The sequence below is a fragment of the Manihot esculenta genome, chromosome 5, assembly GCF_001659605.2.
Source record: "Manihot esculenta cultivar AM560-2 chromosome 5, M.esculenta_v8, whole genome shotgun sequence".
NCBI classification, from domain to species: Eukaryota; Viridiplantae; Streptophyta; class Magnoliopsida; order Malpighiales; family Euphorbiaceae; genus Manihot; species Manihot esculenta.
The window spans coordinates 24200573-24488930 of NC_035165.2; the positions used below are offsets into that span (position 1 = coordinate 24200573).

The 288358-nt window shown below is 40.3% G+C and overlaps 11 protein-coding genes and 1 non-coding gene across 20 annotated transcripts; 7 read left to right on the plus strand and 5 right to left on the minus strand.

The window, feature by feature from the left end:
* The first annotated feature begins 124583 nt into the window (after positions 1 to 124583).
* LOC110615919 (24-methylenesterol C-methyltransferase 2) lies at positions 124584 to 125996 on the plus strand. The gene has a single exon (XM_021758133.2). It carries the CDS (start codon positions 124654 to 124656, stop codon positions 125734 to 125736), a length of 1083 nt encoding a protein of 360 aa, XP_021613825.1. The 5' UTR covers positions 124584 to 124653; the 3' UTR covers positions 125737 to 125996.
* A 25834-nt stretch (positions 125997 to 151830) lies between these two features.
* Positions 151831 to 152929, plus strand: LOC110616103 (thioredoxin-like protein CDSP32, chloroplastic). Its single transcript, XM_021758426.2, has one exon. The coding sequence runs from the start codon at positions 151946 to 151948 to the stop codon at positions 152843 to 152845; it is 900 nt and encodes a 299-aa protein (XP_021614118.1). The 5' UTR covers positions 151831 to 151945; the 3' UTR covers positions 152846 to 152929.
* A 214-nt stretch (positions 152930 to 153143) lies between these two features.
* On the minus strand, positions 153144 to 154106 carry LOC110616104 (uncharacterized protein At1g76070). The gene has a single exon (XM_021758427.2). The coding sequence runs from the start codon at positions 154104 to 154106 to the stop codon at positions 153357 to 153359; it is 750 nt and encodes a 249-aa protein (XP_021614119.1). The 3' UTR covers positions 153144 to 153356.
* LOC110614761 lies at positions 154022 to 158002 on the plus strand. Of its 2 annotated transcripts, none has more exons than XM_021756414.2 (4): positions 154022 to 154160; positions 156126 to 156344; positions 156672 to 156787; positions 157740 to 158002. In XM_021756414.2, exons 3-4 carry the CDS (start codon positions 156682 to 156684, stop codon positions 157877 to 157879), a joined length of 246 nt encoding a protein of 81 aa, XP_021612106.1. In that variant the 5' UTR covers positions 154022 to 154160; positions 156126 to 156344; positions 156672 to 156681; the 3' UTR covers positions 157880 to 158002. The 2 variants fall into 2 exon arrangements, with proteins under 2 accessions (XP_021612106.1, XP_021612107.1); XM_021756415.2 differs by having other exon boundaries at positions 156680 to 156787.
* Positions 158003 to 167665: 9663 nt separating this feature from the next.
* On the minus strand, positions 167666 to 169616 carry LOC110615835 (pentatricopeptide repeat-containing protein At1g20300, mitochondrial). The gene has a single exon (XM_021757990.2). The coding sequence runs from the start codon at positions 169504 to 169506 to the stop codon at positions 167869 to 167871; it is 1638 nt and encodes a 545-aa protein (XP_021613682.1). The 5' UTR covers positions 169507 to 169616; the 3' UTR covers positions 167666 to 167868.
* A 41-nt stretch (positions 169617 to 169657) lies between these two features.
* On the plus strand, positions 169658 to 171729 carry LOC110615836. Of its 3 annotated transcripts, XR_002488099.2 has the most exons (3): positions 169658 to 170229; positions 170305 to 170351; positions 170467 to 170772. XR_002488099.2 is itself a non-coding variant. In XM_021757993.2 (2 exons), exon 1 carries the CDS (start codon positions 169752 to 169754, stop codon positions 170223 to 170225), a length of 474 nt encoding a protein of 157 aa, XP_021613685.1. In that variant the 5' UTR covers positions 169658 to 169751; the 3' UTR covers positions 170226 to 170229; positions 170969 to 171729. The 3 variants fall into 3 exon arrangements, 2 of the variants coding, with proteins under 2 accessions (XP_021613685.1, XP_021613683.1); XM_021757993.2 differs by lacking the exons at positions 170305 to 170351; positions 170467 to 170772 and adding an exon at positions 170969 to 171729; XM_021757991.2 differs by lacking the exon at positions 170305 to 170351 and having other exon boundaries at positions 169663 to 170229.
* A 3366-nt stretch (positions 171730 to 175095) lies between these two features.
* On the minus strand, positions 175096 to 187323 carry LOC110615717 (transportin-1). Of its 3 annotated transcripts, none has more exons than XM_021757762.2 (29): positions 186838 to 187322; positions 185393 to 185680; positions 185101 to 185190; positions 184890 to 184967; positions 184720 to 184800; positions 184288 to 184338; positions 183925 to 184013; positions 183090 to 183156; positions 182946 to 183002; positions 182829 to 182858; positions 182662 to 182721; positions 182342 to 182455; positions 181601 to 181714; positions 181111 to 181209; positions 180844 to 180969; positions 180680 to 180754; positions 180479 to 180550; positions 180218 to 180328; positions 179676 to 179759; positions 178693 to 178800; positions 178334 to 178435; positions 178159 to 178221; positions 177995 to 178069; positions 176884 to 176955; positions 176670 to 176794; positions 176117 to 176168; positions 175966 to 176034; positions 175824 to 175883; positions 175096 to 175583 (listed from the first exon to the last, which is right to left on the minus strand). In XM_021757762.2, exons 1-29 carry the CDS (start codon positions 187012 to 187014, stop codon positions 175497 to 175499), a joined length of 2676 nt encoding a protein of 891 aa, XP_021613454.1. In that variant the 5' UTR covers positions 187015 to 187322; the 3' UTR covers positions 175096 to 175496. The 3 variants fall into 3 exon arrangements, with proteins under 3 accessions (XP_021613454.1, XP_021613455.1, XP_043812783.1); XM_021757763.2 differs by having other exon boundaries at positions 183925 to 184010; positions 186838 to 187321; XM_043956848.1 differs by lacking the exon at positions 178693 to 178800 and having other exon boundaries at positions 186838 to 187323.
* An 18925-nt stretch (positions 187324 to 206248) lies between these two features.
* LOC110616270 (probable prolyl 4-hydroxylase 3) lies at positions 206249 to 210302 on the plus strand. Of its 4 annotated transcripts, none has more exons than XR_006350888.1 (9): positions 206249 to 206666; positions 206799 to 206886; positions 207736 to 207833; positions 208039 to 208136; positions 208605 to 208734; positions 208841 to 209028; positions 209259 to 209348; positions 209947 to 210028; positions 210111 to 210302. XR_006350888.1 is itself a non-coding variant. In XM_021758642.2 (8 exons), the coding sequence occupies exons 1-7, from the start codon at positions 206473 to 206475 to the stop codon at positions 209330 to 209332; spliced, it is 870 nt and encodes a 289-aa protein (XP_021614334.1). In that variant the 5' UTR covers positions 206249 to 206472; the 3' UTR covers positions 209333 to 209348; positions 209947 to 210302. The 4 variants fall into 4 exon arrangements, 2 of the variants coding, with proteins under 2 accessions (XP_021614334.1, XP_021614333.1); XR_002488178.2 differs by having other exon boundaries at positions 206250 to 206666; positions 209942 to 210028; XM_021758642.2 differs by having other exon boundaries at positions 209947 to 210302.
* A 2232-nt stretch (positions 210303 to 212534) lies between these two features.
* On the plus strand, positions 212535 to 218046 carry LOC110615670 (V-type proton ATPase subunit B 1). The gene is made up of 15 exons (XM_021757669.2): positions 212535 to 212689; positions 212922 to 212993; positions 213095 to 213150; positions 213259 to 213357; positions 214408 to 214467; positions 215148 to 215259; positions 215361 to 215569; positions 216026 to 216154; positions 216274 to 216411; positions 216587 to 216737; positions 216828 to 216910; positions 217090 to 217137; positions 217230 to 217283; positions 217374 to 217457; positions 217580 to 218046. The coding sequence occupies exons 2-15, from the start codon at positions 212936 to 212938 to the stop codon at positions 217763 to 217765; spliced, it is 1467 nt and encodes a 488-aa protein (XP_021613361.1). The 5' UTR covers positions 212535 to 212689; positions 212922 to 212935; the 3' UTR covers positions 217766 to 218046.
* A 16446-nt stretch (positions 218047 to 234492) lies between these two features.
* On the minus strand, positions 234493 to 238150 carry LOC110615235 (probable nucleoredoxin 2). The gene is made up of 3 exons (XM_021757014.2): positions 237797 to 238150; positions 236054 to 236548; positions 234493 to 235460 (listed from the first exon to the last, which is right to left on the minus strand). Exons 1-3 carry the CDS (start codon positions 237956 to 237958, stop codon positions 234849 to 234851), a joined length of 1269 nt encoding a protein of 422 aa, XP_021612706.1. The 5' UTR covers positions 237959 to 238150; the 3' UTR covers positions 234493 to 234848.
* Positions 238151 to 279884: 41734 nt separating this feature from the next.
* Positions 279885 to 280580, minus strand: LOC110614729 (E3 ubiquitin-protein ligase ATL23). Its single transcript, XM_021756365.2, has one exon. It carries the CDS (start codon positions 280529 to 280531, stop codon positions 280040 to 280042), a length of 492 nt encoding a protein of 163 aa, XP_021612057.1. The 5' UTR covers positions 280532 to 280580; the 3' UTR covers positions 279885 to 280039.
* A 2096-nt stretch (positions 280581 to 282676) lies between these two features.
* On the plus strand, positions 282677 to 282748 carry TRNAM-CAU. The gene has a single exon. It is a non-coding gene; the product is annotated as a tRNA-Met (tRNA).
* Positions 282749 to 288358: the final 5610 nt, after the last annotated feature.

A 288358-nucleotide genomic window follows, 5' to 3' on the forward strand; every position in this document is an offset into this window, starting at 1 on the left:
TTATTGTTGTTCTCTATATATATATATTAAATATCAATTTAATATTTTAATATTTAAAAATATATTAATAATAATGTAATTAAAACATTTATTAACAGTTGAAATATTTTTTGACATAAAATGTGAATTTAATTTGAATAAAAAAATAAATATTAAATAATAAAAAAATAAATTTGATGGGCCTCAATCCACCCAAAATAAATCTTGCTCTTAATGATAAATATGATGAGAATGGTTGAATCTATACGGTAAATCACTTGTATTTTTGTTTTGTGAGGACAGATGTAGAAGAAGGTGAATTACGTTTACATGGCCCTCCTGATGACTAATTTGTCTGACTTAACTGACCTGTAGACTTATTGATTTGATGACCCATCAATTTATGAATTGACCTATTCGAAAATCAACATGTGGACGACCTAATGACCAGTCTTATGACTAAATGATCTGTCACACTGCTTGATCGATCAATTGTCCTTATTGTCGACCTGCCGACCTTTTGGTATTTTCCCTGACATGACGACCTGTTGAGCACACATCTTGATGACTTGAAGACCTGACGTTCGACCTGTTGAGCACACAACTTGATTACTTGAAGACCTGACGTTCGACCTGTTAATCATGGGTCTTAAAGATTCGCTTGTCAATCTATTAAACGTTCAACTTTATACCTGCCTTTAAAATAGAACAAAATAAAACAAAACAAACTAAACTATAAATATAAAAAGAAGGTTTTGGTTGAAAAGATTTAATTAGAAGCAAAAGTAAACTAATAAAGAATAATTAATTAAAGAGATTAATCAGAGTAAGAAAACATATAGTTTTGAGAATATCTCGACGTGAATTCTCTGGATTGATCATAGACTAAAGGATGTCTGTAACGACCCGAAAATCGAACCGCTACCGGCGCTAGGATCCAGGTCGGCTTAAGGCCGCCGGGACCCGTAGCAAGCCAAACATTCGTCCTGTGAACCTGATTAATCCCATACATGATCAACAACAGACATAAAAATTTGAACTTTTCTTTCCATTCATTCATTCTTTCATTCTTTCACCAAACTCAACCTGTGCATACACTAGACATAACCATAATCATTAACCCCACTTTGGAGTCCTCATCAATGCTCCAAAGGGGTAACATCACATACATTGAGTTTAGTTACATAAGCATCATTAAAATCATGTACTCAGAGGGATTAACAACATACTAGGGTCAAGCACAACTATGAACCTCAATAGACCTCATTACATTACATTTTTATACTATACATTTACATGACTGTACTCAACATAACATAACATCATTTATCATGTCCACACTAGCTATTACATGACCATGACTTTATTACTCTTGCGGACCTCCTGGTCTACCCTGTACCTGCAAACCTGGGGGTTAAGGGAGAGGGGTGAGCTACTAGAGCCCAGTGAGCAGAATAATAAAACATAGTATTTAAAACATATGATATCATGGAATGCATCACATCATAAACATTTCACATCAAGGATGAACTTATCACCACTTAGCCCTCCATACAGTCTAATCATGCCAGGGGCGTAGTGCAGGCACACCTGGACTTCCATAGCATAACATACATATCCATTCATGCCGGGGGCGTAGTGCAGGCTCACTCAGACTTCCATAGTCTATCATGTCTCACCATATAAGGGCTAATGGATCATTCAACATTCATCCACATCAACAACATAAAGTGTAATGCGATATATTCGTGAATTCTAATGCAAGCACCCTAATATATCTCATGGCATTCATGATGCGTGAATCATGTTAAAACGTTCATTATTTACTTTGAAATCATAGAGAGTTATTCCACTCACCTCTGGCTAGCTCTGACTGTAATACCCGGCTAGACTCCGGTATCGGAATTCCTACCGTCCGGTGGAATCTCGGATGTCGGAAGCCTCTAGTAGGGTAGAATCATGTTTTCATAAAATGTTTTAAGGTATTTCATGGTTTTAAGTAAAATGAAAATGAGTTTTTGCATAAAAACAACCTTGGAGAAAAACTCAGGTTCGGCCGCCGAACCTCAACTTCGGCCGCCAAACATGCATGCCTTTGGGAGCGCCTTTAGGCCCCCGAAAGCACAAGTGAGGAAAGTCCAGGTTCGGCCGCCGAACCTCAAGTTCGGCCGCCGAACATGGCATGCATGCGGAGGCACATTCGGCCCCCGAACGTGGCCTGGCCAGCCATTATAAAAGGGTCCCTTAGCCGAAAACGGGCGAGCTTTTCCCCATTTTCGGCCAAGGTGAGCTTTTCGCCGCCCCTCACCGATCTTTGATGATTTTCCTCTAGATCTTTCAAGTTTTTCACTTGTTTTAACTTCGTTTTGAAGATTTGAGCTTTTGAGCAAAGTTTTGGAGCTTTGAGGTTCAAGAACTCGAATATCTTCCAACTCCAAGTTAGATCGCCTCCACCCTCGATCTTCAAGAGGTAAGAGTCGATCTCTAGCTTACTTTATGTTTTAAGTAAGTTTTATGAAGTTCATGGGGGTAGAATGCATGTTTAGGTCATAGTTATGTTTATGGGTTTTTGGTGTGATTTTTGAACAATGTGAGTTGCTTGTGTGTTGTAGTTGGGGTTTTTGATGGTTTGATGCCCCTAGGAACTTGTATGTTTGCTTGTGTATGTTTGGGAATGTTGTAGAATAGGTTTATGCATGTTTGGATGAGATTGGAGGCACAAATGCATAAGGGAGCTGAGTTTCTGCCATTCTGGGAGAAACCAGGTTCGGCAGCCGAAGGAACTTTCGGCCGCCGAAGGTGCCGCCGAACCTGCCTGACTTTCGGCTCTGGAGGGACTTTCGGCCGCCGAACCTGCCGCCGAAAGTGCCCTGTTCAGCCATTTCTTGCATGTTTTTCTATGATTATTCCATGATGTTTTAGGGGGTTTTTGGGGAATAGTTTAGAGTTATGTTCATGTATGTTTGGTCCCTCATTTGAGTCCACCTGTGTAGGTTCGGACCCGAGGAACCGAGGACCCCAGCAGTGAGTCTGTTGCCCCAGTGTCTAGTCAGAGCTATCCAGAGGTGAGTGGAATAACTTATTATGTTTTAAAGCAAAGAATGAACTTTTCAGCATGTTTCACGCATCATGAATGCCATGTGATGAATTAGGTTGCTTGCATTAGAATTCACGAATATGTTGCATTGCATATTTTTATGTTGATGTGGATGAATGTTGGATGATCCATAGCCCTCGATCTATGATATGACGATGTGATATGTACGGTACGGAATGTAAGACCAGTGGGACCCATTCTACGTTCGCTGGCACTATGTAAGGGAAAGACCAGGACCCATTCTACGTTCTGGCACAGTTGGACACTGTTATGTTATGATATGTAAGGGAAAGACCAGGACCCATTCTACGTTCTGGCACAGTTGGACCATGTAGAGGGCTATTGGTGACAAGTTCATCCTTGATGTGATTAGCTGTGATGTGATGCATTCCATGATCCATATGATTTAAATGTTTTTACTATTCTGCTCACTGGGCTCTAGTAGCTCACCCCTCTCCCATTTGCCCAGGATTGCAGGTACAGGGTAGACCAGGAGGTTTACAAGAGTAATGAAGTCTGATTTATGTAATAGATAGTGTGGACATGATAAATGTATTAATGTTATGTAAAAGTATAGTTTCAGTCATGTAATGATATTGAGGATTAGATATTGTGCTTGACATTGTGTATGAGGTATCCCTTTTATTACATGATAAAAAATGTTTTATAATGTTCATGAAAGCCAACTCATCTCATGTTATATCGCCCGTTGGGGCATTGATGAGATCCCATAGAGGGATCACGATTATGATTATGACTATGTACATGTATGTTCAGGTTGAGTTGGATGTTTGAAGGAAAAGTTTTAAATTTTTATGCATGTTGTTGATCATGTATGGGATTATACAGGTTTACAGGTTATATGTCAGGCTTGCTACGGGTCCCGGCGGCCTTAAGCCGATCTGGATCCTAGCACCGGTAGCGGTCCGATTTTCGGGTCGTTACAGAATGGTATCAGAGCCCTAGGTTCATAGGATCAGACCTAGAGTGTCGGGCTCATAGATGTTCTCGAAGGTCAAGCACAATAGGAAGATCATGTCCACTAGGATAGGATGTGGAGTCCTGTCTTGTATGATGATGAGTAATGCCATGATTATATACATGTGCATTGATGCTATGATATGAATGATATGTTTATGTGATGAGGGTTCATGTGTGCCCACATGAACCATATGATGCTAATGTTTGTATGATGTGTACTGTTTTTCAGAAAATAGGATGAGAGGAACCCGTCGATCGGCAAGATTGACTGGAGTACCACCTGAGGATGAGGGCACGAGCGCCCGTCCTCCTACGTTGCCTAGGGCAATGTCTTGTAGAGCCAACAGAGAAAGAGTGTCAAGGGACCCTAGAAGGTCTTTTGACGCTAGCAGAAGGGGGACTGATAGAGGAGGAAGTTCTTCAGATGTGAGGGAGGTTATGGAAGAGGATCAGAGGAGGGATGGGAACCTGGATGTGAGCATGGAGGAAGAAGGGACAGGGGAGTCTCAGGGAGGCGTTCAGGCCTCGGGGTATGGTTTTCCACCCCATTATCCACCCTTCCCACAGGGTTCAGGGTATCCGATGGGAGGCACGTCGGATTACTCCAGCTTTAACCCCTACCCTACCTACATGCCTTATCCACCTTTCTATCCACCTTACACACAGTACCCAGCTTATCCACCCTCACCTTTCTATCCAAACCCGGCAAACCCCACCTCGGGGAATGCTGCACCCCCACCTCCACGACCTACAGAACCAGCAGCCCCAGTTACTCAACCTCCTAGACCTAGCTCAGCTGATGGGAGCAAGGTAAAGATGACAGATTACCTCAAGCTGGATGCTCCCAAATACAAGTCAGGGGATGACCCCTTTGAATACCTGAGAGTAGTGAAGACAATAACTGATGAGCTAGGGGCAAATGACAGCAGGGCCATTCAGATGGCAGGGTTCACTTTAAAGTGCAAGAAGGCACGGGAATGGTTCAAGTGTTATGTGGACCCGAGACTAGACGGCATGACATGGGAGGAATTCGCGAATGAGTTCGCGGGATGGGCTTTTCCAGACAGTTCCAGAGAACTAAAGATGATTGAGTTTGAGCAACTGAGGCAGTCAGAGCACATGGGTGTAGAGGAGTTCACGGATAAATTCTTGGAGCTATTGCCTTTTTCAGGGCAAGCTCTAGATACAGATACGAAGAAAGCCAAGAGATATGTTATGAAGCTGCATTCTAGGTACTCCTCGTTGATTCAGTCAGCTGAGAGAGAAAGTTTCCACACTGTGGTGGATATGGCTCGAAGGATGGAGGCGAGTGCTATAGTTGAGGGGTCAGTGAAGCAGTCAGTGACCCAGTCTTCAGGGGTTAAGACCCCAGGCAGAGGAGGACCAGGTTTCTCTTCTCAGAGCTCAAGTAAGAAGAGGTGGGATAACACCACCAAGAAGCCGAAGAAGAATAAGTTTTGGAACAAGTTGAAGTCCGGTCTAGGATTTGGCGGTGGCTCGAGCTCAGGCTCAGATGGTACAGAATGCCAGAGATGTGGAAGACCACACAGGGGAGTGTGTCGAGCTGGGACTAATACATGTTTCAGATGTGGACAGGAGGGACACATAGCTCGGGAGTGTCCTAGAGCACCTTTTATGGGTCAGCCCCAGCAGACAGCTTCTGGTAGTGTGGCACAGCCAGCAGCTCCAGCCACAACTCAGGGCAGTGGCAGAGGTAGAGGGAGAGGGGCAACCTCTTCTTCTGGTTTCCGAGGTGAAGGTCCAACGGCTCCAGCCAGGATCTTCACCATGACTCAGCAGGAGGCTAACACATCCAACATCGTGGTGTCAGGTAATCTCGTCATTGAGTGTTCTGATGTGTATGCATTAATGGACCCGGGTGCATCTCATTCATTTATTGCTCCGAGAGCCGTTGAGAGGTTGGGTCTGATAGTCTCTGGGTTAGAGTATCCCTTATGGGTCAGTGGACCCAAGTGTGACCCGTCAGTGGCAGTGTCAGTCTGCCAGTACAGTCCAGTTTTTGTTGAGGGAAGATGCCTCTCCGCCGACCTTGTGGTCCTAGATTTGACAGACTTTGACGTCATTCTAGGGATGGATTGGCTATCTACCCATGGTGCTACCTTGGACTGCAGAGACAAGGTAGTCAAGTTCAGAGATTAGGACGGGTCAGAGGTCGTCTTCAGAGGAGACAAGAGGGGCACACCTAGAGGTCTGATATCAGCTCTTCAGGCTCGTAGGTTGCTTAGGAAGGGATGTCAGGGGTACTTAGCTCATGTGAGAGAACTAGTCAATCAGGTCAAAGAGCCAACCTCAGTGCCAGTTGTCAGAGAGTTTCAGGATGTCTTTCCTGATGAGCTTCCAAGTTTACCACCTGCTAGGGAGATAGAGTTCGAGATAGAGTTGGTGCCTGGAACTAGACCGATCTCTATCCCTCCCTACAGGATGGCCCCAGCCGAGTTGAAGGAGTTGAAAGAACAGTTGCAAGAGCTGGTAGAGAAGGGCTTCATCCGACAGAGTACCTCACCTTGGGGTGCTCCGGTCTTGTTTGTGAGAAAGAAGGATGGGTCCCTCAGACTTTGTATCGACTACAGGCAGTTGAACAAAGTCACTACCAAAAATAGGTACCCTCTGCCAAGGATCGATGATCTATTCGACCAGCTAGCAGGAGCGGGTTGTTTCTCCAAAATAGATCTAAGATCGGGGTACCATCAGCTAAGGATAAGGGATGAAGATGTGCCGAAGATAGCTTTCAGGACCAGATATGGGCATTTTGAGTTCCTTGTAATGCCGTTCGGGTTAACCAACGCCCCTGCAGCATTCATGAATCTCATGAACAGAGTATTTAGCCAATACCTGGATCACTTTGTTATTGTCTTCATAGATGATATCTTAGTGTATTCTAGGAACGCAGAGGAGCATGCCCATCATCTGAGATTGGTTCTGCAGACTTTGAGGGAACATGGCTTGTATGCCAAGTTCTCTAAGTGTGAATTCTGGCTGAGGAGCATTTCGTTCTTGGGGCATGTAGTGTCAGAGAATGGTATAGAGGTAGACCCCAAGAAGACAGAAACTGTGGCTAACTGGCCTAGACCCACTTCAGTGACGGAGATCAGGAGTTTCTTGGGTTTGGCAGGTTACTACAGGAGGTTCGTTCAGGACTTCTCAAAGATAGCAGCTCCTCTGACCAGATTAACCAGGAAGAACCAGAAGTTTCTGTGGACCGACCAGTGCGAGGAGGGTTTTGAAGAGCTTAAGAAGAGGTTGACTTCAGCACCAGTTTTAGCTCTGCCATCTAGTGATGAGAACTTTACAGTCTTTTGTGATGCGTCCCGTGTGGGACTGGGTTGTGTACTAATGCAGAATGAGAGGGTGATCGCTTATGCTTCTAGGCAGCTGAAGAAGCATGAGTTGAATTACCCCACACATGACCTGGAGATGGCAGCAGTAATCTTTGCACTCAAGATGTGGAGGCACTACCTCTATGGGGTTAAATGTGAGATCTTTACAGATCATAAAAGCCTGCAGTACATCCTGAGTCAAAGAGATTTGAATTTGAGACAGAGGAGATGGGTGGAGCTGCTGAGTGACTATGATTGCAAGATTCAGTACCATCCGGGTAAGGCGAATGTTGTGGCAGACGCCTTAAGCCGGAAATCACTCGGCAGTTTATCCCACATATCGGCAGAAAGGAGGCCAGTGGTGAAGGAGTTTTACAAGCTCATTGAGGAAGGTCTACAGATGGAGTTGTCTGGTACAGGTGCCTTGGTGGCCCAGATGAGAGTGGCACCCGTGTTTCTGGAGCAGGTGGCTCAGAAACAGCATGAGGACCCGGAGTTAGTGAAGATTGCCAGGACTGTTCAGTCAGGCAATGATAGTGAGTTCAGATTCGACAGCAAGGGGATCCTCCGCTATGCGAGTAGACTATGTGTACCAGATGACATAGGGCTCAAAGGAGACATTATGAGAGGCTCATAATGCAAGATACAGCGTTCACCCCGGAGCCAACAAGATGTATCAAGATCTAAAGAAGGTTTATTGGTGGCCAGCTATGAAGAAAGAAGTGGCACAGTTCGTGTCAGCCTGCGAAGTGTGTCAGAGGGTGAAGCTGGAACATCAGAAGCCGGCTGGAATGCTTAACCCGCTACCTATTCCAGAATGGAAATGGGAAAATATAGCTATGGATTTCGTAGTGGGGTTACCGGCGGCGTCCAACAGAGTGGACTCCATATGGGTGATTGTGGACAGACTCACCAAATCTGCTCACTTCATTCCTTTCAGGAGTGGCTATTCTGTGGACAAGTTAGCGCAGGTGTATGTAGATGAGATCGTCAGGCTGCATGGGGTTCCTGTTTCGATAGTGTCAGATAGAGGGCCCCAGTTCACCTCCAGATTTTGGCGGAGTCTGCAGAACGCCATGGGTACTAGGTTGGATTTTAGCACTGCTTTCCATCCACAGACGGACGGACAATCAGAAAGGACCATCCAGACCATAGAGGATATGCTTAGAATGTGTGTGCTGGACTTTGGCGGTTCTTGGAGGCAGCATCTACCTTTGGTGGAGTTTGCCTACAATAACAGCCATCATGCTAGCATCGGGATGGCTCCATATGAAGCTTTGTACGGAAGGAAGTGCAGGTCACCTGTTTGCTGGGAGGAAGTTGGAGAAAAGGCCTTGGCAGGGCCTGAGCTAGTAGAGATCACCAGCAGGGTGGTACCCATAATCAGAGAAAGGATCAAGACTGCTGCAAGCAGATAGAAGAGCTATGCAGACGTCCGCAGAAGACAGTTAGAGTTTCAGGAGGGGGATCTGGTATTGCTCAAGGTGTCTCCTATGAAAGGAGTGGTTCACTTCGGGAAGAAAGGTAAACTAGCCCCACGATACATCGGACCCTTTGAAATCTTGCAAAAGATTGGGAATGTGTCGTACAAGCTGGATTTACCTGCTTCAATGGAAAGGATCCATCCGGTTTTCCATGTTTCAATGTTAAGGAAGTTTGTGTCAGATCCGAGCAAGGTTCTTAGTGAGCCTGATGTGGAGGTCCAAGAGGATCTCACCTATGTTGAACAGCTAGTACGGATCATAGACACCCAGATCAGAAAGCTAAGAAACAAGGAAATCCCGATGGTGAAAGTCCTGTGGAACCACCACAATTTGGAGGAATGCACTTGGGAGACACGGGAGTCTATACTCCAGCAGTACCCTCATCTCTTTTAAGGTTAGATCCCTATGTGTTTATGTGCTAGGTATGTATGTTATGTTTTATGCCATGCTATGTGTGCTAGTTGAGGTACATTCGGGGACGAATGTTCTTAAGGGGGGAGAATGTAATACCCGGCTAGACTCCGGTATCGGAATTCCTACCGTCCGGTGGAATCTCGAATGTCGGAAGCCTCTAGTAGGGTAGAATCATGTTTTCATAAAATGTTTTAAGGTATTTCATGGTTTTAAGTAAAATGAAAATGACTTTTTGCATAAAAACAACCTTGGAGGAAAACTCAGGTTCGGCCGCCGAACCTCAAGTTTGGCCGCCGAACATGCATGCCTTCGGGAGCGCCTTTAGGCCCCCGAAAGCACAAGTGAGGAAAGTCCAGGTTCGGCCGCTGAACCTCAAGTTCGGCCGCCGAACATGGCATGCATGCGGAGGCACATTCGGCCCCCGAACGTGGCCTGGCCAGCCACTATAAAAGGGGCCCTTAGCCGAAAACGGGCGAGCTTTTCCCCATTTTCGGCCAAGGTGAGCTTTCCGCCGCCCCTCACCGATCTTTGATGATTTTCCTCTAGATCTTTCAAGTTTTTCACTTGTTTTAACTTCGTTTTGAAGATTTGAGCTTTTGAGCAAAGTTTTGGAGCTTTGAGGTTCAAGAACTCGAATCTCTTCCAACTCCAAGTTAGATCGCCTCCACCCTCGATCTTCAAGAGGTAAGAGTCGATCTCTAGCTTACTTTATGTTTTAAGTAAGTTTTATGAAGTTCATGGGGGTAGAATGCATGTTTAGGTCATAGTTATGTTTATGGGTTTTTGGTGTGATTTTTGAACAATGTGAGTTGCTTGTGTGTTGTAGTTGGGGTTTTTGATGGTTTGATGCCCCTAGGAACTTGTATGTTTGCTTGTGTATGTTTGGGAATGTTGTAGAATAGGTTTATGCATGTTTGGATGAGATTGGAGGCACAAATGCATAAGGGAGCTGAGTTTCTGCCATTCTGGGAGAAACCAGGTTCGGCAGCCGAAGGAACTTTCGGCCGCCGAACGTGCTTGTGGAGGCAGCCTTCGGCTGCCGAAGCTTGCCCCCGAAAGGAGACTTTCGTCTCTGTCTGGGACTTTCGGCCGCCGAAAGTGCCGCCGAACATGCATGAGTTTCGCCTCTGTCTGGGAGTTTCGGCCGCCGAAGGTGCCGCCGAACCTGCCTGACTTTCGGCTCTAGAGGGACTTTCAGCCGCCGAACCTGCCGCCGAAAGTGCCCTGTTCAGCCATTTCTTGCATGTTTTTCTATGATTATTCCATGATGTTTTAGGGGGTTTTTGGGGAATAGTTTAGAGTTATGTTCATGTATGTTTGGTCCCTCATTTGAGTCCACCTGTGTAGGTTCGGACCCGAGGAACCGAGGACCCCAGCAGTGAGTCTGTTGCCCCAGTGTCTGGTCAGAGCTATCCAGAGGTGAGTGGAATAACTTATTATGTTTTAAAGCAAAGAATGAACTTTTCAGCATGTTTCACGCATCATGAATGCCATGTGATGAATTAGGTTGCTTGCATTAGAATTCACGAATATGTTGCATTGCATATTTTTATGTTGATGTGGATGAATGTTGGATGATCCATAGCCCTCGATCTATGATATGACGATGTGATATGTACGGTACGGAATGTAAGAACAGTGGTACCCATTCTACGTTCGCTGGCACTATGTAAGGGAAAGACCAGGACCCATTCTACGTTCTGGCACAGTTGGACACTGTTATGTTATGATATGTAAGGGAAAGACCAGGACCCATTCTACGTTCTGGCACAGTTGGACCATGTAGAGGGCTATTGGTGACAAGTTCATCCTTGATGTGATTAGCTGTGATGTGATGCATTCCATGATCCATATGATTTAAATGTTTTTACTATTCTGCTCACTGGGCTCTAGTAGCTCACCCCTCTCCCATTTCCCCAGGATTGCAGGTACAGGGTAGACCAGGAGGTTTACAAGAGTAATGAAGTCTGATTTATGTAATAGATAGTGTGGACATGATAAATGTATTAATGTTATGTAAAAGTACAGTTTCAGTCATGTAATGATATTGAGGATTAGATATTGTGCTTGACATTGTGTATGAGGTATCCCTTTTATTACATGATAAAAAATGTTTTATAATGTTCATGAAAGCCAACTCATCTCATGTTGTATCACCCGTTGGGGCATTGATGAGATCCCACAGAGGGATCACGATTATGATTATGACTATGTACATGTATGTTCAGGTTGAGTTGGATGTTTGAAGGAAAAGTTTTAAATTTTTATGCATGTTGTTGATCATGTATGGGATTATACAGGTTTATAGGTTATATGTCAGGCTTGCTACGAGTCCCGGCGGCCTTAAGCCGATCTGGATCCTAGCGCCGGTAGCGGTCCGATTTTCGGGTCGTTACACTGACAAGACTCGAAAGCAGCTATCTCACTGCTGGGGTCCTCGGTTCCTCGGGTCCGAACCTACACAGGTGGACTCAAATGAGGGACCTAATAAATATGAATATGACTCTAAAATACTCCCCCAAAACCCCCTAAAACACCTCAAGACATCCATAGAAAATATGCAAAGGAAGGCTGAACAGGGCACTTTCGGCGGCAGGTTCGGCGGCCGAAAGGCCCTCCAAAGCCGAAAGTCATGCACCTTCGGCGGCACTTTCGGCGGCCGAAGGTTCCCTCCAGAGATGAAACTCATGCATGTTCAGCGGCACCTTCGGCGGCCGAAACTCCCTTCCAGAGCCGAAAGTCCACTTTCGGGGCAGGGTTCGGCAGTCAATATATGCTACCACAGGCAGGTTCGGCGGTCGAAAGAGCCTTCGGCTGCCGAACTTGGTTTCTCCCAACGGGCAGAAACTCGGTTCCAACATGTACAAACGCCTCCCAACTCATTCAAACATGCATTTTCCTATTCTACAACATGCATACTCAAGCATACAAGCTCCTAGGGGCTTCAAACTACCTTAAACCCCATCTACAACATACCAAACATGCATAACCAACATACATTGCTAAAAAATGCATAGTAAACCCATAAACTTCACATAAACCTACACATGCATTTCTACCCCATAAAACCTCATAAAACTTACTTAAAACATGCAAGAAACTATGGATCTACTCTTACCTCTTGTAGAACGAGAGGAGAGACGATCCAACTCGGAGATGGGAGAGATCCGCTCTTTGGTCTCCAAGTTCCCAAAACTTGCTCTTTTTGCTCAAATCTCTTCAAATCAATATAAAGCTTGTTACAACATGAAAGATCGGAGGAAAAACATAAAAAATGAACCATAGGAGAGCATGAACTCACCGTGGCCGAAAATGGGGAGAAAACTCGCCCGTTTCGGCCAGGGAGCTCTTATATAGGGCTGGCAGACCACCTTTCGGCAGCCGAACGTACCCCCACATCTCATGCAAGTTTGGCGGCCGAACATGAGGTTCGGTGGCCGAACCTTTAAGACTTGCGGAAGCCTAACTTGCCCCCCTAAACCATCCAATGTTCGGCAGCCGAACTTGAGGTTCGGCGGCTGTAATACCCGGCTAGACTCCGGTATCGGAATTCCTACCGTCCGGTGGAATCTCGGATGTCGGAAACCTCTAGAAGGGTAAAACCATGTTTTATGAAATGTTTTTAATGTATTTTATGCTTTTAAGTGAAAAGGAATTTAGTTTTTAATGAAAAAGACCAAAGGAGGCTTTGCCAGGTTCGGCCGCCGAAAGTCAAGTTCGGCCGCCGAACATGGTGGGGTTTTGGGAGCGCTTTAGGCCTCCGAAAGCCTTGTTTGAAAGACTCAAGGTTCGGCCGCCGAACCTCATGTTCGGCCGCCGAACATGCATGAGATGTGGGGGCACGTTAGGCCGCCGAAAGGTGGCAGAACCAGCCCTATAAAGGACCCCGTGACCGAAACAGGCGAGGTTTTCTCTCCCATTTCGGCCGACGGTAAGCTTTAGCCCTCCTATGGTCATTTTAAGTGTTTTTCCTCAAATCCTTTAGATCTTAACAAGTTACATCTTGTTTTTGAAGAGTTTTAAAGTTTAAACAAATTTTGGAGCTTTGAGGTTCAAGAACTCGAATCTCCCCATCTTCGAGCTAGGATCGTTTCTCTCTCGATCTTCAAGAGGTAAGAGCCGATCTCTAGTTCTATATGTGTTTTAAGTGAGTTTTATGCAAGTTTTTGGGGTAGAAATGCATGAGTAGGCTTGATGGGTTTTTATGAAAAATCCATAGTTTTAATGTGTGTTTATGTGCAATGTGGCTTGTTTGTGTGTTCTAGTTGGGGTTTAAGCTTGTTGGAGACCCCTAGGAGCTTGTATGCTTGAGTATGCTTGTTGTAGAATAGGTTTATGCATGATTGGTTGTGTAGGGGGGTTGTTTTGGGCATGAAGAACCAAGTTTCTGCCCTTTGGCAGAAACCAGGTTCGGCAGCCGAAGGTACTTTCGGCCGCCGAACCAGCTTGGGAGGCAGCTTTAGGCTGCCGAAGCTTGCCCCCGAAAGTTGGAGTTTCGGCTCTGTCCGAGACTTTCGGCCGCCGAAGGTGCCGCCGAACATGCATGAGTTTCGTCTCTGTCTGGGAGTTTCGGCCGCCGAAGGTGCCGCCGAACCTGCCTGACTTTCGGCTTTGGAGGGACTTTCGGCCGCCGAAGGTGCCGCCGAACCTGCCTGACTTTCGGCTTTGGAGGGACTTTCGGCCGCCGAAGGTGCCGCCGAAAGTGCCCTTCCCAGCCTTTTCTTGCATGTTTTCTATGATGTTTTGAGGTGTTTCTAGGAGGTTTTTGGGGGTATGTTTAGAGTTATGTTCTTGTTGTTTGGTGCCTCATTTGAGTCCACCTGTGTAGGTTCGGACCCGAGGACCCGAGACCCCCGGTTGTGAGATAGTCTTTCAGAGTCCGTCGTTAAAGCTTCGGTCACCAGGTGAGTGGGATCTTTCCCTAAGTTTTTAAGTAATGAATAAATGAACAAATGAATGAATCTGATAGCATACTCATGCATCATTAATGCCATGCGATGTTTCAGGATGTTTGCATTAGAAATTCACGAATATGTTGCATTGCATAATTTGATGTTGATGTGGATGGTTATTGGGTGATCCATAGTCCTCTAATGTTATGTTATGATGATATGTTATGGAAGACCAGTGAGGCCCATTCTACGCCCCTGGCACTATGTAAGAGAAAGACCAGCGAGGCCCATTCTACGCCCCTGGCACTTTGGAATGTTATGTTATGTATGTTATGTAAGAGAAAGACCAGCGAGGCCCATTCTACGCCCCTGGCACTTGGAGATGTGAGGACTAATGGTGACAATACCATCCTTTATGTGATTAAATGTGATGTGTTGCATTTCATGAAAGCATGTAAAGTAAAAGTTATGTCATTTAAATGTTATTAATAAAATGAATAATAATATACCTAAAAAGTGTGGAATTAAAGCAAATGATAATAATAATAAAATGAAGAATAAAATACCTAAAAAGGGAGGAATTAATATCATGTTTTTACTTTTTACTCACTGGGCTTTTTAGCTCACCCCTCTCCCCTAACCCCAGTCTTGCAGGTACCGTGTAGATAGAGAAGTCAGAAGAGTAAGAGAAGTTCATGTAATAGCATAGCTGTGGACATGGTTTATTCATAATGTAAAAGTATGTTATGTTATGTAATGTAAGTTTTATAGTGTGCTTGACTAGAGTTTGTTGTAATCCCTTAAATACATGAGATAAATGTTTTATGATGTTTATGTAACCTAAGCCTGCTATATGTTATGTACCCCATTGGAGTATTTGTTGAGGACTCCAATGAGGGGTTTATGTTATGTTTATGCATGCACAGGCTAGGCTGGGTAAAGAATGTTTGAATGAAAGAAAAGTTTTAATTTTTATGCATGTTTTGGATCATGTATGGGATTAAACAGGTTTACAGGATGTATGTTTGGCTTGCTACGGGTTCTGGCGGCCTTAAGCCGACCCGAATCCTAGCGCCGGTAGCGGACCGGTTTCCGGGTCGTTACAGAATGGTATCAGAGCCCTAGGTTCATATGGTCGGACCTAGAGTGTCGGGCTCATAGATGTGATAGAAATGTCAAGCACAATAGGAAATCATGTCCACTAGGATAGGATGTAGAGTCCTGTCTAGAATGAAAGTATGTATGCCATGAGATATGCTATGAATATGATGTGTATATGATGTGGGTTCATGTGTTTCCACATGAACCATTTGATGCTAATGTTTTGTTATCTGTGCTGTTTTTCAGTAAACAGAATGCGAGGAACTCGTCGATCAGCTAGATTGACTAGAGTACCACCGGAGGATGAGGGCACGAGCGCCCGTCCTCCAGCATTGCCAAGGGCAATGTCAAGCAGGTCCAACAGGGACAGAACAGTGAGGGACCCTAGAAGGTCTTTGGATCTGGGTAGAAGCAGATCAGTAAGGGGTACAGTTCAAGAAAGGATGTCAGTTGATGAAGAAGTAGAGATGGATGTGGATCAGAGGAGGGATGGTAACCTTGGTGTAAACATGCCAGAAGAGGGCATGGGTGAGTCACAGGGAGGCACTCAGGCCTCGGGGTTTGTTCCACCACCCCAGTACCCACCTTTTTCACCATACCCCGGGTATTCAATGGGAAGTACATCGGATTACCCCAGTTTTAATCCTTACCCTTCTCACATGCCATACCCACCTTTCTACCCACAGTATCCACAGTACCCTATGTACCCACCTCCATCCTTCCATCCAGGCACAGCAAACCCTATCCCAGGGGATGCCGCACCTCCACCACCAGCAGAAACCGCAGTTACAGAAACCCAAAGACCGCAACCTACCTCATCTGGAGGGAGCAAGGCCAAGATGACCGACTATATGAAGTTGGGTGCTCCCCAGTTTGATACAGGTGATGATCCGTTTGTATACCTGGAGAAGGTCAAAACAATTACAGATGAGATAGGTGCTGATGACAGCAGAGCCATTCAGATGGCTGGTTTCACCCTGAAATGCAAAAAGGCCCGTGAGTGGTTCAAGGGCTATGTGAAACCGAGGGTGGACAGTCTTTCATGGGAGGAGTTTGCGAACGAGTTCGCAGGATGGGCTTTCCCTGACAGTTCCAGGGAGCTGAAGATGATTGAGTTTGAACAGCTGAAGCAGACAGATGAGATGGGTGTCGATGAGTACACCGATAGATTCTTAGAGTTGTTACCGTTTGCTGGGCAACATCTGGACACAGATCCGAAGAAGTCAAGGAGGTATATCATGAGGCTCCATTCCAGGTATTCCTCCTTGGTTCAGTCAGCTGATAGAGAAAGTTTCCATGCCATTGTAGACATGGCCAGGAGAATGGAGGCTAGTGCAATCATCGAGGGGACTGTTAAACAGTCAGTGACACAGCCTTCAGGTTCTAAGACCCCAGGTGGGGGAAGGATAGACCCTTCATCCTTGAGTTCAGCTAGTAAGAAGTGGAGCAGTACCACTAAGAAACCAAAGAAGAGTAAGTTCTGGAGCAAAATCAAGTCAGGTCTGGGATTAGGAAGTGGCTCAAGCTCTGGTGCTGATAATGCAGTGTGTGCAAGGTGTGGTAAACTACACAGAGGGGTATGCCGGTTTGGGACGACGGCCTGCTACAGGTGTGGGCAAGAGGGACACATGTCCATGGAGTGTCCTAGAACAGTTCCTATGGCACGGCCCCAGCAGACTACTTCAGGTAGTGTGGCACAGCCAGCAGCTTCAGCCGCGACACAGGCTAGTGGCAGAGGCCGAGGGAGAGGGTCAGCCTCTTCTTCATCAGCTTACAGAGGGGAAGGTCCGTCAGCTCCAGCACGGATCTTCACAATGACACAGCAGGAGGCAAACGCATCCAACACCGTGGTGTCAGGTAATATCATCATTGGTTGTTCAGATGCTTATGCCTTAATGGACCCGGGTGCATCCCATTCTTTTGTTTCTCCGAGAGCGGTCGAGAGGTTGGGTTTGATGGTCTCTGGGTTAGAGTGTCCCCTATGGGTCAGTGGACCCAAGTGTGACCCGTCAGTGGTAGAGTCAGTCTGCCAGTACAGTCCAGTTTTCATAGAGGGAAGATGCCTATCCGCCGACCTTGTGGTTCTAGACTTGACAGATTTTGACGTCATTCTAGGGATGGATTGGCTATCTACCCATGGTGCTACCTTGGATTGCAGAGACAAGGTAGTTAAGTTCAGATGTCAGAATGGGTCAGAGGTCGTCTTTAGAGGAGACAGGGGGAGTACACCTAGAGGTTTGATATCAGCCCTACAGGCTCGTAGGCTGCTCAGGAGGGGTTGTCAGGGTTATCTAGCTCACGTGAGAGAGCTAGACAGAGATGTCAGAGAGCCCGCCTCAGTGCCTGTGGTTAGAGAGTTCTTAGATGTCTTCCCAGACGAACTACCAGGTTTACCGCCTCCGAGGGAGATAGAGTTCGAGATAGAATTGATGCCAGGAACCAGACCGATCTCTATCCCTCCCTACAGGATGGCGCCAGCAGAGCTGAAGGAGCTTAAGGAACAGTTGCAAGAGCTGGTAGACAAGGGTTTCATCCGACCGAGTACCTCACCTTGGGGTGCTCCAGTGTTGTTCGTGAAAAAGAAGGATGGATCCCTTAGACTTTGTATCGACTACAGACAGTTGAACAAGGTCACTACCAAGAACAAGTACCCGTTGCCTAGGATCGATGATCTATTCGACCAGCTATCAGGAGCAGGTTGTTTCTCCAAAATAGATCTGAGATCTGGGTATCATCAGCTGAGGATCAGAGATGAAGACGTGCCAAAGACAGCTTTCAGAACTAGATATGGGCACTATGAGTTCCTAGTGATGCCGTTCGGGTTAACAAACGCCCCTGCAGCATTCATGGATCTCATGAACAGAGTATTTAGCCAATACCTGGATCACTTCGTTATTGTCTTCATAGATGATATCTTAGTGTATTCCAGGAATGCAGAAGAGCATGTCCATCATCTGCGGTTGGTTTTGCAGACTTTGAGGGAACATGGCTTGTATGCCAAGTTCTCTAAATGTGAGTTCTGGCTGAGGAGCATTTCGTTCTTGGGGCATGTAGTGTCAGAGAATGGTATTGAGGTGGACCCCAAGAAGACAGAAACTGTGGCTAACTGGCCTAGACCCACTTCAGTAACAGAGATTAGAAGTTTCTTGGGTTTGGCAGGTTACTACAGGAGGTTCGTCCAGGATTTTTCAAAGATAGCAGCTCCTCTGACCAGGTTAACCAGGAAGAATCAGAAATTTCTGTGGACCGACCAGTGCGAAGAGAGTTTTGAAGAGCTTAAGAAGAGGTTGACTTCAGCACCAGTTTTAGCTCTGCCATCTAGTGATGAGGACTTTACAGTCTTTTGTGATGCGTCCCGTGTGGGACTAGGTTGTGTACTGATGCAGAACGAGAAGGTGATTGCTTATGCTTCTAGGCAGCTGAAGAAGCATGAGTTGAATTACCCCACACACGACCTGGAGATGGCAGCAGTAATCTTTGCACTCAAGATGTGGAGGCACTACCTCTATGGGGTAAAATGTGAGATCTTTACAGATCATAAGAGCCTGCAGCACATCCTGAGTCAAAGAGATTTGAATTTGAGACAGAGAAGATGGGTAGAACTGCTCAGTGACTACGATTGCAAAATCCAGTACCATCCGGGTAAGGCTAATGTGGTAGCTGATGCCTTAAGCCGGAAATCACTCGGCAGTCTATCCCACATCACAGCAGAACGAAGACCAGTAGTAAAGGAGTTCTACAAGCTCATCGAAGAAGGGCTACAGTTAGAGTTGTCGGGTACAGGTGCCTTGTTGGCTCAGATGAAAGTGACACCCGTGTTCCTTGAGCAAGTCGCTCAGAAACAGCATGAGGACCCCGAGTTAGTGAAGATTGCCAGGACTGTTCAGTCAGGCAATGATAGTGAGTTCAGATTCGACAGTAAGGGGATCCTCCGCTATGGGAGTCGATTATGTGTACCAGACGACATAGGGCTAAAAGGAGACATTATGAGAGAGGCTCATAATGCAAGATACAGCATTCACCCCGGAGCCACCAAGATGTACCAAGATCTGAAGAAAGTTTATTGGTGGCCAGCAATGAAGAAAGAAGTGGCACAGTTCGTGTCAGCCTGCGAAGTGTGTCAGAGGGTGAAGCTGGAACATCAGAAGCCAGCTGGAATGCTTAACCCGCTACCGATTCCAGAATGGAAATGGGAAAATATAGCTATGGACTTTGTAGTAGGGTTACCGGCGGCGTCCAACAGAGTGGACTCCATATGGGTGATTGTGGACAGACTCACCAAATCTGCTCACTTCATTCCTGTCAGGAGTGGCTACTCTGTGGACAAGTTAGCGCAAGTATATGTGGATGAGATTGTCAGGCTGCATGGGGTTCCAGTGTCTATAGTGTCTGATAGAGGGCCCCAGTTCACTTCCAGATTTTGGCGGAGTCTGCAGAATGCCATGGGTACTAGGTTGGATTTCAGTACTGCCTTCCACCCCCAGACTGATGGACAGTCAGAAAGGACCATCCAGACTATCGAGGATATGCTCAGAATGTGTGTGCTGGACTTTGGCGGTTCTTGGAGGCAGCATCAACCTTTGGTGGAGTTTGCCTACAATAACAGCCATCATGCTAGCATCGGGATGGCTCCATATGAAGCTTTGTATGGAAGGAAGTGCAGATCACCTGTTTGCTGGGAGGAAGTTGCAGAGAAGGCCTTGGCAGGGCCTGAGCTAGTAGAGATTACCAGCAGGGTGGTACCCATAATCAGAGAAAGAATTAAGACTGCTGCAAGCAGACAGAAGAGTTATGCAGACTTCCGCAGAAGGCAGTTAGAGTTTCAGGAGGGGGATCTGGTATTGCTTAAGGTGTCTCCAATGAAGGGAGTGGTTCGCTTCGGGAAGAAAGGTAAACTAGCCCCACGATACATCGGACCCTTTGAAATCTTGCAAAAGATTGGGAATGTGTCGTATAAGCTAGATTTGCCTGCTTCAATGGCAAGAATCCATCCGGTTTTCCATGTTTCGATGTTGAGGAAGTTTGTGTCAGATCCGAGCAAGGTTCTTAGTGAGCCTGATGTGGAGGTCCAAGAGGATCTCACCTATGTTGAACAGCCAGTACGGATCATAGACACGCAGATCAGAAAGTTAAGAAACAAGGAAATCCCGATGGTGAAAGTCCTGTGGAACCACCACAACTTGGAAGAGTGCACTTGGGAGACACGGGAATCTATGCTCCAGCAGTACCCTCAGCTCTTTTAAGGTTAGATCCCTATGTGTTGATGTGCTTTGTATGTATGTTATATGTTTGCCATGTTATGTGTTGTTTGGTGAACATTCGGGGACGAATGTTCTTAAGGGGGGAAGAATGTAATACCCGGCTAGACTCCGGTATCGGAATTCCTACCGTCCGGTGGAATCTCGGATGTCGGAAACCTCTAGAAGGGTAAAACCATGTTTTATGAAATGTTTTTAATGTATTTTATGCTTTTAAGTGAAAAGGAATTTAGTTTTTAATGAAAAAGACCAAAGGAGGCTTTGCCAGGTTCGGCCGCCGAAAGTCAAGTTCGGCCGCCGAACATGGTGGGGTTTTGGGAGCGCTTTAGGCCTCCGAAAGCCTTGTTTGAAAGACTCAAGGTTCGGCCGCCGAACCTCATGTTCGGCCGCCGAACATGCATGAGATGTGGGGGCACGTTAGGCCGCCGAAAGGTGGCAGAACCAGCCCTATAAAGGACCCCGTGACCGAAACAGGCGAGGTTTTCTCTCCCATTTCGGCCGACGGTAAGCTTTAGCCCTCCTATGGTCATTTTAAGTGTTTTTCCTCAAATCCTTTAGATCTTAACAAGTTACATCTTGTTTTTGAAGAGTTTTAAAGTTTAAACAAATTTTGGAGCTTTGAGGTTCAAGAACTCGAATCTCCCCATCTTCGAGCTAGGATCGTTTCTCTCTCGATCTTCAAGAGGTAAGAGCCGATCTCTAGTTCTATATGTGTTTTAAGTGAGTTTTATGCAAGTTTTTGGGGTAGAAATGCATGAGTAGGCTTGATGGGTTTTTATGAAAAATCCATAGTTTTAATGTGTGTTTATGTGCAATGTGGCTTGTTTGTGTGTTGTAGTTGGGGTTTAAGCTTGTTGGAGACCCCTAGGAGCTTGTATGCTTGAGTATGCTTGTTGTAGAATAGGTTTATGCATGATTGGTTGTGTAGGGGGGTTGTTTTGGGCATGAAGAACCAAGTTTCTGCCCTTTGGCAGAAACCAGGTTCGGCAGCCGAAGGTACTTTCGGCCGCCGAACCAGCTTGGGAGGCAGCTTTAGGCTGCCGAAGCTTGCCCCCGAAAGTTGGAGTTTCGGCTCTGTCCGAGACTTTCGGCCGCCGAAGGTGCCGCCGAACATGCATGAGTTTCGTCTCTGTCTGGGAGTTTCGGCCGCCGAAGGTGCCGCCGAACCTGCCTGACTTTCGGCTTTGGAGGGACTTTCGGCCGCCGAAGGTGCCGCCGAAAGTGCCCTTCCCAGCCTTTTCTTGCATGTTTTCTATGATGTTTTGAGGTGTTTCTAGGAGGTTTTTGGGGGTATGTTTAGAGTTATGTTCTTGTTGTTTGGTGCCTCATTTGAGTCCACCTGTGTAGGTTCGGACCCGAGGACCCGAGACCCCCGGTTGTGAGATAGTCTTTCAGAGTCCGTCGTTAAAGCTTCGGTCACCAGGTGAGTGGGATCTTTCCCTAAGTTTTTAAGTAATGAATAAATGAACAAATGAATGAATCTGATAGCATACTCATGCATCATTAATGCCATGCGATGTTTCAGGATGTTTGCATTAGAAATTCACGAATATGTTGCATTGCATAATTTGATGTTGATGTGGATGGTTATTGGGTGATCCATAGTCCTCTAATGTTATGTTATGATGATATGTTATGGAAGACCAGTGAGGCCCATTCTACGCCCCTGGCACTATGTAAGAGAAAGACCAGCGAGGCCCATTCTACGCCCCTGGCACTTTGGAATGTTATGTTATGTATGTTATGTAAGAGAAAGACCAGCGAGGCCCATTCTACGCCCCTGGCACTTGGAGATGTGAGGACTAATGGTGACAATACCATCCTTTATGTGATTAAATGTGATGTGTTGCATTTCATGAAAGCATGTAAAGTAAAAGTTATGTCATTTAAATGTTATTAATAAAATGAATAATAATATACCTAAAAAGTGTGGAATTAAAGCAAATGATAATAATAATAAAATGAAGAATAAAATACCTAAAAAGGGAGGAATTAATATCATGTTTTTACTTTTTACTCACTGGGCTTTTTAGCTCACCCCTCTCCCCTAACCCCAGTCTTGCAGGTACCGTGTAGATAGAGAAGTCAGAAGAGTAAGAGAAGTTCATGTAATAGCATAGCTGTGGACATGGTTTATTCATAATGTAAAAGTATGTTATGTTATGTAATGTAAGTTTTATAGTGTGCTTGACTAGAGTTTGTTGTAATCCCTTAAATACATGAGATAAATGTTTTATGATGTTTATGTAACCTAAGCCTGCTATATGTTATGTACCCCATTGGAGTATTTGTTGAGGACTCCAATGAGGGGTTTATGTTATGTTTATGCATGCACAGGCTAGGCTGGGTAAAGAATGTTTGAATGAAAGAAAAGTTTTAATTTTTATGCATGTTTTGGATCATGTATGGGATTAAACAGGTTTACAGGATGTATGTTTGGCTTGCTACGGGTTCTGGCGGCCTTAAGCCGACCCGAATCCTAGCGCCGGTAGCGGACCGGTTTCCGGGTCGTTACAGCGGCCGAACCTGGAAATGCCTCCTTGGTCCTTTTTCATTCAAAACTCAGTTCCTTTCTTACTTAAAACCATAAAATACATTAAAACATTTTATGAAAACATGGTTTTACCCTTCTAGAGGTTTCCGACGTCCGAGATTCCACCGGACGGTAGGAATTCCGATACCGGAGTCTAGCCGGGTATTACAATGTCCGACACTACAAAAATTTATCGGATTAGTAATGGAAATTTTTGTTACTAATTATTAAAAATTCGTTACTAAAACTATTTTGTAACGGATTTATAACAGAAATTTTCCATTACAATAAACCTCGTTGCTAATGCATTAGTAATGAATTTTCTAATCCGTTACTAATTTAGTAACGGATTTGTAATGGAAAATTCGTTACTAAATTTGGTTTCCTTTTAGTTGGTTTTAGTAATGGATTTTTTTAGTAACAGATTTTTTTAGTAACAGATTTTTCTATTACAGAAATCCGTTACTAATTGTGAAAAGGTAATAACATATTTTTCCATTACTAATCCGTTACTATTTTTAACGGATCAGTAACAATTTAATCTATTACTATTTACAAAATTACAATAAAATATTACAAATTATATAATCTAATCAGACAATTTAACCTGCAAATATACTCACCTATTACAACTCATCTCAATAATAAAATATAAAAACCAAATGTCATACATATCATGAATGAACTCAAATCCAATATTATATATTATGTAAATCAAATCAAACATATATCCAAGCATCAAGTTGTGCAATTTTAAACTAAAAAAATTAACAAATTAATGAAAAAAGAAACTATAAATGTGTAGTATTCTCGTCCTCATCCTCGTCTTCATTATTAGCTTCATCTGCTTGATTAGGAGGCTGTACAGAAGTTCCCTCACCGGGAGCTGAAGGCTGGCTGCCTTGTCTTTGACTCACAAGCTGCATAAGTAAATCTTTCACCTGTGAGAGCTCAGAGGTAATCTGCACGTTTTGCTCATGCAATACTTGTTCATTATCCTCACGCTCCTATAGCTTGCGTCTGAGATCAGCCATTTCATCTTGAAGATCTTGATTTTGCTAAGCTGATGTGAAGGATGTACTAGCAGAAGTCTTGTTTGGGAAGAAAACTGAAGCCTGTGATCCAAGACCGTACACCCTTCTTTTTTTCTCTCCACCTACTGCCTCAAAGTATAATTGAGCCTTATCAATGCGAGATGCCTGACTACTGTCATTACCTGTTCGTGATGCTTGCTATTTCAAAGTCAAAAAGCGGTCCTTCAAAAAAAATACCATGTGATATAACAATATAAACTACAAATCAAATAATTTACTATAAATTTATTTAATTTCTCACATGAATGGCCTTTGAGCGTGCATCAACAAACTCTAAGGTACCCTTCTTCTTATGAGTAGCCTCAAATAACTCATGAGATAGAGGATCTCTGCCTAGTCTTTCGCACTGCAAGTAAAATATAAATAGTAATAACATGCTTGAATATAAATTTACAACAAACTGAATAAAATTTAAAGTATTTGAAAAAATTTAAGTGAAAATGAATAGTACATACCATTTTGTAATACCCGGCTAGACTCCGGTATCAGAATTCCTACCGTCCGGTGGAATCTCGGATGTCGGAACCCTCTAGAAGGGTAAAATCATGTTTTTATGAAATGTTTTCATGTATTTTATAGTTTTAAGTAAGAAAGAAATTGAGTTTTAAAAGAAAAAGACCATAGAAGAAAATCCAGGTTTGGCCGCGGAACATGGTACAGTTTAGGGAGCACCTTTGGCCTCCGAAGGTGGTCTGGCCAGCCACCTATAAAAGGCCTCGTGTCTGGAAATGGGCGAGTTTTCTTCTCTATTTTCGGTCAAAGGTGAGTCCATGACCTCCCATGGTTAGTTTTGATGTTTTTCTTTAAATCCTTCAAGTTTTAATGAGTTTTAACTCGGTTTTTGAAGTTTTTGAGCTTAAGATCAAGTTTTGGAGCTTGGAGACCCAAGGAGTTTGATTTCTCCCATCTCCAAGTTAGGGATCGTATCTCCTCTCGATCTTCAAGAGGTAAGCATAGATCCTACCCTTCTTTTATGTTTTATGAAAGTTTTGAGGGGTTTTAAGAGGGTTTATTGCCTGATTAGAGTATATGCATATGTTAGAGTTTATGTAAGTTTTATGGTTAATGTATGTTGTATGTGTTGCTAGATGTGATGTTGTTGGGGTTTAGGCTAGTTTGAGACCCTTATATGCTTATAAATGTGTGTATGCATGTTTTTGCATGAGTTGGTTTGAGTTTGGAAAGTTGGGAGGCATTTGTGCATGAGGGAGGCTGAGTTCTGCCATTCTAGAAGAACTCAGGTTCGGCAGCCGAAGCCATGTTCGACAGCCGAACCTGCCTAGGGAGGCAGTTCTGGCTACCGAACCTGCCTAGGGAGGCAGTTCTGGCTACCGAACCCTACCTCCGAAAGTTTGGACTTTCGGCTCTGGAAGGGAGTTTCGGCAGCCGAACATGCATGAGTTTCAGATCTGGAGGGAACTTTTGGCCGCCGAAGGTGCTGCTGAAGATGCATGACTTTTGGATCTGGAGGGGGGTTCGGCCGTCGAAGGTGCCGCCGAAAGTCCCCTGTCCAGCCTTCCTTTGCCTATTTTGCATGCATTTTTTGAGGTATTTTAGGGGGTTTTTGGAGAGTTATTTAGAGTCATATTAGTTTATGTTTGGTACCTCATTTGAGTCCACCTGTGTAGGTTCGGACCTGAGGAAACGAGGACCCAACAATGAGATAGCTGCTTCAGAGTCTTTCCAGAGTCAGCCTGAGGTGAGTAGAATGGATCTTTATATTGCAAAGTAAATAAATTTCGAGCATGTTCATGCATCACGAATGCCATGTTATATATTAGGTTGTTTGCATTAGAATTCACGAATATGTTGTATTGCATAATATGATGTTGATGTGGATGGATGTTGGATGATCCATTAGTCCTCGTTATGATATAATATGATACGGTATGGTATGGAAGTCCAGGTCGAGGCCCATTCTACGCCCCTGGCATAATGTTAAGAGAAAGACCAGGTCGAGGCCCATTCTACGCCCCTGGCACATTGGAATGTTATGATATGTTATGTTATGATAAGAGAAAGTCCAGGTCGAGGCCCATTCTACGCCCCTGGCATTATTGGATATGTAGAGGGCTATTGGTGACAAGTTCATCCTTGATATGATTTGTTTGTGATGTGATGCATTTCATGAAAGCATATGTTTTAAATTTAATGTTTTACTATTCTGCTCACTGGGCTCTAGTAGCTCACCCCATTCCCTTAACCCCCAGGTTTGCAGGTTCGAGATAGACTAGGAGGTCAACAAGAGTAGAAGTTAATTGTATGTACTAGTTAGATGTGGATATGAAAATATTGTAATGTAAAGTATTGTAATTAAATGTTATGAGGTTTAGTTTTGTGCTTGGCCCTAATGTTATGTTAATCCCTTTTGTACATGATCGTTATAAAATGTTTTAATGATAAGAAATGTTAGACCAAGCTTGATGTATGATGTGATGTCCCACTAGAGCATTTGATGAGAGCTCTTGTGTGGGGGTTTATGTTATGGTTATGGTGTATGTACAGGTTAAGCTTGGTGAATGAAAAAGTATTTTATAGTTTTTATGTAAATGTTGATCATGTATGGGATTTAACAGGTATACAGGATGCATGTTAGGCTTGCTACGGGTCCCGGCGACCTTAAGTCGATCTGGATCCTAGCGCCGGTAGCAATCCGATTTTCAGGTCGTTACAGATTTGTTGTTGATGCCTATGCTGAGATATGGATCCTCCACAATGTCTTGATAGGTCAGCGCCTTGCCCACTTGTTTCACTCTTTCTGTTATTTGAGAATTTTTTGCATTTGTTTTTATACTCAGTTGCTCCCCAAGCGGATTGCCATGCATCCATTACTCCTTTTGTCAGTGATAGCCTCTTCTCCTTCCCATTCCTTACGCTACACATAAGGCTACGATACCGCTCTGCAGCTTTCTTCCTCCAAGCTATCTTCATAAGCTGCTCTATTGCCTCCTCCCATAAGAAGTATTTCTGTAATTACTCACATTTAGTGACAAATAATGCACAGTAAAAATAATCACATGTACTGTAAAATTTGTATTACTTTAAATTCTTGCCAATAGAATTCTTTAACCTCTTCTGGTACATTTTTCCAACAAAAGCCATCTGCTACTAACTTTTCTTTGAAGATCAAGGTAATCCACCTAGCAATCATATTAGAAGGTTGCATGCTGTAAATGAATAATTGACAAAATAATTATTTTGAAATAAGCATAAAAATGATGTGCATAGTTAAAAATACTTATAAATTTTACTCACATTGAGCTTACCAAGGAAATATATGGTATGTGTCCTATAGGTCCACAACTACCAGAAGCAGATGCAGATGCAGATGTAGGAATAGATGCAATAGGTGGCAAACCTATGGGAGCTGAGGCAGTAGTAGATGTGTGCACTGAAGTAGGAGTGGATTATGCAGCACCCTGTGTGGATCTCTCACTCTAGGCTGGTCTAGGAATCAAAGCAGTGTCTTGTACCAAATCTTGATTGATATTTTTTGATTCACTCGTGTGGACACTACCCCTACCATGGTCTTCTTGACCCCGTGATGAAGATCCACGTCCTCGTCCTCTCATCCTGTACAAATTTACATTAAACAAATCACATATAGTTAACATATTTAATAACTGAGAGTAAAAATAGATATCAGTTATATTATGCCTTCTATTCAATATCTACATCTAGGTCATCATTATTATCATCATCATCATTATCATCTGTTTCTGTTGCTATTATAGTTTCATCTTCATCATTTTCCTCACCATCATCAATTTCAATAACATCCCCAGTTAGATCATTTAATTGTTGTATTGAATCATCAATTTCTTTAATAATGGCAATGTGTTCCATTTCATCTTATTGAAATAGTTCTTCAGCAGGTTGTGTATTTTCTTGTATTGGAAGTTGAATTACAGAACGTACTTTAACTTTTACAGTAGTCCACTATTCAATTTTATCTCGCTTTAGGCTAGGATATGGTGTGTATATCACTTGTATTGCTTGTACTCCCAGCACAAAAGGCTCGTATCTATTAAATGATCATTTATGATTTACATTGATAAGTTTATATTTACTATGTATCTTTGTGCCTACATTTGGAGTGGGGTCAAACCATTGCATTTAAAAAGTACAACTCGCTTGATTGGAAGACTTGGATACTCCAAACGTATAACTTTAAGCAATTGTCCATAGTAATCGCTCTCTTCGCTGCTGTAATTTGACCCCTAAATACACACGCCACTGTTCATAGTTGCTCTACTTGCATAGTATGAATTTGATTAAAACTTATATCCATTCACCATATATCCATTGTATGATATCACACTTCGTAATGGACCCTTTGCAAGCGATATGATAAACTTGTTGGATATATTACTGCACGAATCATGAGCAAAGTTGTTGAACCAAATAGCAAATTCACTCTTCAATTTGATGTCAATTTGAGAATCATTGATTAACGGATCTTTTGAGTGCAGTTGATCAATGTAAATGCTGCAAAAACCTCAACTTAATTAGATAAAGTAATTTAAAAAATAATATATAAATTACTTATTTACGATAACTTACTCAATGTAGTGTTTTACTTCTGAAAAATTTAATAATATGTACATTTGTACTGTTTTATACTCATCCTCCATAAGGTATTTAGTTGTCCCTTTTCCTATTGGTCGACCGAACTGTATGAAAATTGATAGATTACCTTCATAATTTTCAGTACTTTCTGAAATGTCAACATTCTTTGGCACTTTTCGATGTTTAGTTTGGACATACGGCTCAAAATAATGCGCACAAAATGAAGTTGTTTCTTCTACTAGGTACGCATTACATATTGATCCTTCGACTCTAGCTTTATTTTTGACATTATTCTTAAGCCGTCACATTTATCTATAAAATATATGACCAACATTAGTACACATTAGTAAATAACTTAATTAAAGTGAAATTAAAAGAACTTACCATTCAAAAGGATACATCCACCGATATTGCACTGGACCTGCTAGCCATACTTCATATGCTAGATGGACAATGAGGTGTTCCATACAATCAAAGAAGCTTAGAGGGATCAAAGGAATTTCACCATGCAACCGCAACATATCACTCTCACTTATAGCGGTAGATGTTAATTCCCTAAAAAAATTACTCAACTCTGTTAAGGGCTGCCAAACATTCGAAGGAAGCAACTCACGAAATGCAATTGGCATAATCCGCTGCATGAAAACATGACAGTCATGACTCTTCATCCCAAACATCTTCAGCTTCTTCATATCAATACATCGCCCCATATTGGAAGTCTATCCATTGGAAAACTTGAGATTTTTCAGCCAATCACGTAACACTTGCTTACTTTGCTTATCTAGAATATACCAAGCTTTGGGATATCTTCCAGTGACTTGATCCATTTCCAACTCTGGCCGAACGCAAATCCATTGAGGTCTGCCCTTGACTTAGCATTATCCTTTGTCTTTCCCTCAACACTCATTATAGTGTTGATTATATTTTCAAAGAAATTTTTCTCAATGTGCATTACATCAAGATTGTGTCAAATCAAATTACTTTTCCAATATGATAAATCCCAAAAGATACTTTTTTTTGCCAACCGCATTGCTTTGATAGACGGGAATTTATTTCAAATGCATCTTCATCTATAACCCTCTTAAACCCCATTTCGCCAATCTGTTTCAGTACTTCTTCACTGGAAATTGGTGGTTTAGCTTTCTTAGTAACAGATATATTCTTCTTAAAAGCAGTTTTGTTTCTTCTAAAGGAATGGCTAGGAGGTAAAAATTTGCGAAGATTATCAAACCATGATTGCTTACCTCCTCTTGTCAATGTGAACGCATCACTATCTTTCATGCAATAAGGACAAGCGGTCCGTCCTGCAGTGCTCCATCCATATAACATTGCATAAGCAGGAAAATCACCTATAGTCCACATTAAAGAAGCTCGCAAGTTGAAATTTTCTTTATTGAATGCATCATATGTTTTAACTCCATTCTCTCATAAATCTTCCAGCTCAGTTACTAGGGGTTGCAAATATACATCCAACTTATCTTTTGGATTTCTAGGTCCTGGGACAAGTATAGTGAGAAACATATACTCTCCTTTCATGTATAACCATGGAGGTAAGTTGTACGGTGTCAATATGACAGGCCATGATAAATATTGCTGACCAGATTGTCCAAAGGGTTGAAAACCATCGGTACACAATCCTAGATGGACATTACATTTCTTAGCACTGAAATGAGGCCAATTGTTATCAAAAGCTTTCCATGCATGCAAATCAGATGGATGATGCATTAAATCATCATCAGTCCCATGAGTGGCATGCCAAGTCATATCCTTAGTTGTAGCATTAGATGCATACAACCTTTGTAGTCTAGGTGTGATTGGCATGTAATATATTTTACTATAAGCAACTTGGGTTTTACTAGAGCTCTGGTTATCTCGCAATCGTTTGTACCTCGGATGGTCACACACCTTGCGCCTGAGCAATTCATTGTCCTCACCCCAATAAATCATACAACCATTTAAGCAACTATGAATCTTCTAAATTGGTAATCCCAAGCCTTTAAGTAATTTCTTTGTAGAGTAGAAATTATCAGTAGGTAAAATTTCTTTGATGAATTGGCAAATATTGTCAAAGCAATATTCAGACAAATGATGTTCAGATTTGATATTCAATATCTTTGCCACAGCTGACAGTTGCGAATGATTTTCACAACCTAGTCACAATTCCTTATTAGCAGCGGCCAATATATCATACAATCTCTGAGTAGATTGCTTTGGAGGCTCATTATTTATTGATGGGGAGAAACTAGGCCCTGCTGCATCTGCAACTAGTTGTTCATAAGCATTAAAGAACTCACCATGTTGATATTCCACATTGCAAGTGTTGTCAGTCGAATCATTACTTCTTCTATAGACCATATTGTAGTTTTGAATTTTGCCATGCAAATACCATACATAATAGTCTCTAACAAACCCATATTTCATCAAATGAAACCTAACTGTATTCTCATCTTCAAAACTGTGATTTTGGCACTTAAATCGATTACATGGACACCTAATTAGTTCTTCATTTAAACAGTCTGGAAACTGTTTGGCAGCTGATATGAATTCATTTAATCCTTCAAGGAATAAAGGATTTAGTAGACCATCTTTTAGTCTTGCATACATCCAACCTCTATCAGAATGCATATTGTACCTATTGTACCTAGAAAAGAATTGGTCATAATGGTCAGAACGACATCTGCATCTAAAAAGAACTAAATTGATGTGTACTTGTGTTTAAATCATAAAATTTTGAAAAAAAATAATTTCATCCGGAAATCTGCTAAGAAAATGAGAAAGGAGAAGCCTTTTTTAAAGGGGTGAAACAGAAGCTAAGAGTTATTGATCTAATTGGGAGATCTGTGGTGGTTCTGCTGTATAAGGTTTATTTTTGTGTCATGGGCAAATAATTTATGTCTCCTCTAATTTCAATTAGCAAAAAGTCATTTTGGCATTTAATTACCATGTTATACTAATATGTTCAACTAATCACATAACGGTATTTTTTATTTATTTATTTTCCTAGTTATGATTTTAGGTTCCTGCAAATGCCGGAACATTTTCCTAGTTATGATTTTAGGTTCAACTAATCACATATTTTCTAGGAGAATATGTTCCTTTGATGGCTAAGGATATCCAGCTTGAACATTTTGAACTTTAAGCAAAGTTTACACATATAGCAAGAAGCTTGTAGGATTGATTTAATTGGGTTATTTAGAAGCCTAGACATTATTTTCTTTTTCTATTTTTAATTATAATTTTGAGTTTCTTTTGCTATATGAAAATATGCGCCTTTTTATTTTTCTTTCTAGATATATTGCACTTGATGAAAAATTTTTATTTCTTTTTCATTGAGGTTTACATATTTTAATTACCTTTAATATTTCATGGTCTAATATTTTCTTTTAATCTAAATAGAATTTTCAACCAATGCCATTATGTCTTTTTCTAACAAAATTAAAAATCTTTTAGGGGATAAGAAAACTAGTTCACAGGTAAAAATATTTTTCCTTGGTGCATTCTGAGAGGTCACTTTGGCTAGACATCATATGAAGAACTGATAACAATTCTTTAAAGTCTTGAACAACTGTTTGTCAAATCCTAAGGGATAATAGAATGAGAATCGTCATCATATGCTTTAAAAGCAATGAATATGCTTCAACAAAACAAAAACTCATGTTTCTATTTCCAGCAAATTCAATTGCTACTCTAAGCCCTACTTCTTTAGCAACTATAGCAGAAGAATAAAAGAAATGAGTTGTACATCCTTCAATTAGCTCTCCTCTTAAATTTCACATTTATTTTAAGAAAACTAGATAAAGGAGGTAGTAGAGCTAGGAAGATTCTAAGAATGATGTTGCTGAATAGCTGCTGAGCAAAATTATTCAATATCATCTTGAGATCTCCTAATGGTTAAAATTTCTAATATATATTATAATTAGCTCCCCTCTTAGCAAGAATGCACAACGAGGAACAATGAAAACATCACATTATAATCACACAAAAAAATTCAACAACCCATTTCAATAATCTCACATTAACATATCAATAAAATTCAACAACCCATTTCAATAATTTACACAAAAAAGAGAGCATTTGAAATCACAATCTCAAAATTAATTCAAACCTGCAGTGACTTCGTTGACTATAGAGGCAAAAAGCAGCAGAGGCGTGATTGAGGACGAGGAGCAGCACCGGACAGCAGAAGGACTGGACCAGCGGATGCAACGATGAGAATTAGATGATGTAGCAATGATGACCAAAGAGAGCGACGGAGGAAAGAGAAGAAGCAACCACGACCAGCGGACGCAGTAGCGGCGTGACTGAGGATGAGGAGCAGCACCAAATAGCAGAAGGACTGGACTGAACTGGCGGATGCAGCGATGAGGACCAGAGCGAGCGGTGGCGAAAAGAGAAGAAGCAGCCACCACCAACGGACGCACCAACGACGTTGACAGCGAGAAGAGAGGTTTTGGAAAATTTTGTCATGTAAAGAACAACAATAGTAACGAATTAGATAATCCATTATTAATCTGTTACTAAATTCTGTAATGGATACATATCCGTTACAGAATTGGTTTAATTGGCCCAAAATTAGTAACGGATGAACACATCCGTTACTAAATTTAACTTCTGTAGCGGATAGTATATCTGTTACTAAATAACTGAATAGAAAACAATTTAGTAACGGATGTGTTCATCCGTTACTAATTTTGGGCCAATTGAACCAATTCTGTAATGGATATGTATCCATTACAGAATTTAGTAACGGATTAATAATGGATTATCTAATTCGTTACTATTGTTGTTCTTTACATGATATCCGTTACTAATCAGTAACAGAAATTTTTTGTTACTATTCCGATAAATTTTTGTAGTGCGATCTCAACTTCTGATCAGCCAATTATAGCTGTTGACACGGTCTAACAACCTAATCTTCCCTTAGATAAAAGATTGAAAAGGATCAGCTCACTAATTAGTTCCTAATCATCAAACAAACCACATGATCAGCTCAATGAGATTTCAGTTTGATAACAATATTAAAAACTAGGAATACCTGATTTCGATTAAGAAGCTCACTCAGCGCGACTGTGAAATTAGAATACGTTATTTCACACTAAAATATTGTTTGTCAGAAGAATCAAACTCACAAATAATTACAGGCTTAATGAATCTGAATGACTGTATACTATTCATCCAATTGAATAATTGGTTAGATTGTATCAATCAAACGAATAATAATCTCAAGAATAAAAAGAATAACATAGAAATCAGAAATGAAAAGGAAATGTTAAACTTGATTGATCTCACAATCCATGCGAATTACATCTTGAAAACTTTCCTAACTAGATAAAAGAGTTTAGCTATTGGATCTCATGACAAAACTCTGAAACTCTGAATAAAATCTGAATGTCCAATACAAAGAAACCTCCCATTTTTAAAGAGATAAATCTGAATTAACAAGAAAGAAAATAAAATATCTCTTTTAAAGTGAAAAAGACAATCCCTAAAATTTCTGTCTTTCGGAAACTTTTGAAATCATTTCTTTCTAAATTGACCTTCTTCAATTATACTCGGAAATCCCGTGATACTTCATAAGTCATACTTGCGGTCTTATGCACGAGGTCTGCCTTATTCGAGATCAGCTCCATGAGATGTCTGCTTCCCAAGAGGTCGGCCCTGTTTTAGATTGACCTTGTTTTAGGTCAGCTTTGTCTAAAATCTGTTCTGCGATTTCACCTCTGATTTTCGCCTAAATCTTTCAATTAAAAGTTTTTTTTTCCAAAAAGTATAGAATTTATCAATGTTGCAAAGAGAAAAGAAATACTCATAATTCAGCACGATCAACTCCAATTCTACGAGAAAGAATGTATAATAAATAAGCAGAATTTACATCCTATCAAAATACTCTTATGTGAAACTAAAAATGAGATAAAGAATGAGTATATAATTGTTTAAGAATAAATGATATCATCCATCCCTCAAGTTTAAGGATAGTTTCACTTTTATCCCTAACGTCATTTTCTAAATAAAATATCTCTCAATTTTAATTTTATCTCATTAAAAGCTCACTTGTATGTTTCGTAATATTATGTTATATTTTATTGTATTTACTAATAAAATTAATTATTATCAATTGTTACTTTTATTATTAAAATAAAATGCCATAAATTTTATATTAAATTATTATTATTATTTTACAAAATTGCTAAAAAAATTCTCAATATTTATTTATTTAAATAATGTTTTAATGAATTTGTTGAGATAAAATTAAAGTGGATCGATATTTTAGCGATGACATGAAATTCAGTAATAGCTGATTGTTTAATGCACAGCCAAGGATGTTTCATAGTAATGGGCATTGGAAAATCCGGTGAAAGCTGATAGCGACCGACATATCTAGGTTTTAATTACTTTTTATTTATTTTTATTTTATTTTAAAAAGATTGTGACATTTTCTTTAATAGATAAAAAAGAAAAAGGTATAAAAATAAATTTAATAAGAGATTATTGAAATTAATTTCTTGTTCGTTAATAATTTAATATAACGGTTGGGTTTCGGACACCCGGTCCTTATTGAGCCCATATGAGAGAGTTAGATTAGAGTCTCATGACAACTCAACACTCTGATCCACTTTTTTGGATGCGGCTTAGATCTCAGGCTAACAGATCTGATTTAATACGGTCAGGACTTGAAATGTCAAAGTCCAGCCTACTCGATCGGATGGGTCAGTAGGACTACAGGCTTTTATACATCCAGAACCAGACCCATACAGGTGAAGGAAGAAATTAAATAACCATCTGACAATGGAAAAAAAGAAAAATTCCGTATGTACGGGCCTACATGATGAGAACACATCACTAGAAGATAAAAGAGGAGAGATATAAGGAGGAAAGAGGGGGAAGCAGGAGGACTAAGCTCACTCACATATACCAAAATCCTGCATTTTCTGGATCTCAGATCATCAATTGACGCCGTTTGTGAAAAACGAAGGAGATTTTCTCATCACTAGAGTTACCATCCTCATTACACCCATTGAGATCCACATGACCAATCATGGTGAAAATTGCACCAGAAACACCCCAAATGATCTGAGCTTTGTTCGGGAAGGACCGCAGTTCTTATTCTCTAACTCTGTAGTGCCATGAGACAGTGAAAGGCCCAAGAATCACCACCTACATAAAAAAAACACATGGAGAAAGTCGGATAGAGGAAGATGCCGACATAAAGAGAAAGGGCAGCGCAGGGGTGATTCACAAATCATGGAAGAAAGGCATCATAACTAAGTTGCACGGTCACTTCTTTAACTCAAAATATTTTCATTATCATGATTAGTTATAAAATTAAGATCGTAAACGAAAGCCCTGTGTGTATAAGATTGAACACGATAGTATACTGAAGTAGTTTAAAGGTATGAATTTTAACATGGAAAATATTGAGAAACGGATTATTTGTTTATGCATATTATTGAAAAAAACTGTAAAATAAATCATGCATGTGAATTATTATTTAGTGAAATCTTTGAATCGCATAAAAAAATAGGGTTGATCAGAATTAATATTTGCATTCACTTGTAATATACCCTACGCAAGCTTTTACTTTGTAGAAAAATCTTAAAAAGAAATGAAACCCTTAGTGAGGTAGGTGACCGGTCTCGAAATATGACTGTCGGCACCATAAAACCAGTTGAGGAGAAGAAGACCCTAGTGAGGTTGGTGATCAGTCTCAGAATATGACCACCGGCACCACAAACCCGGCTGGAAAGATGAAATCCTCAGTAAGGTAGGTGACCGGTCTTGGAACATGACTGCCGGCACCACAAAACCGACTGAGGAAAAGAAGACCTCAGTGAGGTAGGTGACCGGTCTCGGAACATGACCGCAGGTACCACAAAATCGGCTGAAAAGATGAAACTCTCAGTGAGGTAGGTGACCGATCTTGGAACATAACCGCCGGCACCACAAAATCGGTTGAGGAGAAGAAGAACCTAGTAAGGTAGGTGACCGGTATCGGAACATGACTGTCAACACCATAAAATCGGCTAGGAAGATGAAGCCCTCAGTGAGGTAGGTGATCGGTCTCAAAACATGACTGTTGGCACTACAAAACCGGCTAGGAAGATGAAGTCCTCAGTGAGGTAGGTGACCGGTCTCGGAACATGACCGTCGGCGCCACAAAACCGGCTGAGGAGAACAAGACAGTAGGGAGATAGGTGACCGATCAAGGAACATGACCATCAGCACCACAAAACCAGCTAGGAAGTGAATGCCAATACAAGAACCAGCATCAATAAAGGCCATGAGCCTCCAAGAGAATAGGTAGAGGCCTAGCTCCGACCTCACAAAAAGAGCTCGGATAGCATAAAAAACACATAAAAGCCTAGCTCTGACCTCACATGAAGGATCGGGGCATTGGACCACAAATAAAAAATTCAAATTCGACCTCACAAAGGAGCTCGGATCACAGGATAATGAGCCTTCGATCTCACAAAACAGCCAGCATATAAAGAAATTAATCTAAGGTGTAACGACCCGGAAATCAGACCACTACCGGCGCTAGGATCCAGGTCGACTTAAGGTCACCGGGACCCGTAGCAAGCCTACTATACAACCTGTACACCTAATAAAATCCCATACATGATCATACATTTTCATAAAAACTTTAAACTTTCCATATACCAAGCTTGACCTGAGCATGCACCATACTGAAAACATAAAACCCCACACTAGAGCCCTCATCAAATGCTCTAGTGGGGCAACATAACATATGTCAAGCCTGGTTCAACATAACTCAACATTAAAACATTTAATAAGATCATGTACAAAAGGGATCAATCATACATTAGGGCCAAGCACAATACTAATCTTCAATACAATACTGAACAATACCTTACATTAATTTACATATCATGTCCACTACTAATCTATTACAACAACACAACTTTTACCCTTGACGACTTCCCAGTCTATCCTGAACCTACAAACCTGCGGGTTAGGGAAAGGGATGAGCTACTAAAGCCCAGTGAGCAGAACAATAAAATAATTTAAATATCACATTTTATGAAATGTATAACAACACAAGTAAATCACCTTAAGATGGTATTGTCACCAATAGCCCTCTACATATCCAATAAATGCCCGGCCCTCGACAGAGCTCCTCATGACTTCCTCTTAAACATAACATAACATGTCCAACTGTGCCAGGGGCATAGAATGGGCAACCCTGGTCTTTCTATACCATGTCATAGCATATCATATTAAGGACTAATGGATCATCCAATGACCATCCACATCAACATCATATTATGCAATACATCATATTCATGAATTCTAATGCAACAACCTATAAACATGGCAATCGTGATCCATGAACATGTTTAGGAGTTTAATTACTTTTAAGATAGAAAGTAGTTCTGTTCTGCTCATCTCTGGCAGATACTGGACTGACTCTGAAGCAGCTATCTCACTGCTGAACTCCTCGGTTCCTTGGGTCTGATCCTACACAGGTGGACTTAAATGAGGGACCAAACATACTCTAACATGACTTTAAACATCTCCCCAAAAACCCCCTAAAACATCTTAAAACAATCATAGAAAACATGCAAAGGAAGGCTAGACAGGACACTTTCGGCGGCAGGTTAGGCGGCCGAAAGTCCCTCCAGAGCCAAAAGTCAGGCACTTTTGGGGGCAGGGTTCGGCGGCCGAAACTCCTCTCCAGAGTCGAAAGTCTAAACTTTCGGGGGCGAGTTTAGGTGGCCAAACTGCCTCCACAAGCAGGTTCGGCGGCCGAACCTAGGCTCTCCCAAAGGACAGAACCCGATTCTGCCTTGCCAAACCAGCCACCAACAACCCAACACGCATCCAAACTATACTAAAACATGCATAAACACATTTCCAAGCATATAGGGGCATAAAACTAGCCTAAACCCCAATAAACATCAACATAGCATCACATAAACATACATTTATCTTTTAACTAACATAAACCCTAACATTTTGCACCTAGCCTAGACATGCATTAAAACCCTTTAACCCTTCATAAAACTTACTTAAAACATGAAAGAAGAGAATGATCTATACTTACCTCTTGAAGATCGAGAGGAGATGCGATTCCAAACTTGGAGATGTGGAGGAACGAGCTCTGGGGGTCTCCAAGCTTCAAAACTTTGATCTTGAGCTAAAAAATCTTCAAAACCAAGTAAAAACTCATTAAAACTTGAGGGGATTGAAGGAAAACAACAAATCGACCATGGAAGGGAGAAATCTCACTTATGCCCGAAAATAGAGAGAAAACTCGCCCATTTTCGGACAATGAGCCTTTTATAGGTGGCTGGCCAGACCACCTTCGGGGGCCAAAGGTGCTTCCGCAAACCCCCCATGTTTGGCGGCCGAACTTGAGGTTCGACGGTCGAACCTGGGTTTTCTTCCTTGGTCTTTTCTTTCAAAACTCATTTTCTTTCTTTATTAAAACCATAAAAATACATGAAAACACTTTAGAAAACCATAATCTACCCTTCTAGAGGGTTTCAACATCTGAGATTCCGCCGGAAAGTGGGAATTCCGATGCCGGAGTCTAGCCGGGTATTACATAAGGCATCCTAATGCCCGCTTTATGAAGCAACGCGGCCTACTAAAGGCCATTTCAAGGCTCATAGAGGCAAATCGCCAAATTAAACTAAGGCATCCCAATGCGTTTTGACTGCCTCTGTTCGAGCCTTTAAGGTGTCTACAAAGACTTTTTTCCTTCCCCTAGGAGCCATGTTTGGCACCTCCCCTCGGGCATTGTACTATTCGAGGGTAGCCTGCAACCTATGGATGTTGGAGCATCTACTTGTTGTTCAAATTGTTGAGATACGCTTCATTGACTATTGAGGGCATGTTTTGTTCATTGCCAGGAGCGGAAGAAAGGATAGCACCCTTATTGGTTGCAATCTTTGCATCAGCTCGAGAAGTTTTAGTCATTTTGAGAGAGAGAACAAAAAGTTTTTTTTTAAGAAAAAGGAAAATAAGAGACCGAGTTTAATCCAAATGAACAGAGAGAATTCAATGAATTTTCTAACAACGGAACTAAATGATATAACCAGAAAATAGAGCTGCATTGTGATTGGCTAGACCTACAAGAAAGAGAACGTGAGGTGGTGGGTGCTCACGGCAGCCACTCCGAAACTCAAGTCAGTAAATTGGAGAATATGGCGAAGATAATAAATTGCTTAGGACTTGAGTACTTATGTAAGGGAATTGCATACTTTTATCTTTGTGGTCCTTCTCCTTTTATACTGTAAGAATATGGAGATAAATATAGTATTTTATGATAATCCAGCGATGATGTGGCCGGTTACTTTGATAAGGGATATCATCAGCTGATAGATTGGTGATCCCGCGATTACAGACGTGATAGGGATACACTGTATTGTACTTGATGACGATAACTTTATGCCGAAATTCATCCTATTTAGGGGAGGGCGAGTCTTGATGATAAACTGAATGTTGAGATATCCGGTTTTCCTTTTTTCAGGTGGGGCTGTATTACTCCCCTATCAGATTCTTGCCACATGTATATGTTCCGTAGTGACAGCTCGTAACTTACCTTAAACGACTCTAGTGTAGTATCAATATTACCATATAAATAAAAGTAAAATAAAAATAATATAAAAAGATAAATTCATTAAAATATAGTTTTTTTCCTTCTAATTTATATCTTTTCAAATAATTTAAATAAATAAATAAAGTATGTTACTTTAGTTCATTTAATTTTAATGTTTATAATTTAGTATCTTTCGGTTTGAATTAATTTTTTTAGATATACAGAAAATTAATAACAATCTTATCAATAAATAAAAAATTATAGATTAAATTATCATTATTAAAAATAATAATTTAAATTATAAATTTTATTAAATTGCAAGAAAAATTTACTCAAAATATAAAAGGAATATCAAAAAAAATCCTTTCTATTATTTTTTTTACTCTTCATAAATTTATTTTTTTTCCCAAACAGTCCAAAGAGCATGGGAACGAATCATGCAGTGCAGTGCTAGTGTATCCGCGTCTTCTGATAGAGTGGTGATCTGTTGAAGGACAGCTGGGCCCGCAACACAGCATCAAGACTGTGATCGATCGGCACCATCTACGAGAGTCTCTAGTATGTGTGGTCCAACAACTCAAAATAATGTTTTTTTTTTTTAAATTATTTTCCAAAGAAAAATCTTATCCTCACAATAATTGTATTTATTAAACTACAATTTCCATTAATCTATGTTTGAAATTGTAATATTTCATAAAATTGTTTCAGAATAATATCAAAAAATTGAAAAACGTTAGCTGATTATTTCCAAATTATACTATTAAAATATTAATTTTAATAATTTATTGCTGTAAATTTAAATTAATCCGATGACATGTTTAAAAAAAATATTAACTTTAGTAGCAATTTTAAAAAGCTTTAGCCATGTGTATATTTTAAATTTTTAATTAAAATGGAAGGATGATTTTTTTATTTTTTTACCAATGCAGAAAGATGCATTTCACATAGTTTAAAAGACAATTTATAAGAAAAAATATAAAAAAATTATAAGTCTAACCATAAAATCAAATCAATTAAATCAAAATCAAATCAATTAAATCAAAATCAAATCAACTCAAAAGCAACAACCCAAACCTCTTTTCCGTATTGTCATCAGATCCATTCCTCTACATCAAAGGACAAGAGAAGAGGAGTGGTACTCCAATGGCTGACAAGAAAGAAAGCACACTAACTGTTACGTCACGGTTCACAATCCATATAGATATAGAAAGTGTGCAGTGAGGAATTTTTCTAGATAGTTAGTCTTTACTTTAACTCGACCCAAACAGCTGATGAAAATCGATAATGCTTAGTCGGTGTGGTGATACAAGAGCATTTATTATGCACTTTCTTTTGTTAGCAAGGTTTTAAGTAGTCTTTTCCTAGCATTGGCATTAAAGGAGATGCTACTTTTACTTTTTTTCGTCTCATAACGAAATAGGAACTATAATTTCCCTTAAGAAAAAAATTAAGTTATCGGCTTTTTAATTCGATCCCGCACAAGAGAAGAAAGCAAGATGTACCCTTCTTAAACAATATTATTAGGAGGGCTTTATTTGAAACCTGTATGAAAGTGTGCTATGAATTTCAAGGAGGACTTTTGTTATTTGATGCCGGTGCTTTGGGACCACACCGCCATGCTCGGTGATCCATACTCTCATTATATTGTTAAAGGCCGAAACTCTGCTGCATCTTTTTTTCATTGTCTGTAACTATACGTTTATGTGCCATGAGTCTTCTCTGATTTGCTCGATTAGTTGTTTACATGTCTCCCGATCACTCTTCTCTTGATATTTGCAACGTTGCTATAGTGGTGATTCTCCGAATGTCAATATCAAAGTCGTTTAGGCTGTTTATACTTGGTTCGATTTGATGCTTTAGACACTGTAACTTTTGTTAATCATTCAAATTAAATAATTAAGAAAAATTATTTTTTTATTTGTTTTTTTAGAAATCAACAAAATATAAAGACATTGTATTTGTTAATTTTTTTACACAAATTATTTGATATTTATAATTTATCGACTTAATTAATTTAAATTTAATTTGAGTAAATTTATTTAGAGAGGCAAAATATTTTTTTTAATTTTTTAAAAATATTTAATACTTATATTATTTAAACTCGAGATTAATGATAAAGTGAAAATTAACTTCTGCCATCCAATTTCATTTATTGGATTATATTTTAACATTTTAATTACAATAAAATCCAAATAACTTCACCTCTTGTTGGATGATGATGGATGCACTGTCTCAACCTCGATCCACTTGTTGGAATAATCTACCGCAATGATTATGAACTTCCTCGATCCGGTTGTCTTTAAGAACGGACCAAGGATGTCTATCCCCAATTGAAAGAAAGACTTCCAATTGCTTCTTGCATTTCTTCTAGAGTTTTTGGGATGTTTGCATGTACTTGACATCTTTAACACGTCTAGACAAGTTGCTTTGCATCTTGCATTATCATTGGCTAGTAATACCTTATCTGAATGATTTTCGAGTGATTGTGCGAGCTCCTTTATGGCTCCCGCAATCACCTTCATAGATATACTTTAAGATTTCCTAATATTTCTTCTTTATAACACAATGCAGCTATGGCTGTATCGAGACCTCATGTACAATCAACTATTAATTAGTGCATATTTAGAGAACTTTTTAATTACATGTTTGGTTGATAACTCATCGGTTGGAAGATCATCTTGTGTAAAAAATTTGTATACGGGTGTCATCCCTAATTCCCCCTCCTCTATGGGAAAAGATTTCTCCACGTCCATTGCTGGAGTGTGCAATTTCTCGGACTGAAATGGTTGCGTCAGGTGCTACTCACCTGCCTTCGCCATCTTGGCTAGGAAATCCACCTTTTCTTTGTCGCCTCTAGCCACCCGGCAATACTTGCAACTGCCCTGCCCATCTTTGATCCTCTTCATTAGGGTCCTCGTATTTATAAGATTTAATTTTCGAACCTTAAATTGTCCCTAACACTAATTAACAACCAATTGTGAGTCATTAAAAACTGTGAATTTCTGTATACCTAATTCCTTGATGATTCTCAAGGCCATTATGATAGCCTCGTACTCGGCTATATTGTTGGTAGCATTGAAGGCGAGCTTTGCTGCATACTGAAGCTTTATATCGCTTTGAGATTGTAATAGGATTCCGATTCTCGAACCCCTGACACCGTAGGCTCTGTCTGCCCAAACTTTCCACTCCTTAATTATTGATTTAGGGGATTCTGAAGGTTCTAGTAGCGAAGTCATTTCTGCAATAAAATCAGCTACTACCTAGGCCTTCATGGCCTTTCTTGGAACATACTTGATATCAAAGGCTGACAATATAACCGCCTAGATGGATAGCCGCCCTGACAGTTCCGGCCTGTGTAGAATCTTTCGCAAAGGATAATCTATTCTAATTTCTATGGTGTGTGACTTGAAGTATGGACATAGCTTTGTGGCTAACATTAGGACTACAAATGCCAACTTTTTGAGAGGAGGATAATTCAGCTTTGCCTCCTTCAAGACTTGGCTGGCATAATATACTGGGCTTTATTCCCATTGTTCTCACGAACGAGTACTGAGCAAACTGTTTCCTGTGTCACAGACAAGTATAGAAATAAAACTTTACTTTCAACAGGCGAGCTTAGCAATAGAGGAGATTATAAAAATGTTTTCAGACTTTCAAATGTCTTTGCACATTCTTCCCCTCACACAAACTTACATTTGCCTTTTAAGGCTTTAAAGAAAGGGAGACACCTTATGGCTGAGCATGATATGAACCGACCCAGGGCAGCGACTCGTTCGTTCAATCTCTATAATTCATTAATGGATTTGGATGCTTCCATATTTTGGGTGGCGTTGATCTTCTCAAAGTTTGTTCTATGCCTCTTTCTGAGATTATATACCCTAGAAACTTTTTCAGCTTTTACCCCAAAGATGCACTTTTTAAGGTTCAGCTTTATACCTACCTTATCTAGTACATTAAAGACTTTTCGAACATCTTCTGGATGGTCTTTCCAGGATCGGCTCTTTAGTACCCTATCATCCATGTACACTTTGACTATTGTCCCCACCATGTCTTTAAAAATACATGACACTAGCCAGTATGTTGCCTTTGCATTTTTTAATCCAAACGGCATCACCTTGTAGTAGAAAACTCCTTGATCTATTATGAATGTAGTCTTCTCTACGTCCTCGGTGTCCATCATGATTTGGTGGTAACCTAAAATGGCACCAAGAAAGGAAATCAGTGCGTGACCCGAGGTTGAGTCTACTAATCTGTCGATGGATGACAATGGATAATGATCTTTCGGACATGCTTTATTCAGGTCAGTAAAATCCACGCACATTCTTTATTTTCCTTTAGCTTTCTTTACCAGGACTGCACTGGCAAGCCATGTGGGATATTAAATTTCCTTTATTAACCTTGCACTCAAAAGCTTATCAACCTCTTCTTTGATCACTTGCTACCTCTCCGGTGTGAACCTTCTTTTCTTTTGTTGGACTGGCTTCACGACTTTATCAATAGATAGCTTATGAGTGATGAGAGCTGAGTCCACCCCTATTACATCTTTTGGAGACCAAGTGAAAGTGGTTATTCGGCTCTTTAGCAGGTCTATTAAACGAATCTTTGTTTCATCAGTTAACACAATACGAAACTGTACCTTTTATTTCTTACCTAACTAAACCTCCTCTACCGGGTCTACTGGCTTTAGCTTTATGTGAAATTTTGACTTTTCTAGCAAATCGATAGATATTACTACTTTTTCGAGATTTTTGGCTAGGTGTCCCTAACATTCTTTGGCCAACCTCAAATTGCCTCGGACTACGACTATTCCCTCTCGAGTTGGTAGGTTAAGAAACATAGCACCCATGTTAATAACAATACCATAGCAGTTTAGAATTGGGCGGCTGAATATCACATTGTACGCAAATGTGATATGTACCACTGCAAACTCTGCATATAATTTTCGCTTATATTTTTCATCACCCAACACTAGAGGGAAGTTGATTGTAATGACCCGGAAACCGTACCGCTACCAGCGCTAGGATTCAAATCGACTTAAGGTCGCCGGAACCCGTAGCAAGCCTAACATACATCCTGTCATACCTTATAGAATCCCATACATGATCACACATTTACATAAAAACTTGAACTTTTCATATACCAAGCTTGACCTATGCATGCATCATAACTGTAAACATAAAAACCCCATACTAAATGTAACAGCCCGGCCCTTTCACCGGCACTGTTACCGTTCACGGCCCAGGGCTATCCCTCGCCTGGCCTGTGCCACCTCAGGCTTTCTACTGGCATCGTGAACAGCTTTTAACATCCATTCACCCTCATGGGTTCCTGGCAGGATTTGTCCCCTTGGGTTCTTGCATCGCATCCTTCCCCAAGTGGATTTGGCCCAAATTTCCCTTTGGAAATTGGTACTCACTCTCACCAGACTATTCCCTTAAAGTGGGAGGTCAAGGGTTCGAGTAGTGGGGGAGGCGACCTAATTTCCAAAGGGAAATTTGGGCCAAATCCACTTGGGGAAGGATGCGATGCAAGAACCCAAGGGGACAAATCCTGCCAGGAACCCGTGAGGGTGAATGGATGTTAAAAGCTGTTCACGACGCCAGTGGAAAGCCCGAGGTGGCACGAGGCCAGGCGAGGGATAGCCCTGGGCCGTGAACGGTAACAGTGCCGGTGAAAGGGCCGGGCTGTTACACTAAAACCCTCATCAAATGCTCTAGTAGGGTCAACATCTCATACATCAAGCTTGATTCAACACATCACATCATTAACAACATTAACATAAAGATCATGTACAAAAGGGATTACAATCTATCAATAGGGCCAAGCACAATACTATCCTCAATACATTACATGTCCACTACTAATCTATTACATAGACTATACCATCAACCTTGGCGACTTCCCGTACTATCTCTGATCTTGCAAACCTGGGGTTTAGGGGAAAGGGGTGAGCTACTAAAGTCTAGTGAGCAGAACAATAAAACAATTTATAAACATATACTTTTATGAAATGCATCACAATACAAACAATTTACATCTCGGATGGACATGACCCAAAACTCCCTCTACTCTGTGCCCGGCCTTCGGTGGAGCTCCTCAGGACTTCTATTACATAACTTATCATAATGCCAGGATGCGTGGCATGGGCAGCCCTGGACTTTCTTACATCATACCATATCATATCATTTCGAGGGCTAGTGGGTCTTCCTTTGGTCCATCCACACCAACAATAAATTATGCAATGCATCATATTCGTGAATTCTAATGCAACAACCTAATACATGAACATGGTATCCATGATGCATGAGCATGCTTAAAAGTTTGATTGCTTTAAAAAATGAAAGAGTTATGTTCTACTCACCTCTAGCTGACTCTGGAATAGCTAACTCACTGCTGATCACCTCGGTTCTTCAGGTCCGATCCTACACAGGTGGACTCAAATGAGGGACCAAACATACTCTAACATGACTCTAAATAACTCCCTAAAAACTCCCTAAAATATCACGAAACATGCATAGAAAACAGGCAAAGGAAGGCTGGGCAGGGGACTTTCGGCGGCAGGTTCGGCGGCCGAAGGTCCCTACAGGGCCGAAAGTCAGGCACTTTCGGCCCTGTAGGTTCGGCGGCCGAAAACCTTCACAGACCTGAAAGTCACCCACCTTCGGGGGCAGGTTCAGCGGCCGAAACTCCCCTCTAGAGCCGAAAGTCCAACTTTCGGGGGCGAGTATAGGTGGCCAAAACTGCCTCCTCTGGCAGGTTTGGCGGCCGAACCTGGATCCTTCTGAGTGGCAGAATCCGATTCTGCCATTATGCTCCAAGCCACCAAAACTCCCACAACATGCATCCAACTATTCTAAAACATGCATAAACACATTTTCAAGCATATAGGGGCATAAAACTAGTCTAAACCCCAACAAACATCAACATAAACCCTAACATTTTACAACTAGCCTAAACATGCCTCAACCCCTTCTTAAAACTTATTCAAAACATGAACAAAGGTATGGATCTACACTTACCTCTTGAAGATCGAGGGTAGGCGTGACCCAAACTTAGAGATTAGGAGAAAGGGTCTCCGGAGGTCTCCAAACTTCAAAACTTCGGTTTTGAGCTTAAAAACTTCAAAACAAGATAGAAACTCATAAAAATCATAAGAGACTTGAAGGAAAAGCACAAGATCGACAAGGGGTGGCAGCGACTCACCTTGTCCGGAAATGGAGAGAGAAAACTCGCCCATTTTCGGACAAGGGGCCTTTTATAGGTGGTTAGCCAGACCACCTTCGGGGGCCAAAAGTGCCTCTGCATCCGCCCTATGTTCGGCGGCCGAACCTAGGCCCTTCTCTCAATCTCTTTTCTTTTCTTCTTTAAAACTTTAACTCAAAACTAACCATTAAAATCATGAAAAACATTTTGTAAAAACATATTTTACCCTTCTAGAGGTTCCGATGCCCGAGATTTCGAATTCCAACGGAGATTCAGTCGGAAAGTTGGAATTCCGATGCCAGAGTCTAGCCGGGTATTACATTCTTCCCCCCTTAAGAACATTCATCCCCGAATGCTCAACAAATAAACAAAAGCAACAAGGAAGCACACATAAAATATAAAACACTAACCTTAGAAGAGATAAGGGTATTGCTGCAGCATGGACTCCCGAGTCTTCCAGGTGCACTCTTCCATATTGTGGTGATTCCAAAGGACTTTCACCATCGGGATTTCCTTGTTCCTCAGCTTTCTAATATGCGTATCTATGATCCGCACTGGCTGCTCAACATAGGTGAGATCTCCTAGAATCTCCACATCTAGTTCATTAAGAACCTTGTCCGGATCTGACACGAACTTTCGTAACATAGGAACATAGAAAACCGGATGGATTCTCTCCATTGAAGCAGGTAAGTCTAATTTGTACGATACATTCCTAACCTTTTGCAAGATTTCAACAGGTCCGATGTACCATGGAGCTAGCTTACCTTTCTTCCCAAAACGAATCACCCCTTTCATAGGAGACACCTTGAGCAATACCATATCTTCCTCCTGAAACTCCACATGCTTTCTGCAGACATCTGCATAGCTTTTCTGCCGGCTCTCAGCAGTTTTGATCCTTTTTCTGATAATGGACACTACCCTGCTGGTGATCTCTACTAGCTTAGGCTCTGCTAAGGCCCTTTCTCCTACTTCTTCCCAGCAAACAGGTGACCTGCACTTCCTCCCATAAAGAGCTTTATAAGGAGCCATCCCTATGCTAGCATGATAGCTGTTATTGTAGGCAAACTCCACCAAGGGTAGATGTTGCCTCCAAGAACCGCCAAAATCTAGCACACACATTCTGAGCATATTTTCTATAGTCTGGATGATCCTCTCTGACTGTCCATCAGTCTGAGGATGGAAAGCAGTGCTAAAGTCTAGCCTGGTGTCCATAGCATTCTGCAGACTCCGCCAAAACCTGGAGGTGAACTGGGGTCCCCTATCTGACACAATTGATACTGGAGCCCCATGAAGCCTGACAACCTCTTCCACATACACTTGTGCCAATTTGTCCACAGAATAGCTACTCCTGACAGGGATGAAGTGAGCAGATTTGGTCAGTCTGTCCACAATCACCCATATGGAGTCTAGTCTGTTGGATGCTGCCGGTAACCCCACCATGAAATCCATAGTTATATTCTCCCATTTCCACTCTGAAATCGGCAGTGGGTTAAGCATTCCAGCCGGCTTCTGATGTTCCAGCTTCACCCTCTGACATACTTCTCAGGCGGACACTAACTGTGCCACTTCTCTTTTCATAGCTGGCCACCAATAGACTCTTTTCAGATCCTGATATCTTTTGGTGGCTCCAGGGTGAACACTGTACCTAGCATTATGAGCTTTCCTCATAATGTCTCCCTTCAGACTCACATCATCTGGTACACATAACATGTTCCCGTAACGGAGGATCCCCTTATCGTCGAATTTGAACTCATCATTCTTGCCTGCTTGAACTACTCTGGCGATCTTCACCAACTCTGGGTCCTCATGCTGTTTCTGAGCCACCTGCTCCAGAAACACGGGTGTCACTCTCATCTGAGCTATCAAAGCACCTGTACAAGACAACTCCAATTGCAGCCCTTCATCAATGAGCTTGTAGAATCTCCTCACCACCGGTCTTCTCTCTGCTGTAACATGGGATAGACTGCCAAGTGATTTTCGGCTTAGGGCATCTGCCACAATATTTGCCTTACCCGGATGGTACTGGATCTTGCAATCATAGTCACTAAGCAGTTCTACCCATCTTCTCTGCCTTAGGTTCAACTCTTTTTTACTCAAGATGTACTGCAAACTTTTATGATCTGTAAAGATCTCACATTTTACCCTATACAGGTAATGCCTCCACATCTTGAGTGCAAAGATCACGGCTGCCATCTCTAGATCGTCTGTAGGATAATTCAACTCATGCTTCATCAACTGTCTAGAAGCATAAGCAATCACCCTTTCATTCTGCATCAACACACAACCTAGTCCCACTCGGGACGCATCACAAAACACCGTGAAGTCTTCATTACTGGCAGGCAGAGCTAACATCGGTGCTGACGTCAACCTCCACTTCAGCTCTTCAAAGCTCTCCTCACACTGATTAGACCACACAAACCTCTGATTTTTCTTGGTCAACCTGGTCATAAGAGCTGCAATTCTAGAGAAGTCCTGAACGAACCTCCTGTAGTAACCTGCCAAACCCAAAAAGCTTTTTATCTCTGTCACTGTAGTGGGTCTAGGCCAGTTAGCTATAGCTTCTACTTTCTTATGATCTACCTCAATTTCTTTTTCTGACACAATATGCCCCAAGAATGAGATGCTCCTCAACCAGAATTCACACTTAGAGAACTTGGCATACAAGCCGTGCTCCTTCAGGGTCTGTAACACTATCCTCAGATGATGCGCATGCTCCTCTGCATTTCTGGAATACACTAAGATATCATCTGTAACGACCCGAAAATCGGACCGCTACCGGCGCTAGGATCCAGATCGGCTTAAGGCCGCCAGGACCCGTAGCAAGCCCGACATATAACCTGTAAACCTGTTTAATCCCATACATGATCAACAACATGCATAAAAATTTAAAACTTTTCCTTCAAATATCCAACTCAACCTGAACATACATGTACATAGTCATAATCATAATCGTGATCCCTCTGTGGGATCTCATCAATGCCCCAGCGGGCGATACAACATGAGATGAGTTGGCTTTCATGAACATTATAAAACATTTTTGATCATGTAATAAAAGGGATACCTCATACACAATGTCAAGCACAATATCTAATCCTCAATATCATTACATGACTGAAACTGTACTTTTACATAACATTAATACATTTATCATGTCCACACTATCTATTACATAAACCAGACTTCATTACTCTTGTAAACCTCCTGGTCTACCCTGTACCTGCAATCCTAGGGAAATGGGAGAGGGGTGAGCTACTAGAGCCCAGTGAGCAGAATAATAAAAACATTTAAATCATATGGATCATGGAATGCATCACATCACAGCTAATCACATCAAGGATGAACTTGTCACCAATAGCCCTCTACATGGTCCAACTGTGCCAGAACGTAGAATGGGTCCTGGTCTTTCCTTTACATATCATAACATAACAGTGTCCAACTGTGCCAGAACGTAGAATGGGTCCTGGTCTTTCCCTTACATAGTGCCAGCGAACGTAGAATGGGTCCCACTGGTCTTACATTCCATACCGTACATATCACATCGTCATATCATAGATCGAGGGCTATGGATCATCCAACATTCATCCACATCAACATTTAACATATGCAATGCAACATATTCGTGAATTCTAATGCAAGCAACCTAATTCATCACATGACATTCATGATGCATGAAGCATGCTAAAAAGTACCTTATTTGCTTTAAAACATAATAGGTTATTCCACTCACCTCTGGATAGCTCTGACCAGACACTGGGGCAACAGACTCACTGCTAGGGTTCTCGGTTCCTCGGGTCCGAACCTACACAGGTGGACTCAAATGAGGGACCAAACATACCTGAACATAACTCTAAACTATTCCCCAAAAACCCCCTAAAACATCATAGAATAATCATAGAAAAACATGCAAGAAAAGGCTGAACAGGGCACTTTCGGCGGCAGGTTCGGCGGCCGAAAGTCCCTCCAGTGCCGGAAGTCAGGTAGGTTCGGCGGCACCTTCGGCGGCCGAAACTCCCAGACAGAGGCGAAACTCATGCATGTTCGGCGGCACCTTCGGCGGCCGAAAGTCCCAGACAGAGACGAAAGTCTCCTTTCGGGGGCAAGCTTCGGCAGCCGAAGGCTACCTCCACAAGCACGTTCGACGGCCGAAAGTTCCTTTGGCTGCCGAACCTGGTTTCTCCCAGAATGGCAGAAACTCAGCTCCCTTATGCATTTGTGCCTCCAATCTCATCTAAACATGCATAAACCTATTCTACAACATTCCCAAACATACACAAGCAAACATACAAGTTCCTAGGGGTATCAAACCATCAAAAACCCCAACTACAACACACAAGCAACTCACATTGTTCAAAAATTACACCAAAAACCCATAAATATAACTATGACCTAAACATGCATTCTACCCCCATGAACTTCATAAAACTTACTTAAAACATACTATAAGCTAGAGATCGACTCTTACCTCTTGAAGATCGAGAGTAGAGGCGACCAAACTTGAAGTTGGATGAGATTCGAGTTCTTGAACCTCAAAGCTCCAAAACTTTGCTCAAAAGCTCAAATCTTCAAAACGAAGTTAAAACAAGTGAAAAACTTGAAAGATCTAGAGGAAAAACATCAAAGATCGGTGAGGGGCGGCGGAAAGCTCACCTTGGCCGAAAATGAGGAAAAGCTCGCCCGTTTTCGGCTAAGGGACCCTTTTATAGTGGCTGGCCAGGCCACGTTCGGGGGCCGAATGTGCCTCCGCATGCATGCCATGTTCGGCGGCCGAACTTGAGGTTCGGCGGCCGAACCTGGACTTCCCTCACTTGTGCTTTCGGGGGCCTAAAGGCGCTCCCGAAGGCATGCATGTTCGGCGGCCGAACCTGAGTTTTCCTCCAAGGTTGTTTTCATGTAAAAACTCATTTCCATTTTACTTAAAACCATGAAATACCTTAAAACATTTTATGAAAACATGTTTCTACCCTACTAGAGGCTTCCAACATCCGAGATTCCACCGGACGGTAGGAATTCCGATACCGGAGTCTAGCTGGGTATTACATTCTCCCCCCCTTAAGAACATTCGTCCCCGAATGTACCTCAACTAGCACACATAGCATGACATAAAACATAACATACATACATAGCACATAAACACATAGAGATCTAACCTTAAAAGAGATGAGGGTACTGCTGGAGCATAGACTCCCGTGTCTCCCAAGTGTATTCCTCCAAATTGTGGTGGTTCCACAGGACTTTCACCATCGGGATTTCCTTATTTCTTAGCTTTCTGATCTGGGTGTCTATGATCTGTACTGGCTGTTCAACATAGGTGAGATCCTCTTGGACCTCCACATCAGGCTCACTAAGAACCTTGCTCGGATTTGACACAAACTTCCTCAACATTGAAACATGGAAAACCGGATGGATCCTTTCCATTGAAGCAGGTAAATCCAGCTTGTACGACACATTCCCAATCTTTTGCAAGACTTCAAAGGGTCCGATGTATCGTGGGGCTAGTTTACCTTTCTTCCCAAAGCGAACCACCCCTTTCATAGGAGACACCTTGAGCAATACCAGATCCCCCTCCTGAAACTCTAACTGCCTTCTGCGGATGTTTGCATAACTCTTCTGCCTGCTTGCAGCAGTCTTGATCCTTTCTCTGATTATGGGTACTACCCTGCTGGTAATCTCTACTAGCTCAGGCCCTGCCAAGGCCCATTCTCCAACTTCCTCCCAGCAAACAGGTGATCTGCACTTCCTTCTGTACAAAGCTTCATATGGAGCCATCCCGATGCTAGCATGATGGCTGTTATTGTAGGCAAACTCCACCAAAGGTAGATGCTGCCTCCAAGAACCGCCAAAGTCCAGCACACACATTCTGAGCATATCCTCGATAGTCTGGATGGTCCTTTCTGACTGTCCATCAGTCTGGGGGTGGAAGGCAGTACTAAAATCCAACCTAGTACCCATGGCACTCTGCAGACTCCGCCAAAATCTGGAGGTGAACTGGGGCCCTCTATCTGACACTATCGAAACAGGAACCCCATGCAGCCTGACGATCTCATCTACATACACCTGCGCCAACTTGTCCACAGAGTAGCCACTCCTGACAGGAATGAAGTGAGCAGATTTGGTGAGTCTGTCCACAATCACCCATATGGAGTCCACTCTGTTGGACGCCCCCGGTAATCCCACTACGAAGTCCATAGCTATATTTTCCCATTTCCATTCTTGAATAGGTAGCGGGTTAAGCATTCCAGCCGGCTTCTGATGTTCCAGCTTCACCCTCTGACACACTTCGCAGGCTGACACGAACTGTGCCACTTCTTTCTTCATAGCTGGCTACCAATAAACCCTCTTTAGATCTTGATACATCTTGGTGGCTCCGGGGTGAATGCTGTATCTTGCATTATGAGCCTCCCTCATAATGTCTCCTTTTAGCCCTATATCATCTGGTACACATAGTCTGCTCCCATAGCGGAGGATCCCCTTGCTGTCGAATCTGAACTCACTATCATTGCCTGACTGAACAGTCCTGGCAATCTTCACTAACTCCGGGTCCTCATGCTGTTTCTGAGCCACCTGCTCCAGAAACACGGGTGCCACTCTCGTCTGGGCTACCAAAGCACCTATACCAGACAACTCCATCTGTAGACCTTCCTCAATGAGCTTGTAAAACTCCTTCACCACTGGCCTCCTCTCTGCCGAAATGTGGGATAAACTACCGAGTGATTTCCGGCTTAAGGCGTCTGCCACAACATTCGCCTTACCCGGATGGTACTGAATCTTGCAATCATAGTCACTCAGCAGCTCCACCCATCTCCTCTCTCTCAAATTCAAATCTCTTTGACTCAGGATGTACTGCAGGCGTTTATGATCTGTAAAGATCTCACATTTAACCCCATAGAGGTAGTGCCTCCACATCTTGAGTGCAAAGATTACTGCTGCCATCTCCAGGTCATGTGTGGGGTAATTCAACTCATGCTTCTTCAGCTGCCTAGAAGCATAAGCGATCACCCTCTCATTCTGCATTAGTACACAACCCAGTCCCACACGGGACGCATCACAAAAGAATGTAAAGTCCTCATCACTAGATGGCAGAGCTAAAACTGGTGCTGAAGTCAACCTCTTCTTAAGCTCTTCAAAACTCTCTTCGCACTGGTCGGTCCACACAAACCTCTGATTCTTCCTGGTTAGTCTGGTCAGAGGAGCTGCTATCTTTGAGAAGTCCTGAACGAACCTCCTGTAGTAACCTGCCAAACCCAAGAAACTTCTAATCTCTGTCACTGAAGTGGGTCTAGGCCAGTTAGCCACAGTTTCTGTCTTCTTGGGGTCCACCTCAATCCCATTCTCTGACACAACATGCCCCAAAAACGAAATGCTCCTCAGCCAGAACTCACATTTAGAGAACTTGGCATACAAGCCATGTTCCCTCAAAGTCTGCAGAACCAACCGCAGATGATGGGCATGCTCCTCTGCATTCCTGGAATACACCAAGATATCGTCTATGAAGACAATAACGAAGTGATCCAGGTATTGGCTAAATACTCTGTTCATGAGATCCATGAATGCTGCAGGGGCGTTGGTTAACCCGAACGGCATTACAAGGAACTCAAAATGCCCATATCTGGTCCTGAAAGCCGTCTTCGACACATCTTCATCCCTTATCCTCAGCTGATGGTACCCCGATCTTAGATCTATTTTGGAGAAACAACCCGCTCCGGCTAGCTGGTCGAATAGATCATCGATCCTTGGCAGAGGGTACCTATTCTTGGTAGTGACTTTGTTCAACTGCCTGTAGTCGATACAAAGCCTAAGGGATCCATCCTTCTTCCTCACAAACAAGACCGGAGCACCCCAAGGTGAGGTACTCTGTCGGATGAAGCCCTTTTCTACCAGCTCATGCAACTGTTCTTTCAACTCCTTCAACTCGGCTGGGGCCATCCTGTAGGGAGGGATAGAGATCGGTCTAGTTCCAGGCACCAACTCTATCTCGAACTCTATCTCCCTAGCAGGTGGTAAACCTGGAAGCTCATCAGGAAGGACATCCTGAAACTCTCTGACAACTGGCACTGAGGCTGGCTCCCTGACCTGACTGTCTAGCTCTCTCACATGAGCCAAATACCCCTGACATCCCTTCCTAAGCAACCTACGAGCCTGAAGAGCTGATATCAGACCTCTAGGTGTGCCCCTCTTGTCTCCTCTGAAGACGACCTCTGACCCGTCCTGATCTCTGAACTTGACTACCTTGTCTCTGCAGTCCAAGGTAGCACCATGGGTAGATAGCCAATCCATCCCTAGAATGACGTCAAAGTCTGTCAAATCTAGAACCATAAGGTCGGCGGAGAGGCATCTTCCCTCAACAAAAACTGGACTGTACTGGCAGACTGACACTGCCACTGACGGATCACACTTGGGTCCACTGACCCATAGGGGACACTCTAACCCAGAGACTATCAGACCCAACCTCTCAACGGCTCTCGGAGCAATAAATGAATGAGATGCACCCGGGTCCATTAATGCATACACATCAGAACACCCAATGACGAGATTACCTGACACCACGGTGTTGGATGTGTTAGCCTCCTGCTGAGTCATGGTGAAGATCCTGGCTGGAGCTGATGGACCTTCACCTCGGGAACCAGAAGAAGAGGCTGCCCCTCTCCCTCTACCTTTGCCACTGCCCTGAGTTGTGGCTGGAGCTGCTGGCTGTGCCACACTACCAGAAACTGTCTGCTAGGGCTGACCCATAAAAGGTGCTCTAGGACACTCCCGAGCTATGTGTCCCTCCTGTCCACATCTGAAACATGTATTAGTCCCAGCTCGACACACTCCCCTGTGCGGTCTTCCACATCTCTGGCATTCTGTACCATCTGAGCCTGAGCTCGAGCCACTGCCAAATCCCAGACCGGATTTCAACTTACTTGAGCTCTGAGAAGAGAAACCTGGTCCTCCTCTGCCTGGGGTCTTAACCCCTGAAGACTGGGTCACTGACTGCTTCACTGACCCCTCAACTATAGCACTCGCCTCCATCCTTCGAGCCATATCCACCACAGTGTGGAAACTTTCTCTCTCAGCTGACTGAATCAACGAGGAGTACCTAGAATGCAGCTTCATAACATATCTCTTGGCTTTCTTCGCATCTGTATCTAGAGCTTGCCCTGAAAAAGGCAATAGCTCCAAGAATTTATCCGTGAACTCCTCTACACCCATGTGCTCTGACTGCCTTAGTTGCTCAAACTCAATCATCTTCAGTTCTCTGGAACTGTCTGGAAAAGCCCATCCCGCGAACTCATTCGCGAATTCCTCCCATGTCATGCCGTCTAGTCTTGGGTCCACATAACACTTGAACCACTCCCGTGCCTTCTTGCACTTTAAGGTGAACCCTGCCATCTGAATGGCCCTGCTATCATTCGCCCCTAGCTCATCAGTTATTGTCTTCACTACTCTCAGATACTCAAAGGGGTCATCCCCTGACTTGTATTTGGGAGCATCCAGCTTGAGGTAATCTGTCATCTTTACTTTGCTCCCACCGGTTGAGCTAGGTCTGGGAGGTTGAGTAACTGGGGCTGCTGGTTCTGTGGGTGGTGGAGGTGGGGGTGCAGCATTCCCTGAGGTGGGGTTTGCCGGGTTTGGATAGAAGGGTGAGGGTGGATAAGCTGGGTACTGTGTATAAGGTGGATAGAAAGGTGGATAAGGCATGTAGGTAGGGTAGGGGTTAAAGCTGGAGTAATCCGATGTACCTCCCATCGGATACCCTGAACCCTGTGGGAAGGGTGGATAGTGGGGTGGAAAACCATACCTCGAGGCCTGAACGCCCCCCTGAGACTCCCCTGTCCCTTCTTCCTCCATGCTAACATCCAGGTTCCCATCCCTCCTCTGATCCTCTTCCATAACCTCCCTCACATCTGAAGAACTTCCTCCTCTATCTGTCCCCCTTCTGCTAGCATCAAAAGACCTTCTAGGGTCCCTTGACACTCTTTCTCTGTTGGCTCTACAAGACATTGCCCTAGGCAATGTAGGAGGACGGGCACTCGTGCCCTCATCCTCAGGTGGTACTCCGGTCAATCTTGCCGATCGACGGGTTCCTCTCATCCTGTTTTCTGAAAAACAGTACACATCATACAAATATTAGCATCATATGGTTCATGTGGGCACACATGAACCCTCATCACATATACATCATTCATATCATAGCATCAATGCACATGTATGTAATCATGGCATTTCACATCATCATACAAGACAGGACTCAACATCCTATCCTAGTGGACATGATCTTCCTATTGTGCTTGACCTTCTAGAACATCTATGAGCCCGACACTCTAGGTCCGATCCTATGAACCTAGGGCTCTGATACCATTCTGTAACGACCCGAAAATCGGACCGCTACCGGCGCTAGGATCCAGATCGGCTTAAGGCCGCCGGGACCCGTAGCAAGCCTGACATATAACCTGTAAACCTGTTTAATCCCATACATGATCAACAACATGCATAAAAATTTAAAACTTTTCCTTCAAACATCCAACTCAACCTGAACATACATGTACATAGTCATAATCATAATCGTGATCCCTCTGGGGGATCTCATCAATGCCCCAGCGGGCGATACAACATGAGATGAGTTGGCTTTCATGAACATTATAAAACATTTTTGATCATGTAATAAAAGGGATACCTCATACACAATGTCAAGCACAATATCTAATCCTCAATATCATTACATGACTGAAACTGTACTTTTACATAACATTAATACATTTATCATGTCCACACTATCTATTACATAAACCAGACTTCATTACTCTTGTAAACCTCCTGGTCTACCCTGTACCTGCAATCCTGGGGAAATGGGAGAGGGGTGAGCTACTAGAGCACAGTGAGCAGAATAATAAAAACATTTAAATCATATGGATCATGGAATGCATCACATCACAGCTAATCACATCAAGGATGAACTTGTCACCAATAGCCCTCTACATGGTCCAACTGTGCCAGAACGTAGAATGGGTCCTGGTCTTTCCCTTACATATCATAACATAACAGTGTCCAACTGTGCCAGAACGTAGAATGGGTCCTGGTCTTTCCCTTACATAGTGCCAGCGAACGTAGAATGGGTCCCACTGGTCTTACATTCCATACCGTACATATCACATCATCATATCATAGATCGAGGGCTATGGATCATCCAACATTCATCCACATCAACATTTAACATATGCAACGCAACATATTCGTGAATTCTAATGCAAGCAACCTAATTCATCACATGGCATTCATGATGCATGAAGCATGCTAAAAAGTACCTTATTTGCTTTAAAACATAATAGGTTATTCCACTCACCTCTGGATAGCTCTGACCAGACACTGGGGCAACAGACTCATTGCTGGGGTCCTTGGTTCCTCGGGTCCGAACCTACACAGGTGGACTCAAATGAGGGACCAAACATACCTGAACATAACTCTAAACTATTCCCCAAAAACCCCCTAAAACATCATAGAATAATCATAGAAAAACATGCAAGAAAAGGCTGAACAGGGCACTTTCGGCGGCAGGTTCGGCGGCCGAAAGTCCCTCCAGAGCCGGAAGTCAGGCAGGTTCGGCGGCACCTTCGGCGGCCGAAACTCCCAGACAAAGGCGAAACTCATGCATGTTCGGCGGCACCTTCGGCGGCCGAAAGTCCCAGACAGAGACGAAAGTCTCCTTTATGGGGCAAGCTTCGGCAGCCGAAGGCTGCCTCCACAAGCACGTTCGGCGGCCAAAAGTTCCTTCGGGTGCCGAACCTGGTTTCTCCTAGAATGGCAGAAACTCAGCTCCCTTATGCATTTGTGCCTCCAATCTCATCTAAACATGCATAAACCTATTCTACAACATTCCCAAACATACACAAGCAAACATACAAGTTCCTAGGGGTATCAAACCATCAAAAACCCTAACTACAACACACAAGCAACTCACATTGTTCAAAAATTACACCAAAAACCCAAAACATAACTATGACCTAAACATGCATTCTACCCCCATGAACATCATAAAACTTACTTAAAACATACTATAAGCTAGAGATCGACTCTTACCTCTTGAAGATCGAGAGTAGAGGCGACCAAACTTGAAGTTGGAAGAGATTCGAGTTCTTGAACCTCAAAGCTCCAAAACTTTGCTCAAAAGCTCAAATCTTCAAAACGAAGTTAAAACAAGTGAAAAACTTGAAAGATCTAGAGGAAAAACATTAAAGATCGGTGAGGGGCGGTGGAAAGCTCACCTTGGCCGAAAATGAGGAAAAGCTCGCCCGTTTTCGGCTAAGGGACCCTTTTATATTGGCTGGCCAGGCCACGTTCGGGGGCCGAATGTGCCTCCGCATGCATGTCATGTTCGGCGGCCGAACTTGAGGTTCGGCGGCCAAACCTGGACTTCCCTCACTTGTGCTTTCGGGGGCCTAAAGGCGCTCCCGAAGGCATGCATGTTCGGCGGCCGAACTTGAGGTTCGGCGGCCGAACCTGAGTTTTCCTCCAAGGTTGTTTTCATGCAAAAACTCATTTCCATTTTACTTAAAACCATGAAATACCTTAAAACATTTTATGAAAACATGTTTCTACCCTACTAGAGGCTTCCGACATCCGAGATTCCACCGGACGGTAGGAATTCCGATACCGGAGTCTAGCCGGGTATTACATCATCAATGAAGACAATAACAAAGTGATCCAGATACTGACTGAAAAATCTGTTCATGAGATCCATGAATGCTGCAGGGGCATTGGTTAGCCCGAACGGCATCACAAGGAACTCATAGTGCCCATATCTGGTCCTGAACGCCCTCTTCGACACATCTTCTTCCCTGATTCTCAACTGATGATACCCATATCTCAGATCTATCTTGAAAAAACAACATGCTCTTGCTAACTGGTCAAATAGATCATCAATCCTGGGTAAATGGTACTTGTTCTTGGTAGTGACTTTCTTCAACTGCCTGTAGTCGATACAAAGTCTTAGGGATCCATCCTTCTTTTTTTTTCAAACAGCACTGGAGCATCCCAAGGTGAGGTACTCGGTCGGATGAAACCCTTATCCATCAACTCTTGCAACTGCTCCTTTAACTCCTTCAACTCTACTGGTGCCATCCTGTAGGGAGGGATAGAGATGGGTCTGATTCCAGGCATCACTTCAATTTCGAACACTATCTCCCTAGCAGGTGGTAGTCCTGGAAGCTCGTCTGGGAAAACATCTAGGAACTCTCTGACTACGGGCACTAAGGCTGGTTCCCTGACCTGACTGTCAAGCTCCCTAACATGAGCTAGATACCCCTGATGTAATACCCGGCTAGACTCCGGTATCGGAATTCCTACCGTCCGGTGGAATCTCGGATGTCAAAAACCTCTAGAAGGGTAAAAGTATGTTTTCATAAAATATTTTAATGTATTTTAAGGTTTTAAGTAAGAAAGAAATTGAGTTTTGAATGAAAAAGACCATGGAGGGAAATCCAAGTTCGGCCGCCGAACCTCATGTTCGGCCGCTGAACATACATGAGTTTTGGAGTCATCTTCGGCTTCCGAAGGTGGTCTGGCCATCCACCTATAAAAGGCCCCATGGCCGAAAATGGGCGAGTTTTCTTCCCCATTTCCAGCCAGAGGTGAGTTCATGCCCTCCCATGGTTGGTTTTGATGTCTTTCCTCAAATCTTTCAAGTTTTAACAAGTGTTAACTTGGTTTTGAAGATTTTTGAAGTTAAGATCAAGTTTTGGAGCTTAGAGACCCAAGGAGCTAGATTTCTCCCATCTCCAAGTTTGGATCGTTTCTCCTCTCGATCTTCAAGAGGTAAGCTTAGATCCTACCTTTCTTGTATGTTTTAAACAAGTTTTGAGAGGTTGGGGGGTAGAAATGCATGTTTAGGTTAATATTGAGTTTTTGGTTAATGTGTGTTGTATGAGTTGCTATATGTGTTTGTGTTAGGGTTTAGGTTAGTTTGAGACCCCTATATGCTTGTTTGCTGGTGTATGCATGTTGTAGAATAGCTAAATGCATATTTGGATGGTTTGGGAGGCAAAATGTGCCTAAGGAGGCTGAGTTCTGCCACTTTAGAAGAACTCAGGTTCGGCAGCCGAAGGCACTTTCGGCCGCCGAACCTGCCTGTGGAGGCAAGCTTTTGGCTGCCGAACCCTGCCCCCGAAAGTGGACTTTTGGCTCTGGAAGGGACTTTCAGCCGCCGAAGGTGCCGCCGAACATGCCTGAGTTTCGTCTCTGGAAGGAACTTTCAGCCGCCGAAGGTGCCGCCGAAAGTGACTGAGTTTCGGCTTTGGAGGGACTTTCGGCCTTCGAACCTGCCGCCGATAGTTCCCTGTTCAGCCTTCCTTTGCATGTTTTCTATGATTATTTTAAGGTGTTTTAGGGGGTTTTTGGGGAGTAGTTTAGAGTCATGTTCATGTATGTTTGGTCCCTCATTCGAGTCCACCTGTGTAGGTTCGGACCCGAGGAACCGAGGGCCCCAACAGTGAGATAGCTGCTTTACTATCTTTTCAGAGCTAGCCTGAGGTGAGTAGAATAACTCTTTATGTAATACCCGGCTAGACTCCGGTATCGGAATCCCTACTGTCCGGTGGGATCTCGGATGTCGGAAACCTCTAGAAGGGTAAAACTATATTTTTATAAAATGTTTTTATATGTTTTATGATTTTAAGTAAAAAGGAAGTTAAGTTTTGAATGAAAATAGCCTTGGAGGAAGACCCAGGTTCGGCCGCCGAATCCCAAGTTCGGCCGCCGAACATGCATGCACTTCGGGAGTGCTTTAGGCCCCCGAAAGCATAAGTGAGGGAAATCCAGGTTCGGCCGCCGAACCTTATGTTCGGCCGCCGAACATGGCATGCATGTGGAGGCACGTTCGGCTCCCGAATGTGGCCTGGCCAGCCACCTATAAATGGGTTCCTTAGCCGAAATGGGCGAGTTTTCTCCCCATTTTCGGCCAAGGTGAGCTCTCCGCCGTCCCCCACTGATTTTGAGTTTCTTCCTTCAGATCTTTCAAGATTTTCATGAGTTTTCACTTTGTTTTGAAGATTTTGAGCATTTGAGCAAGTTTTGAAGCTTGGAAGGGACAGGAGCTCCTTTCCTTTGGTTTCCAAGTTTAGGTCGTCTTTCTCTCGATCTTCAAGAGGTAAGAGCCGATCTTGAGCTCATTGCATGTTTTAAGTAAGTTTTAAGTAGATCTATGGGGTAGAAATGCATGTTTAGGTTATTGTTAGGTTTATGGGTTTATGTATGTTTATGAACAATGTGAGTTGTTTGATGTGTTGTAGTTGGGGTTTTTGATGGTTTGAAGCCCCTAGGAGCTTGTATGCTTGTTTTTGTTGATTGGGAGTGTTGTAGAATAGGTTTATGCATGTTGAAAGGTTTGGGAGGCGTTTGTGCATGTTGGAACTGAGTTTCTGCCATTTTGGAGAAACTCAGGTTTGGCCGCCGAACCTGCTTGTGGAGGCAGCCTTCGGCTGCCAAAGCCTGCCCCCGAAAGAGGACTTTCGTCTCTGGAGGGCAGTTTCGGCCGCCGAAAGTGCCGCCGAACATGCATGAGTTTCGTCTCTGTCTGGGAGTTTTGGCCGCCGAAGGTGCCGCTGAACCTGCCTGACTTTCGGCTCTGGAGGGACTTTCGGCCGCCGAACCTGCCGCCGAAAGTGCCTTGTTCAGCCCTCCTTTGCATGATTTATGTGTTTGTTTCAAGGTGTTTTAGGGGGTTTTTGGGGAGTAGTTTAGAGTTATGTTCACGTATGTTGGTCCCTCATTTAAGTCCACCTGTGTAGGTTCGGACCCGAGGAACCGAGGACCCCAGCAGTGAATTCAGCTGCTTCTGTGTCTGTCAGAGCTAGCCAGAGGTGAGTGAAATGACTCTTTATGCTTTAAAGTAAATAAATCAGTTTTAGCATGATTCACGCATCATGAATGCCATGAGATATAATAGGGTGTTTGCATTAGAACTCACGAATATGTTGCATTGCATAATATGTTGATGATGCAGATGAATGTCGAATGATCCTTTAGTCCTCTTATGTTACGATATGATGATGATACGGTACGGAAGACCAGTGAGGCCCATTCTACGCCCCTGGCACCATGTAAGAGAAAGACCAGTGAGGCCCATTCTACGCCCTTGGCACAGTTGGACCATGTAGAGGACTATTGGTGACAAGTTCATCCTTGATGTGATTAGCTGTGATGTGGTGCATTTCATGTTATCATATGTTTTAAATGTTTTATTATTCTGCTCACTGGGCTCTTGTAGCTCACCCCTCTCCCTTAACCCCCAGGTTCACAGGCACAGGGTAGACCAGGAGGTCAGCAAGAGTAATGAAGTCTTGGTTATGTAATAGCTAGTGTGGACATGATAAATGAATATGATGTAATGTAAAAGTATAGTATAGATATGTAATGTAATGATGTCTATGGATGTTAGAGGTGTGCTTGACCATAGAATGTTGTTATCCCTTTTAAAACATGATCTTAGATGTTTTATGATGTTTATGTAAACCAACTCAACACATGTTATGTCACCCATTGGGGCATTGACGAGATCCCACAGAGGGGTCAATGCTTATGATTATGTTATGTATAGTGCATGCACAGGTTGAGTTTGGTGAATGTATGAAAGGAAAATTTTAAATTTTATGTATGTTGTTGATCATGTATGGGATTAAACAGGTTCACAGGATGTATGCTAGGCTTGCTACGGGTCCCGGCGGCCTTAAGCAGATTTGGATCCTAGCGCCGGTAGCGGTCCGATTTTTGGATCGTTACAGATTGGTATCAGAGCCCTAGGTTCATATGGTCGGACCTAGAGTGTCGGGCTCATTCGTGAATTCTAATGCAAGCAACCTAATTCATCACATGGCATTCATGATGCATGAAGCATGCTAAAAAGTACCTTATTTGCTTTAAAACATAATAGGTTATTCCACTCACCTCTGGATAGCTCTGACCAGACACTGGGGCAACAGACTCACTGCTGGGGTCCTCGGTTCCTCGAGTCCGAACCTACACAGGTGGACTCAAATGAGGGACCAAACATACCTGAACATAACTCTAAACTATTCCCCAAAAACCCCCTAAAACATCATAGAATAATCATAGAAAAACATGCAAGAAAAGGCTGAACAGGGCACTTTCGGCGGCAGGTTCGGCGGCCGAAAGTCCCTCCAGAGCCGGAAGTCAGGCAGGTTCGGCGGCACCTTCGGCGGCCGAAACTCCCAGACAAAGGCGAAACTCATGCATGTTCGGCGGCACCTTCGGCGGCCGAAAGTCCCAGACAGAGACGAAAGTCTCCTTTCGGGGGCAAGCTTCGGCAGCCGAAGGCTGCCTCCACAAGCACGTTCGGCGGCCGAAAGTTCCTTCAGCTGCCGAACCTGGTTTCTCCCAGAATGGCAGAAACTCAACTCCCTTATGCATTTGTGCCTCCAATCTCATCTAAACATGCATAAACCTATTCTACAACATTCCCAAACATACACAAGCAAACATACAAGTTCCTAGGGGTATCAAACCATAAAAAACCCCAACTACAATACACAAGCAACTCACATTGTTCAAAAATTACACCAAAAACCCATAAACATAACTATGACCTAAACATGCATTCTACCCCCATGAACTTCATAAAACTTACTTAAAACATACTATAAGCTAGAGATCGACTCTTACCTCTTGAAGATCGAGAGTAGAGGCAACCAAACTTGAAGTTGGAAGAGATTCGAGTTCTTGAACCTCAAAGCTCCAAAACTTTGCTCAAAAGCTCAAATCTTTAAAACGAAGATAAAACAAGTGAAAAACTTGAAAGATCTAGAGGAAAAACATCAAAGATCGGTGAGGGGCGGCGGAAAGCTCACCTTGGCCGAAAATGAGGAAAAGCTCGCCCGTTTTCGGCTAAGGGACCCTTTTATATTGGCTGGCCAGGCCACGTTCGGGGGCCGAATGTGCCTCCGCATGCATGTCATGTTCGGCGGCCGAACTTAAGGTTCGGCGGCCAAACCTGGACTTCCCTCACTTGTGCTTTCGGGGGCCTAAAGGCGCTCCCGAAGGCATGCATGTTCGGCGGCCGAACTTGAGGTTCGGCGACCGAACCTGAGTTTTCCTCCAAGGTTGTTTTCATGCAAAAACTCATTTCCATTTTACTTAAAACCATGAAATACCTTAAAACATTTTATGAAAACATGTTTCTACCCTACTAGAGGCTTCCGACATCCGAGATTCCACCGGACGATAGGAATTCCGATACCGGAGTCTAGCCGGGTATTACATCATCAATGAAGACAATAACAAAGTGATCTAGATACTGACTGAAAAATCTGTTCATGAGATCCATGAATGCTGCAGGGGCATTGGTTAGCCCGAACGGCATCACAAGGAACTCATAGTGCCCATATCTGGTCCTGAACGCCCTCTTCGACACATCTTCTTCCCTGATTCTCAACTGATGATACCCAGATCTCAGATCTATCTTGAAAAAACAACATGCTCCTGCTAACTGGTCAAATAGATCATCAATCCTGGGTAAATGGTACTTGTTCTTGGTAGTGACTTTGTTCAACTGCCTGTAGTCGATACAAAGTCTTAGGGATCCATCCTTCTTTTTTTTTCAAACAGCACTGGAGCATCCTAAGGTGAGGTACTCGGTCGGATGAAACCCTTATCCATCAACTCTTGCAACTGCTCCTTTAACTCCTTCAACACTACTGGTGCCATCCTGTAGGGAGGGATAGAGATGGGTCTGATTCCAGGCATCACTTCAATTTCGAACACTATCTCCCTAGCAGGTGGTAGTCCTGGAAGCTCGTCTGGGAAAACATCTAGGAACTCTCTGACTACGGGCACTAAGGCTGGTTCCCTGACCTGACTGTCAAGCTCCCTAACATGAGCTAGATACCCCTGATGTAATACCCGGCTAGACTCCGGTATCGGAATTCCTACCGTCCGGTGGAATCTCGGATGTCAAAAACCTCTAGAAGGGTAAAAGTATGTTTTCATAAAATATTTTAATGTATTTTAAGGTTTTAAGTAAGAAAGAAATTGAGTTTTGAATGAAAAAGACCATGGAGGGAAATCCAAGTTCGGCCGCCGAACCTCATGTTCGGCCGCTGAACATACATGAGTTTTGGAGTCATCTTCGGCTTCCGAAGGTGGTCTGGCCATCCACCTATAAAAGGCCCCATGGCCGAAAATGGGCGAGTTTTCTTCCCCATTTCCAGCCAGAGGTGAGTTCATGCCCTCCCATGGTTGGTTTTGATGTCTTTCCTCAAATCTTTCAAGTTTTAACAAGTGTTAACTTGGTTTTGAAGATTTTTGAAGTTAAGATCAAGTTTTGGAGCTTAGAGACCCAAGGAGCTAGATTTCTCCCATCTCCAAGTTTGGATCGTTTCTCCTCTCGATCTTCAAGAGGTAAGCTTAGATCCTACCTTTCTTGTATGTTTTAAACAAGTTTTGAGAGGTTGGGGGGTAGAAATGCATGTTTAGGTTAATATTGAGTTTTTGGTTAATGTGTGTTGTATGAGTTGCTATATGTGTTTGTGTTAGGGTTTAGGTTAGTTTGAGACCCCTATATGCTTGTTTGCTGGTGTATGCATGTTGTAGAATAGCTAAATGCATATTTGGATGGTTTGGGAGGCAAAATGTGCCTAAGGAGGCTGAGTTCTGCCACTTTAGAAGAACTCAGGTTCGGCAGCCGAAGGCACTTTCGGCCGCCGAACCTGCCTGTGGAGGCAAGCTTTTGGCTGCCGAACCCTGCCCCCGAAAGTGGACTTTTGGCTCTGGAAGGGACTTTCAGCCGCCGAAGGTGCCGCCGAAGGTGCCGCCGAACATGCATGAGTTTCGTCTCTGGAAGGAACTTTCAGCCGCCGAAGGTGCCGCCGAAAGTGACTGAGTTTCGGCTTTGGAGGGACTTTCGGCCGTCGAACCTGCCGCCGATAGTTCCCTGTTCAACCTTCCTTTGCATGTTTTCTATGATTGTTTTAAGGTGTTTTAGGGGGTTTTTGGGGAGTAGTTTAGAGTCATGTTCATGTATGTTTGGTCCCTCATTCGAGTCCACCTGTGTAGGTTCGGACCCGAGGAACCGAGGACCCCAACAGTGAGATAGCTGCTTTACTGTCTTTTCAGAGCTAGCCTGAGGTGAGTAGAATAACTCTTTATGTAATACCCGGCTAGACTCCGGTATCGGAATCCCTACTGTCCGGTGGGATCTCGGATGTCGGAAACCTCTAGAAGGGTAAAACCATATTTTTATAAAATGTTTTTATATGTTTTATGATTTTAAGTAAAAAGGAAGTTAAGTTTTGAATGAAAATAGCCTTGGAGGAAGACCCAGGTTCGGCCGCCGAATCCCAAGTTCGGCCGCCGAACATGCATGCACTTCGGGAGTGCTTTAGGCCCCCGAAAGCATAAGTGAGGGAAATCCAGGTTCGGCCGCCGAACATGGCATGCATGTGGAGGCACGTTCGGCTCCCGAATGTGGCCTGGCCAGCCACCTATAAATGGGTTCCTTAGCCGAAATGGGCGAGTTTTCTCCCCATTTTCGGCCAAGGTGAGCTCTCCGCTGTCCCCCACTGATTTTGAGTTTCTTCCTTCAGATCTTTCAAGATTTTCATGAGTTTTCACTTTGTTTTGAAGATTTTGAGCATTTGAGCAAGTTTTGAAGCTTGGAAGGCACAGGAGCTCCTTTCCTTTGGTTTCCAAGTTTAGGTCGTCTTTCTCTCGATCTTCAAGAGGTAAGAGCCGATCTTGAGCTCATTGCATGTTTTAAGTAAGTTTTAAGTAGATCTATGGGGTAGAAATGCATGTTTAGGTTATTGTTAGGTTTATGGGTTTATGTATGTTTATGAACAATGTGAGTTGTTTGATGTGTTGTAGTTGGGGTTTTTGATGGTTTGAAGCCCCTTGGAGCTTGTATGCTTGTTTTTGTTGATTGGGAGTGTTGTAGAATAGGTTTATGCATGTTGAAATGTTTGGGAGGCGTTTGTGCATGTTGGAACTGAGTTTCTGCCACTTTGGAGAAACTCAGGTTCGGCCGCCGAACCTGCTTATGGAGGCAGCCTTTGGCTGCCAAAGCCTGCCCCCGAAAGAGGACTTTCGTCTCTGGAGGGCAGTTTCGGCCGCCGAAAGTTCCGCCGAACATGCATGAGTTTCGTCTCTGTCTGGGAGTTTTGGCCGCCGAAGGTGCCGCTGAACCTGCCTGATTTTCGGCTCTGGAGGGACTTTCGGCTCTGGAGGGACTTTCGGCCGTCGAACCTGCCGCCGAAAGTGCCTTGTTCAGCCCTCCTTTGCATGATTTATGTGTTTGTTTCAAGGTGTTTTAGGGGGTTTTTGGGGAGTAGTTTAGAGTTATGTTCACATATGTTGGTCCCTAATTTAAGTCCACCTGTGTAGGTTCGGACCCGAGGAACCGAGGACCCCAGCAGTGAATTCAGCTGCTTCTGTGTCTGTCAGAGCTAGCCAGAGGTGAGTGAAATGACTCTTTATGCTTTAAAGTAAATAAATCAGTTTTAGCATGATTCACGCATCATGAATGCCATGAGATATAATAGGGTGTTTGCATTAGAACTCACGAATATGTTGCATTGCATAATATGTTGATGATGCAGATGAATGTCGAATGATCCTTTAGTCCTCTTATGTTACGATATGATGATGATACGGTACGGAAGACCAGTGAGGCCCATTCTACGCCCCTGGCACCATGTAAGAGAAAGACCAGTGAGGCCCATTCTACGCCCCTGGCACAGTTGGACCATGTAGAGGACTATTGGTGACAAGTTCATCCTTGATGTGATTAGTTGTGATGTGGTGCATTTCATGTTATCATATGTTTTAAATGTTTTATTATTCTGCTCACTGGGCTCTTGTAGCTCACCCCTCTCCCTTAACCCCCAGGTTCGCAGGCACAGGGTAGACCAGGAGGTCAGCAAGAGTAATGAAGTCTTGGTTATGTAATAGCTAGTGTGGACATGATAAATGAATATGATGTAATGTAAACGTATAGTATAGATATGTAATGTAATGATGTCTATGGATGTTAGAGGTGTGCTTGACCATAGAATGTTGTTATCCCTTTTAAAACATGATCTTAGATGTTTTATGATGTTTATGTAAACCAACTCAACACATGTTATGTCACCCATTGGGGCATTGATGAGATCCCACAGAGGGGTCAATGCTTATGATTATGTTATGTATAGTGCATGCACAGGTTGAGTTTGGTGAATGTATGAAAGGAAAATTTTAAATTTTATGTATGTTGTTGATCATGTATGGGATTAAACAGGTTCACAGGATGTATGCTAGGCTTGCTACGGGTCCCGGCGGCCTTAAGCCGATTTGGATCCTAGCGCCGGTAGCGGTCCGATTTTCGGGTCGTTACAGATTGGTATCAGAGCCCTAGGTTCATATGGTCGGACCTAGAGTGTCGGGCTCATAGATTTTATAGAAGTTCAAGCACAATAGGAAGATCATGTCCACTAGGATAGGATGTTGAGTCCTGTCTTGTATGATGATGTGAAACGCCATGATTTTATGCATGTGCATTAATGATATGCTATGTATGTGATGTATGTGATGCGGGTTCATGTGTTTGCACATGAACCATTTGATGCTAATGTTCAAAGTGATGTGTGCTGTTTTTCAGAAAACAGGATGAGAGGAACTCGTCGATCCGCACGATTGACTGGAGTACCACCTCAGGACGAGGGCACTGATGCCCGTCCTCCTGCATTGCCTAGGGCAATGTCAAGCAGGTCTAGCAGGGACAGAGCAGTAAGAGACCCTAGAAGGTCTTTGGATCTGGGTAGAAGCAGATCAGTGAGGGGAACAGTTCAAGGAGGCATGTCAGAGGATGTGGGGGATAGTATGGATGTAGATCAGAGGAGGGACGACAGTCTTGGAGTGAGTATGTCGGAAGAGGATGTGGGAGAGTCCCAAGGAGGCACTCAGGCCTCGGGATTTGTTCAGCCACCGTATTACCCACCCTTTTCACATAATCCCGGGTACTCGATGGGAGGCACATCGGAGTACCCCAGTTTTAACGCCTATCACTCTCAGATGCCCTACCCACCTTTCTACCCACAGTATCAACAGTACCCTATGTACCCACCCCCATCTTTCTATCCAGGTACAACAAACCCTACCCCAGGGGATGCTGCACCTCCTCCACCACCAGCAGCACCTACTGCCCCTATGACCCAAGACCCCAAGCCTAGCTCATCTGGGGGGAGCAAGGTCAAAATGACCGATTATATGAAGCTGGGTGCTCCCCAGTATGAAACCGGTGATGACCCGTTTGTGTGTCTTGAGAGGGTCAGAACAATTACAGATGAGATAGGGGCGGATGATAGTAGAGCCATTCAGATGGTCGGGTTCACATTGAAATGCAAGAAGGCCTGAGAGTGGTTTAAGAACTATGTGAACCCGAGGTTGGATAGTCTATCCTGGGAGGAGTTTGCCAATGAGTTTGCAGGATGGGCTTTCCCTGACAGTTCAAGAGAATTGAAGATGATTGAGTTCGAGCAGCTGAGACAAACGGATGAGATGAGTGTGGAAGAGTATACAGACAGATTCTTGGAGCTGTTGCCGTTTGCTGGGCAGAATCTGGATACAGATCCGAAGAAGTTAATGAGGTATATCATGAGGCTCCATTCCAGGTATTCCTCCTTGATTCAGTCAGCAGAGAGGGAGAGCTTCCATGCCATTGTGGATATGGCTCGGAGGATGGAGGCTAGTGCGATCATTGAGGGGAAGGTTAAGCAGTCTATAGCACAACCTTCTGGTTCCAAGACCCCAGGTGAGGGAAGAGTAGACCCTTCTTCTCTGAGTTCAGCCAGTAAGAGGTGGAGCAGTACCACCAAGAAGCCAAAGAAGAATAAGTTCTGGAGCAAGATCAAGTCTGGTCTGGGATTAGGAGGTGGCTCGAGTTCAGGTGCAGATAATGCAGTATGCAAGAAATGTGGGAGGCCGCACAAAGGAGTATGTCTGGTTGGGACGACAGCCTGCTTCAGATGTGGGCAGGAGGGACACATGGCACGGGAGTGCCCTAGATCAGCTTTTGGGGCACAGTCCCAGCAGACAACTTCAGGCAGTATGGCTCAGCCAGTGGCTCCAGCCGCAACTCAGGCTAGTGGCAGAGGCCGAGGGAGAGGGGCAGCCTCTTCTTCAGCGGGTTTCAGGCGTGAAGGTCCATCAGCTCCAGCACGGATCTTCACCATGACACAGCAGGAGGCAAATACATCCAACACCGTGGTGTCAGGTAATCTCATCATTGGGTGTTCAGATGTTTATGCCTTAATGGACCCTAGTGCATCGCATTCTTTCATTGCTCCGAGGGCCATCGAGAGGTTGCGATTGATGGTCTCTGGGTTAGTGTAATAACCGGCTCGAGTCCGACATCGGAATTCCTGTCGTCCGGTGGAATTCAGGCTGTCGGCATTCGTTTGACGGGGAGGTTTTATGTTTTTGTTCAGTCATGAAGTGTGTTTTCATGTTTTCAAGTTAAATAGCACTACGGTTTTGAAAGAAATTAACCAAGGCAGAAAAGCTAGGTTCGGCCGCCGAAGGTGAGGTTCGGCCGCCGAACATGCATGGCTTTCGGTTTCACGATAGGCCGCCGAAGGTGGTCTGGCCAGCCACCTATAAAAGGCCCTCAGTCTGTTGAAAGGATAAGGCACGCCGATTCCTTTCAATTTCTGAGGTGAGACTCTGTCCTTCTTGAGTATTTTACATGTTTTTATCAAATCTTGCAAAGGTTTGATTCGTTTTTATGTTATTTGGAAGGTTTTAAGCTAAAAACTCAAAGTTGTGTATGTTGGAGAATGTGAAGGAGAGTTGCTCCAAAACTTCACGTTAGGATCGTTCATCTTCTTGGTTTCAAGAGGTAAGTGAAGATCCTGAGCCTGTTTTTATGTTTTCTGAAGGTTTTATGAGGTTTTGGGGGAGAGTTGCATGAATAGGGTTATTTTTGAAGTTTTGGTGATTTTGTGAGAAAAGCTGGTATATGTGTTATTTGTTTTGTGTGTTTGGGGTTTTAAGGTAGTTTCTAACCCCTTTGAGCATATACTTGGGTGTATGCATGTTGAGGAATTGAGGTGGTTGAGATTGGGATGGTTTTGTGTTTTTGGCGAGAGGCAGAGCAAGTTTCTGCCTTGCGGATGAACTCAGGTTCGGCCGCCGAAGGTACATTCGGCCGCCGAACCCCTGAGGAGGTGGCTTCAGCTGCCCAAGCTTGCCCCCGAGCCTTTGGACTTTGGCTCTGGAGGGGAGTTTCGGCCGCCGAAGGTGCCGCCGAAGGTTAGAGACTTTCATCTCTAGAGTGCCTTTCAGCCTCCGAAACTTGCCCCCGAAAGGGTTCGGCTGCCGAAAGTAGAGATTCGGCCGCCGAAGGTGCATGAGTTTCGTCTCTGGAGAGGACTTTCGACCGCCGAACCTGCCGCCGAAAGTGTTCTGTTCAACTTTCCTTTGCATGCTTTGCATGGATGTTTTAGTGAGTTTAAAGGGATTCTTGGGGAGTTTAATAGAGTTGCTCATAAGCTAGTTTGGTCCCTTATTTGAGTCCATCTGTGTAGGCACAGACCAGAGGAACCAGAGAGAGCAGCAGTGAGTACTACTTCAGAGTTTTCAGAGCCTGCAGAGTCAGTCCAGATAGCCATAGGTGAGTGGAACTAAACCTAATACTTGTTTTCATTGAGATATTAAATGCTTTTAGCATATTTCATGCACCATGATTATGCAATAGCATTAGACTTCACAAAGATGTTGCATTGCATACTTATTTGTTGATGTGGGTAAATGCTGAATGATCCAATAGTTCCAGATAGGAAGTCCAGGACCCCATTCTACGGCCTGGCAGGTATAGGAAAGTCCAGGACCCCATTCTACGGCCTGACAGGTATAGTAAAGATCAGGTGCCCAGTCTACGCCCTGGCAAATGGTAAGTACAGGTGTTATATACACATATACATATACAGGACAGGAAGACCTGGACCCCAGTCTACGGCCTGGCACGGTTTACTGGGACTATGTGGTGACGGGTTTACCCTTGATGTGGATTGTCTGTGATATGATGCAATCCATAAGAGCATGTTTTAATGACTTGTTTTACTGTTCTACTCACTGGGCTATAGAGCTCATCCCACTCCCTTAACCCTAGTCTTGCAGGTTCAGTATACAGGTTGTACAGGGGAAGATCAGCAGAGTACAGAAAGAGTAGAGAGCTTTGTAGTAGCTTAGAGTGGACATGTAATCTTAAAGAAATATACCAGTTGTGTAAAATGTGCTTGACTTAGTTATTTTGTGTTGTAAATCCTTTTGTAACCATGGTCTGTTTTTATGTTTATGTCCAGTTGATGAGTCTGGATGACCAGGTTTACCATATACTGTGTGGACTCAGCTAGAGCTTGAGGAGTGCTCTGGTCAGGGAGTCTGTGTACATAGATAGTGCATGCACAGGTTGAGCCTTGGTTCAAAGGAAAGTTTTTATTTTTCACAGAAAATGTTTGATCATGTATGGGATTTACAGGTACCCAGAGAGTATAGCAGGCTTGCTATGGGTTTTGGCGGCCTTAAGCCGACCTGAATCCTAGCGCCGGTGACGGTCCATTTTGGGGTCGTTACAGATTGGTATCAGAGCCCAAGGTTCATATGATCGGACCTATAGAGAGTGTCGGGCTCATAGAGGTAGAAATGGTCAAGCACAATAGGGAATCATGTCCACTAGGATAGGATGTTGAGTCCTGTCTCTTTGATGCTATGATGCCATGAGATGCATGTGCATTCGTGGTATGTGATGCTTACTTGCTGATATGCTATGTTATGTGTTGTTTTCCAGAGTTAAGATGCGAGGAACGCGTCGATCAGCTCGATTGACTGGAGTCCCACCAGATGGTGAGAGAATAACTGCTCGTCCTCCTGCATTGCCAAGGGCAAGGTCTCAGAGATCTAGTAGGGAAGGTACGTCAATAGACCCTAGAAGGTCTGTAGACGAGAGCAGAAGAGGAACAGCTAGAGGAGGGGGATCAGAGGATGTGAGGGAAGCTATGGAGGTTGATCAGTCAATAGATGAAAGCATGGGTGTAGGCAGATCTGAAGATGGTATGGGAGAGTCTCAGGGAGGCGCTCAGGCCTCGGGGTTTGATTATCCAGCCTTTCCTCAGGACCCAGGGTATCTGTTGGGAGGTATGTCGGAGTACTCTAGTTTTGTCCCATATCCGACTTACATGCCATACATGCCTTATCCTCCTTATTACCCACCATATCCCATGTATCCACCTTCACCTACCCATCGAAGTGCAGCACACCCGGAGCTAAATGAACCAGTATCTCCACCACCACCACCTGAACCAGTAGCCCCTGCTGTGTTTCAACAGCAACCTAGCTCATCTGGGGGAAGTAAGGTGAAAATGACGGAGTACTTGAAATTGGATGCTCCTAAATATAACACGGGAGATGATCCATTTGAATATCTCAGATCAGTTAGGATGATAACCAGTGAGTTGGGAGCAGATGATAGGAGAGCCATTGAGATGGTGGGGTTCACATTGAAGTGCAAGAAAGCCAGAGAATGGTTTAAGAACTATGTGGAGCCCAGGATGGATAGTATGTCGTGGGGAGAGTTCGCCAATGAGTTTGCAGGGTGGGCTTTTCCTGACAGTTCCAGGGAGATGAAAGTCATAGAATTTGAACAGTTGCGACAGACAGATGAGATGAGTATTGATGAATTCACAGATAAGTTCCTGGATTTGCTTCAGTACGTGGGTCAGGCCTATGATACTGATCAGAAGAAGGCAAGGAGACATACTATGAGACTGCATCCCAGGTATTCTTCCTTGATTCTTCCAGCAGAGAAGGAGAGTTTCCACTCTATTGTGGACGCAGCCAGGAAAATGGAAGCAAGTGCCAATATTCAGAAATAGTCAAAGGCACAGGCTTCGGGTTCTAAGGCCCCCAGTGCAGCAACCTCAGGCAGCAAAAGATGGGAAAAGGCAAAAGGAACAAAGAGTAAGTTCTGGAGCAAAGTCAAGTCTGGTCTGGGAATGAGTAGTGGCTCAAGCTCTGGCGCAAGCAGTCCAGTATGTAGGAGGTGTGGGAGATCACACAAAGGAGCTTATCAGTTGGGATCTTCAGCTTGTTTTAGATGTGGATAGGAAGGGCATTTTGCTCGGGAATGTCCTCAGGTGACTTTTGTTGTACCATCCCAGCAGATGAGTTCAGGCAGTGTAGTACAGCCAGCAGCTCTAGCCGCACCTCAGAGTAGTGGCAGAGGTAGAGGGAGAGGGGCAGCCTCTACTTCAGCAGCAGGTTCCCGAGGTGGAAATCCGGTAGCCCCAGCACGGATTTTCACTGTGACTCAGGAGGAGGCGAACACGTCGAACACAGTGGTGTCAGGTAATCTCATCATTGGGTGTTCAGATGTGTATGCTTTGATGGACCCCGGTGCTTCTCATTCCTTCATTGCTTCGATAGCCATAGAGAGATTGGGTTTGATCAGTTCTGAGTTAGTGTATCCTCTCTGGGTCAGTGGACCCAAGTGTGACCCATCAGTGGCAGTGTCAGTCTGTCGTTTCAGTCCAGTGTTCATAGAGGGTAGATGCCTTCCAGCTGACCTTGTGGTTCTAGACTTGACTGATTTTGATGTCATTCTAGGGATGGATTGGCTGTCTACATATGGTGCTACTTTGGACTGTAGAGAGAGGGTAGTTAGTCTCAGAGACCAGGATGGGTCAGAGTGTGTCTTCAGAGGAGACAGGCGAGGTACACCCAGAGGTTTGATTTCAGCCCTTCAGGCTCGTCGTTTGCTTAGGAGGGGTTGTCAGGGGTTTTTAGCTCATGTGAGGGAGCTAGACAGTCAGGTTAGGGAACCAGCTTCGCTACCAGTAGTTCAAGACTTTCTAGATGTGTTCCCAGACGAACTTCCAGGACTACCGCCTGGTAGGGAGATAGAGTTTGAGATAGAATTGCTGCCTGATACCAGACCTATCTCTATTCCTCCTTACAGGATGGCACGAGCAGAGTTAAAGGAGTTGAAAGAACAGTTGCAGGATCTGGTAGATAAGGGTTTCATCCGCCCTAGTACCTCACCTTGGGGTGCTCCAGTGCTCTTTGTCAGAAAGAAGGATGGATCCCTCAGACTTTGTATCGACTACAGACAGTTGAACAAGGTCACTACCAAGAACAGGTATCCTCTTCCTAGGATTGATGATCTATTCGACTAGCTAGCTGGAGCAGGTTGTTTCTCTAAAATAGATCTGAGATCTGGGTATCATCAAGTGAGAGTCAGAGAGGCAGATGTGCCAAAGACAGCTTTCAGGACCAGATATGGGCACTATGAGTTCTTAGTGATGCCGTTCGGGTTGACTAACGCCCCTGCAGCATTCATGGATCTCATGAACAGAGTTTTCAGTGAGTATCTGGATCACTTTGTGATTGTCTTTATCGATGATATTTTAGTGTATTCCAGAGATGCAGAGGAGCATGCCCAGCATCTGAGGATAGTTTTGCAGACACTGAGAGAGCATGGTTTATATGCCAAGTTCTCAAAGTGTGAGTTTTGGTTAAGGAGCATTTCCTTCTTGGGACATGTAGTATCAGCTGAAGGGATTGAGGTAGACCCCAAGAAGATAGAGGCTGTAGCTAACTGGCCCAGACCCACTACAGTGACTGAGATTAAAAGCTTTTTGGGACTGGCAGGTTACTACAGGAGGTTCGTTCAGGACTTCTCAAAGATAGCGGCTCCTATGACCAAACTGACTCAGAAGAACCAGAAGTTTTTCTGGTCAGACCAGTGTGAAGAGAGCTTTGAGGAGCTCAAAAGGAGATTGACATCAGCACCAGTGTTAGCTCTGCCTGTCAGTAATGAGGATTTCACAGTGTTCTGTGATGCGTCTCGAGTAGGATTGGGTTGTGTTTTGATGCAGCAGGACAGGGTGATTGCTTATGCTTCTAGACAGTTAAAGAAGCACGAGTTAAATTACCCCACCCATGACCTTGAGATGGCAGCAGTTATCTTTGTACTCAAGATGTGGCGGCATTACCTCTATGGGGTTAAATGCGAGATCTTCACTGATCACAAAAGTCTACAGTACATATTGAGCCAAAGAGAGCTGAATTTGAGGCAGAGAAGATGGGTAGAATTGCTCAGTGATTATGATTGTAAGATCCAGTATCATCCGGGTAAGGCGAATGTTGTGGCAGACGCCCTAAGCCGGAAGTCACTAGGCAGTTTGTCCCACATAGCAGCAGAGCGAAGACCAGTAGTGATGGAGCTTTACAAGCTCATAGAAGAAGGGTTACAGTTAGAATTGTCTGGTACAGGTGCGTTGATAGCACAGATGAGAGTGACACCTGTGTTTCTGGAGCAGATAGCTCAAAAACAGCATGAGGACCCTGAGTTAGTTAAAATCGCAAGGACTGTTCAGGCAGGCAGCAGTGTCGAGTTCAAATTTGACAACAAAGGGATCCTTCGCTATGGGAGTCGACTTTGTGTACCAGATAGTAGCAGACTAAAGGAAGACATTATGAGGGAAGCTCATAATGCGCGGTATAGTGTTCACCCAGGAGCCACCAAGATGTATCAGGATCTGAAGAGGGTGTATTGGTGGCCAGCTATGAAAAAAGAAGTGGCACAGTTTGTGTCAGCTTGTGAAACTTGTCAGCGGGTGAAACTAGAACATCAGAAGCCAGTTGGAATGCTTAACCCACTGCCGATTCCAGAATGGAAATGGGAGAACATAGCTATGGATTTTGTAGTGGGCTTACCAGCAGCGTCCAACAGGATAGACTCTATATGGGTGATTATGGACAGACTCACGAAATTTGCTCATTTCATTCCAGTTCAAAGTATCTATTCTGTGGATAAGTTGGCACAGGTATATCTAGATGAGATAGTGAGACTACATGGAGTTCCAGTGTCTATAGTTTCAGACAGAGGACCTCAGTTTACCTCCAGATTTTGGCGAAGTCTGCAGAGTGCGATGGGCACGAGGTTGGATTTTAGCACTGCTTTCCATCCTCAGACTGATGGACAGTCAGAGAGGACCATCCAGACCATAGAGGATATGCTTCGAATGTGTGTGTTAGACTTTGGCGGTTCTTGGAGGCAGCATCTACCTCTGGTGGAGTTTGCCTACAATAATAGCCATCATGCTAGCATAGGGATGGCTCCTTATGAAGCCTTGTATGGAAGGAAGTGCAGATCACCAGTATGTTGGGAAGAGGTAGGAGAGAAGGCTCTTGCAGGGCCAGAGTTAGTAGAAATTACTAGTAAAGTGGTGCCCAAGATCAGAGAGAGAATCAGAACAGCTTAGAGTAGACAGAAAAGCTATGCAGACGTTCGCAGAAAGCATATAGAGTTTCAGGAGGGTAGTATGGTATTCCTAAAAGTGTCTCCAATGAAAGGAGTGGTTCGGTTTGGAAGAAAAGGTAAGTTAGCTCCACGGTACATTGGACCCTTTGAGATTTTGCAGAGGATCGGAAATGTATCGTATAAGCTGGATTTACCTGTGTCTATGGAGAGAATTCACCCGGTATTTCATGTTTCTATGCTACGGCAGTTCGTGTCAGATCCGAATTAGGTTCTGAGTGAGCCTGATGTGGAGATTCTTGGAGATCTCACCTATATAGAGCAGCCAGTGCGGATTCTTGACACACAGAGCAGACAGTTAAGGAACAAGGAGATTCCGATGGTGAAAGTCCTGTGGAACCACCATAATCTCGAAGAGTGTACTTGGGAGACACGAGAGTCTATGCTCTAGCAGTATCCATATATGTTTTGAGGTTAGTTTCCTCCTTTTCTGTGTTTATTGTTTGTTTTCGGAACATTCGAGGATGAATGTTCTTAAGGGGGGGAGAATGTAATACCCGGCTCGAGTCCGGCATCGGAATTCCTGTTGTCCGGTGGAATTCAGGCTGTCGGCATTCGTTTGACGGGGAGGTTTTATGTTTTTGTTCAGTCATGAAGTGTGTTTTCATGTTTTCAAGTTAAATAGCACTACGGTTTTGAAAGAAATTAACCAAGGCAGAAAAGCCCGGTTCGGCCGCCGAAGGTGAGGTTCGGCCGCCGAATATGCATGGCTTTCGGTTTCACGATAGGCCGCCGAAGGTGGTCTGGCCAGCCACCTATAAAAGGCCCTCAGTCGGTTGAAAGGATAAGGCACGCCGATTCCTTTCAATTTCTGAGGTGAGACTCTGTCCTTCTTGAGTATTTTACATGTTTTTATCAAATCTTGCAAAGGTTTGATTTGTTTTTATGTTATTTTGAAGGTTTTAAGCTAAAAACTCAAAGTTGTGTATGTTGGAGAATGTGAAGGAGAGTTGCTCCAAAACTTCACGTTAGGATCGTTCATCTTCTTGGTTTCAAGAGGTAAGTGAAGATCCTGAGCCTGTTTTTATGTTTTCTGAAGGTTTTATGAGCTTTTGGGGGAGAGTTGCATGAATAGGGTTATTTTTGAAGTTTTGGTGATTTTGTGAGAAACGCTGGTATATGTGTTATTTGTTTTGTGTGTTTGGGGTTTTAAGGTAGTTTCTGACCCCTTTGAGCATATACTTGGGTGTATGCATGTTGAGGAATTGAGGTAGTTGAGATTGGGATGGTTTTGTGTTTTTGGCGAGAGGCAGAGCAAGTTTCTGCCTTGCGGATGAACTCAGGTTCGGCCGCCGAAGGTACATTCAGCCGCCGAACCCCTGAGGAGGTGGCTTCGGCTGCCCAAGCTTGCCCCCGAGCCTTTGGACTTTGGCTCTGGAGGGGAGTTTTGGCCGCCGAAGGTGCCGCCGAAGGTTAGAGACTTTCGTCTCTGGAGTGCCTTTCAGCCTCCGAAACTTGCCCCTGAAAGGGTTCGGCTGCTGAAAGTAGAGATTCGGCCGCCGAAGGTGCATGAGTTTCATCTCTAGAGAGGACTTTCGGCCGCCGAACCTGCCGCCGAAAGTGTTCTGTTCAGCTTTCCTTTGCATGCTTTGCATGGATGTTTTAGTGAGTTTAAGGGGATTCTTGGGGAGTTTAATAGAGTTACTCATAAGCTAGTTTGGTCCCTTATTTGAGTCCATCTGTGTAGGCACAGACCAGAGGAACCAGAGAGAGCAGCAGTGAGTACTGCTCCAGAGTTTTCAAAGCCTGCAGAGTCAGTCCAAATAGCCAGAGGTGAGTGAAACTAAACCTAATACTTGTTTTCATTGAGATATTAAATGCTTTTAGCATATTTCATGCACCATGATTATGCAATAGCATTAGACTTCACAAAGATGTTGCATTGCATACTTATTTGTTGATGTGGGTAAATGCTGAATGATCCAATAGTTCCAGACAGGAAGTCCAGGACCCCATTCTACGGCCTGGCAGGTATAGGAAAGTCCAGGACCCCATTCTACGGCCTGGCAGGTATAGTAAAGACCAGGTGCCCAGTCTATGCCCTGGCAAATGGTAAGTACAGGTGTTATATACACATATACATATACAGGACAGGAAGACCAGGACCCCAGTCTACGGCCTGGCACGGTTTACTGGGACTATGTGGTGACGGGTTTACCCTTGATGTGGATTGTCTGTGATATGATGCATTCCATAAGAGCATGTTTTAATGACTTGTTTTACTGTTCTACTCACTGGGCTATAGAGCTCATCCCACTCCCTTAACCCCAGTCTTGCAGGTTCAGTATACAGGTTGTACAGGGGAAGATCAGCAGAGTATAGAAAGAGTAGAGAGCTTTGTAATAGCTTAGAGTGGACATGTAATCTTAAAGAAATATACCAGTTGTGTAAAATGTGCTTGACTTAGTTATTTTGTGTTGTAAATCCTTTTGTAACCATGGTCTGTTTTTATGTTTATGTCCAGTTGATGAGTCTGGATGACCAGGTTTACCATATACTGTGTGGACTCAGCTAGAGCTTGAGGAGTGCTCTGGTCAGGGAGTCTGTGTACATAGATAGTGCATGCAAAGGTTGAGCCTTGGTTCAGAGGAAAGTTTTTATTTTCACAGAAAATGTTTGATCATGTATGGGATTTACAGGTACCCAGAGAGTATAGCAGGCTTGCTATAGGTTTTGGCGGCCTTAAGCCGACCTGAATCCTAGCGCCGGTGACGGTCCATTTTAGGGTCATTACAGTTAGAGTGTCCCCTATGGGTCAGTGGACCCAAGTGTGACCCGTCAGTGGCAGAGTCAGTTTGCCAGTATAGTCCGGTTTTTATAGAGGGAAGATGCCTATCCGCCGACCTTGTGGTTCTAGATTTGACAGATTTTGATGTCATTCTAGGGATGGATTGGCTATCTACCCATGGTGATACCTTGGACTGCAGGGACAAGGTAGCCAGGTTCAGATGTCAGGATGGGTCAGAGGTTGTCTTCAGAGGAGATAGGGGGAGTACACCTAGAGGTATGATATCAGCCCTACAGGCTCGTAGGCTCCTTAGGAGGGGTTGTCAGGGTTTTCTAGCTCATGTGAGAGAGCTAGATAGTCATGTTAGAGAGCCTGCCTCAGTGCCAGTGGTCAGAGAGTTCTTAGATGTTTTTCCAGACGAACTGCCAGGTTTACCACCTGCTAGGGAGATAGAGTTCGAGATAGAATTGATGCCTGGAACCAGACCGATCTCTATTCCTCCCTAAAGGATGGCACCCGCAGAACTGAAGGAGCTTAAGGAACAGTTGCAAGAATTGGTAGATAGGGGATTCATCCGACCGAGTACCTCACCTTGGGTGCTCCAATGCTATTTGTGAAAAAGAAAGATAGATCCCTTAGACTTTGTATCGACTACCGGCAGTTGAACAAGGTCACTACCAAGACCAAGTACCCATTGCCAAGGATCGACGATCTATTCGACCAGCTAGCCGGAGCAGGTTGTTTCTCCAAAATAGATCTGAGATCGGGGTATCATCAGTTGAGGATAAGAGAAGAGGATGTGCCGAAGACAGCATTCAGGACCAGATATGGGCATTATGAGTTCCTTATGATGCTGTTCGGGTTGACCAATGCCCCTGTAGCATTCATGGATCTCATGAACAGAGTGTTTAGTCAATACCTGGATCACTTTGTTATTGTCTTCATAGGTGATATCTTAGTGTATTCCAGGAATGCAGAGGAGCATGCTCATCATCTGAGGTTGGTTTTGTAGACCTTGAGGGAACATGGCTTGTATGCCAAGTTCTCCAAGTGTGAGTTCTGGCTGAGGAGTATTTCATTCTTAGGGCATGTGGTGTCAGAAAGTGGAATCGAGGTAGACCCCAAGAAAGTCCAGGCTGTAGCTAACTGGCCTAGACTCACTACGGTGACAGAGATCAAGAGTTTCTTGGGTTTAGCAGGTTACTACAGGAGGTTCGTTCAGGACTTCTCTAAAATTGCAGCTCCTATGACCAGACTGACTAAGAAGAACCAGAGGTTTGTGTGGACCGACCAGTGTGAAGAGAGCTTTGAGGAGCTAAAGAAGAGGTTGACTTCAGCACCGGTGTTAGCTCTGCCGACTAGTAATGAGGACTTCATAGTCTTTTGCGATGCGTCCCGTGTGGGACTGGGTTGTGTGCTAATGCAGAATGAAAGGGTGATTGCTTATGCTTCAAGACAGCTGAAGAAGCACGAGTTGAATTACCCTACACATGACCTAGAGATGGCAGCAGTAATCTTTGCACTCAAGATGTGGAGGCACTACCTTTATGGGGTTAAATGTGAGATCTTCACAGATCATAAGAGCCTACAGTACATCTTGAGTCAGAGAGATTTGAATTTGAGACAGAGAAGATGGGTAGAACTGCTCAGTGACAATAATTGCAAGATCCAGTATCATCCGGGTAAGGCGAATGTTGTGGCAGACGCCTGATAGAGCATATTTTAGCCCATATTTTCATGATCTTATTGATGTTTATTTGTACCTATTCTACCTAATTTTGTGGTTTTAATCATGTTTTGCAAGTATTAGGTGTGAAGAAACAATTTGGAGAAAATGCTCTTAAAAATGCCAAAAGAAGCCAAAACTAGAGAAGCAACCTTCGGAGGTAACTTTCGGAAGCCAAAAATCAGTCACCTTCGGCGGCAACCTTCGGCGGCCGAAAGAGGACTCCAGAGACGAAAGTCGACCACCTTCGACGGCACCTTCGGCCGCCGAACCTTGTGTCCAGAGCCGAAAGTCCAGCCTCCGAAACTCACTTTAGGCAGCCGAAAATGCACTCCAATGCACACTTTCCTTATTCAAGAAGCCATATCCCAAGTTGCCATATTTGAGGAGCCAAACAAGGGAAGTATTTTGAGATCCAAATCTTCAAGATTCACATTCAATTATTGGATTTCAAGATCAAGCTTATTAAGGAAGCCAAATCCAAAAATCACATGTTTTCCACTTAGTATCATGCACATTCAAAATTCAAAAGGAGGCTCCACCTTCCTTATTAGTGCATGGGCAATCTCTTGGACTTAATGTACAGCATCTTGAGGATCTTGGACAGCTATGAAAAGACCAAAGTGCCCCCACTTACCTCCAAACACATGTGACTCGTTTTTGCCTTCACTCATGCACAAACAAGGCACATGCAACACCAAGGACACTTTGGACAGCCTCTAAAAGCCTCCTGGACTTGCATGAAACCCTAGGCAGCCTCTCAAGACATATTTAAAGGCTTCAAGAAGACAAGAAGACAGATTTGGTTCCACCACTTCTCCACAAATTCGGCAAGGCTCCAAGGCCTCTCTTCCTCCCTTAGTTCTTCATCTTTTCTTCTTCTTTTCTTTTATTTTCTGTTTTGGTTCAGCCATGAGTGGCTGAAACCCTTCTCTCTAGTTGAAGTTTGGTTGAAACTAAGGTTGTTTAAAGGGTTGTGAGATCTGAACAGAAACTTTTGTCTTTGATTTTATTCAATATTCATGCAATTGTGCTTTGATTCTAAGATTGCTTTGTTGTTTTGATCAAATTGGCCACTTGATTCTTGATTGCAAAGTTAATTGATTGTTGGATTAGGATATTTGTTAGTCCGTAATTGCTGGAAATATTTTGTCCATAGAACACTTGGTGTAAAAGCCCAAGGAATTGCATGATCTAACATCATCTCATGCGTTTGAGTAGTTAGGGTTTGGATCTTTCTTGTTCTTCATGCAATTGGCAATTGTTTTGATGCCTATGGCCCAAGGATGTTCCTTGGCAATTTGTTGATTAGTAATTGATCAGAGGACGTTCCCTAATCAGTTTGTTCATAAGGAAAGACATGGTGGTGAGAAGCGTCTTCCACCCCCATAACCAACCTATTGAATCAATCAAGATAACTATGTTTCAATGATCAACCCAAACAACCAAAGTGGATCCATATCTTCAACTAGACCTTTCTCATATTGATTTCCCTCTTATTTTAGATTACTTGCTGTTTTAATTGCTTTCAATAGTTGTTAATCAAATCATCTCAAACCCCCCCTTTTTACTTTCCTTGCACTTGTTTCTATTTCTCTTTGATTACTTGCTTTCACTTGTGCTTTCAATTAGTTCTATTGGTCTTGATTGAGATAGATAAATAGGTAATCAATTCTCTGTGGATACAATCCTTCACCACTATCTGCAGTTGTAAATTGTAGGTAACCAAGAAGGTTATTTTTGATCGGCTTCGACAACCGCTCCTGTCAAAAATTGGCGCCGTTGTCGGGGAATTGATATCACTTGTTTATTTTTCTTTCATGACCAGGTCTGAAAGTAGGGACACTTTGCCCTTTGATCCAGAAATTAAACACACTCTCAGAAGGCTTGGAAAGCAAGTTTTTGCTCCTGAAGGACATTCTGCCCAACCTTCGGCCGCCGAACCATCCCAACATTCGGCCGCCGAAAGTCCTGAACTCCAGCAACCTAATCTTGCACCAATGGCAGAACCTCAAACACCAGTTGCTGCCCATAATGGACATGCTGTCCAAGGCCAGATAATTCAAGAAAATCCAGCAATTAGGCCCCAAGAACAAAGAGAAAGGACCATGGGAGAATTGGCAACTCCTGTAGGTGATTATGCCCCACTATGCATCACCTACCCACCTCTGACAGTTCCCTTTGAACTGAAGACAGGTTTGATAAACATTCTCCCCAAGTTTAGAGGTAGAGAAAATGAAAATCCACACAAGCACTTAAAAGCATTCAATATAATCTGTTCATCTATGAAACCTCAAGGTATCTCTGAAGACCAAATTAAGTTGAGAGCCTTCCCCTTTTCATTGGATGACTTTGCTAAAGATTTGTTATTTTACTTGCCACCTGGATCTATTACATCTTGGGATGATATGGTCAGAACCTTTCTGAACAAATACTTCCCAACTCATAAATCAATTGGCATAATAAGAGAAATTACAAGCATAAAGCAAAAACCATCTAAGGACCTATATGATTATTGGGAAAGGTTTGAAAGACTTTGCACAGAATGCCCGCAACATGACATGTCAGACAAGGCCCTTATACAATTCTTCTATGGAGGATTATTTCCCTCAGAAAGAAAATTCATTTATGTAACCTGTGGAGGATCCATTGAAGACAAAACACCTAGACAAATGAGAGAATTAATCTATCCTCTGGCAGCCTCATCTAGGCAATATAGAGAAGAGAGGCAACTACAAAGGGCCAATGAGGTAAATTTTCCTTCTATGACTGAACTAACATCTATTATAAAAAATGCTGTGGTGGATGTGGTACAACAGATTCAAGCACCCCAGCCACCTAGACCATGTGGGATTTGTTTATGTGTGGGACACCCAACTGATCAATGTCCCACACTCCAAGAAGACCATCATCAAGCCAACGCCATTGGGAGGTACAACAACCAGCCTAGATATGATCCATACTCCAACACCTATAATCCAGGTTGGAGAGACCATCCCAATTTCAGCTATGGAAAGGGCAACACTGATCAGAATCACCAAGGTTACCCCAGAAGCCAAGTCCAACCAGCACCTCCGATGGACAATAACACTATGAATGAGGTAGTGAAGACCTTGCAAATGATACAACAACAGATGGGACAAATGGCCACCTCCATAAACAGATTGGAAGCTCAAGGAAAGTTGCCATCCTAAACTGAGGCAAATCCCAAACAAAATGTAAGTGCCATTACTTTGAGAAATGAGAAAGAGTTACAAGATGCAAGATTTGAGGAGAAAAAGCAAGTTGAACCAAAGCATGCATCATCTGAGACACCCTCTGCACAACATCCAAGGCGATCTGAAGCCTCTTCATCGCATTCTGCACCACCTCCTGCGTAAAGAGCTGACCCGAAGGTAAGTTTTCACATCCCACCTCCTTTTCCAAAAAGATTTGAAAGAACTCAAAAAGAAAAAGAAGAAAAGGAGATCCTTGAGACCTTCAGAAAAGTGGAGATCAACATACCACTGCTAGATGCTGTCAAGCAGATTCCAAGGTACGCAAAATTTCTGAAAGAGTTGTGCACCAACAGAAGAAAACTAGCTGAAAGAGAGAAAGTAAGTGTAGGTGAGGTAGTTACTGCTGTTATTAAAAGAGAACTCCCTACTAAATGCAAGGACAAAGGTATGTTTGCTATCTCTCGCAAAATTGGAAATGCTGGTATCAAGAAAGCCATGTGTGATCTAGGTGCATCTATCAATGTCATGCCTCTCTCCATCTATAAATCTCTCAATGCATGTGCACTTAAAGAAACAAGAGTTGTGATACAATTGGCTGATAGATCTGTGGTATACCCCATAGGTGTTCTAGAAGATGTGTTAGTCCAAGTAGATGAACTTGTCTTTCCTGCTGATTTCTATGTGATTGATACTAAGGAAGATAGTTGCAATACTAGTTCTGATATTCTTCTTGGACGTCCCTTCTTGAGTACTGCTAGAACTAAAATTGATGTGCATGATGGTACTCTTACCATGGAGTTCGAAGGGGAAATAATTAAGTACAATGTTTATGATGCTATGAAATACCCACATGACATGACCCATGTTTATGGTCTTGATATTATTGACTGCTTGAGTCAAGATGTGTTTAATGAAAATCAAGATTCTGTTTTAGATGATGATCTTTGCAGGATTGAAAGCCAAAAACTGAAAGAAACCATCTGCAGCATCCAGCAGATTGAGGTCACGCAGACAGAAGACATTCGGCCGCCGAACATAGACACCTTTCGGCCGTCGAACTCTACTGCCTTTAGAAACCAGATTCTGTTGCGCAACACACTGCGCAAAAAGAAGACATACTTGGCCGCCGAACATCTTTCGGCCGCCGAACCCCACTGACTTGCGGAAGCCGAATCCATTGCCAAAGCTCATTCCGCAAACTGAAGAAATTCAGCCGCCGAACTCAGACACTTTTCAGCCGCCGAACCTCTCCCAGCAGGCTCCATCACAAGCAAGCTCCTCTGAAACTCCTCTGCAACAACCTTCTGATCTGAAGCCTCTCCCAGACTGTAATACCCGATTCGAATCCGGCATCGAAATTCCTGTCGTCCGATGGAATCCAGGATGTCGGACTTCTCTAGACGGGTAGGATTTATGTTTATGTTTTTCTCAAGTCATGAAGTATGTTTTCATGTTTTCAAGTTAAATGGAACTAAGTTTTTGAAAGAAAAGAACCAAGGCAGAAAAGCCAGGTTCGGCCGCCGAACATGCATGGCTTTCGGTTTCACGATAGGCTGCCGAAGGTGGTCTGGCCAGCCACCTATAAAAGGCCCTCAGTCGGTTGAAAGGATAACTATTGCCGTTTTCTTTCACTTTCTGAGGTGAGACCCTGTCCTTCTTCAGTTTTCTTCATGTTTTCATTACCTCATGCAAAGATTTGATTGATTTTTATGGTATTTTGAAGGTTTTGAGCTAAATACTTGAGATTTTGAAGTTTGGAGAGTTTAAAGGAGAGTTGCTTCAACACTCCACATTAGGATCGTTCATCTTCTTGGTTTCAAGAGGTAAGTGAAGATCCTCCACTTGTTTTTATGATTTATGGAAGATGTTTGAGGTTTTGGGGGAGAGTTGCATGTTTAGGGTAAAAAAGAGGTTTTTGATATTTTTGTGAGAAAAGCTTGTATATGTGTTATATGTTTTGTGTTGTTGGGGTTTTAAGGTAGTTTTTGACCCCTTTGGGCATATGCTTAGGTGTATGCATGTTAAGGAAGTGAGGTGTTTGAGTTTGGGAGAGTTGGTGTATTTTGGCGTGAGGCAGAGCAAGGTTCTGCCTTGCTGATGAACCCAGCTTCGGCCGCCGAAGAATGGTTCGGCCGCCGAATGTGCTGAGGAGGTGGCTTCGGTTGCCTAAGCTTGCCCCCGAGCCGTTGGACTTTTGGCTCTGGAGGGGAGATTCGGCCGCCGAAGGTGTCGCCGAAGGATAGAGACTTTCGTCTCTGGAGTGCCTTTCAGCCCCCGAAACTTGCCCCCGAAAGGGTTCGGCTGCCGAAAGTGAGATTCGACCGCCGAAGGTGCATGAGTTTCGACTCTGGAGAGGGCTTTCGGCCGCCGAACCTGCCGCCGAAAGTGTCCTGTCCAGCCTTCTTTTGCATGCTTTGCATGGATGTTTGAGTGAGTTTATGGGGATTCTTGGGAAGTCTAATAGAGTTCTTCATAAGCTAGTTTGGTCCCTCATTTGAGTCCATCTGTGTAGGCACAGACTAGAGGAACCAGAGAGAGCAGCAGTGAGTACTGCTCCAGAGTTTTCAGAGCCTGCAGAGTCAGTCTAGATAGCCAGAGGTGAGTGGAACTAAACTTAATTCTTTTACTTGAGAATGAAATGCTTTTAGCATCATTCATGCATCATGAGTATGCAGTAGGTTGTTTGCATTAGAATCCACGAATATGTTGCATTGCATAGTTATTTGTTGATGTGGGTGAATGCTGAATGATCCAATAGTTCCAGACAGGAAGTCCAGGACCTTATTCTACGGCCTGGCAAGTAGAGAAAAGTTCAGGACCCCATTCTACGGCCTAGCAGGTATAGTAAAGACCAGGTGCCCAGTCTACGCCCTGGCAAATGGTAAGTACAGGTGTTATATACACATATACATATACAGTATAGGAAGACCAGGACCCCAGTCTACGGCCTGGCACGGAACAGTTACTGGGACTATGTGGTGACAGGTTTACCCTTGATGTGAATTTTCTGTGATATGATGCATTCCATAAGATCATGTTTTACTGACTTGTTTTACTGTTCTACTCACTGGGCTATAGAGCTCATCCCACTCCCTTAACCCCCAGTCTTGCAGGTTCAGTGTACAGTGGACAGGGGAATCCAGCAGAGTACAGGAAGAGAGAAGAGTTTTGTAATAGACTTTTGTGGACATGTAATATTAAAGAGATGTAACAGTTGTGTAAAGTTAGAGTTGTGCTTGACTTAGTTATTTTTGTGTTGTAAATCTTTTGTACACATGGTCTGTTGATATAACTGTTTTACAGCGTATGTGAAAAACCAGGCTTAACAAGTATGAGTTAACCCATCTAGAGCAAGCTCTAGTCAAGGGTACAGAGTATAGAGTACAAAGTACAGAGATAGTGCATGCATAGGTTAAGCCTTGGTCCAGAGAAAAGTTTTGATTTTCACAGAAAATGTATGATCATGTATGAGATTTACAGGTACACAGAGAGTATAGTAGGCTTGCTACAGGTTCTGGCGGCCTTAAGCCGATCTGAATCCTAGCGCCGGTGACGGTCCATTTTGGGGTCGTTACAGATTGGTATCAGAGCCCTAGGTTCATATGATCGGACCTATAGAGAGAGTGTCGGGCTCATAGAGGTTAGAGGAAGTCAAGCACAATAGGGAATCATGTCCACTAGGATAGGATGTTGTGTCCTGTCTATGTGATGCTATGATGCCATGATATGCATGTGCCTTAATGTTTATATGCTGATGTGCTATGATATGTGTTGTTTTCCAGAGTTAAGATGCGAGGAACTCGTCGATCAGCTCGATTGACTGGAGTCCCACCAGATAGTGAGAGAATAGTTGCTCGTCCTCCTGCATTGCCAAGGGCAAGGTCTCAGAGATCTAGCAGGAAAGGTACGTCAATAGACCCTAGAAGGTTTGTAGACGAGAGCAGAAGAGGTACAGTTAGAGGAGGAAGATCAGCGGAAGTGAGGGAGGCTATGGAGATTGACCAGTCTATGGATGAAAGCATGGGTATAGGTAGATCTGAAGAAGGTATGGGAAAATCGCAGGGAGGCGTTCAGGCCTCAGGTTTTGACTATCCATCCTTTCCTCAGGACCCAGGGTATCCGATGGGAGGTATGTCGGAGTACTCTAGTTTTGTTCCCTATCCTACTTACATGCCATATATGCCTTATCCTCATTATTATCCACCATATCCTATGTATCCACCTTCCCCTACCCATTTAAGTGCAGCACACCCAGAGCTAAATGAACCAGTACCTCCACCACCACAACCAGAACCAGTAGCCCCTGTTGTTGACAGACATCAACCTAGCTCATCTGGAGGTAAGGTGCAAATGACAGAGTACTTGAAATTGGATGCTCCTAAATTCAATCCGGGAGATGATCCATTTGAATACCTCAGATCATTTAGGATGATAACCAGTGAATTGGGAGCTGATGATAGTAGAGCCATTGAGATGGCAGGGTTCACACTGAAATGTAAGAAAGCCAGAGAATGGTTCAAGAATTATATAGAGCCCAGGATTGACAGCATGTCGTGGGGAGAGTTCGCCAATGAGTTTGCAGGGTGGGCTTTTCCTGATAGCTCTAGGGAGATGAAAGTCATAGAATTTGAGCAGTTGAGACAGACAGAAGAGATGAGTGTTGATGAGTTTACAGATAAATTTCTGAATTTGCTTCAGTATGTGGGTCAAGCCTATGATACTGATCAAAAGAAGGCAATGAGATATACTATGAGATTGCATCCCAGGTATTCTTCCTTGATTCTTCCATCAGAAAAGGAGAGTTTTCACTCTATCGTGGACGCAGCCAGGAAAATGGAAGCAAGTGCCAATATTCAGAGACAGTCAAGGGCACAGGCTTCGGGTTCTAAGGCCCCCAGTGCAGCAACTTCAGGTAGCAAAAGATGGAAAAAGGCAAAAGGAACAAAGAGTAAGTTCTGGAATAAAGTCAAGTCTGGTCTGGGAATAAGTAGTGGCGCAAGCTCTGGCGCAAGCAGTTCAGTATGTAGAAGATGTGGGAGACCACACAAGGGAGCTTGTTAGTTGGGATCTTCAGCCTGTTATAGGTGTGGACAGGAAGGGCATTTTGCTCGGAATTGTCCTCAGGTGACATTTGCACCATCCCAGCAGATGAGTTCAGGCAGTGTAGTACAGCCAGCAGCTCCAGCCATACCTCAGAGTAGTGGCAGAGGTAGAGGGAGAGGGGCAGCCTCTACTTCAGCAGCAGGTTCCCGAGGTGGAAATCCGGTAGCCCTAACACGGATTTTCACTGTGACACAAGAGGAGGCTAACACGTCGAACACAGTGGTGTCAAGTAATCTCATCATTGGGTGTTCAGATGTGTATGCTTTGATGGACCCCAGTGCTTCTCATTCCTTTGTTGCTTCGAGAGCCATAGAGAGATTGGGTTTGATGATTTCTGAGTTAGAGTATCCTCTCTGGGTCAGTGGACCCAAGTGTGACCCATCAGTGGCAGTGTCAGTCTGTCATTTCAGTCCAGTGTTCATAGAGGGTAGATGCCTTCCAGCTGACCTTATGGTTCGAGACTTGACAGATTTTGATGTCATTCTAGGGATGGATTGGTTATCTGCATATGGTGCGACCTTGGACTGTAGAGAGAAGGTAGTTAGTCTCAGAGACCAGGATGGGTCAGAGTGTGTCTTCAGCGGAGACAGGAGAGGTACACCCAGAGGTTTGATTTCAGCCCTTCAGGCTCGTCGTTTGCTTAGGAGGGGTTGTCAGGGGTTTCTAGCTCATGTGAGAGAGCTAGACAGTCAGGTTAGGGAACCAGCCACAGTACTAGTAGTTCGAGAATTTCCAAATGTGTTCCTAGACGACTTACCAGGACTACCACCTGATAGGGAGATAGAGTTTGAAATTGAATTGCTGCCTGATACCAGACCTATCTGTATTCCTCCCTACAGGATGGCGCTAGCAGAGTTAAAGGAGTTGAAAGACCAGTTGCAGGTTTTGGTAGATAAGGGTTTCATCCGCCCTAGTACCTCACCTTGGGGTGCTCCAGTGCTCTTTGTCAGAAAGAAGGATGGATCCCTCAGACTTTGTATCGACTACCGACAGTTGAACAAGGTCACTACCAAGAATAGGTATCCGCTACCTAGGATTGATGATCTATTTGATCAACTAGCTGGAGCAGGTTGTTTCTCTAAAATAGATCTGAGATCCGGGTATCATCAGTTGAGAGTCAGACAGGCAGATGTGCCAAAGACAGCTTTCAGGACCAGATATGGGCATTATGAGTTCTTAGTGATGCCGTTCGGGTTGACTAACGCCCCTGCATCATTCATGGATCTCATGAACAGAGTTTTCAGTGAGTTTCTGGATCACTTTGTCATTATTTTCATCGATGATATCTTAGTGTATTCCAGAGATGCAGAGGAGCATGCCCAACATCTGAGGATAGTTCTGCAGACACTGAGAGAGCATGGTTTGTATGCCAAGTTCTCGAAGTGTGAGTTTTGGTTGCGGAGCATTTCCTTCTTGGGACACGTGGTATCAGCAGAAGGGATTGAGGTAGACCCCAAGAAGATAGAGGCTGTAGCTAACTGGCCCAGACCCACTACAGTGACTAAGATTAAAAGCTTTTTGGGACTAGTAGGTTACTACAGGAGGTTCGTTCAGAACTTCTCGAAGATAGCTGCTCCTATGACCAAACTGACTCAGAAAAACCAGAAGTTTGTCTGGTCAGATCAGTGCGAAGAGAGCTTTGAGGAGCTCAAGAGGAGATTGACATCAGCACCAGTGCTAGCTCTGCCTGTTAGTAATGAGGATTTCACAGTGTTCTGTGATGCGTCTCGAGTAGGATTGGGCTGTGTTTTGATGCAGAGTGCTAGGGTGATTGCTTATGCTTCTAGATAGTTGAAGAAGCACGAGTTGAATTACCCCACCCATGACCTAGAGATGGCAGCAGTTATCTTTGCACTCAAGATGTGGAGGCATTACCTCTATGGGGTTAAATGCGAGATTTTCACTGATCACAAGAGTTTACAGTACATCTTGAGCCAGAAAGAGCTGAATTTGCGGCAGAGAAGATGGATAGAATTGCTCAGTGATTATGATTGTAAGATCCAGTATCATCCGGGTAAGGCGAATGTTGTGGCAGACGCCCTAAGCCGGAAGTCACTAGGCAGTTTATCCCATATAGCAGTAGAGCGGAGACCAGTAGTGATAGAGCTTTATAAGCTCATTGAGGAAGGGTTACAGCTAGAATTGTCTGGTACAGGTGCGTTGATAGCACAGATGAGAGTGACACCTGTGTTTCTGGAGCAAATAGCGCAGAAACAACACGAGGACCCAGAGCTGATGAAAATTGCCAGGACTGTTCAGTCAGACAACAGTGTAGAGTTCAGATTTGACAGCAAATGGATCCTTCGCTATGGGAGTCGACTTTGTGTACCAGATAGTAGCAGTCTGAAGAAAGACATTATGAGGGAAGCTCATCATGCGCGGTAAAGTGTTCACCCAGGAGCCACCAAGATGTATCAGGATCTGAAGAGGGTCTATTGGGTGGCCAGCCATGAAGAAAGAAGTGGCACAGTTCGTAACAGCCTGTGAGGTTTGTCAGAGGGTGAAACTGGAACATCAGAAGCCGGCTGGAATGCTTAACCCACTGCCGATTCCAGAGTGGAAATGGGAGAATATAGCGATGGATTTTGTAGTGGGCTTACCGGCAGCGTCCAACAGGATAGACTCTATATGGGTGATTGTGGACAGACTTACGAAATCTGCTCATTTCATTCCAGTTAGGAGTAACTATTCTGTGGATAAGTGAGCACAGGTATATCTGGATGAGATAGTGAGATTACATGGAGTTCCAGTGTCTATACTGTCGGACAGAGGACCTCAGTTCACCTCTAGATTTTGGCGAAGTCTGCAGAGTGCGATGGGCACGAGGTTGGATTTTAGCACTGCTTTCCATCCGCAGACTGATGGACAGTCAGAGAGGACCATCCAGACCATTGAGGATATGCTCAGAATGTGTGTGTTAGACTTTGGCGGTTCTTGGAGGCAGCATCTACCTCTGATGGAGTTTGCCTACAATAACAGTCATCATGCTAGCATCGGGATGGCTCCTTATGAAGCATTGTATGGGAGGAAGTGTAGATCATCTGTTTGCTGGGAAGAGGTAGGAGAGAAAGCTCTTGCAGGGCCAGAGTTAGTGGAGATAACCAGTAGAACAGTACCTATGATCAGAGAGAGAATTAGAACAGCTCAGAGTAGACAGAAAAGCTATGCAGACGTGCGCAGAAAGCAGATAGAGTTTCAGGAGGGTAGTATGGTATTGTTGAAAGTGTCTCCAATGAAAGGAGTGGTTCATTTCGGAAGAAAGTGTAAGTTAGCTCCACGGTACATTGGACCCTTTGAGATTTTCCAGAGGATCGGAAATGTGTCGTATAAACTGGATTTACCTGCTTCTATGGAGAGAATTCACCCGGTATTTCATGTTTCTATGCTACGGCAGTTTGTGTCAGATCCGACTCAGGTTCTGAGTGAGCCTGATGTGGAGATTCTAGGGGATCTCACCTATATCGAGCAGCCAGTACGGATTCTAGACACACAGATCAGACAGCTAAGGAACAAGGAGATTCCGATGGTGAAAGTGCTGTGGAACCACCATAATCTAGAAGAGTGTACCTGGGAGATGTGGGAGTCGATGCTTCAGCAATATCCATATCTGTTTTAAGGTTAGTTTCCTCCTTTTTATGTGTGTTTATTATTTGTTTTAGGAACATTCGAGGACGAATGGTCTTAAGGGGGGGGAGAATGTAATACCCGGTTCGAATCCTGCATCGGAATTCCTGTCGTCCGGTGGAATCCAGGATGTCGGACTTCTCTAGACGGGTAGGATTTATGTTTATGTTTTTCTCAAGTCATGAAGTATGTTTTCATGTTTTCAAGTTAAATGGAACTAAGTTTTTGAAAGAAAAGAACCAAGGCAGAAAAGCCAGGTTCGGCCGCCGAAGGTGACATTCGGCCGCCGAACATGCATGACTTTCGGTTTCACGATAGGCCGCCGAAGGTGGTCTGGCCAGCCACCTATAAAAGGCCCTCAGTCGGTTGAAAGGATAACTATTGCCGTTTTCTTTCACTTTCTGAGGTGAGACCCTGTCCTTCTTCAGTTTTCTTCATGTTTTCATTACCTCATGCAAAGATTTGATTGATTTTTATGGTATTTTGAAGGTTTTGAGCTAAATACTTGAGATTTTGAAGTTTGGAGAGTTTGAAGGAGAGTTGCTTCAACACTCCACGTTAGGATCGTTCATCTTCTTGGTTTCAAGAGGTAAGTGAAGATCCTCCACTTGTTTTTATGATTTATGGAAGATGTTTGAGGTTTTGGGGGAGAGTTGCATGTTTAGGGTAAAAGAGAGGTTTTTGATATTTTTATGAGAAAAGCTTGTATATGTGTTATATGTTTTGTGTTGTTGGGGTTTTAAGGTAGTTTTTGACCCCTTTGGGCATATGCTTAGGTATATGCATGTTGAGGAAGTGAGGTGTTTGAGTTTGGGAGAGTTGGTGCATTTTGGCGTGAGGCAGAGCAAGGTTCTGCCTTGCTGATGAACCCAGCTTCGGCCGCCGAAGAATGGTTCGGCCGCCGAATGTGCTGAGGAGGTGGCTTCGGTTTCCTAAGCTTGCCCCCGAGCCGTTGGACTTTCGGCTCTGGAGGGGAGATTCGGCCGCCAAAGGTGCCGCCGAAGGATAGAGACTTTCGTCTCTGGAGTGCCTTTCAGCCCCCGAAACTTGCCCCCGAAAGGGTTCGGCTACCGAAAGTGAGATTCGACCACCGAAGGTGCATGAGTTTCGGCTCTGGAGAGGGCTTTCGGCCGCCGAACCTGCCGCTGAAAGTGTCCTGTCCAGCCTTCTTTTGCATGCTTTGCATGGATGTTTGAGTGAGTTTATGGGGATTCTTGGGAAGTCTAATAGAGTTCTTCATAAGCTAGTTTGGTCCTTCATTTGAGTCCATCTGTGTAGGCACAGACCAGAGGAACCAGAGAGAGCAGCAGTGAGTACTGCTCCAGAGTTTTCAGAGCCTGCAGAGTCAGTCCAGATAGCCAGAGGTGAGTGGAACTAAGTTCTTCATAAGATCATGTTTTACTGACTTGTTTTACTGTTCTACTCACTGGGCTATAGAGCTCATCCCACTCCCTTAACCCCCAGTCTTGCAGGTTCAGTGTACAGTGGACAGGGGAATCCAGCAGAGTACAGGAAGAGAGAAGAGTTTTGTAATAGACTTTTGTGGACATGTAATATTAAAGAGATGTAACAGTTGTGTAAAGTTAGAGTTGTGCTTGACTTAGTTATTTTTGTATTGTAAATCTTTTGTACACATGGTCTATTGATATAACTGTTTTACAGCGTATGTGAAAAACCAGGCTTACCAAGTATGAGTTAACCCATCTAGAGCAAGCTCTAGTCAGGGGTACAGAGTACAGAGATAGTGCATGCACAGGTTAAGCCTTGGTCCAGAGAAAAGTTTTGATTTTCACAGAAAATGTATGATCATGTATGAGATTTACAGGTACACAGAGAGTATAGTAGGCTTGCTACGGGTTCTGGCGGCCTTAAGCCGATCTGAATCCTAGCGCCGGTGAAGGTCCATTTTGGGGTCGTTACACAGACCATCTGAAATACATGTACTTGGAAGCCAACAAGACACTTCCAGTCATAGTGTCCAATGAATTGAATCAACATGAAGAAGCAAGCCTCTTAAAGGTACTACAGAAACACAAGGGAGCCATAGGATGGACATTGATGACATAAAAGGTATCTCTCCTTCCACATGCATGCATAGAATTCACATGGAGGATGAATGCAAACCTGTCAGAGATGCTCAAAAGAGATTGAATCCACCCATGATGGAAGTAGTAAAGAAAGAAATAGTCAAACTCCTTGATGCAGGAATCATCTACCCAATCTCTGATAGCAAATGGGTGAGCCCTATACATGTAGTTCCAAAGAAAACTGGAATTACCATTGTTCCAAATACTGAAGGGGAACTTGTACCCACTAGAGTTCAAAATGGATGGAGGGTATGCATGGACTATAGGAAGCTCAATGCTGCGACGAGAAAAGATCACTTCCCACTTCCTTTCATTGATCAGATGCTAGAAAGGCTTGCAGGTAAAACTCACTATTGTTGTCTTGATGGATATTCAGGTTTCTACTAGATTCCAGTTGCTCCAGAAGATCAAGAGAAGACTACCTTCACTTGCCCTTTTGGCACTTTCGCCTTTAGGAGAATGCCATTTGGACTATGCAATGCACCTGCCACTTTTCAGCGATGCATGATGAGCATATTTTCTAACTATGTGGGTAAGACAATTGAGGTATTTATGGATGACTTCACAGTTCATGGAAACTCTTTTGATGAATGCCTTTCCAACTTAGAAAAGATCTTACAAAGATGCATTGAGGCTAACCTTGTGCTTAATTATGAAAAATGTCATTTTATGGTTAATCAAGGTATGGTCTTAGGTCATGTTGTTTCAGCCAAGGGCATTGAAGTGGACAAAGCTAAGGTGGATACCATCAAAAATCTGCCTTACCCCACAAATGTTAGAGACATCCGTTCCTTCCTTGGACATGCAGGATTCTACAGAAGATTCATCAAAGATTTCTCAAAAATTACTTTGCCATTATGCAGATTGCTCCAACAAAATGTAACATTTGATTTTGATGCAGATTGCAAAAAGGCGTTTGATTTGATTAAAGAATTGCTTGTGACTGCCCCAATTATTCAAGGGCCTGATTGGAACCTGCCATTTGAAATCATGTGTGATGCAAGCAATTATGCAGTAGGAGCAGTCTTGGGGCAACGTGTGGGAAACTCCCCCCATGTCATTCACTACGCCTCTCGCACATTGGATTCTGCACAAAGCAACTACACGACAACTGAAAAAGAACTCTTGGCAGTTGTATTTGCTTTGGAAAAATTCAGACCATATCTTTTGGGAGCCAAAGTGATTGTCTATTCTGACCATGCAGCCTTGCGATATTTGATCAAGAAAAAAGAAGCAAAACCAAGGCTCATTAGGTGGATTTTACTTCTACAAGAATTTGATCTTGAGATAAGAGATAAGAAGGGCAAAGAAAACCTTGTGGCAGACCACCTCAGCCGACTTCCCTCCAGCTCTGCACCATGCCCAGTCAAAGAAGAGTTCCCAGACGAACATCTGTTCGTCACTCATTCTGCCTAAAGAATCATGCCAAGCACACCACACCCCCAGGGAAGTACTCAGTTTATTTTCTCCTCCTCTCTCTTCTTCTCCCCTCCTCTTCTCTCTTCTTTTACATTGAGGACAATGCATGATTTAAGTGTGGGGGTGCATACCTCTCTCCTCTTCTCATTCTTTTCTTTCTTCTTCCTCTCCCTTTCTCTTCTGCGATTTCTCATGCTTTCAGATTGCAAAATTTTTTTTTTCTTTTTCCTTTCAGTCTTAAGTTAATTAGCCACAGTTGAATTTTAATTTGTTTATGCTTTCAATAAAACACACACAACCACAACCTTCTTCTTCCTTTTGTTTTGCTCTACTCAAACTGATGAACTATGTTGAATGAGTTTTTCTTTCCATGACCCCATTAATGTGATAACTCTTTAAACTTATGTTGAATCAATTGCAGTGAGTTGTATTCATGTTTGAGAATTGCCTCTTGAATTGAATCTTTGAGTTTGCCATGGTGAAAAATGTATTGATGACCCTCAATTGATTGAGAATAAATTGAAATTGTGTGAATGAACTTAATATGACTTGCTTTAGCAATTGGTGTTGATTTGCCCAAATCATTGAGAGAAAGAAAATTCAGCAAAGACAAAGCCCTCAAAAGCACAAAACAAGAAAATATTCCAATGGTCAAAAAGACTATGAAAAGAGCTAGTAGCCACTTGGAAAGGTAATCAACTGAGTAACTGGGGGTGGGTATCACAAATATGTACCTTCACGTCAAAAGGTTGGTGACCTTCTCAAGCAAAATCAAAGTGCAAAAAGCCTGAATAAAGTACTTCAAGGTAAGGGCAAGTCAATCCAAAAGCTAGAAAAAGTCTTAACATAATGTGCATGTCTCTCTTGAGGAAAACAAATCCTAACCATGGTAAGCAAAGGGAAACAAGGAAAGGAGGTAAGTAATCTTCATGCATATATTTTTCACTGCAATGATTCAAAATAGGTATCTTGAGTATGAGCTTAAGTGGAAATAAGGATCTAGAGCAAAGGAAGCTTATTTGACTATGTTTATTTGCTTGAGGACAAGCAAAAGCTTAAGTGTGGGGGTATTTGATAGACCATATTTTAGCCCATATTTTCATGATCTTATTGATGTTTATTTGCACCTATTCTACCTAATTTTGTGGTTTTAATCATGTTTTGCAAGTATTAGGTGTGAAGAAACAATTTGGAGAAAATGCTCTTAAAAATGCCAAAAGAAGCCAAAACTAGAGAAGCAACCTTCGGAGGCAACTTTCGGAAGCCAAAAATCAGTCACCTTCGGCGGCAACCTTCGGCGGCCGAAAGAGGACTGCAGAGACGAAAGTCGACCACCTTCAGCGGCACCTTCGGCCGCCGAACCTTGTGTCCAGAGCCGAAAGTCCAGCCTCCGAAACTCACTTTAGGCAGCCGAAAATGTACTCCAATGCACACTTTCCTTATTCAAGAAGCCATATCCCAAGTTGCCATATTTGAGGAGCCAAAAAAGGGAATTATTTTAAGATCCAAATCTTCAAGATTCACATTCAATTATTGGATTTCAAGATCAAGCTTATTAAGGAAGCCAAATCCAAAGATCACATGTTTCCCACTTAGTATCATACACATTCAAAATTCAAAAGGAGGCTCCACCTTCCTTATTAGTGCATGGGCAATCTCTTGGACTTAATGTACAGCATCTTGAGGATCTTGGACAGCTATGAAAAGACCAAAGTGCCCCCACTTACCTCCAAACACATGTGACTCGTTTTTTCCTTCACTTATGCACAAACAAGGCACATGCAACACCAAGGACACTTTGGACAGCCTCTAAAAGCCTCCTGGACTTCCATGAAACCCTAGGCAGCCTCTCAAGACATATTTAAAGGCTTCAAGAAGACAAGAAGACTGTAATACCCGGCTAGACTCCGGTATCGGAATTCCTACCGTCCGGTGGAATCTCGGATGTCGGAGACCTCTGGAAGGGTAAAACCATGTTTTCATAAAATGTTTTAATGTGTTTTATGTTTTAAGCATGAAAGAAAATGAGTTTTCGCATGAAAATAGCATTGGAGGAAAACCCAGGTTCGGCCGCTAAACATGCAGGCATTTTGGGTGTGCCTTAGGCCCCCGAAGGCATAAGTGAGGGAAGTCCAGGTTCGGCCGCCGAACATGGCATGCATGCGGAGGCACGTTCGGCCCCCGAACGTGGCCTGGCCAGCCACTATAAAAGGGTCCCTTAGCCGAAATGGGCGAGCTTTTCTCCCCATTTTCGGCCAAGGTGAGCTCTCCGCCGTCCCTCACCAATCTTTGAGTTCTTCCTTCAAATCTTTCACGATTTTCACAAGTTTTCATCTTGTTTTGAAGATTTTCAAGTTTTGAGCTTGGAGACCCAAGAAAGTTGAAAATCTCCCATTTCCAAGATTAGGTCGTCTCTCTCTCGATCTTCAAGAGGTAAGAGCCGATCTTAAGCTCATTGCATGTTTTAAGTAAGTTTTATGAAGATCTATGGGGTAGAATGCATGTTTAGCTTATAGTTAGGTTTTTGAGTTTATGTTGTGTTTTTGAACAATGTGGCTTGCCAATGCATGTTTGATGTGTTGTAGATGGGGCTTAAGATAGTTTGAAGCCCCTAGGAGCTGGTATGCTTGTGTATGTGTGTTGTAGAATAGGTTTATGCATGTTTGGGAAGTTTTGGAGGCGTATATGCATAGAAGAGCTGAGTTTCTGCCACTAAAGGAGAAACCAGGTTCGGCAGCCGAAGGAAATTTCGGCCGCCGAACATGCTTGTGGAAGCAGCCTTCGGCTGCCGAAGCTTGCCCCCGAAAGGAGACTTTCGTCTCTGTTTGGGAGTTTCGGCTGCTGAAAGTGCCGCCGAACATGCATGAGTTTCGCCTCTGTCTGGGAGTTTCGGCCGCCGAAGGTGCCGCCGAACCTGCCTGACTTTCGGCTCTGGAGGGACTTTCGGCCACCGAACCTGCCGCCGAAAGTGCCCTGTCCAGCCCTCTTTTGCATGTTTTTCTATGGTTGTTTCATGATGTTCTAGGGGGGTTTTTGGGAGATATTTTTAGAGTTATGTTCTAGTTGTTTGGTCCCTCATTTGAGTCCACCTGTGTAGGTTCGGACCCGAGGAACCGAGGACCCCAGCGGTGAGTTCAGCTGCTTCTGAGTCAGTAGAGCTTCAGCCAGAGGTGAGTGGAATAACTCTTATGCTTTTAAATAAATAAACCAGTTTTAGCATGATTCACGCATCATGAATGCCATGAGATATAATAGGGTGCTTGCATTAGAACTCACGAATATGTTGCATTGCATAATATGTTGATGATGCGGATGAATGTTGAATGATCCTTTAGTCCTCATATGTTATGATATGATGATGATAAGATATGGAAGACCAGTGAGGCCCATTCTACGCCCCTGGCACAGTTGGAATGTTATGTTATGCTATGTTATGATTATGTAAGAGAAAGACCAGTGAGGCCCATTCTACGCCCCTGGCACAGTTGGACCATGTAGAGGACTATTGGTGACAAATTCATCCTTGATGTGATTAGCTGTGATGTGATGCATTTCATGTTATCATATGTTTTAAATGTTTTATTATTCTGCTCACTGGGCTCTTGTAGCTCACCCCTCTCCCTTAACCCCCAGGCTTGCAGGTACAGGGTAGACCAGGAGGTCAGCAAGAGTAATGAAGTCTTGTGTATGTAATAGCTAGAATGTGGACATGACAAATTGTATAATGATGTAGAGTTGTGAATAGTTATGTAATGTAATGACATTGAGGATTAGAGATTGTGCTTGACCCTATGTGTATGGTATCCCTTTTAATACATGATCTATGATGTTTATGTAAACCAAATCAACACATGTTATGCCACCCATTGGGGGCATTGATGAGATCCCATAGAGGGGTCAATGTGTATAGTTATGACTATGTTCAGTGCATGCACAGGTTGAGTTTGGTGTATGAGAGAATGAATGAAAGAAAAGTTTTAATTTTTATGTATGTTGTTGATCATGTATGGGATTAATCAGGTTCACAGGATGCATGTTAGGCTTGCTACGGGTCCCGGCGGCCTTAAGCCGACCTGGATCCTAGCGCCGGTAGCGGTCTGATTTTCGAGTCGTTACAGAATGGTATCAGAGCCCTAGGTTCATATGGTCGGAGCTAGAGTGTTGGGCTCATAGATGTTATAGAAGGTCAAGCACAATAGGAAGATCATGTCCACTAGGATAGGATGTGGAGTCTTGTCTTGCATGATGATGTGAAATGCCATGATTATATGCATGTGCATTAATGATATGTGATGTATGTGATGAGGGTTCATGTGTGCCCACATGAACCATATGATGCTAATGTTTGCTTGTTATGTGCTGCCTTTCAGAAAACAGGATGAGAGAAACTCGTCGATCTGCACGATTGACTGGAGTGCCACTTGAGGATGGGGGCATGAGCGCCCGTCCTCCTACATTGCCTAGGGCAATGTCTAGTAGGTGTAACAGAGAAAGAGCAGTAAGAGACCCTAGAAGGTCTCTGGATCTGGGTAGGAGCAGATCAGTGAGGGGAACAGTTCAGGGAGGAATGTCAGAAGAAATGGGGGATGATATGGATGTAGAGCAGAGGAGGGATGGCAGTCTGGGAGTTAGCATGTCAGAAGATGGAATGGGAGAGTCCCAAGGAGGCACTCAGGCCTCGGGATTTGTTCAGCCACGCCACTACCCACACTTCTCACAAAATCCCGGGTATTCGATGGGAGGTACATCGGATTACCCTAGCTTCACCCTTTATCCCACACAGATGCCATACCCACCCTACTACCCACCATATTCACAATACCCAATGTATCCACCCCCACCTTACTATCCAAATCCAGCAAACCCTACCTCAGAAAATGTTGCACCACCTCTACCACCTATAGAACCAGCAGCCCCAGTTACTCAACCTTCTAGACCTAGCTCAGCCAGTGGGAGCAAGGTCAAGATGACTGACTACATGAAACTGGGTGCTCCTCAGTATGAAAAAGGGGATGACCCATTTGTGTATCTTGAAAGGGTTAAGGTGATCACAGATGAGATTGGGGCTGATGACAGTAGAGCCATTAAGATGGCTGGGTTCACGCTTAAGTGCAAGAAGGCACGAGAGTGGTTCAAGAATTATGTGAACCCGAGAGTGGACAGCATGTCTTGGGAAGAGTTTGCAAACGAGTTTGCAGGATGGGCTTTCCCAGATAGTTCAAGGGAGCTGAAGATGATAGAGTTTGAGCAGTTGAGGCAGACTGATGAGATGAGTGTAGAGGAGTTCACAGACAGATTCTTGGAGTTGTTGCCATTTGCAGGGCAAAATCTTGACTCGGACCAGAAAAGGTCAAGGAGGTATATCATGAAACTCCACTCCAGATATTCCTCCTTGATCCAGTCAGCAGATAGGGAGAGCTTTCATGCCATAGTGGATATGGCCCGGAAAATAGAGGCCAGTGCCATCGTTCAGGGGACAGTTAATCAGTCAGTGGCACAGCCTTCTGGTTCTAAGACCCCAGGCTCTTCTTCTTTTAGTGCAGCAGCTTCAGGTAGCAAGAGGTGGAGCAGTACCACCAAGAAGTCAAAGAAGAACAAGTTTTGGAACAAGGTCAAGTCCAGTCTGGGACTAGGGAGTGGCTCGAGCTCTGGTGCGGATAATGCAGTTTGTGCAAAGTGTAGTAGGCCACACAGAGGAGTTTGCCGGGCTGGGACAGCAGCCTGCTTCAGATGCGGGCAAGAGGGACACATGGCTCGGGAGTGTCCTAGGGCAGCTTTTGGAGCACAGTCTCAGCAGACAGCTTCTGGCAGTGTGGCTCAGCCAGCAGCTCCAGCCACGACTCAGGCCAGTGGCAGAGGTAGAGGGAGAGGAGCAGCCTCTTCTTCAGCAGGTTTCAGAGGTGAAGGTCCATCAGCTCTAGCACGGATCTTCACCATGACTCAACAGGAGGCAGATGCATCTAACACCGTGGTGGCAGGTAACTTAGTCATTGGTTGTTCAGATGTGTATGCCTTGATGGACCCTGGTGCATCTCATTCTTTTATTGCTCCGAGAGCCGTCCAGAGGTTGGGGTTGATGATCTCTGAGTTAGAGTGTCCTCTCTGGGTCAGTGGACCCAAGTGTGATCCATCAGTGGCAGAGTCAGTCTGCCAGTACAGTCCAGTCTTTGTTGAGGGGAGATGCCTTTCCGCCGACCTTGTGGTTCTAGACATGACAGATTTTGACGTCATTCTAGGGATGGACTGGTTATCTACCCATGGTGCTACCTTGGACTGCAGGGACAAGGTAGTCAGGTTCAGAGGTCAGGATGGGTCAAAGGTTGTCTTCAGGAGAGACAGGAGGGGTACACCTAGAGGTCTGATATCAGCTCTTCAGGCTCGTAGGTTGCTTAGGAAGGGATGTCAGGGGTATTTGGCTCATGTAAGAGAGCTTAGCAGTCAGGTTAGAGAGCCCGCCTCGGTGCCAGTGGTTAGAGAGTTTCTAGACGTCTTCCCAGACGAGCTGCCAGGTTTACCACCTGCTAGGGAGATAGAGTTCGAGATAGAACTGATGCCTGGAACCCGATCGATCTCTATTCCTCCCTACAGGATGGCTCCAGCCGAGTTAAAAGAATTGAAAGAACAGTTGCAAGAGCTGGTAGAAAAGGGCTTCATCCGACTGAGCACCTCACCTTGGGGTGCACCAGTCTTGTTTGTGAAAAAGAAGGATGGATCCCTTAGACTTTGTATCGACTACAGGCAGTTGAACAAAGTCACTACCAAGAATAAGTACTCATTGCCTAGGATCGATGATCTATTTGACCAGCTAGCCGGAGCAGGTTGCTTTTCCAAAATAGATCTGAGATCGGGGTACCATCAGCTAAGGATAAGGGAGGAGGATGTGCCGAAGACAGCCTTCAGGACCAGATATGGGCATTTTGAGTTCCTTGTAATGCCGTTTGGGTTAACAAACGCCCCTGCAGCATTCATGGATCTCATGAACAGAGTGTTTAGCCAATACCTGGATCACTTTGTTATTGTCTTCATAGATGATATCTTAGTGTATTCTAGGAATGCAGAGGAGCATGCCCATCATCTGCCGTTGGTTCTGCAGACCTTGAGGGAACATGGCTTGTATGCCAAGTTCTCTAAGTGTAAGTTCTGGCTGAGGAGCATCTCTTTCTTGGGGCATGTGGTGTCAGAAAATGGAATCGAGGTAGACCTCAAGAAAGTGGAAGCTGTAGCTAACTGGCCTAGACCCACTACAGTGACAGAGATCAGGAGTTTCTTGGGTTTGGCAGGTTACTACAGGAGGTTCGTTCAGGACTTCTCAAAAATTGCAGCTTCTCTGACCAGGTTAACCAGGAAGAATCAAAAGTTTGTGTGGACCGACCAGTGCGAAGAGAGTTTTGAAGAGCTTAAGAAGAGGTTGACTTCAGCACCAGTGTTAGCTCTGCCATCTAGTGATGAAGACTTTACAGTCTTTTGTGATGCGTCCCGTGTGGGACTAGGTTGTGTACTAATGCAGAATGAGAGGGTGATTGCTTATGCTTCTAGACAGTTGAAGAAGCACGAGTTAAATTACCCCACGCATGACCTAGAGATGGCAGCAGTAATCTTTGCACTCAAGATGTGGAGGCACTACCTCTATGGGTAAAATGTGAGATCTTTACAGATCATAAGAGCCTGCAGTACATCATGAGTCAAAGAGATCTGAATTTGAGACAGAGAGATGGGTAGAGCTGCTGAGTGACTATGATTGCAAGATTCAGTATCATCCGGGTAAGGCGAATGTCGTGGCAGACGTCCCAAGCCGGAAGTCACTAGGCAGTCTATCCCACATCATGGCAGAGAGGAGACCAGTGGTGAAGGAGTTTTACAAGCTCATTGATGAAGGTCTACAGTTGGAGTTATCTGGTATAGGTGCTTTAGTGGCCCAGATGAGAGTGACACCTGTGTTTCTGGAGCAAGTGGCTCATAAACAGCATGAGGACCCAGAGTTAGTGAAGATTACCAGGACTGTTCAGTCAGGCAAAGATAGTGAGTTCAAATTTGACAACAAGGAAATCCTCTGCTATGGGAGTCGATTGTGTGTACCAGATGACATAGGGCTAAAAGGAGACATTATGAGAGAGGCTCATAATGCAAGATACAGCGTTCACCCCGGAGCCACCAAGATGTATCAAGATCTGAAGAAGGTTTATTGGTGGCCAGCTATGAAGAAAGAAGTGGCATAGTTTGTGTCAGCCTGCGAAGTGTGTCAGAGGGTGAAGCTGGAACATCAGAAGCCGGCTGGAATGCTTAACCCGCTACCTATTCTAGAGTGGAAATGGGAGAATATAGCTATGGACTTCGTAGTGGGGTTACCGGCGACGTCCAACAGATTGGACTCCATATGGGTGATTGTGGACAGACTCACCAAATATGCTCACTTCATCCCTGTCAGGAGTGGCTATTCTGTGGACAAATTGGCGCAGGTGTATGTAGATGAGATCGTCAGGCTGCATGGGGTTCCTGTCTCGATAGTGTCTGATAGAGGGCCCCAGTTCACCTCCAGGTTTTGGCGGAGTCTGCAGAATGCCATGGGTACTAGGTTGGATTTCAGTACTGCCTTCCACCCCCAGACTGATGGACAGTCAGAAAGGACCATCCAGACTATCGAGGATATGCTCAGAATGTGTGTGCTGGACTTTGGCGGTTCTTGGAGGCAGCATCTACCTTTGGTGGAGTTTGCCTACAATAACAGCCATCATGCTAGCATCGGGATGGCTCCATATGAAGCTTTGTACGGAAGGAAGTGCAGGTCACCTGTTTGCTGGGAGGAAGTTGGAGAGAAGGCCTTGGCAGAGCCTGAGCTAGTAGAGATTACCAGCAGGGTGGTACCCATAATCAGAGAAAGGATCAAGACTGCTGCAAGCAGACAGAAGAGTTATGCAGACATCCGCAGGCGGCAAGTAGAGTTTCAGGAGGGGGAGCTGGTATTGCTCAAGGTGTCTCCAATGAAAGGAGTGGTTCGCTTTGGGAAGAAAGGTAAACTAGCTCCATGATACATCGGACCCTTTGAAGTCTTGCAAAAGATTGGGAATGTGTCGTACAAGCTGGATTTACCTACTTCAATGGAAAGAATCCATCCGGTTTTCCATGTTTTCATGTTGAGAAAGTTCGTGTCAGATCCGGGCAAGGTTCTTAGTGAGCCTGATGTGGAGATCCAAGAAGATCTCACCTATGTTGAGCAGCCAGTACGGATCCTAGACACCCAGATCAGGAAGCTGAGAAACAAGGAAATCCCGATGGTGAAAGTCCTTTGGAACCACCACAATATGGAAGAATGCACTTGGGAGACACGGGAGTCCATGCTCCAGCAATATCCTTATCTTTTCTGAGGTTAGTTCCTTATGAGTTATATGTGCTTTGTATGTATGATATGTGTATGCCATGCTATGTGCTAGTTGAGGAACATTCGGGGATGAATGTTCTTAAGGGGGGGAGAATGTAATACCCGGCTAGACTCCGGTATAGAAATTCCTACCGTCCGGTGGAATCTCGGATGTCGGAGACCTCTGGAAGGGTAAAACCATGTTTTCATAAAATGTTTTAATGTGTTTTATGTTTTAAGCATGAAAGAAAATGAGTTTTTGCATGAAAATAGCATTGGAGGAAAACCCAGGTTCGGCCGCCGAACCTCAAGTTCGGCCGCCGAACATGCAGGCATTTCGGGTGTGCCTTAGGCCTCCGAAGGCATAAGTGAGGGAAATCCAGGTTCGGCCACCGAACCTCAAGTTCGGCCGCCGAACATGGCATGCATGTGGAGGCATGTTCGGCCCCCGAACGTGGCCTGGCCAGCCACTATAAAAGGGTCCCTTAGCCGAAATGGGCGAGCTTTTCTCCCCATTTTCGGCCAAGGTGAGCTCTCCGCCGTCCCTCACCAATCTTTGAGTTCTTCCTTCAAATCTTTCACGATTTTCACAAGTTTTCATCTTGTTTTAAAGATTTTCAAGTTTTGAGCAAGTTTTGAGCTTGGAGACCCAAGGAAGTTGAAAATCTCCCATCTCCAAGATTAGGTCGTCTCTCTCTCGATCTTCAAGAGGTAAGAGCCAATCTTAAGCTCATTGCATGTTTTAAGTAAGTTTTATGAAGATCTATGGGGTAGAATGCATGTTTAGCTTATAGTTAGGTTTTTGAGTTTCTGTTGTGTTTTTGAACAATGTGGCTTGCCAATGCATGTTTGATGTGTTGTAGATGGGGCTTAAGATAGTTTGAAGACCCTAGGAGCTGGTATGCTTGTGTATGTGTGTTGTAGAATAGGTTTATGCATGTTTGGAAAGTTTTGGAGGCGTATATGCATAGAAGAGCTGAGTTTCTGCCACTAAGGGAGAAACTAGGTTCGGCAGCCGAAGGAACTTTCGGCCGCCGAACATGCTTGTGGAAGCAGCCTTCGGCTGCCGAAGCTTGCCCCCGAAAGGAGACTTTCGTCTCTGTTTGGGAGTTTCGGCCGCCGAAAGTGCCGCCGAACATGCATGAGTTTCGCCTCTGTCTGGGAGTTTCGGCCGCCGAAGGTGCCGCCGAACCTGCCTGACTTTCGGCTCTTGAGGGACTTTCGGCCGCCGAACCTGCCGCCGAAAGTGCCCTGTCCAGCCCTCTTTTGCATGTTTTTCTATGGTTGTTTCATGATGTTCTAGGGGGTTTTTGGTAGATGTTTTTAGAGTTATGTTCTAGTTGTTTGGTCCCTCATTTGAGTCCACCTGTGTAGGTTCGGACCCGAGGAACCGAGGACCCCAGCAGTGAGTTTAGCTGCTTCTGAGTCAGTAGAGCTTCAGCCAGAGGTGAGTGGAATAACTCTTATGCTTTTAAATAAATAAACCAATTTTAGCATGATTCACGCATCATGAATGCCATGAGATATAATAGGGTGCTTGCATTAGAACTCACGAATATGTTGCATTGCATAATATGTTGATGATGCGGATGAATGTTGAATGATCCTTTAGTCCTCATATGTTATGATATGATGATGATACGATACGGAAGACCAGTGAGGCCCATTCTACGCCCCTGGCACAGTTGGAATGTTATGTTATGCTATGTTATGATTATGTAAGAGAAAGACCAGTGAGGCCCATTCTACGCCCCTGGCACAGTTGGACCATGTAGAGGACTATTGGTGACAAATTCATCCTTGATGTGATTAGCTGTGATGTTATGCATTTCATGTTATCATATGTTTTAAATGTTTTATTATTCTGGTCACTGGGCTCTTGTAGCTCACCCCTCTCCCTTAACCCCCAAGCTTGCAGGTACAGGGTAGACCAGGAGGTCAGCAAGAGTAATGAAGTCTTGTGTATGTAATAGCTAGAATGTGGACATGACAAATTGTATAATGATGTAGAGTTGTGAATAGTTATGTAATGTAATGACATTGAGGATTAGAGATTGTGCTTGACCCTATGTGTATGGTATCCCTTTTAATACATGATCTATGATGTTTATGTAAACCAACTCAACACATGTTATGCCATCCATTGGGGGCATTGATGAGATCCCATAGAGGGGTCAATGTGTATAGTTATGACTATGTTCAATGCATGCACAGGTTGAGTTTGGTGTATGAGAGAATGAATGAAAGAAAAGTTTTAATTTTTATGTATGTTGTTGATCATGTATGGGATTAATCAGGTTCACAGGATGCATGTTAGGCTTGCTACGGGTCCCGGCGGCCTTAAGCCGACCTGGATCCTAGCGCCGGTAGCGGTCCGATTTTCGAGTCGTTACAAAGACAGATTTGGTTCCACCACTTCTCCACAAATTCGGCAAGGCTCCAAGGCCTCTCTTCCTCCCTTAGTTCTTCATCTTTTCTTCTTCTTTTCTTTTATTTTCTGTTTTGGTTCAGCCATGAGTGGCTGAAACCCTTCTCTCTAGTTGAAGTTTGGTTGAAACTAAGGTTGTTTAAAGGGTTTTGAGATCTGAACAGAAACTTTTGTCTTTGATTTTATTCAATATTCATGCAATTGTGCTTTGATTCTAAGATTGCTTTGTTGTTTTGATCAAATTGGCCACTTGATTCTTGATTGCAAAGTTAATTGATTGTTGGATTAGGATATTTGTTAGTCCGTAATTGCTGGAAATATTCTGTCCATAGAACACTTGGTGTAAAAGCCCAAGGAATTGCATGATCTAACATCATCTCATGCGTTTGAGTAGTTAGGGTTTGGATCTTTCTTGTTCTTCATGCAATTGGCAATTGTTTTGATGCCTATGGCCCAAGGACACCTTGGCAATTTGTTGATTAGTAATTGATTAGAGGATGTTCCCTAATCAGTTTGTTCATAAGGAAAGACATGGTGGTGACAAGCGTCTTCCACCTCCATAACCAACCTATTGAATCAATCAAGATAACTATGTTTCAATGATCAACCCAAACAACCAAAGTGGATCCATATCTTCAACTAGACCTTTCTCATATTGATTTCCCTCTTATTTTAGATTACTTGCTGTTTTAATTGCTTTCAATAGTTGTTAATCAAATCATCTCAAAACCCCCCCTTTTTACTTTCCTTGCACTTGTTTTTATTTCTCTTTGATTACTTGCTTTCACTTGTGCTTTCAATTAGTTCTATTGGTCTTGATTGAGATAGATAAATAGGTAATCAATTCTCTGTGGATACGATCCTTCACCACTATCTGCAGTTGTAAATTGTAGGTAACCAAGAAGGTTATTTTTTACCGGCTTCGACAACCGCTCCTGTCAACGCCTTAAGCCGGAAATCACTTGGTAGTTTGTCCCATATTTCAGCAGAGAGGAGGCCAGTAGTGAGGGAGCTTTTCGAGCTCATGAATGAAGGTCTACAGTTGGAGTTGTCTGGTACAGGTGCTTTAGTGGCCCAGATGAGAGTGACACCTGTGTTTCTGGAGTAGGTGGCACAGAAACAACATGAGGACCCAGAGTTAGTAAAGATTGCCAGGACTATTCAGTCAGGCAAGGGTAGTGAGTTCAGATTCGACAGCAAAGGGATCCTCCGCTATGGGAGCAGACTTTGTATACCAGATGACATAGGGCTGAAAGGAGACATTATGAGGGAGGCTCATAATGCCAGATACAGCGTTCACCCGGGAGCCACCAAGATGTATCAAGATCTGAAGAAAGTGTATTGGTGGTCAGCTATGAAAAGAGAAGTGGCACAGTTCGTGTCAGCCTGTGAAGTGTGTCAGAGGGTGAAGCTAGAACATCAGAAGCCGGCTGGAATGCTTAACCCACTACCTATTCCAGAGTGGAAATGGGAGAATATAGCTATGGACTTCGTGGTGGGGTTACCGGCGACGTCCAATAGATTGGACTCCATATGGGTGATTGTGGACAGACTCACCAAATCTGCTCACTTCATCCCTGTCAGGAGTGGCTATTCTGTGGACAAGTTGGCGCAGGTGTATGTTGATGAGATCGTCAGGCTGCATGGGGTTCCTGTTTCAATAGTGTCCGATAGAGGACCCCAGTTCACCTCCAGATTTTAGCGGAGTCTGCAGAATGCCATGGGTACCAGGTTGGATTTTAGCACTGCTTTCCATCCACAGACGGACGGACAGTCAGAGAGGACCATCCAGACAATAGAGGATATGCTCAGAATGTGTGTGCTGGACTTTGGTGGTTCTTGGAGGCAGCATCTACCTTTGGTGGAGTTTGCCTACAATAACAGCCATCATGCTAGCATCGGGATGGCTCCATATGAAGCTTTGTATGGAAGGAAGTGCAGATCACCTGTTTGCTGGGAAGAAGTTGGAGAAAAGGCCTTGGCAGGGCCTGAGCTAGTAGAGATCACCAGCAGGGTAGTATCCATAATCAGAGAAAGGATCAAGACTGCTGCAAGCAGACAGAAGAGTTATGCAGATGTCCGCAGAAGGCAGGTAGAATTTCAGGAGGGGGATTTGGTTTTGCTTAGAGTGTCTCCAATGAAAGGGGTGATTCGGTTTGGAAAGAAAGGTAAGCTGGCTCCACGGTACATTGGACCCTTTGAAGTCTTGCAAAAGATTGGGAATGTATCATACAAGTTGGACTTGCCTGCCTCAATAGAGAGAATCCATCCGGTTTTCCATGTTTCCATGTTAAGGAAGTTCGTGTCAGATCCGGGCAAGGTTCTTAGTGAGCCTGATGTGGAGATCCAAGAGGATCTCACCTATGTTGAGCAGCCAGTACGGATTCTAGACACCCAGATCAGAAAGCTAAGGAACAAGGAAATCCCGATGGTGAAGGTCCTTTGGAATCACCACAATTTTGAAGAGTGTACCTGGGAGACACGGGAGTCCATGCTCCAGCAATATCCCCATCTTTTCTAAGGTAAGTCTTATGTGCTTTATGTGTATGTTATGTGTATGCCATGCTATGTGATGTTTGGTGAACATTCGGGGACGAATGTTCTTAAGGGGGGAAGAATGTAATACCTGGCTAGACTCCGGTATCGGAATCCCTACCATCCGGTGGGATCTAGGATGTCGAAAACCTCTAGAAGGGTAAAACCATGTTTTTATAAAATGTTTTTATATGTTTTATGATTTTAAGTAAAAAGGAAGTTAAGTTTTGAATGAAAATAGCCTTGGAGGAAGACCCAGGTTCGGCCGCCGAATCCCAAGTTCGGCCGCCGAACATGCATGCACTTCGGGAGTGCTTTAGGCCCCCGAAAGCATAAGTGAGAGAAGTCTAGGTTCGGCCGCCGAACCTTATGTTCGGCCACCGAACATGGCATGCATGCGGAGGCACGTTCGGCTCCCGAATGTGGCCTGGCCAGCCACCTATAAATGGGTTCCTTAGCCAAAATGGGCGAGTTTTCTCCCCATTTTCGGCCAAGGTGAGCTCTCTGCCGTCCCCCATTGATTTTGAGTTTCTTCCTTCAGATCTTTCAAGATTTTCATGAGTTTTCACTTTGTTTTGAAGATTTTGAGCATTTGAGCAAGTTTTGAAGCTTGGAAGGCACAGGAGCTCCTTTCCTTTGGTTTCCAAGTTTAGGTCGTCTTTCTCTCGATCTTCAAGAGGTAAGAACCGATCTTGAGCTCATTGCATGTTTTAAGTAAGTTTTAAGTAGATCTATGGGGTAGAAATGCATGTTTAGGTTATTGTTAGGTTTATGGGTTTATGTATGTTTATGAACAATGTGAGTTGTTTGATGTGTTGTAGTTGGGGTTTTTGATGGTTTGAAGCCCCTAGGAGCTTGTATGCTTGTTTTTGTTAATTGGGAGTGTTGTAGAATAGGTTTATGCATGTTGAAAGGTTTGGGAGGCGTTTGTGCATGTTGGAGCTGAGTTTCTGCCACTTTGGAGAAACTCAGGTTCGGCCGCCGAAGGAACTTTCGGCCGCCGAACCCGCTTGTGGAGACAGCCTTCGGCTGCCGAAGCCTGCCCCCGAAAGAGGACTTTCGTCTCTAAAGGGCAGTTTCGGCCGCCGAAAGTGCCGCCGAACATGCATGAGTTTCATCTCTGTCTGGGATTTTCGGCCGCCGAAGGTGCTGCCGAACCTGCCTGACTTTCGGCTCTGGAGGGACTTTCGGCCGCCAAATCTGCCGCCGAAAGTGCCCTGTTCAGCCCTCCTTTGCATGATTTATGTGTTTGTTTCAAGGTGTTTTAAGGGGTTTTTGGGGAGTAGTTTAGAGTTATGTTCATGTATGTTGGTCCCTCATTTAAGTCCACCTGTGTAGGTTCGGACCCGAGGAACCGAGGACCCCAGCAGTGAATTCAGCTGCTTCTGTGTTTGTCAGAGCTAACCAGAGGTGAGTGGAATGACTCTTTATGCTTTAAAGTAAATAAATCAGTTTTAGCATGATTCACGCATCATGAATGCCATGAGATATAATAGGGTGTTTGCATTAGAACTCACGAATATGTTGCATTGCATAATATGTTGATGATGCGGATGAATGTTGAATGATCCTTTAGTCCTCTTATGTTACGATATGATGATGATATGGTACGGAAGACCAGTGAGGCCCATTCTACGCCCCTGGCACCATGTAAGAGAAAGACTAGTGAGGCCCATTCTACGCCCCTGGCACAGTCGGAATGTTATGTTATGTTATGTTATGTAAGAGAAAGACCAGCGAGGCCCATTCTACGCCCCTGGCACAGTTGGACCATGTAGAAGACTATTGGTGACAAGTTCATCCTTGATGTGATTAGCTGTGATGGGGTGCATTTCATGTTATCATATGTTTTAAATGTTTTATTATTCTGCTCACTAGGCTCTTGTAGCTCACCCCTCTCCCTTAACCCCCAGGTTCGCAGGCACAGGGTAGACCAGGAGGTCAGCAAGAGTAATGAAGTCTTGGTTATGTAATAGCTAGTGTGGACATGATAAATGAATATGATGTAATGTAAAAGTATAGTATAGATATGTAATGTAATGATGTCTATGGATGTTAGAGGTGTGTTTGACCATAGAATGTTGTTATCCCTTTTAAAATATGATCTTAGATGTTTTATGATGTTTATGTAAACCAACTCAACACATGTTATGTCACCCATTGGGGCATTGATGAGATCCCACAGAGGGGTCAATGCTTATGATTATGTTATGTATAGTGCATGCACAGGTTGAGTTTGGTGAATGTATGAAAGGAAAAGTTTTAAATTTTATGTATGTTGTTGATCATGTATGGGATTAAACAGGTTCACAGGATGTATGCTAGGCTTGCTACGGGTCCCGGCGGCCTTAAGCCGATCTGGATCCTAGTGCCGGTAGCGGTCCGATTTTTGGGTCGTTACACTTTATGTTTTAAGTAAATAAATCAGTTTTGAGCATGTTCATACATCACGAATGCCATGAGATATATTAGGTTGTTTGCACTAGAATTCACGAATATGTTGCATTGCATAATATGATGATGATGTGGATGGGTATTGGATGATCCTTTAGTCCTCGTAGGATATGATATGATGATGATATGGTATGGTATAGTATTGTAATACCCGGCTAGCGTCTGGCATCGGAATTCTACTGTCCGGTGGACTCCAGGATGTCGGAATTCTCTAGAAGGGTAAGATTTATGTTTTTTCTAAAAGTGTTTAGTATGTTTTCATGTTTTAAGTGTAAAAGGAAATGAGTTTTGAAAGAAAAGCACCAAGAAGGAAATGCCAGGTTCGGCCGCCGAAGGTGAAGTTCGGTCGCCGAACATGCATGGCTTTTGGAATCACGTTAGGCCGCCGAAGGTGGTCTGACCAGCCACCTATAAAAGGCCCTAGGTCGGTGAATGGATAAGATTTCTTCCATTTTCATAGACACAGGTGAGACCATGATCTTCCTTGGGTGATTTTCATGTTTTCTTCACATCTTTCAAAGTTTTGATGAGTTTTCTTATTGTTTTGAAGCTTTTGAGCTCAAAACCAAAGTGTTGAAGTTTGGAGACGTTGGAAGTGTTTTGCTCCATATCTCCACGTTGGGATCGTTTATCTTCTTGGTTGTAAGAGGTAAGTGAAGATCCTGAACTTCTTTTCCTGATTTATGCAAGTTTTATGGAGTTTTATGGGTAGAGATGCATGTTTAGGTTTTGGTTGATTTGTGGTCAAAGCTTGTTTATGTGGTGAGATGTCTTGTTTATTGGGGTTTGAAGTTAGTTTTGGACCCCTTTGTGCCTATACTTGAGTATATGCAGGTTATGGACGTTTGGGTTGCATGTGTGTGTGCAGTTGGGTGGGTGAGTTTTGCTTGAAGCAGAGCAGGGTTCTGCCTTATTGGCAAACCCAGTTTCGGCCGCCGAAGGAAGGTTCAGCCGCCGAACATGCTAAAGAGGTGGTTTCGGCTGCCTAAACCCGCCTCAAAAGTTTGGACTTTCGGCTCTGAAGGGGGATTTCGGCCGCCGAAGGTGCCGCCGAAGGTTTGAGACTTTCGGCTCTGGAGTGCCTTTCAGCCCCCGAAAATTGCCCCCGAAAGTTGGGTTCGGCCACCGAAAGTGAAGTTCGGCCGCCGAAAGTGCTTGAGTTTCGTCTCTGGAAGGGACTTTCGGCCGCCGAACCTGCCGCCGAAAGCGCCCTGTCTAGCCTTCTTTTACATGTTTTACTTGATTGTTTTAGGATGGTGTAAGGGGTTTTTGGGGAGTTTTATAGTGTTGTTCTTGAGCTAGTTTGGTCCCTCATTTGAGTCCACCTGTGTAGGAACGGACCAGAGGAACCGAAGAGAGCAGCAGTGAGCACTGCTTCAGAGTATTCAGAGTATTCAGAGTCAGCCAGAGGTGAGTGGAACTAAACTTAATGTTTTAATTGAGAAATTAAATGCTTTTAGTATGTTCCAAGCATCATGATATGTAATAGGTTGAGTGCACTAGAACTCAATAAGGTGACGCATTGCATTATTCTATGCTTGTATGGATCGGACATAGTTTGGATTCATTAGCCCTCCGAGTAAAGTCCTGAAGAGCCCTAAGAGGGCCGGGCACAGAGCATCATAGGGTGCGTAATAAAGACCTGAGGAGCTCCTTCGCGGGCCGAGCACAAAACAGAGGGATTTTTGAATCTGTCCGTCTGAGATGGGTGATGTACTTGTGATGTGATGCATTCCATGTGAGCATGTTTATTCACATGTTTTTATTGTTCTACTCACTGGGCTAGTATAGCTCATCCCTCTCCTTTAACCCAGTCTTGTAGGATCAGAGTTAAGGGAAAGTTCAACAGGGTACAGGAAGAGTAAAAAGAGGTGTAATAGCTAGTGTGGACATGTAATATTGTAAAGAAATGTACTAGTCTTATATAGTGTAGAGTATGTGCTTGACCCATGTTGTAAATCCTTTTTGTATACATGGTCTGTTTATGGTATGTAAATGTTTTTATGAGTATGTGAAAACCAGGCTTAACAAAGTATGAGTTGAACCTGTCTAGAGCATTGATGAGAGCTCTAGTAAGGGGTTCTGTAGTACAGAGATAGTGCATGCACATGGTAAGCCTTGTTGCAGAGGAAAGTTTTATGTTTTTACAGAAAATGTATGATCATGTATGGGATTTTACAGGTACACAGAGAGTATAGCAGGCTTGCTACGGGTCTCGGCGACCTTAAGTCGACCTGGATCCTAGCGCCGGTAGCAGTCCGATTTTCGGATCGTTACAGGTATGATATGGAAGTCCAGGTCGAGGCCCATTCTACGCCCCTGGCACTATGTTAAGAGAAAGACCAGGTCGAGGCCCATTCTACGCCCTTGGCATTATTGCAATGTTATGTTATGTTATGTTAAGAGAAAGACCAGGACGAGGCCCATTCTACGCCCCTGGCACTATTGGATATGTAGAGGACTATTGGTGACAAGTCCATCCTTGATTGTGATTTGTTTGTGATGTGATGCATTCCATGAGATCATATGTTTTAAATACAACGTTTTATTATTCTGCTCACTGGGCTCTAATAGCTCACCCCGTTTCCCTTAACCCCCAGGATTGTAGGTACGAGCTAGACCAGGAAGTCCCCAGGAATAGAAGTTTTCGTATGTAATAGTTAGAGGTGGACATGTATTATAAAATATTACAGTATAATGTAATGTAAAGAATTGTATTTAGAATAGAATTGTGCTTAAGAAAGTCCAGGGCTATCCATGCCACACGTCCTGGCACAACGTAAGAAAGTCCAGGGTTGCCCATGCCACGCGTCCTGGCATTATGATATGTTATGTAATAGAAGTTCTGAGGAGCTCCACCGAGGGCCGGGCATAGAGTAGAGGGAGTTTTGGGTCATGTCCATCCGAGATGTGAATTGTTTGTATTGTGATGCATTTCATAAAAGCATATGTTTATAAATTGTTTTATTGTTCTGCTCACTGGGCTTTAGTAGCTCACCCCTTTCCCCTAACCCCCAGGTTTGCAGGATCAGAGATAGTACGAGAAGTCGCCAAGGTTGATGGTATAGTCTATGTAATAGATTAGTAGTGGACATGTAATGTATTGAGGATAGTATTGTGCTTGGCCCTATTGATAGATTGTAATCCCTTTTGTACATAATCTTTATGTTAATATTTTTAATGATGAGATGTGTTGAATCAAGCTTGATGTATGAGATGTTGACCCTACTAGAGCATTTGATGAGGGCTCTAGTATGGGGTTTTTATGTTTACAGTTATAATGCATGCACATGTCAAGCTTGGTATATGAAAAGTTTAAGTTTTTATGTAAATGTGTGATCATGTATGGGATTCTATCAGGTATGACAGGATGTATGTTAGGCTTGCTACGGGTTCCGACGACCTTAAGTCGATCTGAATTCTAGCGCCGGTAGCGGTACGGTTTCTGGGTCGTTATAGAGTGGTATCAGAGCCCTAGGTTCATATGGTCGGACCTAGAGAGTGTTGGGCTCATAGATGTCATAGAAGGGCAAGCACAATAGGAAAAATCATGTCCACTAGGATAGGATATAGAGTCCTATCTTGATGATGATGTGTAATGCCATGATTATATGCATGTGCATTAATCATATGCTATGTATGATGCGGGTTCATGTGTTTCCACATGGACCATATGATGCTAATGTTTTGTGCGATGTGATGTTTTTCAGAAGCAGGATGTGAGGCACTCGTCGATCTGCGGGATCGACTGGAGTTCCCCCTGAGAGGGAGGGTATGGATACCTTTCCCCCTACTCTGCCGAGAGCACAGTCGTGTAGAGTCAGCAGATGGGAAACATCAAGGGATCCTATAAGGTTACATCAAAGGAGGAATGGATCCAAGAAGGATGTCAGTTGATGTGAGGGAAGCAGAGATGGATGTTCAGAGAAGAGATGAAAGCTTGGGAGTAGAGGTGCCAGAAGAGAGTATAGGGGAGTCGCAAGAAGGCGCTTGGGCCTCGGGTTCCACAATTCCGAGTACAGGGAGAATTGATCTCTCATCTCTGAGTGCAGCCCCCATAAGAAGTAAAAAGTGGGGCAGAACCAAGAGGTCGAAGAAGAATAAGTTCTGGAAAAGGTTGAAGTCTGGTCTGGGATTAGGTGGTGGCTCGAGCTCCGGTTCAGATAGTTTTGGATGCATGAGGTGTGAAAGGCTGCACAGGGGAGTCTGTCGGTATGGGACTACAGCACGTTACAGATGCGGACAGCAGGGGCACATGGCACGTGAATGTCCCACTGCGCCCTGGTTGGCACAGTCCCAATAGATAGCTTCAGGTAGTGTGGCTCAACCAGTAGCTCCAGCCCTGACACAGGTCAGTGGTCGAGGCAGAGGAAGAGGGTCAGCCTCTTCTTCCGCAGGTTCCCACGGAGAAGATCCGTCAGCTCTAGCTCGGATCTTCACCCTGGCTCAGCAGGAGGCTAACACATCGAACACGGTGGTGTCAGGTACGCTCACTTTTGAATGTTCTGATGTGTATGCTCTTATGAACCCTGATGCTTTTCTCTTTCTTTTGTTGCTCCGTGAGCCGTAGAGAGGTTGGGTTGATAGCTTCTGGGTTAGAGTGTCCTCTTTGGGTCAGTGGACCCAAGGGTGATCCATCTGTGGCAGAGTCAGTCTGCCGATTTAGTCCAGTGTCAGTTGAGAGTAGATGCCTTCCAGTCGACCTTTGTTGTTCTAGAATCGACCTATTTTTTGTTGACGTCATTCTAGGGATGGATTGATTTTCTACTCGTGGTGCTACCTTGGACTGCAGAGACAAGGTAGTCAGGTTTAGAGATCAGGATGGGTCAGAGGTAGTCTTCAGAGGAGACAGAGTAGGGATGTCTAGAGGTTTGATATCAGCCCTACAGGCTTGTAGGTTGCTCAGCAGGGGTTGTCAGGTGTAACGACCCGGAAATTGGACCGCTATCAGTGCTAGGATCCAGATCAACGTAAGGTCACTGGGACCCGTAGCAAGCCTAACATACATCTTGTATACCTGTTCAATCCTATACATGATCATACATTTGCATAAAAATTTAAACTTTTTCTTTCATTCACCAAGCCTAACCTGTGCATGCACAACTCATAACCATAAAACCCCACACTGGAGCCCTCATCAAATGCTCTAATGGGGTAACATATCATATATTAAGCTTGGTTTACATAAACATCATTAAAACATTTCATTAAAAGATCATGTACCAAAAAGGGGATTAACATACACTAGAGCCAATCATACCATATCATATCATTTCGAGGGCTAGTGGGTCTTCCTCTGGTCCATCCACACCAACAACAAATTATGCAATGCATCATATTCGTGAATTCTAATGCAACAACCTAATACATGAACATGGTATCCATGATGCATGAGCATGCTTAAAAGTTTGATTGCTTTAAAAAATGAAAGAGTTATGTTCTACTCACCTCTGGCTGACTCTGGAACAACTAACTCACTGCTGATCACCTCGGTTCCTCAGGTCCGATCCTACATAGGTGGACTCAAATGAGGGACCATACATACTCTAACATGACTCTAAACAACTCTCCAAAAACCCCATAAAACATCATGAAACATGCATAGAAAACAGGCAAAGGAAGGCTGGGCAGGGGACTTTCTGCGGCAGGTTCGGCGGCCAAGGTCCCTACAGAGCCGAAAGTCAGGCACTTTCGGGGGCAGGTTAGGCGGCCGAAAACCTTCACAAACCCGAAAGTCAGGCACTTTCGGGGGCAGGTTTGGCGGTCGAAACTCCCCTCCAAAGCCGAAAGTTCAACTTTCGGAGGCGAGTTTAGGTGGCCAAAACTGCCTCCTCTGGCAGGTTCGGCGGCCGAACCTGGATCCTTCTGAGTGGCAGAATCCGATTCTGTCATTATGTCCCAAGCCACCAAAACTCCCACAACATGCATCCAACTATTCTAAAACATGCATAAACACATTTTCAAGCATATAGGGGCATAAAACTAGCCTAAACCCCAACAAACATCAACATAAACCCTAACATTTTACAACTAGCCTAAACATGCATCAAAACCCTCAACCCCTTCTTAAAACTTATTCAAAACATGAACAAAGGTATGGATCTACACTTACCTCTTGAAGATCGAGGGTAGGCGTGACCTAAACTTGGAGAATAGGAGAAAGGGTCTCCGAAGGTCTCCAAACTTCAAAACTTTGGTTTTGAGCTTAAAAACTTCAAAACAAGATAGAAACTCATAAAAATCATGAGAGACTTGAAGAAAATGCACAAGATAGACAAGGGGTGGCGGAGACTCACCTTGCCCGGAAATAGAGAGAGAAAACTCGCCCATTTTCGGACAGGGGGCCTTTTATAGGTGGCTGGCCAGACCACCTTCGGGGGCCAAAATTGCCTCCGCATCCGCCCCATGTTCGGCGGCCAAACATGAGGTTCGGTGGCCGAACCTGAGCCCTTCCCTCAATCTCTTTTCTTTTCTTCTTTAAAACTTTAACTCAAAACTAACCATTAAAATCATGAAAAACATTTTGTAAAAACATATTTTACCCTTCTAGAGGTTCCGATGGCTGAGATTCTGAATTCCAATGGAGATTCCGTCGGAAATTTGGAATTCCGACGCCGGAGTCTAGTCGGGTATTACATTGATGGTGCTTAATACTGCCACAGTCTTATCTCCTAATTTTACTAACGGATAGGAAACTTTTGATAAAACTATTTTTATCCAAGCCTAATTTGTTAAAAACATTTAAGATGAGAAGGTTAACGGAACTAACTGTATCCACTAATACTCACCTTACTTCGTACCTATCTAGGAGGACCTCGACGACCAGCGAGTCATTTTGAAAGAATCCAATTACTTTGTTTGCAAGACCGAACCTTACCTCCTACTTGGCCCATGGTTCCTGTTCAACTGTCAGGACATCTTCTGCTACGTGCTTATTTTTTCCTTTACCTTTACCAGGTCCTCCTGAAATGACATGTATGACTTCGGCCATTTCTAGAGATAAAAAAAAAGATCTCTTTCTACAAGAAAAATGTAGGAGACCGGTTATAATCTAAATGAATATTGAGGATTCAATGGATTTTCTGTAACGGAACTAAATCATACAGCCAGAAAATAGAGTTGTATTGTAATTAGTTTAGACCTGCAAGAAAGAGAATATGAGGTGACTCTAACGCTCAAGTCAGTATGCTAGAGGATAGAGCGAAAGTAATGAATTACTTAGAGTTTGAGTAGTGTAATTTTACCTTTGTGATCTTTTTCTTTTTATACTGTAACAAGATGGAGATAAATATAGTATTTCCTGATAATCTAGTAATGATGTGGCCGACTGCTTGATAAGAGATATCGCCAGTGAACAGGTTGGTGATCCCGCGATTACAGGTATAATGAGGATTATTGGACTATACTTAATAACGGTAACTTTGTGTCGAGACTCGTTTTATTCAGAGGAGGACGAATCTTTATAATAGATCAGGTATTTGAGGAATTTAAATTTTTTTTAAATGGAACATGTTTTCCACTTATTAAATTATTATCGCGTGACCTGCTATTGAGATGTCCGTCACAGGTTACACATGACATGTAAAATGTAGTTAATGTAGTTAAAATTAAAATGATCTCAAGGTTTGTGAGGGCTTGACCACTCTTCCAACTCTCAATTTTTATAGTATTTTTATCAATCATTCTGATAAATTAAAATAAGAAACTTCAAATTTATATTTGATAAAGTATGTGAATTTTAAATGTTTTTAAATTTTTTTTTAAAATTTATAATTTTTAATTCATTAGATTAATTAATAATTTTTTTTAATTTAAGATTTCAAATATATTGAAAACCTTTCCATTATTTTCAAAATAAAAATTATAAAAGTTTAAAAATTAGTAACAATTTTACTTCATAAAAATTTGATTTAAATTTGAAATTTTTACTCTACATTTTTTTAAACATAATATTGTAATTATTTTATTTTGATATAATATTTTTAATTTATTACTAAAAATATTAGACTTTAATTTTAATTCATTTATATTTCTACCACAAAATATTTTCGAGCAAAAAAAATCCTTCTAACCATTTTCTCAAAATAATAAAATTTTCATTTTACTGCATTGACCTGGAGATATGAAGAGATAATAATAATAAAAAAAAGAATAGAATGATAATTAGTAGAATGCTTTAGAGAGATTTTTGATGTTGAAAATATAGTTTTGAGGGTTCTAAATCCCTTATTTTAAGCGTTGATTTGTCTTTGTTTCTATTATGGAAACAAAGATTGTTCAATATATCTTAACAAAAATTATAGCTCGATATCTACGGGCTGAGCATATCTCTATTCTCTTATCTTATCAGGATGAATAATCAATTATCTTTCAGTTAAAAGACTCAACCATTAGAACCGGAGTCACGGATATTTCTAAAATAATATCAAACAAAAATTATTATTTACTCTTTCTGCATGAAGAAAAACACGTTAAAAATATTTTTTAATATTTTTAATATTTTAAAAAATTTATTAATTAATCATTTTATTAATTTTAGTCATTAAATATTTATTATTTAATTTATATAATTTAAATTTTTTATTAATTAATTTTTAAATTTAAAAAATCTATTAATTAATCTTTTATATAAAAATTATTTTAATTTTTTTATAATAATTAAAACTAAAATTAACGAATAAAAATAATTTATATATTTTTTATAATAATTAAAACTAAAATTAACGAAAAAATCATTTTATAAATTATTTTTATTACAATTTATTTTTAAAAATTAAAAATTAATTAATAAATTTTTAATAATATAAAATTAAATAATAAATTTCTCCAATAATATTAATGTTTATAAAACAAAGTTAAAAAATGATAAGGACCAAAGTGCAATGCTATTAAAAGTTAAGCCGGCCTCCATAAAGCTACTTCCTATTTTTATAAACAACCTCTAAATTTTAATGCTTTTTCCTTCCATCAAATTTACACGTGTTCATGTAGTAGTATTGTATCTTCCACGCGCATAGCGCGTGCAGTCACTCGACATAAAATGCCTCCATAAACTCTTAAGCAACACTCAAAAGAGGATAACAGGTAGGCGAACTAGCTTGTCCTCTCAGTTACTTACTTTTTCTCTTACAATGGATTCTTTTGCTCTCTTTTTCACTGGAGCTCTCCTTGCCTGCGGCCTCTACTGGTTCGTCTGCATTCTCGGCCCAGCAGAGCAAAAAGGCAAACGAGCTGTAGATCTATCTGGGGGCTCGATCTCCGCCGAGAAAGTCCAAGATAACTACAAGCAGTACTGGTCTTTCTTTCGCCGCCCAAAAGAGATTGAAACCGCCGAGAAAGTCCCCGATTTCGTCGATACATTCTACAACTTAGTTACCGACATTTACGAGTGGGGATGGGGCCAGTCCTTTCATTTTTCTCCCTCTGTCCCAGGCAAGTCCCACCGCGAAGCAACGCGCCTCCATGAAGAGATGGCCGTCGATCTCATCGACGTCAAGCCCGGAGATCGAATCTTAGATGTGGGTTGCGGAGTTGGTGGGCCCATGAGAGCCATCGCCGCCCATTCACACGCCAATGTTGTGGGCATCACTATTAACGATTACCAGGTGAACCGTGCGCGTTTGCACAACAAGAAAGCGGGCTTAGATTCACTTTGCGAAGTTGTATGTGGTAATTTCTTAGAAATGCCATTTCCGGACAACAGCTTCGACGGCGCGTACTCTATTGAAGCTACATGTCACGCGCCGAAGCTAGAGGAGGTATATGCGGAGGTGTTCCGAATCTTGAAGCCCGGATCTCTCTACGTGTCGTATGAATGGGTCACAACTGACAAGTACAAGGCTAACGATCCTGAACACGTGGAGATCATTCAAGGCATTGAAAGAGGAGATGCCTTACCGGGTCTCAGAAGCTACGCAGATATTGCCGAGACGGCGAGAAAAGTAGGTTTCGAGGTGGTGAAAGAGAAGGACTTAGCAAAACCACCGGCGCAGCCATGGTGGACGAGGCTGAAGATGGGGAGGATCGCCTACTGGAGGAATCACATTCTCATCACTATATTAGCTGCCTTGGGGATTGCGCCGAAAGGAACCGTCGATGTTCATGAGATGCTTTTCAAAACCGCCGATTATCTGACGAAGGGCGGCGACACTGGGATTTTCACTCCGATGCATATGATTCTCTGCAGAAAACCTGAGACACCTTCAAATTCTTAGCTCCCCCATGAAAGGTTGAGGTAACACCTGGTTAATTATGTTGCAGTAACTCTATTCCACCATCCCAATTTCCTTTGTGACCTTAGTTTTAATTATTTCTTTCCTTTTTTAGGCTTCTTTTCCTTCTACATCTTGATTTTTGTTATGATCTTTTGTATTTTTTGTTTTTGAATTTATTTAAATTTCGTGGCTTGATCTTGGGGTTGAATTACTGTTTTCGTAGCGAAGAATCATGAGGTCAAGCATCTTTGTTATCTAAATATTTGTTGTTTTTCATTTTTTATGCGGACATGGGTACTCTAGTGATCTAAAGAACAGTGCTACACTGTGGGAGAGAGAAGGCTTTCTCATCATATAATTAATTATTATTTATGTGAAGAATCTGTTAATTATATATATATATATATAAAGAAATTAAATTCAAGAAGAGCTATGTTAGAGAGCATGTGAAGTGAGAAGTTGGGAGTACACGAGGCGCACATGGATTACAAAGGGGCTTTTAGGAAAGAAAAGGCTTTAGGTTAGGTGGCCAGCAGTGGATCTTGACTTTGCTGTGTTGTTGTTTTGCTTAACTATGGGATTCTGCCAAATTGGTTCAGCTGTTATGTTTTTGTCTTGTTATGCTTTCTTTTTCTCTTTTTCTTCCAAATTCTTGCGGCAGCGAGGAGGCCACCTTCCTTGACTGGGGATATTTATATCAGTCAGTGTCTCCTTCCTTACTCTGCTTGTGTGCCCTGTTAATGAGCTCGTAAATGGTAATTCCTAACCCCACTTGCGTTGAATTGGCTCTTGGGAATTCTATTTTCAAATTCTCTCAAGCTGTAATATATTGAGGTAGCCTAACAAAAGATGAAATCAAACGTGTTGGTGTTGGGTGCCCACAAAGTTTCTTTTCTTTTCTTCTCTTTTCTTTTAGGCATTTAGACGAGCAGTATGAATGCTAGGGTCTTTATGGGCAGTGGCAGGCAGCTAGGTAAGGCTAGAAAGTTGGAAGATTGTGGACATTATATGCATCTCAAGTATTTGATTGAAGGATGAATTGACTTGTCGTTGGAGGTCCCAAGATCTGAGTGTTCTCTAAGGTTTTGTGTCGAATTTAGTTGAGTTGCCATGAATAGAACCGAGATATGTGGGATAAGATTTACCTTACATTTGGCCCCAAAAGAACGAAAAAAAAAAAATTCTTATTAAAGCCTTGTCGACGGTCAAGCTTATACCATTCAATTCAAGTATTTTTTTTTTTGAATTAATCAAAAAAAAATTTTCTATTTTTTATTTTGCTAATTAAATTTTAACCTTAACCAGTTGCTGTTACTTTACAGTTAAAAAGTTAAAAAAATTAAAAAGTTAAAAAATTAATGGAATTACATGTCGCTCTCACAATGAGTAAAATTTAAAATTAGTTGTTAAAAAAATTATTTTATTTTTATTGTAATTTTATAATATTTTTATTTTTTTATTTATTTTTTATTATTTTTTTAATATTTAATCAAATGCATATAATTTTATAAAAATAATTTATATTGATTTTATTTTGATTAAAATTATTATTAATCGATTTTTTTTGAATTCATCTAATATTTTTACTATTTAATATTATTTTTAAAATTATTATTAAGAAATTAATCTTATTAAATATATTAGTTATGAAATTATTATGAAAAAAATAATTTTATAAAATATATTAATTATAAAATATTAAAAAATAATTTAAAATAATATTTAATATGATTTAGTTTAAAAATATTGAAGATAATAAAATAATTTTTTAAATTTTTTAAATTATCTTTTAATTTTAAAGTATAATATTAATTTATTATTTTTTCAAATTATATTAACATTTAAAATAAATTTTAAAAAATTAATAATATATGAATTAAGTGTTTTATTGTATATTCTGACTTGATTACGTAACTAAAAGAATATTTATAATTATTTGAAATTATAAATTTATTTTTTATTTTTTTATTTCTTAAAAATGTATTAATAAAATAAATAATTATTAAAAAAATTATGTTTTTAATTTTATAGTAATTTTATTTTAAAATTTTAAATTATTATTAATTTTATCTTAAAATTTATTGACGTGACGCGTGATATGAAGAACGGTGCATGAGTAACGAATAAATTATAATTGAAACAATTTTAAAAGATTAAGATTTAATTGATAAAAAAAAATTTATATAATAAAATTAAAAAAATATTTTTAACCATTAATTTTTTTTAAAAAAAATTAACATAATATATATATACACATTTAAATTTTACTATAATATGAATTAGTAATTCTAATTTAATTTTAAAAATATTATTAGATCGATTTAAATTGTTTCAAAATGAAAATTAAGATGAATTAATAATTCTAATTTAATTTTTAAAAAATTATTAGATGGATTTAAATTGAGTGAGAAGAATATTGGAAGATAGAAAATATAAAATGAGTTTTAATTTTAAAATATTATGCATTATTAAAAAGGTTGAGAGTGAATTTGAAAAATAAAATGGGTTTTGTGCATATTTCACTTCATACTAAGATTGTTGATATTACTTTAATTCAATTTTAATCCTTCAGGTACGTACTAAAATGTTTTAAAAATTTTGAGTGACTTAGTAAAATCCTAATTTTCTTGTCTACTTTTTGTGATTGCATTTTCGTGTTTTTATTTAGGATAAGTAATGAAAGACGGTTGGCTGAACTGAGCACAGCCCATTTAGGATTTCGGAACCCATTCATTTATTTATTTATTAAATAAAATAATAAATTACCTTACATTTTTAGTTCTGCATTTCTGGATAAAATTCTGCCGCCAAAGCAAATTGGAAAGTTTCCACAATTCTAGCTAGTATCCAAGTAGATCTAGACATTTTTTTTTCAAAGATTTATTCTATTGAAATTAAAGGAGTATAATGCGCGATACATAATTGACTTACATCCAAAAATACATTATCATGCAGCATTTTACAAGCCGGTTTATATGCAGCCACGTTACAAAATCTCTTTATAAAAGAGGAGATATCAAAAAAATTTTAACTTAAAAGCCTAATATCAGATATCAAATTAGCAATCGCTAAATGCACCTGAAAAGATCCTTGAATTACTTGTATAACATTCATCACCGTTAATAATGACCCTGTCAAAACCCTTGTATTTGGCATGTAAAACGGCTTCCCTATAGACCCAAGTTTCTACAACTAAAAGATCAGAAATAGATGGCAATCGCTTAATGAACTAGCTCAGAGGTTGACTATCTGAATTTCTATTCAAAGCCACAGAGCCTCCTCTCGATTCCTTGTTACAACATGCTGCATCAAAATTAACTTTGAAGGTATCAATAGGTGGAGGAGACCAGCTAAGAGGTGAAACCACAACAGCCCTTTAAGCTTGAATTTGCATATCTTAGGAGGGTAGAAAATCTTCTTGGAGGAGAGGGACGAATCAATAATCTGTTAGTAGGAGATATTCTCATTCTTGAAGATGAAGGAGTTCATTGCCTTTCAAAGATGTCATAAAAGGAAAATAGCCATGCTTGCAAAATCCTTAATATCTTCTTGATCAAGAAGAGGCAAGAAGAGGTCATTCCAACAGTCTGCCATGCTATGACTATCAATAAGAGCAGAACTAATTCTCAGCGATAAGTTTATCCATACTGCCATTCTCTTGGGACAATGGAGGAACAAGTGCGATGCGGATTTTGTCTCGCCACACCTGGAACAATTTGGAGCAACATGAGAAAGCCTTTTGTGTAACCCTTCATTCACTGGAAGTCTATCATTGAGCAACATCCATAGGAAGATAACTCGCTTCGGAGGAAGTTTTAGACTCCAAATCTTCCTCCAGAAGGCTTGATTGGTTCTCCTTCCAAACTATTTGTTGCTCTCAGCTTGCATGCCACAAAGTATCCATATTTAACAGAATACTCTCCTTTCCGATCATAGTGCCAAACAATTCTGTCCTGTGAAAAAAAGGAAAGCGAAATAGAGTGAATGTTATTAACTTCCTCTGGAAGGAAATTTTCTTTGAGTTTCTATACATTCCATGCTCTTGGATTGCTATCAATCAGATGAGAGTCAAGCGAAACCGTCAGGCTATGATTCTGAAGTCTTCCCGGAGGTCAAGGAAAGGACTTGGATATCCATCTATCCTCTTTACACAATACTGATTCACCATTGCCAACGTGCCACCTATAACCTGTTTGCACAATCCCTTTACCCCACATCAGACTCTACCATCCCCATGAAGCTCCATTGCTTTGTACATTAAGGAAAGACGTGGCAGGATAGTATTTGCTTTTGAGAAGACGAGCAACCAGAATATCAGATCAAGTAATAAGCTTCCAGTATTGTTTAGTAAGAAGAGCTCTATTAAAACAATCAAGATCTTTGAACCCTAAACCACTTGTCTGCTTCGGATCGCACATTTTATCCCAACTAATCCAATGCAATTTCCTTTCATTTCCTTGCTGACCCCACCAGAAATTTGCAATGAGCGAGTTCGACTCCTTATTGAAGGTACTGGGCAGTCGAAAATATGACATAGTATAAGATGGTAATGCAGTGGCAACTGACTTAATGAGAGATTCCCTACCACCCTTAGATAAAAGGTGTTCCTTCCAATCTATAACTTTCTTAGCTAGTCTCTCTTTAAGATATACAAAGGCTTGCTTTTTTTATCTGCATAAGTAGGATGGTAAACTCAAAAATCTGTCCTTATCCGAGATATTTGAGATGTTCAAAATACTAGTAATTTGTCATTTGCTATCTCCTGATGCATTTTTGCTGAAAGCAATGGAGGACTTATAGTAGTTCACTATTTAGCCACTAGCTCTAGCATACCACTAAAGGCAATCCTCAATTTTCTTAGCTTCCGTCAAATTTGCCGTTGAGTAAATGATAGAGTCATTGGCAAATAACATGTGAAAAATCATCAGGCTTCTTATGGTAATATGGATTCCTTGAATGGTAGCTTCCTTCAATCTAAAAGATAGCCCTTCCACACAGAAAAGGAACAAAAAGGGAGAGAGGGGATCTCACTGCCTGATTCCTCTTGATAGTTTGAAAAAGCCAGTTTTATGCCCATTTGTATTGATTGAGTAGGAAACTGAAGCCACACATGCCATAACCCAAGACACCCATTTCTCATGGAAGCCGAAGACTTTTAGCATCTGTTTCAAGTAATTCCACACTACACACTTATAGGCTTTATTGATGTCCAATTTGATTGCCATGTATTGCTTACTTCCTTCTCTTTGGTGTCTAAGAAAGTGCATAATCTCATGAGATATGAGGATATTATCTGAGATGTTTCTGTTCTTCAGAAAGGCACTTTGCTCCTCCTCAATTAGAAGATCCATATACTTCTGCAGTCTTCGGGTCAGGATCTTTGAGATGATCTTATAGAGTACATTACAAAGGCCAATCGGTCATAGGTCCTTCATATACTGAACTTTTTTTAACTTTTGGAATCAAGGTGATCATCGTATGATTAACATCTTTGGGCATCATAGCATTCTCAAAAAAGTTAAGAATTGTCGAGCATACATCATCTCCAACTATATCCCAGTACTGTTGAAAAAATAAACCAATTATACCATCCACTCCAAGAGCTTTCTTTGGATTTATGGAAAAGGTAGTTGTGTGAATCTTATCTCTCATAAATGGGTATGTGAAGATACAATTCATTTCATCAGTGACTCTTTTAGGGAATCCATTCATGAAACCATGTAAATCTGCCCAATTTTTTGAAGCATATATATCCTTGAAGTAACCTGTAGTCACTTGTGTGATCTCCAAAGTGTACTTCCAAATACCTGAAGTATCTATCAGCCCATGAATCACATTCCTCTTCCTCCTATTAATGACTTTAGCATGGAAGTAAGAGGTGTTGCGATCCCCATAGTTTAACCAAGCTTGTCTAGATTTTTACTCCCAGAATTACTTCTCCTTGATGACATCTTCTCTCAACTCTTTCTCTAAAAACTTGATGGTCCCAACATCCATATTCCTATCTGCCTACTTGCAATAACTGCCTCTGTAATTAATCAATTTTGATACAAGAATTGTGCGTTTTATTTTTATCCCAGTCAACCAGAGCTAATCTACAACTCTTAAAGTTAGCAGATACTTTCTTCAAACCAGTTAGAGTAGAGTTTCCAGCCTAAGCAGCAGTTATAACCTTCTTAGTATCCTTCTAAGATATGCATCAAGCATCAAACTTGAAGAACCATTTAGCTCTAGGGGAGTTCAGTTGGAGATCAAATGAGATTGGGCGGTAGTTTGAACCTATATCTTCAAGATGGAAAATAACTGCATTCTGATAATGGAAGAGGAACTGAGGTTCAGCTAAACAACGATCAAATCTTTTAGCTATATGGTTATTACTACCACGCTTATTCTGCCAAGTCATCCTTGGACCTTAGAACCCCACATCCATAAAATAGTTTGGCCTGGGTCAAGGAAACGACTCCTCCCCCCCTCCTTTTCTCTATCATGAAGAACAATATTAAAATCACCCACCATAAAAGCAAAACGATGTATATTACATTCATAGTCAATCAAATACTGAAGCTGGGCTTTTCTTTCATTATCATTGGTATTCAAATATAAAAATAAAATATCCCAATCTATTATAAGCTGCTCATCATATAGGGAGGCATGAACGAAAAAAGAGAAGGTTTTCACAACAGTTACAGTATAATCATTCTTCCATGTCAAGCATAAACCTCCCGCTATACCTCTTGGATCAACCAAACACATATTTAGAAAAATCACAAGAACGCAACTTCTTCTAAACCACAAAAGATTTTTTTTCTTTGTTTCCATCAAGAAAATAAAAAAAAAGGGAAATGAGACTTACGAATCCCTTTTAGATGATGGATTGTCAAGGGATTCCCCAAACCCTGACAATTCCAAGAGAAAATTCTCACTTATTCAGCTGGGGCCATTTGAGGCTGGCTTTCACCCTTTTTTTCATTTTCTTGCTCTCCTGGCATATTCTCTTGCCCTCTGCTTTATCCTTATCTGAACTGTTGTCTGCTCTCTTATTTCTAGTATTGCCACCCTTTATCTCTTGATTACCCATGATAGACATTCTTTGTATCTCTTCTCTTCCATGATCCTGTGAACCCATTCTCCCAGCCAATCTTTTTTAGTTGTGACAGATCATAGGATTCAGGTCAGTAGAAAATTGGTTCTGTGGAGTTTCGGCTTGTGTAATGGAAGGTGAACTTTTGAAGGCTGGTAATAAAAAAATAGTTTATTTCAATTAAATCATTCATGGGTAGTAAGCTTTCAGGCCCAAGAGTTTTCTGTGGTATGGCCAAAACAGTGCATTTCTTTTTAAAAGCTTGCTTCTGGTAATGCCAGGCGTTGTTACGGCCTTCAGGATCGAAGTGGTTCCCCTAGGCTTAGGGCAAAAATTTATTATGAGATTTTTTGGGCTAGATCCACTATGTCATACCCGGCTAGACCCTGACATCGGAATCCCGACTTTTCGGCGGAATCTCCGTCGGAAATCTGGAATTCAAAGATGCCGGAGCCTTCTAGAAGGGTAAAATGTGTTTTCTAAAATATTTTCACATGATTTTATGGTTTTAATGCAAAAGAAATTGAGTTTTGAAGAGAAAAGACAAGGGAGGGAAGAACCCAAGTTCGGCCGCCGAACATGGGGTTGTTTAGGAGGCACGTTAGGCTGCCGAAGGTGGTGGAGCTGTGGAAGCAGCTTTGGCCGCCGAAGGTGGTTGACCGGCCACCTATAAAAGGCCCTCAGATCGAAAATGGGCAAGTTTTCTCCCCGTTCTCGAGCTAAGGTGAGTTCATGTCCTCCTTTAGTTGATTTCATGTTCTTTCTTCAAATCCTTCAAGTTTTTATGAGTTTCCTTTTGGTTTTTGAAGTTTTAAAGCTTAAATCGAAGTTTTGGAGCTTGGAGACACAAGGAGTTTGATTTCTCCTATCTCCGAGTTAGGGATCGCACCAACCCTCGATCTTCAAGAGGTAAGTGTAGATCTTTGCCTTCCTTTATGTTTTAATGAAGTTTTAAGAAGTTTTGATGCTTGTGTGTGGGTAGATGTGCATGTTAAGGTTTATGTGGGTTTTATGCTCAATGTATATTTATGTGATGTTATGTTGAGAGGTTTAAGCTAGTTTATGCCCTATATGCATGTGGGAGTGTGTATGCATGTTTGGGAGAGAGCATGTGAGGTTTTGGGTTGTTTTGGAAGGTTTGGGAGGCTGTTTGTGCATGAGGAGGCTGAGTTCTGCCATTCTGGAAGAACTCAGGTTCGGCAGCCGAAGGACTTTCGGCCACCGAACCTGCCTGTGGAGGCAAGCTTTTGGCTGTCGAACCCTGCCCCCGAAAGTTGGACTTTCAGCACTGGAGGGGAGTTTCAGCCACCGAAGGTGCCGCCGAACATGCATGAGTTTCGTCTCTGGAAGGGACTTTTGGCCGCCGAAGGTGCCGCCAAAAGTGGCTGAGTTTCGGCTCTGGAGGGACTTTCGGCTGCCGAACCTGCCGCCGAAAGTGCCCTGTCCAGCCTTCCTTTGCATAATTTCTATGATTATTCTATGATGTTTTAGGGGGTTTTTGGGGAGTTGTTTAGAGTTGTGTTAGAGTGTGTTTGGTCCCTCATTTGAGTCCACCTGTGTAGGATCGGACCCGAGGAACCAAGGAGGCCAGCAGTGTTAGCTGTTGCAGAGTCAGTCCAGCGTCTGCCAGAGGTGAGTAGAACTAACTCAAATGTTTTAAGCATGTTCACGCATCATGAATACCATGTATATGTATTAGGCTGTTGCATTAGATTTCACGAAGATGTTGCATTGCATAATTTGCTGTTGATATGGATGGACCAAGGCGACCCTAATAGCCCTAGATATGATATGTTAATGAAGTCTTGAGGAGCCCTTCGAGGGCCGGGCACAGACAGAGGGAGTTTTGGAGGTCATGTCCATCCGTGATGTGAATTGTTTGTGCTGTAACGCATTCCATGAAAGCATATGATCATTATTATTGTTTTTCTGTTCTGCTCACTGGGCTTTTTAGCTCACCCCTCTCCCCTAACCTCAGGTTTGCAGGTCAGAGATAGTACATGAAGATGTCAAGGGTAAAGGTTATGGCTCTGTATTAGATTAGCAGTGGATATGTAATGTAAATTGATGTAAAGTAATGAAAGGTAGAGTTATGTTGTAAGAATGATATAATGTAATGACTTGGGGATTAGTTGTGTGCTTAGCCCTAATGTGTGGTTAATCCTTTCTTATACATGATCAGTATGTTATGTTTTTAATGATGTCATATGAGAAACCAGACTTGACTTATGTAATGTTGACCATACCAGGGCATTTGATGAGGGCTCTGGTATGGGTTTTATGTTTCTAGTATGTTGTATGTTCAGGTCAAGCTTGGTATTGTAAATGTTTTAAAGTTTTTATGTTTATGTTTGATCATGTATGGGATTATACCAGTTGTACAGGATGTATGTTAGGTTTGCTACGGGTCCCGGCGGCCTTAAGCCGATCTGGATCCTAGCGCAGGTAGCGGTCCGGTTTTTGGGTCGTTACAGATTGGTATCAGAGCCCTAGGTTCATATGGTTGGACCTAGAGTGTGTCGGGCTCATAGATGTTTTAGAAGGGCAAGCACAATAGGAAAAATCATGTCCACTAGGATAGGATGTAGAGTCCTGTCTTGTATGATGATGATGTGAAATGCCATGATGTTATGCATGTGCATTAATGATATGTAATGTATGTGATGCAGGTTCATGTGTTTCCACATGAATCGTATGGTGCTAATGTTTGTATGCTTGCGTGTTGTTCTTCAGAAGAGCTAGGATGCGAGGCACTCGTCGATCTGTAGAATCGACTGGAGTTCCGTCTGAGAGGGAAGGTATGGGCACCTTTCCCCCTGCTCTGCCAAGAGCGCAGTCGTGTAGAGTCGGTAGATGGGGAACATCAAGGGACCCTGGAAGGTCTTTTGATGTAAGCAGAGAAGGAATGGATCTAAGGAGAATGTCTACAGATGCGAGAGAAGTAGAGATGGATGTTCAGAGGAGAGATGGAGGTCTGGATGTGAGCATGTTTGAAGAAGGCATGAGAGAATCTCAAGAAGGCGCTCAGACTCAGGATTCCAGAATCTCAGGTTTAGGAGGAATTGATCCCTCCACTCTGAGTACAGCTGCCACGAGAAGTAAGAAGTGGGGCAGAACCCTGAGGGGGAAGAAGAGCAAGTTTTGGAAGAGGTTGAAGTCCAGTCTAGGTTTTGGTAGTGGCTCAAGCTCTGGCTCAGGCAGTTCAAGATGCTTGAGATGTGGAAGGCCGCACAAGGGGGTTTGTCTGTATGGGACTACGGTATGTTATAGATGCGGGCAGGAGGGGCACATAGCACGTGAGTGTCCTACTGCGCCTTGGTTGGCACAGTCCCAGCGGGCAGCTTCAGGTAGAGCGGCTCAGCCAGCAGCTCCAGCCATGTTGCAGGGCAGTGGTCGAGGCAGAGGGAGAGGGTCAGCCTTTCCTTCTGAAGATTCCCGTGGAGAAGGTCCGTCAGCTCCAGCTCGGATCTTCAGCCAGGCTCAGCAGGAGGCAAACACATTGAACATGGTGGTGTCAAGTACGCTCACTTTTAATGTTCTGATGTGTATGTTTTTGTAAACCCTGGTGTTTCTCTTTCTTTAGTTGCTCTAGGAGCCGTCAAGAGGTTGAGTGGATAACTTCTGGGCTACAATGTCCTCTTTGGGTCAGTGAATCCGAGTGTGATCCATCTGTGGCAGAGTCAGTCTTCCGGTCCAGTTCAGTGTCAGTTGAGGGTAGATGCCTTCCACCCGACCTTGAGGTCCTAGACTTGACTGTCTGGATGTCATTCTAGGGATGGATTGGTTTTTTCTCCTCGTGGTGCTACCTTAGGCTGTAGAGACAAGGTAGTCAGGTTCAGAGGACAGGATGGGTCAGAGGTAGTCTTCTGAGGGGACAGTGTAAGGATGCTTAGAGGTTTGATGTCAGCCTGTCAGGTTCGTAGGGTGCGTAGGAGGGGTTGTCAGAGGGTTCTAGCTCTTGTTTGAGAGTTTAGCAGTTAGGTCGGGGAACCAGCCTCAGTGTCAGTTGTCAGAGAGTTCTTAGATGTCTTCCCAGACGTGCTGTCAGGTTTACCACCTGCTAGGGAGATAGAGTTTGGAAAGCGAAGTGATATCAGGAATCAGGTTCATCTCTATCCTTCCCTACCGGATGGCACCTGTAGAGTTGTAGGAGTTGTTAGAGCAGTTGCGAGAGTTGGTAGAAAAGGGATTTCATCCGACCTAGTACCTCACCCTGGATTGCTCCAGTGTTGTTGTGGGAAAAGCAGGATGGATCCTTGAGACCCTGTGTCAACTTTAGGCAGTTGAACAAGGTCACTACCAAGAACAAGTATTCCCTACCTGTTGAGGGTTAGAGAAGAAGTCAGTTTAGTAGAGAAGAAAGGAGAAGAGAAAGGATCAGAGTAGCGCAGTGGAAGCGTATTGAGTTTCAGGAGGAGGTTGGGGTATTGCTAAGGTGTCTCCTTTGGAAGAGGTGATCTGTAATACCCGGCTAGCTTCCGGCATCGGAATCCCTACCTTTCGGCGGAATCTCCGTTGGAATCTGGAATTCTGAAGATGCCAGAGGCTTCTAGAGGGGTAAAATGTGTTTTCTAAAATGTTTTTACTGATTTCATGGTTTTAAATGAAAAAGATTTGAGTTTAAAAAGAAAAAAAAAAAAGAAAAGAAAAGACTAAGGAGGCGTTTGCCAGGTTCGGCCGCCGAAAGTGAAGTTCGGCCGCCGAACATGGAAAGTCTTCGGGAGCGCCTTTGGCCTCCGAAAGTCTTGTTTGAACGAGCCAAGATTCGGCCGCCGAAAGTCAAGTTCGGCCGCCGAACATGCATGAGTTTAGGGGGCACGTTAGGCTGCCGAAGGTCTTCGACCAGGCCACCTATAAAGGGCCCTCAGATCGGAAATGGGCGAGTTTTCTCCCCATTCTCGAGCTCAGGTGAGTTTTTGTCCTCCCTTGGCCGTTTTCATGTTTTTCTTCATCTCCTTCATGTTTTCATGAGTTCCATGGTTATTTTGAAGAGTTTTCAAGTTTAGATCGAGTTTTGGGAGCTTGGAGCTTTTGGAGCTTGGATTCTCCACACCTCTGAGTTAGAGATCACGCAACCCTCGATCTTCAAGAGGTAAGTGAGGATCTTTGCTTTCCTTTAGGTTTTAATGAAGTTTAAGTGAGTTTTAAGAGGATTTGATGGTGGAGTATGGGTAGATATGCATGTTTAGGTTTATGTGGGTTTTATGCCCAATGTATGCTTGTAAATGTTTATGTGAGGATATGTAGGAAGTTTAAGCTAGTCTATGCATGTGGGAGTGAGTATGCATGATGGGGAGAGAGTATGTAAGGATTTGGGTTGTTTTGATGGTTTTGGCCTATGTGGGTCATAAGCTATCTATGTATGTTTTTGATGTTCTTTGTTGGAGTTTAAGCTTGTTTAAACTCCTTTGTGCATGGTTAAGGGTTTATGCATGTTTTGGTAAAGTTGGGTGCTTGTTTTGGGATGTTTGGAAGGTTGGGGAGGCTTGAATGCATGAGAAGCTGAGTTCTGCCCTTCTGGGAAGAACTCAGGTTCGGCCGCCGAACCTGCCTTTGGATGCATGGTTTGGCCGCCTAACCTTGCCCCCGAAAGCTGAGTTTTGGCTTGAAAGCAGACTTTCGGCCGCCGAAGGAAGGTTCGGCCGCCGAAAGTGCCTGACTTTCGTCTCTGGAGAGGGACTTTCGGCCGCCGAAAGTGCCCGAGTTTCGTCTCTGGAGAGAGGGTTCGGCCGTCGAAGGTGCCGCCGAAAGTGCCCTGTCCAGCCTTTTCATGGTTGTTTTCTATGCATGTTTTGGTGATGTTTTAGAGGGTTTTTGGGCAGTTGTTTATGAGTTGTTTAGAGTGTGTTTGGCACCTCATTCGAGTCCACCTGTGTAGGATCGGACCCGAGGGACCGAGGAGGCCATAAGTTTTAGCTGTTGCAGAGTCAGTCCAGCGTCTGCCAGAGGTGAGTAGAACTAAACTTAATCTTTTACTTTAAGAAAGCTAATAGGCAGTTGTCGAAGCCGTCAAAAATAAACCTATTATCAATCAACAAATAAATTTGTAGATAGTGGCAATAGGGTCGAACCACAGGGAATTGACACTAATGATATTCCTAATAATAACCAAGATAAGTAAATAACAAATAATTAAAAGAGGGGGGTTTGAGTTGATGAATTAAAACTAAATAGCAAAAGAAAGCAATAATTTAAAGATGAGTAAATCAATAAGAGAAAAGCTTCTAGTTGAAGTATGGATCTTATTTCAGATTGTTTAGAATTGATCATTGATTTTTTAATACTCCTATTTATCTCAATAAATTAGTTTAGGATGTGGAAGACGCTTCTCACAATCCAAATTCCTCCTTAGTTCTAGTTTGATTAGGAAACGTTCGCTGATCAAACACTAATCAACAAGTTGCCAAGGAACGTCCTTGGGGCATTGTAACATCGAACAACTGTTGACTGCATTAAGACTTAGAGAAACCCAATTCTATCCTTGCCAACCGCGTGGTCAAGTTTAGATTATGCAATTTGATTAAATGTGTATTTGAACAATCTAAGCAATTACGGACCTAAATCATTCAAACAATATTACTTAAGCAATTTAAAAGCAATGGGCCCTTATTGATTCTAAAAGCAAAGTAATAATTATGGAAAACTCAAATTGCATAAATATTGAAATAAACAAGAGTTCAACAATGGAGTATTAAATCTCCCAATTCATCACAAAATCTGAAATTCACCAACTTCAACTAGAAAAGAAAGAGTTTAGCCACTCATGGTGGACTAAATACACAAAAAGATGAAAAGAAAAGAAAAGAAGAAAAATGCTGGAGAGTTTCTGGCGAGTTGAGTTGCTGATCACCCGATGCCTTTGCTGGTTTGGGGGCTCTCCTTTTATAGCTGCAGATTTCCATCCATCTAGGGTTTCAAAATCCCTTTTTGATTTGGTGTTTGACTCCTCTTTTGATGTTGAATTTAATTGCAATTGGAATTCCTTGGATGAGAAGTTCTTTTCGTAGCTCTTGGATTTGTATTGATAGTGATTGAGTTGGATTTGGACTTCTGAAAATTCGGATTTCTGTTTTCTGCCCAAATTCCCGCTCTGCTGTCAGTTTCTGTTGTGAAAGTGATTTGCCCGGTGATTTGACCAGTTTCTTCAAGTGATTGGGCAAATCACAGACCCGATCACGTTTCTGCGAGTCAGTTCTCTCTGTCTTCTGCGAGTGATTTGGCCAGTGTCTTCGAGTGTCCTGGGCAAATCACTGACCTTATCACTTCTGCCTGTTGCCTCCAGGTTTCTGCTTCAGCTTGATTTGGGCGAATCACTGGGCAAATCACTGACCCGATCACTTTTCTGTCAACTTTCTGCACTTTTTCTCCAATTCTCCAATTTCTTCCTTTTCTGTAAAAACAAGATAAAAACCATAAATTAAGCTAAAAAAATGTGTAAATAAGCAATAAAAAAGATAATAAAAATGTGGCTAATTTATGCTTGATCAAATACCCCCACACCTAGCTTTTTGCTTGTCCTCAAGCAACAAATAACTTAGCCAATCAAGCCCCCTTTTTCCTTAGAGCCTAAGCACCACTTAATTAGCCCCCCCTAGACTCCTAATCTGAACTATCACAGTATAGAGTACATGCACTAAGGTCATCCTCTCCTTTCCTTGTTTCCTTTCACCTACCATGGTCAAGGGAAAGGTTTTTTATTCAATCATGCTTATTCTTTTATGTTAGGTTTAATGTAACACCTAGGAGTGACTTGCCACCTTCTCTCTTTCTCCTTTTTATTTAATTTATATTTTTATTTTCAGCAGTACTTATTCTTATCCTTGCCTGAAAAAGTCACTAACCTTTTTACGCGATTGTGTACGTGGGTGATACACCCCCGGTTACTCAGTTAGTCACTTGTTCAAGTGGCTACTAGTTCTGTTCATAGTCTAGACCATCGAAACTTATTTGCTTGAAAAAGTTACTGACCTTTTTACGCGATTGTGTACATGGGTGATACACCCCCGGTTACTCAGTTAGTTACTTCTCCAAGTGGCTATTAGGCTCAGTTCATAGTCTTAGACCATTGGAACAAGTTTGTGATTTGTGCTTTGTGCTGGTTTGTCATGATAGTTTGGGCAAATCAGCTCATAGGGAGTTACACTAGCTTTTTATTTGCATGTATTTTTATTTTTATTTCCCTTGACCACAACAAATTTAAGGATTCAATTCAAGTAAAGAACTTCCTAAGTGAAGGTAACATACTGTGAATGATTCAATTTAGGCTTAAAGGGGTGGCAAATCAATGGGGTCATGAGATAAGGAAACCCTTTTAGCCTTGTTATCTATGTTGAGTAGAGCAAAAGCTAAGACAAAATTCTGTGTGTGTGTGCAAAAAGTGTGAAAAATTATGGTGTGTGCAAAAAAGGGGTAAGAATAATGCAAAAAGAAACAAAAAAAAAACAATAAGAAACAAAATAGAAAAAAAAAAAAGAAATCAAAAGATGGTGTGATCAGTGAATAAATAATCTCCAGTACCCCCACACCTATCCCAAATATTGTCCTCAATGTTTGAATATATATATAGAGAAATGAAGGAGAAAAGGGAAAGGGACTTCCTGGCCTGTGGGTGATTTGACCAGTGACTTGGGCAAGCACTGGGTAAATCACTGGGCAGATCGCTATCTGTCACGGTGCTGGGGCAGAAAATGGTCCACCAGCAGGTCCAACAAGTGCTCCATCCTTTGCATTTGGTCCTCAATCCTACTGAGACGAGCCTCTACTGTCTGGTTGGGGGCTTCGTCTTCAGGTGGCTGAGGAGCATCCTGCTGGGGGGCTGCTGGAAGTGTATTTGCTGGTTCTTGCCCTGTTTCCTGTGTTGTCCCATCTGCAGGGGCTGCTGTGGAGGGGTGTCCCGCGCTTCGTCATCACTGTCGGAGGGGATGGGTCTCGGCAGCCCTGGTTTCTTCCACATGAACGGTCCGCCGGTGGCCTTCATCTTAATTCTTACCATTGTGGTCTTGAGTTTGCCGGTGGGTGAGTGGTGGGTCGGAGAGGAGAAATCTTGAAGAAGAAGAGATAAAAACAGTAGATAGCGTAAAAAGTAAAAGAGTAAAAGAAAAGAACTACTTAAAGTGATTTGGGTATGTGAACTGCCCTGATCATTTAATGCTGGCCCTCTGGATTCTTGACAGGGTGATTTGACCAGTGATTTGGATAAGCAGTGGGCAAATCACTTGGCCAGACCGCTTCTCCTTTGCAGTTGCTGGGCTGGTACTGTTCACGCCCTTTTCTGATGATGTGCTTGATTTTGCGATTGGACCGGTGATCTTGGTCAAATTATCTGGGCAATTGGGCAAATCACTGCCCCGATCACTTATGACTATGGTATATTCAGTCGATTTGCCTGGCGATTTGGGCAAGCAGTGGGCAACTCACTGGGCAAATCACTACATCTAGGCTGCCTCCCAGTAGCGCCCTGTTTTCTGTCTTGGGCTGGACTTCAGTGTCTTGCTCAGCAGTCTTGGGAAGGGGGATCCAAAGGAACCTCCTCCACAACATGGACAGTAAAACCTTCATAGAATCTCTTCAAACGATGCCCATTAACCTTGAAAACCTTGTTTGTTTGTGGACTCCGTATGTCAATAGCTTCATGTGCTGCAACCTGTCTCTGATTCTGGTGAGATGAGCCTCCACCGAATGGTCTTGAGGTGCCTTTTATGTCCTCCAAGGTCCACCCAATTGCTTTTTTGTGCTTCTTTAACACATCAAGGAGCTTTTCCTCTTCTTCTTGGCTGAGCTGGTTAGAAATAATGACTGGAAGTGAATTTCCAGCTCCCAAGTAGGCATATTTGAGGAGGCTTGGCAATGGTTTCAGTTCTAGTGCTGATTTCTGCTGTTTACTGTCTGATTTGGGCTGTGATTTGGGCAGATTATCTGGTGGTCTGGGCAAATCACTTTCTGTCAAGTCTGTCTGCTCCAGTGATTTGGTCTGTGATTTGAGCAGATTATCTGGTGGTCTGGGCAAATCACTGGGCAAATCACCCACATCCAGCAAGTTACAGCAGTCTGCTGTTTTTTCTGCTTCAGTGATGTTGCTGTCCACTTCTCCTTTCCTGCAAAGACCTTCATAAAGTAAGTTTTCTTGATCAAAATCAAAAATTTCTTGACTTAAATCATCAATAACATCAAGGCCATAAACAGGAGAAACATCATTGGGGAATTTCATGGCATCATAAACATTAAATTTGATAACTTCCCCTTCAAACTCCATAGTCAATGTGCCATCATGCACATCAATTTTTGTTCTTGCTGTGCTCAAGAATGGTCTCCCAAGTAAGATGTCAGAGGTGATTTTGCCCTTATCCTCCTCCATGTCAATCACATAAAAATCTGCTGGGAAGACTAGTTGGTCAACTTGTACCAACACATCTTCTAGCACTCCCTTGGGATGGACGACGGAACGGTCAGCCAATTGGATCACAATACTGGTGCCCTTGAGTGTACCTGCATTCAACAAGTTAAAAATGGAAAGTGGCATGACATTTATTGAAGCTCCAAGGTCACACATGGCCTTTTTTATTCCCACATTGCCTATCTTGCATGAAACCGCGAACATTCCTCTATCCTTGCATTTGGTTGGAAGTTTCCTTTGGATGACAGCTGAAACACACTCCCCCACACTTACCTTTTCATGTTCAGCAAGTTTCCTTCGGTTGGTGCATAGCTCTTTGAGAAACTTGGCATACCTTGGGATTTGCTTTACAGCATCAAGTAGGGGAATGTTGATTTCCACCTTGCGGAGTGTCTCAAGTATCTCTTTTTCTTCTTTCTCCTTTTGGGACCTTGCAAATCTCTTTGGGAAGGGAGGAGGTACCTTGAATCTCTCTGCTGGTTGTTGTTTCTGCCTTTGACTGGATTCTGCCTTCTCTGGTGGTTTAGGCAGATCACTGCTGGACAGCTCAGTTTGACCAGCGATCGAGTCAGTTTCTACTATTGAACTGGGCAAATCACTGCCCTGATCACTTTCTGGCAGAATTTCTTCCATGCCCTGTTTTTGCAATTTTTCAGCCCTATTGTCTTGTAACTCCTTTCCACTCCTCAATGTGATGGCACTAACATTTTGTCTTGGATTTATCTCAATTTGGGAGGGTAGCTTCCCTTGAGACTCATATTTGCTCATTGAAGTGGCCATTTGGCTCACTTGTTTCTCAAGATTTTGCACGGTACTTGCTAAATTCTTCACAATCTCCTCAAGAGATTCATTGGAGTTCTGAGGTGCAGCTTGAGCTTGGTTCCTTTGCTGGTAGCTTGGGTATTGGTTTCCCCTTGCATAACTGAAATTTGGATGGCCCCTCCAGCCTGGATTATAAGTATTTGCATAAGGATCATACCTTCTTTGCCCATTGAAGCCTCCAACAGCATTGACTTGCTGGTCCTCCTCTTGAAGGGAAGGACATAGATCAGTTGGGTGGTTGTTGGCACATATTCCACATGTCTTGGGCTACTGAATCTGCTGGACTTGTTGGGTTTGACTCACAACAAGGCTACGGACAGCATTGGTGAGTTCAGAAAGTTAGGATGATAAAATGGAATTACTCACCTCATTTACATTCCTTGTTGGCAGCTCTTGGTCTCCAAATTGTTGAGAAGCTGCAGCCATGGAGGAAATTAAGTCCCTCATCTCTCGAGGTGATTTTTTTTCAATTGTTCCTCCACAGGCTGCGTCAATAAATTTTCTCTCCGAGGGTAGCAAACCTCCATAGAAGTACTCAATGAGAGATTGGTCAGAAATATCATGCCGAGGGCAGCTTGTGCACAACTTTTTGAACCTTTCCCAGTACTCATACAAGCCTTCAGAGTGCTTTTCCTTTATACCACTTATTTCTCGACGGATGCCTATGGCTTTTGAGGTTGGAAAGAATTTTCTCAAGAATGCTCTTACCATATCAGCCCATGATGTGATGGATCCGGGTGGCAAGTAGAATAACCATTCTTTGGCATAGTCTTCAAGGGAAAAAGGGAAGGCTCTAAGCTTGATATCGTCTTCTGGAATGCCTTGGGGTCTCATGGTTGAGCACACAACGTGGAATGCCTTTAAATGCTTGTGAGGATCTTCATTTTCTAGGCCTCTGAATTTAGGAAGGAGATGAATTAGACCTGTCTTTAGCTCGAATGGTGCTGCCAATAGGGGATATTCAATGCATAAGGGTGCTTGATCTCCTGCTGGTTCAGCTAACTCTCCGAGAGTTCTTTCCTGTGGCTAAGGTGCTTGAATGGGCACGTTTCCAGCTTGTATTTCAGCTTCTACATGTGCAGCAGGTGGTGCTGCCATTGCTGGATTTTCTGCCATAACCAGAAGTTCAGTTTCTGGTGCAAATTCAGTAGTAGGAGGTGCGGTGATGGAAGTTTCTGCTGGTGCAGAAATTTCTTCAGCAGGGGCAGTAGGTGGTCTGTGAGGTGGAGTTGTTGATGAAGACGGTTTTGAGGCTTGGTTCCTCAAATTTGCTTGCTTCCTTAAGCTCTTGGCGGTTTTCTCAATCTCCGGATCGTAAAGAAGAGTGTCTTTACGGCCAAACCTGGTCATAAAGGGAAAATACGTTAGTTAGATCAAGTCCCCGGCAACGGCGCCAATTTTTGATAGGCGGTTGTCGAAGCCGTCAAAAATAAACCTATTATCAATCAACAAATAAATTTGTAGATAGTGGCAATAGGGTCGAACCACAGGGAATTGACACTAATGATCTTCCTAATAATAACCAAGATAAGTAAATAACAAATAATTAAAAGAGGGGGGTTTGAGTTGATGAATTAAAACTAAATAGCAAAAGAAAGCAATAATTTAAAGATGAGTAAATCAATAAGAGAAAAGCTTCTAGTTGAAGTATGGATCTTATTTCAGATTGTTTAGAATTGATCATTGATTTTTTAATACTCCTATTTATCTCAATAAATTAGTTTAGGATGTGGAAGACGCTTCTCACAATCCAAATTCCTCCTTAGTTCTAGTTTGATTAGGAAACGTTCGCTGATCAAACACTAATCAACAAGTTGCCAAGGAACGTCCTTGGGGCATTGTAGCATCGAACAACTGTTGACTGCATTAAGACTTAGAGAAACCCAATTCTATCCTTGCCAACCGCGTGGTCAAGTTTAGATTATGCAATTTGATTAAATGTGTATTTGAACAATCTAAGCAATTACGGACCTAAATCATTCAAACAATATTACTTAAGCAATTTAAAAGCAATGGGCCCTTATTGATTCTAAAAGCAAAGTAATAATTATGGAAAACTCAAATTGCATAAATATTGAAATAAACAAGAGTTCAACAATGGAGTATTAAATCTCCCAATTCATCACAAAATCTGAAATTCACCAACTTCAACTAGAAAAGAAAGAGTTTAGCCACTCATGGTGGACTAAATACACAAAAAGATGAAAAGAAAAGAAAAGAAGAAAAATGCTGGAGAGTTTCTGGCGAGTTGAGTTGCTGATCACCCGATGCCTTTGCTGGTTTGGGGGCTCTCCTTTTATAGCTGCAGATTTCCATCCATCTAGGGTTTCAAAATCCCTTTTTGATTTGGTGTTTGACTCCTCTTTTGATGTTGAATTTAATTGCAATTGGAATTCCTTGGATGAGAAGTTCTTTTCGTAGCTCTTGGATTTGTATTGATAGTGATTGAGTTGGATTTGGACTTCTGAAAATTTGGATTTCTGTTTTCTGCCCAAATTCCCGCTCTGCTGTCAGTTTCTGTTGTGAAAGTGATTTGCCCGGTGATTTGACCAGTTTCTTCAAGTGATTGGGCAAATCACAGACCCGATCACGTTTCTGCGAGTCAGTTCTCTCTGTCTTCTGCGAGTGATTTGGCCAATGTCTTCGAGTGTCCTGGGCAAATCACTGACCTTATCACTTCTGCCTGTTGCCTCCAGGTTTCTGCTTCAGCTTGATTTGGGCGAATCACTGGGCAAATCACTGACCCGATCACTTTTCTGTCAACTTTCTGCACTTTTTCTCCAATTCTCCAATTTCTTCCTTTTCTGTAAAAACAAGATAAAAACCATAAATTAAGCTAAAAAAATGTGTAAATAAGCAATAAAAAAGATAATAAAAATGTGGCTAATTTATGCTTGATCAAAAGCAAATGCCTAAAGCATGTTCATGCATCATGTTTATATATAATAGGTTGATTGCACTAGTTACATGAATATGACGCATTGCATTATTTACTGTTGATGTTGATGGACCAAGGCGACCCCAATAGCCCTAGCTATGTTATGTTAATGAAGTCCTGAGGAGCCCCTTGAGGGCCGAGCATAATGAAGTCCTGAGGAGCCCGAAGGGCCGGGCACCATGTTATGTTACAGTCAGAGGGAGTTTTGGTGGTCATGTCCAATCCGTTATGTGAAATGTTTGTGCTGTGACACATTTCATGAAAGCATGTAATTAATGAACTGTTTTCTTTGTTTCTACTCATTGGGCTTTTTAGCTCACCCCTCTCCCCTAACCCCAGTGTTGCAGGTATGAGGTCGATCGGGAAGTCTCAAGAGTAAAGGTTTTGCTTATGTAATAGTATTAGATTAGTACTTTAGTGTGGACATGTAATGTGAATTGAGATAATGGATTGTAATGTAATGTAAAGTTATGTTCATGGATTAGTACTGTGCTTGGCCCTAAGACTTGGTTGGTCCCTGTTTAATACATGATGTATATAATGTTTTAGATGTTGAGTTATGTTTGAACTAAACTGGTGGCATGTGTTGTTTACCACGCTTTGGTTTGATGAGGACCCTAGTGGAGGTCTTATGTTTGTGGTTTGATGCATGCACAGGTTAGGTTCTAGTTCTTTGGATGTAATCCTGGCTTGATGTATGTTATGTTGACCCAGCTAGAGTTTTGATGAGGGCTCTAGTAGGGGGGTTTCTTTATGTTTTCAGTTATGTTGCATACAGGTCAAGTTCGGTATTTACATCAGATGTTTAAGTTTTTATGTTAAGTTTTGATCATGTATGGGATTTGACCAGGTGATAGGAGGTATGTTTGGCTTGCTACGGGTCCCGGCGGCCTTAAGCCGATCTGGATCCTAGCGCCGGTGGCGGTTCGGGCCGTTACAGAGGGGTATCGGTTTCCGGGCTGTTACATGATCCGTTGTGGGTCGAAGGGTAAAGTGGCTCCAAGATACATCGGACCCTTTGAAGTCCTGTAAAGGTGTTAGGCTTGCTACGGGTCCCGGCGGCCTTAAGCCGATCTAGATCCTAGCGCCGGTAGCAGTCCAGTTTTCGGGTCGTTACACACTACCCAGTATATTGTGGTCCAGAGTAGGAGGAAAGCCCACTTGTGTCTATTTGGAAGAGAAGATAAACGACTCTCCTAACATCCTTGGTCCCTGTTGTGTGCTCTCTCCTTCTTCATTCATCCTCGATATGTTAGAAGCTTCTAACACATTTAATGTGGCATGCTGAAAGAGGTCTATGAGGTATGGCAATTTCTAAAATAACCTTTTTGTGTCAACCTGGGTCATCCCTTTTGTTGCCAAATATTCCTTAAATAACGCTGAGATTTCGTCTCTAGGAAACAACTCTGCAAAAGTAATAATGGGAACATCAACCTCGTTCACTGGACCCAAGGTGGTTGTGTTGTCCAACCCTCCACCAGAGTTTCTCTCCTTTGACAAGATGACCATAGGAGGCAACTCCTCCATCCCTAGGGCTGTAATCGAATCGAGTCAAGTCGAGTTTTGATAAGTTCAAGCTCCATTAGAAAATAAATTTAAAAGCTTAAGTTCGAGCTCGAGTTCGACTCGATTTTCATTTATAAACTCGAGCTAAACAATATTAAACTCGAGCTCGATTTGTAATAAGCTCGTTTATCACATTAACGAGTCAACTCAAATTTCATTCAAAAAGCTCAAATTTGAGCTCATTTAGGCTCAAATTTGAGCTTGATTATATTATAAACAAGCTCAATATAATTCAAATTCATTTAAATTATAAACAAATTTAAATTTAAATTAAATTTTAAATTAAATTTTTTTATTTAAGTGAAGTCTCTCAAATCTAAAACTAATGAAAAAAAATGTAGAAGGGTTATCCTTTTATAGAGAAGTCATAATCCTCCATATCCCTTCAACTTTCGATATGGGATTAGTATTGGTGAACGAGCTTACTCATGAGTTTGTTCGCGAGCCTGTTCAGGAGCTTGTTCTCGAGCCTGCTCACGAGTCAGCTCGCGAGTTTGTTCATAAATTTGAAAACGAGCCGAGCTTGCGAGCCTAAACGAGCCGAATACTGCTAAGCTCAAACTCGCTCATTTATTAAACGAGCCTAAAAAGTGAGTTCAAGCTCGGTTCATTTAGAAAAGAGTCGAGCCCGGTCGAATTTTTATCGAGCGAAGTCTCGAATAGCTCACGAACAGTTTGGTTCGTTTACACCCATATCAATCCCTTTCATTGACATATCCTTCTGCTTTTCTAGAGTAAATAGCCTTTCCCCAATTTTTGAGTTATTGGAGTTATTTGCAATACAAAGTACCAGATGGTCAACGGATGATGGTGTAGATGGTTTGGATAACAAGGAATTTGAGGGTATGTCTTTGCCTTGGGTGGGAAGGTCTGGAAGTGTTACAGTATTGAAAGTACCAAGGAGGAGAGGACTATGACAGATTGTAGCCTGGTTTGGCAAGGAAGATGAGGTTTGGTTTGAGGAGGAGATTTGGGTCTTATGGATGGAAGTTTTAGGGGAGATTCTTTGTGATGAATTAGCTCTAGGCAAGGTCCAAATTCTAGTTTACCATCAGCAAGATCTCCTTCATCCGTACTTTTGCTGCAATTTCTACGTAAATGGCCCATTATTCCATAATTGAAACAAATACCAGGCAATTTCTCAAATTTAAACTGGATCCATTGCTTACTACCATTTGCCCTTTGATTGTGAAAACCTGTTGGGAAGGATTGATTAATAGTTATGCCAACTCTAATACGCATCATATTTAAATAACCCATATTACCATCATGAGTAAAGTCTGCCATAAACTTACCAATACAATTACCAATCAGCTGGGCATTTTGCATATGGATTTGATTAGAGGTAACCTCCAAGTTTGTACCCAAAAGGGTGAATAGGAGAAGGATATCTCCTCTATGGACATGTTTGGAGGCCATTCCGCTATGGCAAGTTGCTGATTATTAATGGTCCAAGGCCTGTTTTCTATAATAATTTTTGCATCTACTTCATGTTCAAACGTAAATACAAACATATTATTCAGTTTAGCTGCTGCTCTGTATCCTCTTCTAGTTTGCCAGGATTTGACTAAAATTGCTTTAATCATAGCTAAACTGATGGTTTTTTCAGAAATTACCTTGCCAACTAGAACTTTGCCTTTGGAATGTTTGTCATTATCCTTATTGACAATTAGGTGGAGAGTTATTTGTTTGCAATTAAAACTCTTGGCCTTATCAATCGGTTTATCCACATTTTCAACAAAGTCTGACATTATGAGTAAAGGAGAGAGTGAAGAAAGGGATAACAGAGGTTAAGAAAAAAGGAGTGATGATAATATCAACAAATAAGAATAAAGGTAAGATAGCCATTAAAGAAAAGAAAAGGGCCAAAAAGAGAAAAGTAGGATAAACTACTAAAGATTTCCACTAATTTCCACTAATGAGTCAGGAGATTCTTAAGAAAATCGAGAGCACGAGGACTGAACCCAAAGGAAAACTAGATCCAGACATTGCAAACAAGAAGGAAACTTCATTGATGGAAAAAAATAAAAAAGGAAACTTCATATTCCTTTCATTTGATTTGATCCCACATTTTTTATCCTATTTCCTACCTAATGCCCTAATCTCATCATTATTGCTCTGTCTCTGTGCGAAATTTCATTAACATGGATTATAATAATATTATTAAAATAAGTGAAAATTATAAAAATTAACGTGATTTTATTGGGTTCTCAAAATTTATGTTTTAATTTGTGTTAAACTTATATATAAGTTTCATTTTCAAAAAAAGTTATATATAAGTTTATCTCAAAATATTTTAAAATTTTTTTACGGTATATTAATATGAAATATTATTTTAATACAATTAAACTGTAGTTTGTAATGTTGATTAGAGATTTTAGAGTAAAAATATGTGATAATTAAAATAATATCCTTTTTATTGAGATTATTAAGAAAATTAAAAAATAAATCACATAAATAAACATAATACTTTGAGTGAAAATCTCGTTTAAAAATAATAAAATTGACGGTTGTTGTTAGTGTTTTTTGCGATTCAGAATTCAAATTTCAAATAATCTAAAGAGTCATGGTTTTTTTCAATAGTTTGGGCTGATATCATGGAAAAATTGTACTTAAAATATTAGTTGTAATTAATTTAAATATATAGATTTCGTCTTCTTTTCAATTAAAATTCTGTTATAATTTTAGCAGTTTTGTAATGTGATTTAAAAAATAAAAAAATATGAAAAATTCAATTTTGTCAATATTTTGATTCCAGATTTCCAGTTTATAATTTCTCCATCAGGACTCTGTTTGAAAAGAGACTTTACAAGGTGATGAACTGGGTTGAGGAGAATCATGACTTGTAAAGATTTTAAAAAACTGCAAATAATAGGAAATTTGCTTTTCATTCTTCCAAACAAAGCATTAACACACCGAATAGGCATTGTTCCTCGTATTTTGGCCCAAGTTAAGTGGGCTTTCTTTTCCTAACAAGATGGACACTTTTTCATGCGGCAAATTTATTTATACCCTTTTCATGTGAATCTAAAATTTAGTTATTTGTATTTTAATTCTAAATCGCGACCAAATGAATTGAACTTTCTCTTTGTAATATACTTCAAATAAAATTTAGCCTTAAAGGACAAGTGGCGCATGAAGATGAAGTGTTTATACTCTGAAAACCCAGTTGAAAGAGACTCAGCACGATATTTCTATACTCGGATCCAATAATATCCTTAACAAGTAAACAGCTTGACAAAAATCTAGCCGAGCCAGATTTGTGGATAACATCCACCACAGACAACGAGTGGCTATCATTTTGGCCCCTTTAGATTTGTTATCAACACCAGAGCCTCCTGCTTTCTCTGCTGTCTCTTCTTCTTCACAGTCCTATCTCCCCACTATTAGCTTCAAACACAATTTTGCCATGGCTACAGTCACCAATTTCTTGTCAAAACCACCTTCTTCTCTTTCAAGCACCCCTAGAATCACTCCTCGCTGCTTCCATAGTTCCTTTTTGGTGAGCTTTGGCTCTAAACATAAACCTTTCTCGGCAACGAGACTAGACACGAAGAGGACGCACTTCATCACAAAGGCCACAGCTGCCCCAGAGACCAAAAAGGCTGTTAGCGATGAAAGAGTACAAAAAATCCACAACATGGAGGAATTCGATGAAGCCCTTAAAATGGCGAAGAACAAGCTTGTGGTTGTGGAATATGCTGCTAGCCACAGCGCTAATAGCAACAAGATCTACCCTTTTATGGTGGAGCTTAGCAGAACCTGCAACGACGTGGAGTTCTTGCTTGTAATGGGCGATGAATCAGAAAAAACCAGAGAACTTTGCAGAAGAGAGAAGGTAGAGAAAGTTCCTCACTTCAGCTTCTACAAAGGCATGGAGAAGATTCACGAAGAGGGAGGGATTGGTCCAGATCAGCTGATGGGAGATGTGCTATACTATGGAGATAACCACTCTGCTGTTGTGCAGCTGCATTCAAGAGAAGATGTGGAGAAGTTGATTGATGATCATAAGGCTGATCACAAGCTGATTGTACTTGATGTGGGGTTGAAGCACTGTGGACCGTGCGTGAAAGTGTATCCAACGGTGATAAAATTATCGAGGAGAATGGGCGATACTGTGGTGTTTGCCAGGATGAATGGTGATGAGAACGATAGCTGCATGCAGTTCTTGAAGGATATGGACGTGATTGAGGTACCCACTTTCTTATTTATCAGAGATGGTGAGATTTGTGGAAGGTATGTAGGCTCTGGTAAAGGAGAGCTTGTGGGAGAAATTCTTAGATACCAAGGAGTTCGTGTAACCTATTAAAAAGTAGAATCTAAATTAGACAAAATTCTTGATTATAGTTCAAATTAATGAAAAGAAAGATGAGTGGTTTATTATGTAGAAAAAGGCAGATTTGCTTTATATTCATGGTTGCATGAAAACTGGTACTCATACTCTGGTCATGTGTTTTTTTTTATCCCATGCTCCTAGAAGAATGCTCCTATAAGAATAAGTTTTAACAGTTATAATTGAATTTAAAATAATTTTTTTATCAATTTAAAGATAAAAGCAAGTGCAGTATTTAATTTTTAAGGAGAGGAGAGAGTGTTGAGTTGCTCTATTTATTAAAATGATTAGTGAATTTAATATTAAAATATAATTATTTATAATTATCTTTATATTTTTATATATTTTTAACGTAGGATTCTTTAAGACTATTGTTTAGAATCCTTCATCGGGATGCAACTTTATAATCCATTCTCTGCCCAAACAAAAAGAAACAAATACAGTTAAAAGAAGGAATCTTGGAAAAAAATGGATTAATTCAAATTGTTCAGACAATTAAATTCAACTGAAGACGCCTAGGTGGACTCATGATTCTTCTCTTCCATAGATTAACATCTCTTCTTGGCTGCAAAGCCACTGATGGACCAACGGTTGTAGGCGCTGAGAAAGGAACAATCACCTCTTCTTCTTCTATGTCCATGTGTACTCTGCCCTCTTCATCGGCATAAGAATCCCCGTGTTCTGAATCCACCGGCGCAATCTGAGCCGTCCAGTCAAAGTTGGCAAAAGCATCACGACTGCTCGCAAAGTGTCTCATCTGACTCAAAGAAGGTGGTGCTCTATCAGAAAGCGGTTGCTTATCATAGATAGAAGAATCTGATCTCCTCCTCTCATCAATTGGCCTTGCACTACCAGAGAATTTCATAATAGTCGACTCATGTTTCTTTATCTCGCGTGAAGAAGGCACAGTCTTTGCTTCATGAGGAGACGAAGAGTGCTTGGCCTTGTTTACTATCTTCTTCTTGCATTTGATTTGGCCCATGCAGGACACCTTAGGCGAGTTGGGTTCTTGGGAATCAAAGCTACCATTCTTGGGTTTCCGTCGAATTTCATCGGGGATGATGGAAACAACTGGACTGGAGAAACCTTTACCGGCATGAACTCTGTGTCTGTGGAAGTGATTCTCTGATCGTTTATCTCTACTGGGGCTAAATGGAGGGTTTTGGAAGTAGACTGCAGAAGCTGCTTTGGGTAAAAATTTGAGAATCTTGTTCTTTGATTTCGGTTGCTTCTCCATTTTCGAAAGCTAAAGGTCTCTACGAAAGTTCAACCACCCACCTGCAAATCAATGGTATATTTATATAAATAAATACTAGGACAATGACTTCGTTTCATGACGGTGTGAATGGTGATGGTCAAATGAGAAGGGTGTGGTTAGCAAGCCATCTTAGGCTTTTTAAGGAAACAGCTTGCAGGTTTTGATTATATTTATGCAGGTTTCCATCTTATTGCCTAGCAATTTGCATTGATTTCCAAGATTAAAATGGTTAATCCCGGAATTAATTCTGAGTTACTCTTTGCTTAATTGTAATATACTATAAACTGAAAATGGAAAATGACAGAATACATTCCTTAATAAAAAAAAATTATTTCATTACCAAAAAAAATTAAACATAAATTATAAATCCCATATAAATATAATAGGCTGGTTTAGGATAAAATTAATCATTTATCCTTCATTTTGCAAGAAATAAGATTTCTATTTACTTTTAAAAAATTAATTTTTTTCATTTTCAAAATTATTAATTTCAAATGGAGAGATAGAGTTTTAAAAAAATAATACAATAGAATTGGGTGTTGATGCTTTATTTAATGCGATTTCAATTTCCATTTGAATGGTTTACCCAGTGAATTTTCTTTCATTTGCGTCGAATTTAATCTCTATTTCTTAATATTAAACACTGTTTCAACTTTCTGAATATAAAATTATTCCATTAGAGAAAAAATTAAATTATTATAAAAAAAATTTAATATTATTTAATTCTTGATATTGTAATCATTTTTCGGAAATTTTTGATATTATAACTAAATAATAAAAAAATATTTTTTTATATTTTGTATAAAAAAAAATTTCAAAATGAATTCCTGTCCGGACAACCGTAAGCACCGGATAAGTGCCGACCAATTTGGAGATTTTAGCCTTTGCTTTGTCAATGGTCTCTGATCATCAGAGATTACTTTATTTATCAGGCATTTCTAGCGTACTTAAATTATTCATCAAGTCTCTATCGTTTTTCTGAAAATATTTTATTCTTTAATATTATAGTAAAATAATATCAAATACAATACTTTTTCTAAAAATAAAATTTGGATTTCTTAAACTAATTATTAATAAAAATGTTTATTTAAAAAAAAAAACTCACCATGTAATTGAAATTGTTTCTATTTTTGAAAAGAAAATCATATTCATTGGCATAATTTTTTAGGGAAATTTACATAGAATGAATGATTTGGCGTTGAAAAGATAATAATGAGTAGGCGGAATAATATTAATTATAATAATGTGATTATGATTTGGCAAAGATAATAGGGTTCATATTTTGCTGTGCATTAAATCTACTATGATGTTGAATATTCACCTAATTCTAGATCTCATTTCACACCTTCCGTCTCTAATTCTCTATGTTTAAGGAAACTTCCCACACCATGCCCTAATTTTCATGTTAATTTTGACTCCCAATTAGTATTTTGGTCAGTAATAATCTTATTAGGAAAAAAAATTGTACAATTTTGGAAAGGGATAATATGAAATTTAAATTTAATTAGTTGATTTCAAAATCCAATTAAAACCGATCAAAATCAAAATCAATATTAAATTATATTATAATTAGATGATTAATTATAGTATCAAAAATAGTAATATTTATTACCATAGCTTTTATAAGCTATGGTAATTTATCAAGATTTATTTAATGCGATATTGTATGTACGATAAAAAAATAATAATACTAATTTCATAGATTCCATCAAATTGGATAAAGCATAATTGAAACGTATCACCACATTGAATTTCATGGGCAATTTTGATTAGGTAAGGAAAATCAAACTTATTATTTATAATTATTAAATTTATAGAATTTAATATTAATACTTGATTTAATTTTAAGATAGGTCAAACATATACAACGAAGTTTTTGGCATTTTGTGACATGTGAATTTTAAATTTTAATTTGATTAGAGAATACCATTATAATTCAAATCTAAACCAATAAAGGATTGTTTGAATTTTTTTATCCTGATTATTTGAAATTATCAGTTAGAAGCAACTGAAATAAAGCACTGGATTGCAAGCGACAGGTCGCTGAGTTTTGGCAGAGCAAAACGCTGTGTCGTTAGTTGTTAAAGTCATTTGCTTATGCTTTCTCCAGGGAAGAGAGCAACGCACTCTTAGTTGGAATGTGGCTTCGCGCTGAATCCCAACCATTTCTTCGGTGAAAACCCTAACATTATCATCTGATTCGTCTCTCTGCTTAAGGTATGCGAATTTCCTCTATCATTTTACTCTTTTCACTGCGAATGGAAGACTTTGCTGTTCGTTTTTGAGATTTTAGTATCGCAGTTGATTACTCAATTTCATTGAAAAAATCTAATTTAGGGATCTGAGCAATTGGATGATTATGAGATAGGGTTAGTTGTGGACTTAGTTGTTTGATCGTAATACTGATGATACCATCTGATCCTCTTTAACTATGTTCGATTCTGTGTTCATCTGGGCTTATAGACTTGGATGATGATGATGACTTTTGCTGCATTTTACTTCATAAAAACTTGAGCTTGAGGATAACCTTTATTCTTGGGGAAGAGAATCAGCCATGGCTCTCTCCTTTGATTTGCAGGACTTTATTCTCCGTGCTCGGGTTTTGAAGCTGTATAGACAAGCTCTAAGGACTGCAAAAAGAGCACCTGAACATGCTAGAGGTGAAATTTTGAAAATCTAATTTAACTGATGCATATCATTGGGTCTATAGCTCTTTATTGATCTCCCGTGTATCAATTTAAATTCACTGTTCCTCATTTGTTTCCATCTATAAATCTTGAGGATGATCTCCCCCATGTTTAAATTATGTTCCTTGCAAAGTTTGCATCTGAGTTAATTACTACAAGTGGAATTTCTGTTAGAGTGGAGGGAGAGTAAAAACTTTTCTCTTTTAGTAAATTTTCAGTTTTGGGTTTTTTGGAAGGAAGAAAAGTATATTGAGTGTTTTTCCAGATTTTGAAGAGAAAACCTCAATTTACCATTTTGTTGGGGAAAATGCAGAATTTTGAAGGTTTTTTAACAGCCTGTAAAACACCGTACCTTATAAGATCATGGGTTATCCAAACAAAATCCATAGCTTTAAAAGCTTGAAAAACACAATTACCTTATTGAAACCTCGTTCTGAACAGAGTAACCTTTGGAAATGAAACAAATTTCCATTAGTTTTTAGCAAGCCGACAGTTTATCAGCTTTCAAATAGCTTGCTAAATGGATCAACCATTTGGGGTTACCTCAGTTATCTGGACAAGCTGCAATCTTGATACTCGTTAAAAACACTTGTTATATACTGTTTTGTTCGAGATTCTGCATGGTGCAATATTAATTGGATATAACCATATGCTTTTTGCTTTTCTTGTCCTTGCATTTACTATTTGGCCTGCTACACCTTTATTTTCATAGCATTCAAACTATTTATCATATAGTACCTTGCCCTTGTTTCTTTAAAATTGTTTAGTTAGTAGGCCTCTAGAATTACTTTGCTCAGTTATAATTTGGAACTTGCGATGGAAAATAAAATTATGTTAATCTTATCTAAAATGTCTTGGGCTTTATTTTAATACTGTGCTGAGTGCAGTTCTAGCAGCTTTCTCTGAAAGTCAATGAATTTTACAGTTGAACTGAAGCATACAATTAGACAAGAGATGGAGAAGAACCGGAATTGCAAGGAGAAGCAGAGGATTCGTTTTCTGATTAGTGAAGGATTAGAGAGATTAAAAGGTTTGGATGAGATGCTTGATATGCAGGGTCATTGATAGAACACTGAAATTGCAAATGACGTGCAAGCATGTAGTTCAATTTTTTTAGGATTCTCAATGTAATGGATGTAATGTAACGTACTGCTGAATATGGAATGACAAAAATTCTTCATTACTGTCTCGGATATTGTGAGCAGTGGTTTCAAATAAAGGCAGAAGGCTGCACTGCCAGGAAATACAATATTGGTAGGGTGCAAATTGTAACAAAATAATTAAATATGCAATGTAATTTAAATACCTGTACAGTATTAGGGCATTCTAACGCAATTTTATTTATATTTAGTACGAGTAAAATATATATTTAATAAATTTAAATTTAATATAATTATGTTATTCACTAATGCAATATTTACATAACAAAATTGACTTTTTAAACTTTTTTCAGATAATCATTGCAGTAGTTTATTAAAAATAAGTTCACATGTTGAAAAAATAAAATTTTAAATTTTATGGAGGCGATGATCCCTATCTGCCCCTAAAATTCATGATATATTTGATTAGAAAATTAGCCGTTTGTTCAAATCGTTTTGTGCGTATTAAAATATTTTTTATTATTATTATATAAAATAGTATAATTTTATTTTATAAAATAATATAAAATTGTTTTATAAAATAATATATATTTTTTATTAATTTATTTCGCTTATCGAGATAAATAAAATATTTTTTTATATATTCAGATTTTAAATTTAAAATTATTAATAGATGGATATTGAATATCATATATAATATTTTACTTTATTTTTTGAGATTTAAAATAATATAAAAAAAACTATTAATTAAATATACTACCTATTGCCATAAAATAAAGAAGATGGAGAATTAGAAATTTAACTAATATGTATGATTTCCAAGTTTAGAGTAAGAAATTTAAAGTTCTCAAATATTAATCAAGTACAAAATCATATTTCAACAAATTTAATTGTATTAAAGAAAATTAAAAATTTTAGTGCTCATTGATGTTGCTGAAGATAAACTAATAATATGACTGAAACGAAACTGTATTGTGATTGATCAAAACCTGCAAGGAAGAAAACGTGATGTAGTGGTGGATACCCACGGCAGTCACTCCGAACCTCAAATCAGTATCTTGAAGAAGAGAATGTAACAAATGGCTTAGAGTTTCAATATTAGAGATAGCGTACCTTTGCCTTTGGGATCGTTCTCCTTTTATATTATGAGAGGATGAAGATAAATATAATGTTGTGGCCGATTGCTCGATACTGGACATCGTCAGCCAATTAGGTTGGTAAACTTACGATCTCTCGCGAAATGGGAATGTGCTCGATAATGGTAACTCTGTACCAAGACTCGGCCTATCCGGAGGAGCGAATCTTGACGATATTCCGAGTGCTAAAGTTTCCGGGTCTCCTTCTCCTGTTGTGAGACCGTGTTTTCCACTTATCATATCTTTGTCACGTGGCCCTTGTCTTGTGGCGACAGCTCACAGCTTTTTTTGAACAGATATTATGTAATATCAGAGGTCCCCTCGCTAGTTTTCGACTCTTTAGATTCAAAAGGAATATTTTTTATCCAGGTCCGGGATACGTGACTCTTCAAGATTAGCTCCTTACTTTTTACGTCGCTTCATCTACGGGACCTTTTGGTGGCTACTACACTGTTTGCCATCTCGCATTTAATGCCTGTTGTCAAAACCACTTTTATAAGAGTCCATCATCTTCTTCAAGCATTACTTTTTACATTTTTCTGCAGCTTCTTTTTAAAAGGGATTCATTCTGCGACTCCCTTTCAATTGAAGTCCTTCCTTGATTTACAATAATCTATGTTGTCCTTTTGATATGGATAGAAACATCTCTTAATCCCTTAGCGAGATTTCCAGCTCTTTCTTTGACGACCCCATCCAAGTGCCGGCCCCATTGTTCCCTTGAGGGAGACCTCCGAGAATGAGGGTGACTCCCTTAGTGATATCTCGTCCATCCTCTCGGATGGTGACGTGGATCGTTTATATGATACCTATCACATTCCTCAGGATTCTTTTCAAATTTTTGCTCCTTCTCCCTGCGTTTGTGCTAATGACCTTATTCATGCTGGGGACACAATCATGGTCTTTGAGGAGCAGTTGAAGGCGGGTCTCTATTTCCCTTTAGACCCCTTTTTTATGGAGATTCTTCGGTTTCACAAGCTCTCTATTACTCAGCTTCATCCTAATAGCTGGAGAATCTTGGTAGTTTTTCGGTTTGTGTATTTTAATAATCACATTGAACCTAGCGTAGCGCTTTTCTCCCAGTTATACCAACTGTGTACTCGTAAGAACGAGAAGTTCTAGTATTTCAGCAGCCGAAAGTACTTGAATATTTTTTGATCGGATGCCTTCTTCTTTGAAACAGTGGAAAAATAAGTTTTTTTATCCTCCATCATTGTACTTCGGGGGGATTTGGGCGCCTTCAGACTAGCTGGCATTATTGGGTAGAGCTGAAGAAAGATGGGTGCGCCAGAGGAGAGAGGAAGACAAGGCTTTAGCTTCCCTTATAATGATGGCTAAAGCCTTGAGGAAGATTGATATTACTCAGGCTGTGAGGAACACTGTCTCGTCATGGTAGAGCCACCTACCGGTAAGCCAGGCCTGCGCTCCTCACCCTCCCTGCCTTTCTAAAAGTGTACCCCTTTCTCAGGATTAGGGTACTTCCTTTTCTAACTTTTTTATTTTCTGAACTAACTATCTTACTTACTTTTTCTTTTGCTTACAGATATGGCCGAGTCAAACAGTTTCACCGAGGCGGTACGTGCTTCTCGAAAGGACAAAGTTGTTGTTGCTAAAGTTACCAACTCCCCTGCTAAGCGCCTTCGCCCTTCGGGGGACATGATTGTACTTCCTCCTCCTCCTTCCCAACCTTTGGCTGAGGAACTGGCACCCCCTCAACCTAAGCCTTTGGTCCCAAGTGCCTCTATTTCTGCCTCAGCCCCTGTGCTTCCTATTGATTCCCTGTCTTCTTTCGCTCCTGTGGATGCTAGGTCGAGTCTTCCTAGCCCGCGGGCATTCAACGTCTGGCCTTGGCGCTAAATAAGGCACCTTCTCTTCTTGACGACCCTTCTTTGGGTCTACTGCTAATCAAGAATGCTTTGAGGCCCATAGATCGTTGTCACTTAAATGAGATTAAGACGGACAACCTATTTATAAATGCTATTCATTTCGCACTAGAGGGGGCTCTTTGCGCCTATGTGGTCAAGGAGCATTTTAGGACCTTAAGACGGAAATTTGGCACAAATGATACGCACGGGGAGCTTTTGGCAGAAGAATGTTCGACCTTGAAGACCTGGGGGGCTGAGGTTAAGGGTACAATGAAGGAGACCCTGGAATTTGTGGACAAGTTTCAGGCTGACTTTGATGCGGCCCTTGCCTATAAGCTTAGCCTTGAGAATCAGGCTAAATTTGTCAAGGATTAGGTGGCTTTATTACAACGCTAGGTTTAAGGGCTGCAGGCTCAAGCTGAGGAGGCCCGGGCCCCCTCCACTAGGGTAACCGAGCTAGAAGCGGAACTCTAAGAGACAGTGGCCTAAGGTAGAGAGATGTTTGTTCAAGGTCAGGATTCCATAAAGAAGGAGCTGATGAAGCATTATCCTTCTGAGGATTTCTCCTAGATAAATGATATCCTCCCCAAGGAAGAAGGTGAGGGCAGAGGTGAGCATGCTGGAGATACTCCCTTTGAGGATGAGCGTGATGAAGTTGTACCCTCTGACCGGATTTCTTCTATAATGAATGTTGAGAATTTCAATATAACGGAGAGTCGAGTGAATGACGCTGATGATCTTGCCTTTTTGTAATCTTTTTATATTTAATGAGAATGTTTCTTTTGTCTGTTGTTCATATCTCCTGCATATAATTTTTTTCTATGAGAAAAAAGGTTTGCTTATGTGGCTAACACTTGTTTATGATGTTTTAGTCACTGGCCCATCTTGGGTCCATGAGATAAGGAACTTGGTGAATTTCCAGCGACCAACCATAAGGTATGACGAACGCTTCCCTTGTGGTTATAAATTGTGACCTGGCGTAAACTGCTTTATGGTCTTAATTCGTGGGATCAATCACCTCAGTGGTCTAGCATGAATCGCCTTGTGACCGATCCTTGTAAAAATTTGCCTTGTGGCCATTATTCCTAGGACCAACGCTCAAATGGTCTGATGAAAATTGCCTTATGACCTGGCCTGGCTAAAATTTATTTTATGATCTTGATTTGTCTTGTGACCTGGCCTGACTAAATTTTTCTTATGACCTTGATTCGTGGAACCAACGCCCGAGTGGTCTGGCAAAAATTACCTTGTAACCTGGCCTAACTAAAATTTATCTTATGGTTTTGATTCGTGGGACCAACGCCTGAGTGGTTTGGCGAAAACCGTCTTGTGACCTGGCCTGGCGAAGATTTACCTTGTGGCCTTGATTCGTGGGATCAACGCTCAAGTGGTCCAGTAGAAATTGCCTTGTGGCTGACTTGGCAAAGATTTACCTTGTGGCCTTAATTCGTGGGATCAATACCTGAGTGGTCTGGAGGGAACCGCCTTGTGACCTGAGGGCATACCAGGTAAAAATACTTTGACTTTATTATCAAAAGAAATTCCTTTGTTCATATGCGAGGATAAAACTAAATTATTTGTCAAAGCGTGAACAATACTAAAATAGATACTTCGGGCGGACGACCCTTATGGGTGAATTTTTTCCTAGACTTGTAAAGTTTCCCACCTTTCTAAGTTCGTCATCTTGTCTATACCTCATTGGGCCCTTTTGTTATCACATGTATGATTCTCTTGGGTTTCCTCTAAGGAGTCGTCTTATTTCCTCAGGCTCATGTTTTTGCCTTCTTTTTCTTTTACTGTGAATTTTCTAAAGGTGCCATCCCTTATGAGCCTCTCGATCTCGCCTTTTAACTTCCGGCATTCTTTCGTTGTGTGGTCATGATCTTCATGGAAGTGACAATATTTGATCTTGTCTCATTTGTCTGCCTTCTTGGTATTAAGCTTGGGCGGCCACCTGATTTCTTTACTATGATCCATATTAAGATTCGAGCTCGTGAGTCATTTAGTGGAGTGTAATTCTTATACTTACTCTGTTTATCATTCTTTCGCGAGATGGGATAGCTCCTGAAATCTCCTTCATGGGCTCGTCTCTCAAACTTTTGACTTAGATTTTGACTTGCCTTCTTGCCCTCTTTTAGTGTCTGGATCTCATCATTTAATCTGATTTACTTTTGGACTTTATCTATCAACTATTGGTATGTTGCTGTAGGGTTTTTTATTAAGGAATCTATGAACTTAACGTTATAGGTACCTTTCTTCAACACCTCACATGCTATCTCATGATTCAACTCTTCCACCTATATGGCTTTAACATTGAAACAAGAAATAAAACTCCTTAAAAACTTGCCTCTTCCTAGCGGATCTTCCGTAGATTTGAAGAAAACCTTTTTGGAGGTATGCAAGTGATAAATCTAGATTTGAATATTATAGTAAATTGTGTAAAGTTTTGGATTAAACCTGAGCTTAGGTGTTGATATCATTTCCGAGCCAAATCTGTGAGTGTCGATAGGAACACTCGGCATAACACAAAATCATTTACATCTTGAAGCTGCATCGTCATCTTGAAAATGGCTAGATGGCTTTTGGGATCTGTTGTTTTGTTATACTTATCCAAACTGGACAACTTGAACTTAGCAGAAAAAGTTTCTGCTAGTATTTTTTTTAGAAAGAGGCAAGACCCCATCTAAACTAAAATCCTCTTCCTGTTCTCTTTGATATCTTTGTACAGCCCGTATCAGCTTTCAATCCACTCCTTTCATAGTCTCATTTGATTCATCTTCAGATTCGGTTTTACCTTTATGCCGCACTTTGGCTGCTTCCATTTGGGCCCTTAAGGTATTTATGAAGGCTTCCTCTCTTCTTCCAGGATCCATCTTAGACGCCTCTTCTCATATCTTACACTGTCTGAGAGTAGCCTTCAACCTTTAAATGTACTAGAGTATCTGTTTGTTGTTCAAATTATTAAGATCTGCTTCGTTGATTGCTGGAAGCGTGTTTTTTCGGTTATCCGGATAGAGAAAATGATGACTCCCTCGTTGGTAATGATATTGTTAGCAACTGTAGGGTTTTCGGCCATTTCGAGTGAGGAAAAATGATAAGGAATGGGGCGCGATCTAGAAAAGGTTTTAATGGATCTTTTTCCTGGCAACAGAACCAATAATGTTGCTGAAGATAAACTAATGACGTAGTCGAAACGGAGCTGTGCTGTGATTGGTCAAAATCTATAAGGGAGAAACATGAGTCGATGGTGGTGCCCATAGCAACCACTCCGATACTCAAGTCAGTATCCTGAAAAAGAGAATATAACGAATTGCTTAGAGTTTCAGTGTTAGAGATAGGGTGCATTTGCCTTTGGGATGTTCTCCTTTTATACTGTGTGAGGATGAAGATAAATATAGTGTTTTCTGGAAATCTGATAGTAATGTGGCCGGCTGTTCGATAATGGACATCATCAGCCAATTAGGTTTGTAATCCCACGATCTCTAGCGAAATGGGAATGTACCCGATAATGATAACTCTGTATCAAGACTCAATCTATTTGGAGGGCGAATCTTGACGATATTCTCAAGTGTCAAAGTTTTTTTCTCTTGTAGTGAGACCGCATTTTCGACTTATCAGATCCTTATCATATGACCCTTGTATTTAACGACAGCTCACAATTTTATTTGGGTGGGTGTTATGTAACATAACTTACTATTATATATTATTAATATCTAATAATAGATTTCATTCAAATAACTATATTTTTAAGAAAATAAAGTTTATTAAATTTCAATAGTGGTCGATAGTGGTGGCAGCAACGGTGGTGAGAGTGAATAAGGAGAATGACTTGAATAAAAGAATACCAACATTTGAATAAAAGAATTTCAATATTTGAATAACTCTCATCCAATTTCTATCTATTCAAAAGATTGAATTACCTTACAAGAGTTGTATAATCATGCTATATACAAAGAGAATAAAAAAAATTTAAAATACAAGCCCATTAAAAATGAAGAAGATAGAGTCGTGTGAAGAAAGTTATAATTCAGATATAATTATTTAATTATTTAAGGCGTGTAATTTTATTTTTATTATACTTTAATTATTTATTTTTATTTATTTTTTCATAAGTTATTTGAATGGAATAAAATTTTAATTTGATACAATTAGTTGTATTAATTCTTTAATTGTTTTATATTTTATTACGATTAATATCTTTTATAATAATTTTAATAACTTATATATATTTATTTTATATAATTATTTATATTAAAGGAACAAAAATACATAAAATTTGTTAATTAAATTATATTAGAATATGATTTTAAAAAATTGTCAAAATCAATAAACTAATATTATAGTAAAATAGTAAAAATTTTTTAGATTTATATATATATTTATTTATTTTTTGATAATAATTTATTTTTATTATTTAAACATCTTTTTCCATGGTAACTATCCAATTTTTATAAATATAATTTTAACATTATATTTATTATTAAAATACAAAATATAATATTTTTTTAATAACAAAATACAATAAAATTTTTATTACAATATTAATAATATATTATATTAAAAACTAATAAAAAATTAAAAGGTTAGTAACAATCAATATAATAAATTGTACTTAATCTATTAAAAATAGAAAATAAAGAAGTTATATATTAATAATGATGATAAAAAGTAATAAATTATATTTAATATATATATATATATTAATTATTATTTTATATATAAATAAAATTAAAAAAATATAAAAAAAATTATAAATTTATGTTATAGTATCAATATCTCTCATATATTTGTTATTATTCACATAATAGACAGAAAACATGTAGTATCAATTAATTAATAATATTGATTATAATTTTTATTTAATTTATTTATTATTAAAAATAAAAATAAAATATATATGCTAAAATTTTTATTTTATTGTGATTAATATATTATATTAAAAAAGTGTAGAAAAGTTAAAAAGTTACCAATTAATAATAACAATAAAAAATATATATATATATAAATTATAATAATAAAGATAATATTAATTAGTAATATTATTAAATATCAAAATATAAATTGAAAATAAAAATAAAAATAAAATATATTAAATGTACTATTACAAAATTTAAGAGTATTATTTAACATAATTACATGAATCTAAGTATTCAATCGTTAATCTCTTGTAGAAGTGATATTAATGAACTAAGATCATTGTTAAATACATAACTGATACTGATGCCATGTTCATCATTATAATTAATGAATCAGAATTTGAAGAGTTTAATGGATTTGAAATTGGTGGACGCTTCGATAACTGCAGATGGGTTTAATAATATGACTTTTCATTCAATCTGTAATTAACATAAGTAAAGCTTAATCACACACTCTTAACTCTTCGTTGAAGGTTTCCTCTTTTAAAGCCATTGATAGAATGAATGATTATATATGATTGATCGGCTGGAATGGATCCTTTCTTTTCATCTCATGAGGTAAACGAAGATACCATGGGACTTGTACTGTTATTTTCTACAGAAGAAGATATGGAAGACACAGAAGAGCGAGTTCCATTCAAATGCCTTCATGATCGTGAAGAGTTTTCTGAACTCGATGATTTTCTCGCACATAATAAGGAGTTTCACAGAGGTTTCAAGAAAAGATGTAAAGTGTGTCACAACGTATTTCGTGAGAAGAAGCAGATCAAGGGACATGTGAAGAAGTTTCATGAGAATGATGAATTTGCATGTATCCACGATGGACGTTGCTTCCAAAAAATTAATGGGTTTCACTTACACAACAATGATTGCCACAGGAAGTTCAGGCAAGTCTGTCCCCATTCTAAGTGTTCTAATGTTTTCAATGGCGAACACACTCTTCAATTACACTTGCTTCAAGAACACCAACCATCTAGAGGCCGTTCATGTCATAAAATGGCCTCAAGACAACGTCATTGATCTTTACATGGGCGTTTGTTGGTTCTTGATTTGTTTTGATAGGTTAAGTTTTATGGCCGGATGGAAAATAATTGGTACCTCCGGTGCATTGCATTTTCATGTATAATTATACTGAAGGGTACTTTTCATGTTTGAAGAGAAGATATGCTAGTGAAGTATACTTTTCATATTTGAACAGAAGAAATGCTAGATATTTATCTCCCAAGTGATTGACACTGACTTTCCTGTAAATATCAGTCTTATCTTTGATCTCGATGAGGTACCTTTGAATCTCTTCTCAAGCTACATACTATCATAGCCTCGAAGGTAATACAAAGGGAACTAGTAGTTGAAATAAAAGACGCTGTAGTGGAAAATGGAAAAAAAAATTGTGGGTTTTTATATTTCAACAAGTTCATTTCACAAACAGCAGCCTAACGTAGACTCATACAGAAATTTTACAGTGCTCACTGAACACATGCCTTCTTAGTGTAATTATATGTGCAAGGAAACATTGAAGAGAGGGCTATTTTTCAGTGTTCCCAGTATATTTTATAATTAGCCAGTATAAAGTAGGAGAAAATCAGATGAATAACAAATTACTTATACAATGTAAACCAGAAGCTCTACAGATAAAGAGAATAGATTAAAAAGACATAGATTTTAATAAAAATAAATAAATAAATAAATCCTCATTGCCTAACATAATCCTCAAGAAGTTAAGGTCAGCAGTCTAAACATAGCAACAATAGGGAAGAAAATTGCCATGGGAAAAGCTATCTGTCAGTGTTTGCTACTTTAGAAGTCGTTAACAATAACCGTCTTAGGAATAAACATAGTCAGGATTAATTTGATTCTTCAAATCATATGACAGAATTATCAAAAATCAATCCATCAGATGCCCATAATGTTACAATGTCTCACTATGATATCAAAGATTATAGCTTTGATAAATCAAACAAAAATGTAATAAGTAATTAAGCTACAAACAAGAGATGAAGCTCGCCTAATATAGCTAATGGGCAGATTGCATAGCTTCTTCTACAAAGGGTGAGTAACAAATCTCCTGTTTGCCATCTTCTGTACCAAATCTTCATGCTTCTTTAACTGCCCAGCCTTATTTAGCTGCTGCAGAACCATCTCGTAAATTTGCAGGCTTGGTTTCAAGGACTTCTCCTCTATCATCTCTGTTAAGAATTTGTAGGCATTATTCCAATGCCCCATTTGACAAAACATTGCAATCAGAATCTGGTAGGTATTCACATTAGCCTCGACATCATTCTCATCCATTTCTTTCTTAAACTTTAGAACCATATCAATAGATTTCGACACAGCGAACATTCGCATCAGGATATTGTAAGTCACTGTATTCGGCTTACAATTCAACTGCTTCATCTTATCATACATCCTATGAGCTGCATTCGCATCTTGTAAGTTTGCAATGCACCCAAATAAAACATTGAAAGTAGAAGCATTTGGCCTACATCCTTCCCTAACCATGGAATTGAGCAATTTAATAGCATTATCAAGATTCTTATCCTTACAGTGTGTCTCTATGAGAAAATTGTAAGTAATAGTATCAGGAGGACATCCAAGCCTCTTCATTTGATTATAGACTTGCAGAACTTTCTCAGTCCTTCCAGATTTAACATGAATTCTCATAAGATTATTAAAAGTTACAGCATTTGGTTCACATCCAACTTCAAGCATCTCTGAGAAAACATCATGAGCACGCGTAATTTGCCCGCATCTACACAAAGCATCAATGACTATACTGTATGTATACACATTAGGCTTAATGCCAGCCATTTTCATTTCTCCAAATACCCTCTCGGCCTCCGATATATTTCCGGCCCGGCACCACCCACGAACCAAGTTGGTGTACAAAATGACATCAGGCTCAAATTTATCCTTTAAACCATTAAAAAATGACTCAGCTTCGCTAGCTTTTCTCTTCCTACATAGATAACTAATCAAAGTTGAAAACACAATCTTATCAGGCTTGCAATTGTAATCCTCCATACGGTTAAATGCATGGATAGCTTCCGCAACTAATCCAGCCCGGACGTACCGGCGAATAAGAATGGAGAAAGTCTTGGTACTAATTTCGACATTTCTACCTTTCATTAAATCGATTATATGCCATGCCAAATCGAATTGCCTTACCTTTCCAGCGAGATCCATCATCTCGTTGTAGGGCTCGGAGGAGTGGACGAACCCATCTGCACCCGTGGCCCAGTTGAAGAAAGCGCGAGCCTGGACCACGGGGATGCCATGGCGGACAGCACCGCATTTCTCGATTACGTGGCGGACGATGGAGGAGGAAATGGAAACAGGATGGAATCTAAGGACCTGGGAGAAGTCAGCAGAAAGATGGGTGGTGAAGTCAGAATTTGGATTCTTGCGGTGATGTTCTTTGATTAAAGAGTGAAACTTGTCTGCTACTACGCTTTCTTCCGGAGATAGAGCAGCAGTTTGGGTGGATATGGCTTTTTCATCGTCGTTTAAGTCATCGTCTTGTAGGTTTAATTCATCTTCTTCGGGAGATAAAGCAGCAGCTTGAGTGGATAGAGAGGTTTCAATGGAGGGAGAAGGAGATGAAGCAGAGAAGGGTCTAAGAGTAAGTTGAGAGAAAGGGAAGGAATGGGATATGCGCAATTTTGATTTGATCAAGGCCATCGTCAACTGTGGCTGCTTCCAGGTGCAGCTCTGGAAAGATTTAAGAAGCTGAGGGTTTGTACGAGGGAAAAGTGATTGTGATTATAAACACACGTCGTCGTATTAGGTAATGGGCCAAAGCCTATCACCCTTTTCTATCCCTTCAGCTGGGCCTATGTTGGGAATATAGACGAGCAAAGTGCACAACCGCTTCAGCCTTCAGCAGTGAAGAAACAGACGGCGGAGCTTCTGGGAGAGAGAGGACGATGAGCGCGAAGCTGCAGAAATGCCGAAATCTATCAATTTTTACGAGTTCTATTGCGCGAAACTCCGTCGTTTCCAATCAGAGACTTTTACACAATGGCCCAGACACCATAGAGGAATTGTTAGACCGACACATCGTGAAGAAGGAGAAATCGCTGGATGACGACGAGGAAGAGCTGCTAAACAGGCAGCGACTCACCAGTAATCGACGAGAGGCATTGCATCTGTATAGAGACATCTTGCGAGCGACCCGTTTCTTCATGTGGACTGATTCTCGAGGCGTATTGTGGAGAGATGTATTGAGGGAGAATGCTAGGAAGGAATTCGAAGAGGCACGGTTCGAGAAAGATCCGGAAATCGTGACCCGGTTGCTTATTGGTGGCCGAGATGCCGTGGAATCGGCACTTGAAAAACTCGCCGAGAAGCAGAGACAGCAGATTGAGAAGGAACGAGGACACGGCGGAGATCGCAGGTGAACTGGTACGGATCATTTTCCTTCCCACTTATTAATAGTATAATCGAACCTTTTCCTTTATCTAATGAATTGGGCTTTAGATACCAAGGATTTGAAATACCAGAAACTGAGACTTCACATTTTTTGGGTAAGAATAAAGTTGTGTTCTTGTGGGAAGTGGTTAGTTCAGAACCAGTCCATCAAACCTGAAATATGATAGAATGAGATTGCTTAATTTTTTATTTTGATTTGATGTGTTGCAGTTTTTCTGATGAACAAATGGAATAATTGAGGATGTATTCAGGCGGGGTCTTGGGTGGTGATTCTTAAGTGTCAACTGTCTCAGGCATCTGGCAGCGCCTGCTTACAGGAAGCTGCTTGTTTCAGACAGTTGATGCCGGTCTTTATAGACTTGCAGTGCGAGATTATGAAGGTTGATTTATTTTTGTTGTTTCTTGGGTGGGGATTTAAGTTGAGCTGTGGAAAGTGATACTGTTATTAATCCAAAAGATGCATGTAATGTGAACTAGATCTTATATGATTTTGATAATTATTCAATTAAATGTTTATATCGAATTTGTAAAATTAATTAAGATGAACGTAATGAATGTACAAATCTAAAACATAAAAAACTCCTTTCCATGGATTTAGGGAAATTTTTGTTTAGATCAAGTTTACATGAATTTTATATATTTATATCACACTCTTAAATGATTTTCTTTTCCATTTGAAAATTTTCTTATTTACCCTAATTTGAGTGCTTAGGGTTGAACAATAATTGAGAATTGAGAATGCCAAGATTCCGTATGCAACAATGAGGAAATTTGGAGAAAAAAAGCCCTTCAATCTAGTTGAGGTAAATTAACAATGTTCTAAAGTCGTATGCATGTTTTTTCTCACAGAAGCTGAATTCAGATATATAAAATTAGTAAACAATGCTGTCCTATAATGCAATAATGTTCGCAAAATTTGTCTTCTCAAACAAGATGACTGTTGCTTATTATCTGCACTGCAATAGATTTTCATTTCCCAGATCAGGTACAGACATGGTAAAAGAATCATGATATTGAATCCTCCCCTCCTTTTTCTTTTATCCTCGGCAATATTTCATAAAACCAAGGGTATGTTTGGTTGGGGTAATTTAGGAAGGAAAGTTTAACTTTCTGAAAAGTATGAAACATTGACTTATTTGGTTAGCATGATTTTATAACTTTCAACTTTCTATTTGAATTCTTGAGAAGAAGAATAAAAAGGTTTGGACTGCATTGATGAGGTTAATGCATCATTATACAAGGTCTCAAAGACATTACCAATAGAAATTTTGGAGCAAATGAAAGCATCCCAAGAGAGATTGAGATCTATGTGATCTCGTTGTGCAAATTGCAATTATTTTTATGACATTTGAATAGAAGTCTGCAATCTCTATTTTATTTGTGTGATTTGGAATTGGATATGCTGCTAGGCTTCTTGGCAAGTAGTACAGTATAATTACATAATTCTTTGAGCCAATCTTATAGCTTGACTACTTTACACTGTCAGGTGCTTTAGAGTGTTATAGAAATATTTGGTGTGAGACTTTTGTATTTTTTTTAATTTATAAAGTTTATATCAGTATTTCTCTTCTTTCCCACCCAAAATAAAAAAAATAAAAATTATATTGATTTATTATTTTATATTTGTCTATAATGCATCATTTAATTATATTTAATTATATTTTATAGTTGTCTATAATGCATCATTTAATTATTTTATACCAGATAATCGTGAGATTTGGATTGGTGTGTGTCATGGATATTTTTTGTAATTCTTTTTATTGTACATTTTACTGAATGATATATAGTAAATTTTTATTAATATTGTTCAATTTGCAAAATTATAATTAATTATTATTCTCTTATCTAAAAATAATTAAGTAAAATTAAAAAATATTTAAAAATATAAAAAGATACATGAATTTTTAAAATGTTAAATTTTTTTTTATATAAATTTATTTGCTAATTTTTTTTTCAATTTACATTTATTTTTAGATTGCTTTCAAAATGCAAACCCGTAAATGAATGCTGCTATGCTGTGGCATTTGCAAAATCTAAACATTTCCAATCTGTTTATATCCATGTGATGGTATTTTATACCCATATTTCCAATCTGTATAGTAAGTTATCACTGTTCTTGTTCCAAATTTAATCAAATTTTTTAGGATTCTATTTTTTTCTGATTTTATATTCTTTCCGTCTTAAACAGTCAATAATTATTTATTATTAAAAATTTTAATTTAGTGTGTATATTTAAATATATAAATATTGTAATTTTTAATAAAAATATGTACATTAAAATGATGTTTTAAAAGAAATATTTTTAATATATAATATATTTTTAATAAATTTATTGCTTTAATAAATTGTGATCCACCGTATGTTCTAGATAGAGAATTTCCGTTTTAATTATAGTGTTGTAATGAATCAAGCTATTCGTGGGTTATTCGAAGTTCGATTCAATAAAAACTTGATCGAATTTGATTCGATTTCTAAATGAGCCAAGTTCGAACTTAATTTTTAGGTTCGTTTATTAAACAAGTTAAACTTGAGCTCAGTAATATTCAACTCGTTAAAATTTGCGAGCTGACTCATTAAGAGATTTGTGAACAAACTCGTTAAGAGGTTTGTGAATAAACTCATTAAAAAATAATCTCGTTAAGATATTTGTGAACTCTCGTAAACAGGCTTATTAAGAGATTCGTGAACACTCATTAAAATGCTCATCGAACAGGCTGGTTAAGAAATTTGGCTCGATTCGATTACACTCGCCACTTAATTTATTTATTATATATATTGTTAATTTTTATATTTTTATCCTTTAATTATATAATTATATTATTAATTTATATATTTATTTTTCATTATATGTCTTTATAATTAAACATTTTTTTTAAACTATTAAATCTCTTAATAAATTATTATTATTATTATTATTATTATTATTTTATATATTTATATATATATTTGTATTATTATTTTCTTACTTAATATTATTCATTTAATTTTATAAATTAAACTTTTTATATAATTTAAATATAAATTAAAATAATTTTATTGATAAAATTTGAATATATATATATATAATTTAAATTAGTTATATTTATATTAATAGATTTATTTTATATAATATTTTATATTTATTTTTATATAATATAAAATAATTTAATATAAATTATATATTTAAATAAAAATAAATAATGATATATGAATAATGAAATAATATCATATGAATAATTAATGGTAATATATTAATAAGTTTTATATAAAAATATAAATTGATACTAATAATAAAATTATATAGATTTAATTAAAATTAAAATATTCCCTTTCTCACCGTTTATATATAGATTTATATATTTTAATTAATTTTCATATAATATAAATATTTAAATAAATAATTATTAAACTTAATATTATATGTTAATTTTATATTAAATATATTTTATATAATTAATTAAAAGTTTATAATTAGTATTTGAATAATAAATATTATTTAATGTTACAAATAAATAAATAAATATTTAAATATTAAAACCTAAATAATAAAAAAATAAAAAATTTTAAATATTAAAATCTAAATAATAAAAAAAAAATTAATTAACCATATTTTATCAATCACTGTATCACAAATTCACTTTTGTAAAATTACTATGCATTATTTTACGTATAAAGTATTAAAGATTAATGAAACAATATTTTCTATCCCAAACTTATAACGATAGATGAGTAAACCTTATATTCTATTGTATTGTATTTTAAATTAAGAATTTGGTTATAATAGACGTTAATTAAATTATATTTAATTTTATTAAAAAAATTTTGAGTTTTTAATTTAAAATTTTAATATTTAAAATTTTAAATTAATTAAATTTTACTAACGACTGTTTTAATCGATTTTTCGAGCTCGAATTTGAATTATTCTCGTTATTAGTTTAATCGAGCTTTTTAATCGAGTTTTCAAACTTGAATTAGATTCGTTATTGGTTTAAATGAATTTTTTACAAGTCGATCTCAATTATACTACTTGATTTTTGAGTCGAGGTCGAGTTAAATATTAGAGTTCGAATCAAACTCGAATTTAAGTTCCAACTTATAAAATTTTTTAATAAACGAACTTGAACTTTATAACGTTCGACTCGACTCGATTCGATTACATCCCTACTTAACTATAAATTATATTTGATTACGTCTCTACTTAACTATAAATTATATTCTTTTACTTATATTTCGAATCTGATTCTTTTATATTTTGAATCTCATCTGATTTAATTTTACCTATATTTTATTTACTATATATGTAAATTTTCTTATATATTAAATTATACAATTAAAAATTTAATAATTTATTTGCTTGTGCTTTGTAGTTGATCCTCCTACCCTATTCTTTCCTTTATCTGAACTTTGGTCTTTTATATATTAATTATTAATTTAAATCATTCAAATTATTATGTAATATTCCACCAATTATTAAATTAACAAGTGTCTTTTATAATAAATTCATCATGCTTAATGCATTTTAAAAATATGCAAACTTCAAAATATTAATTTAAAAATTGAGAAATTTATTTTTCATAATTACATGCAAATTAATTGACTAGTATTTTATAAAACAAAGAGGGAAATAAAAATAAATTCATCAAGTTTTACGCGTTATTAAATTGACGAATATTTTTTGTAATAAATTCATCATATATTTTATGAATATACAAACTTCAAGATATTAATTTAAAATTGAGAAATTTAATTTTCACAATAACTTGTGAATTAATCGGCTAGTATTTCATAAAACAAAGAGGGAAATAAAAATAAGTAATAATTTAAATTAAAAAACACAAAAAAAAAAATAAAAAAGGAAAAGGAGGAAATCACGCTTCTCACACTATAAAACCTTACAATAACCACATGTGGGCAACAGGAGCTAAAATCTTGTAGTCACAACTAATTAAATATGAACAAAAGGACTATGGACCAGAATTTATTCCTGAAATTAATGTCAGTGATCTTGGAAAAATTGCACCTATCCGATTAGTATACTGCTCCCATTTTCTACTTTTGCATTCTCCATTTGGAAAAGAAAAATCGGGTTTCAAGAGTCGATAGTAAACGTCAGTGGCATATTTCACCATTAAGCTCTTTTCTGCGACAACTTGATCTTTGAGACTGGACCAGAACTTAGTTTTGGATCTGCAGACTGAAGAAGCCTGCATCCAGCTCTGCCGATGAAGAATCAAAGGGCATGCCTGCCCACGTCAACAATATTATCGTACCTCATATTTTGATAATTTATCTTTAACAGGAGGCTCCAATGCTGATAGGCAGCGTTCCCATGATCCATCCCTCAACATCTGTAAAACGTTGGTACATCAGTTGGTTAGAGTTCTTTCCCAATATCCAGAAAACCCACACAAAAATTCAAATAATGATGCTATTGCAAAAGCAATATAACATATGCAATTTTGCGAAAAGCTAACACCATTCTCTATCTATTTTAAAGTTGGAAAAAGAGAAAAAGAATCGTTCTGTGACTCTTCAAAATACCTGTGCTAAAAACTGTTGGTAAGGTTTTACTTTTAGAGAAAGAATACCTGTTTATATGCATGCAACACCTGGCAAACTTCATTGTGTAGATCCTCACTCCTTATTACCTGATAGAAGAATGCTCATCATTCACATAGAAAATGGAATATCAAACTCAACAGTGTAGTACTGTAGTTTTTGTAACATTACTTGCCAACTTGCAATAGCTCTGCACATGTACACAAGTGAATTCAACGCCCCAGATGGATTTAACCTCACCTGCAGAAGTGTGAACATTCTATTAAGAAATCACTAATGATGAAAAATGATTTTACTGAGAAACCAAGATAAATTCTCATACAATTGCACATAGACCACGGAATGCATCTTCCTTCTCAACATCATCACGAATCCTGCCAAGAGTTCATTTATATATGAACAACCCAAACAATCAGATGGTGCATATAGAAATTAAATTCAAGTGCATTTTATCATCTATACTGTAGAAAATCTAGTGCACTCTCTCACAGACTAGAGTCAAACCAATTTTAAGTATATTTTCAAACGAAAAAAATAACTGCATTCGTGCTGATAAAATTGATGAGATTTTACTTCAATTTATGGGATATGATTATGAGAAAATCATGCGATTGATTTAACTTGATCATTGGCTTAATTAATTCTTGTAATATCGAGTGATTTAAGGAATTCCATATATCTTGTCTCTTCTGTTACAAATATGGACTCATGTACTTTGTAGTTATAGAGGAAAGTGAAATTAAAAGTTCATTTAGTCATTTGTGGTTCTCCCTTTCTCTTTCTTTTATTCTTCCTCTCTTTCTGAAAAACTGAACACATGCTATCAAATGCAACCAAAATCATACATCCACAAAAATAAAATATACATGTCTTACATGGACAAAGCAGCACACCATGGTTGCATAAAATGCTCCATATGGGGTGACACAAGCTCCGGACAGACCCATGCAAGTCTCCCAAGTGTAATGGCACTATTTTCTACCAGTGACCTATTAAGACCCTGCCAACAAGAATCCCAATATCAACTATAAGCTTGAAAATGGGGAAAAAAAAGACTAATAATACTTTATCCAAAGCACAAAATAGTACCTCTGCATGGTGAAGGATTGGAACTAGGCATGAAATAACAGTCATCAGAACTGGTGAAACTTCTTCACGAACCTGATAATTCAATGAGCAAAATGGGATCACATTAACAGCTGTGTACTGTTAATTGTTTGCATGAATTCAGGTTCAAATGGAATTATCAAAGACACAGAAAGAATAATGAATTGAGACACAAGGAAATCTACCGATCCCTTGTTTTTGAGTGCAAGTGTGCATGCACAAACATCCAACATCCACCATCCACCAATTCCATGAACCCATTTACAAGTACAAAGGCAGGATAAGCAAAAGTACAAGCCATGAGATTGTAATGACCATTTAATGGATGTTCACGATACATGCACATCAGCAAAATGAACAAAGTTTAACTAGCCCAAATATAACAAATCCATTCACTTTATTTTGTGTAAGCAAGCAAAGAATTAACCATACCGATATCCCAGGTCCACCTAGAAAAGCATCAAAACTAACCATTCATCTAGAAAACCAACTGCACATCTGCCCTCATGACAAGATCTTGTTCATTCTAGGATTGCCTACTGTTGGAAAATCAATTGAGCTAAAAATCTCCCACATTGAAAATATAATACATGGCTGAGTTGTGCGTTGAATTGGCTAGTCATCATTTCAAAATATAGGTAGCTCAATAACTCATATTATCCCCATATTAAAAATGAACTAAAGTGTAATATGCCTAGCACTCTCTAAATTTAACATGGTATTAGAGACCAGTTAGACTTGTAGGTTTCAATTGCCTATAAGACTGTAACTGCACCTGCTTGAGATTGTCAAGCAACAACCATGTGGTTTCACTTGAGATTTGTTGGGAAAACGAATTGGGTTAAAAATTCCCACATTGAAAAATAAACAATGAGAGGGCATAGTATAAATGATTGAGGTTTAGCATTGAATTGGCTAGGAATTTTGAGGTTAAGCAGCTCAAATGCTCAATCACTTGGATAATCCCTGTTAAAAATGAATTGAAATGTAACTAAGATCTACATTTATATCCAGCTAAGGCAAGAACACATAAAGCAGCATCTAGAAACAGTAGTCAGGTTACCAAAAGCACATCAGAAACTGAAGAGCCAACCTTGATTGCTAATTCACCAATTGCCCAGCAAGCATTATTTGCCACTGAAATGGATTCCTGTAGCTCAGGACTACCCTGCAAACATCATTTTGCATGGATGTAAAGGCAACTAGAAATATAGATCGCACACTCATAAATGAAGCTGAAGATTGAGTATCCTTTACCAGTTGTTTGGCTGCAATATTAAGAAAGTTGGATAAAGAGGGACGCAAATACACTGGGCAAACCTGAAAAAGAGGCCACCACTCTTGTTACATTTCTTACATAAATGTAGAGATGAGAACAGGGAAAATCTAAATATTAAGAAGGAACATTAAACAGTATGCCACCCAAACTCACTCTTGCAAGGTCTCCTAGAAGTGCAAGAGCACTTTGTCGAACATCAGGAGCATCATCCACACAGCATTGCAGAAGCACATCCCTCAAATTGCTTTGTGAAACCTACAACAAAGATAGCATTCACATATATGAGAAGACATTTCACATGCACAAGTTACATGACATCTTCAATATCAAAATTCCAGTTCAGATCAGTAGAAAGCATCATCACAGATGAATACAAATGTCATCATGAATCTGAAAATTCTTAACAAAAACATTAAATCACAAGTTCTAAGTAGAAGTGATCTCAGGGAATGAATGTCAGAAGTATATATTATGCTATTACAGATTAACAAAAGCTTATAAAAGGTCAATACCAAACTCTCAATCCCACCACCAAGGCCTTCTGCAAGCCCTGAGATTAAGTCCAAAGAGCAAACAACAAACTCTTTATCATACTGAATTCCAGCAGATGTGGGATCAACCTGCAAAGAGAGAGATATGAGTTCTTCTAGTAACCAGATTTTCATGGGCAGAAAGTTCCCAGTCAAGGCATTATAAATCTCTTGCTTCAATACCAATTAAAAAGGAGCTAATTGTTGATTTTCTTGCATTCGTTATAGCTGAAAACATAATCAAATTCAAAAAAATAAAAAATAAATGAAAAAGATAATGCTTTAGAAAGCCCTAGGCAATACCATATAATTTGGTGTCCATTTGTAAACATAAATAGGCAGCTTAAGCACAATTTTGGCTTTGGATCACTTGGTTATGCAGTTCAATTAAAAGTACTTTGCTTTTGTATCCTGGTACCAAGCATAGCTGTTACTCGAAATAGCACCCTGACTCAGAATAGTAAACTTCTGACAGCATGGGCAATCATTTACTTATTTGCTTGTTTGATTAGAAATAAACCTGACAGCTTAGTCACAAATAAATCTCAAAGATGATAGTGACATATACCCTCAATATACTATCAGCAATAAACTATATACCAAAACACAAAACTGGATCAATAGCTAAAGCCTAAGCCTAAACAATCTCACTTGATGAGAAGTGTAAAAGCAATATAAAGATTAGAAGATGAGGCTTAGGATCGAGAAAATAACAGCAAATATATACACATGCATATATAGGCTTCAGATTTTTTTCCCTTTCCAGTGAAAAAGGACTCTGGAGGCATGGTGCACTCCCAACCTTGCAACTTAAAACACATTCAGCATTAATTTTCACACTTCTTTGCGTACATGGGAAGTTGTGAACCAATTTTCGAACACAAGAAAAACATTTTCTTAAGAAAAAACAATAGAGAGGCGAAATACAGACCAAGAGAACAGCTTGTGAAAAAAAAAATACAGACCTTTGCCAATTGTTGCAACTGGATGATGTTTAAGCACCTCTGGAATACTGGTCCAGCAAACTGAGAGAATCCAGTTCCAAGTGCCTGAAATGTTAAACAGTAACAAAAGTGAGAGAGAGAAAGAGAGAGAGAGATTAACATTCACATTTTCCTTTCTTCCTGTAGCAAGACTTGAACTCTTTTTTAATCAATGGAAGCATCATGGAGAACATAAAATATTAATGCTTGATGATTCAACTGAGAAATCACAATAAAGGATTGTTGGGTTAACACTATTAGGGAAACCATTTTAGTCACTTGTTTACAGGGCTCCATATAATCTGATAAGCCATCTTAACACTACACTTTGTGTCCATCCCAAGAAAAAATGAAAGTCCATCTAAGAGAAAAATAAATAATGTTCTCATGTTGCACAGATAACATTGACATTTGATAGAAAGCACGGTTTATTGTTAGATGGTTCATTGAACTTTCAAAATGCAACAGTGGTACAATTTAGAAAATTACAGTACAGTACTCCATAGACCTAAAAGCTAACATACCTGTGCTATAGATGTAAAGCACTCTAAAAGTGGGAAAAGGTCTTTATCTGAGTCAGCGAGTTGCTGCCATTTTGCAATTAATGGAGGCATCAGAATCTCAAGATATCTGGGCTGTATATCATCAAGAGAAAAAAAAAATTAGCAGGGACATTTGGTATAACAGGAAGCAAAAAGGCATTCAGCATTCAACTCTCTCTGGCCTCCTGAAGCAAAAGAGAGGGCAAAATTAAAATAGAGAGGATATAGGCAGCAAACATATACCTGATTAAGTTCCACTGCCACAGCATCTGCTAAAGTACTGATAGCATCATAAACAATTCGCAGATTTCTCCTCTGAATATAATAATAATAAAAGGAAGCTATTAGAAAAATACGATAGCACATAATTTTCTGTGATACCAGGAGAATGTAAAGATCCAAAGTGTCCTAGTTTTGAATGAACATTTCCATTATAAAGAAAACCTGATATCTCCCAAAGGCACACATAAGATGCTGGAGAATAGTTTCCAAATATGGCACCATCTCTTCAGCAGCTTCCTGCAATTAAATATGTATTATTGTGTTCAATATTCATATCAAGCATGCACAATAGATTATACAGGTGGTTACAGAAAAAGGTCAAAAACCTCTTCTAGTGTAGCAAAAGCTGAACAAGCAGCCTCTTGTACCCGCTTGTTAGTGTCTAAAATCCTCCGTAAAAGACCCATGAGAACTTTGTTGAATTGTTCAGTACCCTTCTGGTTGACCATACCCTGGAAAGGAAATATTAGATTTTTAAACCAAAAGAATTTACAGTGTCACCAGACAAAACAAAGCATTGTATAACTCTGAAGAGAAGGTGTGGGGGATTCATTCTCAAACCAGTAGCACAAAGAAGAGTAAGTTGTTCATACCTGAACAATAAATTTACTAAAGCGAGAAAGTGTCCAACAGGTAATACTCCTAAGCAAAGGAAATTTATCATCTAATACAGGGATGAGGTACGCCACAATCTGCAAATAAGGATAATTAAGAAACATTACAAGGATGGCAACAAATGGCCACATACCATGACAGATCCACAGTCCAGCAATTTTTAAGCCTAAAGAACCGAGTAACAAGAACTTTATGGAACATTATTTGTAGTTTGGCCTCAAATTTGTGTTACTACTTAGTAGTAGTTAATCAAGTCTGAAGTTGAACAAAATACGATGTGAAATTTTAGAAAATAAAGATTAAACGAGTTAAAGATGCTTCTAATTAAAATATGCAATACAAATGAACTGCATTAGCACGGTAAATATCCCGAGTCCCAACTCCCAAATATAGACCTTGCAGTTGTACCAATTTCTTTGGAATTTATTCACATCAACAATCAATTGCACAAAAGTGGCAACAGTTTACCTCAGCCAAATGAGGGTAAAGACCTTCAATGCAACCCTCAGCTACAGCACCAAGTGCCAGCACTGCTGCTTCCCTTTCCTTCCAGGTCTCATCATCAGAGGTGGATAGCTTGGCCTGGGCCAAGAAATATAGGTTTAACATTGTAAAATAATGAAATAACAGCATTCTAAAAAATGGGTTTGTTCAATAATGGCATATTCAACTAAAAACAGGCAAAAGATATGGACAGGAATATGATTCATCACATGAACACTGTTGGGAGATACTCATTGAGTAAGAGAGAATTCATATATTATACCGAAAAACCATAAAAGTTCCATTGAGGAGGAAAGAAGGAAGAATAGCAAACAATCAAAACAATGTTTTGGGATAATCTCTTGAAGCAAATAATGGCAAGTTATTAACTATGGAGGATAAAGAATACACAAGGTGTAGCTTCTGTGGTTTCCATTTATTTTTCTTTCTTTCTCATTTTTCTTACTACAGGTTTTCTGCCAGGTTACAATCTAGATGGAAAATTAATTGACCTTTATAATATACAATATAAGAAATACTAGGAAGATTGATTTCTATGCCAAAAAGCCATGTGAGGTAATACCAATTCAAAATGGCAAGCTGAACAATAGAAAAGTTGATTGATCAGTTCCTAGTGGCTGGACACCTAAATTTGATACTATTAAATCACAACGAAAGGCAACCTTTTTACTGCTGCAATCACTCGTCAATAGTGCAGGATGTTACCTCAACTAAAGGCATTAATGTTGGAAGAATTCCATCCCTATAAATATTGGAAATAATATCAAGGCCGGCCGCACTGCATTTCCTTAAGTTCCAAACATTTAAACTGTCATCATCCTGTTAAAAACTCAAGAGAGTTAACATAAAATCAATATTGATTGCAGCAACCAGTAACCACAAGTTTAAGCAAAATCAGTAGCCCCATGCATCTATTAGCAGAAAAGTTAAATGATTTGTTATTTGCTTGTCAAATTATGAGAAGGGAGAGAATACAATCTACCAAAAACAAAATCAAGCATTCAGTTAAGAATATAAAATCATACATCATCATTCATATCATCTGATCCATGAAACCTAGATGAATGAAAGCGAGGCCTTATATCCTGCAGACAAGGTATTCACAAAACCAAAGTGAGAAGAACATGACTATCAACAACAGTCACATAAAAAAATGTTAGAAAACTGAAATGCAACACAAAATTGTGAGCACCTGATCCCTGTCTGGTTGTGAGTCATCCTCCTGCAGAAAAGAAAAGGAAGATGAAGATGGAAAAAATCAAGTTTCAATTTCAATAGTAGTTACCAAAACCACAAAGGTAAGATTTACCTCAGCATCAATAAGAGACTCATCGTCGTTGGCATAAACCATATTTGACAATAAAATCTAAAAGTAAGACCAGAATATTAGGAAAAAAAAAAAAAGACCAGCGAAATAGATGGTCAAAGATTGATCACAATTCATAAGTCATACTGGAATTAGACGCTGCAAGAACTCCCTTAGAAGTTCAGGGTTTAATTGAGCTTCGCCATATGCTGACCTGACAATCAGAGCAAACATTTCCAGATAAGTAAACACTCTTTTTGAGAAAATGGGAGTAAAGATTTCAGAGTAAATCTTTGTTAATACAGTTGTTCAAGCATAACAAGCAGATTATCTCCACTCCTTACAATACCAAGATAAAGAATGCAAGAGAAAAACACCAAATACAAATCCTGATATCAAGACAGAAGTTTCAATTTGACAGGATGAAGTGATCCGCATATTCATATTTACAACTTTAAATTGCCATAAATGTCAAGCATGTATTATAATAGACATTGAAATCCTTAAAGCTGATAAGATTATTATAAATTAAATAAAGCAACCAAATTACCAAAATACAATTACGAAGTTTAAAATCCAAAAGATTAAGGGCATTTTAGTAACACAATAGTTATCAAGAACAATATTGGTAATATTACATCTAAAATTTCCCACAACATTGCTACTTATACCACATAGAAAAGAAGAAAAGGGCTTTTATTCTTCACTAACTGAAAGAAGTCAAGGAAGGCCTGAACATTTTTCAAGAAATTGACATGCTATTAGAAATCACACTGCAAAATATTGTCATTGTATAACAGTCAATAATAATATTGAAACCAAAAACTAAATACATAAATAACAACAAGACTCGCTCTAAGAAGGAACAAAATCATCCAGTATGGTAGATAACATTTGTCTCCTTCACACAAATGGATAACATCGTAACTGCTAAAGATATCCATTAAATAATTCATAAAAGGGTGTCAACTAATGGGGATACCAAAATTCACAAGCTTCAAGGGCAACCTCATCATCATTATCCTTGCTTGCTTGCAACATGAATTCAATGATACTCTTCATATTTGGCTGCTATATGATAACAAACATCAGCAAGGAAGTAAAATACTACTAAATAACATAAGATACAGAAAGGAAGAAAGAAGCAATCATGTAACGTAAAAATGGATGACATAAAACTATTCAATTCAATTTAAGAAGCAGGTAAATATGATTCAGAAGCTAGCCTCTGAAAATGAACCGCAAGAAAAAAAATTTTCCTTCATAGTGATGAGATAATAGATACAAAAATAAATAGAAAAGAGAAGAAATCCTAGACTAATTTGAAATAGGGTGTGATGTGCACCTCCAGGAAAGAAGGATTAACTTCAATGAGTTGAACAAATGCTGAACAAACCTGTTAAAAAAAGAATTAGCAGAAAAAAAATGTACAAAGAACCAAGAGAAAAATTGCATATTACTACGCCTGAGTTTGCATTCTTATTATGACTCTCCTAAAGAGACTAATTAGACCAACTTATTTTACATAATATTTTACACAGAACTTATGAAGAATAAAACTTAAAAAAAAAGAGTAATAACAAACAGAAAAACAACAAATTGACTCCTGTAGGATTTATCAAAAACTGAGTTTTATAGTATTATACCTCTGTGTGTGTGTGTAGATATACATATATATAGGAATAGCAAGAGAAAATGAAAAATTGTTCTTATGTGATTTTAATATATCGTCAGTTGCATACAACCTACTGTATCAGGGCATGAAGAATCCACTCACCAATTTTCGAATGTCTGCAGCAGGGTCATTAGCAAGGACAAATAAACCACGAAGGAACTGATCCATAGACAGATAAAGAGCCTACACAAACACAAGAAAACACAAAGTATTTCCACCAAGAACATAATAATGTTTCATGAAGCGGAAATAAGAGGAGAGCGGATTCTTACAGTGGGCATCAGCATAATAAATTGATTTATCGATCCTAGAGATAACTTTCTCAGGGAGGCATGTGGTGACTGGAAAAACTGATTTAAGAGGAAAACAAATAAAAAAAAATTAGGTGCAAGAACCACAAGATCCATTAGGAGATACAAAAGAAGAAAGGTTTCCACCACCAAAACTGAATACACAAACAAATGAATAATCTGCTCAAGTCACCTGGAATAATCTAGGCAGGAAAACATCAATAGGACGTCCAGCTAATCCAGGTACATCCGAATCAAGCTCTTGTGGAATATCTTCACAGATCTGCAGTCCACACGCATAGTACATGAATATCAAGGCACGGAATTACATTTATAATTTTCTCTTTCTTCTCTCCTTTTTTTTCCACTTTTCAAGAAGCTCCTCCAGAAAATTAAGGAACAACATGAATAGATCTGAATTTTTATAAATCTCATTGTCTCCATTCAATCTAAATTACAATGATGACTGAAGGAAGCAGCCATACCTTGGATAAAGTATCCATGGCACCTTCCATATGATTTATATCATTGCTGTCTAAACACTGCATAAGAGCCTGCAACAGCTCTGGCCAGCCAAGAATTCGTCCCTGCTGAACAATTGCACTGATAATTGTTCCAACTGTAGTTCTAATGTGCTTATCTGCTGCCCCTAAACAAGGTAACAGCTCTGATTTTATATATTGTTGATAGGCGGGATCCATGGACTTGTAAGCACTTCTTAGATTATTTTTGAGCAATAGACCAGCAGCCTGTCGAATTTCAACTGATGTTCCCTGTTCGGAAAGCAACCAAATAAACAAGTTGTCAAATGATATACAACAATTAGAAAGCAAAAGACATGATATGGATACGGGTCTTATGTGATCCAAGTCCAACATTTCATTCTTCATGCGTTGGGAGTGAAGAAAACATTTTATCTCGTAGAGTAGAAGTTTAGATTTTTAATAAAAGTTTGGGTTTTACAGTTTAGGAATTTAGGTGGCTTGTGTTTTTATAGCATATGTTTTGCTCTCACCACAAAAAGTTTGCTCCTAAATCCTAATGTCTCGTGAGATCACATCCTATAGATTAACATACTTGGGAACATTATCAAACCAACTGAGGAAGAGAAGAAGAAGCTGAAGCAGGTTGTAAACTTCCAATTATTGCCAACGAGTTAAAAGAGAAGAAATGAATAGAGATCAGTGCAAAAAGATGGGAACAAAAGTAAAAAAGGAAGAATAAAGAAAATGATGCAAGTACACAGGATAGACAGATTAAGATGCTACTTCAAGACCATGTGATTGTCATACTCTCTATCCTCTTGGATGAAACAGGGAGTAAGTTTGGTCAAAACCAAATGTTCTATAATCTAATAATTTCAATTAACAAAACTATTTGGTTAAAAGAGATACATGAATGGCCAACTTCAATCTTCATACGAACACATCACTCCAAACTTCCCAAAATCACTCTTAACAATATCCATTCCCTTAGAAATACATGCTTAAACCAATTTTAAATACATATGTTACCAACCCAACAAACTTATGCACATCAATGTAGCATCTTACAAACACAAGCAGTAGACAATAGACATACGCTCATCCAATCTATCAAAGACCCTCTTCCTTCTCTTGAAGTCTAAAGTGAATGAGTAAATCCTAAACAGAATTTCAGAGAATGTATGGGCCTTTGTTTCATCTCAGCTTGGGAGCAAGTTAGTGTCAAATGTATAATAGTAATGGCTGAAATTGATAATGGCAAATCATAATCCACAACAGCTCAACAATTAAACAATAATTGAACTGTCTTTTTATAATCACACACGAAAACACCCATCCAACATGCTTAGATGCCCCACGAAAGCTCAAAAAAATTCCGGGATTAAGCTAAAAAAATAATAACAAACCCCTAGTTGCTTAAGAACTTGGATAGCTAAAAAATAAACCTGAGAGCGAGCAAAAATAAAAGCAAGATAGTTGTTGAAATCGGGGAATTGAGTGAAGTGCTGAAGCTGCTGCCAAATGCGAGTTTTATCAGAAGTAGGCGAAATATTCTGTTGGAGAAGACCACATATCTCTCTGAGGCCTTCTTCCTTTGGTTGCCATAAAGCTTGTGTCGCCATTTCTAACGTGCGAATGAATCTGAAGCAGCCGGAGGCGGGGTCACACCAAGCTCAAGGTCACGAACCGGAGCAAGAAGAAAACGACCAATATACCGAGCAACGGAGCAAGAGAGAAAAGTCCTGAGCCCAGTTTTCGAATTTTGCAAATATTTCCCTGATTTTTATGTTATTCGCAATTGGCCCGCATTATTTCTCTCTGTCAAGCGGCGGAAATTAAAATAATAAAATAAAATTCCTTATTAAGGAATTATTTTTAGCAAAAAGATGGGTGAAGCTTTTTTCAAGTGTTTTCTGTCTATGGCTAAAGTATTCAAAACAAAAGGTGCTGAAAGGTTGCTTTTCAATTATTTAGGGCAACGTTATGATGATTGCATATTGGTAAGCAAAGCCCGCCGATGGGCTGCTATAGCCTGGGTGAAGCTCCATGGCTAGGGCCACCCTGACTTTCAGATGATGGTATTACTATTAATTTAATTTTAGTTAAAATAAGATAGTTTAATAGTTAAATGAAATCATTATATTGAATAATATAATAGTAAATCTCAAAAATGCTTAATAAAATATTTTATTCAAAATAATTAGTAGATGAAAAATATTTTTTGTCAAAAGAAAATTTTATTTATTTTCGAAGAACATTATTTTATTTTTTCAGTAAAATTCATTTTTAAAAAATATCATCTTTCTAGAAAAATTCATCTTGCTCAAATATTTTTTCTAAGAAAGATGACTTTACCTTTTTTAAATAATTTTTTGAACTGTTTTTCAAATATAAATTCTAAGAAAATTAAATTATTAGAAAAATGACAAACAATGAATTTTTATAACTGGAATTACACTAATTATATTTTCATAACTAACATCAATAAATTATTTAAACATTATTAACTTATAATAATAAAAAAAATTAATTGTACATTATAAAATAAATTAATATTTTTTAAAAAAATCATTTAAATATTTTATATAATAATGTATAATTATGAAATATTTGAGTATTTTTTTATTTTTTTTAAATTAGAAAACAAATGTATATGTTTTTATATTTATCAAGATATATATTAAATTAGATAATATTTTTTTTAAAGTACGAAGCAGAACTCGAAAATTTTTTGTTATATGATATGTCCAGATCAATACCAAATTTGATTATTAAATCCTAACACAAATTCTCTTCACAATAAAACCCTAATCAATAAAATATTTCTATAAATCTCTTGAATGTAATATTCAAATTGTAATCTTTTCTATACTCCAAATTATATTTAAAAAATAAAAAATATTTTTATTTTTTATTTTTTTAGTACATATTTATCATAATATCATTTATAAAATTTTTAAAATCAAAATAATTAAATAACACATCAATTCACCTAATATCATGTAGTTTATGCATAATCAGTTATGTTACATGAACCATATATATAATTCATAATATAAAAACTTCTTAAAATTGAAATTGCAGTGATTTCTACAAAAACTCAAATACTTAGATATTTTCAAATTCTAAAATCGATGTCTTTTTTGTTTCACGCAAGCACATGAGATAGTCTAACATTCACAAAAAATAGTCCATTTAGAAAAAGAGATTGAAATCAGACTTTTTGTTCTCCCATCAAATTATTTTGATAATCGGTAATATTTTTAAGGAGAATTCTTCGCAGCACAGAGAGAGCATTTTTTTTTATATTAACAATAGTTATTTTTGAGAATAGAAGATTGCACACCAGCCACAAAAGAAGTAGTTACATAGCTTTCATTTAAAATTTAAATCTCTTTTTATTATTTTTCTTTTTTTAATTTATATAAAATAAATTAAAATTAGGCTATTATACAGAATTTTATTTTAGACTTTTTGTTTTCGCCTTTATCTTAGGTGTTTAATTTCTTTTATCTCCCACTCACACATGATAGTATTTACACTGCAATTTTCATACTTAATAAATAGATTGTCTGATCTGTGCATATTTCACTAGTTTAAATATTATATGTCTATTAAGACTTCAAAATAGTTGCAGTATACAATATCCTATATCATTTATCACTTTGAACATCCATATAATTTTAGCTTTTTTTATATCCATAATTATGATCTATCCACGGAAAAACATAATTTGACTAGTCAATAAATACAAAACAAATGTGATATTTTCCTATGATCCTTCTCATATCTCGATATTCTCAATCTTAATTCAATTTATTTTTATAGGAATATATCATCAGACACTTCTTTGATATTTAGCAAGTGTATAACTATATGTAGCTCTGTGCCTCGTTTTTCAGTTTCAGCACCCTTAGTCCTCTAATAAGTATAGTTTATTGGTTAGACATAATGTTTTTCTCTATTTTTTATGTGTTGTTTATTGAGCCTCAATTATAAATGGATTTTGTAAATTGTTAGTTGGAGATTAAGAGACTAGAATGAGATATTTCTTCTAGTTAGCAATGAGCCAATAATGCTCTCTTTATTTATGTTACATGGCTTACGTCTCTTTATTTGAGTGTGTACTATTATAGGCCTTATGCCCACACTTTTATTTTTAATTCTCTTATTATATATATTTTTTCCATAGGTAGAATATCATTAAAAGGTGTAAATATAATATGGTCCAAGGCCTAAAAAGAGTCCATACAAATAAACACCCCAAATCCACAAAGTCATATCAAGCACATAACACAAGAGCATAAACTCTAACTATTCGACCTAAGAAAGACCACCTAGAGAGGTAGCAATGAATAAGAAACTCTACTAAGAGATGATGTTGATAGCCTATGGTCCATATCATAGCACCAGCAGAATATTAATGGAAACCAAGATAACAAAAATTGATAGAAAAGTCTCCATCAGCCACATGCAAAAGGTATGGCCTGCTGAAAACATAAGACCATTGGATCGAAATGGGGGAGGGAAGAACAGAGGCTTTGCGGAGGGAGTGACATAGCTCCTAACCATCTTAGTCTCGTGTAGGTTTTAAGAGATCGGGTACTCAGATTGTGATACCGTAAGTATTCTCAGAGATGTCAAACCTAAACCTCAAAGACTTGTAAGTTTAGATCTGCATCACAAAATGCTATAAAGTAAACCAACAACCACATACAAACCCTTGTACATGACTCTTTCCTTTCAGTTAGAAAAAATAACTCCCCCTTAAAGATATAAAATAAAAGAAAACAAAAGTCTACTTATAACCCTGAGGAGACAATGACGATTGTCTCCTGCCAAGAAAGAGCAGAGGATGGCCAAGCATATTGTCACAAAAAAGGAGAAGAGTGTCCTAAAAAAAGAAAACCGAGAGAAAAAAAATCTCTATAAAAAAATAGAGTGGTTCAACTTTAATGTCTTTCTTTATTAGAAGGTAATTTTTTTTGATGTGTGCTAAATATATTAAGCCTTATAAGATAAAAAAAAAAAAAAAACATGGGTACAAATATATATAGAAAAGCCTTATAACATGTAACGACCCCAAAATGGACCGTCACCGGCGCTAGGATTCAGGTCGGCTTAAGGCCGCCAGAATCCGTAGCAAGCCTGCTATACTCTCTGTGTGCCTGTAAATCTCATACATGATCATACATGTTCTGTGAAAATAAAAACTATTTTCTCTGGATCAAGGCTTAACCTGTGCATGCACTATCTCTGTACTCTGTACTCTGTACTCTGTACTCTGTACTCTGTACCCCTGACTAGAGTTTGCTCTAGATGGGTTCACTCATACCTGTTAAGCCTGTTTTTTTCACATACTCTGTAAACCATATATATCTACAGATCATGTACATAATAAAAGATTTACAACACAAACATCACTACGTCAAGCACAATTCTAACTTTATACACAACTGGTACATCTCTTTCATATTACATGTCCACTCTAAGCTATTACAAATCTCTTTACTCTTTATGTACTCTGTGGATCTCCTCTGTACACTGAACCTGCAAAACTGGGGTTAAGAGAGTGGGATGAGCTCTATAGCCCAGTGAGTAGAACAGTAAAATAGTCATTAACACATGCTCTGATGGAATGCATCAAACCACAGACAATCCACATCAAGGGAAAACCTGTCACCACATAGTCCCAGTAACTCTGCCGTGCCAGGGCGTAGAATCGAGCACCTGGTCTTCCTGTCATATATGTATATGTGTATATAACACCTCTGTACTTACCATTGCCAGGGCGTAGTCAAAGGCTCCTGGACTTTACTATAAACCTGCCAGGGCGTAGTCAAAGGCTCCTAGACTTCTCTCAGAGACTATTGGATCATTCAGCATTCACCCACATCAACAAATAACTATGCAATGCAACATATTCGTGAATGCTAATGCAAACAACCTACTGTATACTCATGATGCATGAATTATGCTAAAAGCAGTTTAGTTCTCAATTAAAAGCTTTAAGTTAGTTCCACTCACCTCTGGCTATCTGGACTGACTCTGCAGGCTTTGAAACCTCTGGAGCAGTACTCACTACTGCTCTCTCTGGTTCCTCTGGTCTGTACCTATACAGATAGACTCAAATGAGGGATCAAACTAACGCAAGAACACCTCTATGAAACTCTCAAAGAATCCCTTGAAACGCACTCTAACATCCATGCAAAGCATGCAAAGGAAAACTGGACAGAACACTTTCGGCAGCAGGTTCGGCGGCCGAAAGTCCTCTCCAGAGACGAAACTCATGCACCTTCGGCGGCCGAAACTCTACTTTCGGCAGCCGAACCCTTTCGGGGGCAAGTTTCGGAGGCTGAAAGGCACTCCAGAGACGTTCTCTAACTTTCGGCGGCACCTTCGGCAGCCGAACTCCCCTCCAGAGCCGAAAGTCCAAAAGCTCGGGGGCAAGCTTGGGCAGCCGAAGCCACCTCCTCATGGGTTCGGCGGCCGAATGTACCTTCGACGGCCGAACCTGAGTTCATCCGCAAGGCAGAAACTTGCTCTGCCTCTCGCCAAAAGCACCAAAACTCTCTCCAACTCACACACCTCAATCCCGCAACTTGCATACTGTAACGACCCGGAAATTCGGACCGCTACCGGCGCTAGGATCCAGATCGGCATAAGGCAGCCGGGACCCGTAGCAAGCCTACTAAGCATCCTGTACAGCTGGTATAATCCCAAACATGATCAAACATTTTCATAAAACATTTAAAACTTTACCTTTAACCAGTTTGACCTGTGTATGCACTATGACTGAACTCATAGAACCCCTAGGGTCAGCATACCCTCTGTCAAACTCGGTCCATCACATGTATCATCATAAAATAAAACTCATGTACAAAGGGATTATCCGACTCGGGCCAAGCACAATACTATAACTCTGAACATATAACAAAATGTCATATTACAACATAACTCTTTTACATCCTTACATAACTTTACATTACATCATGTCCACTACTATTCTATTACATATCATGACCATAACCATATCTCGACGTCTTCCTGAACTACCTCTGACCCTGCAAACCTGGGGTTAGGGGAGAGGGGTGAGCTAAAAAGCCCAGTGAGCAGAAACCATAAAAGAAAACAGTTTATTTTTAACGTATGCTATCATGAAATGCGTCACATCACAAATAAATCACCTCAAGGATGAATCTGTCACCAATAGCCCTCTACATATCAATCTCGTACCATAACAAGTCATCAATACTCTATGCCAGGGGCGATACGGCCACGCCTGGACTTCATATGCTCTATGCCAGGGGCGATACGGCCACACCTGGACTTCTCATGCTCTATGCCAGGGGCGATACGGCCACACCTGGACTTCTCATCTCATATCATATCGTACATGCCATGTCATATCATTCCATATCATGTCATAACATACTGAGGGCTAGAGGATCATCCAGTATCCATCCACATCATCATCATCGTATTATGCAATGCATCATATTCGTGAATTCTAATGCAAACAACCTATTGCATAACATGGTATTCATGATGCATGAACATGCTTGAACATGCTGAAAACATTTGATTTAAAACATAAGGGTTAGTTCCACTCACCTCTGGCTAGCTCTGGACTAACTCTGAAGCAGCTAACACTGCTAAACACCTCGGTTCCTCGGGTCCGATCCTACACAGGTGGACTCCAGTGAGGTGCCAAACATACTCTAAACAACTTATAAACAACTACCCACAAACCCCCTAAAACATCACTGAAACATGCATAGAAAACACTCATGAAAAGGCTGGACAGGGCACTTTCGGCGGCACCTTCGGCGGCCGAAAGTCCCAGACAGAGACGAAAGTCAGGCAGGTTCGGCGGCACCTTCGGCGGCCGAACTCTCTCTCCAGAGACGAAAGTCAGGCACTTTCGGCGGCCGAACATTACCTTCGGCGGCCGAAAGTCTGCTTTCAAGCCAAAATCCAACTTTCGGGGGCAAGGTTAGGCGGCCAATCCCTGCATCCTCAGGCAGGTTCGGCGGCCGAAACCACCTTCGGCGGCCGAACCTGAGTTCATCCAGAACTCAGCCTTTGTGCATTTCAAGCCCCCCCAAACCTTCCATACACCCCAAAACAAGCACCCAACTTCTCAAACACATGCATACATCCTTAACCATGCACAAAGGAGCTTAAACAAGCTTAAACTCCCAAAAACAACATCTAAAGCATACATAGATAGCTTATGACCCACATAGGCCAAAACCATCAAAACAAACCAAACCTCACATACTCTCTCCCAATCATGCATACTCTCTCCCATATGCTCAAGGGGCTTGAAAACTAACTTAAACCCCAACACAAACATCACATGAACATACATTGGGCATAAAACCCACATAAACCCTAACATGCATATCTACCCATACTCAACCATCAAAACATCTTCAAACTTGCTTAAAACTTCTTTAAAATATAAAGGAAAGCATAGATCTACACTTACCTCTTGAAGATCGAGGGTTGGTGCGACCCAAAGCTTGAGATGTGGAGAACCCAAACTCTTAAAGTCTCCAAGCTCTCCAAACCTTGATCCAAGCTTTAAAACTCTTCAAAACAACCATATAGCTTATAAAACGTGAAGGATTTGAAGAAAAGCAAGAAAACGACTAGAGGAGGACATGAACACACCTGAGCTCGAGAATGGGGAGAAAACTCGCCCATTTTCGGTCTGAGGGGCTTTTATAGGTGGCCAGCCAAACCTCCTTCGGCGGCCTAACGTGCAAGCAAAACACCCCCATGTTCGGCGGCCGAACTTGAGGTTCGGCGGCCGAACCTGGTTTGTTCAAACATAGCTTTCGGAGGCCAAAAGCGCTCCCAAAACCAACTCATGTTCGGCGGCCGAACTTCACTTTCGGCGGCCGAACCTGGCAAAAACTCCTTGGTCTTTTCTTTTTCAAAACTCAATTCTTTTGCATTTAAAACCATAAAATCATGAAATCAGTAAAAATCATTTTAGAAATCACATTTTTACCCCTCTAGAAGACTCTGACATCATCAAAATTCCATATTCCAACGGAGATTCCGCCGGAAGGTAGGGAGTCCGATGCCGGAATCTAGCCGGGTATTACACATACACTCATGTATATGCTCAAAGGGGTCAAAAACTGCCTTAAAACCCCAAACACACAACACATACAACACAGAAACAAGCTGTACTCACCAAATCATCAAAACCTCACAAATAACCCTATTCATGCAACTCTCCCCCAAAACCTCATAAAACCTTCAGAAAACATAAACACAAGCTCAGGATCTTCACTTACCTCTTGAAACCAAGAAGATGAACGATCCTAACGTGAAGTTTTGGAGCAACTCTCCTTTAAACTCTCCAAACTTCACAACTTTGAGTTTTTAGCTTAAAACCTTCAAAATAACATAAAACCTAATCAAACCTTTGCAAGATTGGATAAAAACATGTAAAATACTCAAGAAGGGCAGAGTCTCACCTCAGAAATCGAAAGGAATCGGCGTGCCTTATCCTTTCAACCGACTGAGGGCCTTTTATAGGTGGCTGGCCAGACCACCTTCGGCGGCCACACGTGAAACCGAAAGCCATGCATGTTCGGCGGCCGAACCTCAACTTCGGCGGCCGAACCTGGCTTTCTGCCTTGGTTCATGTTACTCAAAAACTCAGTTCCTTATGCTTGAAAACTATGCAACATACCAAAACATTTTAGAAAAACATAAATCTAACCCTTCTAGAGACTTCCGACATCCTGGACTCCACCGGAAAGTAGAATTCCGATGCCGGACTCCAGCCGGGTATTACATTCTCCCCCCTTAAGACCATTCGTCCTCGAATGTTCCGAAAATAAACAACTAACACATAAAAAGGAGGAAAACTAACCTCAAAACAAAGATGGATACTGCTGAAGCATCGACTCTCGCGTCTCCCAGGTACACTCTTCTAGATTATGGTGGTTCCACAGAACTTTCACCATCGGAATCTCCTTGTTCCGTAGCTGTCTGATCTGCGTGTCCAGAATCCGTACTGGCTGCTCTATATAAGTGAGATCCCCTAGAATCTCCACATCAGGCTCACTCAGAACCTGATTCGGATCTGACACAAACTGCCGTAGCATAGAAACATGAAATACCGGGTGAATTCTCGCCATAGAAGCAGGTAAATCCAGCTTATACGACACATTTCCGATCCTCTGCAAAATCTCAAAGGGTCCAATGTATCGTGGGGCTAACTTACCTTTTCTTCCAAAATGAACCACTCCTTTCATTGGAGACACCTTCAGCAATACCATACTACCCTCCTGAAATTCTAACTGCTTTCTGCGAAAGTCTGCATAACTTTTCTGTCTGCTCTGAGCTGTTCTGATTCTCTCTCTGATCAGAGGCACCACTCTACTGGTAATCTCTACTAACTCTGGCCCTGCAAGAGCCTTCTCTCCTATTTCTTCCCAGCAAACAGGGAATCTGCACTTCCTCCCATACAAAGCTTCATACGGAGCCATCCCTATGCTAGCATGATGGCTGTTATTGTAGGCAAACTCCACCAAAGGTAGATGTTGCCTCCAAGAACCGCCAAAGTCTAACACACACAATCGAAGCATATCCTCTATGGTCTGGATGGTCCTCTCTGACTGTCCATCAGTCTGTGGGTGGAAAGCAGTGCTAAAATCCAATCTCGTGCCCATCGCACTCTGCAGACTCCGCCAAAATCTAGAGGTAAACTGAGGTCCTCTATCTGAGACTATAGACATTGGAACTCTATGTAATCTCACTATCTCATCCAGATATATCTGTGCTAACTTATCCACAGAATAATTACTCCGAACTGGAAGAAAATGAGCAGATTTCGTGAGTCTGTCTACAATCACCCATATGGAGTCTATCCTGTTGGCCACTGCTGGTAAGCCCACTATAAAATCTATGGCTATGTTCTCCCATTTCCACTCTGGAATCGGCAGTGGGTTAAGCATTCCAACTGGTTTCTGATGCTCTAGTTTCACTCTTTGGCAAACCTCACAGGCTGTCACAAACTGCGCCACTTCTTTCTTTATGGCTGGCCACCAATAGACCCTTTTCAGATCCTGGTACATCTTGGTGGCTCCTGGGTGAATACTATACCTCGCATTATGAGCTTCCCTCATAATGTCTTCCTTCACACTGCTCCTATCTGGTACACAAAGTCGACTCCCATAACGAAGGATCCCTTTGCTGTCAAATCTGAACTCTACACTGTTGCCTGACTGAACAGTCCTGGCAATTTTCATCAACTCAGGGTCCTCATGCTGTTTCTGCGCTATCTGCTCTAGAAACACAGGTGTCACTCTCATCTGTGCTATCAACGCACCTGTACCAGACAACTCTAGCTGTAACCCTTCCTCTATGAGCTTGTAAAGCTCTATCACGACTGGTCTCCGCTCGGCTGCTATATGGGATAAACTGCCTAGTGACTTCCGGCTTAGGGCGTCTGCCACAACATTCGCCTTACCCGAATGATACTGGATCTTACAATCATAATCACTGAGCAATTCTACCCATCTTCTCTGCCTCAAATTCAGCTCTTTCTAACTCAAGATGTACTGTAAACTCTTATGATCGGTGAAGATCTCGCATTTAACCCCGTAGAGGTAATGCCGCCACATCTTGAGTGCAAAGATAATTGCTGCCATCTCTAGGTCATGGGTGGGGTAATTCAACTCGTGCTTCTTCAATTGTCTAGAAGCATAAGCAATCACCCTATCCTGCTGCATCAAAACACAACCCAATCCCACTCGAGACGCATCACAGAACACTGTGAAAGCCTCATGACTAACAGGCAGAGCTAACACTGGTGCTGTTGTCAATCTCCTCTTGAGCTCCTCAAAGCTCTCCTCGCACTGGTCTGACCAGACAAACTTCTGGTTCTTCTGAGTCAATTTGGTCATAGGAGCTGCTATCTTGGAGAAGTCCTGAACGAACCTCCTGTAGTAACCTGCCAGTCCCAGAAAGCTTTTAATCTCAGTCACTATAGTGGGTCTGGGCAAGTTAGCTACAGCCTCTATCTTCTTGGGGTCTACCTCAATACCCTCTGCTGATACCACGTGTCCCAAGAAGGAAATGCTCCTCAACCAAAACTCACACTTTGAGAACTTGGCATACAAACCATGCTCTCTTAGTGTCTGCAGAACTATCCTCAGATGCTGGGCATGCTCCTCTGTATCTCTGGAATACACTAAGATGTCATCGATAAAAACAATAACAAAGTGATCCAGAAACTCGCTGAAAACTTTGTTCATGAGATCCATGAATGCTGCAGGGGCGTTAGTCAACCCGAACGGCATCACTAAGAACTCATAATGCCCATATCTGGTCCTGAAAGCTGTCTTTGGCACATCTGCCTCTCTGACTCTCAACTGATGATACTCGGATCTCAGATCTATTTTAGAGAAATAACCTGCTCCAGCTAGCTGGTCAAATAGATCATCAATCCTAGGTAGAGGATACCGATTCTTAGTAGTGACCTTGTTCAACTGTCTGTAGTCGATACAAAGTCTGAGGGATCCATCCTTCTTTCTGACAAAGGGCACTGGAGCACCCCAAGGTGAGGTACTAGGGCGGATGAAACCCTTATCTACCAAATCCTGCAACTGTTCTTTTAACTCCTTTAACTCTGCTGGTGCCATCCTATAGGGAGGAATAGAGATAGGTCTGGTACCAGGCAGCAATTCTATCTCAAACCCTATCTCCCTATCAGGTGGTAGTCCTGGTAAATCGTCTGGGAACACATCGAGAAACTCTCAGACTACTGGTACTGTGGCTGGTTCCCTAACCTGACTGTCTAGCTCCCTCACATGAGCTAGAAACCCCTGACAGCCCCTCCTAAGCAAACGACGAGCCTGAAGGGCTGAAATCATACCTCTGGGTGTACCTCTCCTGTCTCCTCTGAAGACACACTCTGACCCATCCTGGTCTCTGAGACTAACTATCTTCTCTCTACAGTCCAAAGTAGCACTATATGCAGATAGCCAATCCATCCCTAGAATGACATCAAAATCCGTCAAATCTAGAACCACAAGGTCAGCTGGAAGGCATCTACCCTCTATGAACACTGGACTGAAACGACAGACTGACGCTGCCACTGATGGGTCACACTTGGGTCCACTGACCCAAAGAGGATACTCTAACTCAGAACTGATCAAACCCAATCTCTCTATGGCTCTCGAAGAAATAAAGGAATGAGAAGCACCGGGGTCCATCAAAGCATACACATCTGAACACCCAATGATGAGATTACCTGACACCACTGTGTTCGACATGTTAGCCTCCTCCTGTGTCACAGTGAAAATCCGTGCTGGGGCTACCGGATTTCCACCTCGGGAACCTGCTGCTGAAGTAGAGGCTACCCCTCTCCCTCTACCTCTGCCACTACTCTGAGGCATGACTGGAGCTGCTGGCTGTACCACACTACCTGAACTCATCTGCTGGGATGGTGCAAAAGTCACCTGAGGATAATCCCGAGCAATATGCCTGTAACGACCCGGAAATCCGGTCCGCTACCGGCGCTAGGATCCAGATCGGCATAAGGCCGCCGGGACCCGTAGCAAGCCTACTATGCATCCTGTACAGCTGGTATAATCCCAAACATGATCCAACATAAGCATAAACTTTAAAACATAAGGATGTAAACTTTTTCTTTAACCCGTTTGACCTGTGTATGCACTATGACTGAACTCATAGAACCCCTAGGGTCAGCATACCCTTAGTCAAACTCGGTCCATCACATGAAACAACATAAAATAAAACTCATGTATAAAGGGATTATCCAACTCGGGCCAAGCACAATACTATAACTCTGAACATATAACATAATAACATTATGCAATACAACTCTCTTTTTTTTTACATCAATACATAACCTTACATTACATCATGTCCACAACTATTCTATAACATAAACATGACCATGGACGTAACCTGCTGATCTCCTGACTATCTCTGACCCTGCAAACCTGGGGTTAGGGGAGAGGGGTGAGCTATAAAGCCCAGTGAGCAGAAACCATAAAGAAAACAATTCATTTTAACATATGCTTTCATGAAATGCATCACATCACAAACATATCACATCAAGGATGAATTTGTCACCCATAGCCCTCTACGTGTCGTAATACGTCCAACTATACCAGGGGCGATGAGGCCACACCTAGTATTCGCTTACTTAACTCTTATCATAACATGTCCGACTACACCAGGGGCGATTAGGCCTCACCTAGTGTTCGCTTACATAACATAGTGCCAGGGGCGACCTGGTCTCTCTATCTCATATCATACCATGGCATATCATATCATATCATGTCGTATTGAGGGCTAGAGGATCATTCAAGATTCATCCACATCATCAACATATTATGCAATGCAGCATATTCGTGAATTCTAATGCAAAACAACCTATTACATATCATGGTATTCATGATGCATGAACATGCTTAAAACATTTGATTCATTTGCTTTAAAATAAGAGAGTTGTGTTCCACTCACATGAGACTAGCTCTGGACTATCTCTGAAGCAGTTGACACTGCTAAGCACCTCGGTTCCTCGGGTCCGTTCCTACACAGGTGGACTCCAATAAGGGACCAAACATACATAAACATAACTCTACTATACTCCCCAAAAACCCCCTAAAACATCCTAAAAACATCACATAAAAACATGCAAGAAAAGTCTGGACAGGACACTTTCGGCGGCACCTTCGGCGGCCGAAAGTCCAGACAGATCCGAAAGTCAGGCACTTTCGGCGGCACCTTCGGCGGCCGAAAGTCCCAGACAGATCCGAAAGTCCTCTTTCGGGGGCAAGCTTCGGCAGCCGAATGCTGCCTCCACAAGGGGGTTCGGCGGCCGAAACTCCCTTCGGCTGCCGAACCTGGTTTCTCCCAAATGGGCAGAAACTTGGTTCAAACGAACCTCTTGCCTCCCAAAACCTCAAATCATGCATAAACTTGTTCTAAAACATGCCTACTTAACATACATCACACCTAGGGGTCTCAAACTATCATATACCCCAACTACAACACTTCAAACACACAAAAATCAACATACATTGCTCAAAAATCACATAAAACCTAACATAGCTCAACTAACTCAAACATGCATTTCTACCCCATAAAACTTCATAAAACTTATTTAAAACATACTATGAGCTTAAGATCGGCTCTTACCTCTTGAAGATCGAGGGTTGAGGAGATCTAAACTTGGAGATGGGAGAAGTTCCAACTTTTGGTCTCCAAGCTCCAAAACTCGTTCTAAGCTCAAAGATCTTCAAAACCAAAGTTATAAATTGTAAAAATCATGGAAAAAGGAAGGAAAAACGCAAGATTGGGGAAGGATGGCGGAATGCTCACCTTGGCCGAAATGGGGAGAAAAAGCTCGCCCATTTTCGGCTAAGGGACCCTTTTATAGGTGGCTGGCCAGGCCACGTTCGGGGGCCGAATGTGCCTCCGCATCCATGCAATGTTCGGCGGCCGAACTTGACTTTCGGCGGCCGAAACTGGACTTCCCTAACTCATGCTTTCGGGGGCCTAACGTGCCTCCAAAACGCATGCATGTTCGGCGGCCGAACTTGACTTTCGGCGGCCGAACCTGAGTTTTCCTCCAAGGACTTTTTCATGCAAAAACTCATTTTATTTCATACTTAAAACATTAAAATACAGGAAAACATTTTATAAAAACATGATCTTACCCTTCTAGAGGTTTCCGACATCCGCGATTCCACCGGACGGTAGGAATTCCGATGCCGGAGTCTAGCCGGGTATTACAATGCCCTTCCTGTCCACATCTAAAACAAGCTGTAGATCCCAACCGACAAGCTCCTCCATGTGGTCTTCCACATCTTCTACATACTGGATACGCTGTGCCAGAGCTTGAGCCACTACCTATTCCCAGACTAGACTTGGCTTTATTCCATAACTTATTCTTTAACCCTTTTGCTCTATCCCATCTCTTGCTGCCTGAAGTTGCTGAACTGGGGGCCTTAGAACCCGAAGCCTGTGCCTTTGACTGTTTCTGAATATTGGCACTAGCTTCCATTTTCCTGGCTGCGTCCACTATAGTGTGGAAACTCTCCTTCTCTGCTGGAAGAATCAAGGAAGAATACCTGGGATGCAGTCTCATAGTATATCTCCTTGCCTTCTTCTTATCAGTATCATAGGCTTGACCCACGTACTGAAGCAAATCCAGGAACTTATCTGTGAACTCATCAACACTCATCTCATCTGTCTGTCGCAACTGTTCAAATTTGATTACTTTCATCTCCCTGGAGCTGTCAGGAAAAGCCCACCCTGCAAATTCATTGGCGAACTCTCCCCATGACATGTTGTCGATCCGGGATTCCACATAATTCTTGAACCATTCTCTAGCCTTCTTGCATTTGAGTGTAAACCCTGCCATCTCAATGGCCCTACTATCATCAGCTCCCAATTCACTGGTTATCATCCTAACTGATCTGAGGTATTCAAATGGATCATCTCCCGTGTTGTATTTAGGAGCATCCAACTTCAGGTATTCGGTCATTTGCACCTTACCTCCAGATGAGCTAGGTTGATGTCTGTCACCAACAGGAGCTACTGGTTCTGGTGGTGGTGGTGGAGGTACTGGTTCATTTAGCTCTGGGTGTGCTGCACTTGGATGGGTAGGGGAAGGTGGATACATAGGATATGGTGGGTAATAAGGAGGATAAGGCATATATGGCATGTAAGGAGGATATGGGACAAAACTAGAGTACTCCGACATACCTCCCATCGGATACTCTGGATCCTGTGGAAAGGCTGGATAGCCAAAATCTGAGGCCTGAACGCCTCCCTGCGACTCTCCCATACCTTCCTCAAATCTGCCTACACCCATGCTGTCATCTCTAGACTGATCAATCTCCATAGCCTCCCTCCTTTCCTCTGATCTTCCTCCCCTAGCTGTTCCCCTTCTGCTCTCGTCGACAGACCTTCTAGGGTCTATTGACGTTCCTTCCCTGCTAGATCTCTGTGACCTTGCCCTTGGCAGTGCAGGAGGACGAGCAGCTGTTCTCTCGCTATCTGGTGGGACTCCAGTCAATCGAGCTGATCGACGAGTTCCTCTCATCTTTACTCTGAAAAACAACACATAGCAATAAGGCGCATGCATAACTCATGGCATTAAACAAATAGGACTCAATACCCTATCCTAGTGGACATGATTTCTTATTGTGCTTGACCACTTCTAACCTCTATGAGCCCAACACTTTCTCTATAGGTCCGATCATATGAACCTAGGGCTCTGATACCAATCTGTAACGACCCCAAAATGGACCGTAACCGACGCTAGGATTCAGGTCGGCTTAAGGCCGCCAGAACCCGTAGCAAGCCTGCTATACTCTCTGTGTACCTGTAAATCTCATACATGATCATACATGTTCTGTGAAAATAAAAACTCTTTTCTCTGGATCAAGGCTTAACCTGTGCATGCACTATCTCTGTACTCTGTACTCTGTACTCTGTACCCCTGACTAGAGCTTGCTCTAGATGGGTTCACTCATACCTGTTAAGCCTGTTTTTTTCACATACTCTGTAAACCATATATATCTACAGATCATGTACATAACAAAAGATTTACAACACAAACATCACTACGTCAAGCACAATTCTAACTTTATACACAACTGGTACATCTCTTTCATATTACATGTCCACTCTAAGCTATTACAAATCTCTTTACTCTTTCTGTACTCTGTGGATCTCCTCTGTACGCTGAACCTGCAAAACTGGGGTTAAGGGAGTGGGATGAGCTCTATAGCCCAGTGAGTAGAACAGTAAAATAGTCATTAACACATGCTCTGATGGAATGTATCAAACCACAGACAATCCACATCAAGGGAAAACCTGTCACCACATAGTCCCGGTAACTCTGCCGTGCCAGGGCGTAGAATCGAGCACCTGGTCTTCCTGTCATATATGTATATGTGTATATAACACCTCTGTACTTACCATTGCCAGGGCGTAGTCAAAGGCTCCTGGACTTTACTATAAACCTGCCAGGGCGTAGTCAAAGGCTCCTGGACTTCTCTATACCTGCCAGGGCGTAGTCAAAGGCTTCTGGACTTCTCTTAGAGACTATTGGATCATTCAGCATTCACCCACATCAACAAATAACTATGCAATGCAACATATTTGTGAATGCTAATGCAAACAACCTACTGTATACTCATGATGCATGAATTATGCTAAAAGCAGTTTAGTTCTCAATTAAAAGCTTTAAGTTAGTTCCACTCACCTCTGACTATCTGGACTGACTCTGCAGGCTCTGAAACCTCTGGAGCAGTACTCACTGCTGCTCTCTCTGGTTCCTCTGGTCTGTACTTATACAGATAGACTCAAATGAGGGACCAAACTAACACAAGAACACCTCTATGAAACTCTCCAAGAATCCCCTTAAACGCACTCTAACATCCATGCAAAGCATGCAAAGGAAAGCTGGACAGAACACTTTCGGCGGCAGGTTCGGCGGCCGAAAGTCCTCTCCAGAGACAAAACTCATGCACCTTCGGCGGCCGAAACTCTACTTTCGGCAGCCGAACCCTTTCGGGGGCAAGTTTCGGAGGCTGAAAGGCACTCCAGAGACAAAAGTCTCTAACCTTCGGCGGCACCTTCGGCGGCCAAACTCCCCTCCAGAGCCGAAAGTCCAAAAGCTCGGGGGCAAGCTTGGGCAGCCGAAGCCACCTCCTCATGGGTTCGGCGGCCGAATGTACCTTCGGCGGCCGAACCTGAGTTCATCCGCAAGGCAGAAACTTGCTCTGCCTCTCGCCAAAAGCACCAAAACTCTCTCCACCTCACACACCTCAATCCCGCAACTTGCATACACTCATGTATATGCTCAAAGGGGTCAAAAACTGCCTTAAAACCCCAAACACACAACACATACAACATAGAAACAAGCTGTACTCACCAAATCATCAAAACCTCACAAATAACCCTAGTCATGCAACTCTCCCCCAAAACCTCATAAAACCTTCAGAAAACATAAACACAAGCTCAGGATCTTCACTTACCTCTTGAAACCAAGAAGATGAACGATCCTAACGTGAAGTTTTGGAGCAACTCTCCTTTAAACTCTCCAAACTTCACAACTTTGAGTTTTTAGCTTAAAACCTTCAAAATAACATAAAACCTAATCAAACCTTTGCAAGATTGGATAAAAACATGTAAAATACTCAAGAAGGACAGAGTCTCACCTCAGAAATCGAAAGGAATCGGCGTGCCTTATCCTTTCAACCGACTGAGGGCCTTTTATAGGTGGCTGGCCAGACCACCTTCGGCGGCCACACGTGAAACCGAAAGCCATGCATGTTCGGCGGCCGAACCTCAACTTCGGCGGCCGAACCTGGCTTTTCTGCCTTGGTTCATGTTACTCAAAAACTCAGTTCCTTATGCTTGAAAACGATGCAACATACCAAAACATTTTAGAAAAACATAAATCTAACCCTTCTAGAGACTTCCGACATCCCGGACTCCACCGGAAAGTAGAATTCCGATGCCGAACTCCAGCCGGGTATTACATAACAGGCTCCATACAAAATAAAAAATTATAACCTAAGACTATTTGTTTCATATAAAATATTATATTTTCAGTAATTTTTAGCATTGAAAGTATTCAAAAAATTTAATTAACAGACAATATTTTTCTGGTCAAAGAAAAAAATAACTTATTTAAAAAAAATGATTTTTTTCTTTTGAAAAGAGAAAAATATTTTTTATATTTTGAAATTCTTATTAAGATCTATATATTTATATCGTTAATAAATTTTATTTTTAAAATTAAAATTAAATAATAAAAAATAAATTATTTTATTGAAAAAAATTTTTTAAATATAAATTATTTTTTCACAAATAACAGGATCTAAAATGATCCACATCTCTTACAAGGTGCTCCTAATCAAATATAGTTGAGGAAGAAAAAGCTAACAAAAACACTAAGACTCCAAATACGATAACCAAAATTACAGTCTCACAAGGATAACTAATACCACCATATCAAAAGCAAAACAACCACACATTTATAATTTCAATGCTTATAAATGAAATGAATATTTTCTGATTAAATTTAATAATTATATTGAATTTCACTCTTGTATTATAAATAGATATTTTATGTGAAAAACAACATGTAATTAGAAATTTATGAAAATTAATATAATTAAATTTTACTTTTTGTCAACAAAAATTTGTAAAATATTACTCTTTCAGTGATTTTCATTTTTATTTACTATTACTAACTAGTAAAAGTTACTGCTAACATGTTTTTTTTAAATAACACTAGCGTAAAAGGAAATTTTTTTTTTAATAAGTCACCATATTTGTAAAATGAAAATTAAATTATATGAACTAATATGTATCTATATTATATATATATTAAATATTTATATTTGAGATATCATAAAAAAAATTAGTAGGAATTAGATAGTAATTATTTCAAATAAGCATTACAGCAATGCAATTATAATTTTTAATTTGGCAAAACCCATATTATTGCAAGTAAGAATCTATGGGGGAGAGAACAAAGTCACCATTGACTTCCCACTCGATGTTTCATCGCAGAGAAATTAGCCAATTGGCAGACTTTTCTTACCAGTCCCACAGTACGCTGCGAAAACCTTGTGCTGCCCACAGCGCCGAGAGGACCGAGTAGAAACCGCCAGCTCTGAAATGACAAAAACACCCATCATTAACACACTGTTACTTGCGGATTTAAACGCCCATAACATTTAAGAAGCGAGGGGTAATTTAGTCAGGATAAAATCCCCTCTACAGCTAAACACGACTTAATTGATAGTTCCTTTATATCTAACGACAAATCACAACACACTTGGTAAAAAACCAACCACTAATGCCACCGCCGGTCCTTTGACACTGATTAGATTACCAGTGGTGCTTCATACATCCATTCACATCTCACACAACTTACATACAAATTGAAGGAAATATAAACTCAAATTGGCGCAAGTTCTAGTGATTTTCCTTTTCGTTCTGGCATGCTTTGGTTGATCAATTAGGGTTTAGAAGCCAATTAAGAAATGGCGAAGCTGAGATACTCAAGGATACAAGCAAGGAAATGGTGGACATTGTCGATGGCTTTGAGGATACTGTTTATTCTGACGGTGGTTCTGTTGATGCTTTTGGGCCTGGGGATCTTCTCTCTTCCTATAAGCAGCGACGATGCTCCTCCCAATGATCTCACTACTTCGTATAGACGTCTGGCTGCTGAAAGGTTTTTTTTTTTTTTATATTTTATTCTGTTTCTATTATCGTACAGACATTAGTAACCATTTTATTTTCTATTATGGTGAGTCTTCGATTTTTTTGTTTTCTTATTCTATCATGTTTAAATACGTTAACGCAGAGATGATAATGGTTTGGGAAATAGAGGAGAGCAGTGGACTGAAATTCTTTCTTGGGAGCCTCGAGCATTTCTTTATCACAATTTCTTGGTTAGTCTCTAAAATTGTAATTATTTTTCTGTCTTAATTTGAATTTTTATCTGGAATATATTTTTCTCAATTAAATCACAACGTGTAATGTATATGAGCTTTTGGGCGTTTGTTGACATTGTTAGCCGCATACTTGAATCATTGCGATTAAATTGCTTTACAAAATGTTGTTTTCTTTTTTAGATTGTGAGAAGCTACTCAGTTTATGTGAAATCTGGTGATGCTCTGTTCCCCACACAATATAATATCGATGGATTGACATTTCACTGCTGAGGCTTTCAAAGTTCTTGCAAAATAATTCTATAACTATAGATTTTTTAAATTGCCTTGATATGGTTGAATTAGTAGGAGTGGCATATGCTTGATAACACATTTGAAGTGTTGTACATATGCTATTTATTAACTAATTATTTGGGGGGGAGGGGGGCGCAAAAGACCATCAGACACCTATAGTTATGCTTTATGATGCAAATATCACTTCCTAGGATGTAGATTACATTTTTTAAGCTTTAGCATAACATCCTTACAAAAAATCATGCCCATAATTGGCTGTACACTCGCTTATTTTTGTAAATAATATGACAATTTGGAGTGTGTCAGATTAATGATTTTTATGGTTCATCTTCATGTGACATTTAACTAATTCTACCATGGTGTATCTGTTAGGATGTAGCAGTGAACAGAAAAGCTTATACTTAGTTGGTTTTGAGGTTTAAAAATCTTCCTTTGTAGTCTTAAAAATAAAGTTCAGTTATGTATCAAATGGAGTGCTTCTTGGGCGTGTTTGTTGGATGGAAGCATGATTTAGTTGGTCATTAATATCTTGACCTTGGATGATCATGTTAACAGTCAAAAGAAGAATGCGAGTACCTAATAGCTCTGGCCAACCCACACATGACAAAGTCAACTGTGGTAGATAGCAAGACAGGTCGAAGTAAAGATAGCAGGTTTGCATTTCCTATGTTCCATTTCCTTTGTTTCATGGAATAGATGAATTATGAGAGTATGCAATGACTTCTAGGATTGTTCAAAATTTTGACTTAGCTGACTTGTAACTGGGTTGGGTTTGATAAAAATCTGATATGACCTTGAATAGCCCTACTGTCTTCTTAATTTTAAATGCTAAATTAATTTGTAGACACTCAATTGCAGGGTTCGTACGAGTTCTGGAATGTTTCTGAGGAGAGGACGAGATAAAATTATTAGGAGCATTGAAAAGAGGATAGCCGACTTTTCTTTTATTCCTGTAGGTATGGCATTAAAAAAAATATTCTACCAAATGTTTAATGGTATGAAACAATTTAGACCAGGAGTATCTTATGCTGATTAAGCACATGACATTTATAGGCCTGATGTGGTAGTTCATTGTTTTCTTCTGCCTTATGAAATATGTTGTCACGAGAAGCATTTCAAATTATCAGTTTATATTTATATTTCTTGCATGACATTGACTATTTTAAGTTTTGTTTACTGTTTTAGCATGAAGGTTATAGATGCTTTGCAGTATTTTGAATATACTAGGTTGTGGTTTCCTTTTCTCCTGAATTATAAGGTTCGTTTGCAAACTCTAATATGCATTTAAAGTATATTTTTCATGTAGAGGATTTTTAAAGAGTATATTTATGGATTTTGTGTAATGGATTGCTGTATCTACTATGCTCCGAACTATAACTAGTTCTCATCTAGTGCCTATTGGAACTTACTTTATGACCTTACAGAGCACGGAGAAGGACTTCAAGTTCTTCATTATGAAGTTGGGCAGAAGTATGAGGCTCACTATGATTATTTTCTTGATGAGTTCAACACTAAGAATGGGGGCCAACGTACTGCAACTGTTCTAATGTATCTGTAAGATATCTCCGTGGACACTTGATATTTAAATTTGTTTTTTACATGTCTTGGAACAATACTAAATATTTCCTCTTTCACCTTTTTCTTTTCTATGCTGTTGCAGGTCAGACGTTGAAGAAGGGGGTGAGACAGTGTTTCCTGCTGCTAAGGGAAACATCAGCTCTGTGCCATGGTGGAATGAGTTGTCTGAATGTGGCAAACAGGGTCTTTCAGTGAAACCGAAAAGGGGAAGTGCCTTGCTGTTTTGGAGCACAAGTCCTGATGCTACTCTAGATCCTTCAAGTTTGCATGGTTAGTAATCATTCAGTTACCAAACAGTTGACTGTTCATACTAAGGTCCAAGAATGGTTCTACAGTTTCTCAATGTTTCAGAGGAAATTAATTTGGTCCTAGTTTATGTTCTTATGGTGGGACCAAAAATTATTTCTATGTGAAAGATTTTACTACCAAAAGCTTGTCTCTCACTCAGTAGGATATTTGATTATCCAGTTGGCATAAATTCATTTTTTGCCTTATCTTAGGTAGTTGTCCTGTGATTAAAGGGAACAAATGGTCAGCTACAAAGTGGATGCATCTTGGGGAATATAAGATCTGATCCATTATTATTAGAGGTAATTCTCAATGCTTGAATGAGTAATTGATGGTAGAAGTCATTATCTGTTATTCTTTTATTTAATACCACAGGTCTTTATTTAGTTTACTGTAAACAATCATGAAATTCTCTTATGTTGTTAGAGTTTTCATTGGCAACCTGTCTGAAAAGTGCATGTTGAAGTATTTTGATGAAATTTGATGTGGTGCTGTGTGTTGAATTTTTATTGTTGTATGTAGAGGGTGTTACTTTAGTTGAAAATTGAAATGATGGAAGTCAATAAAAGTAAGAATGCTAGCTGAGCAAGTTCTTAAACAACGGACTTCATGTGAAGCCTCTTGATTATGTTCCTCCTAGATGTGCTTCACCTTCTGTGTACCATCTGTAAATACATGGTCCCTTGAACAGGAATTAAATGGAGAACTAGCCTACTAAGTGTGTCTTGTGCATTTCTATTCTGAACAGCATCTCGTAAGCTTCAGTTGGGAAGCTATTTTGTTGATCTAATTATTACTAGACTTTCATGGATATAGTTTTCAACCGTGGTTATGCATTATTATTATTATCATTATTATTATTATTGCTATGTTTTTTATATTTTCCCCTCATCAGGATAGGACATTTATCATGTGGATCATTTGTGGTGAATGGTGTTACAATTCCGGACAACAATGTGGGGCGTCCCTGATTCCCTCAAAGGTAGCATACCAAAATTTTACTACTTAGGCCTTGGTGGTTTTCATTTTAATTTTTTGTTCCTCATTTCATGGGCTCTTTTCAGTCTTCAAAACGGGGCTTTAGGTTGGAAGTTGTTAGATCTCGGTGGCCCTAAAAGATATGTTTTTGTACTTATAAATTTAGTTAAGGGATTAAAAGGGGACGGCCGCAGCAGAAGGCGGTGCATTGCTCCCAACAGGCAAATTGTAAACTAACAAAATAATTGCTGGAATACAAGTCATTCGATTTTTCTTCAGTTTTGCTGCCTGCGTATTTGCAGTTGCTGGAACAAGGTTTCTGTCCCATTTCCATTCGAGTGGACCATTAATCATTATGTCATATTATATGCTAAAGCATAATCCCAAAACATTGTTTATACATGAATATATATACATTGCACACTTTTTTTTCCCTACAAAACAACTCTTTCTAGAGAATGCACTTCTGTTTTTTCTCTTAAACTTTTAAAGTTTTTTTAAAGAACTTTTTTCTCTTGACAAAATTTACGGAATAGATATCTACTTTAGTTTCTATCCACTAACTTCAAATCATTGTAAGGTTATTTGTTTTATTATATTTTTGGACTTTTCTATTATTTGTTTCACAGATGAATGTACCATCATGAAACTCCTCTTGTAGAGGACACATTAGCATTTGGGTTCACTGGGAAGAAAAAGAAAATTCACAGCTCTCTCTTGTGACGGGAGTTTTTTTTTTAATTATAAAAATAATTAATCTCACGTAGAGAGATTTGAAAATATGACTTCCCAGTTCGCCTCATTCTGCAATCTATTTAACAATTAGATTTGGGTAAAACTATGAAAAGCGTGAATTCATATATTACTATTAAATTAAATGTTTATGCATAAATTCATGTATTTATTATGTATATTTTAATTAGTTTTATATTCATTTCAAAATAATTATTTAATATAATGATTATTAAATTTATTTTCATTTGAGTGCGACTTCCCATTAGATTTAGAATGGTTACACGTTGCATTTTATATCATTGATTGGTGAGGCCGTTGCCTTTTCCTCAAAGGGCCAAAATAATGGAAAATAAAAAGAAGTGAAGACAAGTTGTCCTCCTGTCCAAGCAAGTCAAGTGGTAGCCCACGTTGCCCTGCCTAATGGCCCCCATCAATTGCCAAGAAATTTCTCTGCAGTTTCCTTTCTCCCTTCTTCCATTTACCTACCTATAAAACTCGCTAACTAATCACATTTTTTTTAATTAAAAATTAATTTAAAATTTTAACCTTTCAAATTTATTTAAATATATTTACAACCAAATTAAATTTATAAATACAATTAATTATATTTTAATATAAATTAATTTAAAAAATAAATAAAAAGTAACTTGTCGTTTATAGTACCTTATCAATGTTAAATTTATATTGTAATTATATTTTAAATATAATTCAAATAAAAAATCTTTTTGATATATAAAATATTCATCATATCACAGAAAGCTCTATTTTATTTTATAGTTCAAAATAAGTTTCTTGAATTTAAAGAGTTCAAGCATTCACCTAATTTCTCAGCTATACTTTATTTTAAATTAAAATTTTTAAAATTTTAAAATTGAGAAACTCATATCCGTAATCTAATAAATTCATTTCAATAAATTTGAGAGATTTCAGATTTTATTTTCTCAATTCCTAATTTTTATTTTAAAAAAAATTTAAAATTGAGCATAATTATCACTAAAATTAAAAATGTTTTGAAAATTTTAATTTTAATTTATTAAATTTATAACTATAGTAGGCAAATACTCTAAATTTATAACTATTCTAAGTAAAGTTCTAAAAATATTTTATATTTAATAATTAAGCTGTTTAATTATTTTGAACTTATGGCTACATCAATTAAAAAGAAAGTTTACCTATTCAACTGATCTCTTTGCATTTAGACAATAAAATTTTAAAATTTTGTATATTTCATTATTATAATTATAAATTTAATGAAAAATTTTAATTTTTTAATTAATTTTAATTTTAATTATAATTGCACTTAATGTGAAAGTTCTTTTTTTTTTTCTATTTAGAATTATAAGACAAATAAAACTTTATTTATAATTAAAAATAAACATTTTGATTATTTGTCCAACTTGTTTTTAAATAATTATTAAATAATAAATTTATTAAAAATTTTTAAATCAATTATAAAAATATTATTATAATAAAACTGTTTTAAGAAAATTTAAACTTTATTTATTTCATAAAAAATAATTTACACTCAAAAGATATTTTTAAAAAATATTTTATTTTTATTATTTAATTATAATATTAAAAATATACGATGTCAATAAAATTTATGCAGATTTCTCTAAGTTTTAAAACTTAAATAATTTTATCATGATTAGAAAAAAATATTATTAATTAATTAATTTTTAAAATGCTTAAGTAGAACTGTTTTTATATAATCAAATCATACAAACAGCGCCGAAGAAAGTAACAGAAAAATGGAAAGCTACCGAAACGGATATTCGTTATCCTGACCGTACATATTTCAACGGTGAAAAACCGGATCGATTATCGAACCGCAGCGAGTTCGTTTCTTAAAAAATTCTCCCATTTTACTGACGCCTTTACGGCTGAGGTCGAGCTGAAACTGAACCTCTGTGATAGATAGACCAGTACTGTACGTCCTCTTCTCTCCTGGCCTCATCAGATCTCGCCTTGCTTTTCCACTTTTAATTTCATGTTCACAAGCTCATAACTTTATTCATCGTTTTGTATTTAAATTTCTTGTTCAAAGTTTCAATTTTAGTGAATTTCCTTTGCTTGGATGGCACTGATTTGTCTTTGGGTTCCTTCGATTGGAAATTTTACGCATCAAAATCATTCCTTCCTGCTGTTCTTTGATCAATCAGATTGGACTTGAAAGATGGGAGCGGCAGAGAAGAGTTTTGACATGGAGGAGGGAACTCTAGAGATTGGAATGGGCGAGTTCTTCCGTGTTCTTCAATTGAGTTGTATAAGTGAACATTTCTAATTCTTTCATTGCTGAAAAGCTTCAGTCTTGCTTCTTATTTTCTATTTGCAGAGTATAGAACTGTCTCTGGTGTTGCCGGGCCGCTGGTTATTCTTGACAAAGTCAAGGTTTATGTCCCTTATCTGCTGTGTTCTTATGTGACTATTGTGCTTAAATTTGAATTAACATCTATATAATTATATTATAATTTATACAAAATCTTTCAAATGTTTCAGGGTCCAAAGTACCAGGAGATTGTTAATATTCGCTTGGGAGATGGAACAACTCGGCGTGGTCAGGTCTTAGAAGTTGATGGGGAGAAAGCTGTCGTGCAGGTATGATTTTTGCTGCTGTTGTAAGCTTGTGTATTTATGTCTAGACATACCAGCTAAGTTTATTCGTCATTTATATTGTGGTTTGGTTCATTGCATTTTATTGTTTAGCTTTCCAGCTCTTTTGTTGTCTTTAATGTTCGTCCCTAGCCCCAGAAGTATTGGAGGAGTTGCTTGTCCCCATTTCTTCTCCTTACTTTGATGGAGAAATTGATTGTTAATTGAGCATGATTCCAATGTGTTTTACTACTTTAATCTTGGGTTTTTAAGGTTTTCTTCTTAAATTTCAATTGATCGATTATATTTTGCACCTAAATCATGGGCCTCTCTCTAAACTTACTTGGTTATTAGGGTGTGGCCTGAGCAAGGTGCAGAAAGAAATGGGGAAAAATGAAAGAACTGAAAAAGATGGGATCCACCAGTGAATAATGCAGTTTTACTGTTGTTTTTTCTGTCTTCTGATTCCATCTCACATTTCTGTTCTTTTTCTTCTCCCCGAATATTTGCTTTTGTTTAAACATTATCTTGTATTTGTATCATAGGCTACCACTGTATTTCTGGTGGTGCGGCCTTGAGTAATTGAGTTAGGGTGTGCAAGAATTAATAGCTGTTAGTCAGCAGCAGTCCAGTGGGATGTTGCAGCCTAGTCATTTCATGTAGAATCAACAATCAAGTTCATTTTTTGCCATATTCCATGCTCAATGTGGAGTCAAAGATAACTCTTTAGTACTTCTAGACAGAATCAAGTGTAAACTTTTATTTTCACTTCTTTTTTTTGTGCAATTGCAATGTAGAAGACCTGGAGATCCAGCGAGATGATGTGGGTTTTTCTTTCTTAACTCTACCATGTAGTTTTCTATCCTTACATGGAAGACATTCTGACTTAATGTTCTTTGTATAAGGGCCTTTGGCTTATGTCTAATTTCTTCACCCTGTTTGATTGAAGGCTGCTGCTAAACGAGCTTTCGTTAATTCGTAAGTCTAGACAATTAGATTGGAACATTCCTCTGGTTTAACATCAAAATTCTGGTATCTGTTTTTACCATTTTGCAGGTTTTTGAAGGAACATCTGGTATTGACAACAAATACACAACTGTGCAATTCACAGGAGAGGTATAAAGCTAGCTTTCTTTCTTTCTTTATTTAGTTTGGTGCAGTTATTTGGGGGTTCAACAATTTGTTGAGTGTTGATAAAACTGTGAGTGGTGCATTTTGAATATTTTACAAAATAAAAGAATCTTTGAAGTCCTTGAATTGATGGTATACTGGAAAAATGATCAAAGGAAATATGCTTTATTCTTTTCATGGACACATTTGGACTACATTCTACTTTGATGAAATAAATACAGTTTTCAGCTACGATTTTTGATATACACCCTTTTGATTTTATGGATTAGCATGGGAGGTTTCTGTTTTTCAACCGGAAATTTTGAATTGTGGATAAGATGGTATTTATTGAGATCTTCCAAAATTTCAATAAAATATTTTAGTTGATAAAATATTTAGGATTTTTAAGCATCAAGGAACAAGATTTTTTACAGTTAGAACCTTACTTCATCTTTTTAATTTAGTTTATTTTAGGATTTTTTTTCATTTTTTAATAAGACTGTTCTTTTAGTTGTAGTATCAGTTATGGGTTGGTTTTGAAGTTCTCATTAAGGAAGATAAATTTCCGTACTGAACTTTATGTGCTTTTTTCTTGTTTTTTTGGCTCTTCTCCTTATTTGATATCTAATTCTTCTTTGAACTCCATTTTTTTAGTACTACTTTCTCTTATAATCTTTATTCTGCAGGTTTTGAAAACTCCTGTATCACTGGATATGCTTGGTCGCATATTTAATGGTTCTGGGAAACCCATTGATAATGGTCCTCCAATTCTGCCTGAGGCTTATCTAGACATTTCTGGTGAGATATGTTATGGATTTATTCTACTATCAGGGGCTGCTTGAAATTTTATGTTATCTTTGTTCTGATTGCAACCCTTTGGCTGTCACTCTCATTCTCAGGAAGCTCCATCAACCCCAGTGAAAGAACCTATCCTGAAGAGATGATACAGACAGGGATTTCTACTATTGATGTCATGAATTCTATTGCTCGTGGTCAGAAGATTCCACTTTTTTCTGCTGCTGGTCTTCCTCACAATGAAATAGCTGCTCAGATTTGTCGCCAGGCTGGTCTTGTAAAGAGGCTTGAAAAGTCTGAAGATCTCTTGGGGGTAGGTTAGACTTTCTGGTATGAATGATGATTCTGGAACTCAGAAATAGGCTTGATGAGGCCAATCATACTTATTTGTTTGGTTAGAAGCAAGTTTCATATGTTCTTATTATTGTATTGTTGGAAGTGCAACATACGAACTGTTTAGTTCCAACCATGTATTCTACATTTTCACTTCTTCATGATTTATTGGGTTGGATATCATTCTAAGGAGTGTGACTTTTAATATAATAGTTTTGTTTAGGCTTGTCCTCTTTCATAGAAAATTGGGTTGGAAGAGGAAGAAGCTATTGTAGTTTGGATAAAAGTTGTTCAAATCACATTATTTCTAGTGCTTTTGGCTTTCCTTATTTTAGAATAGTCACCTTTTCTTTGCCTTATTTATAGTTCTTTGTACTTTGTAATGAATTTGAGAAACATATAATTGTTTTAACCTGTGCCATGACTTTTTCTGTAGGATGACGAAGAGGACAATTTTGCCATCGTATTTGCGGCCATGGGTGTAAACATGGAGACAGCCCAATTTTTCAAGCGTGATTTTGAGGAAAATGGGTCAATGGAGAGAGTGACCCTTTTCTTAAATTTGGTAACTTCAAATAAATTGATCTCCATTTCTTCCTTCTGTATATTTATTGTCAACCTTTGCTTTATCAAATGACGGTTAGTATAAACATTCACATGCATCAATATGTTAACAATGTGCAGGCCAATGATCCCACTATTGAGCGAATTATCACCCCTCGAATTGCTCTCACAACTGCAGAATATCTAGCTTATGAATGTGGGAAGCATGTTCTAGTTATACTGACTGATATGAGTTCTTATGCTGATGCTCTTCGTGAGGTAACAAAATTTATCTTGTCAAGTGTTCGGATATGTTATGTGCTTGTTTAACTAAAAATCAGTGCAATAGACACAGTGCTTTTTGGGACATGAAGAAATCTATGTTTTTCTGCCATGTTTTACCAGAATTTCTGCAATTGACTGACATGACCTACTGCTGTCAATTCTGGTCCAGGTATCTGCTGCCCGAGAAGAGGTTCCTGGAAGGCGTGGATATCCAGGGTATATGTACACTGATCTTGCAACAATTTATGAGCGTGCAGGGCGTATTGAAGGCAGAAAGGGTTCTATCACTCAAATTCCAATCTTAACTATGCCTAATGATGGTATTTTTTTTTCCTTTTCATTCTAAAAAAGGAACATTCTGCCTAGCATATAATTCCACTTGTACTCACGGTTGATTTGGGTTTTCACAGATATCACACACCCTACCCCAGATCTTACCGGTTATATTACTGAGGGTCAGATATACATTGATAGGCAACTTTACAATCGACAGGTGATTTGAGACCTAATCACTGTTAATTTATACCCATTTTTCTTAAAAAATTGTACCCTTGGTCCACATTTAGTTCACTTAGCATCTCAGCCGATGTAAGTTGATTTCCTCCTATTCTTTCCTGTATGAAAGTTCTTTTGAGGACCAGTCCTTAAAATTATGGATTCTTCTTGTGACAGATATACCCACCCATTAATGTGCTCCCATCGCTCTCCCGACTGATGAAGGTAAGACTTCTTTGTGCTAAGAGCACCCCCCTCAGTAATGGATATACGAGTAGGGAATTCATTATTAAGCTTTATTGTTTTCGATATCTCAGAGTGCTATTGGCGAGGGAATGACTCGTCGAGACCATGCTGATGTGTCCAACCAGGTGTGTGCATGCGTGTTTTCTTCTTCTTTTCCCATATCAATTCATATTTCTGTTTAAGGTCCGCTAATCCCTCTTGATTTTGAACTTCAGTTATATGCAAATTATGCTATTGGAAAAGATGTCCAGGCAATGAAAGCTGTGGTTGGAGAGGAAGCACTTTCTTCAGAGGATTTGGTATACTCTCTCTCTCTTCTCTGTGATTCTGTGTGTTGATGGAAATTTTGCTTGGTAGGATGATGTGTGCATAGTGCCATACTAATATATTTTGGATTTATTTATTTTTTCTTGGCTACCAGCTTTATCTAGAATTTCTGGATAAATTTGAGAGAAAATTTGTGACACAAGGGGCATATGACACCCGTAACATCTTCCAGTCACTTGATCTGGCCTGGACACTACTTCGTATCTTCCCTCGTGAGCTTCTTCATCGAATTCCAGCAAAGACGCTAGACCAGTATTACAGTCGCGACTCAACAAACTGAGCTGATATAACTAGTGGTTCTTCCAACCAAGTTTCATGGTCAGCCATTAAAGTGGTATGGTTTCTCAACTGGAGTGCATTGAGCTGTTTGTCTAGTTTTAACAGTTGTGGAATTCTTTGATTCAAGAACCTCGAGAGCTTTTGCAAAGATTGTAAATTTTCAGTTATTATTTGTCTAGTCTCTGTTCTGGAAATGATAGGAAGTTATGTAGAAACGTAAACTCCTTTGTATTAAATTTATATTCCAACTCAAGTAAAAGAATAAATGCATGTAATTCATCACTGCGCATGCAATATCTTTTAAAAAGACAATATGACCCATCATACAGTAATTTGGTATCATCATCATCATTTACCATGCCCACGTGCCGAAAAATTATGTGATGAAGTGGCTGATTTCATCTTGTGATACTCTGCAAGCCAATATTGAAATCTCGCAGAGAAGTGGTGGCGAAATCCGTTTTTACCTAATTAGCTACCACAGAATGATAGATCACGGTTTGTCAAACTTGTTCCTCCTTTCCTCCATGGAAGAGAGACTAGTCGTATTTAAACACGTATCTTCCTTTCTTTCTTTTTTTTTTTTGGGCCTGCAATGCAACATTGCATTTCATAGCTGTTAGCAGCAGCAAAACATGTATCTTTCACCTCTGGCTGCCTGTCATCTCTAGCGAACTACATGCAAATGCAAACTACTCTTACGAATATTACCTTTCATGAGCACTCTTTTTACCGCAAGAGGAAAATAGAAGAAAGCCCAGAAAGGAGTGAGTCACCTTCTGCAAATCCGAATGCAGAGACTGCAAAAGATAAGCTGCAAGAAATTGCAGAACCCATGCAGTGAAACCAGAAGAAAAGATTGTTGCTGTTTTTCATGAATTTCCATTAATAATATTTTCCTTATAAAAAAAAAAAGAAGAAGAAGAAAAGGATGTGCAAATCTCCATATGTGCTGATCCATCATAGCAGGAACAATATATAATAGTCAAGGCTCAACTATGTATATATGTTATTAGGAGATAAGAATTTATTTTAACTAAAGTTTGTTATTCTGTTAGCTACTAGTTGTTATCATAATAGTTGTTGTATACGTTTCTTAGTTAGGGTTCTCACACATTATTTTGCTGTATAAATACAAATGTAAAACCTCTCTAATGAATGGATTACCTATTCCTCATTTTATCTATATGGTATCAGAGCACATAAACTTAGCGGTACTCTCGATCCTTATTCCAAATCATGACGAACCCTACTGATCTCACAAAACAGCCTGACGATTCTTCCTCTTCTCCTCAAACACCATCAGGTTCGATTAATGTTAATCCTACCCTGACAAATCAATTAATTTCGATTAATGCTTCTGCTCAGGCACCAATTAAACTCACTCCATTCAATTATCAGATTTGGTATACCCAATGGTATTCTCTTTTAATCGGATATGATTTTCTCAACTTTATCGAACAAGATCGCAAAACTGAGGCGACTGGAAATTCTTTCCTATTTCGACAAGATCAGTTTATACGCAGTGCGTTAATAGCTTCTTTGTCACCTGAAGTTGCTCCGTTTGTTGTTGGAGACAAAACCTCATATGATGTCTGGCAATCATTATCAAAGATGTATGCGAAACCATCGCAGAGTCGTATCATGAGTCTGCGTGAGCAACTGCTCACGATCACGAAGGGATCATTAACCATATCTGAATATTTGCAAAAGGCAAAGTCTATATCTTTTCAACTTGAAACTGCAGGTGTTTCTGTTTCTGCAGCTGAATTTGCTTTGTCTGTTTTTCTTGGCCTTCCGTCTGATTACAAAGAAATCACTGCGGCTTTGCGAGCAAGAGATAATGTTGTCTCTTTTGATGAACTTCATGAGAAGCTCACAGATGTGGAGACTCAGCTGAATCGAGACTCTAATGTTATTACCAATCAAGTCAGTATTAATTATACTCAGAATCAATCATATTCAGGAGGCACAAGAAATAACCACAGTGGTTCTGGGAAGCAATCTCAGAATAAAAATTCGAACAACTCTGGTTCAACTGGCAATAGAGGTCGTATTGTTTGCCAATTTTGTGAAAAACCTGGACATACAACTAAACAGTGTTGGAAATTGAAGAAAGCATGTCCGTGGTTCTTCTCCAATTCTCAGACTTCCAAACCTCAAGTTAATTTTGCTGAGCAGTCTGCAAATTCAAAATGGCTTTTAGATTCTGGGGCAAATCAACATGTGACACAGGATATCCAGAATTTATCTCTTCATTCAGAGTATGATGGTGGTGAAGATGTTATGCTTGGTGATGGAATGAGTCATCCTGTAACACATACTGGTTCTGTTTCTTTCTCAACTCCTACAAGAGATTTAATGTTGCATGATGTTTTCTGCGTGCCAGCTATTAATAAAAACTTAATCTCAGTACATAAATTTTGTGATACAAATGATGTGGAAGTTTATTTTAATTCTTTCTCTTTTGGTGTGAAGGATATGCGCACAGGGAAGCTGCTGGCGAAAGGAAAGCCTAAGAACGGACTCTACGAATGGCCCCCAGTCTTCTCAAAGTCCAAATCAAATCTCATTGTGTCTCATACTGTTTGCACTTCTCAATCGTTATGGCATCGGCGTCTTGGTCACCCTTCTGCTCCTGTTATTCGTTTTCTTCTTAAGAGTCTAAATAAAAGTTCTATGTCTGTTAATGATTCTTTTCATTGTGAATCATGTAAATGCAACAAAATGCATAAAGTTCCTTTTAGTGAGTCTTCGGTTACAAGTTCTGCACCTTTAGAATTGCTTTACAGTGATGTTTGGGGTCCTGCCCCGGTCTGTTCAATGGACGGATTTAAGTATTATTTGATTATTGTTGATCATTTTACAAAGTATGTATGGCTTTTTCCTTTGAAAAAGAAATCTGAAGTTTCCCCAATCTTTTCTGTCTTTAAACGAACCGTTGAAAAATATTTTAAACGGTCAATCATCTCTGTCTATTTTGATAATGGTGGCGAGTTTGTCTCTTTAAAACCTTTCTTTCAGGAACATGGCATAACACATTTCCTCACACCTCCGTATACTCCGGAGCATATGCTACTGCCGAAAGACGCCATAGACATATTGTTGAAACTGGTATGACCATGTTACACCTAGCCAATCTTCCTTTACATTTTTTGCCACATGCATTCCTTACAGCAGTTTATTTAATTAATCGTATGCCGACTCGTGTGATTAATAATGTCTCTCCATTTCAAAAGTTACATGGAACTGAACCCAATTATCTTAAACTGCGTGTTTTTGGAAGCTTATGCTATCCTTGGCTCCGTCCTTATAATTCCACAAAACTTCAATCCAAATCCTCACCTTGTGTATTTCTTGGTTACTCTACCAATCAAAGTGCCTATAAATGTATGGATGTCAAAACCTCTCGAATTTATGTAACTCGCCATGTTCAATTTGTTGAAAATGTTTTTCCATTCCAAAATTTCGATACACAATCTGCTCGTCCCACTGAATCTACGTTAGACTCGTGGATTCCTCTTCATTTTGTAATTCCGATCAGTTCTAATAATGCAGGAATGGGGTCTGTTCAACAATTGGCTTTTCCTTCACCGACGGCAACCTTGGAGCATCATTCGCCACATCCGAATACTGAGAATTTGGAACCAGAATCCTCAGGTATGAAATCAGCCTCTGCTCTTGATCAGGACACTCATCCCTTGTCTATCGTGTTGCCTTCTAGTGCAACAGTGGCCGATTCACAACGGCAATTGACAACTGTGCCAATGGAACCTCAGAATACTCATCCGATGGTTACTTGGGGCAAGAACAATATTGTCAAACCTGTGCAGCGTTTATGTTTGAATGCGGAAAAAGCTAATGATTCTTTGTTGGTTGTTCCTAAAACAGTAAGTGAAGCTTTAAAAATTCCACAGTGGAGAGCTGCTATGGATGAAGAGTATGATGCTTTACAAAGACAGAAGACATGGACATTAGTGCCGAAATCTATGGCAACTAATGTGGTCAGTTGCAAATGGATTTTTCGCATCAAATATGATTCGGATGGTAAACCAATTCGGCACAAGGCACGCCTCGTTGCAAGAGGATTTACTCAACGGCCTGGTTTGGATTATGATCAGACATTTTCTCCGGTAGCCAAACATCCAACCATTCGCATTTTGTTATCTATTGTTGTCACTAATGATTGGCCATTGAGACAGGTGGATATTAATAATGCTTTCTTGCATGGGCATTTAACCGAGACTATCTTCATGGAACAGCCTGCTGGATATGTTGATAGTAATGATCCCACTGCTGTATGTCGACTGCATAAATCTCTGTATGGGCTAAAACAGGCACCAAGGGTTTGGTATTCGGAGCTGAAAAATTATTTAATTAGCAGTGGATTTGCTCAGTCTCACTCTGATACTTGCTTGTTTACTTACATTCATGATAGACTGATTATTTATGTTTTAGTCTACGTTGATGATATAATCATCACAGGAAACAGGTTGGAAGCAGTGGAAAAATTTATCTCTCAGCTCAAATCCAATTTCTCGGTTAAAGACTTGGGTGATTTAAGTTACTTTTTGGGTGTTGAAGTCAAACGACTGCCAACAGGAATTTTTCTATCTCAACAAAACTATATCAGGGAGATACTTGAATTTGCGAAAATGGAGGGTGCAAAGGCTGTCAATACACCCTTGTCCACATCGTCCACTCTTCGGTTAGCTGATTCAGTACATCTTGATGATGTTTCCAGTTTTCGCAGAGTTATTGGCAAACTGCAGTATCTATTACTCACTAGACCAGACATTGCCTTTGCTGTAAATAGGCTTTCTCAGTTCACTTCTCGACCAACCATTAATCACTGGTCGGCGGTTAAACGGTTGTTGCGATTTTTAATTGGTACTTTTGATACAGGCTTATTTCTTCGACGAGATTCCAAGTGTGATCTCCATGCATTTTCCGATGCTGACTGGGCCGGCAATCCTGATGATCGCACGTCCACAAGTGCTAATATTATTTTTCTTGGCCGCAATCCTATTGCTTGGTCATCCAAGAAGCAAAAGTCAGTTGCGAGGTATAACGACCCGAAAATCAGACCGCTACCGGCGCTAGGATCCAGATCGGCTTAAGGCCGCCGGGACCCGTAGCAAGCCTGACATGCAACCTGAAAACCTGTATAATCTCATACATGATCAACAACATGCATAAAAATTTAAAACTTTTCCTTCAAACATCCAACTCAACCTGAACATACATGTACATAGTCATAATCATAATCGTGATCCCTCTATGGGATCTCATCAATGCCCCAGCGGGCGATACAACATGAGATGAGTTGGCTTTCATGAATATTATAAAACATTTTTGATCATGTAATAAAAGGGATACCTCATACAATGTCAAGCACAATATCTAATCCTCAATATCATTACATGACTAAAACTGTACTTTTACATAACATTAATACATTTATCATGTCCACACTATCTATTACATAAATCAGACTTCATTACTCTTGTAAACCTCCTGGTCTACCCTGTACCTGCAATCCTGGGGAAATGGGAGAGGGGTGAGCTACTAGAGCCCAGTGAGCAGAATAGTAAAAACATTTAAATCATATGGATCATGGAATGCATCACATCACAGCTAATCACATCAAGGATGAACTTGTCACCAATAGCCCTCTACATGGTCCAACTGTGCCAGAACGTAGAATGGGTCCTGGTCTTTCCCTTACATATCATAACATAACAGTGTCCAACTGTGCCAGAACGTAGAATGGGTCCTGGTCTTTCCCTTACATAGTGCCAACGAACGTAGAATGGGTCCCACTGGTCTTACATTCCGTACCGTACATATCACATCGTCATATCATAGATCGAGGGCTATGGATCATCCAACATTCATCCACATCAACATAAAAATATGCAATGCAACATATTCGTGAATTCTAATGCAAGCAACCTAATTCATCACATGGCATTCATGATGCGTGAAACATGCTGAAAAGTTCATTCTTTTCTTTAAAACATAATAAGTTATTCCACTCACCTCTGGATAGCTCTGACCAAACACTAGGGCAACAGACTCACTGCTGGAGTCCTCGGTTCCTCGGGTCCGAACCTACACAGGTGGACTCAAATGAGGGACCAAACATACATGAACATAACTCTAAACTATTCCCCAAAAACCCCCTAAAACATCATAGAATAATCATAGAAAAACATGCAAGAAAAGGCTGAACAGGGCACTTTCGGCAGCAGGTTCGGCGGCCGAAAGTCCCTCCAGAGCCGAAAGTCAGGCAGGTTCGGCGGCCGAAACTCCCAGACAGAGGCGAAACTCATGCATGTTCGGCGGCACTTTCGGCGGCCGAAACTCCCAGACAGATACGAAAGTCTCCTTTCGGGGGCAAGCTTCGGCAGCCGAAGGCTGCCTCCACAAGCACGTTCGGCGGCCGAAAGTTCCTTCGGCTGCCGAACCTGGTTTCTCCCAGAATGGCAGAAACTCAGCTCCCTTATGCATTTGTGCCTCCAAACTCAAACCAACATGCATTTAGCTCAACCAAAACATGCATTCAAGCTCCTAGGGGTCTCAAACTACCTTAAGCCCCAACTACAACACATCAAACGCACATTACAAGCCACATTGCTCAAGAACATACATTTATACCCATAAACATAACTATGACCTAAACATGCATTCTACCCCCATGAACTTCATAAAACTTACTTAAAACATACTATAAGCTAGAGATCGACTCTTACCTCTTGAAGATCGAGAGTAGAGGCGACCAAACTTGGAGTTGGAAGAGATTCGAGTTCTTGAACCTCAAAGCTCCAAAACTTTGCTCAAAAGCTCAAATCTTCAAAACGAAGTTAAAACAAGTGAAAAACTTGAAAGATCTAGAGGAAAAAATCAAAGATCGGTGAGGGGCGGCGGAAAGCTCACCTTGGCCGAAAATGGGGAAAAGCTCGCCCGTTTTCGGCTAAGGGACCCTTTTATAGTGGCTGGCCAGGCCACGTTCGGGGGCCGAATGTGCCTCCGCATGCATGCCATGTTCGGCGGCCGAACTTGAGGTTCGGCGGCCGAACCTGGACTTCCCTCACTTGTGCTTTCGAGGGCCTAAAGGCGCTCCCGAAGGCATGCATGTTCGGCGGCCGAACTTGAGGTTCGGCGGCCAAACTTGAGGTTCGGCGGCCAAACTTAAGGTTCGGCGGCCGAACCTGAGTTTTCCTCCAAGGTTGTTTTAATGCAAAAACTCATTTCCATTTTACTTAAAACCATGAAATACCTTAAAACATTTTATGAAAACATGTTTCTACCCTACTAGAGGCTTTCGACATCCGAGATTCCACCGGACGGTAGGAATTCTGATACCGGAGTCTAGCCGGGTATTACATTCTCCCCCCCTTAAGAACATTCGTCCCCGAATGTACCTCAACTAGCACACATAGCATGGCATAAAACATAACATACATACATAGCACATAAACACATAGGGATCTAATCTTAAAAGAGGTGAGGGTACTGCTGGAGCATAGACTCCTGTGTCTCCCAAGTGCATTCCTCCAAATTGTGGTGGTTCCACAGGACTTTCACCATCGGGATTTCCTTGTTCCTTAGCTTCCTGATCTGGGTGTCTATGATCCGTACTGGCTGTTCAACATAGGTGAGATCCTCTTGGACCTCCACATCAGGCTCACTAAGAACCTTGCTCGGATCTTACACAAACTTCCTCAATATTGAAACATGGAAAACCGGATGGATCCTTTCCATTGAAGCAGGTAAATCCAGCTTGTACGACACATTCCCAATCTTTTGCAAGATTTCAAAGGGTCCGATGTATCGTGGGGCTAGTTTACCTTTCTTCCCGAAGCGAACCACTCCTTTCATAGGAGACACCTTGAGCAATACCAGATCCCCCTCCTGAAACTCTAACTGTCTTCTGCGGACGTCTGCATAACTCTTCTGCCTGCTTGCAGCAGTCTTGATTCTTTCTCTGATTATGGGTACTACCCTGCTGGTAATCTCTACAAGCTCAGGCCCTGCCAAGGCCTTTTCTCCAACCTCTTCCCAGCAAACAGGTGATCTGCACTTCCTTCTATATAAAGCTTCATATGGAGCCATCCCGATGCTAGCATGATGGCTGTTATTGTAGGCAAACTCCACCAAAGGTAGATGCTGCCTCCAAGAACCGCCAAAGTCCAGCACACACATTCTGAGCATATCCTCTATGGTCTGGATGGTCCTTTCTGACTGTCCGTCCGTCTGTGGATGGAAAGCAGTGCTAAAATCCAACCTGGTACCCATGGCGTTCTGCAGACTCCGCCAAAATCTGGAGGTGAACTGGGGCCCTCTATCTGACACTATCGAAACAGGAACCCCATGCAGTCTGACGATCTTATCCACATATACCTGCGCCAACTTGTCCACAGAGTAGCCACTCCTGACAGGAATGAAGTGAGCAGATTTGGTGAGTCTATCCACAATCACCCATATGGAGTCCACTCTGTTGGACGCCGCCTGTAACCCCACTACGAAGTCCATAGCTATATTTTCCCATTTCCATTCTGGAATAGGTAGCGGGTTAAGCATTCCAGCCGGCTTCTGATGTTCCAGCTTCACCCTCTGACACACTTCGCAGGCTGACACGAACTGTGCCACTTCTTTCTTCATAGCTGGCCACCAATAAACCTTCTTTAGATCTTGATACATCTTGGTGGCTCCGGGGTGAATGCTGTATCTTGCATTATGAGCCTCCCTCATAATGTCTCCTTTTAGCCCTATGTCATCTGGTACACATAGTCTGCTCCCATAGCGGAGGATCCCCTTGCTGTCGAATCTGAACTCACTATCATTGCCTGACTGAACAGTCCTGGCAATCTTCACTAACTCCGGGTCCTCATGCTGTTTCTGAGCCACCTGCTCCAGAAACACGGGTGCCACTCTCATCTGGGCCACCAAGGCACCTGTACCAGACAACTCCATCTGTAGACCTTCCTCAATGAGCTTGTAAAACTCCTTCACCACTGGCCTCCTCTCTGCCGATATGTGGGATAAACTGCCGAGTGATTTCCGGCTTAAGGCGTCCGCCACAACATTCGCCTTACCCGGATGGTACTGAATCTTGCAATCATAGTCACTCAGCAGCTCCACCCATCTTCTCTGTCTCAAGTTCAAATCTCTTTGACTCAGGATGTACTGCAGACTTTTAAGATCTGTAAAGATCTCACATTTAACCCCATAGAGGTAGTGCCTCCACATCTTGAGTGCAAAGATTACTGCTGCCATCTCCAGGTCATGTGTGGGGTAATTCAACTCATGCTTCTTCAGCTGCCTAGAAGCATAAGCAATCACCCTCTCATTCTGCATCAGTACACAACCCAGTCCCACACGGGACGCATCACAGAAGACTGTAAAGTCCTCATCACTAGATGGCAGAGCTAACACTGGTGCTGAAGTCAACCTCTTCTTAAGCTCTTCAAAACTCTCTTCGCACTGGTCGGTCCACAGAAATTTTTTATTCTTCCTGGTTAGTCTGGTCAGAGGAGCTGCTATCTTTGAGAAGTCCTGAACGAACCTCCTGTAGTAACCTGCCAAACCCAAGAAACTTCTGATCTCCGTCACTGAAGTGGGTCTAGGCCAGTTAGCCACAGTTTCTGTCTTCTTGGGGTCTACCTCTATACCATTTTCTGACACCACATGCCCCAAGAACGAAATGCTCCTCAGCCAGAATTCACACTTAGAGAACTTGGCATACAAGCCATGTTCCCTCAAAGTCTGCAAGACCAACCGCAGATGATGGGCATGCTCCTCTGCATTCCTGGAATATACTAAGATATCATCTATGAAGACAATAACAAAGTGATCCAGGTATTGGCTAAATACTCTGTTCATGGGATCCATGAATGCTGCAGGGGCGTTGGTTAACCCGAACGGCATCACAAGGAACTCAAAATGCCCATATCTGGTCCTGAAAGCTGTCTTTGGCACATCTTCATCCCTTATCCTTAGTTGATGGTACCCCGATCTTAGATCTATTTTGGAGAAATAACCCGCTCCTGCTAGCTGGTCGAATAGATCATCGATCCTTGGCAGAGGGTACCTATTCTTGGTAGTGACTTTGTTCAACTGCCTGTAGTCGATACAAAGTCTAAGGGATCCATCCTTCTTCCTCACAAACAAGACCGGAGCACCCCAAGGTGAGGTACTCTGTCGGATGAAGCCCTTCTCTACCAGCTCTTGCAACTGTTCTTTCAACTCCTTCAACTCGGTTGGGGCCATCCTGTAGGGAGGGATAGAGATCGGTCTAGTTCCAGGCACCAACTCTATCTCGAACTCTATCTCCCTAGCAGGTGGTAAACCTGGAAGCTCATCAGGAAAGACATCCTGAAACTCTCTGACAACTGGCACCGAGGCTGGCTCCCTGACCTGACTGACTAGTTCTCTCACATGAGCTAAGTACCCCTGACATCCCTTCCTAAGCAACCTATGAGCCTGAAGAGCTGATATCAGACCTCTAGGTGTGCCCCTCTTGTCTCCTCTGAAGACGACCTCTGACCCGTCCTGATCTCTGAACTTGACTACCTTGTCTCTGCAGTCCAAGGTAGCACCATGGGTAGATAGCCAATCCATCCCTAGAATGACGTCAAAGTCTGTCAAATCTAGAACCACAAGGTCGGCGGAGAGGCATCTTCCCTCAACAAAAACTGGACTGTACTGGCAGACTGACACTGCCACTGACGGGTCACACTTGGGTCCACTGACCCATAGGGGACACTCTAACCCAGAGACTATCAGACCCAACCTCTCAACGGCTCTCGGAGCAATAAAAGAATGAGATGCACCCGGGTCCATTAAAGCATACACATCAGAACACCCAATGACGAGATTACCTGACACCACGGTGTTGGATGTGTTAGCCTCCTGCTGAGTCATGGTGAAGATCCTGGCTAGAGCTGATGGACCTTCACCTCGGGAACCAGAAGAAGAGGCTGCCCCTCTCCCTCTACCTCTGCCACTGCCCTGAGTTGTGGCTGGAGCTGCTGGCTGTGCCACACTACCAGAAGCTGTCTGCTGGGGCTGGCCCATAAAAGGTGCTCTAGGATACTCCCGAGCCATGTGTCCCTCCTGTCCGCATCTGAAACATGCATTAGTCCCAGCTCGACACACTCCCCTGTGCGGCCTTCCACATTTCTGACATTCTGTACCGTCTGAACCTGAGCTCGAGCCACCGCCAAATCCCAGACCGGATTTCAACTTATTCCAAAATTTATTCTTCTTCGGCTTCTTGGTGGTGTTATCCCACCTCTTCTTACTTGAGCTCTGAGAAGAGAGACCTGGCCCTCCTCTGCCTGGGGTCTTAACCCCTGAAGACTGGGTCACTGACTGCTTCACTGACCCCTCAACTATAGCACTCGCCTCCATCCTTCGAGCCATATCCACCACAGTGTGGAAACTTTCTCTCTCAGCTGACTGAATCAACGAGGAGTACCTAGAATGCAGCTTCATAACATATCTCTTGGCTTTCTTCGTATCTGTATCTAGAGCTTGCCCTGAAAAAGGCAATAGCTCCAAGAATTTATCCGTGAACTCCTCTACACCCATGTGCTCTGACTGCCTCAGTTGCTCAAACTCAATCATCTTCAGTTCTCTGGAACTGTCTGGAAAAGCCCATCCAGCGAACTCATTCGCAAATTCCTCCCATGTCATGCCGTCTAGTCTCGGGTCCACATAACACTTGAACCATTCCCGTGCCTTCTTGCACTTTAAAGTGAACTCTGCCATCTGAATGGCCCTACTGTCATTTGCCCCTAGCTCATCAGTTATTGTCTTCACCACTCTCAGATACTCAAAGGGGTCATCCCCTGACTTGTATTTGGGAGCATCCAGCTTGAGGTAATCTGTCATCTTTACCTTGCTCCCACCAGCTGAGCTAGGTCTAGGAGGTTGAGTAACTGGGGCTGCTGGTTCTGTAGGTGGTGGAGGTGGGGGTGCAGCATTCCCCGAGGTGGGGTTTGCCGGGTTTGGATAGAAAGGTGAGGGTGGATAAGCTGGGTACTGTGTATAAGGTGGATAGAAAGGTGGATAAGGCATGTAGGTAGGGTAGGGGTTAAAGCTGGAGTAATCCGATGTACCTCCCATCAGATACCCTGAACCCTGTGGGAAGGGTGGATAATGGGGTGGAAAACCATACCCTGAGGCCTGAACGCCTCCCTGAGACTCCCCTGTCCCTTCTTCCTCCATGCTCACATCCAGGTTCCCATCCCTCCTCTGCTCCTCTTCTATAACCTCCCTCACATCTGCCGAACTTCCTCCTCTATCTGTCCCCCTTCTGCTAGCATCAAAAGACCTTCTAGGGTCCCTTGACACTCTTTCTCTGTTTGCTCTACAAGACATTGCCCTAGGCAATGTAAGAGGACGGGCGCTCGTGCCCTCATCCTCAGGTGGCACTCCAGTCAATCGTGCAGATCGACGAGTTCCTCTCATCCTGTTTTCTGAAAAACAGTACACATCATACAAACATTAGCATCATATGGTTCATGTGGGCACACATGAACCCTCATCACATATACATCATTCATATCATAGCATCAATGCACATGTATATAATCATGGCATTTCACATCATCATACAAGACAGGACTCCACATCCTATCCTAGTGGACATGATCTTTCATATTGTGCTTGACCTTCTAGAACATCTATGAGCCCGACACTCTAGGTCCGATCCTATGAACCTAGGGCTCTGATACCATTCTGTAACGACCCAAAAATCGGACCGCTACCGGCGCTAGGATCCAGATCGGTTTAAGGCCGCCGGGACCCGTAGCAAGCCTGACATGCAACCTGAAAACCTGTATAATCCCATACATGATCAACAACATGCATAAAAATTTAAAACTTTTCCTTCAAACATCCAACTCAACCTGAACATACATGTACATAGTCATAATCATAATCGTGATCCCTCTGTGGGATCTCATCAATGCCCCAGCGGGCGATACAACATGAGATGAGTTGGCTTTCATGAACATTATAAAACATTTTTGATCATGTAATAAAAGGGATACCTCATACACAATGTCAAGCACAATATCTAATCCTCAATATCATTACATGACTGAAACTGTACTTTTACATAACATTAATACATTTATCATGTCCACACTATCTATTACATAAATCAGACTTCATTACTCTTGTAAACCTCCTGGTCTACCTTGTACCTGCAATCCTGGGGAAATGGGAGAGGGGTGAGCTACTAGAGCCCAGTGAGCAGAATAGTAAAAACATTTAAATCATATGGATCATGGAATGCATCACATCACAGCTAATCACATCAAGGATGAACTTGTCACCAATAGCCCTCTACATGGTCCAACTGTGCCAGAACGTAGAATGGGTCCTGGTCTTTCCCTTACATATCATAACATAACAGTGTCCAACTGTGCCAGAACGTAGAATGGGTCCTGGTCTTTCCCTTACATAGTGCCAGCGAACGTAGAATGGGTCCCACTGGTCTTACATTCCGTACCGTACATATCACATCGTCATATCATAGATCGAGGGCTATGGATCATCCAACATTCATCCACATCAACATAAAAATATGCAATGCAACATATTCGTGAATTCTAATGCAAGCAACCTAATTCATCACATGGCATTCATGATGCGTGAAACATACTGAAAAGTTCATTCTTTTCTTTAAAACATAATAAGTTATTCCACTCACCTCTGGATAGCTCTGACCAAACACTGGGGCAACAGACTCACTGCTGGGGTCCTCGGTTCCTCGGGTCCGAACCTACACAGGTGGACTCAAATGAGGGACCAAACATACATGAACATAACTCTAAACTATTCCCCAAAAACCCCCTAAAACATCATAGAATAATTATAGAAAAACATGCAAGAAAAGGCTGAACAGGGCACTTTCGGCAGCAGGTTCGGCGGCCGAAAGTCCCTCCAGAGCCGAAAGTCAGACAGGTTCGGCGGTACCTTCGGCGGCCGAAACTCCCAGACAGAGGCGAAACTCATGCATGTTCAGCGGCACTTTCGGCGGCCGAAACTCCCAGACAGAGACGAAAGTCTCCTTTCGGGGGCAAGCTTCGGCAGCCGAAGGCTGCCTCCACAAGCACGTTCGGCGGCCGAAAGTTCCTTCGGCTGCCGAACCTGGTTTCTCCCAGAATGGCAGAAACTCAGCTCCCTTATGCATTTGTGCCTCCAAACTCAAACCAACATGCATTTAGCTCAACCAAAACATGCATTCAAGCTCCTAGGGGTCTCAAACTACCTTAAGCCCCAACTACAACACATCAAACGCACATTACAAGCCACATTGCTCAAGAATATACATTTATACCCATAAACATAACTATGACCTAAACATGCATTCTACCCCCATGAACTTCATAAAACTTACTTAAAACATACTATAAGCTAGAGATCGACTCTTACCTCTTGAAGATCGAGAGTAGAGGCGACCAAACTTGGAGTTGGAAGAGATTCGAGTTCTTGAACCTCAAAGCTCCAAAACTTTGCTCAAAAGCTCAAATCTTCAAAACGAAGTTAAAACAAGTGAAAAACTTGAAAGATCTAGAGGAAAAACATCAAAGATCGGTGAGGGGCGGCGGAAAGCTCACCTTGGCCGAAAATGGGGAAAAGCTCACCCGTTTTCGGCTAAGGGACCCTTTTATAGTGGCTGGCCAGGCCACGTTCGGGGGCCGAATGTGCCTCCGCATGCATGCCATGTTCGGCGGCCGAACTTGAGGTTCGGCGGCCGAACCTGGACTTCCCTCACTTGTGCTTTCGGGGGCCTAAAGGCGCTCCCGAAGGCATGCATGTTCGGCGGTCGAACCTGAGTTTTCCTCCAAGGTTGTTTTAATGCAAAAACTCATTTCCATTTTACTTAAAACCATGAAATACCTTAAAACATTTTATGAAAACATGTTTCTACCCTACTAGAGGCTTCCGACATCCGAGATTCCACCGGCTGTCAATACACCCTTGTCCACATCGTCCACTCTTCGGTTAGCTGATTCAGTACATCTTGATGATGTTTCCAGTTTTCGCAGAGTTATTGGCAAACTGCAGTATCTATAACTCACTAGACCAGACATTGCCTTTGCTGTAAATAGGCTTTCTCAGTTCACTTCTCGACCAACCATTAATCACTGGTCAGCGGTTAAACGGTTGTTGCGATTTTTAATTGGTACTTTTGATACAGGCTTATTTCTTCGACGAGATTCCAAGTGTGATCTCCATGCATTTTCCGATGCTGACTGGGCCGGCAATCCTGATGATCGCACGTCCACAAGTGCTAATATTATTTTTCTTGGCCGCAATCCTATTGCTTGGTCATCCAAGAAGCAAAAGTCAGTTGCGAGGTCCTCCACAGAAGCTGAATACAAGTCAGTGGCATCCACATCTGCTGATGTTACTTGGGTTCGAAATCTTTTAGCTGAACTTCAGGTGAACATCTCTTCTACACCGGTTATTTATTGCGATAATATGAGTGCCACGTATGTTGCTGCAAATCCCGTGTTTCACTCAAGGATGAAACACATAGCTGTTGACTACCACTTTGTCAGGTCGCAAGTACAAAATGGCTCATTGCGAGTGACTCATGTCTCCTCAAAAGAACAGCTTGCGGACTTGCTCACTAAAGCTCTCTCAACGCAGGCTTTTAATAAATGGTGTGACAAGATTGACATTTCTTCACGGTCTGCCATCTTGCGGGAGGGTATTAGGAGATAAGAATTTATCTTAACCAAAGTTTGTTATTCTGTTAGCTACTAGTTGTTATCATAATAGTTGTTGTATACGTTTCTTAATTAGGGTTCTCACACATTATTCTGCTGTATAAATACAAATGTAAAACCTCTCTAATGAATGGATTACCTATTCCTCATTTTATCTATATATGTGTATATGGCTTCTTCTTCTTCCACTAAAGTGAAAATGGAAGCCTATATATCTCTTTTTTATTAAGGGTACCACTGTTTGCAAAATTTTATAATGATTTGCAGCATATAAATTTGATGGGTATCTAGTGTACCACAAGCACAAGGGTCTGATAAATCCTTCCCATGTCTAATCCTTCAAGCTTAGATCGTGCCGAATATGAGTTACACAAGCCCAACCCGAGACATGAACATGGGTGGTAGGTTCGACATACGCATGTATTTACTTTTTTATTCGAGAAAATAATTTAATTAAATTTTTTAAAATTATAAATGATTTTGTTTTATTAAAAAATAAAATTTTATAAGTTAAAAATAAATAAATTTTTATATTTTTAAATTTAAATTTTGATAAAATATAAATAAATTGAAATAAATTTTTATAAAACTTTTAATTTTAATAAGAGATATGTCTATATAAATTCAGATAAGTAAAGATTTCTCAAAACTACCATAACTTTAAATAAATTGAAAAGCCCTTATATAGTAAATATAAAATCATTTACTAGATCAAAAGTTTCATTTTTACGGATGGACTTGTTTCTTCAATGGATCAATTCCAAAATAAAATTTGCTTTTTTAAAAAAATATCTATATTTAAAATAAAAATAAATAAATAAAACTACCATGAACTTGAATGAATTGAAAAACCCATCAACTTACTGAGAGGAAAAGGTTAGTAATAAAATAAAAAATTGAATTCAATATACATAACATGCAATACAATAAAAAAAAAAAAAACTTGGTCGACTAGGAGTATGGGCTGATGTAGAGTAATTGCGATTGAAATCTATTGCTGGAATCAACAGATTCAACTTTAACCAGTTTCACCTTACATCATATCGTTTCCTCCAGCAAGCTAGCCGATACAAAGGAAAATTTCTAAGCCTTTTCCCTAGCTTTAAACAACATAATTAACTTCCCATACATCTCATGGGATACACAGCTGAAGAAATTGTCATAAACTATATTTAATTAGATATAATAACATTCAGCCAGAAACTCGATCACTAGCCAGCCCGAGCTATGAGGGACACACACAGGAACACTTCGCAGGTCGAATTAGCAAACTATAATTAGAATAATAAAGCTAGCTAGCCAATTATTCATCTCTGAACCATGTACCTAGCCACGGTCCATGGCTCGAACACACTTGGGGTGCACCTCATATCCACAGTCAAGGCACAGGTAAGCCCAACCAGACCCTTGCTCATCACAATCACAGCATATAAAAGGTCCTCCTCCAGTTTCTTGGGATACCAAAGTCAGCTCATGTTTATGACCTACATGGTACTCAGATTTTGGCAAGCTTTTAGCCTCTTCATCAATCTGTTTCTCTAACAAGTCAACCTTAGCCTCTGTGAAAGGATAAGCATCTTCCTGGTACAAATTTATCAGGTTTCTTCCATGTTTGGTAATAGTTTTACCATCAGGACCTAAGATTATCAGACAAGGGATACCCTGCACGTCAAAATGCTTAGTTAGGATTTTGATTGTTGGATCTCCAAAAGGCAAAGACAGCCATGGCATGATGTTGAAGTAAGAGTCAAATCCTTGTTGATCACGATCACTTGACACAAACACAACCTCAAAATCCTCAGAAGCTTGTTGGGTCAGCAATTGCTTGATCTTGTGGTAGATGGAGACGAGCTTGGGAGTGAATTTGACGCCTGGTCTACACCATTGGGCTGAGAAGAAAAGTCCAATTGTTTTGCCTAGCAACGAATCAACCGGCACCTGCAGCCCCACACAGACATAAATGGGATTAATTACATGTCTCCACCATAAACCTTAACCATATACTATGGTTACAACTCGGGCAGTTCCAATGTTGGTGACTTGGAACTTATCTGACACATCAGATGAGATGATGAGTGATCATTAATGTGTTACTGATGAGAGAGAGAGAGAGAGAGAGAGAGAGAGAGAGAGATAGTGGGGAGAACTGTATATAGCATTTGACAGAACAAGTGAAAAAGAACCATTTTAGTGTCTTGCACAGGAAAAAAATGGTCCCGAGATTGAGACAACGCTTGGTTGCCGGGACATCTAGATGTACGACAGTAATACAAGATTCCCAATTGTGCAAGCTTATTCATAAAATGCATTCGCGGACTAGTCCGATGTTAAGTGTATTCGAGTGAATAGGTAAGTTTGATGTTCAACTCTTCCCAATCTTCTATTTTTTCTCTGTAACTTAAAACTTTCATCCTATATAAAAGAAAATTAGATGGAAATTCCGACTCTTAACACAGAAATAAATTTTATTTATAGCAAATAAAATAATTTTATTTTTGAATCAAGTAGCGAGGCAAAGGGCACAGACTCACTTGTTTAGATGGAGGATGACCCAGAAGATATTCTCTATCAAGATTTGTTAGTAAATTGGTTAAGGTCTGGCTCTCATGCTTTTCTCTTACTTGCCTCTCCAATTCCTGCAGTCTCTGTTTGGTAAACGGGAAAGCTTGGATTCCAAATCGATAAATGATTTCCACTCCATCGTGCAATGTCGCCTCATCCTTAGTATCCTTAGGTTGCAAAATAATTAAACATGGGATACTTTCAATGTCGAATTTACGATCCAAAGCTTTCTTTGTCTCCAAATCAGAAAATGGAATGGAAAGCCAAGGCATCAATGCTCGATACTTGTTGAAGGCATCCAAGTCCTCATCGGACGACACAAACACAACCTCAAATTTAGACCCACTTCGGTTCAGATGCTCGTATGCATTAATTAGTATCTCTGTGAAGTTCCGACATGGTGGGTACCAGTTGGCTGAGAAGTAGAGTCCGACCACCTTGCCTTCGAGTTCAGAAACTTGCACCTGCAACATAAGATAATACCCAGATAAAAAAATAGCTCATGCATGTTTTCAAATTCTGTGGTGAATGAAATGATACCAAATTTTAATGAACCAATGGGCAAATTACAAGTTACAATAATAGAATTCATTAATCCTAAAAATTGTGAAAACAACATGTTACCAGATTTTCCCAAGTGTAGAATAGTTGTGGATAAGCCACGTGTTGTATCTATCTATAGCGTAAGTGCTAAGGCTAAAGAGGAGAATAAGGTGGCGACACATGTCCACTGAGCTTGGCTGGTTCACGGACGACCACTGTGTAGGAAGTGGGAACCCATGCTGATTAAGACTGCATACATTTTTAGTCATGTGTAGGTCATGAAGAAGAACCAGCATCACCACCTCTATCCCCGGAAAACGACACCCACTTCCCCTAGCTACCACCAACAAGACCACAAAAGCAAGAAGCAGCGGTGGCTCGGAGAAGGATATTATCTACCATGGAAACTTCCTTATGGCACTGTTGGATTGCCGACAAGATAAAGATGAATAAGAACAGAATGATTCAGATGTTAGCACATTTGATTAACCATCTATAAATCCACACCCTATGGATTCACTATTCGGAGATTTGCACGTATCCATCTCCTCAGTTACTATTATGATTTAGATTCTAATGAATAGAGTATGAAATGAAATAAAACTCATGAAGAAACATGTATTTTTTTCTATCCTCACCCTGTTTTCAGCTTGCATCTAATTTAATTAATCGGAAGTTGCTTGAAATTAATCCGTTAAAAATTATCTAAGCTTTCATGCATTTGGAAGGAACGTTTAGATGAAAAACTCATATAATTAAACCATTTTCAGTTACTCTAACCACGAGAAGTGAGATTATTTTCCTGAGAAAATTATGTGTTTATTATTATTATTCATGAGTAGAAGAATGATCTTAGACCTTGAATATGGTAAAAAGAAAAACTCGATCCAAGTCCTGAGATCAGCAAATTAAAACACTAACATATGGCATATAGACGTACGATCAGAAAAACTAAGATATATTAATAAATAAAAAAGAAAGTTGACAGAATATTAGCTTGGAAAGTACTGAGAGTCTGAGGCTAGTTAACAGCATCCCACCATCTAACATGAAATGAAAGAAGAAATCTATAGATTATTTGTCAAAAGAAAATATCAAGAATCACAATTTTCAACAAAGAAAACTACTTTCTCAGTGTGCACTTGAAGTGAAAAGGAAGGAAAGAAAACCTGAGTTCCATCAGGAGAGAGAAGAAAATCACGATCTTTAGAAGCCAAAAGAGAAGAGAATCTAGAGCTTGAAATATTTTTCTCACCGTCCCCGTTTGTTTTGGCTCCAGCCTGTTTCAGGTTCCTGTAATCTTCCTCCAAGCTCATCACCTCCTTTCTCATCACCCCTCTCTCTCTCTCTCTCTCTCTCTCTCTCTCTAGCAGCCTCTGCAATTTTCTTTAAACAGCTTATATTTTCTTACAGCCATAATCTCTCCAATCTCCACATCATTACATTACAATCTCATCAAACATCAGAAAGCCCACACGTAGCATACGGACTCTCTTCACTAGAAACTCCAAGCTATTCTCTTCCCCACATAAACTAATAGTGCTTCGCTAACCACCACCACACCCATCACCTACATACTCCAACCAGATGACCCACTTGTTTATATTTTGCCACGTGTATGGTATCAAGTGCAACTCATTTGGTGTAAGTGTTTATACTTTAAAATACCCTTTGGTGCGTGGTGTCATAGAAGACTTTGAATTGATGTTGTTGATAGGCAAACAAACAATAGGGACACCTGTCTCTGTGAGAAATTTCTTTTAATTTCTTTATTGCCCTTTTCCTGGAAAATGTGAAGTGTTACGGCTCACAGGAAACGGCGTTTATTTACAAAAGCTTTTCTTTCTTCCTGTTTGGATGGTGGGAAAGGAATGGTGTTAAAGTCGGCGATGACGGCATCAATTCAAGCTAAGGAAGAACTAGGTTTTTTTTTTTTTAATTTTTTCTTTTGTTGGGTGGCCCTAAACATTCATTAGCTGTGAAATTTGGCAGTCTTTAATGCGAAGACTCGTAATTTTGTGGTCTCTGGAAATTTCTTGCACGCATGAAAATATATCCGCGCGGTTAATCTAAACATAATATATTATCCTTAAAAAAAATTATCTATTTCAGATTTTATTCTTTAATTTTCAATTTTTATTTAAAAAAAATATCTAAAATTATTATAAAATTCTTTTAAATATATAAATTAAACTAAACAATTAAATTTATTAGATAATTTTAAAAAAATTGGCATTAGAAAATAAGTAAATATTCAATTTTAATTATTTATAAATTAATATTATGAGAGAAATTAATAATAAAAAACTCATAGAAGAATAAAAAATATATATATGAAAAAAAGAGAAACAGCTAATAAATAAAATTGCACTCCAAGACTTAGCCTGGTGGAAAGTGCATTCTGTAACCTTCAAAGGTCTAACGTTCGACTCCTCAACCCCTATTTCAAAAAAAAAAAGTTAATAAATAAAATTGACTAAATTAAATTATAACTATATTTAAAAAAATAACTATTCTTATATTGAAATTTATAAATTCAGTTTAAGAAGAAAAAGCCACATCTTTAAATTTTTTGTCTTTAACATCATAAATTTAAAATGATTAAAAGAAATAAATAAAATGCGATTTTGTGTCTCTACTGTTTTTTTTTTTTTCTCTTACTTTAATAATTCACCGCAAAATACTATAATTCATAAAAACGTAAAAATTAAAAATTGAACTTTATATATTATTTTTTAAAAATTATATTAGATAATATCTTTCATCACCTAGATGTTTAGAAATTTATAACAATGAACACATTTAAAATTAAAAACCTTAAATAAAATCAAAATTATTATTTAATAGCCAGAATAAAATTTACTAATTAATTTTTTAATTTAAAAAATATATTAAAATATGTATAACATTTTAAAAAAATTATTATTTAGTGATTTAGTTAATTTTATCATTAAATATATCATTTAATGTTTATAATTTTAAAAAATTTATTAAGTAATCCCTTAAATCTTAAAAAAATAAAAATAAAAATAAAAATTCACATTCCTCTTTATAAACGAATTTTAAATCCATTGAAAATTCTTTTTTTCAATTCTTTAAGTTAAAAAAAATTCACTTTATTTTTAAATTTAGTAACAGATCGTAACTAAATTCATTACTATAAATATAATATCACATTTTTTCTTTTAATCATCCATTTACTTTTTTATTTTTTTTTCTTTTATTTTTTTTATATAACTTTGTTTCGTTTCATTATTTTATCTAATAATTTTTTTCTCTTAATTTTTTTTATTATTTTCTTTTCATCTCTTATGTTTTTTTCGTCTTCTCATGCCTCTTCGATTATTTTCTTTATTTTTTTCATACTTTTCCTTTATCTCTCTATTTTTTCCATCATTTTCTTTTCTTTTCTTTTCTCTCATATTCTCTATAATTTTTTATTCATATTATTTTATTCTGTCATTTTTTTATCTGTATTTTACTATTATTTCTCTTCATTTATTTTCTTATCCAACCATTTTCTCTTTTTTCTCATTTCTCTAATTACCTTTTTACTCTGCTCTCATTCTTCTTCTTTTTCATAATTTTTATTTTTCTATCATTTTCTTTTTTTCTTTCATTTTCATTATTTTCTCATTTTCTCTCATTTGCTTTTCTTTTATTTGCACTTTTATGTATTTCTAATAAATATTAAATATAAATTAAAAATTTAATAACAATAATAATATAATTTTAAAATTTATTGAATTAATAATAAAATTTACTATTTAATTGAAATAATAATTATACATATTTTAAATCTATTAGTAATAATAATAAAAACCTATTAATTAATTCGCTAATATTACTAATAAATAGATTTTTTTAAAAAATATTAAAAATATTTTAATATACTTTTTGAAACTATAAAATTAACTAATCAGTTTATTCATATTATAGAATTAAATAGTCATATTTTCTAATTATATATCCAAGTATATATTATACACATTTAAAGTTAAAGCATATTAATTAACTTGCTAATTTAAAATTTTTATTTATTTAGTTTTTAATTAAAATTTTACAATTTCCTAAATGATTTTGATGTTGAATTAAAATTTATTAAATCTAAAAGTTATTTTTAACAAAAAAATATATTTGAATAATTGAAATTGAGCGCAAATTTAAGCATAAACCATATTGTTATTAGATTTGTGGATAAGTAAATTTAACATAATTTAATAATAATAATAATAATTTAAATAATAATAATGATTTAATAAATTTAATATAATTTATTAAATTTAAAAGTAGCACATTTAAACACTTTAACAAAATATATTTATGATTATTTTTTTTTAAATTACAAAAAAATTGAAGAGTAAAATCTAATATCCCTCATATATATTCATATATATTTACTGTGAGATTAAGTTTACAAAGGAGATTGGAGAGTAAAGTCCAATGTCGAATTCACTTAGAGCCAAATAGGTCATGTCCCTTTGAAAATTTTATAAGGGTATATATGTAATTTTTATTAATTATAGATAAATGAAAGAAAACTTATTATTGGGTTTCTAATTTTTTAAAAAAATTTATTAATTTATCATATTTATAAATTATTCAATTAAAATATTTTTGTATTTTATAAAATAAATTTTTTAATTTTTATAAATCCATGTCTTGAATATTTATATAATTTAGTTTATATTATTTAATATATATTTAAATATTTATACTATTTATTCTTTTTATCAAAAATAAAAAAAATAACTAACAATTTACTTTTATAAATGGACTAAATAATTTAATTTCATAAAATATATAAATATTTTAATTGAATTATTTTTATAAAACTGAGAATTAGTAAAATTTTTAAAATTTATAAATTTAATAATAATTCCCTTATAAATAAAGTTCCAATATCGAAACAAGTTAGAAAGCAGCTATTCTAATTTATGTCATTTTTCTTCTCCATTTTTTATTTTCATTGATAAAATTTATGTTTTTGGGATTTTAACTTCACATATTTTGCTTAATTTTTTATTTTTAAAATATTTAAAAAATAAATTATTTATTAATTATTTAATTTATTAACTTAATATATACGTAGATTTCGTAACGGTTAAATTAAACTATTGAACACTTAAACTTATGATAATTAAATACAAAATAACTATTATTAAAAAAATATTAAATTAAGCACTTATATTATTAATTACATTATAAATTTATTGATTGTATTATAAATTTTTATAAATTAATAAATGTATTTGAATAAATATGAGAGATTTTAGATTTTATTTTTTCAATTTTTAATTTCCATTTCAAAAAAAAAATTATCATTTTATGAAAATTTAAAGTATAATCAACAATGATATTTAGTATAAATAAAAAATAAATTTAATAGTTGACGGTTATATTTTAATTTAAAAAATTTTAATTACAGATAAAACATTAAAATTAAATAATATTTTTTAACAAATAATAGTTTAGATAATTTTTATTAAAAAATTCTAAAAACTCATATTTAATATTTAATATTGTAAATTAATTTAATTTATAAAATCTTATGCATGTAAATTTTTTTTATTTAAAATTAAATTTTATTTTTTTGAAAGCAATTAAATTTTATTTATAAATAAATATTTTTTTATGAATTAAATGAAATTAAAAATTTCAAAAAAAAAAATAAAATTGAACTCCTTAATTTATAGTTTGGTATTCTCATAAGACTTTATCAGAAAGACAATTACTACAAATTAAATGTATTTTTTTTCTTTAGAAATTATTGTAATTATTCTGCAGCATTATAATGCAAAATCTTTGCTGGTAAATCAGAATTAGGTTAAAGAACTTTTTTTTTTTTTTTGAAATTTTCACTTTTTAAGAAATCATGAAAAATTATCAATTTAAAAAGAGAATTTTAATCTAAGGAAGCAAATGCTGCGAACCTTTTGTCATTTATTAGCTTTTACTGCCCTTGTCCATGTGTATGGCTCTGTGTCCGTCGGATGTATCTTAACGGCCATTTCCACCTTTAAAAGGTGGTCAGTGACGTACCTTATCATATGCTTTAAATAATAAATTTTCTACAAGTAATCAAATCAACACCTGCATTTCCATTTCATTTTTTCATTTCAGTTCGTCCTTGCAGATTCCAATTTATCGCGAGAAATTTCTCCCTTCTATTTAAAACTTTATTAAAATCCAAGAAAGATTCAATCTTTAGATTTTTAATATTTTTTTATGAAAAATAAAATTTTAAATCAATATAATTTATATATTATTATAAATAATTTGATTGATATGATCTTGAAGAAATAAAAGGTAAAATGATTTGAGAATGTGAACGGGGAGAAACCGGGGAGATTATCTTGAATAAAAAGAGAGGAGTATAGAAATAAGCACACCCATAGAAAAGCGACACGTAAAGGAAGAGGACAAGTGTCACATGATGGCGTAAGAAAGTTGTTGGGTTACTTGAATAACTTCAATTATTCGAATCTAGAAAAGGGGCCCACCATATCAGACCACAGCTATCGGACCGAAGCCCACGTGTCTCACATACTGCCGTGTCCCTCTAAAAAGCCGAATAAGCTGCACTCTGCGCTTTCCAGCTCCCAAAACCACGCGTGTACGCTTCAGATTTTTACACGTATTCATTTTGATGCTTTTGTTTGGTGACTGGCCTCTACTTTTGATTGAAGGACTTGAAAATAAAATTTAATTAATTAATAAACGGTTGCATCAGTAGAGAACTCTGTATATAAAATCAATAATTCAAATTCCAGAGTCGTCCTTATTTAGAAAACTTTTATTTAAATGTTATTTTTAATTCGAGCGTAAGTTAATCTAATTATTAATGACTAAAGATTTCATTTTGGACCCATTCAATTATCTGAGCCCAAATAAAAAAAAGCCCATAGCCGGAAACAAATCAAGAACCGTAAATAGCAATGAGTACAACAACTCGAACCACGTGAGCTAACGTGCATTAGCCCATTGAATGGTACGAACTGCTTCTTACTTTTAGAATCTATTCTCGAAAAATCAGAAGGTTAAGGAAATAAAGAACAAGAACAAGGTTTAATGGAGGAAATCAAGGCCTCTACGTTCAATTGAAACGTAATTGTTATATTTTCTGTTATGCCCTTGATTATTTTATTCATGAGCTTAAATAACAGTAATAATTAACAGTTTAAACTAATTACAAGGAAACAACCCACCTATTATGCAGCAACTAAAACAAATAAGAATAATAATAAAAAACTAACACAAGACTTATTCAAACAAATTATTAAGGCTACGTGTCATTTCCCCTCCTCTTAAACAATTCTCTTGTCCTCAAGAGAGACATCTGAAAACTGCTTTTTCACCTGCTCAAACTCTTCCCAAGTTGCTTCCATGGGAGATGAACCACGCCAATGAATCAAAACTTCACTTCTTTTTCTTCTTACTCTGCTGTCCAGAATAGCTTCAGGCTGTGGATCTGATTCATCATCTTCGTCAAACTGTGGTAATTGCGTCTGTACTCCACTTCCAGCTCCAATATACTTCTTAAGGAGTGAGACATGAAATACAGGATGCACTTTCGTTGTTGCTGGCAGCTCCAACTTATAAGCGACCGCACCAATTTTCCGTAGGACTTTGAACGATCCATAATACTTAGGAGACAGTTTGAAGTTTCTTCGCACTGCAAGAGTCCGCTGCTTGTAAGGATGCAGCTTAAGATAGACTAAGTCTCCTATGGCAAATTCACGTTCTTGGTGCTTTAAGTCGTATATTTGCTTCATTCTGCTTTGTGCCTGCTGAATTCTTTTTTTGAGTCTCTCAACATGACATCACGATCACCCAATTCCTTTTCCACTGCTGCTACCTTGGCAGTACCTGGTATGTAAGTGAGTAAAGTAGGAGGCGGCCTACCATATACAACTTCAAAGGGAGATTTTCCAGTAACCGAATGGATACTCGTATTGTAACAATACTCTGCCCAAGATATCCACTTCATCCATTGTTTGGGTTTGGAGCTAGTAAAGCATCTGAGATACATTTCTAGTGTTCTGTTCACCACCTCCGTCTGGGCATCGGTTTGAGGGTGGTAAGCAGAGTTAAAGTTGAACCGAGTTCCATTTAAATCAAATAGTTCTCTCCAGAATTGGCTAGTAAAAGCCGGGTTCCGATCACAAACAATTGTTTTTGGCATCCCATACAGCTTAAAAATATTTTCAAAAAATAATTGTGCAACAGAGGCAGCAGTATAAGGATGAGAGATGGGCACAAAATGAGCATACTTCGACAGTCTATCCACCACCACAAATATTGTTGTCTTACCGTTTGATTTCGGCAGCCCATCTATGAAGTCCATTGAAATGTCTTTTCAAATTCGGCTAGGAACTGGGAGAGGTTGAAGGAGACCAGCTGGAGCAGTGTGTTCTGCTTTATGTCTTTGGCAGACATCACATTCTCGCACAAATCTTCTCACTCGCTCCTTGAGATTTGGTGAGTAGAAGTTGGACCGGATTCGTTGAAGAGTTTTAAAGAATCCTTTATGGGTGCTGGAATGGAACTGGTTAATGATTTCTTGGACCAAAGTTGATTCCTTTGACAGATAAATCCGCCCTTTAAACAACAAGATGCCATTTCTATATTCCCATGGTCCAAGAGCCTCTCCATCTTGAACTTGCTTCAACTTCTCTTGTAAAAATGGTAAGGATTGTACCTCTTCTTTAATTGAATCGATCCAATTTGCAATTGGGCAAGAGATTGCTGAAATTTGCCCCTCCCCATCATCTTTCTCATCTCTTCTGGACAAAGCATCAGCCACCACGTTTTCTTTTCCCCCTTTATATTGAATAACAAAGTCAAAGCCCATCAGCTTAAACAACCATTTTTGCTGAGCTGCCGTGGTAATTCTTTGAGTCCAGAGATACTTCAAACTTTGATGGTCAGTCTTGACCACAAAGGTTTGCCCAAGAAGGTAAGGTCTCCACTTCTGTACTGCAATTACAAGAGCTAACATTTCTTTCTCATAAGTTGACAAAAGAAGATGTTTACCATGCAGAGTTTGACTGAAAAATGCAATTGGCCGTTCCTGCATCAGTATCGCGCCAATTCCTGAGCCGGAAGCATCGCATTCCATAATAAATTTTTTTGAGAAGTCCGGTAAAGCCAAAACTGGTGCTTTTGTCATTGCTTCCTTCAAACTAGCAAATGTTGTTTCCGCCATGAGTGACCAGTTAAAGCCATCTTTCTTTAACATTCTGGTTAGGGACCCTGCAATTTTTCCAAAATGTTGTATGAATTTTCGGTAATACCCGCAAAGTCCCAGGAATCCATGTAAAGCTTTTGGCGATGTAGGCTTTGGCCAACTTTGTATTGCTGCAATTTTTTCCGGATCTACAGAGACTCCACCATTAGAGATAATATGGCCGAAGTACTTAACTTCCCTGGTGCCAAACTGACATTTCTCAATTTTAACAAATAATTGATGAGTTTGTAAAATTGAAAACACAGTTTCTAAATGCTGGATGTGTTCCTTCCAAGACTTGTTGTAGATGAGTATGTCATCAAAGAAGACAAGCACAAATTTCCTTAAATGCTTTTTGAATACCTCATTCATAAGTGATTGGAAGGTTGATGGTGCGTTGGTGAGGCCGAAGGGCATTACCAGGAATTCGTAATGGCCCTCATGAGTGCGGAAGGCTGTTTTTTCAATGTCTGAAGGATGAACTCTTACTTGATGGTATCCTGAATGGAGATCCAGCTTGGTGAAATATTGGACACCTGAAAGCTCATCCAGAAGTTCTTCGATAACAGGTATTGGGAATTTATCCTTCACCGTGTTTTTATTTAATTCCCTGTAATCGATACACATTCGCCAAGAACTGTCCGCTTTTTTGACCAACAGAATAGGAGCAGAATAGGGGCTTTGGCTGGGTTGAATTATTCCTGTCGCAAGCATTTTTGCCACTATTTTCTCAATTTCTGTTTTTTGGTAATGGGGATATCGGTATATCCTCACTGAAATAGGTTCTGGATTTTTTAAAGGAATTTTATGATCATGGAAGCGTTGTGGTGGCAATCCCACTGGTTTGGTCATGGTCATGCTGAATTTGGTTAAAAGATCTTGGATTTCAGGGTGCAGGTTTGGAATTTGTGGGATGATTGAGTCTGATTTCATGATTTGCAACAGGAACCCCTTTTTTATGTGTTTGAGCATCTGCTGCATCTGAATTGCTGAAATGGCTTGATTTGGAGGAATTTGAGAGCCCTGTAAGAGTACCTACTTCCCATCTAAGTTGAATGCCATTAAAAGTTTAGAAAAATCCCATACAATAGGACCCAAAGTATGCAACCACTGAGTTCCCAACACGACATCATAGCCCTCTAATGGCAGTATATATAAATCAACTGTTATAGACTCTCCTTGAATTAAAATTTGAGTCTGGGTACAAATACATGGGCTTGATAATTTCTTACCGGAAGCTACCTGTACTTTTAATTTTTTCCTTATTATTGGCTCCAAACCAGCTTTTCTAGCGAACTCTACACTTATGAAATTATGAGTACTGCCAGAGTCTACCAAGACCGTTCCATCTAATCTGACTACCCTTCCACATAGCCGCATTGTTTCTGGTCCTTCAAAACCAGCAATTGCATGTAGGGATATAGCCGGAACATCCTCTGTTGAATCCTACTCTTCTATCTCCATTTCAGTGTCATCATCACTATCCTCAAGAACTGCTTGAATTGAAAAGAGCTTCTTGCACCTATGCCCAGGGCCAAATTTATCATTACATTTAAAACACAGCCCTAGCCGTTTTCTTTCATTGAGCTCATCCCATGTCAGCCTTTTGATAGAATCTGATGCTGGCCGAGATGGAGATCGAACCACCTGAGGTGCTGGTCGGGTTTGCGTTGGCAGCCCCTTCCCTGAAGCTGCGTTTCATGCTTCATACAACCGGGCAAGAGAAATGGCTTCTGCTAATGTTTTTGGCCGATTGGCCTGAACATCAGTGCGAATTAATGGTGTTAACCCACTGACAAAACAGCTAACTTGTCTATCTTGCGCCAATCCCCCCACTTTGGCCAAAAGCTTTTCGAATTGCGTCTGAAAAGTGTGAACTGTACCCTGCTGTTGCAATTTCGAAAGCTCCCCAAAGAAATCAATCAGCTGATTGGGCCCGTATCGTGCATAAAATCCATCTTTGAATTCTGCCCATGTGACCACAGGATTCTCTTACTTCAGTAATTGGTACCATAGTTGAGCATCCCCAACCATGTGGAAGGAGGCGATGCTCACTCGATCCTCATCGGGGGTATGATGAAATTGGAAGAATTGCTCCGCCCTACAAATCTAGCTTGTGGCGTCCTCTTTTTCATCAAAACGTGGAAAATCCAGTTTGACCATTTTCGGCGCATATGAAGAGGTAGCGACCGAATCGTTGGATTTAATCCTGGATTCCGGAGTCCGTAGTTCAGGCTCAGTGCGCTTCCCTGGAGAAGAGTGGGTAGCCAGCTGATCCATTCTTACGTTCAATTGGAAAAAGAGTTCTTCTAATCTCTTCGCAATTCCTTCCTGTCCTCTAGAAAGGGACTGAACTGTCTGCTCCAATTTCTCCACTCTCTGGTCCATCCCAGAGCTCTGATACCACTTTGGTACAAACTGCCTCTTACTTTTAGAACCTATTCTGGAAAAATCAGAAGATTAAGGAAATAAAGAACAAGAACAAGGTTTAATGGAGGAAACCAAGGCCTCTAAGTTCAATTGAAACGTAATTGTTATATTTTCTGTCATGCCCTTGGTTATTTTATTCATGAGCTTAAATAGCAGTAATAATTAACAGCTTAAGCTAATTACAAGGAAACAACCCACCTATTATACAGCAACTAAAACAAATAAGAATAATAATAAAAAACTAATACTAGACTTATTCAAACAAATTATTAAGGTTACGTGTCATTGAACCATTTCGTGATTTTATTTTACTGAAACCAACCGGTCCAAAACAAAATTATTCGGAAAAAAAGAAAAAGAACAGAGGGGGACTAAATGCACAGAACTCTCTATGTTTATATAAATTCATAAATTAAAATAATAATATGGTTCATATAAAATTCAATTTAGATAAATATAAATCCGATTTATATAAAAATTGGAACTATTATTTGTAATTAAATTAATATATTTATTATTTATATGGAACTATTAAAATGATCCACATTAGTAAAATTGGAGTGTTTGGGAGCAGATGGGCTTTCTTTCAATATGGCTTCAAGTCCTTTCGGATCGATTCAATGGCCCATTAGGATTTGAAACTAAACAAGATTTAGACCAATTTAGCATCAAATTAGACTAAAACACACATATAGAATCTGATAGTTATTTAACTTTTTTAATGTTAAAGGTTAGAAAAATACATTTTAGAAGAAAAAAAAATACCATGTTAATGTCTTTTATAATTAATATAATTTTAAATAATATATTTAAAAATTATCTTTCTCAACCATAGTTTCAATAATAATGCAAAATTGAATTAGATCAACCTAAAGAAGCCATTGGGGAAGTCTAGATTTATGAATTAGATCAATTTAAAGATAGGGTACCCCACTTGATGCACATTCTACACACAACCAATAATTTTATTGATTAACTAGCTTTGCCTTTACTCCTCTATCCTCCAAGCAACTGGGCCTTCACCTTCTCAATTATGTGGAAACAAAGTTACTCTCATCCTCCTATAAATTGCCAAGTAGCATACCAGATCAGGATTTGGTGTACCTAGAGCCACTTACTTTTTTTTATTAATATAATAATAAAATATTATATTACGTTGAGGGATGAGAGGCTCAAACTCAAGAATTAAGCTAGTATGAAGCCATTCCACTTACCATTTTGCTTTTATCTTCATTCTCATGGGTGGTGATAAACAACTTCGCTCACTTTCTTAGCTTAATATAATTAGTGATAGCAACCAGCTTATTGAAAGTTAAATCATATTGATTTGGTACAAAAACCACACTCACCTGTTAGGCTTTTTTTAATGCATTTTTTTTTAAATTTAAAATGGGCTTTTTTTTTGAAAAAAATTATTTCTTGAAACGTATTTTTTAAAAATATTATTTTTAATAAATATAATTTAATTATTTTGAATTTACATGTTAAATTATTGGTAAGTATAGAAAAATAAGAGTAAATATATAATGTTAAGTAGAAGAATTTTGATGACCATCAGACTTTCTACATTCTGAGGTGAGACCGGGTCTTGGAAAAGAATACAGACCCAAAATTTATCAGGTTATTCTTAAGCAGTCTAGCTCAATATTGCGCGCCTCAGTTCGATGACATAAAGCAGCCGGATTAACCACACGCGTAAATCTATAAAAAAGATAGTTTAGTCCGGCGATGCGACAAGAGATAGGAGAGCAGGTCCAGTCACCTTGCAACTCTACCAGCATGCGCGCCGGAAAAATTAAATGGTCGCCTGATAGAGAGTGATACGCTAACAGATTCGTGTACGGATCCGAGTGATAAGAATAGGTGGCACTATAATAGAGTGACGGTTATGCGACACTAAAGAATAAAAAAAATAAAATAAAAGAATAAAGAAAATAAAATAAAAGAAAGAGACTGTTTTTTCTAGACTAAATTTATACACATTGTAAACTATATTTTTTCAATTTCAGAATATCAAATTTTATCCTCATGAAATTGATAACTAAGTTTTATAAACTTTGGAGCAAGTTAAAACATTTATGAGAATCAAACAAATTAATGTAAAATTAAAATTAAATTAATAATTAGCTTTGGACAAAACTAAAATCAATAAACTCAACTCAATTTAAAATTAAATTTGTTTAAAACAATACAAAAAATAAAAAATTCAATTATTAAATATACTTTGAATAAAAATGATTTAAAATTAAATTAAAAAATAATTATATATATACATACGATTAACTCCCATTAGAATTTAAATTTAAAAGTTCAGCCAACCTGTCGTTTCTATATATATAATCTTCTCTTCTTACTTTAATAAAGTATAAAATTTTGCTTGAGATGTAAAGCGAAAGACATTGGAGAGACAGCTTTCTCATTTGCCTGCTTTTCATTATATGGCACTTTTATTTATCTTTTTTGTTCTTTTCCTTTTAGCTAAAGAGATGACATTTTTCCTTTTACAACATTGCTTAATGATTTAAACTCCAATCAACCAGGTAATTTAGAAATATACCCATTAACTGAGAAAAACTTGGATTAAAATAAACTCCAATTATTTAGAAAATCTTTTAGAATCTGATTAACACTGAGATTTAGAGGCTTAGAAGAGTACTTTTTTATAAATAGTATTATATATTTTATATATTGTTAAGTAAAAACCATAATTAAATTATAATGTTTTTAATTATTATACTTAATAAAATACTTTTCTCCAATAGCGGCTATAATAGGTTATGATGATATGAGATTTCAAAAAGAGTAGGGTCAGAATATGTGTGTAAACTTGATTTAAATGGTTCACATCCTCTACCTTTATTCTTTTTTTCCTTTTATTCTTTAATAACGTGTAACCGCCACCCTACTGTAGTACCATATGTTGCTATCATGTAAAGACATACATATAGACGTACTGCCCCTTTCGCTATTGTTAGATGGCTATTTAATTTCCTCTGGCGCATGTGCTAACATGATCATCTGTTTCCCCACTGACCCATCAAGTCAGGTGTTGGGACCGAGCCTTGTTATGCCCGAGTGTGGTTTGGGCTGCGTGCTATAGTCTAGAATTATAGGAAGAAAAATATTTTTCATTTTCTTACTTTCTATATAATAGGATACAAGGATTATATAGTATAAGATATGATCAATTATGTCTATAATTATACTATCAATTATCGCCTAGAATCATGCTAGGATTATGCTAACTATGGTAATGTTAATTACTGATTAATTACAATTATGGTAGAATATTTTTTCCAACAGTCCCTCTCAGGTTGGTTCATGTGGATCTAACATGCCCAACTTGCCCAAAACTTCATGGAATATTCGTCCAGCAACTGCTTTAGTTAGGATGTCTGTCCACTGATCTTCCGATTGAACAAACGGTAATGACATCAAACCATTGTCCAACTTTTTCTTAATAAAATATCAACCTATTTCAACATGTTTTGTTCGATCATGTTGAACAGGATTTTCGAAAATGCTGATTGCTGCCTTGTTGTCACAACAAAGTTCAGCTGCGTCCCCTGATGGAAATCCAAGCTCAAACATCAACTTTCTGATCCATAGTAGCTCTGCAAGTCCTTTTGCTATTCCCCTAAATTCTACTTTAGCTCTGGACAGTGCCACCACCTTTTGATTCTTACTTTTCTATGTCACCAAATTACCTCCAATGAAGGTAAAATATTCTAAAATGGATCGTCTGTCGGTACGGTCTCCTGCCTTGTAACGACCCGAAAACCGGACCGCTACCGGCGCTAGGATCCAGATCGACTTAAGGTCGCCGGGACCCGTAGCAAGCCTAACATACTTCCTGTAAACCTGTTAAATCCCATACATGATCATACCTTTTCATAAAAAACTTTAAACTTTTCCATTCGCCAAGCTCAACCTGTGCATGCACTGAACATTAACCATACAAACCCCAGACTAGAGCCATCATCAAATGCTCTAGTTGGGTCATCATTACAATAACCAAGCTTGGTTTTCATAGAACATCACTAAAACATTTCATTAAAAAGATCATGTACCAAAAGGGATTAACATACACTAGGGCCAAGCACAATTCTATCCTCAATATAATTCTTTACATTACATCACAATATAACATTTTACAATACATGTCCACTACTAACTATTACATACATAGACCTTTACTCTTGATGACTCCCTTGCCTATCCCGAACTTGCAAATCTAGGGGTTAAAGGAAAGGAGTGAGCTACTAGAGCCCAGTGAGCAGAATAGTAAAGTATTATATTAAAAAAATCCATGCTATCATGAAATGCACCATATCACAAACAAATCACATCAAGGATGGACTTGTCACCAACAGCCCTCTACACATTCCAATAGTGCCAAGACATAGAATGGGTCCTGGTCTTTCCCTTAAACATATCATAACATTCCAATGTGCCAGGGACGTAGAATGGGTCTTCCTGGACTTTCTCTTACATAGTGCCAAAGACGTAGAATGGGTCTTCCTGGACTTCACGCCGTATCATCATCATATCACATTATTCCATATTGAGGACTAATGGATCATCCAATACCCATCCACATCAACATCATATTATGCAATGTAACATATTCGTGAATTCTAATGCAAACAACCTAATACATAACATGGCATTCGTGATGCATGAACATGCTCAAAATTGAATTACTTTGAAACATAAAGATCCATTCTACTCACCTCAGACTGACTCTGAAGCAGCTGTCTCACTGCTGGGGTCCTCGGTTTCTCGGGTCCGAACCTACACAGGTGGACTCAAAATGAGGGACCAAACATACACTAGCATAACTCTAAACTACTCCCCAAAAACCCCCCTACAACATCATAAAACAATCATAGAAAGTATGTAAAGGAAGGCTGGACAGGGCACTTTCGGCGGCCGAAAGTCCCTCCAGAGCCGAAACTCAGCCACTTTCGGCGGTACCTTCGGCGGCCGAAAGTCCCTTCCAGAGACGAAACTCATGCACCTCCAAAGGCACCTTCGGCCGCCGAACCTGCCTGTGGAGGCAAGCTTTTGGCTGCCGAACCCTGCCCCCGAAAGTTGGACTTTTGGCTCCCCAGCATCCATATATCCATTGATACTGAGATGACCATTCTTCTTAAACAACATACCCATCCCAACTGTTCCTTTCAGATATCGAACAATCCTCAATGCTGCCTCCATATGGTCTTATTTTGAATCGTGCATGAACTGACTTACTAAACTCACAACATACGCCACGTCTAGTCTGGTGTGTGATAAGTAAATTAGCTTTCCTACTAGTCTCTGGTACCTCGCCCTATCTGCTGGTCCTTCTTCTGAATCTTTGCTCAACTCATGATGGACCATTACTGGAGTATCAACTGGCTTGCAGTTTATCATTCTTGTTTCGACTAATAGATGAAGGATTTAATTTCTCTGTGATATCAGGATTCCCTGGACTGACCTGAGAACTTCAATCCCAAGGAAGTATTTTAACCCTCCCAGGTTTTTCATCTCAAATTCTTGGAATAAGTTGTCCCTCAGCCATTTGATCTTATCCACATCGTCTCTTGTTATAATCATGTCGTCCACATATATAATCAAACACGTGATTTTTCTTTCTCGTCTCTTCAAGAACAGGGTGTGATCGGAGTTACTTTGTCGATATCCATATTTCTTCATTGCTTGGGTAAATCTCCTAAACCATGCTTTGGGAGATTGTTTCAACCTATACAAGGCTCGCTTTAATCGACACACTTCTCTCCGTCTATATCCACTCGTAAACCTTGCTGGAGTATCCATGTAAACTTTCTCTTTCAGGTCACCATACAGGAAAGCATTCTTCACATCAAACTGGTGAAGTGGCTAGTCTAGGTTTGCAGCAAGAGGGAATAGGATCCGTATTGTATCAATTTTTGCTACTGGAGAGAACATTTTGGAGTAGTCGGCTCCATAGATCTGAGTGTATCCTTTTGCTACCAATCAGACTTTATATTTATCCACCGTTCCATCTGGCTTATAATTTATAGTAAACACCCATTTGCATCCCACTGGTCGTTTTCCCTTAGGAAGCCAGCATTTCTCCCAGGTTTTATTTTTCTCCAAGGCATCCATCTCGATCTCCATTACTTCAATCCATCAATTGTCCTTCTGGGCCTCTGTAGCATCCTTTGGTATCCATTCTAAGCAAATATTTTTCTGTAGTGTGATAAACTAAGGTGATAGATTCTCTTATCTAGTAATATTTGCCATAGGATACTTAGATCTGACTGCCTCGAATTCTGAATCATACCTCCCCATCCGATGTTGGGTCTCCCATAAATATGTAATGCACTAGTAAAATTTTAGGCGTGAGGGGGTGTGTTGAATCCCACATCGGTTGTGAAAAAGGGTAATGTGCCCCTTATATGAGCCATAGGCAATCCTCCTCCTTGAACTAGCTTTTGGGGCGAGTTAGGCATGGCCCAAATTTAATATACGATGCCAGGCTTGCGTATTGGGTTCTGATAGAACCCTATGGCCTAACTTTCCTATCTGGACTCGATTGCAGCCTGAGTATTAGAAACCCGATGGTCGTTAGGCTCTTTGTGTTATATGATTACAAAGAAATTGTCTGAAATCCACATTTTTTTTTATGAAAAATGAATTTATATTACAAAACTGTTACAAGACATATGGCAATAATCCTTGTAAATAAAGTTTTACTAATAATAGTAGGCTATGAATTAACCACTTAAGGTATGCACTTATAGGATATAGGTTGAGTTGTGAGTCCACTGCCAATATATATATATGACTCTAATTTTTCATGATACGGAACATAAGAGACACTAGAGTATGTTGTAAACTATAATAGAATCCATTTCGCATTCCAAGTCAAGGAGGAATGGGCATTTGGGACTTGGGATCCTTCAATCAAGCTTTATTGGCGAAGCAAGGTTGGCGTATCGTTTCCAACTCAACCTCCCTCATGGCTAGATTTTTCTAAAGGCAAATACTTATCTAATTCCTCCTTTCTTAGTGCCCAGCCAGGTTTTAACTCTTTTTGAGAATGGAAAAGCCTGATTTGAGGAAGAGAGCTTCTCAACAAAGGAATTCATTGGCATGTTCGCAGTGGGGATGACATTTTCGGCAAATAGGACATGTGGATCCCTAGATCCTTTCCCTTGCCACCCAAAATCAGAGAAGATGTTGACCCTGATATTCACCTTGTATCCCAACTCATAGACCGAAGTAACCTTTGTTGAAATACACCCACCTTAAAAAGAGTTTTTGAGGAAGAAGAAATTGTGAATATCCTTACCATTTCCATTCTCCTTAATCCTTCTAAGGATGTGTTAACTTGGCACTTCTCCAAGGATGGCAAATATTCTGTCAAATCGGGGTACCATCTCTCCTTCCATCAGAAAGTTTCTCAGAATAATTAATCTGCAGGTCCAGGTCCAACATTTGTTCATAATCTTAATGTTATTTGGAAAAGTATTTGGAAGATGTCTCTTCCCTCGAAACAGAGATTTTTCTCTTGGAAAGCGATGAAAGAAAGGCTTCCTTGCAATGCTCTTTTGCATAAAAGATTTTCTCAAATGCCACTTGATTGCATTATTTGTGGAGAAAGGAAAACTCTTACTCATCTCTTCTTTTTCTGTCATGCTGCAAGTGAGGTATGGCTTCATTCAGATTTTAGGCTTCAATCTTCTTTATTACAGAGGAATACAATGCTGGACTGTTGGCAAGCTATAGCTCTTGGCCTGGATTCTCAGCTCAATATTCAAGAGCTTACATAGATGATGGTCTTCCTCCTCTGGCAAATTTGGAAGAATAGGAATAGGAAGGTTTTCCACCAACCTCGTTTTCCCTTTCTAAAAGTATTTCTGTAATATCCGGCTAGAGTCCGGCATCGGAAGTCCTACGGTCCGGTGGAATCTCGGATGTCGGACCCTCTAGAAGGGAAATATTTATGTTTTTTACAGTGTTTTAAGATGTTTTAAGGTTTTAAGTGTAAAAGAAAATGCATTTTTGAAAGAAAAGCACCAAGGGAGAAAAGTCAGGTTCGGCCGCCGAAGGTGATTTTCGGCTGCCGAACATGCATGGCATTCGGGATCACGTTTGGCCGCCGAAGGTGGTCTGGCCAGCCACCTATAAAAGGCCATAGGTCGGTGAATGGATAAGATTTTCTTCCATTTCCACAGACAGAGGTGAGACCATGATCTTCCTTGGGTGATTTTCATGTTTCCTTCAAATCTTTCAAAGTTTTGAGAAGTTTTTATGTTGTTTTGAAGCTTGTGAGCTAAAAACCAAAGTTTTGAAGTTTGGAGACTTTGAGAGCTTGTTTCTCCATATCTCCACGTTAGGATCACCTATCCTCTCGATCTTCAAGAGGGAAGTGTAGATCCTTAGCTTCTTTGATGTTTTATGAAGGTTTTATGGAGTTTTATGGGTAGAGATGCATGAGTAGGGTTATGTGAGTTTTTGGTGTATAATATGTTTATGTGATGTGTTGTGATGTTTGTTGGGGTTTTAAGTTAGTTTTGGACCCCTTTGTGCATGTATTTGGGTATATGCTTGTTGGTGAGTTGTTGGTTGCATGTTTGAGTGAAGTTGGGAGAGTTTTGCATGAAGCAGAGCAAGGTTCTGCCTTACTGGAGAACCCAGTTTCGGCCGCCGAAGGAAGGTTCGGCCGCCGAACATGCTAAGGAGGTGGTTTCGGCTGCCTAAGCTTGCCCCCGAAAGTTTGGACTTTCGGCTCTGGAGGGAGGTTCGGCCGCCGAAAGTGCCGCCAAACATGCATGAGTTTCGTCGCTGGAAGGACTTTCGGCTGCCGAAGGTGCCGCCGAAAGAAGCTGAGTTTCGGCTCTGGAGAGGACTTTCGGCAGCCGAACCTGCTGCCGAAAGTGTCCTGTCCAGCCTTCTTTTGCATGTTTTATGTGATTTTTTTAGGGGGGTTTTGGGGAGTTTTTTAGGGATGTTCTTGTGCTAGTTTGGTCCCTCATTTGAGTCTAACTGTGTAGGAACGGACCAGAGGAACCGAAGAGATCAGCAGTGAGCACTGCTTCAGAGTCAGTTCAGAGTTAGCCGGAGGTGAGTGGAACTAAATTAAATCTTTTAATATGAGAAACTAAATGCTTTTAGCATGTTTCATGCACTATGATTATGCAATAGGTTGATTGCATTAGAATTCACGAATATGTTGCATTGCATTTATGTTGTTGATGTGGATGATAGTGGATGATCCATTAGTCCCTGAGAAAGACCAGGTGCCCATTCTACGCCCTGGCACGAGTTATGAGGTAAGACAGGAAGACCAGGTGCCCATTCTACGCCCTGGCTCGAGTACAGGATGTCGGGACTAATGGTGACATGTTCATCCTTAATGTGAATTGTCTGTGATATGATGCATTCCATATGAGCCTGTTTAATAACATGTTTTTACTATTCTACTCACTGGGCTATAGAGCTCACCCCACTCCCTTAACCCCAGTCTTGCAGGTTCAAAGGTCAGGGGGAGTTTAGCAGAGTACAGAAAGAGTAAAGAGTTGTGTAATAGCGTAGTGTGGACATATAATATTGTAAAAAATCCCTTTTTGTATACATGGTCTGTTTATGTAAATGTTTTATTGAATGAGAATGGAAAAACCAGGCTAACTTATATAGTGTGGACCCAGCTAGAGCATTTGATGAAGGCTCTAGTAAGGGGTCTGTGCACAGAGATAGTGCATGCACAGGTTGAGCCTTGGTACAGAGCAAGGTTTTAATTTTTACAGAAAATGTATGGGATTTTACAGGTACTCAGAGAGTTTAGCAGGCTTACTACGGGTCCCGGCGACCTTAAGTCGACCTGGATCCTAGCGTCGGTAGAGGTCCGATTTTCGGGTCGTTACAGATTGGTATCAGAGCCCTAGGTTCATATAGTCGGACCTATCGAGTGAGTGTCGGGCTCATAGAAGTTAGAGGAGGTCAAGCACAATAGGAAATCATGTCCACTAGGATAGGATGTTGAGTCCTGTCTATATGATGATGTGAAATGCCATGATTCATGCATGTGCATTATTGATATGTGATGTATGTTTGAGGGTTCATGTGACATGGACCATATGATGCTAATGTGTTATGCTATGTGTTGTTTTCTAGAGTTCAGATGAGATGAGAGGAACTCGTCGATCTGCACGATTAACTGGAGTCCCACCAGAGAATGAGGGTGCAGATGCTCGTCCTCTTGCGTTGCCTAGGGCAATGTCTCAGAGATCAAGCAGGGAGGGTACGTCAAGGGACCCTAGAAGGTCTTTTGACGAGAGTAGAAGAGGAATAGATAGAGGAGGGAGGTCAGATGAAGTGAGAGAGGCTATGGATGTGGATCAAGGAAGAGATGAAAGCATGGGTATGGACAGGTCTGAAGAGGGTATGGGAGAGTCCCAAGGAGGCGCTCAGGCCTCGGGGTTTGGCTATCCACCCTTTCCACAGGGCCCAGGGTATCCGATGGGGGGTACATCGGACTACTCTAGTTTTACCCCATATCCTACCTACATACCATATGTAATATCCGGCTAGACCCCGGCATCGGAATTTCAACTTTCCGGCGGAATCTCCGCTGGAATCCGGATGTCAAAGCCTTCTAGAAGGGTAAAATAAAGGTTTTCTAAAATGTTTTTAAGTGTTTTGAAGGTTTTCAATGAGAAAGAAATTGAGTTTTGAAAGAAAAGACCAAGGAGGGAAGAACTCAGGTTCAGCCGCCGAACCTCAAGTGCGGCCACCGAACATGGGGCTGTTTAGGAGGCACGTTAGGCTTCCGAAAGTGGCTTTCTTTCGGCCGCCGAACCCCATGTTCGGCCGCGGAACGTGGTGAGGTTTTGGAAGCAGCTTTGGCCGCCGAAGGAGGTTTGGCCGGCCACCTATAAAAGGCCCATTGTCCGGAAAATGGGCGAGTTTTCTCTCTCTTTTCGGGCATAGGTGAGTTCATGCTCTCCTTTGGTTGTTTTTATGCTTTTTCTTCAAATCCCTCAAGTTTTCTTGAGTTTTATCTTTGTTTTGAAGAGTTTTAAGCTTTGATCAAGGTTTTGCGAGCTTGGAGACTTTTGGAGCTTGGACTCTCCATACCTTCAAGCTTGGGTCGCACCAAACCTCGATCTTCAAGAGGTAAGTATAGATCTTTACCCTTTATGATAAAAGTATGTTAATGCATGTTTAACGAGATGTTTGTTGAGGTTTAAGCTAGTTTGAGACCCCTATATGCTTGTTGTATGAGTTGTGCATGTTTTGGAAGTGTTGGACGTGAGTGTGGGAGGTTTTGGAGGCAGATTGCATGGGGCGAAAACGGGTTTTGCCTTGCTGGGGAACCCAGGTTCGGCCGCCGAAAGTAGTTTCGGCTTCCGAACCTGCCTGTGGAAGCAATCTTTGGCCGCCTAACCTTGCCCCCGAAAATGGACTTTCGGCCGCCGAAGGTGCCGCCGAAAGTGCCTGGCTTTCATCTCTGGAGGAGACTTTCGGCCGCCGAACCTGCCTCCGAAAGTGCCTGACTTTCGGATCTGTGGGAGCATTCGGCCGCCGAATGTGCCGTCGAAGGTGCCCTGTCCAGCCTTCCTTTGCTTGTTTTGCATGATTATTTTATGATGTTTTAGGGGGTTTTTGGGGAGTTGTTTAGAGTCCTGTTAGAGTATGTTTGGTCCCTCATTTGAGTTCACCTGTGTAGGATCGGACTTGAGGAACCGAGGTGTTCGACAGTGTTAGCTACTTCAGAGTTAGTCCAGAGGTAGCCAGAGGTGAGTAGAACTGAAATTTATGTTTAAAAGTTAAATCAAATGTTTTAAGCATGTTCATGCATCATGAATACCATGTTATGTAATAGGTTGTTTGCATTAGAATTCACGAATATGATGCATTGCATAATACGATGATGATGATGTGGATGAATATTGAATGATCCTCTAGCCCTCTGTACGATATGACATGATATGATATGACATGAGATAGAAAGACCAGGCGTGGCCTTATCGCCCTTGGCAATATGTTATATGTAAGAGAAGACCAGGCGTGGCTGTATCGCCCCTGGCATAGTCGGACATGTTATAATATGAGCTATGTAAGAGAAGACCAGGTGTGGTCGTATCGCCCCTGGCGTAGTTGGACATGTTATGATATGAGATATGTAGAGGGCTATTGGTGACAAGTTCATCCTTGATGTGTATTGTTTGTGATGTGATGCATTTCATGATGGCATATTTTTATAAATTGTTTTTATTGTTCTGCTCACTGGGCTTTATAGCTCACCCCATTCCCTTAACCCCCAGGTTTGCAAGGACAGAGATAGTTCAGGAGGTCAGCAGGTTATGGCTATGGTTATGTTTTGTAATAGGATAGTAGTGGACATGATGTAATGTAAAGATGTGTAATAAAATGTAAAATGTTATAATGTAATGTAATGGATAGAGTTGTGTTTGGCCCGAGTGTTTGGTTAATCCCTTTGTCACATGATTTGTATGTAATGTTTTTATATTGAGAAATGATGACCCAAGCTTGATATATGTTATGTTGACCCAACTGGAGCATTTGATGAGGGCTCCAGTAAGGGGGTTTTTATGATTACAGGTATAGTGCATGCTCAGGTCAAGCTTGGTAAGAGAAAAGTTAAAATTTTTATGTATATGCTTGATCATGTATGGGATTTTACCAAGTAATAGGATGTATGTTAGGCTTGCTACGGGTCTCAGCGGCCTTAAGCTGATCTGGATCCTAGCGCCGGTAGCGGTCCGATTTTCGGGTCGTTACACCATACATGCCTTATCCTTCTTTTTACCCACCATATCCCATGTATCCACCCACACCTTTCCATCCAAGTACAGCATACCCTGATCCAAGTGATACAGTACCTCCTCCACCACTAGAACCAGTAGCCCCTGTTGTGCAAGCACCTTAGCCTAGCTCAGCCGGGGGAAGTAAAGTGAAAATGACAGAGCATCTGAAGTTGGATGCTCCCAAATTCAACACGGGAGATGATCCATTTGAGTACCTCAGATCGGTTAAGATGATAACCGAGGAGTTAGGAGCTGATGATAGCAGAGCCATTGAGATGGCAAGGTTCACATTGAAGTGCAAGAAAGCCTGAGAGTGGTTCAAGAGTTATGAGGACCCCAGGTTGGACGGCATGTCATGGGAGGAGTTCGCCAATGAGTTTGCAGGGTGGGCTTTTCCTGACAGTTCCAGGGAAATGAAAGTGTTAGAATTTGAACAGTTGAGGCAGTCTGAGGAGATGAGTGTTGATGAATACACTGATAAGTTTCTAGACTTGCTACAGTATGTGGGTCAGGCTTATGACACTGACCAGAAGAAGGCAAGGAGATATACTATGAGATTTCATCCCAGGTATTCCTCCTTGATTCTTCCAGCAGAGAATGAGAGTTTCCACTCTATAGTGGATGCAGCTCGAAAAATGGAGGCTAGTGCCATCATACAGAGGACAGTCAAACAGTCAAAGGCACAGTCTTCAGGTTCCAAGCTCGATCCCTCTTCTCAGAGTACAGCAGTTTCGGGTAGTAAGAGATGGGGAAAGGCAAAAGTGAAAAAGAATAAGTTTTGGAGCAAGATCAAATCTGGTCTGGGAATGGGTAGTGGCTCAAGCTCTGGCACAGGCAGTACAGTTTGTGGGAGATGTTGGAGACCGCACAGGGGAGTTTGTCGGTTGGGATCTACAGCCTGCTTTAACTGTGGGCAGGAGGGGCATTTTGCACGGGAATGTCCTACAGCGACCTTAATGGCGCCATCCCAGCAGATGACTTCTGGCAGTGTGGCTCAGCCAGCAGCTTTTGCTATGCCTCAGAGTAGTGGCAGAGGTAGAGGGAGAGGGTCAGCCTCTTCTTCAGCAGCAGGTTCCCGAGGTGGAGTTCCAACAGCCCCAGCATGGATCTTCACTGTGACACAGGAGGAGGCAAACACGTCGAACACAGTGGTGTCAGGTAATCTCATCATTGGGTGTTCTGATGTGTATGCTTTGATGGACCCCGGTGCTTCTCATTCCTTCATTGCTTCTAGAGCCGTAGAGAGGTTGGGTCTGATTGTAATACCCGGCTAGACTCCGGTATCGGAATTCCTACCGTCCGGTGGAATCTCGGATGTCGGAAGCCTCTAGTAGGGTAGAAACATGTTTTCATAAAATGTTTTAAGGTATTTCATGGTTTTAAGTAAAATGGAAATGAGTTTTTGCATTAAAACAACCTTGGAGGAAAACTCAGGTTCGGCCGCCGAACCTCAAGTTCGGCCGCCGAACATGCATGCCTTCGGGAGCGCCTTTAGGCCCCCGAAAGCACAAGGGAGGGAAGTCCAGGTTCGGCCGCCGAACCTCAAGTTCGGCCGCCGAACATGGCATGCATGCGGAGGCACATTCGGCCCCCGAACGTGGCCTGGCTAGCCACTATAACAGGGTCCCTTAGCCGAAAACGGGCGAGTTTTTCCCCATTTTCGGCCAAGGTGAGTTTTCCGCCGCCCCTCACCGATCTTTGATGTTTTTCCTCTAGATCTTTCAAGTTTTTCACTTGTTTTAACTTCGTTTTGAAGATTTGAGCTTTTGAGCAAAGTTTTGGAGCTTTGAAGTTCAAGAACCCGAATCTCTTCCAACTCCAAGTTTGGTCGCCTCTACTCTCGATCTTCAAGAGGTAAGAGTCGATCTCTAGCTTATGTTATGTTTTAAGTAAGTTTTATGAAGTTCATGGGGGTAGAATGCATGTTTAGCTCATAGTTAGGTTTGTGGGTTTTATATGTGTTTTTGAGCAATGTGAGTTGCTTGTGTGTTGTAGTTGGGGTTTTTGTTGGTTTGATGCCCCTAGGAGCTTGTATGTTTGCTTGTGAATGCTTGGGAATGTTGTAGAATAGGTTTTTGCATGATTGGATGAGTTTGGAGGCATAAATGCATAAGGGAGCCAAGTTTCTGCCCTTTGGCAGAAACCAGGTTCGGCAGCCGAAGGAACTTTCGGCCGCCGAGCATGGCTGGGGAGGCAGGCCTTTCGGCTGCCGAAGTTGCCCCCGAAAAGAGACTTTCGTCTCTGTCTGGGACTTTCGGCCGCCGAAGGTGCCGCCGAACATGCATGAGTTTCGCCTCTGTCTGGGAGTTTCGGCCGCCGAAGGTGCCGCCGAACCTGCCTGACTTTCGGCTCTGGAGGGACTTTCGGCCGCCGAACCTGCCGCCGAAAGTGCCATGTTCAGCCATTTCTTGCATATTTTTCTACGATTATTCCATGATGTTTTAGGGGGTTTTTGGGGAATAGTTTAGAGTTATGTTCGTGTATGTTTGGTCCCTCATTTGAGTCCACCTGTGTAGGTTCGGACCCGAGGAACCGAGGACCCCAGCAGTGAGTCTGTTGCCCCAGTGTCTGGTCGGAGCTACCCAGAGGTGAGTGGAATAACCTGTTATGTTTTAAAGTAAATAATGTACTTTTTAGCATGCTTCATGCATCATGAATGCCATGTAATGAATTAGGTTGCTTGCATTAGAATTCACGAATATGTTGCATTGCATATGTTAAATGTTGATGTGGATGAATGTTGGATGATCCATAGCCCTCGATCTATGATATGACGATGTGATATGTACGGTACGGAATGTAAGACCAGTGGGACCCATTCTACGTTCGCTGGCACTATGTAAGGGAAAGACCAGGACCCATTCTATGTTCTGGCACAGTTGGACACTGTTGTGTTATGATATGTAAGGGAAAGACCAGGACCCATTCTACGTTCTGGCACAGTTGGACCATGTAGAGGGCTATTGGTGACAAATTCATCCTTGATGTGATTAGCTGTGATGTGATGCATTCCATGATCCATATGATTTAAATATTTTTATTATTCTGCTCACTAGGCTCTAGTAGCTCACCCCTCTCCCATTTCCCCAGGATTGCAGGTACAGGGTAGACCAGGAGGTTTACAAGAGTAATGAAGTCTGAGTTATGTAATAGATAGTGTGGACATGATAAATGTATTAATGTTATGTAAAAATACAGTTTCAGTCATGTAATGATATTGAGGTTTAGATATTGTGCTTGACATTGTGTATGAGGTATCCCTTTTATTACATGATCAAAAATGTTTTATAATGTTCATGAAAGCCAACTCATCTCATATTGTATCGCCCGTTGGGGCATTGATGAGATCCCACAGAGGGATCACGATTATGATCATGACTATGTACATGTATGTTCAGGTTGAGTTGGATGTTTGAAGGAAAAGTTTTAAATTTTTATGCATGTTGTTGATCATGTATGGGATTATACAGGTTTACAGGTTATATGTTAGGCTTGCTACGGGTCCCAGCGGCCTTAAGCCGATCTGGATCCTAGCGCCGGTAGCGGTCCGATTTTCGGGTCATTACAGAATGGTATCAGAGCCCTAGGTTCATAGGATCGGACCTAGAGTGTCGGGCTCATAGATGTTATAGGAGGTCAAGCACAATAGGAAAGATCATGTCCACTAGGATAGGATGTGGAGTCCTGTCTTGTATGATGATGTGAAATGCCATGATTATATACATGTGCATTGATGCTATGATATGAATGATGTATATGTGATGAGGGTTCATGTGTGCCCACATGAACCATATGATGCTAATGTTTGTATGATGTGTACTGTTTTTCAGAAAACAGGATGAGAGGAACTCGTCGATCTGCACGATTGACTGGAGTGCCACCTGAGGATGAGGGCACGAGCGCCCGTCCTCCTACATTGCCTAGGGCAATGTCTTGTAGAGCAAACAGAGAAAGAGTGTCAAGGGACCCTAGAAGGTCTTTTGATGCTAGCAGAAGGGGGACAGATAGAGGAGGAAGTTCTTCAGATGTGAGGGAGGTTATGGAAGAGGATCAGAGGAGGGATGGGAACCTGGATGTGAGCATGGAGGAAGAAGGGACAGGGGAGTCTCAGGGAGGCGTTCAGGCCTCGGGGTATGGTTTTCCACCCCATTATCCACCCTTCCCATAGGGTTCAGGGTATCCGATGGGAGGTACATCGGATTACTCCAGCTTTAACCCCTACCCTACCTACATGCCTTATCCACCTTTCTATCCACCTTACACACAGTACCCAACTTATCCACCCTCACCCTTCTATCCAAACCCGGCAAACCCCACCTCGGGGAATGCTGCACCCCCACCTCCACCACCTACAGAACCAGCAGCCCCAGTTACTCAACCTCCTAGACCTAGCTCAGCTGGTGGGAGCAAGGTAAAGATGACAGATTACCTCAAGCTGGATGCTCCCAAATACAAGTCAGGGGATGACCCCTTTGAGTATCTGAGAGTAGTGAAGACAATAACTGATGAGCTAGGGGCGGATGATAGCAGGGCCATTCAGATGGCAGGGTTCACTTTAAAGTGCAAGAAGGCACGGGAATGGTTCAAGTGTTATGTGGACCCGAGACTAGACGGTATGACATGGGAGGAATTCGCGAATGAGTTCGCGGGATGGGCTTTTCCAGACAGTTCCAGAGAACTGAAAATGATTGAGTTTGAGCAACTGAGGCAGTCAGAACACATGGGTGCAGTCAGAACACTTGGAGCTATTGCCTTTTTCAGGGCAAGCTCTAGATACAGATACGAAGAAAGCCAAGAGATATGTTATGAAGCTGCATTCTAGGTACTCCTCGTTGATTCAGTCAGCTGAGAGAGAAAGTTTCCACACTGTGGTGGATATGGCTCGAAGGATGGAGGCGAGTGCTATAGTTGAGGGGTCAGTGAAGCAGTCAGTGACCCAGTCTTCAGGGGTTAAGATCCCAGGCAGAGGAGGACCAGGTTTCTCTTCTCAGAGCTCAAGTAAGAAGAGGTGGGATAACACCACCAAGAAGCCGAAGAAGAATAAGTTTTGGAATAAGTTGAAGTCCGGTCTGGGATTTGGCGGTGGCTCGAGCTCAGGCTCAGATGGTACAGAATGTCAGAGATGTGGAAGACCGCACAGGGGAGTGTGTTGAGCTGGGACTAATACATGTTTCAGATGTGGACAGGAGGGACACATAGCTCGGGAGTGTCCTAGAGCAACTTTTATGGGTCAGCCCCAGCAGACAGCTTCTGGTAGTGTGGCACAGCCAGCAGCTCCAGCCATAACTCAGGGCAGTGGCAGAGGTAGAGGGAGAGGGGCAGCCTCTTCTTCTGGTTCCCGAGGTGAAGGTCCATCAGCTCCAGCCAGGATCTTCACCATGACTCAGCAGGAGGCTAACACATCCAACACCGTGGTGTCAGGTAATCTCGTCATTGGGTGTTCTGATGTGTATGCATTAATGGACCCGGGTGCATCTCATTCATTTATTGTTCCGAGAGCCGTTAAGAGGTTGGGTCTGATAGTCTCTGGGTTAGAGTGTCCCCTATGGGTCAGTGGACCCAAGTGTGACCCGTCAGTGGCAGTGTCAGTCTGCCAGTACAGTCCAGTTTTTGTTGAGGGAAGATGCCTCTCCGCCGACCTTGTGGTTCTAGATTTGACAGACTTTGACGTCATTCTAGGGATGGATTGGCTATCTACCCATGGTGCTACCTTGGACTGTAGGGACAAGGTAGTCAGGTTCAGAGATCAGGACGGGTCAGAGGTCGTCTTCAGAGGAGACAAGAGGGGCACACCTAGAGGTCTGATATCAGCTCTTCAGGCTCGTAGGTTGCTTAGGAAGGGATGTCAGGGGTACTTAGCTCATGTGAGAGAGCTAGACAGTCAGGTCAGGGAGCCAGCCTCGGTGCCAGTTGTCAGAGAGTTTCAGGATGTCTTTACAGACGAGCTTCCAGGTTTACCACCTGCTAGGGAGATAGAGTTCGAGATAGAGTTAGTGCCTGGAACTAGACCGATCTCTATCCCTCCCTACAGGATGGCCCCAGCCGAGTTGAAGGAGTTGAAAGAACAGTTGCAAGAGCTGGTAGAGAAGGGCTTCATCCGACAGAGTACCTCACCTTGGGGTGCTCCGGTCTTGTTTGTGAGAAAGAAGGATGGGTCCCTCAGACTTTGTATCGACTACAGGCAGTTGAACAAAGTCACTACCAAAAATAGGTACCCTCTGCTAATGATCGATGATCTATTCGACCAGCTAGCAGGAGCGGGTTGTTTCTCCAAAATAGATCTAAGATCGGGGTACCATCAGCTAAGGATAAGGGATGAAGACGTGCCAAAGACAGCTTTCAGGACCAGATATGGGCATTTTGAGTTCCTTGTGATGCCGTTCGGGTTAACCAACGCCCCTGCAGCATTCATGGATCTCATGAACAGAGTATTTAGCCAATACCTGGATCACTTTGTTATTGTCTTCATAGATGATATCTTAGTGTATTCCAGGAATGCAGAGGAGCATGCCCATCATCTGCGGTTGGTTTTGCAGACTTTGAGGGAACATGGCTTGTATGCCAAGTTCTCTAAATGTGAGTTCTGGCTGAGGAGCATTTCGTTCTTGGGGCATGTAGTGTCAGAGAATGGGATTGAGGTGGACCCCAAGAAGACAGAAACTGTGGCTAACTGGCCTAGACCCACTTCAGTGACAGAGATTAAAAGTTTCTTGGGTTTGGCAGGTTACTACAGGAGGTTCGTTCAGGACTTCTCAAGGATAGCAGCTTCTCTGACCAGACTAACCAGGAAGAATCAGAAGTTTGAGTGGACCGACCAGTGCGAAGAGAGTTTTGAAGAGCTTAAGAAGAGGTTGACTTCAGCACCAGTTTTAGCTCTGCCATCTAGTGATGAGGACTTTACAGTATTTTGTGATGCGTCCCGTGTGGGACTGGGTTGTGTACTGATGCAGAACGAGAGGGTGATTGCTTATGCTTCTAGGCAGCTGAAGAAGCATGAGTTGAATTACCCCACGCATGACCTTGAGATGGCAGCAGTAATCTTTGCACTCAAGATGTGGAGGCACTACCTCTATGGGGTAAAATGTGAGATCTTCACAGATCATAAAAGCCTGCAGTACATCCTGAGTCAAAGAGATTTGAACTTGAGACAGAGGAGATGGGTGGAGCTGCTGAGTGACTATGATTGCAAGATTCAGTACCATCCGGGTAAGGCGAATGTTGTGGCAGACGCCTTAAGCCGGAAATCACTCGGTAGTTTATCCCACATATCGGCAGAGAGGAGGCCAGTGGTGAAGGAGTTTTACAAGCTCCTTAAGGAAGGTCTACAGATGGAGTTGTCTGGTACAGGTGCCTTGGTGGCCCAGATGAGAGTGGCACCCGTGTTTCTGGAGCAGGTGGCTCAGAAACAGCATGAGGACCCGGAGTTAGTGAAGATTGCCAGGACTGTTCAGTCAGGCAATGATAGTGAGTTCAGATTCGACAGCAAGGAAATCCTCCACTATGGGAGCAGACTATGTGTACCAGACGACATAGGGCTAAAAGGAGACATTATGAGAGAGGCTCATAATGCAAGATATAGCATTCACCCCGGAGCCACCAAGATGTATCAAGATCTAAAGAAGGTTTATTGGTGGCCAGCTATGAAGAAAGAAGTGGCACAGTTCGTGTCAGCCTGCGAAGTGTGTCAGAGGGTGAAGCTGGAACATCAGAAGCCGGCTGGAATGCTTAACCCGCTACCTATTCCAGAATGGAAATGGGAAAATATAGCTATGGACTTCTTAGTGGGGTTACCGGGCGTCCAACAGAGTGGACTCCATATGAGTGATTGTGGACAGACTCACCAAATCTGCTCACTTCATTCCTGTCAAGAGTGGCTACTCTGTGGACAAGTTGGCGCAGGTATATGTGGATGAGATCGTCAGGCTGCATGGGGTTCCTGTTTCGATAGTGTCAGATAGAGGGCCCCAGTTCACCTCCAGATTTTGGCGGAGTCTGCAGAACGCCATGGGTACCAGGTTGGATTTCAGTACTGCCTTCCACCCCCAGACTGATGGACAGTCAGAAAGGACCATCCAGACTATCGAGGATATGCTCAGAATGTGTGTGCTGAACTTTGGCGGTTCTTGGAGGCAGCATCTACCTTTGATGGAGTTTGCCTACAATAACAGCCATCATGCTAGCATCGGGATGGCTCCATATGAAGCTTTATATGGAAGGAAGTGCAGATCACCTGTTTGCTGGGAAGAGGTTGGAGAAAAGGCCTTGGCAGGGCCTGAGCTTGTTGAGATCACCAGCAGGGTGGTACCCATAATCAGAGAGAGAATCAAGACTGCTGCCAGCAGACAGAAGAGCTATGCAGACGTCCGCAGAAGACAGTTAGAGTTTCAGGAGGGGGATCTGGTATTGCTCAAGGTGTCTCCTATGAAGGGAGTGGTTCGCTTCGGGAAGAAAGGTAAACTAGCCCCACGATACATTGGACCCTTTGAAATCTTGCAAAAGATTGGGAATGTGTCGTACAAGCTGGATTTACCTGCTTCAATGGAAAGAATCCATCCGGTTTTCCATGTTTCAATGTTGAGGAAGTTTGTGTCAGATCCGAGCAAGGTTCTTAGTGAGCCTGATGTGGAGGTCCAAGAGGACCTCACCTATGTTGAACAGCCAGTACGGATCATAGACACCCAGATCAGGAAGCTAAGGAACAAGGAAATCCCGATGGTGAAAGTCCTGTGGAACCACCATAATTTGGAGGAATGCACTTGGGACACACGGGAGTCTATGCTCCAGCAGTACCCTCATCTATTTTAAGGTTAGATCTCTTTGTGTTTATGTGCTAGGTATGTATGTTATGTTTTATGCCATGCTATGTGTGCTAGTTGAGGAACATTCGGGGACAAATGTTCTTAAGGGGGGGAGAATGTAATACCCGGCTAGACTCCGGTATCGGAATTCCTACCGTCCGGTGGAATCTCGGATGTCGGAAGCCTCTAGTAGGGTAGAAACATGTTTTCATAAAATGTTTTAAGGTATTTCATGGTTTTAAGTAAAATGGAAATGAGTTTTTGCATTAAAACAACCTTGGAGGAAAACTTAGGTTCGGCCGCCGAACATGCATGCCTTCGGGAGCGCCTTTAGGCCCCCGAAAGCACAAGTGAGGGAAGTCCAGGTTCGGCCACCGAACCTCAAGTTCGGCCGCCGAACATGGCATGCATGCGGAGGCACATTCGGCCCTCGAACGTGGCCTGGCCAGCCACTATAAAAGGGTCCCTTAGCCGAAAATGGGCGAGTTTTTCCCCATTTTCGGCCAAGGTGAGTTTTCCGCCGCCCCTCACCGATCTTTGATGTTTTTCCTCTAGATCTTTCAAGTTTTTCACTTGTTTTAACTTCGTTTTGAAGATTTGAGCTTTTGAGCAAAGTTTTGGAGCTTTGAGGTTCAAGAACCCGAATCTCTTCCAACTCCAAGTTTGGTCGCCTCTACTCTCGATCTTCAAGAGGTAAGAGTCGATCTCTAGCTTATGTTATGTTTTAAGTAAGTTTTATGAAGTTCATGGGGGTAGAATGCATGTTTAGCTCATAGTTAGGTTTGTGGGTTTTATATGTGTTTTTGAGCAATGTGAGTTGCTTGTGTGTTGTAGTTGGGGTTTTTGTTGGTTTGATGCCCCTAGGAGCTTGTATGTTTGCTTGTGAATGCTTGAGAATGTTGTAGAATAGGTTTTTGCATGATTGGATGAGTTTGGAGGCATAAATGCATAAGGGAGCCAAGTTTCTGCCCTTTGGCAGAAACCAGGTTCGGCAGCCGAAGGAACTTTCGGCCGCCGAACATGGCTGGGGAGGCAGGCCTTTCGGCTGCCAAAGTTGCCCCCGAAAAGAGACTTTCATCTCTGTCTGGGACTTTCGACCGCCGAAGGTGCCGCCGAACATGCATGAGTTTCGCCTCTGTCTGGGAGTTTCGGCCGCCGAAGGTGCCGCCGAACCTGCCTGACTTTCGGCTCTGGAGGGACTTTCGGCCGCCGAACCTGCCGCCGAAAGTGCCCTATTCAGCCATTTCTTGCATATTTTTCTACGATTATTCCATGATGTTTTAGGGAATTTTTGGGGAATAGTTTAGAGTTATGTTCATGTATGTTTGGTCCCTCATTTGAGTCCACCTGTGTAGGTTCGGACCCAAGGAACCGAGGACCCCAGCAGTGAGTCTGTTGCCCCAGTGTCTGGTCGGAGCTACCCAGAGGTGAGTGGAATAACCTGTTATGTTTTAAAGTAAATAATGTACTTTTTAGCATGCTTCATGCATCATGAATGCCATGTAATGAATTAGGTTGCTTGCATTAGAATTCACGAATATGTTGCATTGCATATGTTAAATGTTGATGTGGATGAATGTTGGATGATCCATAGCCCTCGATCTATGATATGACGATGTGATATGTACGGTACGGAATGTAAGACCAGTGGGACCCATTCTACGTTCGCTGGCACTATGTAAGGGAAAGACCAGGACCCATTCTACGTTCTGGCACAGTTGGACCATGTAGAGGGCTATTGGTGACAAATTCATCCTTGATGTGATTAGCTGTGATGTGATGCATTCCATGATCCATATGATTTAAATGTTTTTATTATTCTGCTCACTGGGCTCTAGTAGCTCACCCCTCTCCCATTTCCCCAGGATTGCAGGTACAGGGTAGACCAGGAGGTTTACAAGAGTAATGAAGTCTGAGTTATGTAATAGATAGTGTGGACATGATAAATGTATTAATGTTATGTAAAAATACAGTTTCAGTCATGTAATGATATTGAGGTTTAGATATTGTGCTTGACATTGTGTATGAGGTATCCCTTTTATTACATGATCAAAAATGTTTTATAATGTTAATGAAAGCCAACTCATCTCATGTTGTATCGCCCGTTGGGGCATTGATGAGATCCCACAGAGGGATCACGATTATGATCATGACTATGTACATGTATGTTCAGGTTGAGTTGGATGTTTGAAGGAAAAGTTTTAAATTTTTATGCATGTTGTTGATCATGTATGGGATTATACAGGTTTACAGGTTATATGTTAGGCTTGCTACGGGTCCCGGCGGCCTTAAGCCGATCTGGATCCTAGCGCCGGTAGCGGTCCGATTTTCGAGTCGTTACACTGATAGTCTCTGAGTTAGAGTGTCCTCTCTGGGTCAGTGGACCCAAGTGTGACCCATCAGTGGCAGAGTCAGTCTGCCGGTTCAGTCCAGTGTTCATAGAGGGTAGAGGTCTTCCAGCTGACCTTGTGGTTCTAGATTTGATGGATTTTGACGTCATTCTAGGGATGGATTGGCTATCTACATATGGTGCTACCTTGGACTGTAGAGACAAGGTAGTCAGTCTCAGAGATCAGGATGGGTCAGAGTGTGTCTTCAGAGGAGACAGGAGGGGAACACCTAGAGGTTTTATATCAGCCCTTCAGGCTCGTAGGCTTCTCAGGAGGGGATGTCAGGGGTTTCTAGCTCATGTGAGAGAGCTAGATAGTCAGGTTAGGGAGCCAGCCTCAGTGCCAATAGTTAGAGAGTTTTCAGACATGTTCCCAGACGAGCTTCCAGGACTACCACCTGATAGGGAGATAGAGTTTGAAATAAAATTGCTGCCTGGTACCAGACCAATCTCTATCCCTCCCTACAGGATGGCACCAGCTGAGTTGAAAGAGTTGAAAGAGCAGTTGCAAGAGTTGGTAGATAAGGGTTTCATCCGCCCTAGTACCTCACCTTGGGGTGCTCCAGTGCTTTTTGTCAGAAAGAAGGATGGATCCCTCAGACTTTGTATCGACTACAGGCAGTTGAACAAGGTCACTACCAAGAATAAGTATCCCTTGCCTAGGATCGACGATCTATTTGACCAGCTAGCTGGAGCAGGTTGTTTCTCTAAAATAGATCTGAGGTCCGGGTATCATCAGCTGAGAGTCAGAGAAGAGGATGTGCCAAAGACAACATTCAGGACCAGATATGGGCATTATGAGTTCTTAGTAATGTCGTTCGGGTTGACTAATGCCCCTGCAGCATTCATGGATCTCATGAACAGAGTTTTCAGTCAGTATCTGGATCACTTCGTTATTGTCTTCATAGATGATATCTTAGTGTATTCCCGAGATGCAGAGGAGCATGCCCAGCATCTGAGGACAGTTCTGCAGACCTTGAGAGAGCATGGCTTGTATGCCAAGTTCTCTAAATGTGAGTTCTGGTTGAGGAGCATTTCATTCTTGGGGCATGTGGTATCAGCATAAGGTATTGAGGTAGACCCCAAGAAGATAGAAGCTGTAGCTAACTGGCCCAGACCCACTACAGTGACAGAGATTAAAAGCTTTTTGGGTTTGGCAGGTTACTACAGGAGATTCGTACAGGACTTCTCAAAGATTGCCGCTCCTATGACCAGACTGACCAAGAAGAACCAGAAGTTCGTATGGTCGGATCAGTGTGAGGAGAGCTTTGAAGAGCTAAAGAGAATATTAACATCAGCACCGGTGTTAGCTTTGCCTGTTAGTAATGAGGACTTCACAGTGTTCTGTGATGCATCCCGAGTGGGACTGGGTTGTGTGTTAATGCAGAATGAGAGGGTGATTGCTTATGCTTCTAGACAGCTGAAGAAGCATGAGTTAAATTACCCCACACATGATCTAGAGGTGGCAGTAGTTATCTTTGCACTCAAGATGTGGAGGCATTACCTTTATGGGGTTAAATGCGAGATCTTCACCGATCATAAGAGTTTACAGTATATCTTGAGTCAGAGAGAGCTGAATTTGAGGCAGAGAAGATGGGTAGAACTGCTCAGTGACTATGATTGTAAGATTCAGTATCATCCGGGTAAGGCGAATGTTGTGGCAGACGCCCTAAGCCAGAAATCACTTGGCAGTTTATCCCACATAGCAGCAGAGAGAAGATCAGTGGTGATGGAGTTTTATAAGTTCTTTGAGGAAGGGCTATAGCTAGAGTTGTCTGGCACAGGTGCGTTGATAGCACAGATGAGAATGACACCCGTGTTTCTAGAGCAAGTGGCTCAGAAACAGCATGAGGACCCTAAGTTGGTGAAAATTGCCAGGACTGTTCAGTCAGGCAACAATGCAGAGTTCGGATTCGACAGCCAAGGGATCCTCCGCTATGGAACTCGCCTATGTGTACCAGATGACACAAGTCTGAAAGGAGATATTATGAGGGAAGCTCATAATACCAGGTACAGTGTTCACCCTAGAGCCACCAAGATGTATCAGGATCTGAAAAAGGTGTATTGGTGGCCAGCTATGAAGAAAGAAGTGGCACAGTTTGTGTCCGCCTGTGAGGTGTGCCAGAGGGTGAAACTGGAACATCAGAAGCCGGCTGGAATGCTTAACCCACTACCGATTCCAGAGTGGAAATGGGAGAATATAGCTATGGATTTTATGGTGGGGTTACCGGCAGTGTCCAACATATTAGATTCTATATGGGTGATTGTGGACAGACTGACTAAATCTGCTCACTTCATTCCTGTCAGAAGTGGCTATTCTGCGGACAAGTTAGCACAGGTTTATGTGGAAGAGATAGTAAGGTTCCATGGGGTTCCAGTGTCTATAGTCTCAGATAGAGGACCCCAGTTCACCTCCAGGTTTTGGCGGAGTCTGCAGAGTGCTATGGGCATAAGGTTGGATTTTAGCACTACTTTCCATCCACAGACTGATGGACAGTCAGAGAGGACCATCCAGACCATAGAGGATATGCTCAGAATGTGTGTGTTAGATTTTGGCGGTTCTTGGAGGCAGCATTTACCTTTGGTGGAGTTTGCCTACAATAACAGTCATCATGCTAGCATAGGGATGGCTCCTTATGAAGCTCTGTATGGGAGGAAGTGTAGATCACCTGTTTGCTGGGAAGAAGTGGGAGAGAAGGCTCTTACAGGGCCTGAGCTAGTAGAGATCACCAGCAGGTTAGTGCCCATTATCAGAGAGAGAATCAGAACTGTTGTGAGCAGACAGAAAAACTATGCAGATATCCGTAGAACGCAGATAGAGTTTCAGGAGGGTGATATGGTATTGTTGAAGGTGTCTCTAATGAAAGGAGTGGTTCGGTTTGGGAAGAAGGGTAAGCTAGCTCCACGATATCAGACCCTTTGAGATCTTGCAGAAGATTGGGAATGTGTCGTATAAGCTGGATTTACCAGCTTCTATGGAAAGAATTCACCCGGTATTCCATGTTTCCATGCTCCGGAGGTTCGTGTCAGATCCGAGTAAGGTTCTTAGGGAGCCTGATGTAGAGATCCTTGGAGATCTCACCTATGTAGAGCAGCCAGTGCGGATCCTAGACACGCAGATCAGAAAGCTGAGGAACAAGAAAATTCCGATGGTGAAAGTCCTTTGGAACCACCACAATCTAGAAGAGTGCACCTGGGAGACACGGGAGTCTATGCTCCAGCAATATCCATATCTATTTTGAGGTTAGTTTTTCCTCCTTTTTGTGTGTTTAGTTGTTTGAGGAACATTCGGGGATGAATGTTCTTAAGGGGGGGAGAATGTAATACCCGGCTAGAGTCCGGCATTGGAAGTCCTACGGTCCGGTGGAATCTCGGATGTCGGACCCTCTAAAAGGGAAATATTTATGTTTTTTACAGTGTTTTAAGATGTTTTAAGGTTTTAAGTGTAAAAGAAAATGTGTTTTTGAAAGAAAAGCACCAAGGGAGAAAAGTCAGGTTCGGCTGCCGAAGGTGATTTTCGGCCGCCGAACATGCATGGCATTCGGGATCACGTTTGGCCGCTGAAGGTGGTCTGGCCAGCCACCTATAAAAGGCCATAGGTCGGTGAATGGATAAGATTTTCTTCCATTTCCACAGACAGAGGTGAGACCATGATCTTCCTTGGGTGATTTTCATGTTTCCTTCAAATCTTTCAAAGTTTTGAGAAGTTTTTATGTTGTTTTGAAGCTTATGAGCTAAAAACCAAAGTTTTGAAGTTTGGAGACTTTGAGAGCTTGTTTCTCCATATCTCCACGTTAGGATCACCTATCCTCTCGATCTTCAAGAGGGAAGTGTAGATCCTTAGCTTCTTTGATGTTTTATGAAGGTTTTATGGAGTTTTATGGGTAGAGATGCATGAGTAGGGTTATGTGAGTTTTTGGTGTATAATATGTTTATGTGATGTGTTGTGATGTTTGTTGGGGTTTTAAGTTAGTTTTGGACCCCTTTGTGCATCTATTTGGGTATATGCTTGTTGGTGAGTTGTTGGTTGCATGTTTGAGTGAAGTTGGGAGAGTTTTGCATGAAGCAGAGCAAGGTTCTGCCTTACTGGAGAACCCAGTTTCGGCCGCCGAAGGAAGGTTCGGCCGCCGAACATGCTAAGGAGGTGGTTTCGGCTGCCTGAGCTTGCCCCTAAAAGTTTGGACTTTCGGCTCTGGAGGGAGGTTCGGCCGCCGAAAGTGCCACCGAACATGCATGAGTTTCATCGCTGGAAGGACTTTCAGCTGCCGAAGGTGCCGCCTAAAGTAGCTGAGTTTCGGCTCTGGAGAGGACTTTCGGCCGCCGAACCTGCCGCCGCAAGTGTCCTGTTCAGCCTTCTTTTGCATGTTTTATGTGATTATTTTAGGATGTTTTAGGGGGGTTTTGGAGAGTTTTTTAGGGATGTTCTTGAGCTAGTTTGGTCCCTCATTCGAGTCCAACTGTGTAGGAACGGACTAGAGGAACCGAAGAGATCAGCAGTGAGCACTGCTTCAGAGTCAGTTCAGAGTCAGCCGGAGGTGAGTGGAACTAAATTGAATCTTTTAATATGAGAAATTAAATGCTTTTAGCATGTTTCATGCACCATGATTATGCAATAGGTTGATTGCATTAGAATTCACGAATATGTTGCATTGCATTCTATGTTGTTGATGTGGATGATAGTGGATGATCCATTAGTCCCTGAGAAAGACCAGGTGCCCATTCTACGCCCTGGCACGGTATATGAAAAAGACCAGGTGCCCATTCTACGCCCTGGCACGGTATATGAGAAAGACCAGGTGCCCATTCTACGCCCTGGCACGAGTTATGAGGTAAGACAGGAAGACCAGGTGCCCATTCTACGCCCTGGCACGAGTACAGGATGTCGGGACTAATGGTGACATGTTCATCCTTGATGTGAATTGTCTGTGATATGATGCATTCCATGTGAGCATGTTTAATAACATGTTTTTACTGTTCTACTCACTGGGCTATAGAGCTCACCCTACTCCCTTAACCCCAGTCTTGCAGATTCAGAGGTCAGGGGGAGTTCAGCAGAGTACAGAAAGAGTAAAGAGTTGTGTAATAGCCTAGTGTGGACATGTAATATTGTAAAAAATTCCTTTTTGTATACATGGTCTGTTTATGTAAATGTTTTATTGAATGAGAATGGAAAAACCAGGCTAACTTATATAGTGTGGACCCAGCTAGAGCATTTGATGAGGGCTCTAGTAAGGAGTCTGTGCACAGAGATAGTGCATGCACAGGTTGAGCCTTGGTACAGAGCAAGGTTTTAATTTTTACAGAAAATGTATGGGATTTTACAGGTACTCAGAGAGTTTAGCAGGCTTACTACGGGTTCCGGCGACCTTAAGTCGACCTGAATCCTAGCGCCGGTAGCGGTCCGGTTTCCGGGTCGTTACAATTTCTCTTTGCCAAACATCACTTGCATGACTTTCTTAAAGCTCAAGAGGACAGTTTTTTTATGAACTCAAAATATGTACCTTCCGGTCCACCTATTTGGTGCCCTCCTATGAGGAATTTAATTAAAATTAATTTTAATGCAACCACGAATAATAAGAGAGGGGATGGAATTATAGCTGTACTGGGTAGAAATCATGACTGTATTCTTGTTGGTTGACAGAGTAAACGTATAGGTATGCTTGACCATTTAATTCTTGAAGTTTTGACCTATAGAGAAGTCTATGTTTTTTATAAAATCTAAATAGTTTAGTTATTGTTGAAGATATTAAACCTTTAGCCGCATGCTTTGTTATTTGCTAGTTTCAATTTGTTAAACGAAACTGTAATATAAGAGCTCGTAGGTTAGCTTCTAAAGTCAATTGGAATGATGATTTCCTTTGTAACCCAATAATCCAAGTTATATATGTTTCCTCTGGGACTTTAATACATTTGACTTTTAGACAAAAAAATTGTAATTCTACCGTACATTCCAACTTGACTCCTTCTAACATGTGCCTCTCGTACAGTGGTTGACAAGCATCACATCTGTTTAGTGATACCATATGTCCAATAAGTCCTGCATTATCATTAGCAATTACAATAATAACCATCAATAGAATTAATTTTTTCAAACAACATTACAATTGAGCTAATAAGACTCTAAAGGAGAGGACATCAAGCACAAAAAGTATATTGGGAATGTCGAGAAAGAGAAAGAATAATGAAAATATCACTAAGTTGTACTTAGTAAAAAATAAAAACTAATTAATACAACTCTAAAATAGAGTTAGAAACAATTCGATAAAATACAATTATTTCTCATCTTTCAAATATGTCATAAAGTAAGTGTCAGTAAGATTCAGGGATTCAAAAGCAAAATATCATTAGTATCTATCAGTGATGTTACCAGCAGAGCTTCCCACCACTAGAGACTAAGAAAACTAATATAAGTAGCTTTATACGTGCATGACCAACAAGCCAATTTAAGTAAGCTTGAAATATACTTGCTTCCAATTTGAACTCTATTCAATAGAAATATACTTACCAACTGAGATAACAAAGACAAACAAATTCCAATTAATTAAAACTGTTGCTGGGAAAATTTTTAAGAGAAATATATATTTACAAAGCACTAAAAATTTAAAAATAAAATTAAAATAACATTTCAGTCTCAATTAACATATAGGGATGAATTTTAGTTTTGAAATTTGTATGTTGTGTAATGATTATTATTAAATTGTTCATTATTAATGACATTATATTATACTAAAATTATGGAGTTAAAATTTTGAATGGTTCAAATATGTTATGGGATGTTTTCAATGTTTATGGTGTTACAGAATTTTATTTCTATATTAAAATGCTGGTGCAAGTAATCCGAAGAAATTGCCAGAAATGGCTTTGATTGATGCAGCTGGGAATGAGAGAATAGTTACCAAAAAATGAAGGCAGCTAAAACAAAAACTGAATTTTCAATAGATGTTGGTAGAAGAAGCAGGCGAGTTAAGAGTAGTAGTAGTAGGTTGTGTATTCACATCAACTGCTAAATCAATTTACTTGAAATGGAGACTTCCCAACTTAATTTTCCATGGCAATCTGTTCTGAGCTGAAAGCTAAGCATGCAGAAATTTCAATTGACATCTGTAGAAGGCTTTGGGTTCCAGGAGGTGGGGTGGGAGTGGTGGTGTTGAGTTTGTTTTATGTGGTGTGCTACTTGGAGGAGGGGGGTTTTTAGTCAGGTGGGTGCCGAACGACTTCTCAGGTTTTTTTAATACTTAGCTCGAAATCTGTGGGCAGAATCTGAAAGAAAAGTGGCTCTTCCATACACCACCGGCCTTTGCTTCTCAATAATCTATGCACCGCCTGCCTTCCACCAGTAATCTTCATGCACCCACTGACACTGTGCATCAAATGGTCAAAAAAGTTTTTGTTTCTTTATTTTAATTTTCAGTTTTATTATTTACATAATTATCCCATGAATTATTCTTAAACTTAATGCAATTAGTGATGCCCTACATCTTGAATTTCCTTGACAATCCCCATTTTCAAGATCTTCAATGGAGTATATGTGAAGCTGCTCTTCTTTGCCTCTTTCAGAGATTAATGGTGTTTATTGGTCTCTAATCATCCATAAGATCATCTCTGTTACTGTTAATCACAGAACACAAACAAATATAATAATTAATTAAGCGACATGAACAAGAATTCTGATCTATGTTATCTTACAATACCCTAATAGAATGCTAAACAGAATCCATCATCATCATCATCATCTTCTTCTTCTTCTCCTTCGTCATGATCGGAATTCAGCAAGGATTCTCATTAGAAGCGATGAAAAACTGGGAATCAAGCTTGCCCCTGCAAACAGGACACACAGAATGCTTCGAAAGCCAAGTATCTGCACATTGTAAATGGAAACCATGATTGCAACCAGGAACCAGCCTCGCCGGTTGCTCGATCTCAATCTCATCAAGACAAACCGCACACTCCGTCCCCATAACCAACTCCTTTCCAGTTATTTTCGGCAACTTATCAAGCTCAGACGGAGATAATCCCTTCTCCGTCGGCTGCTTTACTGGCGGCGAAATTTCTGTTTGATTATTTTCAGCAGCGTACCACAGGAGACAAATATAAACAAGAAAAACAGCGCTCATTCCGACGCAAGGGAGAAAAAGAGCCAAAAAGACAGAGAGGAGCATGTTTTGGTTGGAGGATGGAGAGAGGTTGTTCACGGGGGCTGGCGGCCGAGAGGGAGAGGGAGAGGGGATGAGCGGCGCGTAGTGCACACCATCGCGCATTATAGGGGAGGAGGAGGAGGAGAGCGGGGGATATAAATGGGGGGTGGTGGGGTGGCGTTGGATTTTCAGGTATATAGTGTGTGTGTGTGTGTGTGTGAGTGTGTGGATGGTGACGTAGACTGTGGGGTTTAGGGGATTTACGGAGAGAATGGCGAAGAGAGGAGATAGTAACGGCTTAACGCTAACGACTGTTAACTTTATTAACTCTGTTTGTTTTTGCCGTTTCGTAACACGCTTCTTGAATCTTGCTTGCCAAGAAAGTACTCTGTTTTAACCGTATGTAACTTGTTAACCTTGGATTTTTCATGTTGCGTGAGCTAAGCCCTGGGCTTTCCATGCCATTGTTTTGTGAAAGTATACAGAAATTTATTTAAAAATGCAAATATAATTTAGTAAACTTAAATTATTCTGCTTAACTTTAATTTTAATAAATTTTAAACTTTTTATATTTACTTTGTGATATGAAAAATATTTTTTAATAAAATAATTTTTTATTATTATTTAATTTTAATTTAAAATTTAATTTTAACACTGATATTCTAATTATGGAGAAGGTATTACCACTATAAATTGCAGTAGCAAGTAAAAGAAGAAAATGTGCATGTTTTATAAGATATGAATTAACAAATTAATAAAAATTAGTTACACTCACACAGACTAGTTTAGTGATAAATATATTTAAAAAAATTTGTAAAATTTATTTTAATTTTTATTTTTAAAAAAATAAATTAATGAAAATTTCATTAAACGGTGAAAATGAATTATAGGTATAAAAAACAGCTGGTATTTACCTTGAAAATTAAAAAAAGAAACTCATAAATTAATAATATGTTTCCCTATTCGTTCATTTGGAATTGCAGGGATTTTTAAATTTTAATGTGAAATGTGGGGTCAACATGAGATTGCCGACTCAACTAAAGCGGCATGTGGTTTATCGTGGGAAGTGATAAAGCCGTTGTGCTGTATAACTAATTATGAGCTGTAATGTAACATGATTACTCACACGCAAAGGCCAAAAATTTAAAAAATAAAATATTTTAAAATAAAAAGTGAAAAATGGAATGATGTCAATTGCTTCTTTTTCATAATTACCCTATATTTATGGCTTTTCAGATTGTGATAAGTTAAATATTTAATTTTCACGCCACTATTCATTAAAAGGTTTAATTTAATTATTTTTTTACTTTTCATCTAATTAATTAACATTTCTTAATGTATTATTAAATTAAACTTTTATACTAAATGATTAATAATAATTATTTAATTATTTAATATCAAACTGATGTAAGTTGTTTGTGCTTTTAAAAGTTTATTTTTTGAATGAAAAAAGGTATGGTTTGCATTTGATTTTTTTTACACATTTGATATAAAATTATTAAATTAATTGTAGACGTTGATTTGTTTTAGAAATTAAAATTTAATGGAAAAAGGTTGAAATTAACCTTTTGCCAAATGATTTGATTCCAATTCACATTTATAAAATGTTAATCAACTTCAACAATAAAACTGATCATATGAAGTTTGAATCTAAAGCATAGTTGAGATATTTTTGAGAGATTAGTAAATTTGTCACAAATGATTATACATTTTTGAAACTGACATAAATATACATTTCATGATTAAATATGAAATCTATTTTAATTTTTATTTATTTATTAATTAAATATTTATAAACTCGAAATTTTATAAATATATATTTAATGTATATATCTGATCAATTTAATATAATTAAATATCAGATATGATTTTTTTTTAATTTATTTATTAATCAAATATATATATATATATAAAAGTAACTCTATGTGAGGGATGGTTTTGTTTTTCTTTTGAAAAAATAATTATTTAATATAGGAAGTTTTATAAAATTTATTAATTTAAAAATTTTATTAAAATATTCAAAAATTTATTAATTAATAAATTTTTTAATATTTTAATATAATTTTTAAAATTAAAAAAATTAATCAATGAGATTCTCAATATACCATATACTAAATAATAATTCTCTTTTTTTGTTAGGTGAATTATGGATGTCATGATCGCCGTCAGGACATTAACCTTTCGAGGTGCCAAAAGCCATCTTCTGTTTCCGTCGTCATAATTAAAATAACAGTTTTTTAAAAAGAATAAAAAGTGCAATATTACTAAATCAGAGTGGCGCAGCGGAAGCGTGGTGGGCCCATAACCCACAGGTCCCAGGATCGAAACCTGGCTCTGATATTTCTACAAGCAGAGAAAAGTTTTCATTTTTTTTCCTTGAAATATTAAAAAATACTTAAAAGTGCCAGAGCTTAAATATTATATGCTATATATTTATTAAATTATATCTTTTTTTTTTTCATTTTAAAAACATTACGTATGCACAAAGAAAATATTTTAATTTAAAAATATTTAGTTAGTATTAATAAAATAATCTGTATATAAAATTATTATAACATAATTTATTATCAATTAAGGTATTTTTTAAATGATTTGTAATATATTTAATGGAAAATGTTGGAATAATTTTAAAATCCAAGAAAATATTTTATTGTGTAATTTAATTTGATAATATACCTAACAGTAAATGTTTAAAAAAAAAAAGTACACATAGTACCGTGCTTTCACACTTTTGTACTTGAGGTTGAAAAGATACAAATAAGTTTTTGAATTATGAATAAATTTAAATTCAAAATTGCTAAAATTATAATATTGTTTTTAAAATTTATAATTTAATTCATATTTTTTAATAATGAATAATTTGATATATAAATTTTTATTTTATTAATAAAATAATTATTTTATTAAATTTATTATTAATCAACTGTAAATTAATAAAAATTAACTTAATGAAACTAAATTAATATGAATATTAAAAATATAAAAATTAAATTGTTATAACTTATTAAATTAAAGGGATTATACAAAGTGAAATCTGAAAAATTAAAGTATTATAATATATTAAAATCTTGACTGAAGAATTATTTGTTAATTGAATAAAATTTTACACTAAATTATATCTCATCAAAACAGCAGTAACTGAATTATAAATTTGTTAAATTTTAAAAATTTTATTATAAATTAAAAAAAAAAAAGCAGGGACAAAAAAGAGATACAAAAATTATAAAAAAAAGATGTAACAGGAGGAGGAGAGAGAAAGAGCCAAAGAAATAGTGAAGGAAATATGAAGAGATGTTTGGAATTAAAATTTTTAAAAAAATTAATTTGATTAATTTTTTTTATTATAATTCTCTTTTAACTTTTTATAAGAATTTATTTAAAAAATTTTCCTATAAAATTATTTATAATAAATAAAAAATTATATATTTTTTTCTTTTTTAACGTGCCTCCTTTCCTCTCGTACCTATATTTTTATTTGCATCTAATACATATATTTTTTCTTAATTTCTCTCTTATTTTTATATTAAATTCTTCTCTTTTCTTTCTTCCATAATTATTATTATTTTTTATCACTAATTAAAGTAAAAAAATTAAAAGATAAAAAAGACATAATATTCTAATGAAAAAGAGAAGCAAATATAAAGAGATCTAAAGGAGAGATATGAGAGAAAGAGATAAAACTAATGCGACTCTTTCATACCTCACTTTCTCTCTCTCCCCACGTCTTTTTCACCTTTCGTATCCTTTGTCGCTCACTCCCTCTCCCCCTATAATTTTTCATATACTTTTTAAATTTTTACACTTTTAACATTTTAAGTATGAACTTTATTTTTTTATTAAAAGAAACATATATTTTATTTTATTTGTAATTTTAAGATTTGTACTTCTAACCTTTTATACTTATATACTTATGTTATAAAATAAATTAAGTATTTGAAATTGATTGGCATAACAACGATAGTTGTACACTATGCCAACATCAATATGTCAGCCAAATATGGCACTAATATCAACTTTGTCAATCAATGTTTTTATTATTGGATACGTTTGGAATTGAATCAATTCGACTTAGATTTAAATTTTTTATATGATCAATATAGTTCAATTTTAAATTTCATTAATTTTAATTTTTTAATTGATTCACATGTTATTCCTCGTAAATCAAAAAATGAACTAACTAAAATGAAAAATTACATTGTTTTATGATTATATATATAGAATACATATCCGGTCAACCCTTACTCTCCTTTTATTAAATTTTTTAAAATCATGTTACATTAAAAAAGTAAAAATTGAAATTTCATGAAAAATATGTTCAAATTTAGGGTTTGTTGTCGAATAAGCATATTCAATTTAATATTATATCTAAAATCAATTCAATTTGATTTTTAGTTTTTATTCGTTTGATAAATTTAGTTAGATTTGATTTTTTTTTTTAATTTGCTCACCCCTAGTTATGGCAATTAAAATAAATAAAATAGCATGACGATTTTTTTTATCAGAAATATATATTTCACTGTAATGAAATAGTTACAAAATCAGCCTATAAAATAAAATTTTACTACAAAAAAGCTTCAACTCAAAATTAAACCCAAACAAATAGTAATGAAACATATGTGTAATTAAGACGACGATCCAATTCTTTTAATCGAATCATCTTCTCACTAATCTCACCCATGGCCACTAGGAGGGGATTTCATTAGCAATCAATGACATATATTTTATAAATTTTTTTACAAGCTATTGAGAGTGCTCCAACTATATCAAACTTGGGAGAAAATTGTTAGACTATGTGAGATGTATATTGGAAATTAATTTGGTCATTCTTAATACTTTGAACTTTCATACTTGGGTTATATATCATGTCACATTTATCTTTTAGTAATATGTTACTTAGGTGATATATTTAGTCATAGTTATTTAATTGCTTCTCATTTTATATGGAATCTTTAATTACTTTATCCTCATTAGCTTTTATAAAAGCTAAATCTTTCAATGAAATGAATTAATAGAGTCAGAAGTTCATTCATAAACTATATATTTTTTACCTATCCTTTTAAGTTTGCTCTGCTATTGCCTTTTACAATTAGTATAAAAGCTTTTGCTCTGTAAGTGACTGTGAATGAGAGAAAATAAGTAAGGAAATCTCACCAAAAGACCTTAAACACATTCAAATTTCTTCAATGGCTTCTAATAGTTTTTCGACTCAATTGCCATCTGCATTTTTAGATAAAAATTACCCAGTTTGGGCTGTAAAAATGAAAGTTTATCTCAGAACATTCGATCTTTTAGAAATTATAGAGACTAGTAGGGATCCTCTTCCATTGCGCGACAACTCAATAGTTGCTCAAATGAAGAATTATAGTGACGAACAAGCGAAGAAATACAAAGCTCTCTCTGTAACGACCCGAAAATCGGACCGCTACCAGCGCTAGGATCCGGGTCGACTTAAGGCCGCCGGGACCCGTAGCAAGCCTGACGTATAACCTGTAAACCTGTATAATCCCATACATGATCAACAACATGCATAAAAATTTTAAACTTTTCTTTCATCATCCAACTCAACCTGAACATACATGTACATAGTCATGATCATAACCATGATCCCTCTGTGGGATCTCCTCAATGCCCTAACGGGCGATACAATATGAGATGAGTTGGCTTAAATATAAACATCAATAGACATCAAGATCATGCATCAACAAGGGATTACAATACTCATAGGGTCAAGCACATCTATAACCTCAATATACCTCATTACATAACATACTGAATCTCTTACATTACATTAGTACAATTGTCATGTCCACAATCTAACTATTACATGAACATACTTCAAACTCTGGCTAACCTCCTGGTCTACCCTGTACCTGCACATCTGGGGTTAGGGGAGAGGGGTGAGCTAACAAGCCCAGTGAGCAGAATAGTGAAAACAATATATTAAAATTTCATGCTTTCGTGGAATGCAACACATCACAACAAATCACATCTCGGATGGTATTGTCACCAATAGTCCTCTACATAGTCCAACTGTGCCGGGACGTAGAATGGGTACAACCGGTCTTTCCCTTAACATAACATATCATACAGTCCAACTGTGCCAGGGACGTAGAATGGGTACAACCTGGACTTTCTCTTACATCGTGCCAGGGACGTAGAATGGGTACAACCTGGACTTCCATACCGTATCATGCCGTAGCATCATCATGCCATATGAGGACTAAAGGGTCATCCAATAACCAATCCACATCAACATCATAAATGCAATGCAACATATTCGTGAATACTAATGCAAACAACCTACTATATCTCATGGCATTCATGATGCATGGATCATGCTCAAAATTCATAATTCATTTAATTTAAAACTTAAGGTTTATTCCACTCACCTCTGGCTAGCTCTGACAAACTCTGTAGCAGCTGGCTCACTGCTGGGGTCTTCGGTTCCTCGGGTCCGAACCTACACGGATGGACTCCAATGAGGGACCAAACATACATAAACATAACTCTAACATACTCCCCAAAAACCCCCTAAAACATCATGAAATCATCACATAAAAACATGCAAGAAATGGCTGGACAGGGCACTTTCGGCGGCAGGTTCGGCGGCCGAAAGTCCCTCCAGAGCCGAAAGTCAGGCAGGTTCAGCGGCACCTTCGGCGGCCGAAAGTGCCAGACAGAGACGAAAGTCTCCTTTCGGGGGCAACTTCGGCAGCCGAAAGGCCTGCCTCACCAGCCATGTTCGGCTGCCGAACCTGGTTTCTGCCGAAGGGCAGAAACTTGGCTCCTTTGTGCATTTTTGCCTCCAAACTCACCAAACATGCATAAACTAGTTCTAAAACATGCATACATACCATACATATCACCTAGGGGTCTCAAACTAGCAAATACCCCAACTACAACACTTCAAACACACAAAAATCAGCATACATTGTTCATCAAAACATTAAAACCCATAAACTCATCAACAAGCCTAAACATGCATCTCTACCCATAAAACAACTTAATGCTTGTTTAAAACACATAACAAGGGTGGATCCGAGCTTACCTCTTGAAGAAACGAGAGGAAAGGCGATCCTAGCTTGGAGATGGAGAGATTGAGCTCCTTGAACCTCCAAGTACCCAAAACTTGCTTTTTACTCACAGATCTTCAAAACAGAAGTTAAAACCCGTGAAAATCATGGAAGATCCAAGGAAAACACTCAAGATCGAGGGAGGGGTGGCGGAGACTCACCTTGGCCGACAACGGGGGAGAAAAAGCTCGCCCGTGCGGACCTAAGGGACCCTTTTATAGTGGCTGGCCAGGCCACGTTCGGGGGCCGAATGTGCATCCGCATGCATGCCATGTTCGGTGGCCGAACTTGTCTTTCGGCGGCCGAACCTGGACTGCCCTCACTCATGCTTTCGGGGGCCTAACGTGCCTCCAAAACGCATACATGTTCGGCGGCCGAACTTGACTTTCGGCGGCCGAACCTGGGTTTTCCTCCAAAGACTTTTCATGCAAAAACTCATTTAGTTTTCATACTTAAAACCATGAAATACTTTAAAACATTTTATGAAAACATATTTCTACCCTACTAGAGGCTTCCGACATCCGAGATTCCACCGGACGGTAGGAATTCCAATACCGGAGTCTAGCCGGGTATTACATTCTCCCCCCCTTAAGAACATTCATCCCCGAATGTTCCTCAACTAGTACATATAGCATGGCAAACCACAAAACATACATACATAAACACATAAAGATCTAACCTTAAAAGAGATGAGGGTACTGCTGGAGCATAGACTCCCGTGTCTCCCAAGTGCATTCTTCCAGATTGTGGTGGTTCCAAAGGACTTTCACCATCGGGATTTCTTTGTTCCTTAACTTTCTGATCTGGGTGTCAATGATCCGTACTGGCTGTTCAACATAGGTGAGATCCTCTTGGACCTCCACATCAGGCTCACTAA

What these genes read in the sequence shown, in the direction of transcription:
- LOC110615919 (XM_021758133.2), top strand. Translation starts at nt 124,654, where the DNA reads ATGGATTCTTTTGCTCTCTTTTTCACTGGAGCTCTCCTTGCCTGCGGC.
- LOC110616103 (XM_021758426.2), top strand. Translation starts at nt 151,946, where the DNA reads ATGGCTACAGTCACCAATTTCTTGTCAAAACCACCTTCTTCTCTTTCA.
- LOC110616104 (XM_021758427.2), bottom strand. Translation starts at nt 154,106, where the DNA reads ATGGAGAAGCAACCGAAATCAAAGAACAAGATTCTCAAATTTTTACCC.
- LOC110614761 (XM_021756414.2), top strand. Translation starts at nt 156,682, where the DNA reads ATGGCTCTCTCCTTTGATTTGCAGGACTTTATTCTCCGTGCTCGGGTT. An exon ending in AGCACCTGAACATGCTAGAG is followed by an intron (nt 156,788 to 157,739) that starts GTGAAATTTTGA and finishes TGAATTTTACAG; the next exon opens with TTGAACTGAAGCATACAATT.
- LOC110615835 (XM_021757990.2), bottom strand. Translation starts at nt 169,506, where the DNA reads ATGGCCTTGATCAAATCAAAATTGCGCATATCCCATTCCTTCCCTTTC.
- LOC110615836 (XM_021757993.2), top strand. Translation starts at nt 169,752, where the DNA reads ATGAGCGCGAAGCTGCAGAAATGCCGAAATCTATCAATTTTTACGAGT.
- LOC110615717 (XM_021757762.2), bottom strand. Translation starts at nt 187,014, where the DNA reads ATGGCGACACAAGCTTTATGGCAACCAAAGGAAGAAGGCCTCAGAGAG. An exon ending in TGGCAGTGGAACTTAATCAG is followed by an intron (nt 180,329 to 180,478) that starts GTATATGTTTGC and finishes GATGATATACAG; the next exon opens with CCCAGATATCTTGAGATTCT. An exon ending in CAATCCTTCACCATGCAGAG is followed by an intron (nt 176,795 to 176,883) that starts GTACTATTTTGT and finishes TCTTGTTGGCAG; the next exon opens with GGTCTTAATAGGTCACTGGT.
- LOC110616270 (XM_021758642.2), top strand. Translation starts at nt 206,473, where the DNA reads ATGGCGAAGCTGAGATACTCAAGGATACAAGCAAGGAAATGGTGGACA. An exon ending in AGACGTCTGGCTGCTGAAAG is followed by an intron (nt 206,667 to 206,798) that starts GTTTTTTTTTTT and finishes ACGTTAACGCAG; the next exon opens with AGATGATAATGGTTTGGGAA. An exon ending in GGTCGAAGTAAAGATAGCAG is followed by an intron (nt 207,834 to 208,038) that starts GTTTGCATTTCC and finishes ACTCAATTGCAG; the next exon opens with GGTTCGTACGAGTTCTGGAA.
- LOC110615670 (XM_021757669.2), top strand. Translation starts at nt 212,936, where the DNA reads ATGGGAGCGGCAGAGAAGAGTTTTGACATGGAGGAGGGAACTCTAGAG. An exon ending in ATGCTGATGCTCTTCGTGAG is followed by an intron (nt 216,412 to 216,586) that starts GTAACAAAATTT and finishes ATTCTGGTCCAG; the next exon opens with GTATCTGCTGCCCGAGAAGA. An exon ending in ATGCTGATGTGTCCAACCAG is followed by an intron (nt 217,284 to 217,373) that starts GTGTGTGCATGC and finishes TTTGAACTTCAG; the next exon opens with TTATATGCAAATTATGCTAT.
- LOC110615235 (XM_021757014.2), bottom strand. Translation starts at nt 237,958, where the DNA reads ATGAGAAAGGAGGTGATGAGCTTGGAGGAAGATTACAGGAACCTGAAA. An exon ending in TCTCTCCTGATGGAACTCAG is followed by an intron (nt 236,549 to 237,796) that starts GTTTTCTTTCCT and finishes CTTATGTTGCAG; the next exon opens with GTGCAAGTTTCTGAACTCGA. An exon ending in GTCATCCTCCATCTAAACAA is followed by an intron (nt 235,461 to 236,053) that starts GTGAGTCTGTGC and finishes GTGGGGCTGCAG; the next exon opens with GTGCCGGTTGATTCGTTGCT.
- LOC110614729 (XM_021756365.2), bottom strand. Translation starts at nt 280,531, where the DNA reads ATGCGCGATGGTGTGCACTACGCGCCGCTCATCCCCTCTCCCTCTCCC.